Raw genomic sequence first — 288,358 nt, forward strand, 5'->3', positions numbered from 1 at the left:
CCAGAGCTGGGTGGCTGCTCGCATCGGGTTTTAAGGTTCTCTTTGATTCATGGGGTTCACTCTGCTCTCTCTGCACCACCTTCAGGATCCACGGTGGAGACAGTCCTTGCATTCACAGTGAACAATCTTAGAGCGTGTATCTGGAAAGCGATTCAAGTGGCTATACTTCGGAGACAGAGGAAGTAAAGAAAATACACATTTAAAAAGAGATTCAAATATACATCTTGAAAACAAGGGGCATTATAGCAAACAGGCAAAGTATATATTTGAAGGGAGATGCAGATGCACATTAAAAAAGAAAAGGCGTCACAGTATTTGTTCAGTGTTGTTAATTTTTAGAACATCTGACATAATGTGGTTTTGATTATGAGATGCTCATTCCACTCTTTGAGGATGTATAATCCACACATTTATACTTCCTTAGGCTCTAAAGACACTGTAGCCTGGGCGAGGTGGCTCATACCTGTAATCCCAGCACTTTGGGAGGCCAAGGTGAGAGGATCACTTGGGTCCAGGAGTTCGAGACTAGCCTGGGCAACATAGTGAGACCCTGTCTCTACAAAAAGTAAGAAAAATTAGCCAGGCATGGTGAAACATACCTGCAGTCCCAGCTACTTGGGAGGCTGAGGCAGGAGGATCACTTGAGCCCAGGAGTTTGAGGCTGCAGTGAACTATGATCAGGCCACTGTACCCCAGCCTGGGTGACAAAGTGAGATTCTCTCTCTCTAAAAAAAAAAAAAAAGACACGGTTTCATAGGGTGGGTGTCCCACCCCAGAGGGAGACAGACAAGGTGCAAGACAGGGAAAGGAGGGCCAAACACTGGCAGGGACAAGCTACAACTGCAAACAAGGTCAAGAATTAGTAATGCACTGAGAATCCGACGTCAGCATTCACTTCTCTGTGTTTCAGTTCACACCAGCAGTCCCGAGGGGATTTGTCCTGTGTTCCTGGTAGACGTTTTCCATTCTTAATCCATCATTTTAGAGACCTCCCATTTCTTTGTATTTTGTTTATTCATTTATTTTAGAGACAGGGTCTTGCTGTGGTGCCCAGGCTGGAGTGCAGTGACTATTGGCTCAAACGATCCTCTTGCCTCAGCCAGCCAAGTAGCTGGGACCACAGGTGCAGCTGTAGGCTTCATATTTTAGACACACTCTTGGATACACAAGTCCCATCCCATCATTTCCTACGTGTTTCATAAGTTTGCCCTTGCCCTTCACCACTGAACACCTGTCACTACCCTCAGTGCAGTGAGCACTCACCTGTGGCCCAAACCCCTGGCCTTCAGGGGCCTGGTGATTTTCTATCTTTCTCTGAAGTATATCAGCACTAGTTTTCCACTCGGTCTTATGAAATAAGGGCAAATGTCAGCCAAATGTCAAAATAACTGCATAGAAAAGCTAAAAGTGGAGAAGGCACCGCAGGACAGCGTGATGTGTCGGTTCTGCAGGGCTGTTTAGGTGTCCCAGTTCAGCCTCCGAAAAGGGACTAGTTAGTGTTAAAGCAGGAAAGGGTCAGTTCCGGGACCACAGAGAGCAGCTGGCCCCCCGGACACGCTGACGCCTGCGGAACGCATCCCCGGCAGCTGTGCACCTAACCAGCTAGGGTAGGGCAGGTTGCATCTTTTGCCTTCTCGCTACCCCTGACTAGGTTTCAGCCTCAGATATGCTTCCCTGAGATTGCACGGGCCACCAAGATTAGGCCTGCCTGTCCCTAATGCACCTCAGTCCCTCCTTTGAGAGACGAGCTCACCTTACCTCAGACTGTGTCGCATCTTGCTTGCTGGATTCTCTAAGGGCGACCTTACCAAGAGGAACCTTTGCTTCATTCCTCAGTATTAAGTGTACAGTTGATCCTTACTTAACCCACTGTGATCCTATTTCCATCTTTCTCTTCCCTCATCTCACCTGCCGAAACTTCTGGAGTGCCCTCTGTTGACCCCTAATTGCCAACGTTTCCCTAGACCTCTCTGTAGTGCCCGGGATGTCACCACTCTCGTCAGCAAATTCTCTTCTCTTGGCTTCACACTCTCTTCTGCTTCTCCTCCTCCTCCCTCTCTGTCTGCTCCTCCTGCCTCCGTCCATCCGGGAGTGGTTGTGCTCCTCACTGACTTCTGCCCCACTCCTTGTCACTTGTTGCGTCCCCTCACGACATGGTCTGTCCCCTCCCATGGCTCTATCACACCTGTGCAGATGTCCTTCCGCATGAGCTCTGGGTACAGCTGCCCCTTGGAGCCCCCTCCACCAGGATGCCACACGGGCTCCTCGGACACAGTAAGATCCAAGCTGAACTCCTTAGGGACATCACCTGGCCCCCGCCGACTTCTTGAATTCTCAGCCTCACACTCCGTCCCTGCTGCCATGCGGTACAGCAATGCCAGATTGCGGTGGGCTGCTCGCTAAGGTGTTCCTTACAGCTAATTAGATCAACCTAAAATGGGAGAAAACAGAATATTTTTCAGACCCTTGGAGTCGCAGCTTGGCATAGTGTCAGTAATTCTACCTGCTTTGTGTTCAGAAAGCTTGGCCCATGCCCTCCAAGCAACCCTGGGATCCCACTCCCTGGCAACCGCACACCACAGCAACTGGCCACAGGCCCCACAGCCCACAGGGCCAGGCGTTCTCTGCATGAGTGGGGGTGGGTGGTGGGGCACTGGTGAAGTGAACACATGTCCCACCTAAAAGGAGGGGACAGTCCCTTCCCACCTCCAGCCAGGTATTGCCTGTGTAAGTGTTGCCACCATTTCTGAGTTTTCAGGAGAATCCAAAAATCTGGATTTTTCACGTGAATCTCCCAATTGTCAGATGTTGGCAACTGATTCAAGTTTTAAAATGTGAGCCAATTAATTTTTTAAAAACAAAGTGTGACTGGAACAAAACACATCTGTGGGCCACATCAAACCCACAGGCTACATATCTGTGAACTACAGAGAGTAGAAAGCGTGGGGGCTTTGGAGACAGACAGGGGCTGAAACGTCGGCTCTGCTACTCTTTAGCTGTGTGTCCATGGACAAGTCACATAACCTTTCTGATTTCCTCATCTATAAAACAGAGATAATAACATTTAGCTCACTGAATTATGATGGGATGAGATCGTATACATAAAGTGGCTGGCACACAGCAGTTCCCTAAGTGGCATCTGATTATTAATCAGCATTGTCGACACATCTATAAAAAGAATGTTTACGTGGTCAGCACAGGGAAACAGGCTTCAGAACCAGCACCAAGGAAGGAGAGTGCAAGCCTGGCTCGCCGTGCCACCACAAGTGCTTCCATCCCCAGGGATCAATTCTCAGTGGTGGCTTCCCTTGTGCGTGGAGGAAACAGCCCCCAAACCATCCTTTGGCTCTGCGTCCTGGCTCATCTAGCACCTTTCCAATCAGTACGTCCATTTTCCATGTCCTTGGTACTGGCGATGGGCAGTTCTAGATGAAGAATGTGGCCATTACAGTCTGTGAACAGATACCTGGTGTTAGAAAACAGCCTTCCGATTTGCACTCCAGTCTTGCTTGAGTTTCGTTCTCTGGTGCACTAGGGAAATCCAGGCGCTCCAGGCCTTTGTAGCCGGGGTTCTGAGCCTGGGACTGGAGGCAGGTCCTGGCCAGGAGACATCCTTCCTGAGACCAACCAGAACCCCTAGACATTACCCTCAGTGTCACCCCCAAACTATGTCAGTTATGAGGAGCGCCTGCAGGGTCTCCCAGAGGTCAAGAAGCCCTTATTTGAGGATCCAGACAAATTAAAAATGAAGACTTGCCAAGACAGGTTTCTATAGTATATTTTATTAAATATTTTTTTATTTATTTTAGAGACAGTCTCTGTCCCCAAGGCTGGAGTGCAGTTGTATGATCATAGCTCACTGCAACCTCAAACTCTTGGATTCAAGTGATCCTCCCACCTCAGCCCACAGAGTAGCTGGGACTACAGGTGTGCACCACCATAGCTGGCTAATTTTTTTATTCTTTGTAGCAATGGGGTCTTGCTATGTTGCCCAGGCTGGGCTCAAACTCCTGGGCTCAAGCGATCCTCCTGCCTTGGCTTCTCAAAGTGCTGAGATTACAGGCATGAGCTATCGTACTGGCCAGAAAAGAAAATCTTACCTCACCCCACACCCAGGGAGAACCTCGGTTAATATTTTGGTGTTGTGGCTTTCAGTCTTTATTCGGTGCAATTATTTTCCATACCTGTTCTCTGTTCTTTTCACATACAAATAATTACATAAGCAATTTTCTGTATTATTATAATCTCTTTGACTACATTAAATATCCTTTTAATGACTCATATTCATTGAATGGATATATTATCATTTACTCAACCATTTCACTGATGTTGGACAAGTAGGTTGTCAATTTTTTTTCACTTTTGTCAATAATGTTATGGAGAATATCTTGACACATAAGGCTTTTTTCTGAACTTCATTATTTCCTTTGGATAGAGACTCAAATGTGGAATTAGAAAATGTAAGGGTCTTGGCCAGGCACAGTGGCTCACGCCTGTAATCCTGGCACTTTGGGAGGCTGAGGTGGGAGGATCACTTGAGCCCAGAAGTTTAAGGCTGCAGTGAGCTATGATGACGCCACTGCATTCCAGTCTGGGCAGCAGAGATCCTATCTCAAAAAAAGAGAAGAGGCCGGGCGTGGTGGTTCACGCCTGTAATCCTAGCACTCTGGAAGGTCGAGGCGGGAGGATTGCTCCAGGTCAGGAGTTCAAGACCAGCCTGAGCAAGAGCAAGACTCCATCTCTACTAAAAAAATAGAAAGAAATTGGCTGGACAACTAAAAATATATAGAAAAAATTAGCCGGGCATGGTGGCGCATGCCTGTAGTCCCAGCTACTCGGGAGGCTGAGGCAGAAGGATTGGTTAAGTCCAGGAGTTTGAGGTTGCTGTGAGCTAGGCTGACGCCATGGCACTCTAGCTCGAGCAACAGAGTGAGACTCTGTCTCTAAAAAAAAAAAAAAAGATAGAGAGAGAAGAAAAGAAAAGGAAATTTGAGGTTCTTGATGCAAGGCTACCAAATTGCTTCCTGAAAGGGTTTATTTACACTCCTTCGGCAGTGTTTGCTTCACTCTGGCCTTATCAGCTTTGGGCATTGTCATTTAAAATGAAATCTTTGTACTGTATTCGCTGCAAAGAACAAAAGCAAAGGCACAGGCTCATTATCTAGAAGCTGGAGAAGAGCTCATGTGTGCATCTCATATACTCATACAGGCGGTTCTGTGTTATAACCTCTCAGTGCTTGGTTTTGATCCAGTTGTTTGATAGGGGAGGGATCTTCAGGTTGTTATCAAATATAGTTAAAATATTAATGCTTTGTCACATTTTAAAAAGGAATATTTTGTTATACTTTGTTGTCTGCCTTTTAATTATGGTTTTAATTTCTGATGGAATTAAATCTACAGATCTTTTCTTTTGTGATTGCTGCTTCTTTCCTCTGGGAATTTCAAAGGGCAGGCCCTGTAAACTCGCTCAGTGTAAGTCATCTTTCCCTCTGGACCTCAGTTTCCCTGTCTTTTTCAGCGGTCCCCAACCTTTTGGGCACCAGGGGCTGGTTTCATGGAAGACAATTTTTCCATGGAGGCGGTGGGGGTAGGCGGAGCTCAGGTGGTGATGTGGGCTACGGGGAGGGGAGCAGCTGTAAATACAGGTGAAGCTTCGCTGCCTGCCTGCGCTCACCTCCCGCTGTGTGCCCCCCCTCAAGTTTCATGGAAGAGAATTTTCCACAGACTGGGGCAGGGATGGGGAGGAGTTGGGGTGCAGCGGAGCTCTGTGGCCTGGTCCCTAACAAGCCACAGACAGTACCCGTCCTCAGCTGGGCGGTTGGGGACCTCAGATTTAAATGACTGGATAGGCAGAGATGTGATCTCTCAGCTTCCTTCTGGGTGTAGAGTCTTGGACTCTGGACTCCACCGTGCAGCTCAACATTGGCAACCCTCTCCACATGCTCCGGGGCTCCAGCTGGGGAAACTCTTCTCCTTGACACTGATAATAGTTCATTTATTCATTCAACTAACATCTTCTGAGCATCTGCTATGTGCCAGGAACAATTCTAGGTTCTGGGGATACAGTAGGGAGGGAAACAAAGCCCTTGCCATCATGACCTCTAGTAAAGGGAGACAAACAACAAAGAAACCAGAAAGTTATAACAATTCAGATGGTGATAAATATGGAAAAACACAAAACAGGATAAAAATTAGGGAGAGTCAGGAGATGGGGGAGGGGAGTTGCTATTATATAGGAGGGTCAGGTGACATTTTAGCTGAGACCTGAAGGAAGTGGAGAGCCAGTCAGGGGGATATTTACAAGAAGAGCATTTCGGGCAGAGAGAACAGCACGTGCAAAGACCCTGAGGCAGGAGCCTGCTGGAAAAATTAGAAAGGGACCAAGGAGGCCAGCGTGGCTGGAGCAAAGGGAAATGGAGCAGGGCAGAGGGGCAGAGAAGGGGCAGGTGGCCTTAGGGTCCTCATAGTGACTTGGCTTTCACTGAGTGAAATGGAAACCACTGGAGGGTTTCAAGCAGAGCAGTGACCTGATCATGGCTGAAGAGGCCTCTAGGCAAGGTGGCTCATGCCCGTAATCCTAGCACTCTGGGAGGCTGAGGCAGGAGGATCACTCGAGGTCAGGAGTTTGAGACCAGCCTGAATAAGAAGAGCAAGACCCTAGGCTGGGTTCGTTGGCTCACACCTGTAATCCTAGCACTCTGGGAGGCCGAGGCAAGTGGATTGCTCAAGGTCAGGAGTTTGAGGCCAGCCTATGCAAGAGTGAGACCCCCGTCTCTACTAAAAATAGAAAGAAATGATTTGGACAGCTAAAAATATATATAGAAAAAAATTAGCGGGGCATGGTGGCGCATGCCTGTAGTCCCAGCTACTTGGGAGGCTGAGGCAGTAGAGTCGCTTAAGTCCAGGAGTTTGAGGTTGCTGTAGCTAGGTTGACGCCACGGCACTCTAGCCAGGGCAACAGAGCAAGACTCTTGTCTCAAAAAAAAAAAAAAAAAAAAAGAGCAAGACCCTGTCTCTACCAAAAAACAGAAAAATTAGCCAGGCGGGTGGCATGCGCTTGTAATCCCAGCTACTCAGGAGGCTGAGGCAGGAGAATTGCTTGAACCCAGGAGTTGGAGGTTGTTGTGAGCTAGGCTGATGCCATGGCAATCTAGGCCAGGTGACAGAGCAAGACTGTGTCTCAAAAAAAAATTAAAAATTAAAAATAAAAAAAAATAGAAGAGACCTCTAGTCTAGTGGGCACTGCAGACTCTGGTTCTGGGATGAGCCACACCCTGTCCCACTCCTCACTTAGGGACCTTGGCCTCCCCTAACCTTAGTTCTTTATCTACAAAATAATTCCTAGGTTTTAGCTGGGCACCCCTTCCTCACTGCAGCTGGCCTAACTGGACCAAGCTTCTGTGTAGGTGGAGGGGAGGCGAGGGGAGGGAGTGCGAATGAATGTTTAATGTGGAATTTCCTATTTCTAGGAAGACCACGGTAGGGGGTGACTCGGGGAGGGGGGCATCATTCAACCACTAGTATCTAGCCAGCACCTACCTATTCTGAGCCTCAAACTATTTCTGGTTCAGGGGAGGTGGGGAATAGCCAGTAAGCCCCAACAGGCCCCGGCACAGTCATGGTGGCCAGACATGGAGCCACATGCCACCCCAAGAGTCAAGCCTGTGGGTCCCGACTCAGGGTCTGCGAGCAGAAATCCACTTGGCTGCCCTGTTCTCAGTGAGAGCAGCCCTTCCCAATTCTGCCTCCCCCTCCCCACCCCCCATCAGGCCAGGCCCCTGAACTAGAGCACTTGGGGAGCCCTATGATCCTCTCCTTTAAAGCATTTTCCACAGTTGGAACTTTACGTAGATTAGTAGGATTCTTTGCTTATCTGTCCCCCACCATTCTAGAAATGACTAGGTTTGGTGAGGCCTTTGCCCAGCACAGTGCCTGGCATATAAAGGGTACTCAATAAATGTACTGAATGAATGAATGAATGAATGATAGGGGAGTAAGGCAGGTTCCCTTTTACAGGCTATAAAACAGGTCCAGACCAGAGGTGTGAGATTCCTGGCAGCAGAGCAGGTTGACCGCCTTCTGGCCTAATTCCTATAGTGGGAGCACCCAAGAGCATAGGGCACACCCAAAGGCCTCCCAGGCCCTGCACCATCTTTTCCTCCCTGTCTGCTCTCTAAGGGAACTGCAGAGTCAGACCCTGGCCCCAGAAACAAGACTAGTTTCCCAGGGAAGTAATTTAGGGCAGAAGTGGGGCAAGTGACAGCCTGTTAGTAACAATAATAGTACTCTGTACCAGACACTGTTTTTCTTTTTCTTTGGAGGGGGGGAACAAGGTCTCATTTTGTTCCCCAGGCTGGAGTGCAGTGGCCTGATCATAGCTCACTGCAGCCTCAAACTCCTGGGCTCAAATCATCTTCCTGCCTCAGCCTTCCAAGTAGCTGGGACTACATACAGGTGCATGCCACCACTCCCAGCTAATTTTTCTATTTTCTTGTAGAGACCAGACTCCGGTATGTTGCTCAGGCTGGTCTGGAACTCCTGCCCTTAAGCGATCCTCCCTCTAGAACTCCCAAAGTGCTGGGATCACCCATGAGCCACCGCGCCTGGCCTCAGGCAGTTTTTCCTCCACTCTGTGAGGCAAGTTCTGTTAGCAACCCCATTTTCCAGACGAAGAAACAGGCACAGCGAAGTTAGTGGCATGCCCAAGATAGTGGCAGAGCCTCGGTGTTCCAACCCAGGCAGCCGGGTTCAGCCTGTACTCTTATCCATTCCGAGTTGCCTCGGTTACACCAGTGCAGGTATCTGTAGTCACGTGTCCTAGCTCTGCCCGATGACCTGGATTCTTCATCTGCAGATTGGTATTGTTAACAGTGGCTAGCCGCTAGCCTATGCTGTTGTCCGGAGACTTATGCACAAAAACGGCTTAATACCTTCCCCAGCACATAGTAAGCGCTCAATAAATGTTAATTATTGATACTCCTGTTATTGTTAGGAGTGTTTCTGGGCCCAGGAGGGAGGGTAGCAGGGCGGGGTCTCTGCACACTTTACAAATGAGGTCACCTTTCGGGGCCCCGGGGCCCCTTGCCCGCCCACGCCCAGCGCCGAGCACGCGAGGTAACAGTTTGGGGGCCTGAGGTCCCAAGCCCCGCCCCTCCGGGCATTTAAGGAGGGACGCTGGGCGCAGGCGCAGACACCGCAGTCCCGCGCCTCACGCCACTGGTCCCGTGCAGCGAGTTGCGCCCGAGCGCCACCGGCCACCGGGCGCCGGCCCCTACGCGCGCGCACATGGAGGAGGACGCGACGCCCCCGGGCAAGCCCCGCGCCCGCCCCGCGGTGGCCGTGCTGTGCCGCGGCCCAGTGGAGCCGCTCGTCTTCCTGGGTAACTTTGCCTTGGTCCTGCAGGGCCCCCTCACCACGCAGTACCTGTGGCACCGCTTCAGCGCCGACCTCGGCTACAACGGCACCCGCGACAGGGAGAGCTGCAGCAACCACAGCGTGAACCCCACCATGCAGGTAGCGGGGGCGGCGGGGCGCGTGGCGGGGGCGGGCCCCGGGCTGAGGGGCGGGGCCTGGGGGGGGTGAGCGCTTTGGGTGGCGGGCGGGGCCGGCGCGTAGGGGACTGGCCGAGAACTGCTGCGTCAGGGATGCAGAAAGTTGCTCTAGATACAGAGTCTGGAGGGTTGCCGAAAGGGGGAAGGGCGAGGGAGTGAAGCCTTGGTATCTGTGCCGCCCCACCTCCAGTGTCAGGTTTCGAGAGTTGTCACTAAGATTCTCGGCTCCAAACAAACTCCTCGTCCCGTCCCCGTAGTCCTCAGGATGGCGATGTTTTAGGGGGTGGGCAACGCAGAGTGAGGAACAGCGCCCTGGTAATTATGCCCCCACAGGAAGTGGAGACCCTCACCTCCCACTGGACCCTCTACATGAACGTGGGCGGCTTCCTGGTGGGGCTCTTCACGTCCACCCTGCTGGGAGCCTGGAGCGACCGTGTGGGCCGCCGCCCGCTGCTGGTGCTGGCCTCGCTCGGCCTGCTGGTCCAGGCCCTGGTGTCCACCTTTGTGGTGCAGCTGGAGCTCCACGTTGGCTACTTCGTGCTGGGCCGCATCCTTTGTGCCCTCCTCGGTGACTTCAATGGCCTCCTGGCTGCTAGCTTTGCGTCCGTGGCAGACGTCAGCTCCAGCCACAGCCGCACTTTCCGAATGGCTCTGCTGGAAGCCTGCATCGGTGTGGCCGGGACGCTGGCCAGCCTCCTCGGGGGCCACTGGCTCCGGGCCCAGGGTTACGCCAACCCCTTCTGGCTGGCCTTGGCCTTGCTGATAGTCATGACTCTCTATGCAGCTTTCTGCTTTGGGGAGACTGTGAAGGAGCCAAAGTCCACCCGGCTCTTCACACTCCGTCACCACCGAGCCATTGTCCAGCTCTATGTGGCTCCAGCCCCAGAGAAGTCCAGGAAGCATTTAGCCTTGTACTCACTGGCCATCTTTGTGGTGGTCACTGTGCACTTTGGGGCCCAGGACATCCTGACCATCTATGAGATGAGTTCACCACTCTGCTGGGACTCCAAGCTAATCGGCTACGGTTCTGCAGCTCAGCACCTCCCCTACCTCACCAGCCTGCTGGGGCTGCGGCTGCTGCAGTACTGCCTGGCCGATGCCTGGGTGGCCGAGATCGGCCTGGCCTTCAACATCCTGGGGATGGTGGTCTTTGCGTTTGCTACCATCACACCCCTCATGTTCACAGGTAAAGTGTGTGGGATCAGGGGCAGCTTGTTCCGAAGGCACAGGGTGAGAACTGGGGGCCAACCACTCACTGCCCCCAAATGTGGTTCATGCTTGTGTCTTTGGAAACATAGTTATGCCCCTAGCCTGCACTGGGGGACAGACAACTAAGAAACCCCAGAAAAATCCCACCTTTGGGATATGGAAAATACAGACCTTGAATTAAGGCCAAAGTAATTAATCCACATTATCAACCATAAATATTGTTAGTAATATAGAGCAAAAGACAAAAGTATGGCTCATACACTAATTGCTTCACCCCTTGACCTCCCAGGGCGTATGCATGATGTTTTAAACAAAGTCCATGCCGTTAATGCCTTGATACACACTTCTCTGATAAGAATCACAGCACCTACCTCAAATATCCTCTGTCAGCTTGGTTTTTAAAAAAGCCAGTCTTCTCAGGCCACAGATATGAAATTCCTACTTGCTTTAGTTCTCCTCCTTTTCCTTCCCCTTCCTCTCCCCACTTCCTCCTCTTCTTTTTTTTGGTTGGAGAGGGGTAGCTAAGCTGGCCAGGGCATGAGGAAGTTAACTCTTTTAAAGGAACAAATTTATTTTGTTAGAGCCCCAAAATGTGCTGTGTACAAAGTCAGCCATTCAGTAATCACAGATTTCTTAACTCAGCTGCTTGTCTGACAGTGAAGGCCAAGGGGACCAAGTACCCTGCCCTCTTGCCAACGGCCCGCGGGAGGGGGGGAGGGGTGCAGAGATGATGCTGTTTGCCTGGGGAGACTCAGCAGAGTGGGACTTGGGGGGCCTGACACCTGAAGGTGCCCTGGGGGGGCCTCATAATATATCCACTTTGGAGAATCCACTGTCCTCTAGGAGTTTGCAGTTTTGCTGAGGAGACGGCAGTCACATGAGGGAGAGAAATGGTTATGGAGAAAACAGTGTGAGCCTGTAAGTAACTGAATGCAAAAGGAAAAGGAACTCACCTTGACTATGTCCTTACTGTGCTGTGCTCTTCATAGATGTTACCTCTTTTCCTCATGTGTTGCTGTAACAAAGTACCACAAAATCAGTGGCTTAAAACAATAGAAGTTTATTCTCTTACAGTTCTGGAGGCCAGAAATCCAAAATCGGTATCACTGGGCTGAACTCAAGGAGTCGACAGGGCAGTGCTCCTCCGAAGTTTCTAGGAGAGAATCTGTTTCTCACTTCTTCCAGCTCTGGTGGCTGCCAGCGTTCCGTGGCTTGGCTGCATCACCAGTCTCTCTGTGGTCACATTGCCTTCTCTTTGTGCCGTCCTTGTTTTGTCTGTATCAGATCTCTCTGCTTTCCTCTTATAAGGGTAATTGCGTATAGGGCCCAACCTGATAATCCAGGATAACCTCCTCATCTCAACATCCTTAACTTAGTCACATCTGCAAAGACCTATTTTCCAAATAAGGCAACATTTACAGGTTCTAGGGATATGAACCTGATATCTTTGGGTGCCATCATTCAGCCTCCTATGCCTCAGAACCACCCTGTGCTGAAGGCCTCATTCTCCTCCTTTTACAGACAGGGAGTCAGGCTCAGGGAGGTTAAGTACCCAAGGTCACACAAATGGTAAGTGATAGGGCCTGGCAGGGTGGCTCAGGCCTGTGATCCCAGCACTTTGGGAGGCAGAGGTGGAAGGATTGCTTGAGGCCAGGAGTTCGAGACCAGCCTGGGCAACATACTGAGACCCTGTCTCTAAAACAAAAAAATAGCCAGGCGTGGTGGCACACACCTGTAATTGCAGCTATTTGGGAGGCTGAGGCAGGAGGATCGCTTGAGCCCAGGAGTTCAAGGCTGCACTGAGCTGTTATCATGCCACTGGATTCTAGTCTGGGGAACAGAGTGAGACCTTGTCTCCAAAAAATATATAATTGATGGCTTTAGGTTTTGAACTTGGGGCTGACCCCAAAGCCCATGCTTGTTTCTGTGCCTGCCATCTCCCCAGTAAGTGCTAAGTGGGTGGGTGATGCCTCTTGTGCCCACAGAGGCATCTGACGAGAAAGCAATAGGTAGGGATCAGCATTCCTTCATGAAAGAGACAGCAGGCAGGCCAAGCCTGGAGAATGGCAGTCTCCATTCCTCCTTGGTGGTTGTCTCCCTACCCTCGCCATCAAGGAAGTTCTCCCTGGGTCTAACCTAAGTCCCACATGGGCTATGTATATGAGTTCTGCCTCTCACTTGGGGACCTGCTCCCAGCCCCATTTTCCTAATGAGTCTTTATTTCTCCACAGGGTATGGGTTGCTCTTCCTGTCTTTAGTCATCACGCCCATCATCCGGGCCAAACTGTCCAAGCTGGTGAGCAAGTCAGAGCTGGGTGAGTGTCAGCATCATCCTTTGTCTGGCTGTTTATACCCAGCATTGCCTGAACTGGGCTGTTGGGCAGCCATGGCTGGGGGGCAACTTACCTTCCTCCCTCCCTCCCACCCTGAAGAAGAAATGACCAAGACGAATGCACTTCTGTCAAATTGCCTGGGGCTGGCAGACACCATGATACCTTGGATTTTCAAACCACAGAGCTGGGATTTGCTGTCAGCAGAGCATGATTATGTCTTTCTTGATAATCAGAATAGAAGATGTACTCTCTCCAGACCTCAGCTTGTCCATCTGTAAAATGGGCATGATAATGCCAGTTCCTTGCTTTACTGGGGTCAGAGTGCACAATCCCAGAGGGCATGAACAACCTTGTGACATAGTTTCATTGTCCCTAATTGACAGATAAAGAAGCAGAGGTCCAGAAGGTTAAATTGACTCACCCAAGGTCACTCAGTAAATGGTGGATCTAGGATGCAAACCCAGGTCTGTTTTAAAAAGCAGCTGGTCTCAGGCTCTGGGCTTTTGTCTCGGCTCTGTCACAGACCTCAGTTTCCTCATCTGTAAGATGAGTGGTTTGCTCTTGGTGACAACTGCGGGCCCTTCTAGCCTGACAGTCTGGCACAGTTATGTCAGCTTCTGTCGGGTTGTTGCTCATTTTGCAGACTGGGTTCTGCTGGCATGTTTATACAGAACAGCATCTCAGGCCTCGGGGGGCCTCTATGTCCGATTCTGGAAACACCTGGCTCGTTGAGTTTTCTTCATCTGCCCTGGAAGAAGGATCTGATGATGACAGAGACCCTGGTGCCATACATAGCCCGTCATGCTCTGGTGTCCCCAGAACTCTTGGGCCTTCATTCATTCACTCAGTAAGCTTTTCTCTAGCACTTTCACTGTGCCCAGAGATGTCCAGAGGAACAGAAGAAAAGAATAGCTCTTACTAAGTAGCTACCTCCAGAGGCAGACCCTGTGCTGGGTGATTTACATGTGAACTTAATGTTGCTGACAATCTATGAAATAGGTACTGTCCTTATTCAACAGAAGGAGGAACACAAACCCAGCAGGAAAAGCAACTATTCAGTAATCACACGGCTGTACGTGTTGGAACTGGAAATCAAACCAGCAGTTAATCCCACACAGGTGATTCCAAAGAGGTTAAACAGAAAAAAAAAGGCATTTCCATTAGGCTTTCATTAGATAATGTCACATGTGCTGTTAATGTGGATTTAATAGGAGCCGTGTGTGTAGCAGTCCCTCTGTGCCAGGTGCTTTCCATGCATGACCTTACTGAATCCTTATTGTAACACGTGATGTGGTAGGAAGGTGAGACTCAGGTTAAGTGACTTGCCCTAGGTCACACAGCTGTGAGGTAGTGGTGCCAGGATTTGAACCTGGGTTTTTCAAACTCCAGAATATGGTATTTATTTCTTCACAGGGGCTCTCTTTTCTGCGGTGGCCTGTGTGAATAGCTTGGGCATGCTGGTGGCCTCCGGCATCTTCAACTCACTCTACCCAGCTACTCTGAACTTCATGAAGGGGTTCCCCTTCCTCCTGGGAGCTGGCCTCCTCTTCATCCCAGCCATTCTTATTGGGTAATGCAGGGCCCTGAACCCGTGCTCATAATGGAGCCTTTTATACTAAAGGTTTCCTATTCGTCCTCCTCCCAACCAGTAATGGCAGCCTCATTCCTGAGACAGTTCCCCTCTGGGTGTCTCATTCCAGGCTCACTCTCCCCTTGCAGATGGCCGCCCAGTCCTCTGGGAGCCATTTTCCAAGGGCAAGGTGGAGAGGCGGGCCAGGGAGGGATCAGGCCAACATTGCTACTCTGCAAGGCTGTGTTCCCTCCCTCCATTCCCATTTTGCAGATGGAACTATGGCAGCAGAACTGTGTCGAAGGGAGGCCCAGAGAGCTTCCTCAGCTACTTGTGGCTAGGCCACAGGCTAGCCTCACCCACTGACTTCTTCCCCCGTAGTAGTATGAGTTACCTTCCAGAGCCATGTGTCTCTGGACATTATCCTTTACCTCTCAGCTCGGGGAGGGAGGGGTTCAGGAGGGAGATACCTGGACCAGCCCACCCAGGTAAACCCTGTGTCACTTCTCCAGACAGGAGTTGAGGGTTCCCCCGTGTCAAACCTGAATCCTCTCTCTGGTCTTTCATAGGACGCTAGAAAAGATTGACCCTCACCTAGAATTCCAGCAGTTTCCCGAGAGCCCCTGATCTGGCTAGACCAGAGGACAGAGGGCAAGAAGAGCAGAGTGAACACGAGCCAGAATTCTGTGTCTGGGAGCCCAACCAACGGCACCACCCGCAGTTCTCGAAGGGCAGTGCTCACCTTGGTCAGGGTGGTCAAGCTAGACCAAGGCACTGCCTTGTCCACAGCTGAGCCAGCTCTGACTGTGATCTAGAATCATAACCCAGACAGGCCTACTCCAGGGCAGGCGGTGGGGAGCCACTTGGGATGGAGCCTGTTCACCCTTTATTCCATCCATCACTTAGAACCCTCCAGGGCAGAGGAGAGGAGGGTGACACTTTAGGGACCAGGGAAAGCATGAGGGCTGGCATCTCTGCTTCCAGCCCCAGTACTAGGTCCCTCACGGGTGCAGCAGGCAGCAGGCACTCCTTACCATGCCTGTGGTGCTGGTTAGTGCCAGCCTTGGGGGGAGGGAGGGCCGAGAGAGGGCTTGGTGCCCTCGGGGGAGAGTGCTGCTGTCACTGTGGTTGGCGAATCAATCCTTGGCTCTGGTCTGTCCACCCCCAGCCTGAAGAGTGCCAGTTGTCATAATAAATCAGTTTAATAAGACTGAAATGAATCTTCTGGTCCGCAAGGCATTGGGCTTTGGGACCCTCTGCCTACCGTAGGTCACGCAACAGAGCTGCTGGGCTGGGCAGGAGCCCCCGAGCTCCCCAGGGATTGGTTCCACGTGGGGCCAGCCAAGGCCTCGTCTGACTCATTCTCTTCTCTGGGGCTGCTGGGAGGTTAAAGGCTGCCGGGCTTGCATGGGGCCAGTGGGTAAGCTCGGGGCAGAGCCCTGGCTGCACATTCCTGAGAGTCAGGCAGGTCCACTCCCTGAAGGCACCTATTGTCCTCCTGGCTGCACGAGCCCTGGCAGAATGAGGTTTCGTTCCCACTCGTCACTCCTCCACCTCCCATTGCTGGGCAGGTCTGCAGAGCCACCTGCTGAGACCGATCCCTTGTTGCCTCTGTCAGTCAATGGGAACCTGGGAGCGAGACCCAATTCCCCCGTAGAATCCAGGGCCCCAGCTTCCCGGAGAATAAGGGGCCCATTTCCAGGGCTTTAGGAAGGTCTACACCCGAGGTGGAAAGCCAACTCTTATTTAATAATAAGACGCTTGCCTTGATGAGGGCCACGGGTCTCCCAAGCAGACCCAAGCCGGGTCTTGACTCTTCGAACCGGAGTTGCCCATAGGGCTTTGGCCCTGCTGCCATTTCCACCCCCATGCCCTCTCACCTGTCCTGCCAGCCAGTTTCCCAGCTGGAAATCATGCAGGTGAAATGGGGGACAGCCTGGGCCCCTGTCTCCAGACCTCTGCCTCGCTGTGTGCTCTGTGCTTGGGAGACCTAAGCAAGGAGGGGGCCCTTCATGGACTCAGCCTTCACGAGGCTCTGGGCTGGCCTCAAGCCTGGGGTCTTCTTTGGACACTACCTCTGACTGGCCGTGTGACCTTGAGCAAGCCCCTCTGGGAAGGACTGGGTCAGCGATGCCCCAGATTGTGTGATTGTGGAGATCACAACTAGTTGGACAAGTTAAGAAACAATTAGCTGATGTTCTGAGATCCTCCCGCCTTGTACATTCTAGAATAGGATGCCTGTCTTCATGGGCCTGGGTGGGCCGGGGCGGGGGTGGGGGTGGGGGTAAGAGGGGTGTGGCGGGAAGGATAAATCAATTGTGGCTGGACTTTTCACCTTTGAATGGCCCTGAGCAGTTCTTGGCCCCTGCGGAGGAGTCGGGAGGACCTAGCTGGCTCTGTCCCAACCTGGGGCAGCAGCTGCAGCCCAGCAAAGCAGAAAACCCTGAGCCTGCAGACCTGTGTCAGAGCAGGCTTTGGAGGAAAGGCCGCTTCTGAGCCCTCTGTCTCAGGGTCAGACCTGAGTAGACCTAGGTGAAAGGGGAGGGCCTACGTGCTTGCCCCGGCAGTCAGCAGTGTCTGTCACCGCTGCACACACTGGCCTGGTTTGGGAGAGGCTCATCAGCGGCTTGGGATGGGGCTGGAGGCTGGGCACTGATTGCGCAGACATACAGGAGGGAGCAGAGGTCAACCAGAAGGCTAGACTGGGGGTGGACAGCAGTGGGAGCTGTACCAACAGAACAGAAACCAGGAAACCTCTCACAACTGCCCCCGGGGACCTCAGGATGAGTGGGACTGATGGGAGACAGAAAGACAAAGGGTCCCTGGAGATACTCATACACTGTATTGTTACCGACTGCGAGGGCAGCGTCCGGCCTGCCCCATTCACTGCATCCATGACCCAGCCCTGGAACTGGCACCGGTGAGCCCTCGTGCTGCGTGAGAAAGGGGGGATCAAGTGTAGCCAAAGAGTCGGGGTGGGGACTGGCTGAGGACAGTATCTTTGGCAGGGAGGGGAGTGGAAGGAAGGAGTCCCAAAGCTGGGGTGAGGCCTCGGCTCTGACGATGTGCCCAGAGAGCTAGGAGTGACCTGGCCAGCATGGCAGAGAGGGGCTGGGAGCTGAGCCAGCCTTGACGTGTGAACCCACGGCGGGGCAGGTTCCAGCTGCTCCCCTGGCTGCAGTCTGGGCTTATCGCAGGGAGGGTACATTCTTGCCCTCTGACCCCAGTGGAATGAGGGGCAGAGGGACATTCCTGCTCAGTTATTTCTGTATGGTCCCTGGTCAGCCTTTCCTTGCAAAATCCTATCCCCCGCTGCTCGATTCCTTGGGGGAGGGGAGAAGTAACAGCCCTGCCCAGGGCGCAGCCCCCAAGGATGCTTCTCGGGAGAGCAGTCCCCCGGCAGTGGACCAGGTGCCAGGAGGCCTCAGTGTGGAGCTGGGGCTGCCACTAATGACTTGGGAAACTAGACTTATCACTCAGCCTTTCTGAGCCTCAGTGTCTTTATCTGTGGAATGGGGACGATAGTACCACCAGGGTTGCCCTGGTGACTGCAGAGACCATGGAGTGGAGTGCCTGGGAAATGGCAAAGATTTGCAAGGGATTCATGTTTTAGACACTTGCTGCTCAAAGCATTGCTGTCATGGGGGCCACCAGGTCCCTGAGCGAGTGAGTGGGCAGCCTGGGTCGGGGGGCCTAGGGGAGCCGGCTGGGCCAGACCAGGCAGGAGCCTGAGGCACGGCACCAAGGCCTGGGGTAGGGTGGGCTTTGAGACATGGCCTCTCCGTGCCCAGGCCCAGGCCCAAGTAGGAGGCTCTTGTGCACCAGCAAGTGCAGCAAAGCTGCTGCAGTTACAGACCAGTCAGAGCAAGGGCCAGTTTGGCCCACCCCTGGCTTTGGATGTGGCAAAGGAGGCCACATCAAAGGAAGGCTGGGTGAGGACCCGGGACCTAGCCAGGATGGCTAGGGGCACTAGGTGGTTGCGGGGCAAGGCCACAGAGCGGCAGGAGGTGCTGAGCCCAGGGGCCAGGCACAGTCTGGGTAGAGAGCCGTGTCGGACCCCCATCCCTGGCTGGCTCCTGGGCCCAGGCTGCGAGGGCCGGGCACTGCCCTGACTCCTGCTGAAGGCTGCCTGCCTTCCCCTCCTCAAGCTGGCTGCTGTGTCTCCAGAACCGAGCAGGGACCCTCCCCACGCCTGAGACAGAGGGACAAAGGACAGGGCCTTGGAGCTGTAATGCTCCCCACGCCCCTGCCCTGCCCTTCCCAGACCCTGAGGAAAGTGGGTTTCAGGTGGGCCACGGGGTGGAGACAGGGAGAGCCATTTCCTGAGAAGAGCCCAGGTGGTCTCAGCCCCGGGAGGCCGGGTTGGAGGAGCTGCTCCCTCAGAGAAGATGATGGGAATGGGCGTCACAGCAGGGCTTGGGAGCTGGGGACTGGTTAGGTCGGGCCCATGGGTGCAGCACCCTCCAAACTGGTGTCGGAGCCCGCAGACGAGTCTCGGGAGGAGCGGCCCTGCAGGAAGCGGATGATCTTCTCAATGGTGGCCTCCTGGTACTCGTGGGACCACCTGTGGGCACAGAGGCCACGGGGGTCAGAGGGCCGGGCAGAGGGAGCTGCTAGCCCACAGGCTGCCTGTTAGGGTGATTTGTACCAGCCCCCCTCAGTCCCAGGGCCCTGGGGCTCACTTGATGCCATTGAAGGTCAGCACCGCCTGCATGTCCTCAGGCAGGACCTGGGGCTCAGGCCACTCGAAGCCATCAATGACTGGCACAATGTTCTTGCCACAGCTTAAAGCAGTCACAATCTCCTGGAGAAAGAAGAGCGTTAAGGAGGAAGATACCCTTGTCCCCATCCAGGGACCCTGTGGCCAGGCATGCACTGGGAGGGCCACTAGCCTGAGGCTGGGCCCAGGGTGAGACATTGGTCCTGAAGTCCACCTCACTTGTCTTCCCCCTCCCCCACCCCGGTAGTATAATAAAAAAATAAATACTTGGTCTTTGTCCAGGGTTCCAGGCACAGAGCTCCTAAAACCTTTGGAATCTCCTGAGTGATGAGTGTCTTGTATGCTAATGAGGTGACGACTAGCTGGGGGTGGGGACAGCCTAGAGAGCTTCAGGAAGTGCTGGTCACCAGAAAGACCAAGGCATGATTAGAGGGTTGGAATTTTTGGCCCCGCCCCATGGCCTCTGGAGAGGGGCTAGAGATTGAGTTCAATCACCAATAGCCAATGATTGAATCAAACAGGCCTATGTAATGAAACCTTCATAAAAACCCCAAAACATGGACTTTGAAGAGCTTCCAGGTTAGTAAACACCTCTAAGTGCTGGGAAGATGGTGCATCGGGAGAAGGTGTCTGTTTTCTCTTAATAATATATAAAAAGGGTTAATGATAGCTAATACCTATCTTGTAGGATTGTTGCATGGAATAAATGCAACATTCCATGGCAAGTGATTAGAATAGCACTTAATAAATAATAGGTATTATCATTTCCTCCTCTATAAAGTGGGAATAATAAAACCTACCTCACAAGGCTGTTCTGAGGATGTTACTTACTATTAATGGTGCTCTGGTAAGTGCTTATTGAATGGTTTTTTTCCTTTCAAGGGGGAACCACAGGGATTGGACTTTCTTGAGTGCAGTTCACTTGTGGTTTTCCATATTGATTACCCACTAAATGTGGCTTCGGGGAAAGGAGTTTTAAAACCAGAAGCAATTAAGCACTAACAACCAAAGAGGGATGACGGAGCCTTTGGGACTGGGCCAAGGCAAAGGCTCCTGCCACCCCGCCTGCCTCCTCCCTCCCCACCATCTGCTAGGACAACAATGGGTGCCAAGAACCTTATGGAGTGGAGCCTTCCTGGGGAAAGAAATGCATAACTGCAACCCTGACTGGCTTCTGGGGAGCCGGCCCTTTTACAGATGAAGAGAAGGAAGCCCAGAGAGGGGAAGGGACTTCCTCCCAAGTCACACATATGCCCAGCCCAAGGGGGCTCAGGCCTGTGACTCAAGCTTTCAGAGCTCTGATGCCTCTCTGCTGAGCATTTGGATGAATTCTGACCCTGCAGCAACTTATTATGGAACCTGTAGCATTTGTTTCATCCAGAATTACACAGAACAAAAGACAGTACAAATTGTTCATTGCACATTCATAGGGCAGCCAAAAAAGGATAATGGCTTATTCAAGATCACTCAGCTGGTTAAGAATGAACACTTGATTGCAGTCAAGCCTTCTGACCTGGTAACCCTAGTAGATATGTATGGCTCTGCCATTCAGTTCAGCTTCATCAGAACCACTCATCTGCTTAATCATTGATTCAATTATTCTACAAACTGTAGGGCCTCCTCTGGACTATGCACAGGTTCAGCACCAGGAATACAGCATGAACAAGGCAAAGTCTGAACCCCCCGTGGAGCTCACAGACACTCCTCTCTTTCTCTCAGAACACTGCCTGCCACCTGCCCTGGGTCATCAGCCATATTCCTCCAGGTGTGCACTGGCCCAGTGCCCCTCCCCAGACCAGACCCAGTACTCAGCTCCTCCTACGTGGCCTCTGGGGCTTGACCCTCTCCTCACTGTCAATCAGGCCTACATGCTAGTATCAGAGCCTCCTTCCTACAACCCAACGCCCCGGCATCTCCCCCATAATGGGTCCCCTGTTTCCCAGTGCTTCAAGCAAAGGTCTTCTCCCTGCCTTTAGACACTCCATAAACTGGTTCCATAGTTCTTATCCAGCCAGTGGTACACAGGTAAACTTATAACAATGTGGGGGGCCGAGGGGTGGAATTCAACCAAACAACCAACCAAACAAACAGAAAAAACCCTGATTGGTTGTGGTTGCCAATTTCCTTGGTGTAAATACTCTTACCATGGCCGATTTCAAGCTGCCGACAGCTTCTCAATGTAGAGTTGAGATGCGATGCAGACAATCATCTCTAGTGTCAGCTGAATCCAACCCTGTCCCCTCCCCAACCCTCCTACCCCCTCAGATCTGGGCCATGGAATAGTGGGTCCTGGGAAAGAGCACGGGCCTTGGAATCAGATAGAGTCTGAAGCCAAACTTTTCTGATTGCTGCACTAGTAATGTGGCCATGGGGAAATTATTCTGCTTTTCTGAGCCTCAATCTCTTCATCTGCGAGATGGAGACGGTAATACCAATGACGCACACAGGCTTTTGGCACCTTCTCATCCCTGCCTGTATTGCTTTGCTCATGTTGTTCCCCCTGCCCGGGATGCCTTCTCTTCCACTACCCTAAATTCCCAAGACTCTTCTGAAATCACGCTTCCTCCACGATGCCTTCCCTGATTATTCCAGTCCTCGATGTCCTCTCCCTTCCCTCTACTCCTGCAGCAAGCAAGAGGTTCGCCTACCTGGCTTAGCATTTACACCACCTTGTGTATGATCTAGTCATCGTGGGTGTACTCTTGTCTCCTCAGCTGCTGGAGGAAAAGGGCCCTATACCATATGCCTACTGCATCTCTCAGCCCCGACCCCTATTCCCACTGATTGATTAATGATTAATAAACTGAAGATGTGATATGGATCCATCCATTCATCCATTCATCTTGTAAGTATTCCACAAGTTACTACAATGTGTCGGGTACTGAAGATACGATGATGAATATATCAGATGTGGTAGTCACAATAATTATATTAATAATAATTGCTACTATTATTGAGTAGTTACTATGGGCCAGGCATTCTACTAAGCACTTCACAAATTTTAGCTCTGTTAGTCCTTATAACAATTTCCTAGGGAGTGAAGTACTATTTTTTTTTTTTTTTTTGAGATGGAGTCTCACTCCGTCACCTAGGCTAGAGTGCCGTGGCGTCAGCCTAGCTCACAGCAACCTCAAAATCCTGGGCTCAAGCGATTCTTCTGCCTCAGCCTCCTGAGTAGCTGGGACTACAGGCATGTGCCACCATACCTAGCTAATTTTTCTATTTTTAGGAGAGACGGGGTCTTGCTTTTGCTCAGGCTGGTCTTGAACTCCTGAGCTCAAGTGATCCTCCTGCCTTGGCTTCCCAGAGTGCCAGGATTACAGGCGATAGCCACCGTACCTGGCCTGAAGTACTATTTTTATCCTCATTATTATCTTCACTTTCAGGTAATAAATATGAGACTAATCAGGGTTAAGTAACTTACCCAAGGCCAGAGCCAGAATACAAACACTCAGTTTTGTGTTCTCAACAAAGATTCCACTCTACCTGTCACTATGCTCTCCTGTCCCTCACAGAAGTTATTTTTCAAAGCATTTCATCCCTCTCTGAACCTCACAACAGTCCCACAAGGTGAGTAGGACAGGTAAGTTATCCCCATTTTGTAGATAAGAAAACTGAGGCTCAGAAAGCCTAAGTGGCTTGCTAAAGTCCTATTAGTCAGAGCTGTGGCTCCTGACTTCCAGCTTGGCCGTGGAGGTGCTTCAGGACTACGTGTTGCTGGGGAACATGGACAAGGGATGGAAGGAGGACCCTGTCTCCTGGGCCACGGGCTAATGCTCGGACTGCAGACGTGCAGGCCAGCACCTACCTTGTGCACCCAGTCCTTGCAGTCATGGTCCCCTATGCACTTGTCCAGTGCCCCAGCTGACAGCACCAGCACAAAGTTGCGGGCACCCATGACACTCTGGATGAGCTTGTCCTCGAACTTGCCTGCTTCTAGCTTCTCCACATCAATGAAGACACTGAAGCCGTGCAGCTGTAGGTGCACCTTCAGGAGGCTGCAAAGAGATCTTATGTCACGGCCGTGGCCTTGCACCAAGGTCCCCAGCTGCCTGCCTGCCTCTCCTCACCTGGCCAGCTGAGAGCCCGAGTTCCGGCGGTAGCTGATGAAGACATCCGGGGTGTCTCCACTGGGCTTGCAGCTAGTGCAGGGCAGCGGGGAGTGTAGCATTTCTGAGGCAGATGAGACAGCATGCAAGAGTGGCTCTCCATCACTCACCATAGTTGCATCATCCCTTGGGGACTCAGTCCCCTGTCCACCCAGCCCTCTCAGCCCAGCCCAGCCAGGGCGGCTTGCTCCAAAAACGGTCACTGAGGTGAGAGATGGGGCCTACAGAAGGAAAGTCTAACTATTGGTGAGTTCCTCCCGGGAGGCAGGATTGTGTTTAGGGACATTGATGTACACTGTCAGCCCTGCCCTCTCTCTGGAACTCCAGACCTGCACAGCCAGCTGCCCACCGGCGCTCCACACCCAACACATACCAAAGCCTCCCCTCGCTCCTTCTACCTCGTTTCCCACCAAAGCCGGGAAGCTGGGCATCACCTTCAACTCCTATCTCCCATTCATTTATTCAACAAATATTTAGTAAGCACTTACTGTGTGCCAGGTGCCATCCTCAGTGTTTGGAATACAGCAGTGAACAAAACAGTCAACACTCTGCCCTCGTGGACCTGAGGCTCAGTGCTCAGAGCCAGGCACCGTGTTCTGAGGATTCTACCTACTAAACATCCTGGGCTGCAGCCCCAGGGCCCTCCCGCTGTCCAGCCTCTGCAGTGGCTTCCCCCAGCCCAGCTAGGACTGCCCTGTCGAGTCCCTTTGCCACAGCTACCAGAGGATCTTTCTAAAATCCAAATATGAGCACGTCATTGCCCCCCACTTAAAAACTGTGCACAGCTCCCTATTCCCTAGAGAAGCAAATTTTTTTGTTAGCTATTTTTGCCCTAGGCCTCTCCTACTGTGCAAAAATGAAATCTTGGAGTTTTATTGGGAGCTGCAACATAAAAATGATAAAAGCTGACTTGCTTTGGTTGAAGCATAAGAATGGAGCCAAAGGCTTAGTCCCTTGTCCCTTGTGGGTGCTTAATACGTACTCGCTGAATGAATGGTTAAAATGAAAAGAATTCCTCTTCCTATAATATTCAGACTTAATACCCACAAACAACATTTGTCTGTTTACAAAGCAGAAAGCCAAGGGCTCGAATCCCAGTTCTACCATCTAATGGCTTTTATAACCTCGGGAAATGAATTTAAATTCTTTAAATCTTCATTTCATTATCTTTAAAATGAACACCCACAATGGCAATGCTCTATATCTTTGATTATAATGGAGGTTACACAGATGTTTCTCAAAACTCCTCAAACTGGACATTTTTAAGTTTACCTATGCCTCTTTATAGTCTTTAAAAAGTTTTTAAAGTTAATTTAAAAATAATTGAACACCTGCTGCATAGACCTGATGTACAGATTAATGAGATATCTTAAAAGCGTAATACAGTACCTGGTACATAGTAATTGATGGCAAATATTAGCTAAATAGCGAATTAGTAAATAAAAATAAATCAGAAAATAAAGAGGGTTGCTAGAGCCCTGGAATTCACTCTAAAGCACCTCCAGACCCATACTTTGTAAGCTGTTGGCTAAAAGGATAAGCCACGCCCCCCACAACCCTGTATTCCCACCCATACCCCTCTGCACTCTGTCCTACCCCCGCACTTGCAAATGCCGACTCCTCCCCCTCTGCCTGGGCTGCTCTGCATATTGCCACCCTCTCTCCCCCAGTACATCCCTCAAGACATGGTCAGGCGTTCCCTCCTCTCTGAAGTCTAGACCTGGTGGACAGTGTAGGCTGTACTTCCTCTGGGCTCCCACTGGTGTCCTGGGCATGCTTCCTACTAGGGCCACCTGCTTGTTTACACAGCTACCTTCCTTCCACCCTCCCACCCACCTCAGACTGGGACCTTCTTGAGGGCAAAGTGCAATATATTTATCTTTACACCCTGGGAGCCCAGTCTGACAGCGTATGTGCTCCATCAATCCATAGGGAGGCTCTGGGATCCACCCCGTGTCTCCCCTACCCCTCCCGGACTGGGGCTGGGCGGGGCTGGGGTCCCAGGTGGGTGGGCTGACCTCTGGCGGCGGTGATGATGCGGGCGCGGTGCACGCCCAGGCGGATGCCACAGTCCTCCAGGAGCTGCTGCTCCGACACGCGGTGCAGCAGGGAGCGGTCCAGGCCACAGCTGACCAGGCCGTAGGTGTACTGGCGAAAGCGTGGGTCCAGGCTGCCCAGCCAGTCGGCCAGGTTGCTGCGGTCGCACATCGCATAGTTGGCGAAGGTCTTGAGCTCCGTGAGCTCCCTAAAGAACCTGCACCCCAAGGAGGAGAAGATGCTGAGGTCCCGACTCCGGATGGGCTGGGGGCGGATGGGGCGGTTCATTAGACCTGGCGCGGGTAGGGCGGGCAGGAGGCCCCGTACCTCTTGCGGGTGATGCCCGACTTCATGCCCAGGTCGTTCTGGAGTTCCTCCTCCGTGAGCCGCAGGAGCAGGTCGCCATCTACCTGCTGCTCCTGGGGGAGGGGTCAGGTGTAAGGAAGGGTTCCCCCCTCAGCCCCTGGAGCTCATGGACAAGATACAAGGGGAGGGAACTGGAGAGGCGGCAGATGGGACCAGATTAGAGCCGAGTGACTCCGAGGGTGGCTGAGTACAGGCTCCCCACCCCCAAAAGGCCACCCTGACGCGCAAGCATGCGGGCTGGGAGGGGACACGGTCGCCTGTGCCCAGGGGACCCGCTAGGACTCTGGACGCTCTGACTCCGGCCCCCGCGGCTCTACCCGGAAGCTGTCGCAGTACTGGGAGAAGCCGATCTGCTGCAGCCACGTCTGGACCTCGGCCTCCTTCCAGCTGGCCACGCAGGGCAGGATGGGCCGCGGCACCTCCTCGCCCAGCAGGCGCAGCGCGCGCTTGGCCAGCGCCGACTTGGTGCCATTAGTGGAGTAGGAAACCAGGCGTTTCAGGCTCTGGATGGCGCCGATCTCGCAGAACACCTTGGGAGGGGGTGGAGAGAGAGCGTCTAGGGTCCACCAGCTAGCCAGCTGTCCCTAAATGTGCCCAGTCCCTCCCCTCACCACTTCTTACCTCTGAAAGACCCACCATGTGCCCCAGCCTTGCCTTCAGCCACTAAGTCACCCATTCCTGTGGATTCCCTCTCCTGAAGTTCTTTCAACTCTTGACCAGGTCACCTTCCGTGTCCCTTCTACAGCTTCCATTAGCCCTGGGATAAAGCCTGGGCTCTCGGTATGGCCTCTAGGCAGGGCATGGCATAGCCCCTGCCCACAACTCCCAGCTCACCTCGCCTTGCACCAACCCACACTTGCCTGACGCCCACCCCCGCACCCACCCACCAAGGCTCTCCCACCTCTGGGTGGGCCTGCTGTGTCCCCAAACCCTTAGTTCCTCCAGCCTGCTTGTGGGGATCCAAACTGATTAGCACCTCCTCCATGCTGCCTGCTGGGATTCCCCCACAGCTTGGCCTGGACCTCCAAGCAGGACTTATACCACACTATGAAAGCCACTGTCACTGTCACTAGTTGATAATGCAACTTCAAAAAACAAAACAAAACAGGACAGCTTTTGATTTAAAGTAAGAAAAAAAAAAGATAATGCAACTTCCACTGGAGTATAAACTGAGGACATGTCTTAGTCACCACTGGGGCTCCACACCTGGCATGACAAAGGACACAAAGTGGGGGCTCAGTATGTCTTTGTTGAACTGTACTCACTTGGGCTTGATGGGAAAGGAGTGACAGGGTTGGTGATCATGGCTGCTATCCAGATCCAATCTTTGGGCACTCCCTACTTCCCTTCAAGTCCCTTCTCCCAAAGCAGAATTACCAACTTTACAGAGCAAGTCCTCCCATGGCCCAGCTCTGGGGCACAGAGAGGAGAATCAGAAGTTCCTAGAGCACTGGACAGTGGAAGAAGCCTCAGAGACCCCCTAACATAGCAGGCTGTTGTTGATCTGCAGGGACACACAGGATGGGTGGCTATCATCTGTGAGACACACTCCTCTGAACACCCCCAGATGACAGCTGTGGTGCAGACAGGGTGGGCCATGGGATGTGCACCACTCCCTGTGCACCAGCTGTCACCAATCCCCAAGTCCCCTCAGAGGAATGCAAAGGAGAGAGAGTGACATTATAGGGACAATCTTGAATCTGTAATATTTAAGAAACAAAGCCCAGCTGGGCATGGTGATGCACACCTGTAGTCCCAGCTACTCGAGAAGCTGAGGCAGGAGGATCACTTAAGCCTAGGAGTTGGAAGCCAGCCTGGGCAACATAGTGAGACCCCATCTAAAAAAAGAAAACCCACAAACGTTTGGTAATAAAACTATCGTTAGTCCCACATCCAGGGTAAGAACTGCTGCTGTGGTTCAACTCCTTCAATTTTCCAGAGGATAAAAATGAGGCCCAGACACTCTGGGAGTCCAAGGTGGGAGGATTGCTTGAGCTCAGGAGCTCAACCAGCATGAGCAAGAGTGAGACCTGGTCTCTACTAAAATTAGAAAAATTAGCCGGGCATCATGGCATACGCCTGTAGTCCCAGCTACCCAGGAGGCTGAGGCAGAAGGATCACTTGAGCCCAGGAGTTTGAGGTCGCTGTGAGCTAGGCTGACGCCACTGCACTCTACTCAGGGCAACAGAGTAAGACTGTCTCAAAAAAAAAAAAAAAAAAGAGGCCCAGAGAGGAGGAGCCAAGTGCACAAGGTCACACAGCAAGTTAAAGCAGCAGGCAAAGGCCCTGGGAATGGGGACACCTTAAGACTCAAGGGTTATCTGGTTGACACACTGATATCCTGCCCCAAGCCTCTCTCTTTAGCACCCATTTTTTTTTTAATTTTTTTTTTTTTTTTGAGACTCTGTTGCCCGGGCTAGAATGCCGTGGCGTCAGCCTAGCTCACAGCAACCTCAGACTCCTGGGCTTAAGCTGATCCTACTGCCTCAGCCTCCCGAGTAGCTGGGACTACAGGCATGTGCCACCACACCGGCCTTTTTTTTTTTTTTTGAAACAGTCTCTCTCTGTTGCCTCGGCTAGAATACAGTGGTATCATCATAGCTCACTATAACCTCAAACTTCTGGGCTCAAGCAATCCTCCTGCCTCAGCCTCCTGAGTAGCTGGGACTATAGGCATGAACTGCCACACTCCGCTAATTTTTCTATTTTTTCTTGCTATGTTGCTAAGGCTGATCTTGAACTCCTGGCCTCAAGCAATCCTTCCGTCTTGGCCTCCCAGAGTGCTAGGATTACAGGCATGAGCCACTGTGGCCTCCAGCCGCCGTCTTCCCAGACTCCAGACTCAAATGCTAAACTGCCTGCTGAAGCTCCCAGTTGGGCATCTCTCAGGCACCTCGGACTCTGTATGTCCCACTCATCTCGCTTTCTTGCCACCAAGTCCTAATTCCATCTCTTAAACAGCCCTTGAATCTGCCACTCTCTGCTGCTGCTACCACTCCCACCTCCACTGTCTCAATGCCCCTTCCTCAAGTCAGCCTCCTGTTGGGTCCCCTTGCCTCCAATCTCACCCTCCACACAGCAGCCAGGGTGATCTTTGTAAAACACAAGTGTCTGCAGCAAATTCTCACTGCCTTCCTCTTGCCCCCAAAGACCAAGTCTAAACTTTGGGTCTTGCCTTCAAGGCCAGAATGACTGTCACCTGATCCTTCCTCTCACTTCACCTAATTCTCATGTGAACTTCAAGTCCCAGGAGAATGTCATTTCCTCTGGGAAGCCTTCCCAGATGCCCTCTAACCCCTACTGCCATCCCTGCACCCACCTTGGTCTTGCCTTGCAGGCTCTTGATGGCAGCCTCAGCGCAGAGGTAGAAAGCCCCGATGCACTGCGCCTCCAAGCGCGACGAGTCGAGCAGCGGCACGAGGCGCTGCAGGTCGTCTGGCCCGCGGCCCTGGCTTGTGTCGCTGGCGTCCACCAGGCAGCGGGCGAAGCGGCCGGGGTCCAGCGAGGCCACAAGCGGCTCCACGAGCGCCAGCGTGCCCGAACGCTCCACCTCGCGCTCCACCTCCTTGTTGGTTGCCAACACCGCCACCGCGAGGCAAGCGTGCAGCCGCAGCAGCTCGTCCTCCTTGGAGAAGGCGAGCGGGAAGAGCCACTCGGCGGCGCGCTTCTCCACCATGCGCCGCTGCACCGCCTGGCCCCCGTGCAGCGCGCAGTTGGCCAGCGCCAGCGCACAGTGTCGCAGCAGCGCGGTGTCCGTGCGGCGGCACCAGTACAGCACCGCGTCCAGGCCGCCGGCAGCCACCAGCTGTTGGCACGTCTCCTCCGAGTGCTTGAACATGTGTTCCAAGATGCCTGCCACGCTCCGCGCCAGCTCCAGGGGTTCGCGCTCCTTCGCCAGGTTCAGGATCACGCCCAGCCCGATGCGCGCCACGCGGTCCCTGCCGGGAGAGAGTGGAAGGGGATGGTGGAGTTGCCCCGGCGTGGGGAGCTTAGCCTGCCCGCTGGGGGCCTGGCCGCCTACCCTCTCTGGGCCTCGTCAGTGTCACGTGGGAGAGAGCGTTATCCTCCCTGCCTCCCACATTCACCTCTTGCCCTGGGAGAACCAGACTTCCCAGATTCTAGCGGTGCTCCATCCTGGGCACACGCATCCCACCCTGCCCCCTTGAAAAGCAGCATGCATAGCGGCTAAGAACACCAGCTCGGGAACAGACCCCCTGGGTCCCGGTTTCTTCTCTGCTATGTTCTATTTTGTTTTCTAACTCTGCTATTTTCTAAGGACCTTGGACCCCTTCCTTTATCTGTCCACCTTCGTTTTCTCATCTCATAAATAAGGAAAATAAGAATACCTACCTCATAGGATTATTGTCAGGACTAATGAGATAATACATAGAAAGTGCTTGGCAGACTGCCTGACACATGGTAAAAATGCAACAAATGTTAACTTATTCTCATTTGAAGTGTCACTTGAAGCACAACACTCCCAGCTTTGACTTCGAACTTGTCCTCACTCCATGCCCCACGGTTGGGGTGTATTCATTCATTGAACAGATGTTCATTGAGGACGTACTGTCTGTCAGTCCCCGTGCTGGGGCAGAGGTTAAACTGAGACTAAGCAAGTCATCGTCAGCTACTGCGGGGGCAGACAGTAAGCAAGTCAACACTGAGTGAACAAGATTGTCGTGCCATGGCTGTGATGCTGGCAAGCCTGGGTGATGTGATGGTGTGTGACTGGTGGAGGGACATGTCAGAGGAGGTGATATCTGACAGCCGGATGTCGAGAACCCCCAGCCTGCAAATATCTGGGAACGGAGCATAACAGGCCGAGAGAAGAGCAAGGATGAAGGCCCGTGGGCTGACGAGCTGGCATGCTCGAGGAATCGAAAGGAGGTTAGACACATTGCAATGTCTAACATCAACGAGGAAAAATATAAAATCAACAAAAGATTCACATATAGAATATATTAATAAATATTCAAAGATCAATCCTTGAGGCCTTTTGAGCCATCTCAAGGCATTTGCACTTTATTTTGATGTCAAATGGAAGCCTCTGAGAAGCTTTAGGAAGGAGAGTGACCTGTTCATGTGTGGGTTTTAGGAAACTCACGCTGGCTGCTGTGGGGAGGACAGGCCCAAGAGAGAGTGCCTGGAGGCCAGCTGAGCAGGCAGGAGAGTTGTCACACTCCAGGCAGAGGTGCAGACTTCCTGCCTTGCTGACCTCCACAAATGATGTCCTCCACAGGCAATGTTACCCCCAAAGACATAGAGGCCCAGCCAGCCATGGAGTCCTTGCCCTGTGGACACCACAGTGACCAGAGTGCATGCCACTTTGTGTCCCCTGCAGGGTCCAGCTGAGTCCAGAACATTAGACGATTTCTTAGGCACATCTTGGCTCTGATATTCTAGGAGTTTATGTAGTCAGATGTCTGGAAGCACTGCTTTGCTGAGCTGACTGCTCAGCTTCTCTGCAGCCCATCTTTAAAGGAACAGATAGGTCCCAATCATCCACTAGGGCAGCTGGAACTGCAGTCGTTCCTTCTACCAATGAGAAAAAACAAAGCTCAGAGAGGTTACATGACATGCCCAGGGTCACACAGCTTCTGACAGGCACAGTTGGGATTTGAACCCAGGTCTATTTGTCTCCAGAGTTTAAGGTCCTTCATCTTCACTTTGTGCTTCCAGACATCTGACTACATTAACTTCTAGACTATCAGAGCCAAGATGTGCTTAAGAAATCATCCAATCCTTCATTTTCAGAGGACTAATCTAAGGCCCAGTGCAGGGAAGGGCTTTCTTAGAGGTATCAATTCAGAGCTAAAACTTTATTCTGAGTCTCTTGCTTCCCCAGCCCTCGCCTTTCCCTATGCACCTGGCACCTTTACAGAGTTGAACTCCATGCTGTTGTAAGAACTATTAACTCAGCTCCCAATTCTTCTGTGGTCTGAGAGGCTGTGGGTCTGGTGAAATGAGCACATATTTGGGAGGCACACAGGTCTGGGCTCAAATCCCAGCTCCAAAGGAGGGGAAAACTATATATATATGTGTGTGTGTGTGTGTATATATATATGTGTGTGTGTATATATATATAATGAGCATGTATATATACTACATGTGAATATATGCAAATGCTTATATATGCATAGACTCAGGAAGGATATACAAGAAACTCGTTACAGTGGTTTGCCTCCAGGGAAGGGTTCTGTTTGGGAAGAACTTTTAACTGTATACCTTTTCTTGTACCTTTGCATTTTTTGAATGTATGTGCGATAGCTTTCTGTTTTTTAAAAACCTGTCTCCTCCATTTATCCATTGCATATTCTTGGGGAAGCCTCTTAACGCTCTCTGAGGATACATTTGTTAGGGTTCCCTGAGGGGCCTGGGCTGTGAGTTTAGAAGGCTAGCAGTCAGATGGGGCCCTCACTGGGTTTTGTGGGCCCAGGTTCGAAGAACCCTACCCTGACTTCTCCTGGTAGCTGGGGGTGAGGGAAACTGTGACGTAGGCTCCTGGGCAGTGGGCACAGTAGCACCCTGGAAAACAGAGAGCAAGAAGGGAAATGGCAAAAAGGGGTGGGCCCACTGATGGAAGAGCCTTCTTTAATCAGGGGCAGTGGGGCCTTGACTGGTGAAGGAGGAAAAGGTTTCAAAAATAAAAATTCTCAGTGTGTCTCTCTCCTCTCCCTTCCAGCCCCTTTTTCTCTCAGTCTATAGGGGTGGAGAGACCCTGCCTTTCTTTGGAAGTATTTTGAACCACCAGGAACACTGTGCTCTGTCCTTGGTGCTGAAGCGACATTGGCATCAGCATGATGTTTCTTGGGACCAGGGATACCAGTTAGTGACTCTTCTCTCAGTAACTCTGAACCAGGTGAGGATTCTCATTTTTTTTTTCCCTGAGACAGGGACTCGCTCTGTCACCTGGCCAGAGTGCAGTGCCATCATCATAGCTCACTGCAATCTCAGACTCCTGGGCTCAAGTGATCCTCCTGCCTTAGCTTCCCAAGTAGCTGGGACCACAGGCATGCGCCACCACACCCGGCTAACTTTTTCTATTTTTTGTAGAGATGGGGTCTTGCTCTTGCTCAGGTTGGTCTCCAACGAAGTCCTGGGCTCAAGTGATCTTCCCGCAGTGCTAGGATTACAGGCATGAGCCACCAAACCTGGCTGAGGATCATCATTTTTAACCTTAAGAAATATCAGTACTGTTTGCATCTTGCAGCCTTCCTCTTTCTAGAGTGTTGCACCCACTCTCCAGGGGCTCTAGTTGGAGCTGCCTCACCTCACTTATCACTTATCAAGCCTACAGGGCACACCTGCCAACCTCAGCCCCATCACACCCAGTGACCACACACTCCATTTGCTAGCTCACCAGACTCATGGACTGTCTGTCAGATGGGAGGGTAATGACTTGCTGAATAAGCACAACCCTATGGGGGTCTTTCAATTTAAATTGTTTCATTCATTCATGTATTTTTGACAACTGTATCATTTCTGCCAACCACAAGGTGGTTTTTTCTTTTTGAAAATGGTATCACACTTGTGGGAGCTGCATGAGCTGAAAGTGTCTCTTCCAAAACTCTTCTAAGTTTGAGGAGCCTGAGACCTCAGCATGAGACTGGAGTGTGACAGCTTGGTCTGCTCTGACATCAAGGGGAGGGAAAGTGAGTCCTCAGGCGTCTTCTTGCTCCAGGGGAGATCCCAAGAGGCAGCAAGAGTGGCAGCCAGGCCTGGGTTTGACACCACTCACTGTGTCTTGGTACCATGGGGAGTGGGGAGAGAATACATTCTGTCTGGCCTGGCTTAGCTCTGCACCTCAGTGTCCTCTTGCCCCACCCATTCAGCCCAGCAGAAAACTTTCTGTTCCCTGCCAGCAGCTGCAGAATGAGATCATGTCTGGTCTGTTACTCGGACCAGAAGGGAGGATGAAGCAGGAGGTGGGCTGGGGCGGCATGGAGGGCATGAGCAGTCTCAGGCCAGCACTCATTTCAGCCTGGGGAGGAGGGAAAGAGAGGTCTCCCTCCCTCTTTGTTCCCTTCCTCTCCCAGTGTGGGGGGGTCGGGAGGGGATGATGGGGAGAGAAGGTGTCACAGAAGGGCACCCAGGCCTATGGGGAGGAGGGCTGTGGGTTTAGGCGGGCATTGGCAACAGGATGCCATCTCCATCTATAGAACCAGGGACAGGATCTTGTTCTGCTACTCCATTCCTCCCCTCCCTGTCTCACCCCACTGGCACTAAGAGTGAATCCAGGCTGCACCATTAGTTCACTGTGTGACGCTGGGCATGTCATTAAACTCTCCCGAGCCTCAGTTTCCTCATTTGTAAAACGGACACACTGATCCCTAACAGAAGTGTAGTGCAGGGAGGCAGCGAGGTGAGGCAGGCACAGCGCAAGTCACACGGGAGACCCAAGTACTCGACCGCCCTTCCCGCGCTCTTCCCTACCCGGCCCGGCGCCCTCACCGGTTCTCAGCCACCAGGATCTGCTCCAGCAGACGCGCGGCCTGCACGCGAGTCTCCAGCTCCGGCGCCTGCAGCAGCCGCAACAGCAGGTCGAGGCCACCGTCCAGACGGATGGCGTCGCACAGACCCTGGGCCACCTCGCGGCCCACGGCCGGCAGCAGCCAGGCTTCCTCCACCAGCTGGAAGACCTCGGCCAGGCTGGCGCCCACGGCCCGCGCGCCGCCCGCCTGCTTCAGCGCCGACAGCGCCTGCTGCAGTTCCGGCAGCGCGCGCTCCAGGGCGCCCTGCACCTCGCTGCCCACCCCAGGCGACACTTCGCGGGGCCCGCGGCCGCCCGCAGCCCACCACGGGCCCGCGCCACCGGCCCCATCCGACCCTGGCACCGCCAGCCGCTCGGCGCCCGGCCGTGGCCCGGACATGGCGAAGAAGCGACACAGCTGGTGGGCGGAGAGGAGCAGCGTCAGGACCATGGGCGCGGGCCTGCGGGGGACATCCCCGGCCTGGAGGAGCGGAGCTGGGCGGAGAGACCTGGTGCTTGGGAAAAGCGGGACTCGCGAGGGGACCAGGGGGAAGAAGATGCAGGAGGAGGAACGCAGAGGAGGATACCAGGCAAGGGCACCGGCCAGAAGTTTGGGGGAGGAGTGAGGGCAGGATGTGGGCTCAGAGGTTGGGGAAGGGGTTGCGGGCCCAGATTCAGGAAGTGGGCAGGAGGAGAGGGCAGGGAGGAGAGAGAGGGATCCGGACGCCTGACCGCAGAGCAGGCAGCGGCCGGAACAAAGCCCGGTTGCAGCTCCGGCTCTGCTCACCACAGGATGCTCGGTGGCAGCCACGCCCCTGAGCGGCCCCGCCCCGCCTGTGGGCCCCGCCCCGCCTGTGGGCCCCGCCCCGGCCGCCCGCGAAGCCCCGCCCCAAGCCTTCCCAGCCACGCCCACACCCTGGCCCCGCCTCCTCCCCGTCGGTCCCCACCCCTTCGCCGGATGTGGGGGGAGGGGATGGAGAGCCAGAGGACGGCCTCCGTTCCCGCCCCCCCCGTGACACTCGTGCGCGAACGCTACACCGCTGTGTGCCCCCTCCCCTACCACCCTACCAGTGGCTAAAGCTATCATAACGCCTCTGTACAGCTCTTAAGGCCCTTTTATTCCTGTATCTCAGCTAAGCCTCACAACATGCCTGTGGGCCGGGCTCCTTATATAGCTGACTGAAGCCACAGTCACACTCCCCTCTGATTACAGGACAGAAAAAGTCAGCTGAAAACTCGGGATCCCTTCCTTCAGGTGGCGGGAGGGAGGGCTGGTTATTTCAGAAAGTCTGTGGATGCCTGAAATTGGGCACAAAATCAGGCGTCTGTGCCCGCAGGCATTTTCTGGGTAGAGGGATGATATTTCTCCTGAGAGTCTAAAAGTGTGCCTAACAAGCCCACTCTATAGATGGGGAGACTGAGGGTGGGGACAGAGTGGTCTGCCCAGGATCTGTGATTTAGTGAAAAACTCAGAAATCAAATCCAGTCCAGTGGGTTAGTAGTCACGGTTTCCTATCTGCCAAGACCAGCTTCGGGAAATGGATGCACCAGAGAAGAACCCAGAAATGAAACTTTGTTATTTTAGGATAAAAAAGAAAATTTCCCAGAGTGATCACCATCTCTCCCCCCACTGCCTTTTCGCTGCCCTAGAAAAACAACGGGTTGATGGGTACCTGGCCAAGGATGTGTGTGATCAAACAAATCATGGATCGATAACCATTTTGGGAGAATGAATTTGGGGCTGATCCAGCTACTGGGCATTTTGTCTGTTCTAGCTCATGTAATCGCCTAACACCCCATGAGGCAAAGTTTTATTAGTCCCATTTTACTGAAAAGAAAACTAAGGCTCACAGAGGCAGAGCTGCTGTGAGTGAGTGACAGAGTGGGCCTTCTTTCTGCCCTCCAGACCCACCATGCTGTTCGCCCTTCTGATGACCCGATGATTTGAGCTTGGCAAGGGTCCTATCTGGCAGCTCTCGGAAGGCCCCATGTTCCAGGAATATGACCCTTTGCAGCAGCAGCCTCTGGAGTGTGCGAACTGGGGGATGGGCTGGGGATTGAGCAAACACAGCAGCAGAAAGGCACCTCCTCTTCTCTAGTTCCCGCCCTGCCTCCGCCCCGCCCTCCCTCCCTCCCTGCCTCAGGCAGCAGAGGAGAGACCTCAGGGAGCCAGAGCCCAGCTTGCCAGGCACTCAGCTAGAGGACCCACCATGGCACCTCCCGGGCCCCTTCTCATGCTGGCCCTGCTGGGATGGGTTGTTCTGGCTGACCAAGGTGCGGGAGGGTGTTGGTGGCCATCGGGGACACTGTAGGGTGAGTGAGGGTGGCCCAGGCTTGGCTGTGCCAACTGACACCCCTTCCTCATAGAGTCATGCAAGGGCCGCTGCACTGAGGGCTTCAACTCCGACAAGAAGTGTCAGTGTGATGAGCTCTGCTCTTACTACCAGAGCTGCTGCGCCGACTATGTGGCTGAGTGCAAGCCCCAAGGTATGTTCAGAGCCCAGGTGGGTGGCCCTGGGGTCCCTTTGCGGCTGGAGACTCATCATCACCTGTCTGTCTGCAGTGACTCGTGGGGATGTGTTCACTCTGCCGGAAGATGAGTACCGGGACTATGAGTACGCTGAGACCAAAGACAACTCCAGCGGCCAGGCACAGCCTGAGGGGACCCCTGAGCAGATACCTGTTCTGAACCCTGAAGAAGAGGCCCCCAGGCCTGAGGAGGAGACCTCAAGGCCTGAGACCCTTGATCCAGGGACCTCTGAGTCCCCAGGAGAGGAGGAGGTGTGCAGTGGGAAGCCCTTTGACGCCTTCACCGACCTCAAGAATGGTTCCCTGTTTGCCTTCCGAGGTGACTGCAGGGGCAGGTCTTGAGGGTGGAGGTCTGCCCTAGGCGCGTCCCCTCCCTCACACAGCCTCCCCCACTCTAGGGCAGTACTGCTATGAGCTCAATGAAACGGCGGTGAGACCTGGGTATCCCAAGCTCATCCGAGACGTCTGGGGCATCGAGGGCCCTATCGATGCCGCCTTCACCCGCATCAACTGCCAGGGGAAGACCTACCTCTTCAAGGTGCCAGGCCCAGGGGCTGTGGGGCAGGGCAGGGGGGCATCGAGGGAAGGTTTGAGGCTGTTGTTCCCAGGGCCAGGGTGGACATGAAAGCTGGAGCTGGGGCCTTGCAGTATCTGGCCGGGGACTCTGCCTCTGTGCCCAGCCAGCTGTCTCCATGGCCCTTTTCACCTTCCCTGCCTCTTAGGGTAGTCAGTACTGGCGCTTTGAGGATGGTGTCCTGGACCCTGATTTTCCCCGAAACATTTCTGAAGGCTTCAGTGGCATCCCGGACAACGTAGATGCAGCCCTGGCCCTCCCTGCGCATAGCTACAGTGGCCGGGAGCGGGTCTACTTCTTCAAGGGTACTCGGGGGGTAGGCGGGAGGATGGGCAGTCTTGGTTTCCTTCCACACCTCACTGGGGACAGGCCTCAGTGTGTGTCCACCCCCGTGCCAGGGAGCTCCTCACCCCGACAGCCTCTGGGCTCTCCAGCCTCGCTCAGGCCGCCCCCCCTGATGCCCGCCGCCCTGCTCCCCAGGGAACCAGTACTGGGAGTACCAGTTCCAGCACCAGCCCAGCCAGGAGGAGTGTGAAGGCAGCTCCCTGTCGGCTGTGTTTCAGCACTTTGCCCTGTTGCAGCGGGACAGCTGGGAGGACATCTTTGAGCTTCTCTTCTGGGGCAGACCCTTGGGTATGGAGGGAGGGCAAGAGGCCTGGAATGCCCCCGGTAGGGGTAGGCCTGGGCTGGCTGGAGGGGGCTGTGATTGTGGCGCTATCGATCAAGTGCTGTTTGCTCAGGCCAGACTTTGCTTCTGTTGACCTTTGGGGGAGGCTGGGCTCCACCTGGACCCCACACCCTGGACTTTGTCTAGCACAGCCAAGGGTACAGCTAACAGAGGGAAGGACAGTGCCTAAGGGGTCAGGGGAGGCCTGGGGGGTGGGGTGGGGACACCAGGGATATGGTGGAGGGAGCGCAGGGGAAAGAGCACTGGACAGGGAGTCAGAGGCCTGGATGCTAGGTGCAATCGATGAACTCTAAAGGCTCCACTGGAGGAGCCAGGGTGCGGGCCCTCAACGCCCCCCATTAACCCCTTCCCTGTCACAGGTGGTACCAGACAACCCCAGTTCATCAGCCGGGACTGGCATGGTGTGCCTGGGCGAGTGGACGCGGCCATGGCTGGCCACATCTATATCTCAGGCTCAGCACCCCGCTCCTCCTGGGCCAAGAAACAAAAGGCTCGGCGTCGCAGCCGCAAACGCTATGGTTCACACCGCAGCCGCAGTCGTGGCCGCGGCCAGAACTCCCGCCGGGCGTCCCGTTCAGCCCTGATGTCCTGGTTCTCCAGTGAGGAGACCGGGCCGGGCACCTCCTACTATGACGACCACGAGATGGACTGGCTCGTGCCCGCCACCTGCGAGCCCATCCAGAGCGTCTTCTTCTTCTCTGGAGGTGGGAGCCCCTGCCAGCCTGAAGCTGGTCTAGCCTGGGACTTCTCTGCTGTCCCTGGTCCCCACAGGCTAAACACAGCCTGTGTTTGGTGACTCCAGAAGGCCAGGCCAGGAGTCCATAGCTGTGTCATGGATGTTCACTTTCCCTTCTGGGCGAGACCCAGGTGTTTTTCCTGCAGGCAGGAGTGGGCAGGGCCAGGCTGGGTCTTATACACCTTCTCCTGTCCTCTCTTCCAGACAAGTACTACCGAGTCAACCTTCGCACGCGGCGAGTGGACACTGTGAAGCCTCCCTACCCACGCTCCATTGCCCACTACTGGCTGGGCTGCCCAGCTCCTGGCCACGTGTAGGAGTCGAGCCCACCCAGTTGGGCCCTCCATAGCTTCCCCTTCAACTTCTTTCTCCCAGCACAATAAAGGTCCCTTGGCCCACAGTTGAAGACTACTGTCCTGATCTTTTTGTAGTTCATAAGGGTGATGATTGGGTTTTCACGCTCATGTGTGAGATGTGCCTCCCTCCAGCCTTGTTAGGACATTGGCTCATTACCCATCTGATGTGAAAAAGAAAAAGAAAAAAAAAAAGACTACTGTCCTGATTGGGGTGGACAGATTCCTGCGTGGGTGGAGCAGGGGGAGCTGGGCTGTCCAGATAGGTCAGTGTGGCACAGGAGAGCCCCACTGTATTCAGCCCGTGTTGGGTCAGGCCCTATGGCCAGGAGGACTTCATGAGAGCTGCCCTTCCTCCTGATCCAAGTAGCCCCCAACAACCCATCAGCAGCTAAGCAAGCATTTGAGCCCCTCCGATGATGACAGAAGTTACCTCCCTGGGTGCTGCTTGCTTTGCCCCTTGGAGTTGACTAGGGTAGAGGGTAGAGAAAGAGCAAGAGGTGGTGGGTCCTATCCCAGCTTTTTGCCCATCCTGAGTCTGAAATCCAGTTAGTTCAGGCTCCTAAGCACCTGGGGAACCGGTGACTGTGCCCCCACAACCCACCTCTAGGGTGGGCCTTTCTTTGAGGCCCCTGCCTAGGGTCTGGGGTGGGGGACAGTGAAGTCAGAAGACATAGGGAAAGGCAGGAACTGAAAGGAAATTCAAATGTATCCTCTTCTCTTAGAAAAGTGGCCTAGTTGGGTTCAGGACTAGGACTAAATATAATAATAAAAAAAAAAAAAAAAGAAAAGTGGCCTAGAAGACCTCCAAGAAAGAGAATATTGTAAAAATAAACATTTTTCTTAAAATCTTCAGTCGCACCTGTGGAGCCTTCTCTGGTTCCTGGCTTCTGGACTCCAGGAAGCCCATCTGGGCTCTCAAGGGTCCAGAGCGAGAGGGGGTTAGACACAGACACAGCTCTAAAGCAGACTCCAGGGTGATCTGGTGGTCACATCTGTTCCCAGCCCTGCAGAGAGCAGGTGGCTCCCGCTCCTCCCACTGTCACTCTATCCTCATCCTGCGCAGCTTCACTAGCCCAGTCCTCAGCTGTGGGATAGGACGCCACCCACTCTCCCCTGAAGACAGTCAGGACCAGGGCACTAAGGGCTCCAGGAGGCGCAGCTGACACCCTGGGAGCATTGGGGACATGGTTCTCTTTGGCTTCCTGGAAGGAGCCCTGGGGGGATTTTCATGACGTGCAGGATTTCAGGTACAGACTGCCAGAGTTTGAGGTTTGAGGAGGGAGGCTGGGACCAGCTTCTTTCGTGAAGCCCTGGAGGGGCAGGGGCCACAAAACTCGCCCTGCTCATACCTCCACAAGCCCCAAGCCTGCCCCTGGCCTCCCCTCCTTCCCCCAGGACTTCTCTACCCTTCTTGAGCTGGACTCTAAACCTCTCCCCTTCTGAGGCAGGGCCAGACACCCTGAGCAGGATAAACCCCACATGGAGAGGTCTGGTGTGGGCACAGCCCTGGCATGGCCCTCTGGCTCCTCACCCTCTGCCAGCTCCATGGCCAGCCCTGTGGATGCGTCCCCAGCAGGTGACCTGACGGGCAAAGGGTGGGAAGGGTGAGGATGTGCGGCAGGTGGGTGGGGAAGGTGGAAAAGGTCTGGGAGTAGGGGCTTCATGGTTGGTGGAGGGCTTTGAGGCTTGGGGGGAGGCTGTTGTAGGGAGTCCTGGCTTGACCCCTAGCCCGGCCTGCAGGCCGAGCCAGTGGGTTGGGTCCCCACCGGAGAAAGCGGACCACTTTCAGCAGAGGGCAGCTGCTGGAGCTGGAGCGGGCGTTTGCAGCACGGGCCTACCCCGACATCGGCACCCGTGAGCGCCTGGCCCAGGTCACCCGCCTTCCTGAGGCCAAGATACAGGTGAGCTGTGACACCCCTCTCCGGGTAGGGGTACCCTCAGACAGCCAGCTTCTGGGTGTGACAGCTCCTTCTCTCTGGGTAACCTGTCTTTAGGTTCTATTTTCCGTGCCCCAGGGTGGAGGGGGTGCCGGAACCAGAACAGACCCCTTCTCCTTCCCTAGCAGGTGTGGTTCCAGAACCGCCGTGCCAAGCGAATCAAGAACAGGAAGCCAGGAGGTCTAAGCCCCAGGCCCGAACCCCCTCAGGGCTCCTGTTCTCTTCCAGACACCCTCCAGCAGCCCTGGGAGCCCCGAGCGCTGGGGCAGCCGCCACCCTCCCCTGGCACATCTCAGCCTGCCTCAGTGTGTCGACATGCTTCTTGTCCTGCTCCTAGCTTGGCTCCAGGGCAAGGCTGGGTGGTGGCTAAAGTCACAGCCCCATGGGGAACGGCTGAGGCTTTAGGGGTCCACCCTTCCTTGGAGCGAGCTACTCCCCAGACCTCACTGGGCAGCCTGTCTGACCTCATCTATGCCTCGGCCATTGTCACCAATGTGGACCACTCCTAATCTAGGTCCAGAACTTGCAAAACCCCTCCTCTGGCTCCTGTAGCCCATCCTTCCCCTCCTAGGACTGAACACATCAGAAGGGGATCCCCTGCCCTCTCCTCTTACGCAGGGAGTTCTCCCACGGGAAGGGAGTTTAGCTCAGGGATCCCACCCTTCCACTGCCCTCCATGCCAGCCCAGGTGCAAGCCCTATGCAGAGACTGGGGCCTGGCTCCTGCTGCCCTGCACCCTGGCCCCTCTTGGGCACAGCCCATCGTCTCAGCAAGAGGTACCTTCAGAAGGTTGAGGTAGGAGGCCATGTTTTCCACCTCATCTGCTAGGCCTGGTCCCCAGTTCTTCTCACGGATAGCTGACAACCTCCTCCCTCGGAAGGGGCAGCCTCTTGAGGGCCCTTCAGGCCGTTAGCTAACTGTTAAGTGAGCTGGGAGAGGAGAGTGCCGCTCCTAATCTAGGCTGCTGGAGACCCACCCTTTCTTGGTTCAGGGCCCCTCTCCTGACTTCCTACCACCTGGACAAATTAATCAGAACTATGGATCTGAAGAGGGAGTGCTATTAAAGTAATAAAGTAAGAATAAGAGCCCAGGGCTTATGTTGATTTAATTTTCACAAAGATCAGATTGGCTGCCCTCTGACGTAGGGCTCTGGAAACAACCTGACAGATTTGGGGTGGAGCGGGGCACAGCAGCATTGACTGGGTTTTGGTATCACTGTCATCTCTAATACCAACTAATCTCCAAATAAAACCCAAACTCTGCACCTTAATCTGGATTGTTTTGTGCTGCGAATGAATGGGGCCGTGGGTCGTTTGCCTTGGAAATTTATCTCCATCACCTAATCCCTAAACAGGGCCAGGTTCCACACAGATTCTCGGTGGGAGGTATTACCCAGGCTTCTGCTAGGATTAGAGGGATAGTTAATCGAAGGGCTTAGGGATCTGACTGACAGACCCTGGAGAGATGGGAGCCTCTGCTGGCACCCCCTGCTCCCCGTCCCATTGATTCCAGGACATTCTAGTTGTCTCCACTTCTGGGGTTGCTCTGCTTCCGAGACAAAAGCATAGAGTTTGCAATCAGTCTGCAGTGGATTCAAACCCCGATGCTGCTGTGTAACCATGGCAACTCTGAAACTCTATGTGCCTGAAAAGTAGGGATGAAACTTGTTTCCTGTTTCGGGAATAAGAAATAATGTAGGGAAAGGGCTTCACATCGTGTGTGACTCAATAAATGCTAGTTCCCTCTCTATACTGGAAGCCATGAGAAACTGGGAAGGCCCCAAACTTGTTCCTCTGAGCTCCTGGCAAGCACTCCCTGGATCCAGAGTACACCAGAGAAAGAACAGTATGGTGAGAGGAAGTGGCTGAGAGAAGGGAAGGCGCCCTTCTCTGCGCTGAGAACTGGAGGATAGGCTGCTTGGTTCCTGTCTCTAACTCTGGCCTTGCAGCCAAAACCCACATTGCACAGCGGCCGTTCCCTCCTAATTGCTCGCTAGGCAGGAACTGGGTATTTTACCTACCCCCAGAAGCTAGCACAGTGCCTGGCCCACACAGCAGCTTTCAGTAAGTGCTCAGCACCACAGAAGTCTGTTGGCTTGCGAGCAGGGGGTTGGGATCTGGTGGAGACCCCATCCTAACAAATGGTGAGTGGGAGGGAATGACCCCAATTTCACTGTGAGATGTCCTGGGATCAGAGTCTGTTTGAGGAGGCCTGCTTTTTACCTAATGTTTGGAAGTCTTCCAACCTAAATCCAGGTACCTGAGGGATGTGGAAGCTTAAGGATATATGGCACCCTGGCCCACAGGGTGCAGACACAGGTAAGTACAGCTGTGAATTTCCACACAGCTTTATTCAGTGTAGCTTTTTAACTCAATCTGAAATAGTTCAGGTTACTAGAACACTGTAAACCGCCACCTACCTTTTCTTCTCATGGCTGACACCTTTTCCCAACTAACAGAAACTGGCAAACATTGCAGAGGAAATGTCTACTAAGTTCATGAGTATAAAATTTATAAGAACAGAAAAGTGCTTTGGGAAAAAAATACAAAGTACAGGAATGTATATAGTCAACAAACAGAAAGACAGAGTCTACCATTAGGAGCAGACCCTGAATAATTATCAGAACTATAGAAATCTGTGTGTTTTGTGTTGTTTGTCACAGGATTTAAAATAAAAATACACTGAATACATATTTATTGAATAAATAAGGCAGATACACCCTTTTACATTGTACCGTGCATTGTACGGATTCTATCATCACACCATTAACCTAAGTTCTCAGAAGTTAAACATTACAGAGACTTCAGGACAACACAGGAGTCTTTGGCTCCATTTAACAGAGGAAAGACCACAACTGGTCATTGGATCTTTCTCAGTCTAAGGTTTTATCTTCTGGAAAAAGGGCCTAATATCATTTCTTTTTCCAAAAAGTTAGCTGCCTTGTTTCCATTTCCACTATCCTATACCAACCTATCTTTCTCTTATTTGATGTCTCTCCTCTGATCACTTCCTCTTCCCACATAAACTGGAGAAAGGGGATCCTTTCTGCTTTCTTGGAGGCTTTAGATCTCAATTACAGGTCTGGACCAAAAATGTATGGAAAAAGATGGTGACTGATTTGTGCACTTGGACAAGTTCAAGGCAGTGTGGTCTACTTCTGGGAAGGCCTGGATTCCATTTACTTGTGATGGAAAAACCCCAGTCCAAGCAGTGCCCAGAAGGGAATGGAGAAGGCAGATGGGCACCAGGTTCAGGAGAAGGTACTGATAGACCAATCCTTTTAGTTTTAAAGATGTGTTGTTGTCTGAATCTCCTCCACTTCTCCCTCTGGAAATTCACAGATGGGGCTCTCTACCATAAGAACGCCAGGTGGCCTCTGACTAACTGTAGCTCAGTATAAACAGACTGAGGGATTGACTAAGAGTCAGTTGGGAGCCTGAAGCCCTCAAGCCTTCTCCAGACTTTGATGATGAAGCACCAGTTACAGCTCTCCCAACTCGCCTTCCATTGCCTGCACCATGACAAACAGCTCGGCCAGACCCACCACTGAGGCGACGATCAATGCAGCCAGCACCCGCTGCGAAGGGGGAGAACCAGGCTTAGGGGATGTACGCTAACATCAGCTCTGCAGCCCCCAGCACCTTTAATGAGGATGGAGAGCCCCCCAACCCAGGCCCTAAGTTGGGGGAGGAGAAGAAAAGAGGGTCTGGCTTTTCTTGGGGTTATTACACACCCCCACAACTGCTGGAAAGCTCAAATGCCCCCCTTGTTTATGGCATAAATATCTGTTCAATACGTAACCTGTGCAAGGCACATTCGCATTCATCCTCCTTTACCCATGAATACTCCTACCTGGGGGACTTTGTCCTGTCCAGTGCCTACTCACCGGGGCCATTTCTGTGAAGATATACTGGCTTCCAAGGTAAGTGCAGACAAAGGCAGCTGCCACCGTGACAATGAAGTTGAAGATGGTGATCACCAGGGCCTTCACTGATCTCACTTAGGGGAGGAGCCCAGAAAAGAAACCTTTAGATCAGTATTCTCCAGGAGGCCTTCTTATCTCATGGCTGCCTCCCCCATCAACTGGGTTTCCTTCAAACAGCAAGCCAGAAGAGCTCAGCCTTAGACCCCGAGCACTGGGTGGGAAGGAGTGCCACAATCCACCCCAGGAAGAGGCGTTAGGAGCCTGGTTTCCTAGTACCTCACCTTGCTTTCCCAGGTCACTGAGAGTCCCACCATGTCTTGAATCCTGGGAAAAAGAAAAAGCAGATCTCAGATTGGAAGCAGCCTAGAAAGCACCCATTTTACAGTCTGGACTTAGCCCTCTCTACTTCCCAACATATTAACTCTGCCTTCTCCATGGATTCTTTTGCTTAGGATCAGTTTGACTTTTACTGAACCACAGAGCAAGCATTTCAGAAAGAGAACATAGATTCCCAGTACCCATCTACTCCTCTCCTGCCGCAGGGCAGAAGCATGCCAGAGAATAGCCAGGAGCCCTGACAGAAAAAGGCTCCAAGGCTCATCCCTACTTCTACGATTTAAGAATTGGTCATCATCTCAGCCCAGAGTCTCAGTGAATGAGCTGGGAACTGTACTTAGTTTGTATGCAACATTGAGTGCCTATGGTCTCTGCATAGTATATAGTCCAAGTTTTCATGTTGTTTCTATCCTCTGTACCTCTTTCCAGTGCAGGGCCCTGCTTTCAGGGGCTACTCAATCCATGTATTCAAGGCACTTACTTGACAGGTGACATTGCGGGTGATCCGCTTATATTCCTCATTGGCCAGCTGTATCTTAATCTTCTCCAGCCGGGCAACTAGCTCTGGGTTCTGAAGCAGAAAAATCAAATGAGAGTGAAATTCCCAGCTTGCTAGAAAGTAGGTCACAATCACTGGTTCCAGTGGGAAAGCACTGCTAAGGGTGCCAGGAGATCCACATACCCTTTATACACTGCCTTAGAAACGGTCATTTTGTATTTCAGTTTCCCAGGCTCTCCAATAGGGAGGACAGTATCTGGTTCTCCCATTCTAGATCCCAAAGATTTAAAAGACAAATTTTTCAAGTCCAAAAGCTAATTCATACGTTCCATGTATTATGAATAAGCCCAACTCAGCCACTACCCCCCTCACAAATATATCCCTTACATACCCGGGGAGGCTTCACAACCTCTGGGAGATAGATTTCACTGCCTTCCAGGAGCTCATGAAGGTATAGTGTGGAATCTGAGAAGAAAAAGTTTCCACAAACGTAGTGATGCATAGAGCTGAGATCAGAGAAAGGTCTAGCCCTTCTTTCTACCTAAATAAAACATAGGCATCTCTGTATCAGTCCATCCCTAGGATCATTTTCAATGGGGAAGGATTTAAGATAATTCCACATAAGTATCTCTTAGTGCTGTACAGATGACTTTAGCTATCAGCTCTCAATTATCCTTCCCATGTTACAACACACAAACCATTTACATTTGCCTTTGGATTAGATCATGTCTGTGGCCACAAGAGTGCGGCCCTAAATAGGTTTAGGTCATAGTGATGTTAAATACCCAGGGGACACTATACTAGGTGATCTCTTTCCAACATCCTTTTAGTTCTAACAGTTGAGTAGTCTACCCTTTGTACTTCTGGCTAGGCTATGTTAATTCTGGCAAAAGACCTTACATGCAGTTTGTCCTGTGCCTTCCCTTTGCAGATAAGGGAACTGAGACCCATGGAGGACAAATGACTCCTTCAAGGGGAGTTAGTGATAGAGCTAGGACTAGAACTCAGATGCTACTCCCAGTCCAGATCTTTCAACGCAGCTTTTGTCATCCTATCTCAAAAAAAAAAAAAAAAAAAAGAAGAAGAAAAAGATATTAGATTTCACCACTCTTGCTCTTGAGATAGAAAGAAATCCAGATTCCCAAAACGTCAAGTTCACTATGCTAAGTTGGTTCCTAATGTGACAAAAAAGGAAGAAACTGAACCTGTTCGACGGTACTGAGTTAGAACCTGGGCTTCCTGAAGGGTCAGGTGGGCCTAGATGTGTCTGAAAGTGAAGACGAGGCTCTCCAGAGAGCAGAAACAGCATTAAGTAAAATTTGTCACCCAACAGAAATTCCAATGGGAGTTAAGAAGGGAGCGGGAGGCCTAGAGTTTATGAAGGAGCTCCTGGGTTGGCTAGATGAGTGCTCCGCGGGAGGAGAGTGACGGAAAAAGACTTCAGGAGGGAGTAGATCTGGAAACAAAAGGCGATCCCGCACTGGAGATTGGGGCTCACCCCTTTCTCTCAGGTGCTGATGTAGATCCCGGATCAGACGGAAGGAAACCAAACGTTGGGGGCCGCTGCAGCTGCTGGAGCTGTCACCTCCCGCGTGATTCTTTCCCAGCGCAGCCTCAAGCTCGGCCCGCAACTTTCGGGGGAGCTGCTCTGGCTCCAGCTCCCCGCCCGGGCCCAAAGCGCGTACCAGTCGCTCGCCCGCTACCAAAGAAGACGCCATATCTAGCCCACTCCACGGTCAGGTGACTCGGAATCGTGCCTTCCGCCCGCGGTGCGCCGGAAGTAGCTAGGCGCTCACGGGGCGGGGCGAGGCTGGGCAGCGAGCCAAGGGGGCGGGGACGCGGCGCGGGGCAGTGTGGGGCGGCGGCGGAACGCCGCCCGGCCGCGGGTCTGGCCGTGTGTCAGCAGCCGAGCAGGCGCTCGGGCGGGACATGGCTGGCTGTGCAGCCCGGCGGGCCCTGGCCGTGGGCAGCCGCTGGTGGTCCCGGTCATGGGCCGGGGCCCGGGGGCTGAGGCCACTCTGTGCAGCGGGTGGAGCCGGGGCCTTCCCGCCAGCGGTGACCACGACGACGCGGAGGCACCTCTCGTCCCGGTGAGGGACGGAGTGAGGGGGTGCGGGCGCTGGGCCTGGAGCCCAGGGAGCGTGTTCCCGGCCAATGAGGAGGCCAGGAGGCTGGGCCGGCTGAGGGTGACTGGAGTTAGACGCGAGAGAGGGTCCCGCCCGAGAAGGGAGCCGACCTGCGCTGCCTGGGACGTGTGCCAGGAGCAGGGAAGGGAACGCGGCCTAGAGCCCTGGCTGTGCAGGACTGGCACTGAGGGGCTCTAGTAATCCTCTCCGAGCAAATCCTACCTCCCTGGCTGGGGTCCCCAGCACCGCTGTCAGTGCACAGTCTTTTAATTCAACACGAGCCCTTTTGACTCAAAGCCTCCCTCAGAAAGATGCTAAAGATGGGAAACAACACTCTTGAATGTGGGTGCTCATGGGTCCCAGGTTTCATTGTGACCTTGGGGAGACCGGTTTTCTTTATGTGACTCCGGGAAGGGGATTCGAAGCTGTGAACAGTGTCTCTCTGCATGGGACAAGCAGATCAAATTGGGGCCTGTGGATCCGTGGGAGGCAGCATGAAGTTCAGATCTCCAAAACAGTAAAAATAACTTTTCTTTGAAGGGCCCATAGAGAGAGAAGTCCTGTTCGGAGAGAGAACTGACAGAGCTGACCTTTTAGTGGCCGAGATTAGACACTGATACTGGGGAGAGATGATAGCTACTTGCAATTTAAGACCCCTGTGAGAGTGGATGTAAATCTTAACAAAAACTATACTGAGAGACTCCTAGGTACAATGTAGGGGAGTACAGGAAGAAATCTAGAGTTGGTTAAGCCCTTCAAGGGTAGCATAAGGACTATATTGTAGAGGGGGAGATGGATGTGGAATTATAATACAGGACAAATATTTTTTGACCACCTCTTATACACTAGGCTATGAAAGGCAGCACAGGCTAATCAGGCACAGACATTGCTCCCAGGGAACTTACAGTCTCTAATGGAGATAAGACATGGACATGCACAACTGAAATGCAAAGTGGGCAGGATAGTTAAAATGCTGTGGGAGGTCAGGAGGATGGGTTAGGGAAGAAATGGGCAAGGGGTACATTTAAGCAGGGTGAGAGGGCATGATATGAGAAATGCTGAGTGAAGAAGGAAGAAAGTGATCTGGGAGCAGTCATATCTAACACTGGGAGACTGGGGAGGTTTTTACCAAGGAGGGGGAGAGGCAGCAGCTCTGTAGTGTGGTAGCCTGGCAGGACCCCTATCTGCTCCAGCTGGCCCTACCCCCCCAACCCTTCTCTGCTGTCATTGCCCTGGTCCCTCAGGATCCTAGGAGCCTATTCTGATGGATAAGTAACATTACCTTCTCAGCTTTTCAGTTGCGTATTCTTTTCCTTCCTACTTAGAAACCGACCAGAGGGCAAAGTGTTGGAGACAGTTGGTGTGTTTGAGGTGCCCAAACAGAATGGAAAATATGAGACCGGGCAGGTGAGTATTGGGCTGGGTCATCTTTCATTTTCATGGAGTGTTCTGCTTCTGAAAGGAGTCAGACATCATCACAGGCCTGAATGGTATGGTTTTCCATTCATTCCACTTTGATGCTTGGTGCCTGACCAGAATCACAAATTTTTAAAGATGGCGTTTCTTTTTTCCTAGATTTGAACACATTTAATGTGTCAGGGGGTTCTCTCCAAATTAGTGTGGACAGGGATCGTTTGGACTATAGTGAAGAGAGAGCCAGGTTGCTGAGAGTTAGGATTCCTTTAACATAGTGGATGGTGGGAAGCCAGTGGAGGGAGCTTTCAGAGAAGTAAACCTTTGATGCTTTGTCATAATAAAACTGATTACAACGTGGTAAGCTCTGGGTGTAAGGCTCTTTTTCTATATCAGCTTTGTTCTCAGTCCACTGGAATAGATTCAGGCCCCTGGTAGGTAAGGAAGACTTTTTGTTTATTCAGCGTTTTTTTGGTATGCCTACAATGGACCAGGCACTGTGCATTAGGGTTAGATCAGACAACAAGGCAGACATGATTCCTGCCTTCATGGAATTTATAGTCTAGGAAAGAATTAATGATATGTAAATAGTCAATGGCTCTACATTGTGCTAGGTGAAGAGGAGGTCAAGGAAGGCTTCCTGAGGCCGGGCATGGTGGCTCACTCCTGTAATCCTAGCATACTGGGAGGCCAAGGCAGGAGGATTGCTTGAGCTCAGGAGTTTGAGACCAGTCTGAACAAGAGTGAGACCCCATCTCTACTAAAAATAGAAAAAATTAGCTGGGTGTGGTGGTGCTTGCCTGTAGTCCCAGCTACTCGGGAGGCTGAGGCAGGAGGATCGCTTGAGCCCAGGAGTTTGAGGTTGCTGTGAGCTAGGCTGACACTACAGCACTTGCCTGAGCAATAGAGTGAGACTCTGTCTCAAAATAAAAAAAAAGGGAAGGCTTCCTGACGCCTAAGTTTTGACCTAAAGGATGAGTAGAGTCAGCCAGCTAAAGAAGAGTGTTCCAGAGTTGGCCTGGGTTGAAGGCCACCTTTTCATGGGAAAAGGTGGCAAGACCTTGTGCTGGAGATAATCCTCTGGAGCTGCTTTGTGGTCTGGGCCTCACTTGGGTGGAATTGCTGTACTGCAGACTCACCGAGGCTTCTCTTTTCTCCCAGCTTTTCCTTCATAGTGTGTTTGGCTACCGAGGTGTCGTCCTGTTCCCCTGGCAGGCCCGACTGTATGATCGGGATGTAGCTTCTGCAGCTCCAGAAAAGTAAGTTTCTCTGGCACTGTGCCTTGGAGTATCCTCAGGAGGAGGCCTGACTCGTGGCAGACATATGTAACTGGGGTCCCAGGGGTGAAGACAGCACTCTCCTGGGCCTTGGAAACAGCTCCAGAGTACTTCTCTGGCACTGAAACTCATGGAGACAAAAGTGCTGAGTGCCAGGGACAGTCTTAAGCCAGAGAGTCCCTTGAGGCCCCCCCCCAGAATGCTCTTCCAAGCTACTTTCAGTTTTCATTATAAATACCCCAGAGGGCATTTGGGGGACCAGTCTTCTTGATTTCTTGATGTTCAGTTGGAATCTTTCCCTTAATCTCACATTATCACTAGAGTACATTAAAAGATCCAGCTCTATTAAATGGTCACACATAGCCCCTGGGGTGTAAGAAAAGGAGGGTTGTCTGGGCCCTGGGGACTGACAATTTGATTTTCTCAAGCTGGCCCCCTTCCTCCAAGAGGCATCTGGAGAGCAACACAAATGATGACTGTGTACCATAGGTCCTCCATGCGCCACTGTTTGCCCCTGACTGGGGAGCGGCTGGGCTGGGGTGTTGCTGAGTAGGTGCCCAGCAGTGCTAAAGCCTCTTCAGATCAGGGACCAGCCTGTGTAGGTGAGGAGATGGTAGGGAGCTGAGTCTGGCACGGCCTCCATTTCCCTCGGGGTGATCTTGGCCTTCTCCTCCCACCCCACAGAGCAGAGAACCCTGCCGGCCACGGCTCTAAGGAGGTGAAAGGCAAAACTCACACTTACTATCAGGTGCTGATTGATGCCCGTGACTGCCCACATATAGTAAGTAAGCAAGATGGCTGGGCCTGGGGGTCCTCTCCATGGAAAAGGCCTGTAACCCCATGTGAACAAAGGGAGGGAAAGAGTCCAACAGAGCCCACATCAGCCCCGGGCCCCAAGGCCTTGCACAGTGGCCAAGAAAGCCCTTGATTCACTTCTTGCCTTAGTCTCAGAGATCTCAGACAGAAGCTGTGACCTTCTTGGCCAACCATGATGACAGCCGGGCCCTCTATGCCATCCCGGGTGAGTAGTTAGCATCTGCATGGTACCTGTCGAGAAGGGGTCTACTGTGTCTCCGGGAGAGGATCCTGATGTCCTGTCATCTGTTGGGAGGGATTGTGATGCTGAGAGGTGTAGCGCCGGGGTTATCCCCCACTGGGACAAGGCCAGGAAATGTTTCTTTTTAGCCCCATTTCCCTCTTCTCCTGTGTGAGTTTCACTGTGTCTTTGCCTCTATGTGCCAGGCCTGGACTATGTCAGCCATGAAGACATCCTCCCCTACACCTCCACTGATCAGGTTCCCATCCAACATGAGCTCTTTGAAAGATTTCTTCTGTATGACCAGACAAAAGGTAATCTCTTTTAAGAAGGAAAGCTGGGGCCGGGTGTGGTGGCTCACGCTTGTAATCCTAGCACTCTGGGAGGCCAAGGCGGGAGGATCACTCTAGGTCAGGAGTTCGAGACCAGCCTGAGTAAGAGTGAGATCCCGTCTCTACTAAAAATAGAAAGAAATTATCTGGCCAACTAAAAATATATATAGAAAAAATTAGCTGAGCATGGTGGCGCATGCCTGTAGTCCTAGCTTCTCGGGAGGCTGAGGCAGGAGGATCACTTGAGCCCAGGAGTTTGAAGTTGCTGTGAGCTAGGCTGACGCCATCGCACTCTGGCCCAGGCAACAGAGCGAGACCGTGTCTCAAAAAAAAAAAAAGAAAAGAAGGGAAGCTGGAATGGAAGGGCCCTTTCTTCAAAGAGAGTATCATAGAAATAATTCCAAAGCTCTATTTCCACATCTCTTTTCAACCTCCCATTAGGCCTGTCAGGTGGATGGCTATTATCTCCTTACAGATATGGAAACTGAGGCTCAGGGATGATGAGAAGTTACTCAAAGTTGTTGGTAGCGAGTCTGGAAACCAGGGCTCTTAACTCCTGGACCAGTTCTCTTTTCATGATTATCACACTGCTCGTGCCTCCTCAGGGCTTATTCTTGGCAGCATTTCTGTGCCTTTTTCCAGCCTGTACTTGTGTTTCACGTGTGGGTGTCCTGTTCACCTGGGCCACCACTGGGAAGGGTTTTCTAGGAAGGGCAGTTGGAGAGTGGGTATGATGCCCTGCACTCTGGCCTGGACTGATCCGTTGTCTCTTGCCCTAGCACCCCCTTTTGTGGCTCGGGAGACGCTACGGGCCTGGCAAGAAAAGAATCATCCCTGGCTAGAGCTCTCTGATGTCCACCGGGAAACGACCGAGAACATCCGTGTCACTGTCATCCCCTTCTACATGGGCATGAGGGTATGTGCCCAGCCTGGGCCCCTTCCCACAGGGCTAGGCCTCAGTTTCTGTGTGCTGTCTCCAACGTGACTGCTGGGAGAGGAAGGGTTCTAAATTTAAATCTTGTCCCTGTGGTTCTGCTCCCAAGAGCTGCATGTGTTGGGTGGTGTTGAGTAGCCTGTTGGCAATGGCTGACACCAAGACCTACAGCAAGGAAACCCACAGTCCCAGGAAAGAGTCCTCCATGCTGAGTCTTCCTTCTTCCCTGTGGCTCAAAGGGAGCCATGTTTATGAAGAATATACGCATACTTGTTTAATCATTGTAGGCTGACCTTCACACTTTGTGCATTAGTCAAATGTTTATTGAGTTGTTTCTTGCCTGGCTGTAAGCTAGGTCCTGGGGATGCAAATATAAATGAAGCACTGTCCCTGCCTTCCAGGACCTCATGGTAGTCAGGGAGGCCAACATAAAGTATTGCTGGAAAGTGGGGCGAGGGGAGAATGGGGGAGGACAGGCGGGGCTGGTGAGGAGGGTGGTGAGAAAGGTCAGAGCCCCTGTAGCTGATTTTCTGGGCATCCAGCTCTGCTGGTGATCTGACAGGATGAGAAGAAGGGAACGGACGTGCAGCCTGCCCCGCTGTGAGCTTGTGGGCCACAGTTTAGTCATCATCCTCATCCCACAGATATTCTATCTCTGCAACCTTCCTGGAATACGTCTACTCCACTGGAGAGATGTTGATTGGAACAGACTTGGTCTTGCCGTCTGGGACTTAAATCTTTGTTTTTTTTCCCCAGGAAGCCCAGAATTCCCATGTCTACTGGGTGAGTGTCTCCCTCAGGGGAGAGGGGAGCTCAGGAGGTGTGCCTGGGGGTCAGGCTGGAGGTGAGGGAGCTTACCTGCTGGCGGGGGTGGAGCCTCTGCAGTGCGGGGGTCAGCCTTTGGTGCCTTTCCCTCTGCACAGAGTTCTGGGTGGCTGGCCCAAGGTCTGTTCTTTCTTAAACACAACTGTCTCCCCCACACCACTGCAGTGGCGCTACTGTATCCGCTTGGAGAACCTCGACAGTGACGTGGTACAGCTCCGGGAGCGGCACTGGAGGATATTCAGTCTCTCTGGCACCTTGGAGACAGTGCGAGGCCGAGGGGTGGTGGGCAGGGTAAGCATCCCTGGGCCACTATGCCCGGTTTCTGGTCCTGTCCAGCAGGCCTAGAGGCTTGGCGCATGCTTTCCTCTTCCAGTGTGACTATAGACAGGCTCACTCTGTGAACACATTGGGTGGCTTTGGATTAGGGATCCTACAATAATCCATTTCACAGATGAAGAGAATGAGACTGAGAAGTTAAATGCTAACATGTGGTTCCACAGCTAGTATTGGCAGGGCCTGGATTTAAAGCCTAGTGAGTCTGCAGTCCAAGTTTTTGTAGTTTTTGTTGACTGGCATAATGTCTTAAAAACCTGAATTTGAGTGCCTTTAGGTGGGGCATGCATCTCCCCCCACTCCCCATGGTCTTGCCTCGGGCTCATTTTACACGTGTACACCCTTTGCTGGGCCTGAAGAGCTTTTACATTCCCTGCCTACCCCACACTGCCTCCTGAGAACTCAAGTCACAAGTGGTACTGGTGCCTCAGGCCACATTCAATAAGCTTTTGTCCAAGTCAGCAGGGACTTGGGGAAGCAGGGTGGCAAAGTAATACCAGCGCTTTGGAATTAGGTAGTCTGGCTTCAAATTCCAGATGTGTTATAATTGTATAACTTTGGGCAAGTTATTTAACCAAAATTTCAGTTTCTTACTGCTAAAATGAGCACACCTATTACCTTATGATGGCTAGGAGAATGAAATCAGCAAAGGTTTGCAGTGTACCTGCCACGGTGCCTGGCACTTAGTGCTTGTGAATGGATGCCGTGAAGGGTATTTATGGAGTAGCTCCTGGGTCCAGCGTCTTTGTGTGGTGCCCTCAGACGTTCGGTCTGAGATTCTTTCCCAGTAAGGATGAAGGGGCCACGCCCATAGCCACGCTGTGGGCAGAGGTACTGGCAGGCGCTGTAGCAGCGCCTGCTGCATGGTGACTGGGGTAGGGGCAGCCAGTCCTGATGAACTGGCAGAGAGCATGTGGCCCCAGGTTGCAGGGAACATGTCCCCAAGGCTTGGCCTGACCCATTTTGCCTGAATCCTTACAGGAACCAGTGTTATCCAAGGAGCAGCCTGCGTTCCAGTACAGCAGCCACGTCTCCTTGCAGGCTTCCAGTGGGCACATGTGGTAAGTGAGTGTGTGCTGTGGCAGGGGCCACTTGATTCCACAGACACAGGCTGCTGGGCAAAAAAGCGAGAGCTCATAGCAAGCGCACAGGTGGCAGTTAACACTGGGCCTAGTTATGTCCTGAGATGGAGCTTTATCTGCTATTCATTGTGTGGGGCTTGTCTGATTTTTTATTACTGCCTTTTCCCCAGTTCCCTGTGATTTGTGGACTGAAGACTTAGGCCAGAGGTCTGGTGATTCGATGCTGTGGAGTTGCTCATGTGGTTGGGGTTATTTCCTTGGTATTTCACTCTTTAACCTGAAAGTATAGTTGGGTAGCTTATGCAGTGTGCATCTAAGGGTCAGAGTCTGGACAGCTGTTTCTTCATGTGGGGCCAAGATGGGCTCTTGGGTCCCTGGACCAGTCATCACATCATGAGCTCGACAGAAGAGAGCCGGGGCCGGCCTCGTCCTCTGTGGCTCTGGAGCTGAGGGCATGGGCCCAAGCAGATCCTCAGGCGGGCTCAGCCCTGACTCCCTCTAAACTAGCTTCTCTGACCCACAGGGGCACGTTCCGCTTTGAGAGACATGATGGCTCCCACTTTGATGTCCGGATCCCTCCCTTCTCCCTGGAAAGCAATAAAGATGAGAAGACACCACCCTCAGGCCTTCACTGGTAGGCCGCTGAGGTCCTGAGGGCCCAGGCCTGGCCCCACAAAGAACAGCTGTCATCCCACTATTGCTGCAGAACTCTTCTCCCCTCATCACGAGCCACAGTGGCTCTCTTAATTTGATTTTGGGGTCCTTTTTTGGGGGAGGGTTAGTGTAACTGTTTTCTTCAGAAGACCCATGTAGGACTCCTCCAAGGTTGACCTCCTCATAAGTCCTGCCTACACCGTGTTCCAGTAAACCTTTCACCAAGGAACTGTGTTCAGCTGCCACAGGCCTGGAGGATCTTCTTGGCCTGTCACACAAGTTGTCTGGAATGTGAGGTTTGGTCAATAAACCTGTGCACGCTTGGCCACGCTCGCCATTTCTGCCCGAGTTGCAGGCTGTCTTTCTGATCCAGTGGGGCCCCTTGATTGCTCTCTCTGCTGCTCTTCCAGAGAGCCGCCCCTCTGCTAGGATGTGTGCCTGTTTCCCTCAGCCTGGATGCTGGACACCTCCCAGGGTCACTGTGCCTCTCAGCCGGTGGATGACACTTGACTGGACTCTCGTGTCTCTTTTACCTTCTGCCAAGTGCAGAGAGGGAGGCCAGTGTCAGCATCAGAGTGGCCTGGCTCTTAATACTGACCAGCCATTGTCATTTTTGGCCTCGCCGGGCCTGGGAGAGGAGTGAAGCAAGCCAGCTGGGTTTCCTGGAGCAATGGGCTTGCCAGCCACCAGTCTGTCGAGCATCCAGACCACAAATGCGGAAATTCAGCCGAGGAACAGCTTTAGGTATGGACAGTGACTAAGCCAAGCTACTCCTGAGCTGCTCAGATATCTAAGGGCCAGAAATGAACTGTGCTGCATTTTGCTCTAATTCTTAGGATTCTTTCTCCCCGGCCACTGCAGTGATTGCTAGAGATCATTTTATTCTTGAATTAGTATTAAATCTCAATTCCAGCCCTTGTTAGTGTTGTCTTTAATCCTCCACCAGGGGGAGCTTGAGTTGCAGGGCAAGGTCGCATGACCGAGCTGGAACACAAGGTCAGGTGGTGGACAGAAGCATAGGAACTGAGCCTGTAGCAGCGAGCTGGCCAAGGCCCACTCACAGTAAACATGGATCTGTGCCACTGCAGTGTAACACAATTTTATTAGAAATTAGTGTTTACTTCCAGCACTTAGGCTGAGCAACAAAATATTGCAGTTACATGATAAAGGAAAAATTCTCATGCCCAGGACCGGTGCCATCCTTCAGGCCGACCTCGGTCACATACCAGATTCAATAAAACCCAACACCAGTCTGTGCTGTTGACACCAGGCTTCCAGCTTTCTCAGAAACTGTAATAAGGTCTGACCTTTACTTCCCCCTGGGCTGCTTGACCTTCAAAAATTCACACAGCCAACAGCTGCTTTCTGAATGGGGCCGAGAAACTTTCAAAGAAAATTGCCCCAAACCCTTAAGCCACAAAGTCTGATTAGAGAAGCCAAGATCACTTCAGTGAGTTCAGTATTAGTAGTTTCCTCAAGATCAAGGAGATATTTTCAGTCAGGGAAGATAAATGCCCAGTCCCAGACGCCTGTGCTTTCTCAGGAAGACAGACCAGTCACCACCAAGCCAGCCGAGGATCTGAATGGCAAAGCAGTAAGTAGAGGCTGACGGGGGGAGGTCAAAGGGCAAGCATGAAAATACCTCAGTGGGGAGCTGGGAATTTCAGTATTAAAGGGCTGCAAGAGGGCAGCTGAGAAAATAGGCCAGTGAGCTCAGGCTGAAGCATTCCAGTCTCTGTGGGAAAACCACAAAGCCAAAGCCTGACTTGGCCAAATAAATGGATTTGTCTCCACCTTGTTACTTCAGGGAGGGCTGGAAGAACTAGTAGCTCATCACCAAGGTACCTGACCTGAGAGTCTTAGAGCTATGTATACATTCAAGACTGTGACTAACATGTAAAATGCCTGATTAAAGTCACATGTCCCCTGCGATCCTGTCACTTTAGGTCCTTGTGAGTGTCTAACCCCGGGCCTGGCACTTGCCCATAGACTCTGTGGGGTCAGCCGTGAGCGGCCACTTAGCTATCATAGGAGTCGTTGAGAGGGATGAACTTGATAACCTACATCCCTTCCCGAGAGAGTGGATAGTGTCCATGGTTGTGCTGCTTTGTTGGACTGGCAGGACAGCCCCTCCCTGACGGCATTCCTTTGGAAAGAATTCAGATAAGCTGCTTCCCAAAGGCCGAGCCAAGCAAAAGGGAATGAAAACCAAAGCCTGAAAGAGGAGCTCACCTTGGCCGATGCCTGGCATCTCCATGGCTAAGCTACCCAAAGGAATGGAGGCCTTCTAGGGGCTCGGGTTGCTCCCATCTTCCTGTGTTCACAGACTCACCACTGGGCAGAACCACCAACCCCAGCCAGGACGCAAAGCAACAGCGTGGATAGAGCCGGGTGGGAGATACAAGGCCGAACACGTGCCACCTCAAGGGAGCTGCTGGGAGCACAGGACTCCCAGTTCGCTGTCCTCGGCTGATGGCCACACCAGGCAGCGCTACACAGTGCCTGGGGGTGCCACAGCCTAACTCTTGGCTCTCGTTTCTGGTGTGAAGTAGCTCCTGTAGCCTGTGACAGCTCTTTGGCTTTATAGTGTGTAAGGACAACATGCCTCAGAGCCAAGGGCACTCAAAGATGAGAGAAGCAAAAAAAGCAGTCATGTTAGACCCTAGGAGCCCGTTATGTGACTCTAAGACGTAGGGGTAAAATGTCTGTTCTCACAGGGACCCTATTAGGACCACAAGTCCCAACTTATGCATTCTCCCTTCCTCAGTGACCTGTGGGCTGGCTGTGTGGCCTGGCTGCCAAAGCCAAGGCTGGTCTCTATTTTTATTGCTTCATCTTTATCCCCTCCCTCAGACTAGTTCTGCAGGGACCAAGGGATTAGGGTCAGAAAAGACGTGGGTCGGGGCAGAATAAAAATCTCCTGAATAACAGTGCAAAGTGCTTTAAAGACAGATCCCAAAGGCCTGGAGAAGGCCAAGGGTTCTGTCATAAGCAGGGTCTTGGCACGCTGGAGGGCAACTGAAATGCCCAATCCCCTCATCATTAGACTTAAAACTATTTGTTTCCTAGATTATTTTAAAAAAACCAAACTCGTCAAGCATGTGCTTAAATACCTTAGGAAAAAAGCAGTCCTACCTTCTGTTAAAAACAGCACCAGCAGCCACCCTTTCCCTGAACGAACCCGTTCGCCACGGGCCTCAGCTGAGGCCCCAGGGGTAGTAGCCCTTTGGCAGAGGAAGCGGGGCTCAGCAAAGGGCCTGGGGGAACGTTCTTAGCAGAACTCGCCCCAGAGCAGAAGCAGCTCCCCGTCAGTGGCAGGAAGGGAGATGCTGAGCAAGTGGGACAGGGCTCAGTCATCTGAAGTGCCCGGAGGCAGGGCAGAGGAATGTGGTCCCTCCCCTGCCCAGGCCTCTGACCTCCCAGCAGGGCCTGTCATGCCTCTGGGTGGTGGAGCAGAGACTCAGCTAGCAGCAGCACAGGGTGGCCAGTGGGGTGGGCTTCCACAGGACGGGAGATGGGGCCTCGCGTGCCCCGACTCCCTGAGGGTCTCGTCAGTCGCGATGGGCAGACTGGTGGCCGAGCTGCCGGTCATCGTAAGTGCTATAGCGCTTGACGTGGATGCGGCGGACACGGTCCCGCAGTTCAAAGGTCTCCTCATCTTCACTGGGGGAGGCCTGGCTGCGGCTACGGCTTGTGGCCTCCAACAAGGAGTTGTCAGGAACACGGGGAGTCTCGTACAGTAGGACGTTGAGTGTTTCCTCATAGATTCGGGCCTCTGGGAACTCCACCTGGGGTGAGGGGACAAGAGGACCGAGTGAGGTTTCATCCCAGAGATGGAGCAGCACGTCAGAGTTCTTGGCCCTGTGCCGGCTCCACAAGCTTCCTGACTGTCACAAGAGAGCCTGTGTTGAGGGAGGGCAGGCCTCCCTCGGAAGGAGGTGTCGAGGGGAGGTACTCTGTGGACATAAGGATACAGAAGACAACCCCCTCTCCTCCCCACAGCCCGAGACGGATGGGCCAGCAGGGACAGGGGGCGGCTATGGCCTTGTGGCCAGGCCTGGGTCCAAACACAGCTCCACCACTCCTAGCTGTGGGGCCTCCGGCTTAACCTTTCTGGGCTGCAGTTTCCGTATGTGTAAAATGACGGTTCATGTCTACCTCTGAGAGTTGTCAACATTACAGGAAAGATGTAAATCGCTTAGCAGAGAGCCTGCCACAGTGCACAACCAAATACGTTACTGAAAGCAGCCGGCTGCTCTGAGGAGAGGTTCTATTGCTTCCTTCTGGGTGCCTGAGCTGGGGCCCTGCCCTCACGACAGTCTGCAGGAAAGAGAAAAGGGGTGGCGATCGAGGCACCTGCATTCTAGCCCCACCTGCGGCCCAGCGTCTGCTCCCTCACCTGTCAAATGGGGAGAATGGCTCCAGCCCTGCCTGTCTCACAGGTGTGGAGTGAGGGGTCAAAGAGCTCATGGAAGAGAAAACACTTAGGAAGGTGACAGCTGCTGCTGCCACGTCCACGGCTTAACCCACCACTCCTGAGACCCACCCCAGAATCCCTTCTCCACCGATATGTTCTGGAGCCTCCGCCCCGCCTCCACCACCAAAAATGGCAGGAGGAAGCAGGGCCACCTGTACGCTGTCTTTTCCTGACTGGCAGCTGATCTCCCAGCCAAGGCACTTCAGTAGTCTGGGCCCAAGGAGGTGTTCAGCGAGCCTGGCTACAGCCACGTGACTACTCCCCCCACCCCCCCAGTGAGCTGCCGTCCCACAGCAGCAAAGCCCTGCTGTCTCCAGGACACACACTCATGGGAAGAAGCCACTCTCTGGGGAGGACACCTTCTGTTGCAGCCCGGGAGAACAAGGTAGCTGAGGTTGTGTTAATGATCACCTACCAGATGCCTCACGTGTGCCGGGTAGTGGTTAAGTTGATTGATCAGAACACCTAACTGGTGGGGGCCAGAGAGGACATCTGAACAGCAATCTGTCTACCCCTGAAGCCCGAGCTATTTCCACTGTACCACACTGCTTCTCCTAAGAGTGCTCTCATTTTTATCATATCTCTGTTAAGCTCATACTATCATTCCCATGTCTACAAATCAGGAAACTGAGGGCTAGGTGGTTTAAATGGCTTGGCCAAAGTTAGAAAACTGGCAAGTGGTGGAACCAGAATTCAGACCCAAACCAGGCCTTCCCCCAACACCAGGCTGTCCCCTGCTGGTCAATGGCCCCTGCTCTCCAGCTGGCAGGAACCAATGGTTTCTGTCCATTCCCCAAGCCCCCTGTTCTGCCTTGGTCCTTGCCTAGCACTCTCCCGGCACGTCTGGCAAAGAGCCAGACACACACCCCTTTTGCTCCTTGTGGGGAAAGGCTCCGTTGGGCCACACTGGGCCTGCCCTGACCACTCCTGCTGCTGCTGTGTGTCCTCTCCACCCACACAGAGGGCAGCCCCCACACCTTGGTCTGCTTCTTCTCCGTGGCATACACGATGGAAGTGCAGCACACCTCTGCCAGCTTCCGACCCTGGCCGTAGAAGGACCAGCAGCAGATCTCATCGCCGATGACGTCCTTGATGAAGAGCACGCGGCCATTGAAGCGCAAGGAGAGCTTGTCAAATAGCTCGATGTTCTTCAGCAGGTGGTCGTCAGAGTTGCTGAAAAACCCACAAGCACCAGCAGGCCTGGGAATGAGGTTCCAGCACCAGGGAGGATGCTAGAGCCAGCTGGGCCTTCCCCTCCCCTGTCCTGCTACAGGGAACACAGGATGCCAGGGGGCCAGGAAGAGAAAGGGTCATGGGGCACCCTCTGGGTTTGGGGCACTGTGAGGAAAAGGAATTGAGGAAAGGTGGTCTCCTTGCACTGAGCCCAGAAGGAAGGAGGCACGCTGCTATTTCAACAGGAGGTGTTCCTTCCCTTGCTGTGGGGGTGACAGTGGCAACCTGCCTGTCCACAGGGACTCTGAGACTGCTGCCACCTGCGGATACTTAACTGTGGCCTGTTGAGAGGACGGGAGGCATCGAGGGGTGAGGGGAACATCAGCCCAGTGTGCGGTACACAGGCTGGCTTAGGAGGACTCCAGCCCCCCCTCCCCACCCCCTTCCCAGTGTCCCTCCTCCGCTTGGTAAGACAGTGAGCGTGAAACCACCTGGCGCGCTGCCTGACACAGGTAAAGGGTGCATTTCACACTCGATCATTTCCATCCTGGCCAGGACCCTGCGCCAAGTTCTAACTGCCTCCACCCCAATTTCCCTTCTACTCTGTTCTTCCGCCTTAGCACGGCTGGTTCTGAGACCCAGACCCGTGCTGGGAGTGCAGGTGGCTTCCCTTGGGTCTGCCGCCACCCAGTGTCCGCTCTGGCTGCTCAACCCTTTCAGCTGCTCCTGCAGCCCTTCCCCGGGTCTCCCGACAGACGCCCACCCTACCTGGTGTAGGAATACTTGTTGTTGCTTCTGTTGTACAGCAGCTTCACCACGGGCTGCAAGGGAGGAGAGAGTGAGCATGGGGTCGGGGACTGGCGTGCCCTGCCCACAGCCCCCAGAGGTCCTAGTACCTTGGTGGAGGATTCGATGAGCCTCTCCTCCTCCTTCAGGGATGTGATGACGGGGATGTTGCACACAGGCTGGTAGGAGTCCTTCTTGTCCTGGGAGACACACACAGCAGAGAACCTTCTATGGGTTCTTCTGTTTGCTGGGCCCAGCCAGGTACCCCTGGAGCCCCTCTGCCATGACCACTTGGTCCTTGGTGAGGAGGCATCAGACAGAGGTCACAAAGCCCCTGGCAACAGAAACTGCCAGTGGGCAGGCAGACCCCCATTTCCAGAAAACCTAGGATCCATATCCCTAGGCACACAGACTAGAAGCACGGCCCACGCACACTGCCGAGGGCGGATACCCGGCTGCCAGTTTGCTGGGCTGGGTGGCATCTCCCTGAATCTAACTAGGTTTGGACTCGTCTACCCCACCTCCCACGCAGCCTGCCAGGAACCAGACCGTCACGTCCCAGGAGAAGGGGGCGACTCTCGACCTCACCAACACACGCCAACTCCATCCACCTACCTGCAGAGCCGCCTGGCACATGTTCACCAGCCCCTGAATGAGGTAATACTTTGCTTCTGCCATCAATTCCTTGATTTCTTGCCGGTTTTGAGGGAGAGTGATGGTGTCATCTCGGAGGTAATTCAAAATGGTGCCAAAGTGCTTTCCACATCGGTCTATGAGGATCCAGCCTGGGGATTCAAAGGGGCCCCACAGGGTTACTGTTTGCTTCTAGGTGCCCAGAAGCAAGCAAAGGCCACCGACGAGCTGGGTGGCGGGTGGCAAGGAAAGGTGCTCCAAGAGCATGGAGCCCACGGCACAGGGTGACAAGAGTGAGTATGAAGTTCTAGCTCTCAGGTCCCCAGCTGCTCTTCACCCGTCCTCCCTAAAGCCAAGAACTGGCACATCCTATGGGAGACACAGGCCCTCTAGGCCCCGTGGAGGCCACAGAGGCCCAGCCCTGGCAACAAGAAACCACCAGCCGCTGCCAGCCTTCTGCCTACCACCCAGGCTTACGGCGATGGTTCTTAACAGAAGCCTGTCCTGTTTGAATATTTAAAAAGTACAGATCTTAGGCTGGGCATGGTGGCTCACGCCTGTAATCCTAGCACTCTGGGAGGCCGAGGCGGGAGGATTGCTCGAGGTCAGGCGTTCGAGACCAGCCTCAGCAAGAGCGAGACTCTGTCTCTACTAAAAATAGAAAGAAATTATCTGGCCAACTAAAATATATATATAGAAAAAATTAGCGCATGCCTGTAGTCCCAGCTACTGTGGAGGCTGAGGCAGTAGGATCGCTTGAGCCCAGGAGTTTGAGGTTGCTGTGAGCTAGGCTGACGCCACGGCACTCACTCTAACCCGGGCAACACTGCGAGATTCTGTCTCAAAAAAAAAAAAAAAAAAAAAGTACAGATCTTCTCCCTGTAAAATGCATACATGTATAATATTCTATGTACAATTTCAGAGACTTCTGAAGCTCTCCTAAGGATTCCAGGAAGCTGTCCTATACTAGGTGAAGAGGAAAAGCGAATCTAAATTCTAGATCTCCCAGGCTTAAGCCCTGTCCTGAAGTCATTTCCTCAGGAATCCCTCTTTCCCTCCCCACCCTGCCCCATAAGCCCTGATGCCTCACCTTCTTTGTCGGTTAGCACCTCCATGCGCCCGCTGAACATGGCCTTGAGCATGGTGTCATGGCGGGTTAGTGCCCGCACGGTGGTGTAGTACAGGGAGCCACCCACGTTGAGCTGGACGTACTTGTTGCCTAGCCCTCCTCCCTTGAAGCCACTTAGCTTGGGCTTGGCCCCCGAGGCTGGGCACAGACAGGTATCCCCCGACATCTCCCGCTGCAAGTAGATGACCACACGGCAAGAGGTGGGCTTGGAAGGCTCCGCCGTGGTGGAAGGGGTCACAAGTGAGTGGCCAGGGGAGGCCAGAGCCTCATACTCTCAGTGCTGTGAGGAGAGGGGAGTGAACGTGGAAGTCAGTAGATAGAACCTTCAAACCAGGAGGGGATGACAGTGGGAACACGACCAAAGTCTTTCTCTCCCTCGGAAGCCCAACCACTCCCTGGCAAAGGCCAAGTCCCCAGGCAAAGTGAGAAGGGATTTCCTGCTGTCTTTATTGTCCCAGGAATCAGGGCTGGGAGCATAGTCTCCCAGGGCCCTGCCCTGGTCACCACACCAGGCTCCCTGAGACTCAGCTCCACTAGGGGTGGCCAGGAAGACAAGAAAACCCTGGGAACTAGTCAGAGAGGGCCTGAGGAATGGATCACCCTGAGGGGACCAGTCAGATTACAGTTATTTTCTTGTCAAGGGTCTCAGGATCCCAGACTCCCAGCCACGCCTACTGGGAATCCAGCCAGCCTAGGAGTTTCCCAGGAGCCAGAAGGACAGGATGCACTTCCTTCCTTTCTGCAGATTCCAGACTCAGGAGCAGCCTGTGCCAGTGCTCACTCTGGGTGCAGTCAAGAGTCTGGCTTCAGAAGGAAAGTAAAAGCAGTTTCAGGAGAGAATGCAGTGAGCCGGGTTGGAGGAAGCTGGCCGGTGTTCTTGGCACAGGTTACCTGGACTCCAGCTGAAGCTTCCTGACCTGCCCCTTTCTTGGCACCAGCCTTGCCCTAAGTTCCTAAAATTGTCACTATTTTTTAGGGTAGAATAACTACAGGATGGCTATTTTTGTTTCTTCTTCCTCAGAGGGAGCCCAGGCCTATCTCTTCTCTTCCTTCCCAAGGAGAAAGGAAGGAAGGACTAGAAAAGATCAGATGATAAATCTAAAAACAATGAAGTGAGCTGGGCGCATGCCTATAGTCCCCAGCTACTCAGGAGGCCGAGGTGGGAGGATCGCTTCAGCCCAAGCGTTCAAGACCAACCTGAGCAACATGGCAAGACCCCATCTCTAAAAATAAAAACAAGGTAAAATAAAACAATGAAGGTGGAAACTAAAACACTAACAGGAGTTGATGGGAGAGAGGAAAGAGGAAACAAAGGAGAGCAAAGCCAGGCCATTTCTCATGATTTAGATTCTGTATTATGTTTTTGGCTTTCTAAAGAATCACTAAAATTCATTCACTGAAGCAGAAGCATAATAGCTAACATTCATTGTATATTTACTATGCACTGGGTACTATTCTTGGCATTTGATATATATTAGCTCATTTAATTCATTCAGCAATAAAACTATTGAGTGTCTACTATGCCAAGCAGTAGGAAATGATGAAAAGATATTGTCCTAGCCCTCAAGGAGTTCCAAGAAGCATCATAATACAAACGAGAATTTTTAAAAAAAAGTTAGTATTTATTGTGCCCCTGATATGTGCCAGGCACTAGGAATACATAAGAGAACAAATACAGAAGAGTCATGTCCTCATGAAGCTTCCATTCTAGTGGAAGGACACAGACTATAAACCAGGAAATGCATAAATAAACAGACAATTCCAGAAGATAATAAAATGCAATAAAGGTAATTAAATAATGGTAAGAGGATGATTAGGGAGAGGCACTAATTTGGACAGAAGGACAGGGAAAGCCTCCTTGGGAAGGTGACATTTCAGCTCAGGTCTCAAAGGAACAATCTAAAACAATGAAAGAGTAAGTGCAAAGTTCCTGCTAGAAACAAGTTTTAGGAACAGAAATAAGGTCATGATGTCTGGTGCACTGAAAGCAGGGGGAAGTTGCTTTCATGTAAAGTCAGGGCAGGCAGGTGCTAACTGATATTAAAGAGTTTAGATTTTATACTAATTACAATATAGTATAGGAATCCATTGGAAGGTTTTAAGCAAGGGAGTGATATGATCTGATTTATTTATAGCATATATATATTTTCTCTCTCTCTTTTGCTATGTTGCCCAGACTGGACTCAAACTCCTGGGCTCAAGTAATTCCCCTGGCTCTGCCTCCCTGAGGCAGAGTATGGATCATGGGGTATGGATGAGCTGAGCCGTCACCAGGAGACGGCCCAATGAGTAAGAAATACTAGAATGGTATGAGATCACCTTGCCTTTACCTGCCCACTCCAAAGGAATAAATCCACCCTTTAACAGGTTTTAGCAAGTTCCTCATGTATATTGTGTCTAGCCCCAATTTTCCCAGGATCAAAGAAAGCACACATACGAGTTCTCCAAACCAAAGGAACTCAGAGGCCAGGCTTGCCGAGAGAGGAAGACAAATCCTGAACTAATCCCTTCCTTTCCTACAAAGCAGTTGCTTTGAGCCCCTGGATGACGTCAGCTCAGATTCCGTCCGGACCAATGGGTTCCAGGAATCCTATGGCAGGTGACGCCCCAGAAAGTAATTCCAGTGAGAATGAAGTTTCCACTGATAGCCTCAGCGCTGTCCCTTCCGGACTTTGTGCATTTCTGGGGAAGCCTGAGGCTAGGGGCGGATCCATGTCTCACTCAGCGAAGCTAATGGGAACCCAAGCAGAACAAAGGGCAAACCACCGCGGCAGTGGAAAGGGGTGGGGTCTTAAAGGAAGAAGGACCCAGAAATCTGTCAGGCACCGGGGACAGCGAGGGTAAAGCTGATCTAGGCTAGAGTGGGCGGATCTAGCAGAAATCCTAGGATTACAGGTAAGGCTTCATCCGAAGGGTCCTGGGGAAATTTAGCGACAGCCAGCCTCTCTTGTGGCCAGTCTTCCCCAGCCCGGGCCACTCCTCACTGCCGAAAAACCCAGACCGGTTCTCACACCCACCCCCAGTGGAGAATTTGAGCTCTCCATCTTCCCTACCCCGTCCCACGCCTTTTCCCAGGACCCGGCAGGGCTCACTTTGCTACAGCCGGTGCCTCTCCATCCCGTCCCTTAGGGCATCGGCAGGCCCGGCTCTCACCGTCCCCGGGGGCGCCTCTCCTCTCAGCTGGGTGGCGAGCGGACTCCGTGCAGCCCCTAGCCTGTGGCTGCCTCTCCGCCAGCAATCCCGGGCTGTGAGCTCACATCCTGCGCCCGCCGACTCCGCCCGGAGCCGCGTGCGGCCCGGCCCAGCCGGCCAGGGAGCTGGAGACTACAAGGCCCGGCATGCACAGCGCCCTGCGGGAGGCGGGGGGAGGCCGAATCCCTCGAGACTCTTCCGCCGCGAGAGCGCAGCTACTTCCGGCAGCCTTGCTGGCGCAAAGGCCTCTGGGTCTTGTGGACAGCCATCGCTCCTCATCGGGCCTCTGTTTCCCAGCTGACTGTGGAATGTTAGTGCTTCCGGTGTCAGGTAGTGACGTTGTGGGTGAACTGGCTCTGTAGCCGTGGCAGCGGCCGAGGCGGGCTGGCCGGGGACCAGCTGCCGCTGCCCGTGGTGAGGCTACCTGCTGACATCAGCCTAGGCCGCAGTGTGTCACCGCTACCGGGCCGAGCAGGTAGGCTGTGACTTCGGGTCGGGGGTCGCAGGCGGACCCGGGGCGGAACCGTACAGGCCCGCGCCCTGAGGAAAGGCAGTCCCAGGCTGAAAGAGACGTGGGAATTCCGGCCGACTCTTAGGGGAGCGCTTTTGCACCCAGCGTAGGCCTGGAGTTTGGCGCGTGGATGCTTGCAACGATCTTATGAGGAAACCGTGGTTCGGATAAGTTCCAGGAATTTACATAGTAAAGGCAGAGCCAGCTCCATCATCCAGGCTTTGCTGACTTTCTGCCCAGTGCTCCTTCTACACCCTCGTAGCAGTGCCTAGCAGGGGGCGGAGAGCCGGGACACAGAGACCACCCTCATCCTCAGGGAGCTCAGTCCCCCCTCTTGTGCTGGGTGTTGCTCAGATGCTCAGACACGCGTGTGGTGGGAGTGGTAGAGAATGTAATAGTCAGCTGTGCACCCTCTCCCTACACCCCTTCTTCCATCTTATCTCATTAAACTGTCTCCTCCAATGAGACAATATGCCCAAGCTAGATTCATGGGAATCATGCCTCTCTCTTCCACTCATCCTCAAACCCCCTCATTCAATCAATCCATTACTAAATGCTATCAAGTCGACCTACAAAACATCTCAACTCGGAACACTTGTCTTGAGCTGCCAGCCTTGATTGCTGTAATAGCCTCCTGTCTGTTTCCACAGTCATTCATTCCACAAACATTAACTTAGTTCCCGATGTGTGCGGGTACCGTGCTAGGTGCTAGGGTTACAGTGATGAACAAGATAGGTGTTGCCCTGCCCTTTTGCTCTGTCCAGTCTGTTGTCCAGGCTAAGCCAGATGGAACTTTCTAAATCTGATTATGTCACTGCTGAGAACCCACTGGCTGCCCATTACCCTTATGATAAAATTCAAGCTCATTACTGCAGCTTTCAGAGCCCTCCACAGTCCAGCTCTAGCCTATCTAGCCTCATCCTGTTCCCTGCTCCCTCTGTCACTGTATCACACTAGCCTTTCCGTTCTTGGGATGCATCAGACTTCTTAATTGCCTCAGGATCTTCACATTATGCTTTTCCTTCTGCCAGAGTGCCTTGCTTCCTCCTTCACTTGAAAAACTTTTGGACATCCTTTAGGTCTCGACAGTTTCAGTGTCAGTTTTTCAGAAAGACGTTGATATTCCATGCCCCCCTCTTATGAATTACGTTCTCTTGCTGCACTTCACATGGCACCATGTGCTTTTCTTTATACTGTTATCACAATTTGTGATCATTTGTTTACTGTTCAGAGGCATTTTCTTCACTACTCTATCCCCAGAGCAGGGACTCAGTAGACCTTTCTGAATAAACGCATGCTGTCAGGGAAGGGAGTGGAAATTGAAGCAGATGTTTGTTTCCTCGTGTTATTTGAATCTTTCTGGAGCAGCTGTTCTGATTAATCACCTGGTAGCTGTTAAATACATATTTGTGTAACTCACCTGGTAGCTGTTAAATACACTATTTGTGTAACTCACCTGCTAGCTGTTAAATATGCTGTTTGTGTAACTAGAACCAGCAGGAAGACAGATCTTTCTTTTTTTTTTTGGTCTCACTCTGGCACCCAGGCTAGAGTGCCGTAGTATTAGCATAGCTCACTACAGCCTCAAACTCCTGAGCTTCAGTGATCCTCCTGCCTCAGGCCCCTGAGTAGCTGGGTCTACAAGCACTCATCACCATGCCTGGCTAACTTTTCTAGTTTTTGTAGAGATGGGGTGCCACTGTTGCTCAGGCTGGTCTTGAACTCCTGAGCTCAAGTGATCCTCCTGTCTCAGCCTCCCAGAGTGCTAGGATTACAGGTGTGAGCCACCGTGCCTAGCCATGATCTCTGTTTTTAATTTTTTGTGTTATGTTCTTTTCGCAGAACGAGGGTATTTTCAGTATTTGCATCTGAGAATTGAGGCATCCTTTGGACTAGGAGTGCAGAGTGGCCTGGAAAGGGAGAAGGTATCTTTGCTGGTTCTCTGTAGCCTACAGAAAAATAAAATCCAAACTCCTTAGCTTACCACACAGGGTCTTCCTGATCTGGCTTCAGCCCCATCTTTCTCTTCATCCCCTAGGCAGGATAGGACCTTTCCAGGACTCCAGGCCTTTGTCTATGCTGTTTTCTCTGCTTGGAATGACTTCTGTGCCCTCCTTACTTTGTACATTCTGGCTGAGGCTTCATTCCTTTCTGTGTTTTCTGCTAGAAAGGGACTGACCCAACTTTGATTCACAGTGCAGACAACTGTACAATATCCTGTACATTGTGGGTAATATTTTTACTCCTGGCTTCTTATTTTAACCCTACTTATTAATTCACTCAGATTTCTCATTTGCTTTCTGTGTTGTTCTAGTATATGAATTTGAAAACTCTTTTCAGCCGGGCACGGTGGCTCACACCTGTAATCCTAGCACTCTGGGAGGCTGAGGCAGGAGAATCACTTGAGCTCAGGAGTTCGAGACCAGCCTGAGCAAGAGCAAGACCCCATCTCTACTAAAAATAGAAGAAAATTAGCTGGGTGTACTGGCACACACCTGTAGTTCCAGCTCTTCGGGAGGCTGAAGCTGGAGGATGCCTGGAGCCTAGGAGTTTGAGGTTGCAGTGAGTGAGCTGTGATCACACCACTGCACTCTACCCTGTGCGACTGAGACTCTGTCTTAAAAAAAAAAAAAAAACTTTTCACGTCTTTGGGTACATAATGGTATATTTAAACAAGCTTATGGCTCACAACTTAGTTCAGATGTCACTCCCTTACCCCAAGTTAACTGCTCTTATCCTCCTCCAGCTATTTAGTGATATTTCTGAATAAGCACTTAACATGGCGTAATGTTTCAGTTTACATGTCTGTCTTCCTCCAGCTAAACTATGTGCTCCTCCAGGGCGGGCACCATGTTGCATTCATCTTTGTACCCCTGGCATCTAGCAGTGTTGGCATATAGTAGGCACTCAAGAAATGTGTGTTGAATGAATGCTGCCTGTGACAAGCAACTGGACTTTATTCTTTCCTGACCCTTGCTCCTACAACACACCTCCTCCTGACTGCCACTGTCACCCCTTCAGAGCAGAACTTCTCTAGGGAACTCAAGGGAAACAGGTGAGGCTCTGAAGGCGGAGGCCGAGGCAGAGGGAAGGGGGAGCCTTTGGAACATCTGGGATTTTGACACTGGTGTCTGGGGGCAGGAGCGGGGCTGGCCGGATGCAGGTGTTTCCTTGGGTGGCTAGGAAGTGATTAGGGATTGAGGCTGGTGTCTTCGCAGCTATGGCCAAGGACATCCTGGGTGAAGCAGGGCTGCACTTTGATGAGCTGAACAAGCTGCGGGTGTTGGACCCAGAGGTTACCCAGCAGACCATAGAGCTCAAAGAAGAGTGCAAGGACTTTGTGGACAGTGAGTATCATTTGGGGAGCCACCGTTCCCGCTGTGCCCCGCCCTCCCCCTGACTGCAGCCCTTGCTCCCTGCAGGTTGAGCCTGGTCGCTATGAGTCCCTTCCTGTGTGCCACCCACCTTGTCTGCCTGCTCCCTTATGTTGTCATGTAGTCTCAGAGCACCAGTCAAAACCAAACACTGGGACGGGATGGGGGTTGTTTTTACATATGCCGTCTTTGATTTTTTGCCCTCAGAAACCTTAAACTTCATAGGGGCAGAACCATGGCTTGGGGGTAAGAAATAGAATTATGTACTCATGATTTATTTCTTGGGAGAAACAGTCTCGTCAGTGACAGGTTCTCCATTATTTGGAGTTAGAGGTGATAACTGAAGTTTCTAGAGGCTGCTCAAAAGACTTAAAAACGTCATCTTTTGGCTAGAGATCTCCAGAAAGCCTCCTGTCCCAGCATCCAAGCAAGGCCAGTGCCAGTGGGTGCAGAGCCGGATCTAGCTAGAACAAGGAATTTCTGAGCCTTCTGGGGGCTTTGTAGAGAGAGCCCCTCTCTATGCAGAGTGCTTGACTGGTGAGAAGTAGCTTGCATTCTGTCACCAGTTTTCTGTGGTTTTTGTGTGCTTGCTGTCCCACCTCTCTAGGCCCTAGTTTCCCCTCAGTAAAATGGGGTTCTGTCACATTGAGGACACTGAAAAAAGTGAATGGGAGATTAAGCACTTACATGCTGTGAGCTCTTCATTCACTGTCGTTACGGGGCAGGGGGGGAGTCCCTACCCCCACCATTAAGTGAAATCTAGTGTCATATCTGTGGCTCGTTCAGCAGCAGCGCTCACGTCCTGAGTAGTCCTTTTGTGAACAGCAGCTCTTCCTGTCACTCCCGGGGGAAGCAGGATTGGGGGTCCATCTGCAGGATGGGCCCACCAAGGGCCTGGTGCCTTCATAGCCTGAGGTGACAGCAGCTGGCTGGCTCAGTGGGGATGCAAGGCCCAGGTATGCCCTGCTCCAGCTGGACACTCTAGGTTCAGACTGAGGGTGGGAGACCTAGGCCAGCAGACACCAAACTGTTTTGTGATGAGGTCTCACTTCATCGTCCAGGCTGGAGTGCAGTGGCGTCACCATAGCTCACTGCAGCCTCGAACCTCTGGGCTCGAGCGATCCTCTCACCTCAGCCTCCTGAGTACCCGGGACCAGAGACGCCAGCCATGGAGTCCTAGCTGGGCACCAAACTATTTTGACACAAATTAGAAGGGGCAGTTAGCCCCGCCTGCTCATTGCCTCAGGAGTCCTCATGCTGAGTAAATAAAACATTTTATTTTTTTTCTTTCCCTAAAAGAAATTGGCCAGTTTCAGAAAATAGTTGGTGGTTTAATTGAGCTTGTTGACCAACTTGCAAAAGCAGCAGAAAATGAGAAGATGAAGGTAAGATCAGTACATCCTCTGCCTACATCTCAGCCTCTCATCTTTCCATCCTCTTGATTTGTTTTGAGGGGTGGGTGGGTACCTGGGTTCTTTTATTTAATTAAAACAAGATTTTAAGAACAACTTCTGGTGCACTTTAACCTATTTAACTTACATGCCAGTATACTTTGTCAGTATTTCATCTTCACTGAGATAGATGGTTTTATCTTATGAACAAAGGCTTGCATGGTATAGATGACTTGGTGAAGGGCACAAGGCAAATGGCACCACCAGATGAGCCATCGAGTACTTGTGTGCCCAGCTCTGGCCCGCCTCAGAGCCACTGTCGTATTCTCAGCAGGCACTTGGGATCAGTAGATTAATCCTTCTGACTCCAAAATCTTTGGGGCTCCACATTCTTTTCCCCCGATGCACTGACTTAGCTCCCAGACAGCCCCTCCCCACTTTGAAGAATTAATGCTGTAGATGGTTTTGACGAAGCCATGACCTCCTTTGGCTGTCCTGTTTCCTAGGCCATCGGTGCTCGGAACTTGCTCAAATCTATAGCAAAGCAGAGAGAAGCCCAACAGCAGCAACTTCAAGCACTAATAGCAGAGAAGAAAATGCAGCTAGAAAGGTAAGAAGTCTAGATGCAAAGCAAGTTCTTTACTCAACTGAGATTCTACTTTTCCTTCTGGAATGATCACTTTTCATTCTTCATCGGTTTCCCAGGAATTAGCATCTCACTTGTCATCGTGATTTGAAGATTTTTAAAATGAAATTACATTTGAAGGGAAAGAAATAGAAAATTTGTTAGTATCAACCACCCTCTAGTAGCTTGAGCATAAAAGTTGAGGTAGCAAGGGTCCCCGAGGTTGGCCGACTCTCTGGAAGATGACTTTCCCAGGGCTGGAGATTTCTAATGGGTGGCCCTGGGTAGGGCTTTGCCTCTTACTATCTTCTTTCTTCATTCTGAACTCACCATTTCTTGACTCATTTAAACCTCTATTTTCTTCTCTAGAAGAATTAAAACTGGTTTACTTCATCCTTTTTCAGGGCTTTTAACAATTTTGTTTTTCAGGTATCGGGTTGAATATGAAGCTTTGTGTAAAGTAGAAGCAGAACAAAATGAATTTATTGACCAATTTATTTTTCAGAAATGAACTGAAAATTTCACTTTTATAGTAGGAAGGCAAACCCCCTCCCCAAACCACAAACCCCGTGTACTATTCCAGCAACTTGACTAACGATCTAAGCGTGTCACAGTGTGTGAGGAGCGCAGCCCTCTGAAGGCAGCACCGCGAGGCTTGGGGCTCATTCTGAGCATCAGTGCACAGCTGCCACTGGTGGCCACCTAGCAGGGTCTCACCTCTTCATTCTGAGTTTGAACTGAGCAGACTGTAAGCTTTGATCCTTTTTTTTTGTAAATTTACAAAGCTTTGGAAAGAAAAGCAATAAATTGTTTTCAAATGGCTCAATTTACCTTTTTACCTTGAAGTATGTTTAACCCCTTGTGAGAGAACCCTGGATTCTTTAGCCCCTCCGTCCACAAAGCAAGCCAGGCAGCGGTCAGCAGCTTTTATTTAGACCAGACACACAAGTCAGACACCACCACCACCAATCATGACAGTACAACCTGTGAGCAAAACGGGCAAAAGCAGGGAACTGACTGGGACCAGTTGTCCACCATCTTTTAGTGTTGGCCTTGAGTACAGATTTAAAGAAAGCTAACGGAATACAAAGCACTGATGTGAAGAGACTTTATAAACGCACAGTGGGTATGTCATGCCCAGCTGTCACCCCACCTTTCTCCTGAGAAGATTAAACTTATCAGGAAGGATGCAGTTATCCACTAGGGATCAGGCCTGAGATGTCAGACCTCAGAGTAAAGGACTTATGGCAGGTGGTCTCTAAAAATAAGGAAGACTAAGATTTGGATACAGGATGACTTAAAAAAAAAATCTCTTCTCCTGGGATGAGCTGTTTAAAACAAATAAAAATACTTTCTGGTTTGACCCATTTCTGAGTCATGCTATGGCTTGAACTGTAAGGAAAACAGTTCAAACCTCTTTTGCATAGCTTCCCCCCCCCCCCCCCCATAGAGGTGGGGACAAGAAAACATAGAATTTTTAATGAATATTAAAGAGGCATAACTTCAAATTTTAAAATGGCCCCAAACATCCCATTATTTATTTTGCTGATTGGTGACATGCCACAGGGAATCATGAGTCAAGGGTTTAGCCAGATGTGCTGTGGGTCAAATGACTCATGGACTTATCAAGCAGGCCGTGTTCTTGGAAGTCTATCCAGTGTCTGGTCTGGGCCTGCTGGTAGCAGTCCTGCAGTGGAACTTAGGCACGTAGTGAGGTATTTGGCACCACTTCCCTAGACCCCAGCCCACGCCCTCCGCCCACCCTCAGAGCCGATCAGCCTCTTCATCTCAGTGCCCTTGGAGGGGGAGGGTTTCACGGGCTCCTGCTACTGTCTTGCTCTTGTGTGTTGCTGCTGGTATGTTTCAAATGCTGCTGGAGACACGGGTTCGGAGCTGTTTTCCTTGTAGTAAGTCCAATAGGCAACTGCCCCATGGGCTTCTCCCCTGGGCCAGTGGTGGTTTCATTTTTTTTTTCTTTTCTCATACTTGTAGTAGGGGCTCCGCAACATGAAAAGCAGAAGTATGAAAGGGATGAGTAAGTAGGGGACATAGACAGTTACAAGGGTTAATCGTTCATGCAAAGTCTCAGGTCCTTTGAAACCACTGGCTTTGGAGAAATCCTCAAATAAAAGTGTGAAGAGAATTGGAAGTAAAGTTGTCATGGTGTGAACTGAGTAGATGATTGCAGGGGTTCGGATCCACTTGCAGCTTCCTGAAGTAGAGGAAAAGAAAAAGGTAAGGGCCAGAGGTCTGCTTGGGACTCCAAGGATGTCTATGACATTCTCTACCCTGTCTCTGCTTGCCTGCTCCCCTCAGTCAAACCTTTCTGTCCCGTTCTCTAAGTGGAAAGTCAGAACAAATGGAAAAGTGGATGTTACACTGCTCAACGTGCAAACTTACATGACAGCTGGGACCCCAGCTGACTGCCAAAGGACCAAGGGTGGGGGCTGGAATATAATTCAGAAAAACTCTAGGCAGTAAAACTGCCATTACCAGTTAGACCTAAATCCCTGTCCTACAGCATCTGTGCATGAAATAATTACATACAGGTGACAAGATCAAGAGGCGGACTCTGACTCTGGGGGACTCCAGTGGGAGATAAGCATTTTCAGCTGTACTAGGTTAGGTACCAAATACACAGGTATGGCCAGGCCACCTTTTTAATAAAAGCATTAATTATATGAGAACATTGTAAGAATAAATTTTAAATGAGAAGTTAAGCCCTTTATGGATTAGCTGGATGCTACTGCTTATAAGTCAGTATGATACTATCCAAAGTAGAAAAATAAAAACCAATGATAAATTCTGTGGGGGAAAAAAACCAAAAGGGAACAAGCTCATCCTTTAAGTGGCCTCAGGTGTTACGTGTGTGAGAGAGATTTCTAGATAACTGAAGCAGCCATGCAGCCCACAGTCAATCTAGGCCACATTAATGTCCCCGTTACAGGATCTGGCTATTTCCCTAGATCCGATGGCACCCTCATACAAACTATGGGACCACTCCCCTCTCCTTGGAGATACTTTTCCAAAAGATTTCTGAGCAAAAATGGGACCTCCCCACCATTTACCAACCTTTGAAGAAGGCATACGTCGCAAAGGGAAAGAAAGGCAGCTGAAACACAAGCTCGCAGAACAAGAAGGACTTAAACCACACCGGGGGATCCTGTAGCAGAGGGTCTTTGAACTCCTTGGCGTACCACTTCAGCAGGTTTCTAAGCTAGAAAAAGACAATGATCATGATGAATTACAGCCACCTGGCCCTGGAGAGGCTCAGCTCCAACTCATTTGAAGACACTGGATGAGTCCATCGTTACTTAGCCCCCTTGGCAGATGGCACACCCAGCTTGCTTTGGTGACATGGCCTAGACACAGTCATTTAGTAAAACCTTACTAGCCCTAATGCAAATGCTACCTTTTCTGAAGTTTCCCTCAACTCTTCTAGCTCCTCCGTTGTGCTACCCAGCATTTGTTCATAGCCCCGTGACCACACATATCCAGGAGTTAAGACACATATCCACTGTCATGAACCAACAATACATACCTGGCACTTCGTAGGCACTCAGGATGTTCACGGAATGGACAAACGTGACATTTCTGCCAACAATATCATTCTTTGTTTTAAAAAAAAGGGAAAACCATCCTGACATTTTTCCTTTCACAACATACATCATACACCAAAGGCCAGATTCCCTCGAATACAGAAATGAAATGAATTTCCCTCTCCTTTTTTGTGGGGGGAGGTGGTGATGGAAAGGGAGGTAAATCTAACCTCTGTGGAGATACAACTTTTGATGCTTTATTAAGCCAGTATCGCAAGTAAGTTCCTTATCATTCTTACTTCCCCTAATTCTAAATTTTTTCTTTGAGAAGACCAATAGGATATTAGTGCAAGAACAAAGTCTGCCCCAACCCACAAACTAAACATCTTGTAGGCTGTGCAAGTCTTGAGAGTTAGCGGTCTCTGTTTTAGCTTGGGCCCCACCCTTATAATCCTCCTGTCGAATACAAAGATGCAGATCCGTGTTGACGTGGCTACAGGCAGAGACTGAGGCTGCCCGTTTTCTGCTTTTATAGGAGCCCAGCGGCTCGGGCTCTCAGCTTTATGTGGACTACTGAAAGTCTGTCGCATTTAACCTTCTGGAGGTGGCCTTGTCCCAACACACATGCCTTCAAAGCCAAGTAGGTCTTGATGTTATGATGAATAAAGGCAACTCCAGGGTAAGAATTTGTCTCACCATGGAAAATCCAAGGACATTTTTCCTGTTAATTTTTAACCAAAAGATAAAGGCTCACTGTTGTGAAATAGAAGCCTCACCACAGCAAGTGAGCTTTAAGCAAATAGCCAGAAACAAACATTCTGTTGGCATAACATTAATTTCAGAAAGGCTCTGGCTAGATAACCGATTTATTGACCAATCTCTAATTTATATTTGATTTGAAATGAAAATTCATGGCAATACCATTTGCTTACTTCTGAGGACAGTAACATGGTGGGAAATACTCGTAAAGGTTAAGTACTGTCCCTCTCCAGGGCTCTATATCCTTGTCTGGAAAATGAGCAACTTGGACTAAACTTTTTTTTTTTTTTTAAGATCCTTTTTTTGTTTTTAGATTACTTTTAAAAATACTGGAGGAAACCACCTGTTCTAAAAGATTTACCGTAGAATTTAAAAGGCATTCTGGTCCATTTGAACTTCATTTCCTATTTAATTTGTATAGAATCTCTCAGATTCACCTACTTCATAAACTGAGGCAGACTTACACAGTGCTATAATTTCTAAGGGCTGCAGAATGAGATTAGCAAAAAAAAAAAAAAAAAAAAAAAAAAAATCAAAAATAATCTAATCAGCCAGCTCTCATAATCAGTTAGGACCCAATCACTTGCCCACAGTTATATACCAGCTACCTAATGCGAGGAGGCGGCCCAGGCCCCCAGGAGAGTGGGGAGGAGTGTGGGACCTGGGGCAGAGTGCCTGCTCTGGCAAAGCCTTTAATCTTTCTACACTAGCTTCCCCATCTATACAGTAGGGCCAGTAATAGTGCTCACCCCACTGTTGTAATATACAATGAGCTAACACAGATAGTCTTTAGAACCATGGCAATAAGATTATTTAAACATAATACTGGAAGATGTTCCAGTTTAATCCCATTAAAATCACAGCATGTATTTGACCATTAATAATTCCTTAAGATTCTCCAAAAAGATATTATTAATAAAACCGTTTCCATTTATACCTGACTCATATTTGACTCAACTCACCATTGTTATCCATTAAGAGATTCACCTGGCCTGCACACTGGCTTTCTAAACCAGAGGTTGCCACTGAACAACCTTGCACTTTGCTAATTTAGACTGAGAACACGGACTGATTTCAGATCCAGATACATGCTCACCTGCTTTTCCTTAGATTAACAGAAGCAATGTTACCCAGCTGCAAATGATAACACAAAATGCTTCTCATCCTTTCCTTCCTATGTTCTAATCCAAAATAAATTATTTTACTGTTTAATAATAGTTTTCCAAGTGTTGATTTGGTTCAAACCACAAAAAAATTCTAATTTGCAAATTTCAGCCCAACCATTTTGTGATCTCACATAGGCTTTTTTAGTTCTAGGGAAAAATTTCTTCTATTTAGGGAGGAAAAACAGATGTTAAATTTTGGTATTTTTCAAAGAGAATCTGAGAATAACTCCAGGCTTTTATTGTTATTTTCCCCATACGGAAGCAACAAAATCACCATTCCTTACCTCAATGCAGCAAGTGAATAGAGGCACAGGCCTTCCAGGCCAGGATGCCCCTGTGCTAAAGCCTTCTAACTCTAACTCTAACTCCTCTAACACTCTAACTCTCCAACTCTAACTCTCTCTCTCGCTCGCTCGCTCGCTTCGCCCGCTCGCCAGGTCCTGCCTGCATTGGCCTTTGGCCTTTTGCAGTAAGACAACATTAAAAAAAATTTTACCAAATCAAATTTATACATTTACATGGGGTCTTTATGATGCCGGGCACCTTTTCATTGTGTTCTGTGAGTGGTGAACAAGGGCTTGTGGGAGAATGGCACATTCAGAAAGGAGAAAGGAACCAGCGGCTGTTAGGTCTGGAAGGTCTGTATGGACTAACACACTAATTACCAAGTATTAAAGGGACCCATAACATCAGAGATTATAAACACGCAGCCTGAGTTTTTTTGGCCATATAGGTTTCAAAATCACAGATATGGCAATACTATAGTAGGTTCTCCTTTTTTTCAGGGAACCAGTGGTCAGCACGGAGCTGCAATGACCTCTTTAGAAAGGATATGCACTATCTGGCTTTGTGGCAGGCTGAATAATGGCCTCCAAAGATGTCCATGTCCTAATCCCTTGAACCTGTGACTCTATTTGGCAAAAGGGACTTTACAGATATGATTAAGTTAAGGATGTTAAGACGGGGAGATTTTCCTGGGTTATCTGGTGGGCCCTGAATGTATTACAAGCGTCCTTAGAAAAGTGAGGCATAAGGAGATTTGACCACAGAAGAGAAGGCGGTAATGTGACAACCTGAAGCAGAGACTGAAGTGATGCAGCCACAAGCCAAGGAACATTGACGGCCACCAGAAACTTGAAGAAGCAAGGAACAGATTTCCCCCTAGAAACCTGAAAAGGAACCAGGCCTGCTGACACCTTGATTCTAGCCCTGTAAGGTTCATTTCAAACTTCTCACTGCCAGAACTGTTAAAAGAGTGTCTGTGTTAAGTCACTCCATTTGTGGTAACTTATTACAGCAGCAATAGCAAACCAAAACACTCTGTACATATATTTGAATTTATAATTTAACCCAAATCTCTTATATAACTATAAGTCATATAAGACTTATAAGTTGGCTGGGCGCGGTGGCTCACACCTGTAATCCTAGCACTTTGGGAGGCCAAGGCAGGATCGCTGGACATCAGGAGTTCGAGACCAGCCTGAGCAAGAGCAAGACCCCCCCCCCCCCGTTTCTACTAAAAAAAAAGAAAGAAATTAGCTGGACAACTAAAAATATATAGAAAAAATTAGCCGGGCATGGTGGCGCATGCCTATAGTCCCAGCTACTCGGGAGGCTCAGGCAGTAGGATTGCTTGAGCCCAGGAGTTTGAGGCTGCTGTGAGCTAGGCTGATGCCTCGGCACTCTAGCCCAGGCAACAGAGTGACACTCTGTCTCAAAAAAAAATAAGACTTCTAAGTTGAGGCTATAGAGCCCTCACCTGCCCAAGACAACCAACCAGTTCTTGGAAGAACCAAGTCCCCAGGCTGCTATCCAATGCTCTTGCCACACACTACCCATGCTTTTCTAAAGGAAAAGGTCAGAGGTCTTCTCATTTATTCCTGGTTCTAGAAACAAACAAAAAGGAGACTTATGGGAGTGGGGGAAACATTCTTGAGCAGTGGTTCTCAACCTTTTTGGGAGGATTAGACCCCTGGAAAAGTCGATGGGAGCTACAGACTCTCCTTTCAGGAAACACAAGGCATAAGCAACTTTTGCACACACTCTTTTGAGAGTTCATGATCCTCAGATTAAGCACGCTGTCCTGCAGAGAAAAAGCATTTAAGGAGAAAGAGAAAAAGCATTTAAGGAGAAAGAGAAAAAGCATTTAAGGAGAAACAGAGGCAAAATCAGATCTTTAGGTACACAAGTCAGTTTAGTCCACAGTTCTGCAGACAGGTTGGAGAGACAGAACTGAAGACAGGAATTCCATGGAAGAAGGTTACAGTGTTCAGAAAAGAAAAAACAAAAAAACAAAACAAAACAGGAGCTCTGAAGGGGAAAAAAAGGCCATTAAAACAAAGTTTAGGGTCAAGAATGCTCTCCCAGCAACCAGGAAGCAGCGCTATTCGCCTCAGGGGATCCTTCTTACTCGAACCAAATATTAAAAGTAATTTGAAAAGGTGTCATTAATTTACTCCTAAGCTTTTGAAGTTGCTGAATCCTGATCTTGAAGCAGTGACAATGTGTGAAGGCCCAAACTACACCAATCAAGGTGCTAAACTTTTAGACGGGCCTAATTCTACTCGGATTTTTTTCTTTGGGATTAGACTAGTATTTTATAGCCCTTCCGAAGAACACAAATTTAAAACAAATCCAACACGTGATTTTAGACACTGGCTACTTCCCTCCAACACTGACAACTGACCAGAGACGGAATCGTGGGAGCCTTAAACATACCCAGGGAAGAAATAAAGGCAACAAAGCATTTGTCCTTGCAGCTTCGGAGAAGAGTCTGGGATAAAGAAAAAGCCCGAGGAAGACGTCCAGCTGAAGTTAGGTAAGGAGTGGGTGGGAGAATGGGAAGGGCCCAAGGAAGGCGGGAGGGGACAGGGGGCAGAACTGGACCCCTGGACGGACGGGGAGGGGGAGGGCCTGCGGGACGCCGGGGCGCGACCGCACGTGCGGACGGGCCTCAGACTGACGGCCCCGCGGGCCGGGACAGACCGGGCGCCCCTCACCTCGTCCGGGTAGAGTTCGCGCGGCAGCACCGCCTGCAGGTCCATGAACAGGGTGATGGGGATGTGGCTGAGGAAGTAGACGCCCAGCAGCAACTCCACGCAACGCCTGGCGCCCGGAACCCCCATCGTCGGTCGGCTGGGCCTGGACCCGCTGGTGTAGGAAGAGGCCCCGCTGCGCGCTCTGTCTCGGGTCCGGCGCCTCGGCCGCCGCCCCGCCCCCGTGAGGCTACGCAGGCCTCTCCCATTGGCTGACGGGGAGGCTGGGGCGCGTGAGCAGGGGGCGGGGCTCCCCGCAGGGCGCGCCCATTGGCTCGTCTGAGTGTAGCGCGTAGAGAAGGCGCCCCACAAACTGTTTCCATTGGCCGCCGGGCGTGCCGCGTGGGCTGGGGCTCAGCCACGTCAGATAGTGAGCGTGCGCGGCGTGCTGATCCCGGATGCTGGAAGGCGCGCGAGGGTCCGGCGTGTACGCGGGGCGCGTGGTGCCTTGGACTCCGGGCAGCTGCTGGCGGTGGTCGCTTTCGCCTGTGACTGCATTCACTCACTCTGTTCGCGTAGTATGGACCGGCGCCCGCTAGTGCTGGGCCGTGGCGCTCCCAGCGCAGGGGGTGGGGCCGCAGAGCGGGGCCGGCAGACGAGGCTTTGCGGTGCGCGGGATCCCGGCGTGGCTGGGGTGGGGGCCTCATTTAAAGGAACAGAGGAGACGGACTCGAGCGATGTAGTAGGAGGTACAGTGACAGGACTTGGTGATTGGCGTGGAGAATGAGGGGGATCAAGATTCGTTTACGCATTCAGCAGATACTGATCTTCCACTCTCCGCTGGGCCCGGGTCTGGACTGGAGCAGGATAGATGGGGCTGTCGTTTGCTGCGAAGAGGGGAAGTGAGTACAGGTGAAGGTAATTCGGTTTTGGCCATGCTGACACTGAGCAGTCTGCAGCATGAGTGGAGGCAGCTGGTAGATCTTGGGTGAACCTGTCTGGACGTGCAGATTTGTGAGGCATCAGCGTTTGATGGAGAACAAGGCCTGGAAGAGATCCTAGACGGGCTCCAGCCGCAGGAGTCAATGGGAAGAGGGGACTGAGATAGCGATGGACAAGCAAGAGTGTGATGTCACGGGGAAGGAGGGAGGGTAAGGCCTGCCAGGTGCCCCTGTGGAGAACACGTGTGGTGTGGTGGGGGCAGGAGCCAGGTAAGAGCAGGGCAAGGAGTAAGAAAGTGGGGAAATGGAGGCGAGGAATGTAGACATCTGGTCACGAAGGGAGGAGAGACGAGGGACAGTTGCTGAAGGGAGATGTACTCAAGAGAGGGTGTATTTGTCTTTCATTTGAGAGACGTGAGCTTGTTTAGATTCTGTTTGAAGTGTCTGGACACGGGGAGAGGTTGTCCATACAGTAGGAAGAGAGCAAGAAATGTGGCTCAAGGCCCTTGAGGTGGAGGGAGTGGAAGGATTGGGGTTAGGTCTGAGTAGGTCTGTGCTCTCTTGGGTGGGCACCAGGGAACTGGGACAGGGGAGTTGCTGGCAGTGTTGAGGGCCCAGTTGAGGTGGGTGACCACTGATCTCCTAGGCTGTGTGCTTTTCTCTAGTGTGGCGTCTGCTCAGAAAAAGGTGGTTGGAGTCATCCAGAGTTGGGATTCAGAAAGAGAAAGGTGATTTTGAGGCGTTGAACAAGAGAGTGGATGAAGTGGAGGTATCGCACAGTTCCCACTGGGCAGGGAGAGATGTGAGGCCAGAGGCAGGCAGGGAGAAAGTGGAGAAGTGAGCGGATGAGAGGCCCTGCTGAGGAAGACGTGCTAATGCGATGGGAGTCTCTGGACCAGTGGGCTGAGAGGGTGGGAGATCATGCCAGGGGGTGCAATGTCTGAGTTCCTGGTGTCAGGAAGGGGTTCTTCCCATAGGAGGGTGTGGCTGAAATGGAGCGGAGAGGAAGAGGGGAAGGTCTTTGGGGATGAGGTCAAGGGATGGAGCCCGAAGGCCACCTAGGATGGTGGTGGCGATCAGGTGGTGAGGAGGCTGGTGTATAAGGGCAGTTACCAGGAGGAAGGTGGACACAGGTTGAGGGGGGAGGGGAAACGGTGTGGACATGGCCTTGGGGAGCAGGGAGGCTGGTGACCCTCACCCTAACCCTGATGAATGTGGGAAAGCGAGCAGCCTGTGCTGGAGAGGGCTGTGAGGAAGCTGACTTCTAGAGAGAGCCAGGTGCCACTTACTGCAGGAGGTAACGGCTGAGGGTGTGGAAGGGTTTGGCTGGGGAGGAGGGGATGTCTACCAGAGGAGAACAATCAGAGCTGCATGGAAGGAGACAGCAGGAGAGGGGTGTGGAGGTTCCTTGGTGGGTGAGGAGCAAGGGATGAACAGCATGGGTGGCTGAGCATTGTGAAAACAGCAAGTTCTGATGTCTCCTGGGTTTCTCAGGTCGGCCTTGCCCAGGACCCCAGTGCTGCAGCCAGAGTGAGGGAGAGATGTGCAGTGCTGTTCCTCCTGCTCCAAGTGCTCCAAGGGGGGAACTGTGCTAGGGGAGAGAACTGTGTTCCCTGTACGAGGGGCTCAGGCAGGGAGGACTCAGAACTAGCTGCTGCTTTTTTTTCCAGAAAAAACAAGCTGATGCCTGGGGAACCTTAGGTCACCTGAGGAAAGAGAGGGTTTGTTTCACAATGTAAAGCTTTAAGGCAAGTTGCTCCTTTCCAGCCTGTCCTCCAGCCTCCAGGTTTACGTACAGTAGTCCCTCCTTATCCACGGTTTCACTTACCCATGCTCCCGAAATATTCAATGGAAATGCCTAGAAATAAACAATTCATAAGTTTTAAATTGTACACCATCCTGCCCTGTCCTGCCCAGGATGTGAACTGTCCTTTGTCCAGCATGTTCACACTGTCCCCACTCCCCACCCATTAGTCACTTAGTAGCCATCTCCGTTATCAGATGGACCATCCAGGTATCAGTGCTTGTGCTCAAGTAACCCCAATTTTACTTAGTCATGGCCCCAAAGCACAAGAGTAGTGAGATGGCAATTCAGATATGCCAAGCAGAAGCCATAAAGTGCTTCCTTTAAGTGAAAAGGTGAAAGTTCTCAACTTAGTAAAGAGAAAAGAATGCTGAGGTTGCTAAGATCTACAGTACAAGGTATTTTGAGAGACCACATTCACATACCATTTATTACAGTATATTGTTAGAATTGTTCTATTTTATCATTGTTAATCTCTTCCTGTGCCTAATTTCTAAATTAAACCTTGTCATAGGTATGTACGTATAGGAAAAAACAGTATATATAGGGTTCAGTACTGTCCTTGGTTTCAGGCATCCACCGGGTCTCAGAATGCATTCTTCATGGATACAGGGGACTACTGTATATAGCTCTCCTCCATTCCCTGTCTCCAAACCATTCACCTGAAAAAGAATATGAAGGGCTGGGAGGGCCCTTATAAATAATTTAGGGCCTAACACTTCCTGAAGAAACTGAGGCATGGAGAGGTATACGTCCCAGGTCACAAAATGAGTGACAAGGCAGGGACTAGTACCCTGGTGTCCTGGCTCTTACAGGGGTCTGAATGGTGTTTATTTCAGGTCCCCTATCCCTAGGGCAGAGCTGTGTCCTCCCTGATAAGGTCCCCGAGCCCCTCCAGACCAGGCCCAGGGCCAGAAGAGGCCTGGCCAGAATGGCCCACTCTGTTCACAGCTGTACCCGTGCAGAGGGCCTGGCAACAGTGTGCCCCACCTTCCAGCACCCAGAGTGGCTCTACGGCCGTGGGGTACAGATCCTTGGAGAGCTCTTGATAACTGCTTGCTGGGGGGAGGGAACATGCCTGTAATCCTAGCCCTCTGGGAGGCCGAGGCGGGTGGATCGCTTGAGGTCAGGAGTTCGAGACCAGCCTGAGCGAGACCCCGTCTCTACTAAAAATAGAAATAAATTATCTAGACAACTAAAAATATATATAGAAAAAAATTAGCCGGGCATGGTGGCGCATGCCTGTAGTCCCAGCTACTGGGGAGGCTGAGGCAGTAGGATCGCTTAAGCCCAGGAGTTTGAGGTTGCTGTGAGCTAGGCTGACGCCACGGCACTCACTCTAGCCTGGGCAACAAAGTGAGACTCTGTCTCCAAAAAAAAACAAAACAAAAACCCTATATTTATAGTCAATTTTTTTAATATCCTAAAACGTACTTATGATGTAGAAAAAAGAATGAAAATAAACAAATAGATTGCCTATGATTAAACATCTATCCATTTCTGGGACAGCACTTTATGTATTTTGCATATATTTAAAATTATGGTAAAATATAAAATATACATAACATAAAAGTTGCCAGTTTAACCATTTCAAGTGTACAGTTCAGTGGCATTAAATACATTCACATTGTGCAAACATCACCACTATCTATCTCCAGAACTTTTTTATCTTCTCAGACTGAAAAGTCTGTACTCATTAACTCCTCACTTTCTCTCCTTCCTCCTCAGCCTCTGGTAACCACCATTCTACTTTCTGTCTCCATGGCTTTGACTATTCTAGGTACCTCATATAAGTAGAATCACACAATATTTGTTCTTTTGTGTCTGGCTTATCTCACTTAGCATAACGTCTTCAAGGTACATCCTTGATGTACATGTATGAGAATTTCCTTTTGTTTTGAGCCTGAATAATATCACATTGTGTGTATATATCACATTTATCCATTCATCCTTGATGAACATTTGGGTTGTTGCCACCTTTTGGCTATTGTGAATAATGCTGCTATGAACACTGGTGTACAAATATCTGTTCACATCATTGCTTTCAATTTTTTTTTTTAGAGACAAGGTCTTGCTCTGTCACCCAGGCTAGAGTGCAATGGTCTGATCATAGCTCACTGCAACCTTGAACTCCTGGGTGCAAGTGATCCTTCCACCTCAACCTCCCAAGTCACTGGGACTACTGGCGCACACCACCGGGCCTGGCTAATTTTATTTATTTTTTATAGAGACAGGGTCTCACTACATTGCCCAGGCCGGTCTTCAACTCCTGGCCTCATGAAATCTTTCTGCCTTGCCCTCCCAAAATGCTGAGATTTACTGTGCCCAGCCTCAAGTCCTTATATATATACCCAGAGTGGAATTTGCTCCATCATTTTTGAGGAACTGGCATAGTGTTTTCCATAGCGTCTGCACCATTTTACATTCCTACCAGCAATGTACAAGGGTTCCAATTTCTCCACTTCCTTGCCAATATTTCTATAATATTTTCTGATAATTTTTAATCATTTGCTTTAAATATATATTTTGCCAGAACTTTGTAGCTGCAGATTCAGGATAATTCTAATTATGCAAAATGTCTACCATATAAACTAATTGGAAAGTCCTCACTGGCAAACCAAGCAGTCAAAACAGATTCACCTTCTGTTGGAAGAAGTTTGTGTTCATTTTATACATGTTTCCACAAAAACCATCTTCACTTCTCAATTTTAAGACAAGCACAGCTGTGCCATGAATTTGCTGCCTGGAAGAAAGAAAATACTGCCAGTCTCTATTTTTCCTAATGCTCTCTTCGCTTTACTTTCCAGGGGTTCTCTCAGGATTGATGGATTATCAAGTAGTGAGATGAGAGAGGTGAAGTCTTTATAAACAAAAACTGTTTCAAATTTTCCCTTTAGTTGGCAACCCAGGAACATTGTGCCGCATTAATATCTGAGATGTACAAGAAGTACATATTTCTTTTGTAAGTGGGAGAATGATGACGAGGGAAGGGAGGAGGAAATCCTGAAGGGAAAAAGAATGGGGATGGAGGAAAAAAGATAGCGATGTTAACTCTCTTAAGAACCTATGTGCCCACGTACCTCCTGGAGAGTCTTCATTTATCCTCAGGGGTGTGCGTATCCCAGTTCAAAGAATGCTGCTGTAATTTATCACCCCCATCCCCAAACAAGACATTATTATTTTACATAGTCTGTGATGCTTAATTTTCCCCACATTCTCACCAATTTCTTTGTTTACTATTCTTGCACTAGAGATCTGCTTTTAGTTATTTTCTTTTTTTCAAAGTAAAGTAATTCCCCTTTAGAATTGCCTTTGGTGAAGCTCTGTTGACAGTAAACTAAACTTTTCTGAAAATATCCCGAAAGTTGTCTTAATTTCAAAATTCATGCAAATTTTACATTCTATTCTTTAATATACTTTTTAATATAAAATATTTAAGTCACATACCATAGAGGGAAAACAAAATAAAAATTCCAAACCTTATGAGCCATCACAAGAGATTTTCTTCTGGGTTCTTAAGCTGCACACACATTGCAGATGATTACAACCCTTACTTATCTGTCCATACTGACTCTATTGGCCTAAGGAATTCCACATTTTTGCAATTCCCAACAATAAAGAAATAAGGCACAAATCCCCTTTGTTTGGTAATAAGCAGGTCAATATATTTTCTCTAATATTTATCTGTGAAGAATTTTAGTTTCAAAATGTTCTATGTGCAAACTCATAGATATAAATGATGTAATTGTAAATGATGAAAGCTGGTCTTATTTAAGCATTATTGATATTAATAAGACTTCCTTATAAGCAATTCTTGCTTAGTAAGTATTCAAAATTTTATTGAATGAATAAACTAATAAATGTGTATGTATTAATTTATATGTGCTAGAACAGTCTTCTCTCCCATGCCAGGAAAAAAAAAATCCATTCATTTTTGCCAAATAAAGAAAAGATAGGGAGAAGTACATGCCATCTCCAAGCTCAAGAGTCGTGTTGCTTTATCTGGCCTCAGGCAAAGTATTCTGAAGTTAGGCAGTCTCATTTCAGGCCTTGATTCCACCACTGAGCTGGGACTTCCTTAGCTGGAAGTGCCTTTGGGCTGCTAAGGATATGAGGCAGAAAGGAAGAGCAGGGAGGGAGTCAAGTCCCTCACCAGTCTACTTCATACAGAACAATCTACTTTTATTTAATATATCAGACTCTAATAGATTGGAGTAAGATTTCACATGAAGATCGGGTTCTTTGCTTCAAAAGAAAAAAAGTTTGAAAACCACTGGATTAGGGACTCTAAGGTCTGAAAAGACTTCCATATTTTAACTTATTAATAATTTATTTTTTACAGGGGAAATTGCCCCTTTTTAACATTTTTTAATTTTTCTTAAGTGATAGGGTCTTGCTTTGTCACCCAGGCTGGAGTACAGTGGCTCGATCATAGCTCACTGTAACCTCGAATTTCTGGGTTCAAGTGATCCTCCAGCCTTAGCCTCCCAAGTAGCTAGGATTACAGGTGTGTGTCAGCATGCCTGGCTCATTTTTTTTTTGTAGAGGCGGGGTCTCACTGAGCTTCCCAGGCTGGTCTTGAACTCCTGGCCTCAAGCAATCTTCCCACATTGGCCTCTCAAAGTGCTGGGATTACAGACATGAGCCACTGTGCCAGGCCGATTAATTTATTTATTTGAGACAGGGTCTTGCTCTGTCTCCCAGGCTGGAGTGCAGTGGCATGACTACAGCCTTGAACTCCTGGGCTCAAGCAATCCTCCTGCCTCAGCCTCCTGAGAAGCTGGGACTACAGGGGAAAGCTACCAGAACTTGATATTGTATATATTTAAATCACGTCTTTGATATCAGTTAACTAAGTTTCAATATGTTTTTGTCAATCTAAAATTTCTTGGAAGCTTTAAAAAACAACTAATTTCCTCAAAGATCAAACTGGAAATATAAATAGGAAATATCTCAAAACTTTGCAAAGTCAGTATACAAGCTGTACTGAAGAGAGAAAACAAAGGAAAAAAAGTGAAATAAAACAGATGACACATCTTTTTCAAATGTCACATTTAATGTTTTCACCACTGTACTTCAAATCTACATTGTACAAAGTGACCAGAAAGTGTGCCACGGTAATTGACCAACCTCTGAGATTGTACCTTTCACACCAGTGTCTTCTTGGGCTCTTTTGATACTAAACACGTTTCTCATTCAAGTGAATTGAAATGCTTCAGTTGGGTTGATTCTCAGGAGCCTCATAAAAAAAAAACAAAGATATTGCACCATCTTTGTTTAGTAATTCAATGTTTGTTTCTTTCACAGCAAATAATTACTTCATTGAAGTTAAAACTTCCAAACATAACTTATTAATAGTCTTCAAATTCAGCTCAGATCACTCAAGATGAAAATACTCTGCTAAATACAGATAACTTACAATAACTTTAACAGTTAATTGTCCATAACACACACCAAGGTTTTTTCCTAGACCAATTTTAAGACGATCCATTAGTATTCCTTGTACAGGTGAAAAACAATCTTCAATTTTCTTGTCTTTTTATTTTTAATATAAAAGTTGGAAGGGACATTCAAGTTTCAAGTCTCCACATTGAACTTAAAAAAAAAATAGTCATCATCAGCATGTGGAGGTAAACAAGCCAAGTTGTATAACTCCAGGAGGTAGAGGCCTTCAATTTGTATTCATATATACATATGCACATAATTCAGTGTTCCAACAGCAAAAAGAATTTGTCAAAAAGTAATAAGTTATTTACTACTGTGACATTTCAAGACTCCCACAGCTTTGCCTAAGGACACAAACACATTTGACATAATTCCCTATGTGCCTTTTTTTGTGGCTTTAAATTTTTTAAAATTTGTTTTTGTCTTTTATTCATTATTTTTTTACTGTCCAGTGCAGGAAAAGTCTCACAAAATTTCACAGACCTAAAATGTGCAAGCTAGTTCTCTCTCTATACAGTAATGTTGGGATTCTTTTGAAATTAGCCCAGAAATGAATTATTTACACACATGAAAGATGCATGCTTGGGGTTCTTTTATGTAAGAAAGAGCAGAAAAACTTCTAATAAAAATAGATTAAATATATATATATATATATTTATACTGGGTGAGGAAAACAAAAGTTTAGTCTCGCCTAGTCACAAACTCATTCTCTCTACCCACAACATTGGATTTTAGACAGCACACATCACCATCACGGCTCTAATGAGAAGCTAATTATAGGGCTTGATCATTAGGTGGCATGCCCCTCCTCCCCCCTCCCCCCAGGTGCAGCCACGATCAGCTCACGTGGCTCCATGATTGGTCGCAGGCAAGGTTTCTAGATTCTTTAGTTTTAGAAAACCCCAAATCCTTAGGAATGGCTCAAATATCAAAATGTATGACTGTCCTTTGTGTGTGTGTGTGTTTTGTGTGTGTGAACAATCTCACTTCATTTTAAAAAAGAAAAACAAAACAAAACAAAAACATAAAACCCCAAACTCCCAAATTTGGTTCAATTCTCTTTTGTTCTGAGGTGAGCCATAACAGCTGCACTAAATTCATAAAACATGTGCAACTCTGGATAAAATATTTTTCTTCTAAAAGCACAACCACTTTACAAGATTAAAAGTCTAGTAACATTTCTAAATATTATTCATATCATACAAGTAGTGGTTGTTAATTTAAAACTTCATTAGTAAAATTACAGTACAAGCATGATTAACCTCCAGAATTGCAAATCCCAGACTCCAGTGGAAAGCTACATTACATCTTCAGTAGTACATCATCTTCCACCATCACTCCCACACCAGAGGAGATGGGGGCATCTCAGATGGCTGAGCAACAGTGGAACTGGAAGAAAATGGAGAGATGGTGAATTAGTTGTAATGCCACAGTGGGCAAACGGGCAATTCACTACTGCCTGTTTTCTTTTTTTTTCTTTTATATATATTTTTAAGGCTAGTCAAGTGAAGCATTGGGAGTGGAGAAGGAACAAAGAAATCTCTAATTGGTTGTGATCAATTAGTTGTAAACACCACTGTACTTGGACCAGCCACTACTGCCTGTTTTACTTTCTTCCTTTAAAAAAAATTATGAAGTCCATTTCTGGATTTTTGTTTCTTTAACTTCTCTAAAGTTGAATTTGTTCCAAATGTTCGTTTAAGGATCTGTTATCTATCATGAGGCAATATGGTATAGTGGCTAATACATGGGCTTGAAAACAACATGTTATTTACTAGCTGTGTGGCACAGAGCAAGTTCCTTAATCTTTCCTCACTTAGAAAGAGATAATGCTGTCTACCTCATAGCATATTGTGATGAATAATTGAGATAATGTACGTAAAGTGTTTTCTATGGTGCTTACATCATAATGTAAAGTAAACGGTAGCTATTATAAATAATAATGTCTATAATCAATCAGGAAAATAGCCTTTAAGGATGTAGAATTATTCATTTAAAAGTAGCCTTTCAAACTACAGTGACTCTGAGAGGACCTAGTTTGAATGAGCCTCACCCTATATTTTTATCAAGTATTAATGGGGTAGTATGGATAATCATTTAGTATTTGTTATCCACAGATCTGTTTTTTAGTTATTTCCCATGTCAAGGCTGCTAATTGGATTGTAAATGTGAAGAAGAAGGGTGTAACCACTCTGTTTCCCCAGGACCCAGGATGACTTGCACCTGGAAGGTGCTAAAACACCTAATTGACTAGGTCACTGACCCTTAGGGGAAAATATTAAAACAAGGTAATTTAAACCAAAGAGAAGTAAAAATGCAACTTAATTCCTTCTTTCTATGGAAAAATACATGGAAGAAATGAAAGTCACCTGATTTACAAATTTTATTTTATTTTATTTTTTTTTGAGACAGAGTCTCACTTTGTTGCCTGGGCTAGAGTGAGTGCCGTGGCGTCAGCCTAGCTCACAGCAACCTCAAACTCCTGGGCTTAAGTGATCCTACTGCCTCAGCCTCCCCGAGTAGCTGGGACTACAGGCATGTGCCACCATGTCCGGCTAATTTTTTCTATATAGATTTTTAGTTGTCCAGATAATTTCTTTCCATTTTTAGTAGAGACGGGGTCTTGCTCAGGCTGGTCTCAAACTCCTGACCTCGAGCAATCCACCGCCTCAGCCTCCCAGAGTGCTAGGATTACAGGCGTGAGCCACCGCGCCCGGCCTGATTTACAAATTTTAAACAAAAATTCTTGACTGTGGTTCAACAAACTACTTCAACCGAACTACTTCAATACGACATGGGAAAGGGAAAGAGAAGCAGGGAGACGGGAAAGGAGAGGAGAAAGGAGATCGTGTGGCCTCTCAGATCCAAATCCACCCTTCTTTGTATTGCTCTGTGATACTAGAGCCAGCCTGTTCATGGGCCCCTTTGGCACCTGGCTTAATGTTAGCCTTTGTCAACAGAGGGCGCTGGGAGGGCAAAGTAAGGCTGCAGCATCAGGAATATGTGTGTGTGTGTGTGTGTGTGTGTGTGTGTGTGTGTTTTAGAAGGCCCAGCTTGTGTGTGTGTGTGTGTGTGTGTGTGTGTGTGTGTGTTTTGGGCGCTGGGAGGGCAAAGTAAGGCTGCAGCATCAGGAATCGTGTGTGTGTGTGTGTGTGTGTTTTAGAAGGCCCAGCTTGTGTGTGTGTGTGTGTTTTAGAAGGCCCAGCTTGTGTGTGTGTGTGTGTGTGTGTTTTAGAAGGCCCAGCTTGTGTGTGTGTGTGTGTGTGTGTATGTTTTAGAAGGCCCAGCTTCCCTTTCTGGTGTGTGTGTGTGTGTGTGTGTTTTAGAAGGCCCAGCTTCCCTTCCTGGTGTGTGTGTGTGTGTGTGTGTGTGTGTGTGTGTTTTAGAAGGCCCAGCTTCCCTTCCTGGTGTGTGTGTGTGTGTGTGCTGTAGAAGGCCCAGCTTTGGTCCACCCAAACTCTCTGGCAAGTTTCTCAGTGGGTCTCTTTGATGGACCAGTTCTGCCCACATCTTTTGGCCCATTCCTTTACCACCCTCATGCTTTGTGTTTCTGAGGTAGCCATACCATCTCCAAAGAGGTCCTTGGGTGGAGGGCCCTCTTCTAAATTCTTAATTTCTTTCTTGTTCACTCTCCCTCAGTCTATGGGGAGTAGTTGCTTTCTGCATTTGCTACTTTAGGACCTTTCAGAATCCTCTTTTATGCCTTTTAGTAGTTAACCATCTTTTCCTAGTTAATGATTCTTGTTATTAAATTTTCCCCATTCTTATTACTGGAGTGGTTTCTTTTTCCTGACAAGACCCTGATTGATACAAGGAGTTAGGTAGGGGAAAAGAGATCAAGAGAAAGAAAGGACAAAGAGAGATAGGAGAATGAAGCTTGCTAGGTTCCAAAGTACGTTCATAGCTCTACCATAAGCCTGTTGGCTTCTCCTCTTAATAGCTATACCAGCAGTCAACCTATTGGAAAAAAAAAAGTTTTCTTGCTTCCAGTTATTAAGGGGTTGGGAATAGTAGTGGGAACCGAGGTGACCATGACTAACTCCAGGGCAGGTGGCTGCCATGCTGCTGCTGCAGTGGGACCTCATATACACGATCAGGTGGCACAATGGTCACCTGGGGGAAGAACTGCAAAGCAACCATGGTGAACTGGCACTAGTGTGAAAACTGAAACTTACATTTCTAATACACTTTTTCTAAACCCAAAGCTCATAACAGAAACTTTCTGTCTGACCTTTTATTTATGTTACCTAATCTAAATAAAAACAGAAATATGCCAACAAAATCACAACAGCATCCTTTTAATTCTAAAAAGAATGTCAGAATTACATACATATAGTTACCTAATAAAGCTCTTAAAAGCAGCAGACTGAGGGTTGATGCAGAGAGGCACTCTGTTTCCTTTCTGCTGTTCCAAAATGAACTGGTGAATAATTTCTGTGGAGAAAACAAACATCATATAATTCATGCCAATTTGCAGGCCTGGGAGCAGTGAATTCTCAGCTAACTCTAGCCAGCATTTGAACAGCATTTCCTCCTGGTTTAATTAAATCAAATACACATCATGTACCAAGCAGAATTCAGCTGAACTTTCCTGAAACTAAAATGACAGTTGTTGCTAAACACAGGCAAAAAACCCAGTGGTGGCATTACATAGACTAGAAACCCCATCAGTGGGAAGAATAAAATGCTCTACAAATTTGAAAGAGACTCCACAGGGTTGGCATTACAGGTGAACTCTTCTAAGTTGTTGGTAATTATTGCCTTTTTGAAGATCACTTAAAAATACCAGTTGGTAGTTTTAGGTATATGGTTTTGGGTGGTTACTTTGGGGACTACCTTTTCTCTTCTAAAATGTCCTGGGAGCAAGTCACTAAAATCATTCAGAATTTTAGATGTCATTATCTCCACCCTATCATAATGGGAGATCATGCAATGAAATTTTACCAGTAAACTATCAGAAATTTCTTTCTCTTGTCATCATCCAAGCAATGATTCCCTCAGTAAATTTTTATCCTTTTTGGAATTTTGTATGTTATATAAAGAAGTCCAATATGTTTCATTCAATGAAATGACACTGAGTAAATACATATCAAATATGTTTTGAGTCACATTCACTAAATAAACTTTGAAAACAAGGTCAAAATATTCATTTCTTTCTTTGACCTTCCCCTGGATGTAATATTAAACCAGCATTTTTATATCCTGGACAAATAGCTATATGCAAGGTTGTAAAATAAGCCTATGGAGAAGCTTTGGGCACCACCCAGACCTCAGCTCTTCCTGGCCACCTAACAGAAAAAGTTACTAGTCATCTTGCTTGGCCAAAGGCCAAAACAGATACTCACCTTTAACCTGTCGGACAGAACTGAGGTTCTTCTCAAAAGTGTCATCGAATTTGGGATTGGTGACAGGCTCAAAGTCACTGGTATAAACTCTTCCAGTAGAGGTGGAAAAGCAACATTTACACATACACGTGTGATAGCGTAGTCGCCCTTCATCTAGGTAGGGGTGGGCTAAGGCATCCTTAGCGGATATTCTTTTGGACTGAAATCAAATTTAGAGACCAGTACATCAACACTACAGATAAACATGACTGTCCACACAGGATTTTTCACAGGACACAATAACTGCTTTACACAGCTTATACTTAATTTATAGTACATCCTGTACAAAGAGGGATCATTGCGTTTAAAGGTGGATAACATAGCATTACAGGGAGTATATGACTTAGGAAAACTACTGTTATCAGCTACTACTATATAGCACTTAGAAATGCCTTTTTGCTAAAATTCTGAAAAGTTTCTACCTTGACATGTATGCAGGGTCAAAAATGACAAATATCACAACATTTAAATATGTAATACTTCCAAGAGGATAAGTTTATATTTTAAACAGGCTGTATTTTCTAAATATGTGTCAACATTTAGAAGAGATGTGATCACAGTGGCAATTTTATAAAGTTGCCTGAAACTTTTATTCCCTTCAAATATCAAATAGAGCAGGGCAAAAACATATCTAAAGCTGCTGGAATTAGGCAGCAGATAGATCTGACTGCCACGTTTTGAGAGCTCAGTCTGAATACCAGGACTCTGGTCTAGCCTGTGTTTTCTGGCACTTTAGATCAGAATACTTAATATTCTAGTTTCAGGTTTACTTGAAAATCATAAACTTTTTAGCTCATTGCTCCATTAAAAAACTAAAGAAAAAAACTGTCCTCTTTTTTAGCTTAGTAGACATATGAATACTACTAAAAGAAAGTGAATTTTAAAGGATTTAAGGATGGACTCAAGAGTACAGAGTACAACAAAAACTGTCACTTTGCCCTGCTTCCAATATGTTCACGTACTTCACATAACACAGTTTTAAAAAGAAAACCATTTTGTACTAAAAAAAACCCCATAAATAACTAGATCATCCTGATTGGTTCTGGTCCCCCAAATAATGTTTCTTATAAACCTGGATTCCCTAAAAACACTTTTATCTCTGATATTCGCTATTCTGGTGTAAAAAGGCATGTCATGAACTTTCACGATAAGATAATCACAGAAGAAAGAGGCTGTTTATCCACTGTGAACAGACAAATGTAAACTTGATAACTTTGGTTTTTTACCTCTCAATACCTGTTATGTTTTATATTTGGTGATCTAGCTCTTTTGAAGTCTGATTCCCTTGTACTCTTAGCAAAGTAAATTTTTTCTTTCCTAAAAAACTCTGAGCCTTCCCTTTGTTAGCTATTCCTGGAGGTTTCACTGGGATAGAGTTCCACTGTTTGAACCCAAAGAAACAAACAGGCTGACAGTGCATTGTGTCCAGTCCTAGACCCCTCCGAGCCCTTAGCTCCCCTTCCTTGACTCCTCTGGTCACCAGTTTCATGTATGGGACTGAGCTCTCTGGCCTTTCCACACTAAATCTGGCCATGTCAGTCTGTGAATGAACATGCCAATTCTCCCCCATGGTGGGAGCAATGACTGACTCTGCATTTTAATTTTATTATCTGACCATTAATTCATTTCTGTCAGGTGGCAGAAACTGGGTGCCAGTCAGCTGCCACCAGCAGCTGGAATCCGGTTCCTATGTTATCCTTTTGTGCCTGTGAATTGTGATATTTCCTGAAACTTAAGAATGCAGAGATGAAAAGATTTTGGTGTTTCCCTGACTATGGATAGCATGCTCTGTATGTTCTGTGTGCACCAATATGGGTTCCTTGAAAGTGTTTTACCTAAGAGAAACCTTTGAACAAAAAGTAAATCAAATCCCTGGAATACAATCAACTTCCATTTCTCTAAACATATTAATGTCTCTTTAGGAATTCTCAAATAAGACTAAAGAAAGGAGACTGTCATTTTATAAAGGGTATGAACATTGAAAAGAAGAAACTGTACTGCTAAATTGAGAAAGAAATCACAAAATTACTCAGATTTTCAACAATGGTGTTCTTCGGAAGGACCTAATGGTGCTTAATTACATATTATATATCTTAGCTACATACTGCACATATCTTGTTTCTTTAAATGATCAATATTTGTAATAGGTATGGATACCTGCTCCTATATTAGATTTTGTTGATTTATCACAATTGGCTCCTCTAGTTTTGAATAAAAGCTAACAAAATTTTCCATTTTACAAATATAAAATATTTCTAAGTAAACAAATTGATGTACTCTGTATACTTTAGAAGGGAACTGATACACCATATTATGAGATCTCTTAAAAGTAAATGGAGCAAACTCCTATTCCAATGAGCTTTTAGAAACAATATCAACACATTAAAAACATCTAAAAGAAATTTAAAGATTTAAAAAATATTACTTTTTCTTATGCATTAAATATGTTGGTTCTTTAGAAATTGTTTCTTGCTAAAGCTGTAATTCAAAGATTAAATAAGGGGCCGGGTGTGGTGGCTCACACCTGCAATCCTAGCACTCTGGGAGGCTGAGGCATGAGGATCACTTGAAATCAGGAGTTTGAGACCACCCTGAGCAAGAGCGAGACCCTGTCTTTACTAAAAATAAAAATAAATTAGATGGGCAACTAAAAATAGAAAAAAAAAAAAATTAGCCAGGTGTGGTGGCACGTGCCTGTAGTCTCAGCTACTTGGGAGGCTAAGGCAAGAGGATTGCTTGAGCCCAGGAGTTTGAGGTTGCTGTGAGCTAGGCTGGCACCATGACACTCTAGCCTGGGTGACAAAGCGAGACTCTTGTCTCAGGAAAAAAAACCAAAAAAAGACAACTTAAAAGTTTTAATATCAGATATATAACTGACAAGATAAAGAGGTCATGTGATATTTCTATGTAAGATGACTCTGGACAAATTAGTGTGAGTTAATAGTTATACATTTAAAAAAATACCTGTTTTCTTTTTGATTTTACTGCCATGTAAAAATAATGCTAGCACAATATTCTAGTTTATACTAGTTTTGGGTTTGTTTTCTCACAAATGGTCTAATCATTTTGAATTTCTTTGTTTTTTTTCTACTGGTTTTGCTGGTCAGATAAGCTAATATTGCTTTGTCTAATATTATAGAATTGCAGAATTATTTATTCAACTAAATTAGATAAATGGTAACAGTAATGTGTTTCTAAAAATAAATTAGTTTTTATAATGCTACAAATCATAAGGACTTAATATGTTAACTTAAATTTTAATTTCCTGATTCTTAGTTAACATTAAGACCTTACTAATATTGCATTAATAAAGTCTTTGCATACCCAGACAACATAATTTTATACACCTAGGCTCTTCATTAGTACATTACAGAGTAGCCATCAACAAACAGTTAAAAAAGACGTGCATGTACCTTTGGGTTACGTTAGAGCACATATTTTTTTTTTTTTTTTTTGAGACAGAGTCTCACTCTGTTGTCCGCCTAGAGTGCCGTGGCGTCAGCCTAGCTCACAGCAACCTCAAACTCCTGGGCTTAAGTGATCCTCCTGCCTCAGCCTCTGGAGTAGCTGGGACTACAGGCATGCGTCACCATGCCCGGCTAATTTTTTTTCTATATATATTTTTAGTTGTCCAGCTAGTCTCTTTCTATTTTTAGTAAAGACAGGGTCTCACTCTTGCTCAGGCTGGTCTTGAACTCCTGAGCTCAAATGATCCACCTGCTTCGGCCTCCCAGAGTGCTAGGATTACAGACGTGAGCGCCCAGCCATATTTGTTTTTTTAAAGAATGTAAATAAGAATGGGTATGATGGTAGGAAGATGTACATGCAAAAAAATGGATGCATTTTCTTTGTCAAGGGGAAAAAGCAAATAATGTTGTCTAAACTCCTAAACATTATTGTTACTTATTCTTGTTAAAAATATTGCTTGTAACTATCTATTGCCTCTGGATAAATTCAAGTCTCTGGAGATTTGCTTAATGTCTTTACTATTTTAAGGTAATAGTTAATCAAATCTTTATAAATTGATTATTATACCTCATCCATTCTAATATTGTTATTAATTTTTATAATAAAAGAACCACAGCCCTTTCATCTTAACATACTCTGGTGGTTTCTGCCTTTTCCTTTTCTACATTTGCATAAAGCCCCCTCACATAAGCTAAAGATCAGGAAATGAGTCTTACAGTGAGTCTTCTGAAAGAAATCTTACAAGGACCTCAGTAAATGATTGTATCAGGTACTTCTGACTGTTGTCATCAGGGAATAAACGCATAGTTTTATATAAAGGTTGAGTATCCCTTATCCAAAATGCTTGAGCCCAGAAGTGTTTAGGATTTTGGAATATTTGCATATACTTCTTTTTTTCCTTTAGAGACAGGGTCCTGCTGGAGTGTAGTGGTGTGATCACAGCTCACCCACTGCAACCTTGAAGCAATCCTCCTGCCTCAGCCTCCTGGAGTAGCTGGGACTACAGGTATGTGCCAGGAATACCTGCATATACTTGATGAGGTATTTTGGGGATGGGACCCACATCTAAATAGGAAATTTGTTTATGTTTCATATACACCTTATACACATAGCCTGAAAGGTAATTTTATATAATATTTTAAATAATTTTATGCATGAAACAAAGTTTGTGTATACTGAACTACCAGAAAGCAAAGGTGTCACCATCTCAGCCACCCATCTGGACTATCTGTAGTTGTTTGGCAATACCATCAGTCTTGACTGAATTTATATGTTACTGATAAGCAATCACTTTCTGACACTTATTCACACATAAGTACTTAACACAGTGAAAAAAATGTGTTCAGGGTAACTAAGCACCACAGTAGCAATGCCAGAATACCCGTATCAGCTGTTAAACAACAGCAACGATGAACAACGGTACGCTTTCAGTCTTCACCTATGATACTGTATTTTGATTAAAAACTTATAGCGTCTTATTGTTTTTGGTGAAAAGAAACATCAGAAACAGTTGAGGGACTAGGAAATGGGTTCTCTAGGGATGAGGAGGCATACTGCTGGATAGCTTTTAAAAATGTTTCCTCTAGAGTCATCTGCGTTATTAATGACGGTTTTTGTCTTACAAGTCTCTCTTTGATTTTATAAACTGATATGATTTCTTATTCTGTTATGAATGCACACTGCTCTAGTCCTTCAATAAGCCCATCACATTTTCACCATCTTGTCTATAGGCACTTTTTCTGCAGTGTTAATGTCATCTTTTTTTCCCCCAGCGAAATGGAGGAGAATGCGGTATTCATCAACACTAATATCATGATCACCTTGATTCAGAACCATTCAGCTATTTTACCACTGGTCCATGAATAAATAACTGGAGCCTCATTATCAATTAATAACTTTTTTTTTTTTTTTTTTTGAGACAGAGTCTCGCTGTGTTGCCCAGGCTAGAGTGAGTGCCATGGTGTCAGCCTAGCTCACAGCAACCTCAAACTCCCGGGCTTAAGCGATTCTACTGCTTCAGCCTCCCCAGCAGCTGGGACTACAGGCAAGTGCCACCATGCCCGGCTAATTTTTTCTCTATATATATATTTTAGTTGGCCAGATAATTTCTTTCTATTTTTAGTAGAGATGGGGTCTTGCTCTTGCTCAGGCTGGTCTCGAACTCCTGACCTCAAGCAATCCACCCGCCTCGGCCTCCCAGAGTGCTAGGATTACAGGCGTGAGCCACGGCACCCGGCCATAACTTTTTTGATACCCACTTCTTTCAGCTTATTGATATATTACTCTGAAGGTATATATTTTACATATGGAAAGAGGTCAGACATCATTTTTTTTTTCACTTGACATGCTGAAGGAATCCTTCAAAGTTACCACCATGTTCATCATCATCACTGAACATAGTTGCAGGCCAGAGGCTGTGCCAGGCATGCACAAGTGTACCCTTAGTCACTGTGTTCCGAGCATTGGGAACAGCATATATGGCATCCTTCATGCCAAACTCCTTTGTAAACCTTCTACACCTATGTGTCTATTCACTGCTGCTAGCATGCTGTCCAAGAGTGTTTCATATTTTGTCTTCACTGATTTAAGAATTCCTTGAGGCCAGGCATGGTGGCTCACGCTTATAATCCTAGCACTCTGGGAGGCCAAGGTGGGAGGATCGCCAGAGGTCAGGGGTTCGAGACCAGCCTGAGCAAGAGTGAGACCCTGTCTCTACTAAAAAACAGAAAGAAATTAACCAGACAACTAAAAACATATAGAAAAAAAAATTAGCCAGGCATGGTGGTGCATGCCTGTAGTCCCAGCTACTCGAGAGGCTGAGGCAGGAGGATTGCTTGAGCCCAGGAGTTTGAGGTTGCTGTGAGCTAGGCTGACACCACAGCACTCTAGCCCAGGCAACAGAGTGAAACTGTGTCTCAGAAAAAAAAAACAACAAAAAAACCCAATTCCTTGGTCACATGACTGAATTCATGAAGTCACATTTGGGGGGAAGTACATGGCATAAACATTATTTTGAATGAGAATTTCAGCAGGAGAATAAGCAGAACAGTTGTCAAGGAATAACAAAATCTTACAGTTGTCACCTAGTCCAGCTTCCCTGCAATGAGCATGAGCAGCTGATACAAAATGTTAGTGAAACCAATCAGAAAAGATGTCCCTGGTGATCCATGCCTTTTTGTTAGCATAATAATGGACTGGTAAGAAATTTACTCTTTGAAAATGGTAAGAATGCAAGTTTTTGCCTATCACAGCAAGTTTACACTTATGCATGCCTGCTGCATTAGCATATCCCAGCACAGTTATTCTGTCCTTGGCATCCTTAATTCCTGTAGCTGCTGTCTCATCAGATGTAGTCAGTGTCTTTCTAGGGCAATAAAGCCAAAACAGTGATGTTTCATCAGCATTACAGACTTGTTCTGGCGTCAGATATTCATGGGCAATGACTCTGGAAAACTCACCAATGAATTTTTCCACTGCTTTGTGATCAGGAGATGCTTTATCACCACAAATCCACTAGAAAATTTAATGCTATGTCTTTTCTTCAATTTCTATAACCAGCCTGTTGAATATTCATAGTTCACTTTAATTTTCATTTTATCGTGATAGATCTTTGCTTATTTTATGACCAGCATAGCATTAAGTGACATGTGTTCACTGAGATGCTGATGGATCCATACTTAACTACATGATCAAGATCTTCATTTTTAGTTTTATGCAGTGTTTTTCTATTTTTTATTCACTTTTATTCATCACTCACAGCACAAAACTTCACCAGATTATCCTTCTGTTTCTTCAGGTCATATATGGTAGTCATTTCAACACCATATGTAAGACCTTTCACACTTATATCACTATTCAGTTTCTCCAGCAGCTTGACTTTCTATGGTACAGATAAACATAAATACTTGATTGCTTGAGCCCAGGAGTTTGAGGCTGCAGTGAGCTATATTCAGGCCACTGCACTCCACCCTGGGTAACAGTGAGAGACTCTGTCTCTAAAAAAATTAAATAAATAAAATAAAATGCAGATCCCTAGGCTCTATCCCTAGAGGATCCTGATTTAGGGAGATGGAGTGCTAAGAGTCTATAAATTAAAAGAGAGAGAGAGAGAGAGAGAATGGAAAAGAAAAGGAAAAGAGACCTGAGTTAGCATGTAAGGATTCTCAGCCCCCTTGCCATGTGACTCCACAGAGAGTTCCCATCAACAAGAAGGCCCTTACCAGATGCTGCCCCTCAACCTTGGACTTCCTAGCCTCTGTAACTGCAAGAAATAAATTCCTTTTTAAAAAAAAGAAAAGTTTTGGAGTAGGGATGCTCAACCTGTGTATGTCTGTGTGTCTGTATCTTACCACAGACAGGTGCCTCTTAGATTGAACCAAATAACTGAATCAGAATTTCCAGTAATGTTTCGGTCCAGGAGAGGACATGCCATGGCAGTAGACTGTTTAGCCCAAGATCAACAAAATGAGAATTAACTAGTTACCTCAGACTAAATGGACTAAATAAACATTCTGATTTAATTATGATTAATGGTCTATTTCTCATGGATATTAAAAACAAAAACCTCACTTCTTTATTCTTAATGTATTGCCAACTCTCAATTTAACAGGTTAAAATCAGAATGAAACCCTCTTTAAATTATTCTGACTGAACCCTCAGAACTAGAAAGAAAAGAATCCTTCATACAGATCATAAACTAATAAAGCATCAGGCCAATTTAAAAATAATAATATAACAACATATATGGGTTGGCCTTGTTCTATAAGATAATGATAAAAATCGCTAATTATTAGGTAGTGTGCAACTAAATTTCTTTATTTTTTAATGATCATGTAGTTATTTATGTATATTCAGTAAGAATATGTCCTTCTCCTTACAGGTTATAACTATGACCATACCAAAAGTTTCATTTAATTAGGTGTGATAATCCCACTGTTAAGGAATAAGGACTACATTTCACATGTAGAACTTATGTCTAAAAGGCCTCCTAGGAAAATGTGCTTCCTATGGCTAGGAAATTCTAGCCTTAAAGGTTGTAAAGACTGACTTCCTGGCAGTTCAAGAGTATTAATAAACATGGGATCTCAGAGAAAGAGGATACTTGACAGCTATAAATACTGTAAGCAAATCTAGTAGAAGTGAATTAGGGGTTCCTCATCTAAATAGAACTAAAAAAAAATATTTCTAACACAAAAGTAAATTTTAACCCTAGGGCCTTTATAAAATCCTCTATGAACAGATAGAAATTACCTCTGAAGCTCAAATTTTACATGGCTCTAACTTTGTTAACCATAAAAAAGGAGGTTCTTTATGTATATATATATTTTTTTTTTTGGAGACAGAGTCTCACTCTGTTCCCTGGGCTAGAGTGCCGTGGCGTCAGCCTCGCTCACAGCAACCTCAAACTCCTGGGCTCAAGTGATCCTTCTGCCTCAGCCTCCCGAGTAGCTGGGACTATAGGCATGCACCACCATGCCTGGCTAATATTTTGTATATATTTTAGTAGTCCAGATAATTTCTTTCTATTTTTAGTAGAGATGGGGTCTCGCTCTTGCTCAGGCTGGTCTCGAACTCCTGAGCTCAAACGATCCACCCACCTCAGCCACCCAGAGTGTTAGGATTACAGGCGTGAGCCACCACACCCGGCCGGTTCTTTATGTATTAATCGACATCTTCTGTTAGCTTTGTATATCATCTTGCCAAGTAACACAAAATATCAAACTAATGATACTAAATCACTAGCTTATTAAGCAAGTTATGTGATTGAAACTGTCCTTAACGGTGGTGGTGGTGGGGGGGGACCTGACCACAAGGAGAGACTATGGAAACAACTGCCACATTGTCTTGCTTCCAATACCACTAAACACTTCACATACCACAGTAAACAAACAAACAAACAAATAAAAACAAAGAAGAAAACAAAATATAAACACCAAATAAACACACACAAAAATCTACATTGTACCCTGAGATGTCACAAAAATAACTTGGGTCATCCTGATGGTTCTGGTCTCCCAAATAATAAAACCTAGACTATTTCTCACAAACTTGGACTCCCGAACAGAACTTCTTTTATCCCTAATCTTTGTTATGCTGATGTCTGAAGATAATTATGACCTTTGTGGATCTCATAATCTTGTGAGAAAGTTGCTATTTTTTCATTATACAGATCCATGTAAACTTGGTAACTTCGGTAGTTTTGTGTTTTTTTATCCTTTAAATACCTGTTGTGTTTTGTATTTGGTGACTTCCTTGTATTCTTGGCAAGTAAAGTTTTCTTTTCTAAATGCTTCCATTTTTGAGTCTTCTTTGACAATAGTTATTGGCACAGATGTGAACAATAAATATTCTTTGGACGAATGAATAAATGAAGAGCTAAACTTATGGTATGATTTGTACAATGTCCAAGAAGAGTCCAGAAAGGGTATTTGGAAAAGTTTCTGTCTCAACAACCCAGACTAAATATTTCCTTAGGCAATGCAGTGGGCAGAGTTTTTCAAATAATCCTAAAAATTTTTTTCTCCTGATTTAACTTGAGGTCAAACTCCTTTCACAAATACCGAGATAAATAAGAATGATATGGTTTGTTATTTCTTCACCTCCTAGACTCTTATGTGTTAATAATCAAACTTCTGTGTGATGAGTGAGCATGATACACATGAAACTGGGGATAAGTTTATCTTTTGAAAAGTCATTCTTTACATTGCCAATCTATTCAAAACCAGGATGTTCCTCTTAGAACATATAAGAGATATAAAAATATCTGAAGAGATATAAAAATAAATACTACTTACTGGATCAAAGACCAACATCCTGCAAAGGAGATGAACAGCTTCATGTGTAGCCTGGCTAGACAGGGTATAGAGTACAGGAAGAGATGGCTGTGAAAAAAATTAAAATTAAAATATTTAAGTGAGTTTTTGTGTAGTTATGGAATATACCCAAATTATGATAAGGTAAGTACTCAGCTGAAAAGACAATGTTGCACATAAGTCTAACTTTAAGGGGAACAAGTTTTCCCCTCATGAACCAGTCTTCAAAAGCAACAATTGTCACTACTTCCAGAAGTATATTTTATATTTCATGATTACCCATTGTAGGTCAAAGCACAAAAGAGCCTACAAAAATGAAAACTAATCTCGTAAATATGGTGCTCTTGTTAGCCCTATATCTTAAATGCTCTGACAAGAAGGGAAGACCAAATATGCCTAGGGTGGGAGAAAAAAAGATTTAAAACCTTGGCCATGTCCAATATAAAGCATGTAAACTGTAAGCGTGTGAACTATATCTTATGGCAATATTACCATAAAGACGCTAAAATACTAGTCCTAAAGGAGCTATAGGACACTCAAGAATTTACAGAATCTTCTAAGAGAGTACACCACTGGTGTTGATGGTTAATCTGAATTACCTTTAGAACCGATTTCTCACTTAATTCTTTCGTAAGTGGCAGGCAAATCCACATGGCCATGTCTGACCCCTCCTGCGCTGGGCCAGGGAGATGGCTTTGATGACCTGAGAAGCCAGAGAGCTTAAAAAGCTTCTGTTTCACTGCTAAGAGTGTCAGGGGACAGAAGAGATGAATGGCATCATTGCTCTGACTCTCATACAAGTAAATTCTTTAACATAAAAAAGAATTCAGGAAGGTGACAAAAAATGTTTAAGATACTTCCTTTCTTCTAATGGTTTAATATAAGCTTTGGCAGTGGGATTTTCCCCTAAGCTTTGAAACTTCTGAATGTATGGCCAAATTGTTACTGGCTTGATTTTCATACCATTTTATTTTTAACAAGAAACTAATCTTAGTGGGGTAAATGGTTTTCCTAATGGTTTTCAGAACAGGCTTCTACCTATAATCCTTCTGTGGCCAGACAAGTTTGGTATGTCAAAGCCTATACAAATCAGCTCAGATGACAACAAAGTCAAAGCATGGTTTAATGTAAACCTAACTTTAGGGGTACTGACTTTCACTATGCTTTGGAAACTGAAGAGGATCAGTGCCACAAACTATATTTTATCTGAACCTGATCTCCTCCTAATAGCTCTAAATAATTCTTGCATCCTCTGCTTTTTCAGGGATTCCTTATAAAACTTTGAACTTTTAAGAAATAATCTCAGGCTAGAGCAGCCTTTTATAGTCTCTGGGGCTTCCTATTTTGTATAATGCCCAGACTGTTTTACTATGATATTATAACTCTAGGTTTGTGGGAAAAACTCAAAAGAGAGGCTTAAAAACGTATGTGATCTGGTCCTGATGTCTTGTGCAGATACTGCTTCATCATATCATTTTAGAATTAGGCCATTTATTAATATATTTTGTTACTACATCATTAATCTATTTTTATTAATATCTCTCTTATTATACATCTCTTATTGTTAATACTATTATTATTCTGAGGCAAACTAGAAGCAATTTTTACTTGGAAACTCTCATATACTTCCTGTGTGGGCAATGGGAATCCTCTCGTATTTTCTAGTTTGTCAGTAGATGAAAATTCAAAATACCACAGAAAGCACCTGCCAGTTGAACACTGGAAGGTCAGAAACAGCAATGTGAACAGCTATATAAGCAAGCCGCATGCTGGTGAAGCTCCAAAACACCAGAAAAAGGAGAAGCAGGACACTAAAAGGTCTCAAGGTCTCCTCAGATCTCGAGCATAGCCTTAGAATCCTGCTAAAACAACTACTAATATCAAGTATTTTACATATCTGCCTCCTTCCAACAAAAGCCACAAGGGAAAATCCAAAAAGAATAACAAGAAGACACCTCAGATTGTCAGGAGGTAATTATTCATTATACAGAAGTTTTCTTCAGGATCAAAGAGTAATAAAGAGAATATTAGATGGAGATTCTACCTCTGTCTTACCACTAATTAGATAAATCAACATGTCTGAAACTCAGTATCTTTAAGTATAAAATTACATACATGTACAGAACTCATACTGTATATTTTGCATCAAATATTTGAAGACCAACTCACTATTCTTTGGTGCATTTACATGTTTGCAGATACAGAACTATTTCTTGTTTTTTTTGTTTGTTTTTCAGACAGGATCTCACTCTGTCACCCAGAGTGGAGTGCTGTGGCACAATCATAGCTCACTGTAAGCTCGAACTCCTGGGCTCAAGGGATCCTCCTACCTAAGCCTCCCAATAGGGCTATAGATATATGCCACCAGACCCAGTCACCTTTTAAAAATTTTTTGTTGAGACAAGGTCTCGCTATGTTGCCCAGGCTGGTTTTGAACTGGGCTCAAGAAATCCTCCCGCCTTGGCCTCTGGGATTACAGGCATGAGCCACCACTCAATCCTCTTGTTTTAAAAATGTGTAAGTCCATAAGAGCTTTGAAGTTATCTGTATTAGTCAAGATAAGGGTGGGGGGCAGAGAGTGATGGGTAAAAGAGGTTTTAACTTACAACTTAATTTATATATTTTTCCCAAGAATTTTTCTGTGTAAAGTGAAATAATTCGATATTCTTGAAAAATTTAAGAAATTGGTTTGATTGTGAATAGCTGTTCTCTTTTTTAATGGCTTGTACAGGTTGTCAGCCAAATTCCAGACAATTCTTACAATCAAAATGTCTCACCAGAAGCAATTCTTTCCCTTCCACTCTCAAAGTAACCCTATCCTTCATCCTATTTTTATGGTGGAGGTATGTTAGAGCTTGGGGAAAGGAGTACTGGAATGAGTTATCAGAAGACATGGGTCCAAACTGGACCATCACTAGACTTGGGTAAGTCATTTGAGCCTTGGCTTTTTCATCTATTAAACTATACCAGTACACATATTCCCTATCTACAACATCTTCGCTAATCACTTAATGTCCACCAAATGTCAGGCCCTTGTATTAGGTGTAGGTGCAACAAAGATGAATAAGACTTCTCTGGTGGGCAAGAAGACAAGTAAACAAGTAGTTCCTGAATGGAGGATAGAGAACAAATGAGAAGGCACAATTCTCATGACTTGGGATGAATGGATATGGAACAAAGGGTAGGGTGGAGAGAAGGCTTGAGAAAACAAAATAAGTGCATGTTAAGACTACTTAAAATTTTAAATGTCTCCTTCCATCAAATTTCCCCTTTGTTTACAGAAGTACACCCTAACAAATACACTGAAAATAAAGCTGTCATTTTAACTTAGAACAGCCATATTATATGCTTTCTCCTTTTCTGTTTATATATGTGTTAGAAGCACAGAGAAAAAGAAGAGTCAGTTCATTCATGCCAATACTTCTTCAGAAAGGTAGCCATTAATAATTTAGTTTCTAGCACTGGCTCCACAAGAAAGATGCAATACTAGGGAGGCTGCATTTCTAATTTCACTTTCTTCCCTCTAATTCACCAGCCATTATAGTTAAAACCAACTGGGCCCAGTAGACCAGCAATAGATAAGAAGTTTATTTTTCTTATAAGTGCAATGGTATCAATAAGAATGAGAAAAAATAGAATGCTTAGAAATATGCCCTAAACATCTCATTTGGAAATGTTTTTGCCAATTCTCCCAACATTCACACATGTTAATTTCCCTATTTAAAATAAACTGCTCCATTTTCTGTTTGTTCTGCAAGTTTGTAAGTCACTTAGCAATGTAGGAGTGAGTGGGTGCCAGTGCTGAATCATGAGGACAGGAAGGGGTATAACGAGTGCTCTATTAAAGACTATGATTAATAGTCAGTGAAATGATGCAAGGATGAGCTTCTGGTCTTGGGTGAGAGAGGCCCTAGGTGATATGCCACAGTCATCATAAGCTAACTGCAGAGTGCTGGTTGCCACAGCAAAGTCGGCCAGGCCGTGCAAGTGTCCTGAGCAAACAGACATTCCTATTAGTTTTCATCCAACATGTAAATTTTTGACCTTAGCTGGCAGCAAAGAAGCTGTGATGATCAGTCAGCAACATTAACTGAGTATGCACAATGCACAATGCTCTATAGTAAGCACTCTGGGTGACACAAAAGAAACTCTCACCTATAAAAGAAGTTTGAACTGAATGAACTCTGTAACATCCTTTGAGTCTATTAAATGTAAGATATGGTTCCTGTTAGGAGACGGCCTATATGTGGCCCTTCAGATCCCCACATGTGGCCACTCAATCGAATCTAAACTTAACAGAACAAAGCCCTGTATAAAAAGCATTTGTTCTATAAAGTTTGGATTCAGTCAAAAGGCCACAATCAAGGATCCAGAAGGCCACACATGTGGCCCCAAGGATGCAGGTTCCCCACCCCTGGATCCTATCAACAGGTCAGTACCTCAACAAATGTCTTCCTTAATAGATACCTGGACTGTGGCAACTATGTTCCCTTCATTCAAGATTTTGAGTTGTAGAAGAGACAACAAATAAAAAATACTATATAGTATTTTTGTCTGCCTAACATCCCTGACCTTTAGGGAACCACCCCCTGTTCACTCCCTCACCAAGTGGTTTCACTGGGCTTGATTTCAGTCTCCCAACTCCAAGGATGGGCACCTGACCCAGGCCTGGCAAATCAAATGATACCACCCTCCCTGAGCACCCTGACTGGCTCTAGGATGGGTATATGCTCTAAAACAGGCAAGGGACAGACAATGGAATGGCTAATGCAACATATATTCCCAACCCTCTTTTCCCTTACCTGACTCTATTATGTAGGATAGAAAAGCTAAATACTCATTTTGTTAGCCTATTTTGCAGCTGGGATGCCACGTATGACAGTTGTGGATGATGACATATGAGCAGAGATTTGCTAAACAGGCTTCTGGGAAAGCTGGGACAGGTACTGCTAGTGCTCTCTCTTTCCTCCATTTTCTTGCTTTGAATATGGATGTGATTTCTGGACAGGCCTCAGCTATACTGTGACCATGAGGTGACAAGCAAGGTATGCAGTTGACATGCTAAAGATGGTAGATCGGAAAACAAGAAAAAAAAAACTGGATCCTGGACACAAGTAAGCTGCTATACCAGCTCTATACTACCTCTGGACTTCTCGATATGAGGAAAAAATGAACTTTTATTTCTTAAACCATTGTAAGCAAGATTTTCTATTATTTGTAACCAAACACATTCTTAATCAGAAACCTATGAAATATTCTTTCTGGAGCTATTTGTAAAGCTCTTTCCAGAAGGATTGCTATGGTAATGGAATGAAGGCCTGGACGTCTAGTTCCATCTTTGTAAACACATGGGGGAAAGCCTGTCTGAAAACAAAGCGAACACATGGGAAAACAGGACAGAGATGAAGAGTCAGATTCCTGGCATGGAACATCATCTGACAACTGAATTCCAACTGAAGTCAGTTGTAGCTCAAGACTTTTCAGTTATATGGGCCTATAAATTTCCTTTTTTGCTTAGGCCAGTTTAAAACGAGTTTCACTGGAAAGAGTCCTGACTCTATACCACATGAAAGTATATATGTTAACTAAACATAAGTCATGAGTTACAAGGACAGGAAGGGGTATAAAGAGTGCTCTATTAATGACTATGATTAATAGTCAGTGAAATGAAGCAAGGATGAGCTTCTGGACTTGAGAGGCCCTAAGTGATATGCCACAGTCATCATGAGCTAACTGCAGAGTGCTAGTTGCTGCGGCAGAGTTGGCCAGACTGCGCAAGTGTCCTGAGCAGACATGTTCCTATTAGTTTTGATCCAACTACCTATAATTTTTAGACCTTACATTTTATGTAGTAATCTGTGACTTTAAGGAGACAGTAAATTAGGTTCTCCTTCTGCATATGTATACAGTTGACCTTTGAAGAACACATCTTTCAGCTGCATGGGATTGAAGGGGATGTTTTTCAATAAAAGTTACACCCAGTGTGTCTACCTCTCCTGCCTCCCCTTCTACCACCTCCACCTCTTCTGCCTCTACTACCCCTGAGACAGCAAGACTGACTCCACCTCTTCCTCCTCCTCAGCCTACCCAATGTGAAGATAATAAGGATGAAGACCTTTATGATGATCCACTTCCACTTAGTGAACAGTAAATATAGTCTCCTTATGATTTTATTTATTTATTTATTTTCAGACAGGGTCTTGCTCTGTTACCCAGTCTAGAGTAGAGTGCAGTGGTGTCATCATAGCTCACTGCAACCTCAAACCCCTGGGGCTCAAGTGATCCTCCTGCCTCAGCTTCTTGAGTAACTGGGACTACAGGCATGTGCTACCACATCTGGCTAATATTTTTTGTATTTTTTTGTAGAAGTAAGGTCTTGCTATGTTGCTGAGGCTGGTCTTGAACTTCTGGCCACAAGCAATCCTTCCATCTCTGCCTCCCAAAGTGTTAGGATTACATGCATGAGCCACTATGCCCAGCTGAGGCTCTCTCTTTGTGTGTGTATTTTTATTTCATGTAAATAGTAAAGTGTTATATATCTCTTTCTGCTTACTCATAAGCTTAAAAGGAATTCATCTATAAGTTTTCTATAGGTTTTCATCATAAAGATCTTTTATTATGTTAAGGCATAAAAAGGACTGAACCTTATCAAATGCCTTTTCTGCATCAATTGAGATAAACACGATTTTTGTCACTTAAAATGTTAAAATATATGGATAGATTTTCTGTAGGTGAACCATCTTTGCAGTCCTGGAATAAACCCTACTTGATATAATTTTTAAAAATTCACAAGCTCTACCTACTATAACTTTTTTGTTTGTTTGTTTGGAGACAGAGTTTTGCTCTGTTGCCCAGGCTAGAGCGCCCTGGCGTCAACCTAGCTCATAGCAACCTCAAACTCCTGGGCTCAAGTGATCTTCCTGCCGCAGATTCCCTAGTAGCTGGGACTACAGGCACATGCCACCACACCCAGCTAATTTTTTCTGTTTTTGGTAGAGATGGGGTCTTGCTCTTGCTCAGGCTGGTCTAGAACTCCTGAACTCAAGTGATCCTCCCGCCTTGGCCTCCTAGAGTGCTAGGATTACAGGTGTGAGCCACCTTGCCTGGCCTAGAGTGATAAGTTTAATGGTTAATATTTATTAAATGTTTAGTATATGCCAGGCACTGTTCTATGCCCTCCTTAGATGCATTACTTATCATTATAACAATTTAATGAGGTAGAAACAATTTTTAACCCTCATTTTACAGATGAATGAACTGAGATACACAGAGGTTAAATATAATAATTTGCCTAAAGTCACAAAGTGAGTTCTGGTAGAGTCAAGATTCATACTCAGTCTGTCTGAAAACTGTACTGTACACTTCCTGGGACACCATCAACATGTTGTACAATGTGCTGAGCCTGAGACTGACAGCACAGCTGGCACTCATAATCACTATAGTCCAGAGAAACATAAACTGAGTATATACTCTGTGTAGAGCACTACGATAAACACTATATATTTTACAGACTAGTCATCATATATAGAACTATAAAGCTAGGGGACCAAATTAATCTTTTAAAGTTAAAAAAAATCCAGGTGGCTGGGCATGGTGGCTCATGCCTGTAATCCTAGCACTCTGGGAGGCCAAAGCGGGAGGATCACTTGAGGTCAGGAGTTCAAGACCAGCCTCAGCAAGAGCAAGACCCTGTCTCTACTAAAAAATAGAAAGAAATTAGCTAGGCTGCTAAAAATAGAAAAAATTAGCCAGGTGTGGTGGTGTGTGCCTGTAGTCCCAGCAACTTGGGAGGCTGAGGTAGGAGGATCACTTGAGCCCAGGAGTTTGAGGTTGCTGTGAGCTAGGCTGACACCATGGCACTCTAGCCCAGGCGCTAGAGCAAGACTTTGTCTAAAAAAAAAAAAAAAAAAAAAAAAAAAATCCAGGTAGCTACATACCAAATATATTTGTGTGTAGGTATGTATGTATCTTCCAATCTCAACTGTAAATAGCCATAATATGAATGGAGATATCTTCAAGCAGCTTCTAATAGGTCAGCAAGAGCACAGAGGATATGCATCATGAAATCAGGGAATGGGCAGGGAGTGGGAAGAGAAAAGGCAGAATCTGACTGGTGGGTTAAGAGCTTCTGGAGCCTATTAACTTCTCTTGAGAACAGTGATCATATAAAGACCAACTAGTGAATGTAGATCAAAAGCTGAATTTCCACACTGGAGGAAAAATGGAAGCGGGCAATATTCCAGGTTCATTTACATTCAATTATACATGATAGGTATAAATTACTCTATATACATTTAGCTTGGATAGTATTCAGAGGTCATGAACACATGCCTAAGGAGATCACTTCCAGCATTGGTTAAAAGCCATTTAAAGACTTTAATGTCTGTGCAAAGTATATTTAGCCTTTGAGCAGAAATGGTCTCCTAACTAGTTTGCACCTCACCAGTCTTCTCTTCAAAACCAAAGTATTCTGACACCAAGACTAGCCAGGGGTACCCCTAACTTTTACCATGGTGCTCCCTTAAAGCCATCACTAAACTTAGGGATAAGCAAAAACATTACTATTAAGAGGCCAATTCATGTAAAAATATATAAGAAAAGATTTTGTTAGATATCTCAATCTATTTAGTTAAATAAAAGTGGAACTTTAGATTTACTGTTCCTCACCCTTTTGTTTTAGAAAATAAATGATATTTACTATTTTCATTTAACTAAAAGCTCTAGGTTTGTACAACTAACAGATTTTACAGTTTCTAGTAGAAAAGGGACTCACTTGCTAGGAGTGCTCAAAGCAGTGCTCAGTGACTTTTGGTGCAGTAAGTTACATTTTTTAACCGCTCTAGACAGCAGGCAGGAAACTCCTCAGGAAGCCTTGTTCTCCAGGCTACTGTTTAATAACTCTTTGACACAGAGGATTAATTAGCTGGTAACCATTAGCAATAGTTAAATTCCTCTAGAGATGGAAGGGTGGCACCAGGGTGTCTGATCTTAATCACTTTTCATTATTGGTTACCTCTAGCCAGGAAAGATTTGCTGACCTAATCAGGTCAGTAAAAGAGGAAAATTATTTTGCTACTTCTCAGGACAGTTACCATGAGGTATTGACAAATTAATGTTCCTGATCCTGGCCAATAAATGGAACATAACAGATTTTGTTAGTTTCTTCTACAATACAGAGATTTCCTTTAGGTTAAGACTTACTACACTCTTCTTAGGGTGTTTAGGGCCTCAAATTATTTTATAGTTTTAAACTAATGCAACAGAAAGATGTAACCATCAGAGTGCTATTTAAAATACAAGCATACATCTCTATTTACTAGCCTGGGCTTGTTTTAGAAGAGAACACACTTTAACATTGTCCTTTATGCTTGTGAAAACAGAAGCTCTGGAGTCACACTGGAATTATAGAGAGGGAACTGCAAGGGAAGGTGAGGCCTTGACCAAATAAATGTCTGGCTGGTAGTTTGAAAGGAGCATCAAACTCAGTCTGTCATTTGGTACCATCAATTTAAATGCCCAATTCAAAAGAAAGCAAGCCCAAGAAAATTAGTTCCCGGGTGGTCCCGTTTGAGCCTTATCTGTTCTGTTTTAGCTTGTTGTTCCTAGGAAAAGCATTCCCCTTACTCACTCTTGACATCATTAAGCTGTTTTGTCCAAAGGAGATTAGGAAAGTAGTTGTAAAAAAATGCTGCTAAATCAACAGGTGGAGATAAAAACCATCTTGTCTTTCTCAGCAGTGACCTGGCTGGTTGCAAGTAATATTGATCAGTACAAATCTGGAAATCTCTCTTCATACTTCTTTTCTAACAACATTCACATTTGATTCTGTGTTAGTGGCAAGAGTGCAATAGCAACAGCTTTACATTCCTGGCTGGAATGAGATACCAGGTATTTTGGCTCAGAACTTGGAAAGGACATATTGATATACATGTACTAGATTATGCCACTGAGGTCAAAGCTATGCCTCTAGTAACTTTTCCCATATACATCAATAAACCAGAAGATGCAAAGTCAGGGGTCATTTATTAGCAAAGGGGCTACAAAAATATGCACTTTCTTCTGTGGCATGGGGAATGAGGACATTTTATTTAGTTTGACAAATATTGAACATTTTCTTATTTAGGACCATGACATAAAAAAATATATAAAATCAACATGTAGCATCTTTGTTTAAAAATTTCAGTACATTATTGTATTGTAAGGGTAATCTTGCTCAAACAGATGGTTACCAGATATAGATCCCTTCCCCCTCCTTTTACCTGTTTATGAGGACCCCTGAGTATGTGTGCCTTAGCGCCTTCACAAGCCGTCCTCATTGCTTCCAGTGATGGTGTGCCCAACAGATCTGTGATCAAATCCAACTACAAGGAAACATAAAATCCAGATAAATAGTGAGCTCATGGAAACAACTTTTCATTACTCTTCAAGCATAGCCTTAGGGATGAGGACCAAATTTGGGGAAAAAAACCTTACAACAAGCTCCAGATTAACTGACAGGAGCTCCTACTTTCACTTAATGGCCTATTAAAAAAGGATTTATAGGAATTTATAAATTCCTTATTTAAAGAAATCTAAGAAATAAATTCCTATTTATTATTCCTATTTATTAAGAATCCATATGATATAGATAGAAATATAGAAAATATGTTTTGGCAAGCAAAGCATTCTAAGGCTAGAGCAATTTATAAGTCTGCCTCTACCTGCCCTATTTTCTTGCTACTGTAGCATTTATGATCCTTGCAGAGGTGAACTGTTCTGCTGATGGTTAATGACTATTATTTTCGAGCAGTAAATGAATGGATTCTGATACTTCAAATGGATTCAGGCTCATCAAGGAGCTAATCCACAAATCAGACAGCTGTGATTTAATACATACTCAAAACCCTCACACCTGAAATGAAAGCTAAGCTCTTAATGTTTGGGCCAGTACACACCCTTTATATTCTAGTCATGCTAGAAATCTACACTAGCAGAAAACTGTGGTACTTAGAAAACGATGATACCTTTTAAGACCATATTTAGTTACCTAGCCACAATAAAAGAGAACAATATAACAGTCTTCTCACAAACAAGTCTTTGTAGGTAGCAAACTATCTTACCAATTTTCTGTATTGCTATAATTGTTCTAACTTCATAATTTAATTAAGCAATAACATTTCATTTGGCTCCCTCCAGGATGGGAAATTCTTACCTAGAGAATACTTCTTTTCCTGGTTCTAGGGTTGCCAGATATAAAGCGCCATTTTCTGCATTTATCTAAAGCATGGGATAGCCATCAGCATCACTGCCCTCCAGGTTAATGAAGATACTTGAGAAGCTTGTTTTCCACAGAAGTAAAGATCTCTATATAAAGCATTTTGGGAAAAGTGTGTAGGTGATACTTTTGGACCTCTAACAATCACACTAACGGCAGAAAGAAATGACTAGCTCATGAAACAAATGGAAATATTCAGAAAGTTGTTTAGAATGAGGCAGATCTATGGATGAGAAACACTACTATGAAGTCTGCTGGTAATAGGGTAATTATTTCTCTGTATCTAGAGAAAACACAACAGAAGATAACTACTTCCTTCCATTTAGGTTAGACTATTTTCCTATTTTAAATCTTGATTTCTCACCCCAAAACACATCAAAAATTAGGTAGATATGAGTTCTCCTTCAGTGGCTATGTTAGACTGGCAAACCCAAGACCTACGTATTTCTCTAGAAAATGAGATATCTGAATCTCATTCCAGTTGCTTCACACTTTCCTTTACGTATCCTTTTCAGCAGCAACTCAAGATTCTTGTTCAATATATAGGATTTGAATACCTCCTTATTATTATTTATTTATTTATTTATTTTTTGAGGTAGAGTCTTGCTCTATCACCCAGGCTGGAGTGGAGTGGTGTCATCATAGCTCACTGCAACCTCAAACTCATGGGCTCAAGCCATCTTTTTGCCTCAGCCTCCCGCGTAGCTGGGATTACAGGCGCACATCACCACGCCCAGCTAGTATTTCTATTTTTTATAGAGACAGGGTCTTGCTCTTGCTCAGGCTAGTCTCAAACTCCTGGCCTCAAGCTATCCTCCTGCCTCAGCCTCCCAGAGTGCTAGGACTACAGGCATGAGCCACTGTGCCCACACAATAAAGTTAAAATTTATGAATAAAAAATAGGAATTATCCCAAGAAAATATGTGTATTAATGAATTTGCTTTAAAGACAATTAAAGTAACATGAATGGCTTCTTAAAGCTACATTTTAATCATCTCTTGATGATCTACGCCATATTTAAATATTTTAGCCTAACAGTAAAAGAAATTTTTCTAAATGTTCACATTTAAAGAAATCAACATAATATAAATTTATATTCAAAGCACAAAGTGTTAAATACATTAAGTCACCAAATACATTTCAAGTCAGAGCCATTCAGTCAGAAAGAACAGAGGCCTTCTAAACAACTGAAGATTATATACCTGTGCAAATTGTTACAGCAGAGTGTGCTGCTATGCATCAGTGTATGTAATAAAGTCAACACTCCCTCTAATAGGCTTGTAAGTTACAAAATGAATCTCTGTAATCTTCACTTTATAACTTTCTGAATTTTAAGTGAACTTGAATTTGCTAAAAGCGATTAGACAGTATAATGAATAAGGCCAAGATGTGTGCAAGATAGGTTTTTTCCTTCAAAATCTATAATAGAATTGAAAGCTACTAAAGCCTTCAAGTTAAATCATACCTGCTGAATGGGACTCTGTGCCTGAAACAATATTCTTCGTCCAAGTAGTTCTGCAAAGATACATCCTACAGACCAGATGTCAATAGCATTGCTGTAATGACGGCTGCCCATCAGGATTTCTGGAGCCCGATAATACTGAGTAACAACTTCCTGAGTCATATGACGGGATTCATCTAATTCTTCTACTCTGGCCAATCCAAAATCACAAATCTAAATAGAAAAGACAATCAAAACATTGTCAAGCAAATACATTTACAAATGGAAGCATAAAAATACCAAAACTTTGATAGACCTCTGAACTTTTAAAAGTTTTTAATGATACCAGTAGAGTAGATTTAGATTTGTGTTAACAGACAATCTGGTCTTATCTGGATGAGATGGAAGAAAAGTCTCAAGCTTCCATATAAAGTTCTACATAAAATGATGAATCTTAAAAATATTCTTCTCATCTTTATAAATGAAAATGTCTGTTTTCGAATAACTAAACTAAAAACACTAGTTCAATGCATATTTCTAAGTTTAATTTAGAAACCAAAATATTTTCAAGACTGGCTTGTAGAGGAAGATATTATAAGATAAAAGGGGTGTACCTTAAAGATCTCCTGAGCTGAGACTACGTCCACCATCTTTATGAAAAATATATAGTAAAATTTCTTTAAAACTACGCGTTTCATACTGAGTCCTATTGAATCAAGTTCTAACAAAGTACTTCAGGAGTTCTATAAACATTTTATCCAAACTTCACATTATCTATCTATTTAAAATACTAATTCACACTCAAATGTGTGAATATGTTAAATCATAGCACACTGGAGAATACTAATGCTACTAAGTTAATTGATTTCTTCATACCACAAATATTTAATTGAGTACCTGTTATATTTCAGACAGTATGCTAGACAGAATTTGGAGACATGGCAATACATAAGAACGACTGGTTAATTTCTATACAGACCTAGGAATAAATCTTTTCTTTCTATTTCTGTTTAACTGAAAAGTATGCTGAGCTTGCAAAGTGAGCTGTTAATAAAACTACTGCTTATCTTTAGGAATTAAGATTTTCTTGATATTGGGCAACCAAAACACAGAAACTGGGAGCACTAAGGATGAGATCAGATAGTAATGGCCATCTAAGCTCCAGTGGTCTCACTAATTAACTTTACAAGTCAATATTGTAAGTCATGAAATAACATTATAAATCTGTTTTCTAAATTGACGTTCCAGAATAAGATTTTATTTGAAAAAAGGCTTTGGCAGCTTTAAAAAAGTCTGAAAACCATTGTTTCAAAGAAAACAAAATTTACCCCAATTTGTGGCAATCCCTCCTTTCTGACTTGAATCTACCATGTCTGGTCACATCAAATGAATTTATATGTATATGTGGGAATAAATCAGTATGAATCCCACATCTTTAAAACTTAAAAATGGAGGAAAAATTTTCAGACCACACAGAAAAACAATGTAACAATAAAACAAAAGTCTGAGTTCATCAAATTCTCCCAAAGGCTAGTGTTCAAATAACATTTTAAAAACTATTTCTTGGCTATGACTCTTCAGGATATCTTTTAAAGCAAAACAAAATCAAAGGAAAGAACTTAGATTCTTTCTTGCATTTATATGAAGAAAACTAACCACCCATCCAACAAAAAAGGTCTTCTGTTATAAAGCAAATCTGTTGTTAAAAACATCAGTCTGATCTGAAGTTGTTTTTAGCAACTTATCCGGAAGACAATCTGAACCCAAAGTAAAAAACTTACATGATCAGATAACTAAAAAGATTCCAGCAAAATTACATATCTTGTGCTAATAGAAAATATATTTACAATATGAACGAATACTAATTTAAAAAATGTTTTATTACAATTATCATCAATGAATTCGTACATTTGAGAACAGAGAATTATTGTCTGTAGCCTAGCTGTCTATTCTGGCTTTTCAAAAGCAGGTCTCTGAGTCAAAGGGGCAGAGCAAAATTTCAATTTGTTCTGATTTGTGTGTTGTGTATTCATAAATGACATTTTCTTTTAGTTGCCCATTCGTGTAGCCAGAGGTGACAATACCATAACAGAAAATTTGGAAAATGAACTACAGTAGTTAATGGCATCAAGCATGACAGGTTCTGTACAAAAGTCCTTTGTGAAGTCTTCCAACCAAAAACCAAAATAAGAAAAATTGGCTTAAATTGACACAAGATTGATTTGTTATGAACAAGACAAAAAATTACTAACTATAAGGTTTTAGAATTTATTTTTTAAAAACTAAAATGGGTTTTGGGGATAGGTTGCAAGTTCTCCTTAAAAAGTGAAAACGAAGCAGAAGAATGCACTCAATGACCTATAGAAGGAATATTTACTAGACTTTGGGGACAGTTAACTTCTCTGTGGCAACAAAAGACTGAACTACAATATCAGCTATTTTCAGGGAAAATATGAAAAATAGGTGTTTATCTTTCTACAGTTAAAACAGAGTGAAGGCTCTTCAAAGCTATATAATGAAGGGAGAATTTTCATTCATAAATGGTATAATCTACCAGCTTTTAAAGAGAATTGGCCCACAGTTCAAAGAAAGCATTTAAAATAAAATATGAATATACTTGGCTTTAATGCTTAGTTTAACTGCCAGCAACCTAAGTAATAATGATAGTCGTGATTACTTTTAAAGTAGGTAACATTTTAAAAACAATTTTTTCTTTCCAAATATATGAGTTGAAATGTTTACTGTAGACTGAAGCTCTATATAATATAGCAGCCACTCATGAAATAAGAGGAATTTTTATTTGCTTACACATAGATGACCCAGCTCTGGGAAAGCTCTTATCTCTTATGTCTACCACGAGGAAAAACATAGTAGACTTCTCACTATTCAGAAGTTCTGCCAATACGTATCTGTGTTAGAGGTGAGAAAATGCACACATGTGGATTTTGCTATGTGTGAGCCACTCTAACAAAAGACAATGGGGGTGGTACAAGGGAAAGAAGTAAAATTGAAACAGATAACTTGAGATTTTGGAACTACTAAATATAAGTAATCCTGTAATCAATTCCTCTTTAGAGGAATAACTGAGGATTGGCTATTATATATTGTGGAAATACATTTGATAGGTGCATATATCCTATTCTGGCTTAGCATTTTCATTTTTAAGTAGGTTTTTGCTTTCTACTTTGCTACCTCAGTCAACAGTATATAGAAATATTAACTGTAGGCTGGGCACGGTGGCTCATGCGTGTAGTACTAGTACACTGGGAGGCTGAGGCGGAAGGATCGCTTGAACTCAGGAGTTTGAGACCAGCCTGAGAAAGAATGAGACCCGATCTCTACTAAAAAAAAAAAAAAAGAAAAAAAAAAAAAAGAAATATTAACTGTGCAAAAATGTAGACAGTCTTCCTAAAAGCCTTGCTTCATTCTCACATAAATAGAAGCTTGCTGATCTAATATTTCTTCTGATATACACTTCTTTTAATAATGGAACAATTTGAAAAGAAGTCACTTTCTCCATTCTACTTTCTAGTTATAATGTAACTAGAAATTCAGTGTTTCCAAAACATAGGCAAAATATGAAAAGAGCATGAGGCAGGACTACAAATTAGTTACTATGGCCATGACTAGTGATATTGCTAGTGAAAACTGGGTACTTTTTTTTTTTAAATGAAGGAATGACACTGTAGAAACTGAGTACTTTAACTTTTAGTAAAGTAATGAAAATACACAACTGTTTCTTCCACAAAAACATGTTGTTCTTAAGCCTGCCCTGACATTCTTATTTCTCTCAGAAATTTAAATAAACTGAAAAGCTACCTTTAGAACACAGTTGCTGTTCACAAGGAGATTCCCTGGCTTAATGTCTCGATGTAAAATGCCAGCTGAATGGAGATATTTCAAACCTGAAATAACAAAGAGATTAATTGCAGATATTTAATTCCTTTTACTCAACCAATGATTTGGGAAAAACCTTAGAAGAAAATAAAATAGAGGATTTAAAATTCTTTCCTAAATAACTGCATAATAGACATTATTAAAACCTTGACTTACACCTCAAAAATCTGTAATTTTGCTACAGTAAAATAAAATGTCATCAAAGGTTTGCAGTCTAGAGATAACATCTATAATTCAAAAGATTATATAGGTTTAAGTACAGATAAGCCTCTTAGGCACTGGAGTTAAGACTGACCACACTAATATCCTTAGATTGTTCATCAGCGTGGCTACTGGAGTTCTGCTTCTGATACTCTTAACCTGCAATTCTGAACCTGCTCCAACAAAACAGTTCCCATTAACCAACAGGGAGCCTTTCCAAGTTCAGATTTTTCACCAATATGACGAAACTCAGGAACTTGCCCAGGTTTGTCAGTAGTACTCACTACTGAGAATCAAGAGGGTAATTCATCACTTTTTAAATATTTCTGACATATTAAAAGACTGATGGCTTTAGCACTGCTAAAAGTAGCAGCCTCAAGGTTGAATTTTTTTGGAATAAAATGTAGCAAATCACATTTTTCACAATTATAGACAGTATCTTCCCCATTTCTCCCTACCACAGAATAGCAACAAATTTATTGGATGGAGGTGAACTTTCTAGTTTTAATATTGTTTGGATGTTTTAATCCCTGTGGCAGATGTTTTTCAAACTCTATAAAGAATCTGTTAATTCTATAAATTCTGTGGGAAAATAGAATTTTACTAGGTAAGAAAGTTGTTTCCACTTTAAACAATTCTCCATTTGTAATGGCCAAATTCTGAAGGACACACCTGATGGCCAGAAGCAGCATCAATAACGTTGGCCCCAATCCTTTCTCAGTCAAGTCCATGTTCTTTAATGAGCCAGTCTGAAGTTATTTAGCTGACTGTTTCTATTGGTCTTCCTCAACTGCTTTGGTTTAAAGGTCACTTTTTTTTCTCTAAAGTTGCACTCAGGAATGCCAGCTAACACTCTGAGAGGCCCACCTACCGCTGGCTTGCAGGATAGATGTCATTCATAGGTGATAGTCACTTTTCACTTTAGTCATCTGATGCGACATACTCCTTCCTACTTTGTGGAGAACTAAAGACTGTTTAGTGGATTTGTGACAAACAATCCTGCTTATTTACCTCCCTAGATTAACCCACTCAATTACTTAATTTGACAGGGCCTTCTCTTCCATCAGTAAAAATAAAAATTACTTGGCCTCCCTTAAAAGCCTCTTATTTAACATCAAGTACAGAAATTATAAAATATGCCTTGTTCAAAAGAAAAAAGTCTTTAGGGAAGAAGAAAGCCTTGAAAGGTCAGATTAAAGTCCAAAGGAGAAGTAAAACATTTTATTTATATAGTGACAATGCCTTTTTCTTCATAAAGAAAATCTTACCTCGCAAAATCTGATAAAGAAAAACTTTGACATGATCTGAGCTGAGTGGTTGAGGAGAGACAATAATTTTATGTAGGTCACTCTGCATCAATTCTGTGACAACATATCTTGAAGTTTTAAGTTAAGGAGAGTTCAAAGAATTCAGCCCCCAACTCCTTCAAAGTAGTTACCAAATCTAAAGAATAACGTCCATTCTCAAGGCTGGAAAAGTTTAGGGAATGAAAGCTCCTAGATAGCATTATAAAGGTGGGAATTCCAGCCCTCATGAGATAAAACATTGCTAAAATTAAAAGAATTTATACATTTAAAAGTCAGCAGAAGTAAACAAGCAAATGATTTTCTTACAATCAGTATTATAAAAGAGAAAACCAAAGTCAAACATTTTAAATAACAGCCAAGCCATAAAAAGTGTGAGGACCAAATAGTCCCAAGGCCTACTCAGACATGTTACTGGAGTGTCCTATGAGTTCAAACACAAGGGGGTTGGTGATCTCATTGTAGGCCATCAAGGCACCAATGGAAAAAATCATAACCTATCCCACAACTGTGGCTTAAGTTACTTTCTAAAATATGTTATTCCTAAAAACATGTAAAATGATAAATTCAAATCCAAGTCTCTCTACAATCTTAACAATTATTTACCTTTGCATACATTTATTAAATCCCTTACTAGGTTTTAAGATTACTATGCTTTGTACTCTTTTGTATCCTCAGAGTTTTGCTCAATCAACACATGGCAAATGATCAAAGGCTGGAGCCTGGGGAGCCATGGAGATGTGGAATTCAGAACTCTTGCAAAGCATGTAAGTGTTAGAAACGTTAAGGAATCAAAAGTTTGGATGAATTTTATGATTTAAGTATAACTTTCCTTATGACAATTTATAATTTAATGTTTCAGCAAAAACAAGTAGGAAAGGGGACAATTTAGGAGTAGGGAGGAGAATTAATAATGACAGCATGTCACATAAACAATTGAAAACTCCCTCGAGATTTGTTTTACAAATGGCTTTTGGGTACTAAACTATAGGCTTTCCTTCTCCCTCATTAGTTGTTCTTTCTTAGTCTCCTGGTTTTCCTCTTTTCTTCAACCACTTAACGTTGAAATGCCCCAAGGTTTTGTCCTCAGTCCTCTTCTCTATCCATACTCACTCTCTTGGGTATTTGGATCCAGTTCTATGCCTTTAAAAAACACCCATGCTGATGACTCCCAAATTTGTAATCTCTAATCTTTCCTCAAGTGCAGCCTTGTATATCAAACTGCCTTGTATATCAAACTGCCTACTCATCATCTCCATTCGATGCCTGATTGATATTTCAAACTAACATATCCCAAACTGTATTTTTGCTCTTTTCCACCACTTTTTTAGCTGCAAACTTTCCCACAGCAAACCTACTTTTCCAGCAAGTTGCTCACACCACAAACCACATCAAGGAGTTATTGATTCTTCTCTTTCTCTCTCACCATGCCTCCAATTCATCATGAAATCCTGTGAGTTCTGCCTTCAAAATTTAGTCAAATTAGGCCACTTCTTATGCCCACTGTTACCATGCTGGCCCAAGACTGCTAGATTTCTAAAACACAGCAACTAGGATAAACTTTTTACCGTTATTATTTTTGTTTTACTTATATATTCAGATTTATTCTATTATATAGAAAATATAATTTTTAAGTTTTTGACACTCTTAGATACTTTAATCTTAGGTTTTATCATCCAGATCCTTTCCAAAGAAATATAACCTACTTCATAATGAAAGTTAGTGAGAAAATGAGATTTGGCATGTACAATTTCCTTATAGGACAGTTTTCAGTGACGTGTTACAATTATTCTATAAAATGATAAACAGTTAAATTATGATATTCCCAGGGTTACATTTAGTTTTTCCTAGTAGTTTTTTTTTTTTTTGAGACAGAGTCTCACTCTGTTGCCCAGGCTAGAGTGCTGTGGCATCAGCCTAGCTCACAGCAACCTCAAACTCCTGGGCTCAGGCACTCCTCCTGCCTCAGCCTTCCGGGTAGCTGGGACTACGGGCATGAGCCACCATGCACGGCTAATTTTTTCTATATATTTTTTAGTTGTCCAGCTAATTTCTTTCTATTTTTTTTTTTTTAGTAGAGACGAGGTGTCGCTCTTGCTCAAGCTGGTCTCGAACTCCTGAGCTCAAATGATCCACCCGCCTCGGCCTCCCAGAGTGCTAGGATTACAGGTGTGAGCCACCATGCCTGGCCCCTTAATAGTTTTCATTAAACTTTTTCTTATAAAAATTTTCAAACACACAGAAAATTTGAAAGAATTCCATAAAGACTACCCGATGCATATATATATACCTACCACCTAGATTCTATACTTAACATTCTGCTGTATTTGCTTTGTCACACATCTATCCATTACTCTTTCCATCCATTAGTTCATCTAAATTGGATGCATTTCACAGAATCATCTTTTAGGATGAAGGCCAAATTATGTCACTTTTCTGCAAAGGCTTTCCATTTCATTTAAGAGTAAAAGCCAAAATCCTTAAAATGGCTTATAAGGTCATAAATCATCTGGTCTTCTTACTTCTCTGACCTCCTCTTCTATCACTTTCCTCCTGGCTATTCTCTGAACATGCCAGATACACTCCAATCTTAGGTCTTTGTTCTAGCTATTCTCTCTGCATGGACTGCACTTCCTGACATCTTTGGCTAACTCTTTCAGCTCCTTTGTGGTTTTGCTCAAATCTTGTCTTTCAAATGAGGTGTGCCTTGACTCTAATACTAGTTATGTGCCACATAATGACTTTTCAGTCAACAGTTGACTGCATGGACAAAGGTGGTCCCATAAGATTATAATGTACCTGAAAAATTCCTACTGCCTGGTGATGTCTTGATAATCCTGACCCTGTGTAGGCCTGGGCTGACGCATACGTTTGTGTCTTAGTTTTCAATAAAAAAGTTTTTAAAAAAATAAAAAAAAAATTTAAATAGAAAAAAACAGAATAAGGACATTAAGAAAATATTTTTGTATAGCTGTACAATCTGTTTTAAGGTGTTATTATAAAAGTTTAAAAATTAAAAGTTTAGACAGTAAAAAAGTTACAGTAAGCTAATTTATTTAAGAAAAAAATTTTAAATAAATTTAGTGTAGCCTAAGTGTATGGTGTTTATATAGTCCACAGTGGTATACACCTAGGCCTTCACATTCACTCCCCACACACTCACTGACTCACCCAGAGCAACTTCTAGTCCTGCAAGCTCCATTCATGGTTAAGTGCCCTACACAGATGTACCATTTTTTTTTTTTTTTTTTTGAGACAGAGTCTCACCCTGTTGCCCGAGCTAGAGTGCCATAGTGTCTGCCTAGCTCACAGCAACCTCAAACTCCTGGGCTCAAGCGATCCTACTGCCTCAGCCTCCCGAGTAGCTGGGACTACAGGCATGCGCCACCATGCCTGGCTAATTTTTTCTCTCTATATATTTTTTAGCTGTCCAAATCATTTCTTTCTATTTTTAGTAGAGACGGGGTCTCGCTCTTGCTCAGGCTGGTCTCGAACTCCTGACCTCGAGCGATCCTTCCGCCTTGGCCTCTCAGAGTGCTGGGATTACAGGCGTGAGCCACCGCGTCCGGCCCCATTTTTATCTTTTATATCATATTATTAGTATTAAAAAAAACTTTATTGTAGAAAATGGGAAATACAAAGAAGCACAAGAATATAAAAACTATCCAAATTCTATATATTTTTTTTTTTTTTTGAGACAGCATCTCCCTCTGTCACCCAGTCCAGTGGCCTGATCATGGCTCACTGCAGCCTCAAACTCCTGGGCTCAAGTGATCCTCCTGGCTCAGGCTCCCAGGCAGCTGGGACTCCAGGTACAAGCCACCATGCCCACCTAATTTTTTTTATTTTTTGTAGAGATGGGGTCTTGCTCTGTTGCTCAGGCTAGTCTTGAACTCCTGGGCTCAAGCTATCCTCCTGCCTCTGCTTCCCAAAGTGCTAGGATACAGACATGAGCCACTGCACCTGGCCCAGATTCTACCTCTTTGAATTAATTTATAACATTTTGATGAAAATAATGTGTATGCCTACATATATGCATATTTAAAATAAAACTGGGATTATAATATACACGTGTCTTTGCTGCCTCTTCCCTTAATTTAATAAAATATAAGCATGTAAAAAAAAACAAGCATGGAAACTGTCATTTAATGGTTTAATAAAGTAGGATTTTAATGACTACATAGTGCTCTACTGTGTAGATATATTATAATTCACATATACACACACACACACACGTATATATATATATATATATATATATATATTTTTTTTTTTTTGAGACAGAGTCTTACTCTGTTGCCTGGGCTAGAGTACCGTGGTGTCAGCCTAACTCATAGCAACCTCAAACTCCTGGGCTCAAGCAATTCTTCTGCCTCTGCCTCCCAAGTGGCTGGGACTACAGGCATGCGCTACCATGCCCAGCTAATTTTTTCTCTCTCTATATATTTTTAGTTGTCCAGCTAATTTCTTTCTATTTTCAGTAGAGATGGGGTCTTGCTCTTGCTCAGGCTGGTCTTGAACTCCTGAGCTCAAATGATCTGCCCGCCTAGGCCTCCCAGAGTGCTAGGATTACAGGTATGAGCCACCATGCCCGGCCACACATATATAATTCATCATTGTTGAAAATCTAAGCTATTTCTGATTTTTTTTTTTTACCATTTTAAATAACCTTGAGATAAACATCCTATACATACAGCTTTATGTGACTCTGATTATTTCCTAATGATAGATTCTTTGAAATAAAATTATGGTGTCAAAGTAGGATATTTATTATATACAGGTGGCCCCAGGTTACAGATGAAATATGAGATACGTTCCTGAGAACATCTTTAGGTTGGATTTATATGTAACTCGGATACGTGATGAACAGTGCAAAAATGGTAATAATAACAATAATGGCACATGTGCTAATGATAACACAGTGTAATACTATAATAATACCACACCTGTATTGTAATAGTAAGTTATAGAAACTATTGTGCTCTTTCTTTTAATTCAAACAGAACAAAAAAACAAAATCACCCAAAAGTTTAGATAGGAGACAGGAGAAATTTCAAAAAAGAATACTGAAGGTTAACACTCACCTTATGTTGCATAAACACTAGGCTAATAGGAATGTTACACTTATTTTGATCTTCTAACCAAATCAATAACAACTATTCCATTTCAAGAATTAATCTACTATGCTGCTTAGTAAAAATTGATGCTTTCATTGGAACACTGCCTTTCATACGTTCCCTTATTCTTACTTTATCCTTATAATTGTTTGACAGTTGAGCAACTGAAGCCTAATGCTTTCCCAAAGAACAATAGCATCTGCCTTGCTCCCAATGTTTCTTTCTACAACTGTTTCCATTGTAGAACCTTTCTCTTCACTGCAGGCTCACCTGGACTTGCGGTGGAGTTTCACTTTGGAGGCATGGTCATGAGGGTAAACACAGACTCACAAAATCGAATAAAAAAGTTAAGCCAAAAATGATGCTGTGCGTAAGTGACCATGTAAATAATGAGACTAGCCTAGCATAAAGATGCTGTGCCAACTAATCACTTACGCCATGTGGGCTTGTTTACATGCGTGGAAGCTAGTTTACAACTGACCGCTTATATGTCATGTGGGATAATTTATATGCACAGAAACTAGTTGCTGATTTGTTAATTATTTAGTTATAAATTATTCTTATGGGAAGCCATGGAGCCCGTTCCTAAGTATGGAATGCTGTAAGTCGGGTCATCCATTACCCAGGGACTGCCTGTATTCTTTTTTTAAAATTTAAAATACTGTGCACTCTTTCCATAGTATTATATTTATTTTTAATATCATTTCAAGTGCTTAAATGGTATTCCATTTTATGTAGGATGTCATGAGTTAAGCGATCCCCTAACACTGTATATTTAAAATATTATTATAGCTTTAGGGTATTGTTTCATTGATTAAATATAGATCCTCCTTCTTTGGTTAATTCATTTCTTCAGAAAAGAGTCCTCTAATCTGTCTTAGGAGGCATAGGCTAGGCTGCCAGGAATCTGTGTGAGTGAGACTAGGTGCCAGAGTTACCACAGCTCTCAGCATGCTGTCTCCAGGGAATAAACCTTTAGTCTTCTGTAGGGTAGGGGAAGATCTGAGCATCTTAATACTTCTTAACAGGCTTGCAACCAATCCTATGTTTAGGCCCACCTGCATCCCTACTTTCTGACATACTTGATGCCTCTAATTCCTGAGTGTTTCTCATGTTCTACAGCAAGAACCACCCTGTTTCTGGGTTCTCATTATTGCCACCTTAGGTTTCTGCCTCTTCTAGTCTGAATTTTTAACTTTTTAATGACATTTCAAGGGGACTGCAGGAAGGAGTAGAAGTAAAGATATGCATTCTATCAACTGTGTTTTCAGGTTGAAACTGTTTATATGTTTACTAATCACACATGGGTGAGCATGAGAGATAGAAAAAGAGGAAAAGCAAGACCAAATTGTTCCTATTCTTTGCTCAATTTCCTACTGGGGTGATAATTTTTATTTGTAAGACTGCTTCACATATTAAGGATATTAACACTCTTGTATACATTAAAATTTTTTTTCTACTAGGAAATCTTAATCACAGGATACAGATAGGAAAAAACTGCTATTTGCACCTTTAAGTTTTAATTAGAAGTCCCAATATTCTTGAGTTGTATTGGTTCCAGAAATCTCAAGGGACAAAAACAGAGGAGCATTACACAGAAACAAAACAAAACAACAAACAAAATCCAAAACACCTTACAACTGACATCCCTGTATTAAGTGTTTTGCTATGGTCGGAATATTTGGGTCCTCCCCCAAATTCATATGTTGAAATGTCCCAAGAAGATGCTATTAGGAGGGGGGGCCTTTGGGAGGTGATTAGGTCATTAGGGCAGAGCCCTGATGAACGTGATTAGTACCTTTGTTCCATTCATAAGAGGCCTAAGGGAGTTCATTGGTCCCTTCCACCATGTTAGGTTATAGTGAAAAGACTATGAACTAGGAAGTGGGCAGACAGCAGAAACCAAATTTGCTGGTGCCTTGATTTTGGCATTCATAGCCTCCATAACTGTGAGAAATAAATTTCATCTATAAGCTACCTAGTTTATGGTATTTTGTTACAGCAGCCTGAATGGTCTAAGACAGTTGTCAACTTGAGGTTTTATTCAGGGGGAAAAAAACCCTAAGGAAAAAAAGTATAAGGCACTTATCTACATGGATGTCAGTCATATCTGCTGAATTTATTGACAATTTTTTGCTCCTGCCAGGATTGAAAAGTTTTTGCATGGATGTGAAGAGCAGGTTATATTCTATTCTGCCTCATATATCTACAAAATTGGCAAATTGTGATGCCAGAATCTTTACTGTTAGTAGTGACGGTGTGCATGCAAGCAACAGAGAGAAAACATCTTAATTTTCAAGTTATCAGGTTGAGTTCATAGTGCTGGCACTTGGAAAATCTTGCTTTGACTTATAAAAGGAATAAATTGATACAAAAGGCAAAAACAGAGAATAAGTACGAAATAATGTCATATGCTTTCTTCCAACAGTGACTACATTTTCAAAGAAAGGGGAAAAAAGGAAAACATTATCTGTCTGGAATGAGTACTGTTCTAGCCAGATATTTCACAGTTACTCACATCAGGAAAAAAAAGTCTGACATTTCATTTCAGGCCAGGGTTCACCCTAACCTACTGGTTTTGAACAGACAAACCTGACTATTTTTGACCAACAAAAATAACAGTTTCATATGGTTAACACAAAGTATTACCAGATATCAAAAAACTGAAAAGGCTTTCAAAATGAATATAGAACATGATTTCAAATGGTAAGTCAATTTCTCCACACTATGACCACATATACAAGTGCATTATTTTTCACAAAATATAAACCAGTGGGTATTCCCTCTGCTAAGCACAAATGACTATATCACCATGTCACTATCTTTAGGATCTGTGAACTTGAAAGACCTTTCATTCAACCTTCTATTATAATATTTAAGAAAGGAGACTTTAAAAGAATGCTACTTTCACATCTCTGCTTCTTGAGAAGATGACAGGTTTGGTTAAAAAAGAATAGGTACAGGTTAATTAACTCTAATTATCCAGAACATTCAGGGCAAAATATATAAAGCTCCTATCTTTACCATTTTCTGTTTACCTTTGTGTAGAAATGCTTTCTCTTCCTTTAATATCTTTTAAACATAAAAGACTGAAAACTTTAAACTATAGGATTTTTACAAAGTGATTAAAACAGTCACTTTTCAGAGAATAAGTTTTGTCAAGCTTTAGGTTAGTAAAGTAAATTCTTAGGGGAAATACATTTTTCACTCCGTGAATTAAGAAGTTTTTTCTTCACAGAAAACAATGCAACAACCAGGCCAACCTTTTAAAATTTTTTTTGGAAAATATAATTCCTGAATTTGAAGATTTAAAAATATAGCTGCAAAAATTTAGAAGCAACACACATCACCTTATGATAAGGTTTCTGCTTTGCTCTACCAGAAATCCTCTGAAGTCTCAATCCCCAGCATAATGTCTCCCAGATGTCTCAACTAGTTGCCATGCCAACTAAAGCAGCTTAAATTAAATGAAGGCCTGAAAAGGCACCTGCATCACTCCAGGTCTGTTGCACATTAAATAAAGCTCTCTTGACAGGGACTCAGAGGTGCCATTAACTTGAACAGCATCTATCTGATTATTGTTTCTGAGTAATTTAATGAGGGTCTCCAAACAAGAGTAAAAGCAGGGTGCTCTTTCCCTCTCCTGGTCTTTCTAAATGGGACAGCCTCTCCAACAGCTGGTGCACCCACTGCGTCAACGACTTTGCTATGGCCTTTTAAGTTACCATTGGGTGAAGATAAACTATAAGACCAAAGTTAAGGCTTTCAGGAGAATATTAGCAGATTAACCATTTCCCCTATTAAAACTTGCCATTAAAAATACGATTGTTAAAAACACACTGTGCATAGTATGCCAACTTCAAGGTAATTTGAATAGCCTGCTATAAAATAAATTGCTGCTGATTGCAGCAATTAGTTAAGTAGCTCCATGAAATATGGATTTCAAAAGTACTGATTTGCTTCAGAAAAATGAATGATGCAAATGTACCATTACAAATGTATTGGGGGGGAGGTGGCTCTGATGTCTCAAGTGCCCAAGAGAAATAATAGTGTCTCTGTGTTGTTGCAAAAGGTTATTATTATTTTTTTAATAGTAACATTCCAAGCTTCTGGGGCTGGGCACAGTGGCTCATGCCTGTAATCTTAGCACTCTGGGAGGCCGAGGCAGGTGGATCATTTGAGCTCAGGAGTTCAGAGACCAGCCTGAGCAAGAGCAAGACCCCATCTTTACTAAAAAAAAAAAAAAAGAAATTAGCTGGACAACTAAAAATATATATAGAAAAAATTAGCCGGGCATGGTGGTGCATGCCTGTAGTCTCAGCTACTCAGGAGGCTGAGGCAGGAGGATCGCTTGAGCCCAGGAGTTTGAGGTTGCTGTGAGCTAGGCTGATGCCACGGCACTCTAGCCCGGGCAACAGAGTGAGACTCTGTCTCAAAAAAAAAACCAAAACAACATTTCAAGCTTCTTCACTGCTTTTTCAAGCATTAGCCACTGGAGAACCCTATTTACTAGAAACACAAACTTGGGCGAGAGTTTATCTGATTTATCCAAGGTCACATTCCAGTCAGTAAAAAGCTAAGACCAGCTTAGGTTTCCTGACTCCTAGTCTAGTGCTCTCTCCAACCTACCAACCTGTTTCTCATAGGAACTTGTCTTTGTAAGTCTACTATTCCAATTTCTTAACCAAATATCACTGTATGCAGATTACTATGGAATAAAAAATAGCTGAGTTATTTTTAATCATGGGCTATGAGGGGAAGAAAAGGAGAAGGGACATTAACATTTTTTAAAGCTGCTATGTGCCATTTTATATGTCATCTCACTTAATTCTCATAATACCTAATTTATAACTACTGTATTTCTATTTAAGAGACAAGCACACTGAGGCTGGGAGGGGTTAAGCTATCTGACATAGAGCTTGAATTTAAATCTAGGTTGTAATGATTCTGAAGTCTGACCCTTTCCATGAAATTATATTGCCTCAATCTGTTTACTATTAAGAGAGAAAACGAAATACATGAGACCAGCATTACTCAAATGTTGCAAAAACCAGGCTTCAAGCAAAATCAGAAATTCAATATTACATTACATAAAGTAGTTTTTAGAATTGTTCCATTGCCATGTGTTTTCAAATGGGAAGTTATTCTTCATTCCTCAACAAATTCTGAATAGCAGGAGGTACAAGACACCATTCTAGGTAACAGAAATGCAATGGTATACAAGACAGCCTACTGCCCTCGCTGAGTAACTCAACAGCCTAACCAGGGAGACAGACAAGCACCATTGTTTCACTTAAACAATTCACTCAAGATTACACCAGTGTTATGGCTGTTAATCTCATAAAAGCCCTTAAGCACTGTTTTGGAATTGAATACACCACACTTGCCATACACCATCATTGAGCCAACAGGAATAAGAGAAACTAAGTAGCACAACCAAGATATATTCTTCTAAAGAGACAGATCTCTCAATTATTAGAATTGCTAAATTCCAATAACCACAGAGATTTACACATGTGAGAAATCATCAAGAAAAAAGCTTTCTTCAGCTCCTACAAATTTCTAATTTAGACGTGCACATTAACTGGTAATTTATCTATACTGTATCTGTACAACACACTCATATACACACCCATTTTGTTTCCTAAAATGGTTCACCTTAAAAAAATTTTTTGAAACCACATATGAAGTGATAAAAATAAAAGCAATGAACATTTACTGAGTGCTCACCATGTGTCAGACATTTCTCTAACCACTGTATGTGAATTATTAATATTGAAACGAACCCTCACAACACAAGCAGGTTCTGCTAAAGAACTAATTTTTCTTTTTGAGTTTTAGTCTTTCTTTTTAGAAGGAACTGAATCCTAAGACATCTGAAGTAACTGCTCAAATCCATGTCAGTATTCTTATTCCCTTCTCCCTAACATGTGAATTTTAGTCTTAGTTCTATCATTGGTAAAACACAACTGTAAATAAGAAATAATCCCACAGTTTGTAGAGGGATTATCTCAGCTTGCTGAAAAGTACTTTTGTGCATAGCTTTTTTTTTTTTTTTAAACAGACAGGGTCTTGCTCTGTTGCCTGGATTAGAGTACAGTGGCATGGTCACTGCTCACTGTAACCTCAAACTCCGGGGCTCAAGTGATCCTCCTGCCTCAACCTCCCAAGTAGCAAGGAATACAGGCGCACACTGCCACACCTGTCTAATTTTTTAACATTTTTTTGTACAGTCGGTGACTTGCTATGTTGCCCAGGCTGGTTTTGAACTCTCAGCCTAAGTGATCCTTCTGCCTCAGCTCCCCCAAAGCACTGGGATTACAGGCATCAGCCACTGTGCCTAGACAGCTTTTTCTTTAAAAAAAAAATTTTTTTTTAATTTCTTTCCTTTTTTTATTAAAAAAATCTGGATACTAAAATTTTGTAAGTCCATCACCATTAATGGGTTGTAATTTCAACCTTCATGACATGACATTCTCTAGAATAATGCACACCAGTATCAACAGCTGAATTGTTAGTGTATAGTGCCCATATATTAATATAATAAGCAAGAAATCCTGCTAGACTCCCACAAAGTTTGCTGACGAACAAAATGTTTTCATGGAGAAGAAAATTTGAGGTAGGAAAAAACAAAAAATAAAGAATCTTCTGAGGATCAAGAAAATAAGGTAGGAACATATTAAAGATACCAAAAAGGCGGAGAACAAAGCAGGGTGCTTACAATTAAAAACAGATTTGTATAATTTTTTTCTGATGCAAAAATGATTATAGCAAGAAGATGAGGAAACGAATCTAGAGCCTGGCAGCCAACTACACCTCAATGACATGACTCCCCTTACCTCCTGCTCCAATTAAAACAAATCTGTACTATGTTCAATATTTGTTTAACCCACCTCTATGATGCTGCATCTATTTTAGGAAGTAATTTAAGAACACATGGTAATCAGGCTCATGCCAGAAATCCTGACTATCCCAACTGTCAAAGGTAATTCTGCAGAAAAAGCTACATAATCACCACAGAAAACAAATGCTGACATCAAATTCTGACCTTCAATTATGAATAACATGATTGAGTACTTTTCTGTTTTTAGGAAGTCATGATTACTCAACAGCCTCACAGGCTGCAGGACTGGTGCCAACAGCATCTTGGTTTAACCACCATCATTAGCATCAATAAATACTGACTGGGTACTAAGTGGGTGTAGAGAGCATGCTAACTCAATGACAAGACAGAGAAAAAAGATGGATGAAAGCAAGGCAACAGTCAAGAGGTCAGGAAAAGACTGACATTAACATGTAAAAATCAAGCAGACAGGACAAAAAGGAAGCAAAAAGAGTTTAATAATGTACATGAACACAGAAGCTTGACCAAAAAAGAAAAATAGCTGATACTTACTACAATTTTCTATATGTTAGAAATCCAGCTTTAAATTTGTTTTGCCTTACCTACTTTTTTTTTTTTTTGAGACAGGGTCTCCCTCTGCCACCCAGGTGCAGTGGTGTCATCAGCTCACTGCAACCTCAAATTCCTGGGCTCAAGTGATTCTCTTGGCTCAGCCTCCTCAGTAGCTGGGACTATAGGTGTGCACCTCCATATCTGGCTAATTTTTCTATTTTTTGCAGAGATGGGGTCTCACTCTTGCTCAGGCTGGTCTCAAACTCCTGGCCTCAAGTTACCCTCCCACCTTGGCCTCCGGAAGTGCTAGGATTATAGGCATGAGTCACTGTGCCCGGCCTTTCACCTACTCTTAATTACTCTAAGAAGTAAGTCTTATTATGATTCTACTATATTAATACAAAAATGAGCAAAGAGGTTTAGAGAGGTGAAAGAACTAGTCAAAGGTCATAGCTAGTATGCAGCAGAGGTGGTGCTATATTCCAGCCCTTGTTCTAAACTTGTACTCTGTTCTTCAAAAGATGAAGTAAATCTCAAAAATATAAAACCATAGAAAAAGTTAAGAATAAAATAATTCCACTTCAGAAGAGAGAAGGCCTGGAAACTGATTGTAAAATGAGTAAAACAGATTTAGCAGTGGAAGGAAGTGTTGTAGGCTTTGGAACCAAAATGACCAGAGTTAGGATCTTGATTCTGCCACTTATTAGCCTGATAACATTAGGCAAGTTAAATAACTTCTCTGAGTCTGTTTCTGCATTTATAAAATAGGCACAATGACACTGACTACACAGGGTTACTGCCAGGATAGAATCACATACAAATGCTTGGCCCACAGTGAACAAGGGTTAGGTGGTAGCTGCTATTGCTGTTGTCATCGTTATAGGCGGTAAAGAAGCGTACTGAGTTAAACATCAATATGCCATATCCTGTGCCAAATGTCCTATATACATATATTCATCTATTCCTTGCAATCACCTGTAAGGAAGAATATTATTTCCATTATCACTGAGGAAACAGGTTCAGGAATAGCAAATAAATTTTTCAAGGTCAAAAAGCTAGTAATGGGGGAAAGAATAGGAATTTGAACTCAGGACTACCTGATATCAAAGTCCATGGCCTTTTGCAAAATGTATGACTGTGCTCTTATTTCTTCCTGATGTTCCTCCCCAAGGAAAAAAAAGCAAAAGAATAAAAGTAAAAAACAAACTGGCAACCACTCAAAAAAGCTCCTTTAAGCCACTGTGATCTCAAAAGGATATGACCACTGAAGAGAAAAATTTTATTCACTTTTTATTAATGTGGTCTCATGTGGGTTTTCTGGCACCAAAAAAAAAAGTGTTATCTTTGACAGTCATATTCCTTCAGAGTCCACTCATATGAGGACAAAAAGCCCTTTCTTAGATCAAGATAAGTTTTCTGGCCCAGCGTGGTGGCTCACGCCTGTAGTCCTAGCTTCCTGGGAGGCTGAGGAGGGAGGATACCTGCAGCTCAGGAGTTCGACACCAGCCTGCGCACAGTGAGACGCTGTCTCAATAAAAAAAGAAAAGAAAAAGAAAAAAAGAAAGAAAAAAAAAAGAAAAGTTTTCTACAGGGCATATTATTTTTGAGAAATACCTATGATTGATGTTGGATATATGGGAAACACAAGGGAGCAATTGAAAGTGCTAATCTCTGTGAGACCTTTAAGAACCCTCACACAGGGGACTCCTGGTTTTGGTAAAGGGTTTCTAGTAGCCTGAAGGGTTTCCTTCTTAGTCTTGAGCTCAGCATGGTAAAAATTAGCTATCAGATTAATATTCTGTAACTGACTAATATTCCACATATCCCCCAAAAGCAAAAACACACACAAAACCCAAAACTTTGCTTACTCATGCAAATCATATTTCCTTTGGGAAAAAATGCCACTTCAACCTGATTCTATTTTCTACCATCTGCTTCTCTTGCCAACTCTAAGTGATGTGTTAAAAAGAGGAAAAGACTGTCAATTAAACATGCAATTATTAAACCCATTGCCAATTGTGCAATTCAGGGCTCTTGATTAATATTTAATAATGACATGCACAGGGTATGTAGAGAAGAAAGTAATATAAGTAGTACATAAATAAACTGTACTCTGGCTAACATTCAGATAAGTGCTAGTGTGCTATAAGTCTATTAAGTTTCCTGAGGTATTGCTCTCAAATAAATTGAGTTGATAGCAGGAGACTCAGCTGGTCCATGTAGTGGCTAAAAGCCCCACTAATTCCCCATATCCTCTAATTAAGGCAGGTCTAATATATTTAGTGGCTTCTGAAACCTCTAGGTCTCTGCATAACACATGCCTCCTGGTGTCTAGCAACCTTCAAAAATAGAAATAAAGTCAGAACAGTGGGATATGACAAAAAAGATCAAATAAATACCATCCCATGGGCCTCCCTAAACTCTCACACCTGAATTAAATGTCAAGAGGCTAATAATCAGAAGGTTAAGCAGTTCAGGAGAATGATAATGGGGTTATGAGGCTTTTCAGAAGCTCAAATTAAGTGTGGCTTTGTTGTTATTCAATATTACCCTCTAATAGTTAGGAGCCCTGGCAGCATTTCATTCCCACCAGCTGGGAAGTTTTAGAGATGTATTTACTTTTTAATGGAGAGGTGAAAAGACTCGATTCAAGCTTTAGAATTTTTTTTGGCTTCACCTGGAACACAGGTGTTTCAAAGAGCTAGGATGAGTAAGTTGTTCCATCTATAGTGATTCTCTTCAAAGCAGAGGGTAAAAAATTCCAACTGTGAATTGGAACTTTAAACAGTTCTTTAAAACAATCTTAGGATTTGCTATACACTAAAGTCTAGGTAATCTTTATGCAGACAAGAAGGGCTTTTAAAGGAACTAAAAAAGGGGATATGACCATTACTACAGGGCATATGAACAGGGGTGGTTACTGTGATCTCAAACTGAAGGAGGAAATTATGTCACAATGGGATGAAGGTCAATTTTCCACATTCCCATGTTCAGCCATGCCAACCTAGTCTATGACTTAGATTTTTCCCACCTCTCAGACAAAAGAGAAAGAATAAAAATGATTCATTACACAGTATTTAGAGAGTCAATAAAAAGAACTGGAGGAATTTATAAAGTATTATAAATAAATACTATCTACAAAGTGTTGCACAAATATGTCATAATAAAGCACTGCTAAATAAGCACTTTAATAATAGCTAACCATTCTGGACAACTCAAGTTGTGCATCTATGTGATACTTTTTTTTTTTTGGTAGAGACAGGGGTCTTGCCATGTTGTCCAGGCTGGTCTCGAACTCCAGGTCTCAAACAATCCCCCTGCTTAGGCCTCCCAAAGTGTTGGGATTACAGGTGTGAGCTACCATGCCTGGCCCTGTGATACTACCTTATGTAAAAATCTATCAGGTTCAAAAACTCTTGCCATCTCGAGTTCAGAATTATAGTAAGCTGGTTTACCTGCTCAACTGAACTGAAGTCTGAGAACGCATTTAATGTTCTATGTGCAATGAGCTACTGATGTATGAAAAAGTTTTTATGATATGTTAAAAGCTTTCAAATAACAAAATAAGGGTATTTAACTGGTTTAGCTAGGTTGGGATGAGAAGAAAATGGGGAACCTGTTGTATCAAATTATTTCCTACAGAATGAATATAGACAGAAAGATTTCAAAACCTAATTTTAATCCCTAAACACTCTTTACTTATTTCACATAATGGAACCTTTATCATTCTTTTTTAAATTTCATATTGACAGAAACTAATGCTAAGGCAGATTATAAAAAGGAAATCTTACAGTATTAAATATTTATCAAGTAGGCCCCATATTGGTCAACAGTTCTACAATCTTTTTTTTTTTTTTTAAGAGTCTTCATCTTCATGTGATAGTTGTTGGAACAAATATGAGAATCAGGTGACTTTCCAAAGGACACAATAAATTCTTGATTTAATAAACCATAGGATGCAGATACCCAAGCCTGGCCCCTAAAGCCATGGAATCTCTGATATGACAAGTACGACGGTTAAAACATGCTTAAGCACTAACATGCTTAAGCACTAATTCTGAAATCCTGCATTCCTGTTTGAAAGAAAAAAATTCCACAATCATAAATATGTGAGACTTCATAGAATCTTTCCTGACATTTTTTTCTTCCAAAGTCAGGTTGAAGGAAATTTCAAGTATGAAACTGTCTGCTCTGAAATAAACTTGAGGGCATTAAATAGTACGGATAATGACAATGTTGATTTCAAACAATGGTTTCCACATGAAAGAAAAACAGCAATGTGTCCCAGAGAGAATTGTGTTCTCTTGTAACAAATGGTCGGCCCTAAATCTCATCATCTTCTTTGTAACAAAAAGCATGGGCACCTTTGCAACCAGAAAAAAAAAATCAGTGTGCTTCAATTAGAATCACTGACCTTTTCTGAAGCATGCCCGTGCTTCTCTATAGAAATCAATGGAATAAAAGGTCACGTTGTTAAAATGTTTGAATACGACAATCTCTTTCCCAGGCAAAGGCAAATTCCTTTTCTTTTAAAAGTAACTAATTTGTTGTATAGAATGTCAAAAATTAAAACTACCTCAACTGTAATTTAAAACTGACTCAAAAAAAAAAAAAACAAAACCAATTTGACCACCAGAAAATAAAAGGAAAAATGCTAGAGAGCTGTCATTCTACCTACTCTGTTATAGCCCAGAAGGTTCTGTCAGATGAGTCCTTGTCTCTTAAGCTACAACCATGAACATAATAAAACAAGAAGAGCATGCTAGAGAAAATAATGTTATTTCAAACCTCAGCTCTCTTCTTCACAAAGTGTTCTGGAGAAGGCAAAGACAAGCTCTGTGCCTGTCAAATGTAGATGATAGAGCCTGGTGATTAACCTTCTGCCATCATAACCCTCCAAAGCAAGTACACATACACATAAATCCAGAGATTAAGAGCCAAGGAATAGAAGCTGAAATGATTGGAACAGTCACCATTTTTCCCAATATAAAAAAAGACATTTGAAAGAGATTAGGAACATTATTCTACTGCTTGAATTTTTTCATTCATGAAGAGAAAGGACAAATTCTTTAATTACCTCTTAATGAATTCAGAAGGTAAAGAATGTACGTATCAGTCATATAAACCGCATCATGCTTCCTACTGCCAATACAAGAATATTAACACTTTCTCCAAAAGACAACAAGCCCTCAAATCAGACCTGTTGAACCTTTCCTTAACAGGTCTGAAAAATTTAACTTCCGTGTCCAGACAATTCAGTTTCAAACATCCTTCTGTCCAGGATTTGAGAGCATTTACTCCATTCTGATCTACTGTAAATATGCATGAATGATGTCATAAAAACAGAGCAGACTGCTATAAGTGGTATAAACAACCGCAACAGCATTCTGAAAGGAGGGCAAGTTTCCCAACATACCAATCTACAGATGCTTCCTTACCTATCCAGTGCTACCCATCACCAGTGTAGCTCATTTTTGGTTGGAAAGTTTAAAAGACAAAATTATTAAAAAGAACAGTTCTAAAGGGCAGAGAAGATTCAAAATAAAGAGAGAATAAAAAACTACAAGAAGAAAGAATCTGGGAGAGGTATACCAAAGAAGTCTGTGTCTGAGTACTTTTTATGGCAGTTGAGAAGAGATGAAATAAATGCTGGTCCATTTAAAAGGATCTGCCTCCTCTGTCTAGATACGTGATCCAACATAGTGCCTAATGCATTTGTTCACAGTACCCACTTTCCAATGTTTACAGAATATTCTATTATGCACTTAGATGGAACAATAGATTAGTATTATTTTACATAGCTATTTAATTAGAATAGCTATCCAAAAAGGGTTACATGGACCCATGAATAGGAATCAGATATGGGTTAAAATTTTGTGGAAAAATAAGAATACAACTAGAAATACTGAAAATATACTTATCCTACAAATACGGAACTGCTCTTGTATTGGCTCATATAAGACAGACTACTGAACACTGAAATATAAGTTGCAGACAAGTCCTCCAAGCTCTATTTCTATTTCTGGGAGTGGGGTGGGAGAGGAGAGAAGGAGGACAGGGCACTTTTTATCCATAAGAGAATGTGTTTAATATCTCTATTGTAAAACTGATTACTCTGGTATTATAATTATTTGAAAACTGTCTACCATCTCTACTAAACTATGAGCTCCTTAAAGGTAATGGCAATGGCCATTACATTTCGTATTACTGGTACATCTTTGCTAAGGGTAAAGTTTGAAAGTTAGGGCATAAAGTGAACATTAAGTATCATGAAAAGCCATCTGGGAAGATGCCAAGCATCATTCTGTTCTCCTTTCCCAACAGTCACTGCCTCTTATCCCCAAGAGTCAGGTCCTTATTACAGTGTTGTTGTTTTTTATAATTGTGGCAAAATATACATAAAATTTACCATCTCTTTTTTTTTTTTTTGAGACACAGTCTTTCTTGTTCTGTTGCCCGGGCTAGAGTGCCATGGCGTCAGCCTAGCTCACAGCAGCCTCAAACTCCTGAGCTCAAGCAATCCTTCTGCCTCAGCCTCCCGAGTAGCTGGGACTACAGGCATGTGCCACTATGCCCAGCTAATTTTTTTCTATATATATTTTTAGCTGTCCATATCATTCTATTTTTAGTAGAGATGGGGTCTCGCTCTTGCTCAGGCTGGTCTCAAACTCCTGACCTCAAGCGATCCTCCCGCCTCGGCCTCCCAGAGTGCTAGGATTACAGACGTCATTTTAATCATTTTTAACTGTACAATTCAGTGGCATAAGTACATTCACAGTGTTGTGCAACCATCACCACTATCTACTTCCATAACTTTTTCATTATCCCAAACGGAACTCCATGTTAAGTTTTTCAAGTATACTTCTGATACTGTTACTCCTCATCACAAAAATCTTTTATTGTACCTCCAATGCCTACTGAATGAAGACCAACTTCCTTAGTTTAACATTTAAAGCCCACCATTACTTTGCCCCAACTAGCATAATTTCTCATTATCTGTGCATGCTAAACTCTAGCCAACTGGAGAATTTACCACTCCCTAATTATGCTCCCAATACTTACTCCTTCCCTCTGGAATATCTGTCCTCTTCAATGCGACCTGTTCTCATCCATCAATGATCATCTGAAATGTCTTTTCCTCCAAAAAGTCTCCTAATTGTTTTTTCTGTCTGAAGTAACCTCTCCTTTTAAAGTCCCACATCACCTGTCTATATTCTTTGGGTATATTCTACCATATATGACAGTTATTTCTTTACATCTCATCTCTCCCCCATAGACTATATTCCCTTTGAGAGAAAGCATTAAGAAGCAACAGAGCATATTGGGTTAAGAGCACTCCTGGCCAACTGGGCTATACAACATGGGTTTAAATCACAGCTCTGTCATTTCTAAGTGACCTTGGACAAGTTATTTACCTCTCTGAGCTACATTTCTTCCTCTGTAAAATGGAGATATGAGTAAAGTATTTAGGACAGTGCCTGACACATTAAATTTTTAAAAAATCTAAATAAATGAATAATTCATCTTTGTAGCCACCACAGAGATTAGTACAGTGTCATACACATAGTAGAGCTAAAGGTTTGGCTGAACGGATCAACAAGGCTGACCAGGTATTGACAAAGTGGTGGTGAATTGAGGAATTGGCTGTTCTAGATTATTCTGGTTTTGCCTTTCTCTGCATTTCTATCCTAGGCTTCAGAGGTCTAGAGCCAGGATTGGTGACAGGGGGTAAGTAAAAATTTTTGTTTTAAATCATCAAGTGTCTTTCAAGTAATTCAGCTTGCAAACTAAAATGGTAAAGAGTAAAAATCAGACCCCCAGTGTTCCCAAGATACCATGGTTCTTTTCTATCATACTTTCCAACCTATATTAGAGCTATTATTTATGTGATTGTATTCTACACTAGATTATAAACCTGGAGGCAGAGACAATCTTATCTGTCTTATTTGAGAAAGACAAAACATTTATTTTGTCCCTACTCTACGTCAGGCACTGTTCTAAGTGCTGGTAATACAATAGTAAACAAAATAGACAAAAAATCCTGGTTCTGGGAATACAGTTGATGCTAATATGTTTATAGAATAAACGAATAGGAAATTCTTACAATATGGGAATCTTCAAAGCTCCCAGATTTCTGGCCCTTGCTGGTACTATTGTTGCACAACGAGTACACATACATAACCGAATATGCATTTCATTTGTATTGTTCTTCGCTCTTTACTGACTCCTAAGATTCCCTGAGGGTTACAGAGCTGTTTCATAGCACTGGAGACTCTAAATGGCTAATTCTGACACATAGGTTTCCTCACTGTGTTTGTAACAAGAGTTTTCTGTTTAAACATTGCCTGCACAAGCCAAACCTTTCATCCAAAGAGGGACACTTCTGAGCGTGAAAGAAGGAACTTAATAATAATTATGCCAGAACATCAGGTAAAATCCAGGGCTGTCTCAACAAATCAGGATGCATGGCCACTCCATTAGACTTCTCATTTCCACTGGGTTTAGAATGTAATTGCTTCTAGCACAGAAGACCTATATCACCCATATTCTTGTCCATAAAATGCTAATATTATGCTTCAAGTTAAAAATAAGTTTTTTCCAAAACAAACCAAATTTTTATTTCCAATCCAGTAGGCATCCAGTGCTTTCTGGGAAGGGGCCTGTCTATGCGCATTGTACAGCATTCAGAATCCTGACTGAAGCATAATAAATATTGTTTTCTAATCAAACAATTAGAACTGGTTTTTCTTGGATTAAATTTCAGTAGGCTCCAAGTAATTAAGTACCAAATTGTTTTCATACAGATGACCAAATAGAAAAGTATAAAATGAAAATGTAATCCTTTAAAAGCTAAAACATTAGCTCAGAAAAATATATAATCTTTAAAATTATTAAAGAATATATTTCCTAGGTTGATGTATTAGATTAAAAACTATGAAAACAAAAAGCCAGAAGGAACAGAGGTCATGGTAGAATTTATTGCTCCTTCCATACCTGACTTATGCTACTATCTGTTGTACCCTGTAGGCAGATTTGTGAACAGTTACAATCTAGATAATATCTTTGTTTTTAGTTGCTGGAAGGAATTATCTAATCTTTTTTTTAGTTGCTTGAAGCAGTTATCTAAAGATGCATGGTGTTTCAAAACTGAAGCTAAATTTTTGGTGGGCACCGATATAATCATTTTATTACAGTTTAAGTTTCTTGGGGAATACGTATGATTAACCTTATGATACTATATGATGATATTCTTACTGTACACTTGATTACATAAAAATGCTCATAGAACTCAGATTTTCTAAAATGATATTAACTATTCAATTCTAAAATGATATTAACTATTCAATTGGATTTTAAGGCATCTGTTGCTTAAAATGTCTATTAAACCTTGAATATGTAATACAACATTCTAATTTTTCTGATTTTAGAAAACAGTGTAATGACATGATACTATATGTACAGTGGATGACAACTTAAGATTATTTCTTTTCCCTCACAACTTAAGTAATGTAAACATATATTTTTGATTCTATGTACTGATCCCTTCAACTAAATATTAATATTAAAACATCCATTAGATGCATAGCAACATGTTCAGAACTTGCCTAAAAGAGAGCCTCATACAGACCTCAAAGAGTTTCTGAAAAGCACAATGCCATGATCATATATTTAAAATTCAAAATATTACCCAGTCTAAAATCTACAGACACAATAATCCTCCAAATTAAAAAAGAATTGTCTAAAACCATGCATAGTGTGTGTGCATGTTTTTTAGATACTACAGAGGGAGCTGCTGACATAGATAACATATTATGTTGAATTCGTATTGTAACTTGAGGTCCTATTAATCTTTAATATTTTTGTGTTTTAGGTAATAAGGGTTTTTTTTTTATTTTTCAGAAAAATGAGGAATAAGGAAAATGAGGAAATTTTGTTTTTTGCTCTGGCTATAACAATTTGTGTTAAAAACACAGGACGCAGAAAACTTCCCATTCAGGATATTAAAACAATCAGCAGCAAAGGCAAAGTATGTTTATAACTGAAGTATTTCTTAAATTTTCCTGTAATAGCTGTCCTATAACACAACTTTTTAGTATCCTATACGCCAAGCTAAATCATTCCTTCCTAAAAAGTCTTTATAATCCTGTGGCAGCTCTGGACATGATTCCTTTTTATTTAACACGTTAAAAGGATTCAGTTTTTTCCAAATGACACCACTATTGGAAAACATTTATCTTTTTTCTGTGAATGATTCCACATATAGCTAAAAATTATAAGACAGAAAACATGAGAATATTAAGTTTGAAAGATTTTTCCATCTGTAGCCAGCTAATTACTGTGAGTGACATGTCAATTTTTTAACCTGAAGCTAAAAAATTAAGTGATATAATGAGATGAAATAAAGTAAAATATTTAAATAAATGGTATACCAGAGGGTTTCATGAATATTTTATGACAAATGCTCTTTATTTGAACATTTGTAAACAATTTTGGGGAAGGCAATTTCATAGAAACATTCTAACTAATGAAATGGGCTGAAATTAGCTATCAACAGCTACTAAACCACCTATGCCACTCATGGTTTTTTTTCATTTTTGGAGACAGGGTCTTGGCTCTGTTGCCTTGGCTAGAGTGCAGTGGTGCGATCATAGCTCACTGCCACCTCAAACTCTTGGGCTCAAGTGATTCTTCTGCCTCAGTCTCCCAAGTAGCTGGGACTCCAGGCGTGCACCACCATGCCCGGCTACTTTTTCTATTTGTTGTAGAGGCAAAGTCTCGCTTTGTTGCTCAGGCTGGTCTCGAACTCCAAGTGATCCTCCCACCTTGGCCTCCCAACAGTGCTGAGATTACAGGTGTGAGACACTGCACAGCCCATTCATGGTTTTAAACCATAACTATGCTAACATTTCCTCTGTTCTATAAGTATTTGAAATAATATAAATCATAGATCTCCCAGACTCAATTAAATTATGGTCAATAACAGTAAGTGAATGAGAACTCCTATGTTATTGAAACACATACAAGGTTTTTAAAGGAATGACAAACCGAAGTACACAAAATAAATGCCTGATATAAACAATTTATGCTTGAACTATAAGACAGAAAATGGATATGATGAATTAGCTAAGTGTTCAATGAAAGAGAAGCTAAATATATTTGGCATTTATTTAATATACCCATATTCACCCTTATCTTACATGAAAACATTCTTTCTCCACAGATGGCCTATGTGCAGTAAAGGTTAACTCAGTAGGTCTGGGCTGTGCAAACCCTGCAGATTATAAAAGTCTTCAAGACTGGCCTCTGGCAGGCTCCTGGGAAATAACCTTTGAACCACTGCAATGTCCACCTGATAACAGTGTCTTAGTATAGCTGGCATTTTGGCCATGCCAGATAGTTTATGCTAACAATATGATTTACAGTAAATACCTGTTTTTGTTTGCTGTTGCCTTGGGCTATGCTATATTAGTTTGACCACTAGGGGTAAAAGAGGAAAAGAGGGCTGGAGACTGAATAGCTAAGGTCAGTCACATGGGTACTCCATGCTTATGTGACTGATCCACAATAAAAATCCTGAACGTCAAGGCTCAGATGAGCTTCCCTGATTGGCAACACTTGCCCATGTTGTCATACGTCATTGCTGGTATAATTAAGGTCTGCCCATGGGACTCCATTAGAAATGACAACTGGAACATCATGCCAATCACTATGAGTTATTTTCCTTTGTTGATCTTAATCTGTATCTTTTTGCTATAATAAACTGTAACCATGAGAATGACAGCTTTTCTGGGTCCTGTGAGTCCTTCTAGGAAATCACTGAACCTGAGAGTGGCATTGGGAACCTCCAACACAACTTATAATGCAGCAAAATTCATATTTAATACAGGGAATTTCTTCTAATTTCAAGGTGTGGTTCCAGTAACTTCATTTCCAAAGACACAGAAGTATTACATAGTACCACATACTGATAGGAATGCCTTCTAATACATGGATTTCCTTCCCACTAACTAAAAGGATAAATAGGGTGGTTCCTGGCCAGGTGTAGGAAGAGGTACTTCTGCTAAATGAAATAATTGCTGCCCAACTCCTACCAGCTCCCTCCTTTTCTTCAGTGAGGACCCAGATAATCTTCAGGAAGTCCATGAAATGAAATCATTAATGTCTCCTCCTTAGTTGCCACTACTGACGTACAGTTGAGGAGAAAAGAACTTCCTTGATTTTTCTGCCTTTAGGTTAATTTTGTACTTTTAAAAAAAAGAGTGTGTCAGAACTATCTGACTGGGCTTAAGGTCTCATCTATACACTCTTATCAGCCAGGAACTGGTCAAGGGACAGTTCTTATTTTAGAATATACAGGATTGGAGCACCCCAAGTCCACTGAATTCATTCTTTACTTCAGAGGTCCCAATCCTTTTTGGCACCAGGGATCGGTTTCATGGAAGACAATTTTTCCATGGATGGGGCAGGTGGGAAGAAGAATGGTTTTGCGATGATTCAAGTGCATTACATTTATTGTGGAGTCAAACTTCTCTGCTAATGATAATCTGTATGTGCAGCTGCTCCCCAGCACTAGCATCACTGCCTCAGTTCCACCTCAGATCATCATGCTTTAGATTTTCAAAAGGAGTGAGCAACCTAGATCCCTCGCATGCACAGTTTATAACAGGGTTCTTGCTGCTGTGAGAATCTAATGCCACTACTGATCTGACAGGAGATGGAGCTTACAGGTGATGCCAGTGATGGGGAGCAGCTACAAATACAGATGAAGCTTTGCTCACTAACCTGCCACTCACCTCCTGCTGTGCGGCCTGGTTCCTAACAGGCCATGGACCAAGATTGGGGACTGTAGCTTTACTGCACAGAAATATTAATTCCATAAAGGATTTGTGGATTAAAATATGACCAAATATTATAACAGTCCCTTGGTATGCGAGAGGGATTGGTTCCAAGACCCCTGGCAGATACCAAAATCCATGAATGTTCCCTTATATAAAATGGCATAGTATTTGTATATTTTAAATCATCTCTATATAAATAGTTGTTATACTGTATTGTTTTTTATTTGTATTATTTTTTATTATTTTTTCCAAATATTTTTGATCCATGATGCAGAACAGGCAGATTTGGAGGGCAGATAGTATAGAATTCAACAGCTTTTGGTTTACCAGATCAAAGATCAAAACATCCCAGCAGTGTTGATCAGTGATAATTCTATCACCTTTTATGGTTTCCCAACTCCCTAACCAGCTTAGTTTTTTCTTCCTTTTTGGGAAGCTCTTAATTGTTCCCAGTTTCTAAGGAAATCATCAAAGATAATGGTATGGAATTACCTACCACCTGTGTAAGAATGAGATTTTCATTTGTCTCACTGCTGAATCAGAAAAAGTATCTCACTATTATATTGGTTTCCATTCTGAGTCACACACCTAAAGTGTTAATAAAAAGCCTAAAGTTTGAATAAACTGCACTATCATGAGCTCACCAAATTTAATGATTTAGGTTTCCCTGTCTTCTACTTAAAGTTTTTACCAAGTTAAATACAGAAAGGAAACTGGTGACATTTTGCCTAGGAATATCAGATGGGCTAACCTATGTCTCAATTTTTTTCATGCACAGTCCCAGAAGCTATTACCATGCATTGTTTTATAGTTCATTATTATTCACAATACCTAATACACTATTGTTAGACATTACCAGTAGTAATAGAATGTTAAAGCCTCTATCCTGAAACAATCATATAAGTAGGGGTTGAAAGCAAAACTATACAGTCAGACTGCCTGGAATCAAATCTCAATTCCAACAGGCACTAGCTCTGTGATCTTGGTCAAGTTCCTTACCTTTTGTGCCTCAATTTCATCTTCTGTAAAATGGGAATAACCACAATACCTTCCCCAGAGGGTTGCTATAGGGATTAAATAAACTCATATGGGTAAAGAATTTAGAACTGTGTCTGGCATCGGATAAAAAACCACAACCATCACCACCATTATTCTAAGGGACACAAGACATTTAACTTATATTTAATTTTCATCTTACTCCAAGTATTATAAGAAAGGACAGTATTATTCTCTTAACTGATAGGTAGCTGTTGTATAGTGACAAGAACACTTTACTGGGTTCTACTACAACATGGCTACCTCGCTGGTTTCATTGTAAAATGGGAACGGTAATAATCTATCTTGTAAGGCCGTGTGGGGATTAAACAGGACATCTGTTCAGGTATCCTGTTCTGTGGCAACATCGCACAAGGTACGTAGATAATACTGAGCTCTGCCGGATACTTAGGATTTCAAAATTACCTGGTTCCAGTACTCAATCACTTCTGTAAGGGTGAGACTTAATATACTTCAAGGCATGAACCCCAAAAGGTGCTAGAAGAACAAATTAATAAAAAAATTGTCCCCTTCTTTTCACATTAGGATACATTTCTTCAAAATAGTCAATGTGTGGAGGCTGGAGTATGTCAAGGGCAGAGAGTACCTAAGGAAAGGAAAAATAAGTTAAATTTAGAGAACTAAAAAGGAAACAAAATTTGACATAAATGCAAGTGAATACCATTAACTCTTTAATTATTTAAAGCTTAGTTACAGTTGTCCACCGAAATTAAATTTGTCAGTCAAGAAACATAGTCCTAAACATTAAGATGGGTTTGTTAATTTACAACCCAACAGACAATTCTACAAACCAAAATGAGAGAGGCAATTGGGTCCTGTAACATGCTTCCAAAATCCCTGCACAGAAGAGAATGTTGGACAGAAATGCCCAATCAGTGTTGCTCTAAGAGCAGAAGCCATTATCATTCATTCCTTTATTCGTCTGTTCAACAAATATTTACTATTTGCATTCTACGTGGCAGGCACTGTGGTAAGAGTTATACTGATGAACAAAATAGTACCATCCCTGCTCTTATGACAGACGATGGGAGAGGCAAGCATTAAACAAATAAACAAATACTTACACAGATATATAATTATAACATTTATTACTGTGAAGAAAAAATGTAAAGAAGGGTGGGGAGAAAAAGCTTCCCTGAAGTAACACTACTTTTAAGATTTGAAGGTGGGGCCGGGCGTGGTGGCTCACACCTGTAATCCTAGCACTCTGGGAGGCCGAGGCGGGCGGATCGTTTGAGCTCAGGAGTTCGAGACCAGCCTGAGCAAGAGCGAGACCCCGTCTCTACTAAAAATAGAAAGAAATTATCTGGCCAACTAAAAAATATATATAGAAAAAATTAGCCGGGCATGGTGGCACATGCCTGTAGTCCCAGCTACTCGGGAGGCTGAGGCAGGAGGATCGCTTAAGCCCAGGAGTTTGAGGTTGCTGTGAGCTAGGCTGATGCCACGGCACTCACTCTAGCCCAGGCAACAAAGCGAGACTCTGTCTCAAAAAAAAAAAAAAAAGATTTGAAGGCGGAATGGGAGTTGGTCAATAATGGGTAGCCAATGTAAAGACATTGAGGCAGATTCTAGAAACAGAGAAGTCAGTACTTACGGAAAATAGTGGGTAAGAAAAAAATAGACTAATATAAGGTAGAAGAGGAAGGCAGGAAATATATCACATAAAATCTCTTTAAATCGTATTAAGCATTTTGGATTTTATTCCAAGTACAAGAAGTCACTAGGATGAGGAAAAAAGACTTTAAAACTTCAAGACCTTTATAAAAGCAGCATACTACCAATGTAGCTTCTGCCATCAAAACATAACAAATAGGCCTACGTCCCCTAACAGTTTTCTAGCTATTCTTTTAAGTCCCATCTATGATGTCACATCTAAGAATTTGAACCTACCTTGCTAAGCTAATGAGAAATACTAGACTCAAAGCACATAGAAGAAACTATTTGAATAGGAGATAAAGTGTGTGGTACACGTTCAAATTTTATGATCTGTGGCTTAGTTTTTTAAGAAAAAATTTTTTAATATAGAGATTTTCAAACATATAAAAAAGTGGCAGAATAGTATAAAGAATACCCATGTAATCAATACCTGGGCTTAGTTATTCACACACATAGACATTCTTGTTTCATCTCTACCCTTTACTATCTCTATATAATTCTGAAGTATATATCAGACTTCTTTTAGCCATACATCAGTATCTCTAATGAAAAAAAACTTTAAAAGCTACAATGATCAAATTTTTAAAATGTTTTTAATACTGTCAAATACCCAATGCTCAAATTTTCAGTTTTCTTATTTATTAAAATTTTGTTAATCTAAATCAGGAGCTAAATAAGATTTACATATTATGATTGATTTATGTCTTTTACTTTTTAACCTAAAGATTTCTCCTCCATCTCTTTTTCTTTTCCTCTTGCAATTTACTTGTGGAAGAAACGTTGTTAATTTTAAAGGTTATTCTTTTTTCAGCCATGTATTTCTCAATTTAAAATTTTAAGTAAAGATTTATCTTATTACATTAAAATTTCCTGATGAAAAAGCCCACACTTAGTTTAAAGCCAGTTAGAGGTTTCTAAATAATTTAGATGTTTTCATAAGGAATATCTATCCTTCCTTTTTGAATTAAAATATTTATATTTAGAATTTTAGTATAAACAGAAAACAAAAGATTTTCATTTCTTCAAAGAATAATTTTTATCATATGAAAGATAAATTTTTCATTTCTATATTTCTATAACCTATAATTAGCCAGCTATATTTTTAAACCTATAAATTTATTTCTCGTTATGTGCTAGAATAATTTTTAACATGAATATTTGATGCTTGAAGAAGGCAGTTAAAAATTAGTGCTTTACTTGACATCTTTCGGACTCTACACTCTGTTTCTGAGCAACATACATCCTGTCTAAGGGGGAAACAGAATGCAATGTGTGACAGCGTCCATTAGACAAAACTATTTTATACTTCAAATCCATCTGCTATAATTACAGGTTATCTAGAGGAAAGTGACAACCATACATTATTAAACCTTGATAGAAAAGAATGAGGCTTTCTTACTCCATATTTGATGAGGTTTTTTTTGTAGAAAAGCCATCTAAAACAAGGTTAGACATTTGTACTACAGCATTTAGCTGTGATTGTTAGCTTTGAAGGTGCAATGTTTTAAACTCTTTCTGGAATTTTTTAAATGCCTGTTGTTTTTATCCTCTTCTTTTTTCCACTCCAAAATGTTTATTGAAGTATGGGATTCCACAGTGTTTCTAGGTGGCAAAAACAGTACTTAAACCAGTAGAAATGATCCAGAAATCTCAGAAGTAATGCAAATGAGTAAATGAGAAGGAATGGTAGCAGAGTTTCAAACTCCAGATCTCATGCCTGACTCCCCCATTTAAATAGCTGGAGTTCCTCTATAAAACTAGCTATTATTTGAGGGAATAAAGTATAGGAGATTAGCCTTAAGATATAAATAGCAGGATGCCTGAAAAGACTTTGGCTTGTAAAGAGTCAAAGTATCCCAAATTATCACCAACTCTTCAAAGGATTTCAAATACAAAAAACATAAGCAGACTTGTCTAATTAAAACCTGAATTAAAGTTACATCTTTAAATGATAGTCATTACCAAACAATGTCTCAGCACATTTCACAAACCCTTTAGGAAACAGAAGCTCATTATGTTTGCTGCTTTTTAGGATTTTAACCTCCATGATATTAGAAGATTCACTATAAACTGGTTATATTATAAGCTCAGTATCACTCAGCCCTTTATCAATAAAATAAGTGCTGTGAACAATCTCAGTGCTAACTTATAAAGACAAGAAATTTATCTGTTCATTCATAGAATAAACATTTACTGAGTTTCTACTCTGCCAAGGACTCAAAGACAAGAATAAGACACTTAAAAAGAACCCAATTAAATCCTGTGTTTAGTAAAGGAGTTACTCCTTCCCCACTCTCTTACCCTCAATGGATTCTAAATGCTTTAAAGTAGGGATGATGTTATTACTATTATTTTTTATAGAGTTGTAACATAAAGTATACAAATCCTAAGAGTATAATTTGATGAATTTACACACACACACACACACACACACACATCCCTCAGTGTAAGCACCACGCAGATCAAGAAGTTAAGCATTTTCAACACCTAGAAAGCTCCCTTGCCATGTTTTCAGTCAAAACTCATCCTGGCACTATTCTTACTTCTGTCACCATAGATCCATTTTGCCTGTTCTTAAACTTTACACAAATTGCATCATAAAGTGTGGAGTCCTTTGTGTATGGATTTCATTTACTGTTATGCCAGCGAGTTTCATTCATGTTGTGTAGGTCAGTGGTTCACTCTTTTTACTGATGTGTAGTATGCATTATATGACTGGACTATACCACAAAGAACTTGACCAGAGTACTGTTGGCAGACATTTGTGTCTAATTTCTAGCTATTATGTATAAAGCTGGTATGAGCATTCTTATACATGTCTTTTGGTGGATATATGCACTCATTTGAGTATATGTATACCAAGGAGTAGAGTTGCTGAGTTGTTGGGTAGGTATATATTTAGTTTTAGTAGAAATTGTCAGTTTTCTTAAGTAGTTGTACAAATTTATGCTCTCACTAGCAATGGGTAAGAATTTTAGTTGATCCATGTCCTTGTCAACAGTTGGTATTGGCAGTCTTTTTAATTTCAGCCATTCTGGTGGGTATATAGTGGTATCTCATTGTAGTTTTAATTTACATTTCTCTTGATGACTAATGACTTTGAACACTTTTTCATATATTATCCTCTTTTGTAAAATGCTTAAGTCTTTTATTAATGGTCAAAACATTTTGATTTATAGAAGCTATTTATATTATTATGATATTTAGATATAGAATTTACCATCTAAAAAATATCAAGTAAAACACTGGTTTCTAATTGTCTTCGTCAAACACTACTTATTTTAAAAATTGTTCTAGCCCATAGTATACTCTAGAAACAAGTATGTTGTTGGATAAACATCTGAAGTTTATGCTTTCATTCTCCTAACTTTTGATTAACATTAGTTCTTAATGTTCATGGTGTCCAATGTAACATCTTCTTTTTATGGTTAACGCTTTACTTGTCCAGTTAAGACATCTTTGCTTATCTCAGTCATAAAGATATTTGCCTATGTTTTCTTCTAGAAGTTTTATTAGTTTACCTTTCACATTTAAGTCTATGAGCCATTTTGAATTAATTTATGGGTATGGTTTGAAGTAGGGGCTAAGATTCACTTTTTTTCCCATATGGATATCTAATTGATTTAGAATTGTTTATTGAAATGACCACCCAGTCCCCCACTGAACTGCAGTGGCATCTCTCTTGTTAATCAGGTGAACAAGTATGTATATGCCAGTTTATAGACTTTCTATTTTATTCCATTAATCTATTTATCTGTCCTTGTTCTGCCTCAATACCTTGTGCTTGGTGTCTTCTGTTGTTCAATACCTAAGATTGAGTCTCAATACCTGATAGCAGTCTTAATACCTGGTAGTATGAATTTCCCACTTTATTCAACTTCTCCAAGATTGGCTGGGCTATTTTAGATCTCTTGCATTTCCACACATTTTACAATAAGTTTGTCAATTTCCACATACATATACTCTCAAAACCCTGCTGAGATTTTGATTAGGATTACACTGAATATATAGCTCAACTTGAGAATAAAAGGCCTATCAACTACATTGAGTTTTCCAATGCATAAACATGGGAGATGGCACTATTTTAAATTTGTCAATAATCTGCCCAGTACCACAAATTTTAGGCACACAACAAACAAAACCAAATCCCCTGAAAAGTAACCCATGTCTACAGCATCCTTTGTTTTTTCACACTCCTTAGCAGAACAACTAGTATTACTGTTAGTATTACTTAGCAGTTAGAATTACTAATGTCAGTAGCTGAATAGCATGTCTGCATTCAGAGAAGGGTCCTATCTACTTTTTTCATATTGGTATGATTCTCTAACCTACTTAAGAACCCAAAGAGGCCTTGTTTGAGTTAGGCCAGACTACACACACACATATACACAAATGAATGACGCTTCTTTGCCTTGTTCTACCCCTCCCTAGAGCACTCCAGAGCTAAGATTGGGGAAAAGTAACCCTGAGAGAGATCACTAGAGTGATCATCATTCCAGACCCTGGAATTTTTTCTGTCACTTTCATTCACTTATTCAATTTTCAAATAGACTGCCTGCCTAATGTGTGCTTAGTGCTATGCCTAAAGAGAAGAAAATGCCCAACACTTGTATTACGGGGGCTTTTAGCAGGAATCAATGGACCCTCAAGGGGGCTCTAAAAGGGCTGTCGAGGACAAGTGAAAGCCTAAAATGACATAAAAATTCTGTGTATGTGCTTTTTTTGAGAAGGTTCATAGCTTTCATCAGATTCTCAAAGGAGTACAAGATTAAAAAAAACTCAATCATCACTTCCCGTGCTGATCATATGACAAACTATGCATGTGTGCGCACACCTGCACAAGAGCATAGATGGGTATAGAGATTGTGCCAGATTTTATAATAGCTTTTGACTAGACATCAGTGATAGGCCTAAACAACACCAATCTTTAGAAAGTTAAACCCATTTCTGTTTCCCTAAATTACTACAGCAAGGTGAACTTATCCTTTAAGATGAAGTAGCTACTCAGGTATGTGTAAAAATTCAGTCAGATCACCTGAAATCAATGAATTTGATATAGTGACTTTGAAGGTTCCTTTCAAAAGAAAATCCAAAGCCTCCCAGGGCTTTATAGCTATTCTTCAACACATAAAAAGCAATCCAAATTAAAATCCAACCTTCCTACAATGACCAGGTTAATCTTTCTAAATACCATTTTTATCATGACATTTCTTTCCTCTTCAATCAAATCTTATTCTCAAAAGGCTCATCTTAAGGTTTTCTTTCTCTGTTTGAAGTTTCTAAGTCCACAACAACTTCTCATTTTTCCTTAATATTATGGTACTTGGCTGCCACCATTCATCTGAGAAGCTTTAAAAATTACAGCTACTTGGGCCTTAATCCTAGAGATTTCAATTTAGTAGGTCTGAGGTAAGACCCATGAATCTGTGTTTTAAGGCTCCCCTCTCCAGAGAGCCTTCTAATAGACTACTAGGTTTGGTTGTCCGGTTCTTTGCTACGCACACAACATAGACTGTCCTGCATTAATGTTTAACCATGCAGGCAATCTTCCCATAAGCACCTCTATCATAGTATTTATCATATTATGAAAATCATTTAAACTAATTAAAGGTAAAGACCCCAGAAGCTAATGTAGTTTAGGCATATAGGATGAGCATAATAAATGCTTACTGAATTAATGAATATGTGCCCTGGAGCCAAAGAGATTTACAGTCTAATCTCCGCCATCCTGACTTTGGGCAAGTTACTTAACCCTAAGCCTCTGGTTCCTCCCCCATAAAGTAGGGTTAATAAGCCCTGACAAGATTTTTAAGGAATAAATGAATTAATATACATAAAGCATCTAGCATACTTCCTGACACACAACATGTGTTAAATACAATCCTTCAAAAAGGACAGTATTTTAAGCTTTTTTTGAATCTGCAGTCCCCAACCCCCAGTCCGCCCCGCCTCCCACTGTCCACACCTCCGCCATGAAATTTAGGAAGGGAGACGTGCACAGGAGGAGGTGAACAGCAGGCTAGAGAGCAAGGGAAGCTTTATCCATATTCACAGTCACTCCCCATTGCTGGCATCACAGCCTGGGCTCTGCCCATTCCCCCATCCAATGGAAAAATTGTCTTCCATGAAACCTGTCCCTGGTGCCAAAAAGGCTGGGGAACCAATGCTTGACCTACCTAGCACTGCACTCCTTACACAGGACACAATTAATAAATAATTGTTGCCTTAACTACATCAAATACCAGTTGCCTCTTAGACTGGCATTCCACACATACCAGGTATGCTGGCCCCAAGATGCATTTGGAGATAGATCTCAGAGCATAGTAGAGATTCATTACATATAAAATAATGATGCCATGCCATCTTCATCTCCAACCATCTGCCTCACTTTTGAACACTCCCACAGACATCAAAGGTACTCTTCTTTTTTTTAAATGTTTTATTTTCTGATTTTTTTAGAGACAGGGTTTCACTCTGTCTCTAAAGGCTGGTGTGTAATGGTGCCATCACAGTTCACTGTAACCTCCAACTCCTGGGTTCAAGCCATCCTCCTCCCTCAGTCTCCCAAGTAGCTGGGTAGGTGCGCACCACCACAGCAGGCTAATTTTTTAAAAAGATTTTTTTGTAGAGAAATGGGGTAGGTCTCAAATTCCCAGCCTCAAGCATTCCTCCAGCCTTGGCCTCCCAAAGTGCTGGGATTACAGGTGTGAGCCACCAAACCCAGCCTATTATTTTAATGACAGAGACCAGGAGTTTCAAACAGTGATGTTGGGGTGTGTGTGTTTTAACAGATTTATATGCATTTTCAAAATTTAATTTCTGTTATAATCATATACAGTTATTTCTGCTTTTACCATGCCCACTTTGCAAATGAGAAATTTAGAGTTTAGAGAGGGTCCAAGACACACCAGTAGAAAAGAGTAGAACCCAGTTCTGACTCTAAAGCCCAGCTCTTATAAACTACATTAGGATTGGCTGTGTGTTTTAACTGCTATGATTTTCAAGAATTCAGTTTCTTGGGGGATGGACACACTTGAAGCTCTGACTCAGGTGGGGCAAAGGCAATATTTGTAACCTAAACATATGTGCCCCCGTAAAATGCTGAAATCAAAAAAAAAAAAAAAGGAAAAAAAGCATTGTTTCTTTCTTTTCTTACACTACTTATTCTGACACAGTCTTTGTAACTTAATTAGTTATTCCATAGGAATGAGCCATGAGCAAAGGTACCAACTAGATAAACAGCAGCTTATTATATCACTCCTCCTTTATAAAAGAGGCCAAGACTGGTCGGAATATAATAAACCATTGAAATTTTTAGTAAGCAAATTTCTGATGCCACCTCTGAAATATTTCTTCACCATGGATACCTTTACTTGAGTCTCTGACAATGTACATAAGGTCTGTACTCTTTGATGCTGGAGTGGGTACACTAAAGCAAATTCAGGAAATAAGTAAGCAAGCACTAGACATTCTAAATTACTTCTAAAATCTGAGGAACCAGTTATAAAATAGCAACTCAAGTGGTATTTTGAAACTTATTAAAATAAACCAACACATTGCTAGGCAGTTCCAGTTGACTAAAAGATAGAAATCCTTTTTTTAAAAGTTTAAGGAAAAGAGATTTCAAGAGGGATAATGAATAAAATGAAATAGTCAAACCAAGGAGCTCCAAGTGAACCACATTATAAATTTAATTTACCAAATACCTCAAGCTTTTGGAGATTTCTTCCTTAAAGTCAGACCCAAACTTTGGCCAAAGTTCTAAATATTTCTGTGCAAATAAGCACTCAGACTTATAAGAAATCATTATTTTTCTGATAAAGTTTTTATTATAGCAATTAAAATAGCATGGGTTCTACATAAAGAATTTAAGGCAGTTTTTCTTTTCACATGAAATTGAAAACAGATTCTAATGCTAACAACCTTCAGGCAAATTTTACAAGTATCAAATTTTTAATTAAGGATTAGTTGAGGAGAAGCTATCTCTCAAAGCACAATGAGTTTATTTATCCATGAGTCTTCACATTTCTAAACACAGCCACAAATAAGCTAACCTACGTTACCTTAAGGGCTGTACTGTTTTTATAGGAGAAACTGTTTTCCACACCTCTAACAACCTCTGATTAAAAATATTAAAGGATAAAAATAAAGCACTTAAAACCAGGGGCCAATTATTCACACTTAAATCACTCACCAAGTATTACACTCTATTTTTGTGTTGAATATTAGCATTATTCCTCAGCTAAATATCAACACTTCCTTTGCATCAATTAATATTTATCTGTCAATCAATAAATCTTAGAATTCACTTTAATTTGCTCATTGTTCAGTCACAAAAAGGCTTTAATATGTCTCAGGTTTCCAAGCCACTTAATAAAATCCTTGGCTGTGGTTTCTTACTAACCTATTTTCTCTACAAATACATACTTCTTTTCTATGGGCTTTAAACTTACTTAATAGCTTATAGTCTTAGAATTTAAAAAGACATTCAAACTGACAAACGCAGAGTGCAAAACACCACAGTTTAGAAGCCAACCTGAAACTTAATAGGTTCAATGTTTTCTAATTTGGAGGTTAGGCCTTGTACAAGTCATACAATTCATAATGTAATTTTCAAACCTTCAAATAAAATGTTGATAAAATGGACTCCCCAGGTGATTCTAATATGCTGCCAAGGTTGAAAACCACTGATCTTTGATAGTGAAATTTAAGAAAGTCATAAAGATACAAAAAGTATAAATAAAAAGAAAAGCAAAGGACTGAAAGAATACAGCTTAGAAAACTTGTGTGTGTGTGTATGTCCCTTTCAATAAGAATGTATGACCCGAAAACCTATCAATAGGTATTCCATAAGCTTGCTGGTACGCTTACTGCTTTTCACAGTTTGGCATAAAACTGTAGCCAATTTTCAAATTTTACTTGCACATACCCTTTTAAACTCTCATTTGCTCTTCACCAATTCAGTGAAGTAGGTTTAGGAAATAGTTTCCCCCAAACACCAATTTCACTTACATTATCATGTTTAAAAAAACACAACATCTTCAATTCTCGGAAGACCCTTTTGCAAGAGACCAGATTCTGGAAGACGTTGGGCATCTTTTTGAGTGCTACTCTCTTTCCATCTCTTGGATCTGTTACTGACCTGAAGAATTTGGGAGGAGAGGAAAAAAAGACAGAAATCAATTTCAAACCTTGTTCTCCAATGTTTCAGATCATGACAAATATCTTTATCTTAAAACATTCAATATTAAGTACACTTAATAATGCTTAAGGTATCAGTGGGAAAGATAAAAGAATACATACCTACAAATAAAGAGAATGTTTAGCCACTCAACTCATCTACCATGCTTTACAAAAAAAAAAAAAAATCCCTGTCTAAATTTCTATAAACATCCTTTCTGAGAGGTTATTTAATACATCTGAGGTAGGAGGGGCATTACTAGTAAAGCCATTTCAAAGATGGGGGGGGAACCCAAACAAACAGAAACAGTATAGAACACTGACATGATCAAGGTCACATTAGTCTTATGCTTTATTTTCAGAACCATATTCAAACTGGAAGGGATGTTCAAACACAATTTAAATATTTTGGGTTTATTAATATATACATGAACATCTTTCAGTAGTATAGACTTCAGTATCAACAGTAGCTGAACAATGTCCCCTACTCAGAAATCTGAGTGTCAGCCTAGGGATCCCTTGAGTTTCTAAGTAATGATTCCTTTTGTTTCCCAGCTCTTAGCGCAGTACTTGCTTCCTGTACTTACTATCTTTTTAATAGCTCAGTGTCCCTTTTTTTGCTCTTTTGCCCTTCTAACATCTGTACAACCAATTTCCTGTATTACATTTCCCCATGTTTGAAATACTAGTGCTGTTTCCATTTTTCTGACTGGACCCAATTGATACATATTAGACTAAATAGTTAAGAAACAAATCAATAAATTGGGTACATATTGTCAAATTTCCATGAATTAACTTAGAGGTCTTTTATCCCCTTACCCATCATATTAAGACTAGTTTTTTTATTCCTGTAGAATTTATTCTTATCAGATTTATTTAGCTAGATTTCTGCTTAACATTCTCAGCCCAGCATTACTGTTCAGTTCCTGTTCTAGTCATCTTATGCTCTAGGTATCTCCTAAATTTTTGTCATTTTAAAATTCGATCCATGTGTCATCAATGCCTTTATCCAAGTTATTAATTAAAGTTTAGAACAGGACTGAGAATAGATAACACACTTGTTAGAAAAATAGCACTAGAAACCATCTATGAGACTGACATCTAATCATTAATCTTGGATATGGTTATTCAATTAATTATTCATTCAGTTAAGTCCAGTCACTCAATTTCTTCATTTTGTCCACAAGGAAAACAGACACCCATCAAAATGCCTTCCCAAAAGTAAAGCATTCCTTTTAGCTACCTATCTAAAAATCATACCAAACTTCTTTATGAATTCATCTTAGTGATCACTACTTCCTTTCTTAAATGCTCATGAAACTCTAGTATTTTTCTAATATTTTTCTATATTCTAGTATTTTTAAACAATATGAGGCCTCCACTTTCTTCCACTGATTGAAAATTTGGCAAACCAATGAAGTATTATCAGTTTTAAGTTTTCAATAGCTTGATATGTAACTCAGACCAGGAAACCAAACATTCGTGACTGTTGCTTAAAAATACCAATCCAAACCTGCAACACTCCTTAAAACTCACATAAACTAGAAAAGGAAAATATGGGGGAAACAGTATAAAATTATATTCGGACTCTTAATGATCCAAGTGGTGCAACTTAATAGCATGCAGTACTTATACAGACTCTTAAAGTACTTTCTTTCTTTTTGTTTAAACACTCCACTTCTGTATCTAGTTAACTAGAAGAGAAAAATGTCAATGAAATAAAAAGGAAAGAAAATTTGGATCACACATTGTATTCAAGTGACATGCCTCTTTAGTCTTATTTAATCAAGAACAGTTATTTAACATGCCTTTCATGACACTGCCATTTTTGAGTATAGGCCAGTTACTTTATACACTGTCCCTCAATTTGGGTTTGTCTGGTGTTTTCCCATAATTAGATTCAGATTATGCATCTTTGACAGGAATAACCCAGAAGTAATGTCTTCTCAGGGTATCATATCATGATGCACATGATGTCAGTATGTCCCATTACTCGTGATAACTTCAGTCATTTGGATGAGGTATCTGCCAGGTTTTCCCTTTATAAAGTTACTATTTTTTTCCCTTTATAACTGTGTAAATATCCTATTCCTCACCAAACTCTGACCTATTACCTTTAATATCCATTGATGATTTTTGCCTGAATCAATTATTATGATGATAGTTGCCAAACGGCACTTTAATAATTTTAATATCTTTAACAACCTAGCACAATAAATATTAGTTTCTAAAAATGAGTAAACAGATTTAACACAATCGATTTAAGGCCCTTTCCAAAGGTCTCACACAATACCTCTTCCCAACTTCTCAGTACTACTTACTGGTCACCCTATTGTGGTGAGAAAAGTTACTCTAACACAAACCCACTCCTGAAAATATGTGACACAGGCTCAAGGTTAGTACTGTGCCTTGTAATGTTTTAAGGTAAATTCACAAAGCAGCATTTTGTTTTATTATTCATGCAAAAGCCAGTCATGCCTGTGGCTGGTAACAATATAACTCTAATGAATGTGAATGGCAGTGCAGCAATTTCACGCCATGTTGAGTTTGTTCTCTCTTAACTTAAGGTAGGCAGATGCTTTAGTTCAGCACAAACAGTACCACAAAACACAGATAAGTGTGGAAGCATGTTATATAGGAATTCTTTTATTTTCTTTGTTACGCTAAGGCTTGTCATGCTTAGTTTCTCTGCTGCTGCAATACTTTGGTTATTCCAACTGCACTTGCTAATGAAGCTCCAGCTGTAGAGATAATGAACATTTAGGACACCTTTCCTCATTTCACAAAAAAGGAGCCATCTTTAGACTTACAATTCACTTGGAGGGCAGTTACTTTCTCTGCTAACACTTGATGCCCTAAATAAAACAGTGTTATCTGTCATTTTGGCTGATTACCGTCATAAGCATTCAAGTTATACTAATAGGAGTTTACTTCTTAAGTTTCAAATTAATATTTGATTCTTCAAACAATATGTTAAAAATAAAGTTTTAAGCATTGTGAGAAAGAATCCTCTCTTACATCTGTCCAAAGTGCATCAATCAATCCTTCTTTACACTTAGAACACAGATTCAACTGTTTTTCAAAAAGCCAGGAGACTCTACAAGCCATTTTTCAGGGAGGTATACATAGAGTTGGTCAAAAGAATACAACAACAAAACAGGAAGCATTTCAGATCTGTTGTGGTCATTCTGTTGTAGAGTTTTCTTAATCCCAGAAAACTGTGATCATTGCCACAAATCTCCTTAAATTACTGACAAGCAGAAAATGTGGAATGAAAACAAAAGTGAAAATTATTGGGGATACTTCCCCAGGCACTAAAATGTCACTTAAAACATCTATTAGTCACCAAAGATCTCCAGGAAATTATGTGTTCCTCATTCATTTTTATGTGAAGAATCTTTCCCCACATATCTTTTTTTTTTTATGTAGTTTTAAAGTTCATGTTTCTGATACAGGTTTTTAGCTATTCAAAGCAAATAAATAATTTACAATAAGAATGCTTCAGTCTAGATTAAGAAAATCAGGTTTTTCTAATTCTATTCACGTACAGCTGTAATCAGTAATCCTCTATTTTTTGCTATACATACTATAATTACTATGTCAACTATACCAATACAATATACATCTCAGTAATAGAACCTCCTAACTAGACTCTAAATATTTAGATTATTGCCTAACATTCATTTTGGAATTCATTTCCTTAGAAGTTATTTTTACTTTTATATAGATTGCCTGCTTGAGAAAACAAAATTAAACTATGAGGCAAATTTTTGGACAACAAATAAGTCTAGGAAATGTATACTATTTGTACTTTAGTCCTTGTTATATGTTCAAGGACACACAAGAAATTTATGGAATAAATTAAGGAATAAGGAATTTATTTTTGTCTCACTAGTCTTTCTAACCAGAATTTTAACAGGCTATAGGTTGTGTGCACTCTGCCTATTTACAGACTTACACACTATTTAAAAGAAATCCTTTTAGACCTCCCTGCTCCCACCCAAAACCACACAAATAAAAAAGGATTCTCATCTTCCATACCTAGATAATTTGTTCCATCAGCTGAACTTTTTCTAATTTTTTGTGTCTTTATCCAAGTCTGGTACTGGTTGAGTTGGCTGTATGCATTAGAAAGAGACTATTTTCTCCTTTTTTTCAAGATGCATAAAATGATCCCCAAATTTGCTAATTAATATTATAAGGGAAAAAGGCCTTAAACAATAGCTAAACCAAAGCAGTGAAATAGTTCTTTTTTTCATGTCCTTTTAACAATATTCATCATAAGACACAAAACACCTACATTTAACTGAAAGAGTTAAATATGAACTTAAACGTCCTCTAACTCTGTGTTTAAATAAGTATAAACAGCAACAATCTCAGCAGATGAGACAGTACTGGGCCATTCTGATCTGCAGTGAGACACCTAAGGGTGCTGATAAGGGAGGAGGGATAGGGAACAGGCAAGCCATCCAATATCAGGCTGTCGTGTTTATTTTCAAATACTTACTACTAGTGAGTAAGACCTAACTTTTAAGACCCCCTTCAGTTTTCCACCAATAATATTGCATAAGTTAACATGTAGCTGAAAATCATTTTATGCTAATTCCTGTGGTCTTGGGAATATTTAATTGTTCTTTAGACAATGAATTAATTAGTTCCATCCATACTGCAGATGCTGGAGAGATACAGACACTCTTCCTCCTTAGTCACTGTCAAATATCTCTGTGAAGAGTCTGACCTGCTTGCAGGAAAGTTGCCACACTGTCTTTTCAATGGGGATTTTCTCATGTTAGAGGCTGAACATGATACAGCCCAGTCTGCCAAGTCTAGGATGTTTTCATGGCCCACTAGACACAGTTCTCTTTTAGAAATAGACCTATGAATATTGCATAGGGAGGAAAACCAGTTGAAGGAATGAAGGAAAGGTTTCTGTGCAAAGCCACAAAAGAAAATAATTCACAACTACATCTCCTTGCATTTTAACAACCTGGGGCAAGAAGAGGTCACAAAGGGCAAGTAAAACTAGAACTATGTCACACAAAAATGCACTTGCTTTTATTCTGGCTGATGACTTCCCAAAAGACTTATGTTCAGTAATAGAAACACTGAGGAATACAAAATGTTTTTTAAAATTTAACAAATGGGGCCGGGCGCGGTGGCTCACGCCTGTAATCCTAGCCCTCTGGGAGGCCGAGGCGGGTGGATCCTTCCAGGTCAGGAGTTCGAGGCCAGCCTGAGCGAGACCCCGTCTCTACTAAAAATAGAAATAAAAATTATCTGGACAACTAAAAATATATATAGAAAAAAATTAGCCGGGCGTGGTGGCGCATGCCTGTAGTCCCAGCTAACTCGGGACGCTGAGGCAGCAGGATCGCTTAAGCCCAGGAGTTTGAGGTTGATGTGAGCTAGGCTGATGCCATGGCACTCACTCTAGCCCGGGCAACAAAGTGAGACTCTGTCTCAGAAAAAAAAATAAAATAAAATAAAATTTAACAAATGGCAATATTTTTTGCACATTAGATTTATAAAGATAGAAGACACCTCATGAAAGAAAAAAACAATTTTAGTCACATGGTAGGTTTACAACAGTGTGGCTTTGCAAACATCAGAAATCTTAATGAATTTAGAAAGAAAGTTCACATCAGACAAAAAACGTTATGAATTGTCACGGAGCATACTTTATTTAATATTTTAATGGCTAATATTTACTTAATATAAAATGTAATCCCCAATATGCTGATACTTAAAAGCAAACTGAACACACCAACAGTAGTAAACAGACATTGTTGAAATAAAAGGGGAAATTTGAATATGGCTTAGAATTGTGGTTAAAAATAAAATGTCTATATTTTCTATAGATGCATACCTAAGTATAAATAGGTGAAATGACATGAAATCTAGACTTTGACATTTTTTTAGTGCTGATTATGCACAGCAATAGGATTTGTTTTAAAATACTTCCACATTAAAAATAAAAAAGGATAGTTGAAACAAATGAAGCAAATCTTGACAAATATTAAATTTCTGTGGCAGGGACAGCAGGGTCTAATTATACAAAAGTAAAGAAAATAATGTATGTTTGAAAATTATCAAAACAACTGAAATGAAATTTATAAAAATACTATTTATAATACTATAAAATACAATAATGTAAAAAATATCCCATATCTGAGATTAAAGCTAACAGACACTATGCAAGACTTTGATAGAAAATGACTGAAAGACATTATTGAGTGAAATTAAAGAATAAATGGATATATCATATTCATGGATTGGAAGGCTCAATATTGTCAACATTTCAATTCTTCCCAAATTGATTTATAGATTGAGCAAAATCCAATCCAAACCTCACGAAGTTTTCTTTTTGTGAAACAAGATGAATTCATTCTAAAGTTTTTATAGAAATCCAAGTGTGGTAAGGACAGCTAAAACACTCTTCAAGAAGAGCAAGGTAATTTTAAAAAATTGTTCTACCAGATATAAAGGCTTATTATAAAGCTACAGTAATTTATATAGTGTAATTGTGGTATAAGCATAGACCAATGAAATAGAAATATGATCTAGAAATAGATTCTGGCATTATGGACACTTGGCTTATCAAAAAGGTGGCTCTGCAGAGCAGTGGAGACAGAATATCTACAGAACTCTTCTACAAGCCAATTTCTTAAAAGTCTGACAATAGCCAATGTTTTGTTAAGATGTGGTGCAATGGCAATTCTTACAGACTGCTGGTAGGACTGTAAATTGAAACAATAACTTTGGAAAACAAACTGGCATTATCTACTAAATCAGAAATATATATACCCTATGACTCAGCAATTTGACTCCTAGGTTTATACCCAAAAGCAGTGTGCAGATCTATTCATTAAAACACATACAAGCATGTTCATAGCAGCAATATTTGGAATATCCTTAAAACTGGAAATAACCCAATTATCCAGGAACAGTAGAATATACTGTAGAATATACAGTATACAGAATAATATACAAACATGTGATATATAAATTGTAGTATATTCATACAATGGAATACTCTACAGCAATTACAATGAACTACTGCCATGTACAACACAGATGAATCTTACAAACATAACTTTGAACAAAAAAACCCAGTCACAATGAATATATACTGTGAGGCATCATTTCCATAATATTAAAAATATAGGTAAGGATAAACTCTAATATTTAGGGATGTACACTTAGGAGATAGAAATTATTAAGAAAGTAAGTGGTGGCCAGGCGTAGTGGCCCACGCCTGTAATCTTAGTATGCTGGGAGGCCAAGGTGGGAGGATCACTTGAACTCAGGAGTTCGAGACCAGCCTGTGCAAGAGCAAGACCCCATCTCTAATACAAATGCAAAAAATTAGCTGGGCTTGGTCATGTGCACCTGTGTCTCAGCTACTTGGGAGGCTGAGGCAGGAGGATCGCTTGAGCCCAGGAGTCTGAGGTTGCAGTGAGCTACAACAAGGCCACCGCACTCTAGCCAGGGTGACAGAGCTCCTAGATTCTGTCTCAAATAAAAGAAAAAGAAAGGGGGGGGGGAGTGCTTAGCATAAAAATTAGGATAGTGGTTATCTTTAGGAGGAGAGGGTAATGGTGGGAGACAGCATAGAGGACTTCTGGGCGCTGATGTCCTATTTTTCACTAGAATGGTGGTTACAGAGGTGTGCACTTTGTGGTACATCACTGAGCCATACATCTTATTTTGTGTAACGTGTTATTAAATAACCAAAAAGGGTTTTTAAAAAGGCATACTGCCCAGCTTAATTTTCTGGCATAAAAAAGCACTTTAGCTTGAAATCTGGATGATGAGAGTAATTTTTAAAGAAGATGATTCTTTCTATTATTTTTCACATAGATATACATCTATACCAGGCCAATGGATTTTGTCACCTTTTCCCCTGTGTCACAGGTTCATTCTGTAGAGAGGAATACACTACAAAATCTTTTTTATGGTTTGGTAGAATTCCAAAGGAATTTGCTTGCTTAAAAAAATAAACATTTTCTTCATCATTACACAAGAATACCCTATTAAGAAGCATACCACAGGAAAGTGCTGTCAGCAAATTTAGGACTACAGCCCCACCCATAATCTAATCACAATCTCCTAACTTCTTCCATTGTGAAGCAAAATGCTGAAGCAGCTACAATATAGAGATGTGCTTCAGGTTTTTAATTAGTTAGGCTGTTAAAAAATAACCAAAACCAAAAATATTGCAAAATAAAAACAGGAAGCAGGACTTCCAGCTGTGGCAAACTGAAGAGGTCAGCAAATCCTCTCCCTGCAAAACAGCCATAAAACTAGACAAAGGTGTCAAAAACAAACATTTCAGCACTCTAGAAATTGGCCAAAGTCAAATGACAAATTTAAAAGTGTTTATTTATGAAAAACTGCTGAAATTTGAGTAAGAAAAGTGTGAGTTAGTGGCATTACTGCTTGGGACTGCTCCTTACCGGCTTCCCCATGCCCTACCCAAGCACCAATCCATGCAATAGGTTTTCCGAGGCAGGGCGGGCCACTAAAACCAGCAGCTTCACTGTCTGAGGCAGTTTACATGATTTGAAGGGCAGGGCAAAAAACCCACACCCATAGCTACAACGGTAAAAGCATCAAACTCAATTGGAAAAGAACAAAGAAAGGGTATAGCTCTGCTAGCCAGAGGCTGCTTGTCCCAATTGGGAAGCGGAGCAGGCTAACAGAAATCCAAAAATTTAACACGGAAATTCTGGCAATGAGAGCCACAGAGAGACTAGATCAATTCTCCTCACATCCCTGGCTGACTGGTGATTGAATACATGCCCAGAGACCAGGCTCTCCCTATATCCCTGGCTGACTGAGGCTTACTGCATGTGAGAACTGAGAGGGCTTAAAAGCTGGGGCTTACCTGAAAACTGGATGTGCTCCCCAAAATACACACACACACACACACACACACACAAACACACACACACACCAGCAAAAGGTGTAAGCCTTACTGGCTTAAGATGTTTGAGCACAACCTTTAACCAATCCATGGATAACTATTAAGCTACGCAGACACAAGTGGACTCCAAGAAGCCTAGGCTAAAAATTAAAATAACAATTAAAAAACCTAAGCAGAGACCTGAGTGGCTGTACCCCACAAAGGAGAGAGGTTCTGTACACTAATTCTAGACAAATTACTTAAAAATAAGCAAATACACATAATAACAATAATGACAACGCTCAGCGGAAGGTGGAAATAAGATCCAGAATTGTTACAGTGTATTATCTAATATGTCCAGTTTTTTAGCAAAAACCATTCCAAGACATGTAAAGAAACAGGAAAATGTGACTCATACTCAGGGGAAAAAGCAGCAAACAGAAACTGTTTCTGAGTGGGCCCAGATGTTACATTCAGAAAAAGACTTCAAAACCTGCTATTATAAGTATGTTCAAATAATTAAAGGAGACCAAGTTCAAGAAATTAAAGAAAAATATGGCAATAATGACTTAACAAGTAGGGAATGTCAATATAGAAATAGAAATTACCAAAAAAAGAGAGAACCAAATCAAATTCTAGATTTGAAAAGTAAAATATTAGAAATGAAATATTCACTAAATTGACCCAATAGCAGATTTGAAAATGCAGAATCAGTGAACCAGAAGATAGATTAATAGAAATTATATTAATATAATCTCAAGAACAGAAAAAAGTTTGAAAAAATAAACAGAGCCTCAGAGACCTATGCAATAACACTGAGTGTACCAACATGCATATGATGGAAGTATCAGGAAGAAAGGAGCAGAAAATATTTGAAGAAATAATAGTTGAAATCTTTCCAAATTTGATGAAAAATAATCTATAGACACCAAAAGCTCAAAAAACCCCAAGTAGGATAGACACAAAGAGATATACACCTAGACACTTCATAGTCAAAAATACATCAAAGTCAACAACAAATTCCTGAAATAACAATAGAAAAATAATACAATAAATGACTCACTTCTTATCAGAAATAATGGAGGTCAGAAGGCAGTGGAATGCCATATTTCAGTGGGGAAGGCAAAAATTCTATAAAATGAAAATGTTCCAAGATATATATACTAGCAGCAAATAATATGAAGATGAAATTAAGAAAACAATTCCATTCACAACAAAATAAAAAAGAATAAAATACTTAGGGAATAAATTTAACAAAAGTACAAGACACAACACATTACTGAGATAAATTAGAGAAGATTTAAATAAAGAGGAAACATTTCATATTCATGGATTAGAAAACTGAATGTTGTTAAAATGGTAATTCTCCCCACAGTGACTCATAGATTCAATGCAATCCCAATCAAAATTAGAACCCTCATACATTACTGGTGAGAATGTAAAATAGGACATCTACTTTAGAAAACAGTGTGGCCAAGTCTTAAAAAGTTAAACATAAACTTACCATGACCCAGTAATTCCACTCTTAGGTGTCCACACAAAGACTTACATGTGAATATCCATAGCAGCATTATTCGTAATAACCAAAAACTGGAATGAGTTAAATCAACTAGTAAATGCAAACAAACTGTGACACATCTATACAATGGAACAAACTACTACCTACAAACACATGGATAAACCTCAAAAATATTGAGCTAAGTGAAAGAAGCCAGACACAAAAGGCCACATAACGTGTGATACCACTTATATGAAATTTTTGGAAAAAAAAATAGACAAAGCATTTCAGTGGTTGTCTGGGGTTAAGGGTGGGAACTACTAATGTGCAAGTTTTGGGGGTGATGAAAATATTCCAAAATTGCGTTACAGTGATGGTTGCATAACTATATACTTACTAAAAATCACTGAATTACTTATGATGGGCAAATTTTATGGTATGTAAATTATGCCTCAATAAAGCTATTAGAACAAAAATAAATCACCACCACAGAATATCAACTGTTCATAGTATTCTAGGCCATTCTGATTTTATTCTGCACAGTTTCCTCCCTTCTCCTTTGGTATAGCTCTTCCATTTATCCAAATAGGTCACATATTAATCACTTATACAGAAAAATTTTCATTTTTTCTCTCATTTTTTTATTTTCATATCAGTGTTTTGTTTAATGCACTTGGAAATTCTTACATGTAATGAAGTATTAGTTTATAACAATATATACTATGGATCAATTTTTGGAACTGCTATTTTGTTCTTAGGTTTGCTAGTTTATTTTTCAACCCATACTTACCCAATAATAAGTGATAACCAATAATTATCACTTTATGTCTTCCACCTGTACAACTTTTTCATATATACTTTACTGCCATTTTATCAAAGTCTTTAAGGCAGCTGCTACTAATTTAGCACATGAGAAACTATAGAAAAAGGTGGGCTTTAGCAAAAGAAACACAAAAACCGTAACTATTTTTTACTTCATTAAGCTTATAGCAGAGTCTAAGAATTTGTATTTTTAAAAACTCCCAGATGACTCTGAATTTTAACCAGATTCAACAACCCTACCTTTAAACTCAGCGCTTCTCTAATTTCCAGGAATCACCTGGAAATCTTAAAAAAAAATCTATAAATGTAGACTGGTTCCCTCATCTGGGGTGAGGAATGGAGATTCTATATTTATAACAACCTCTCAGGTGATGCTGCTGCTGCTGCTGGTGGTGGTAGTGTCAAAGGCTTTAACATACTATGTTAGCAATCTTGGTTAAATATTAAATCTAGTAATTAATATAGTAAGCATGGAATTTTAATACACTTAGCCTTCCCATTAGCCAGTACAACCTTCCATTTATTCAAACTTCTTTTATACTTGCTATCAAAGTTTTATTGTTCACTTACATATACATTATGTTAAAGTATTTAATGTGTACCATTGTAAAGAGGTGTACATTTGTTGCTATATTATCTATTGTTAAAATACAGTAACATACTTTAACTTAAAATTTGCGACTTTTCTAAATTCAATTATTATGCTGTTGAATTCTTCATTAATAGATTTTCTAGATATATAACAATCATTTGCATTGTGGTAGTTTAATATCCTTCTTGCATATATCTGAACCTCATTTTTAAAAAATGTTTATATGATGGCTGACATTTGATAACAGCATTATTTCATTTATTTTTAATAGAAGACTCCTTTGTTTTTCCATTTATCTAATGTTGACTTTTAGTTACAAATATATAGAGAAACCCCTTATATTTCCTTTATACTTTTTAGGGTTGCCAGGAATGGGTATTGGTTTTTCTAAGATATTTTCAAATATTTGAGGACATCGTGATTTTCATGAACTTTCTTTTTTAATCTACTAGATTATAAACACCTGAGCACAAGGATTCTATTACATATCTTTGGATCCTCCCAGTTCGTAGAACAGTATCCCATCCCAGGGTCAATGAACATTGGTTTAACTGATTTTAATATTTCTCCTGGTAATGGAATGAATTATGTTAATAGTTTGATTTACGCTGAATCAATCTTGAAGTTCTATACTAAAGCCCACTTGGTTATGGTGAATATTGTTTTAAAATGCTGAATATCTTTTAATATATGTCCTATTTACATTATCCTTAGAGTTTTTTCATTCCCATCTATGTTCATCAACAAGATTGGCTTCAATTTTATGTTCTGGCCTTACCAGGCACCATATCTGTCTGCCTCACAAAATGAAAAGAGTAGCCTTCAATGTACTTCAGTGTTTAGTAGCTATTTCTATGATATAGGTATTACATATTTAAAAATATTCACCAGTGATTCCATCAAATTTTCTTGTGTTTCCTACTGCAACTAGTTTATTCAAAATATCTAGTTGTGTGGGGTTTTTAAATTGTTATATTCTAGTTTCTAAATTTTTATTAAGAAATTATCCATTTCAGTAGTTTTCATCTTAATTTTACCTACCTTACTGTGTTTCTTTTCTTAGGTCTTTTTGAGATTAACTAGTCCATTACATATACTCTGTTTTTTAACTTGTTGAAATAGGTATGTAGGGTTGAATAAAATTATAAGTTCAGCTTTGCCAGCCTTATGAGCTGGATAATTGGTGATGGGAGTTTTCTTGTCTTTTAAATAGTTTTTGGTAGTATGTATTTCCCTTTTTTATCTGGTTGAAAACCTGCTATGTTTTGTTACTCATTTCTAATTTTATTCCACCACAATCTGAGGATGCTGTATGTAAAATTACATTGAAAGTATTTACTAAGAAATTGTGTATACTCGAATATGTGCACTTAAAGTGCATATGCCTACCACTTACATTTCCTTCTTTCAAAAATGTATATTACTGAGGGGCAATTGGTTTTTAGTTTATTTGAATGGAAATTCTCATAATGAGATAGTCTCCTACTCTAGTATTCTGGTATATAGCTCTTACATTTGTCAGTTTTGTTTCCTCTGTTTTCCTGTTATGTTATTTGCAATACATCTGCTGGCATATAATAAGCATGGCTGCATAAGACATATCCCAATTTTACAATGGAAGTTTAGGGATAAATATTTTAAATATTTTCATTATATATGAATTGCAAATGATTTTAAAATGGTAATATACAGGAAAACACAATTTTGTTCATATAAATAAACACTGCATAATAGAATTTAGTTGAGGATAATAAGTTCTGAATAGGCAAAAATATTCTAAAAGGTAAAAAAAAAAAATCAATGTTGTTTGAAGTATGTTTTCAATAAAATAGGTGCAGTAAGGTGTACAAATCATTATTCTATATACTTCATGCCAGGTTCTCCAACCATAATATGGGTGCTTTAGATGCAGGGTAAGTTTCTGGAAAACATATTTGGAAAAAATGCAGTGGGGTAAATATTGCAATTTACTCTTGATTTTTATTTATGGTAAATAGAGCAATAAAGGAAATTAAATAAATCAGCCACAATAGGAACATCAAACATTGCAGCAAACAATTTTTTTCATATGTTGGTGTTCTGACACAGGGTTGCAGGCTTGGCTCTAGGCACTGAAGCCTGCTGGCATGATGCAGGGAGCAGAATGGCTCTAAATGAGTAGAGTGATCATAATTAACTAACGATGTCTACTCCAGACCCACCTGGGGAAATGGGGATGGGCTCAAAAGCTACTAGCAAGAGGTAACAAGGGCTTTCTTCAGTGGCCAACCTATGGGTGAATCACCAGTTCTTTTTATAGCTCACTTAAGAAGTGGGAGGGGGGAGGGGTAGTGAGGTTGGGGGTGGGTGGAGAAACTGGCTGCCCTAACACCTGGCAGGAGTTTATTTGATGACTGAATCTTGCTTTTTTCCTAAATCCACTTTTTACCAGCAAATGACATCTGCATCCCTTTGATGAAGAACCCATATCTTCTCCCATTTGAAAAGCCAGTTAACTGGAAGAAGGAGACGAAAACTATCCCAGGTTTAGATTTGAAGCATACCAGCCTTTGGATCAAATAATTAAAAAAAAATTTACATTACCAATTAAAATATATATATTTAGATTAATATAATTATCAAGCACAAAATCTCCTGTAAAGAGGGATGCATTTTCTTCATCCACAGTTCATTAGCCCTGTTAGAGAAGCTACCTGTTATACCACAGGTAGAATTTTAGGTGTATATTACATGGCAGGAGGATTTTTTAATCCCTCTTTGGGATATGAATTTAAAAGACAGAGTTGGTTGAAAGGAGGTGCCTGTTTCCTTTCCCTTCAGCTATAATAGAAATCTTGAATTAAGGTGAAGATTCAAGGTAGCAATCAGAGACAGTCATGCAGGATGTGGCTGAATGCAGAAAAATGGTCTGCAGCCTGGCATCGTACTGAAGAATTGAACACTTAACAGAGAAACTACCTGAAGAATGGAAGGCTACTAAGTTAAGTAGAACTAAAATGAGATTCAATGGTGCAACAGTTTTAGTAGTGGGAGTCGGGGAAAGTGGACATAAGAAAACCATAAAATGGATTTAGGAATGGCATCAATTTGTTTTTAGTTTCTTTCTTTTGCTATTTATATCCAAAATACCATGCCAAGGTGGAAAAAGGCTTTCCCTAAACCTACAGGGTTCCATGTAGAAACATTTCAATACTATTACTAACCTCTCCTATGAAATAACTGCAAGTAACTTCCAAATGGATCCTGATTTCTGAATCTCTTCTTGAAAGACTTGCTCTGCTTGTCATCAGTTTCACCTTGGGAAGAAGGATGAAACTAACCATCATTAGTGATGAGGACAAAATATGTCAAGTGAGCTTGCCAAAAAAACCCTATCTGAAAACTACCACTTACAACATCCAATAAAAATAGCTAAAACCTAGCCACTTCTATGGACTGGCCCCACTTCGATAAAGCAATAATGATTGTTTATATATAGCAATTTTTATCTGGTCACAAATCCCCAGGAGAAACAAACCAGAAAATGAGAAACAGCCAAGATCTATTTGAGCAAGAAGTTAGAAAAGCAGCTTTACATACTTCTATTCCAAAACCCTATCTCAAAATCCCTGCTCTGCTCTTGAAGAATATACTAGTTTCAGTGCATAATGTAATAAAACAAACATCAGGCAGGAAACATATTTATCAGTAGACAAAGGGTCAACAGATTTCTTTCAAGTTGAAAAGGAATTCCGGAATGTGTCATTTATTATACAACAATTACAACCAATAATAGAAATACAGTAAATGTATACAACAAAATGATACATGTATGAGTCAAAAAATTAGCAGGAAAAGTGGTCAGATTAAATTTTTCAAAGAGCTTATCAATTTTAAAACTATTTCTCTTGGAACTTTAGTCTAAATGGACATTATTTTTTACATTTTCAAAATATAAACCTTAATCAGATCTGAAGTTATATATATATATATGTATATACACACATATATATGTTATATATATATACACATATATATATGTTTTATATATATATATATACACATATATATATATCTTCTTAAACCTGCTAAGTTTAAGAAGATATTAGGTTTTGCCTGTTTTCAAAAGTATTTACTCAAAACTTGGTTTCTAAAGTTTATCACTCATGTATTAATTTCCTACCATTGGGATAACCAGATAAAATTTAAAGTCTATGCATATTTCCAAATTCATTATCTCATCTGTAAATACACACACAAGAAAAAATCCTTTAATTGGATCTTTAAATATGTAGTGACTATCTGAAGCAGCTGTTTGTAAATTTATACACACACATATATTTATGTATTAACACTTTAATTGCCATGTGAGTTGTATTTAACTCATGCTGGTTTTGAGTCCGGGGCCTTGTGGAGCATATGTAACTCACATATCTCTTCACCTTGGGAGCTGTGTGAACTACTTTTCAAGTTGCATATTACTCATGCACAGAAAACAACAAACAATAGCAAATTTTTCATTAAATTAGAAAGGACTGTTTTGTTTTGGAATTTTTTATTCTATTTTTCATAATAAAACACTGTGGCCCCAAGGAAAAAATTTTTTTCTAGTATGGCAATCAATGTGTTAATAGCTATATCTACATATATGGTTGAATACACAACTTTCAAACAAAAATTTTCATGTTGCAAAAGTTCCCAAGTTCAGAAAAAAGGGTAAAGCTTAATCTTAAACTCACCCTTGTTTCTCTCAGACATTTTAAACACTATATTATATACAAAGTTGCAAGAAACAGAGTAAGAAACACATATAACAAAATAACCCCCCCCCACTTCACCATCCTTGAATTTTTTTTTGGGGGGGGCATCTTTCCCCCTTATAGAGATGGGAGGGAATATATAGAAAGAGAATACTACCAAAAGGTTGTTAGAAATTGCAAAATTGCTCCCCATAGATACTGGAATTTTCTTTATGGCAGAAAGACAGAAATAAGAGCCACCTGCAAATCATTTATTCTTTCTGCAAACTTTTACTGGGCTATACCTATGAGCTAGTCATGGGTAGGTGCTACATGAGATAAAGAAGAATAAGACAAAGCTGATGCTTTTAAGGTGACTTATGTCTCACGAAAGCAACCACAGAGAGAAAATGCAGGTCAAACTCTAATAAGAAATGAACTGTTATTCATCAGGCTTTCTAAACCTGCTAAATTTATTTTGCAACCTCATCACATCCCTTAGAAATCAGAATTATTCCAAATATCCATTGGCTGAAGGGGAAAAGTTTTTTTCTACTTAAGTATAAGTCAATAACATCCAGACATGTTTGATCAAAGCAATTACTGTCAGCAGACATCTAGAGATCATTTTTAAAAATTAGTTAATATAAGCTTTTCCATTTTGATAAAAATATAGTTCAAATAATCCCAAAATGAAGGGGAGAAAAAGAGAAACATAAAAACAAAAGCAGGAGACAATAGAAAACAAAAAATAAAATAGTAAACCTAAACCTCACTGTATCACTAATTACATTAAAGATTGATGAACTAAAACCTTCAGGCTGGGTGTGGTACAATCCTAGCACTCTGGGAGGCTGAGGCAGGAGGATCGCTTGAGGTCAGGATTTCAAGACCAGTGTGAGCAAGAGTGAGACCCCCATCTCTACAAACACACAAAAATAGAAAAACTAGCCAGGCATGGTGGCACACATCTGTAGTCCCAGCTACTCAGGAGGCTGAGGCAGAAGGATCACTGGAGCCCAGGAGTTTCGAGGTTGCAGTGAGCTATGAAGTTGCCATGGCACTCTAGCCAGGGCAAGAGATCGAGACTCTTGTCTCCACAAAAAAAAAAAAAAAAGTAAATGAATGAAAAGAATATACAATGTACAATGTAAGCATAAGAAGGCCTTATGATGGTTACATTGACATCAGATAAAATACATTTCAAGACAAAATTTATGCAAGAAATACAGACAGTTTATATACATAGAAGGGCAATTCATCAGGAAGACACAGCAATCATAAAAGTGCATATGGACTGGAGTACCTAGCCAACGCAACAGGGAAATTAATTAATTAATTTAAAGATGACATATGGATGGGAAAGGAAAAACTTAAAATGTCCTGAAATGACAGATGATAAAATCATGCATGTAGTAAATCTTAAGAAACCTGTAAAACAGCTACTATAATAAATGAATACAGTAAAGTTCCAGGATATGAGGTAGATCTACAAAAATTAGAAGATAAATTTTTAAAAAACTCCTGTTACAATAAAATAGCATAAAAATAATATACTTAAGAATAAATTTAACTGAAGATATGCAAGGCTTATACTTTGAGAACTGTAAAACATTGCAAAGAAAAGTTAATTTCAATAAAGAAAAATATATACCATAACCATGGATTCATGTCCATGGCTTCAAATACTTAATACTGTTCAAATGGCCAACCTCCCAAAATTGATCTTTAGATTCAATGCAATTCCAATCAAAATCCTGCAGGCTTTTTAAAGGAAATTGATAGCTGATTTTAAAATTTATATGGAAAGGCAAAGGACCTAGAATAGGCAAGACAATTTTGAAGAACAAAGTTGAACGACTCATACTACTTGGTTTAAAGACTTATTATAAAGCTACAGAAATCAAGAGGGTATGGTATTTGCATAATGACATACAGGTCAATAAAATAGAATAGACAGTCCAAAAATAGACTCACACTTACATGTCAAATGATTTTCAAGAAAAGGGCCAAAGTAATTCAATGAAAGATAGTTTTTTCAAATAATGATGGAACAATGGGATATCTGCATGGAGAAAAATGAGTCATGACTCCTACTCTCACACTATACACAAAACTAATTCAAAGTTGATTATAGACTTAAATGTAAGGACTAAACCTATTTAGCTTTCAGAAAAACAAAATAGGGATAAAACTTTTGTGAGTTTGGGTTAGGCAATGACTTCTTAGATAGGACACAAAGAAGCAGAAGCTATAAAAGAAAAAAAATAGATGAAATGGACATCCTAAAATTAAAAACATTTGCTCTTCCAAAGACACTTAAGAAAATGGAAAGGCAAGCCACCAAATGAGAGACAATATTTTAAAGCATCTATCTGACAAGGGGCTTGTATCCAGAATAAGTAAATAACAATCCAATTAACAATGGGCAAAAAGATATGTAGATGATCAATAAGCTCATAACAGGATATTCAACATCATTTGTCAGAGAAATGCAAATTAAAAACCATGGTTAACATTCCACTGCACACTCACTAGAATGACAGAAGTTAAAAAAGACTGACATACATAGCACTAATCACACTATATTATAATTATGGGCATGTTTCTCTATTCCAATAAAATGTGAGGTTATGATTAAAAAAAAGAAAAACTGAAAATAAGCGGTAGGGAGGATTTAGAGCAACTTTAACTCTCATATGTTGCAGGCAGGAATGCAAAGGGTACAGACACTTTGGAAAATGGCATGACAGTATCTTATAAACTTAAGCATATACTTACCATGTAACCCTAGCAATTCCACTCCTAGGTATTTACCCAAGAGCAATAAAAATATATATTCACATGAAAACTTGTACATAAACATTCATAGCCAAAAATTCGGCACAATCCAGATACCCATGAAAGTGATGAATAGATTAACAAATTTTAGTATGTCCATATTATAGAAAACTCAATAATACAAACAAATGAAATAGTAATACACAAAATAACATGGATGAATCTCAAAACATGCTAGGTAAAAGTCAAACACAAATGATTATGTACTATATGATTCCATTTATTTGAAAAGACAAATAAATGTGTAGAAAATTACTTGTCTAGATAAGGCAAAACTATAGTGACAGAAACTAGATCAATGGTTGCCTGGGGCTGCAGGTGGCGGAGGAGACAAGCTGCAAAGGAGTAGGAAGAAACTTTTTAGGGTGAGAGATCTGTTCTATGTCTTGGTTGTGGTGGTAGTTCTATGGCTATATATAATTAACAAAATTAGTCAAACTGTACACTTAAAATGAGTAAATTTTATTATATGTAAATAAAACCTTAATTTAAAAAAGAACAAAAAAACCCAGAAAACAACATAAATTATACTCTGCTGTAATGACAAAAGAAACTGAAACCATGAGATTTTATTTTTTTTCTCGTAGACTTGGCAAAAATTATACTAGTGATGAAAGGTGTTAATTAGTGTATGTCTAGAGAGTAATTTGGCATTGCATACCTAATGCCTTGAAAAGTAAGTGGACTTTGTGACCAAGCAATTCTATTTCTGGGAATTTTCACTATAGAAACAGACAACTTAAATAAGACAATGTATAAGAATGGTGTTGGAAAACTTTTCATAACTGGAAAAAAAAACTTGTATGCCCAACAATAAGTGATTGGTTAAATAATGAAACATGCATCCAATTAAAGTGATGTGGCCAATAATATACATGTGTCCTTACTGATGAATCAAGATATACTCTATGTCAGTTTTCTTCCCTTTTCCTACATTTTAAGCTGGTACCTTTCACAAAAATGTTTATCTTCTTGTGGGAGTTAACAGTATAAACAGTGACTAATAACCATCATAAGAGTCAGATTTCTATTATTAGAAGAAAAATAATTCATCATTTCCTACCCTCTTCTACCCCACCTTGGGCATATGAGGCTACACTTTCTGCCTAATTCTTAAGACAATTAATGGGGGGGAAATCACCCTTTGGACTTAATTCAGTATTATCACAAAAAATCTGACATGAGCAATTACATCTGAATTTCAAGAGAGCTTTGATCCACAAATTGAATTAGTTATTTTAATAATTTACTTACAGTTTGACCTGTGGTAGACAAAGGAGTAATAAAGGGTACTACTGCATACTTTTTTAAGTTTTTCATTATCTGGGACTTAGTTCCCTTATCCATAAAAGGAAAATGGAACAGTGCTAGAGCCAGTCATTTCTAATTCTAAGGAAGATTAATCTATTAATCATCAGTCAACACCTTCAATAATCATAGAACCGCAAATGCAAAGTGCTAAGACATAAACTTTTGCCAACCAGTATGGTATACTTTGTAAATATTCACTTAAAGAAAAAAAAAAGGAATAGGATCCTTATTAAATCTTGGTAAATTGAAACCCAAGGAACATTCACCATAATGTAAAATGGAAATTCAATCTGTCAAGACTAACAAAAGCAGGAATCACAACTGAAAGGATACAGCCTCAATGGTTTCTGAGTTGATAAAATTTAAAGTCTATCATCTTACTTAAGACACTGAAAATGTGCGAGCATCTATCATTATAACCATATCGGCATCAGGTAAGATGCTTCATACTCCTACAACTACTGTAATTTCACACAGAAAAAAGCAATATGCTTCTAGTTATTTAAGGTAATTTATTGTGCCTGCTTTAAAATAATGTTGCCCAATCCAACTAGGTTCAGATATTCAAATCAAGTAAGGGTAATTCATTTATAAAACCAAAATACAACATGGGTTCACAAGTCCCACGTATAGCCAATTTTTCCTGCAACTCAGCATTACTTAATGCAAAGAGAGTAAATAACCTGTGCCGAATGTATGTAAGTTTGACCGTAGAAAAAGGAGATTTGAGTTTTACTTGTTTGATGTCAAGTCAAAAAACCAACTTAAATACACATATGCATAGGCAAGAAATAAAATTCATTTATTAAACTTTTTAAATAAAGGAAACAATTACATTTAGAAGTATGGTCATTATAAATAACAGCATAACTTAAAAATTTCTATAATCAAAAAGTAAATATTTTGCTATATTTAGATAGAATGAACAATATTTGATAGCACAACAAAGTGACTATAATCAACAATAAGTTAGTGTATACTTTAAAATAACTAAAAGGGTAGAAGTGGAATGTTCCTAACACAAATAAATGATAAATGCATGAGGCGATGGAAACCCCAATTACCCTGATTTGATTAATTCACATTGTATGCCTTTATCAAAACATCACATGTACCCTATAAAGATATACAACTATTTTGTACCCACAAAAATTGAAAATAAAAATGTAAATATTTTACTATCTGAACATTTTTTTGTGCAGTTGTCTTCATAGGTTATACAATAAAAACAACTTGTAATATAGACCCTGTACTTTGGTGTCTTACTTTTAAGTTAAGTTATGTTCCAAACCAAATTGAAATACAAGCAATTGGCTCAAGCAAAGTTCCATTAGATGGAAGAACACTAAAACTTACTATCGTTAAGTCAGGCTGGAGATGATGGTGATGGCATGTGGTACTGCAACATAAACGACACAGCCAGATAACACAATGCATGAAAACAAGGGAAAGGCTCCATCCTGTCACTGTTTAGACCCCACAGTGTCTCACATATTCTACAAGGCAACTGCTAGGAGAAGAATGTACCTCTTATTTTCTAACAGAAAGGAAATGATTCTTTATCTGCCAATAATAAGGGTTTTTCTTCTTGAACTGTTTTCCTGACACCAGTGATTTGTAAAAGGAGATTTTTATTAGGGCCTCATTTCCTTATTGAGGAAAATTAAGATGTTTCAAAATTCACTCTTTTTCCTTTTGCTCTTTGCTGTTTGGAAATAATAGATGTGGGGATGGGGAACTAGAAGTGTCTTCAAGATCTCCATGGGCTCCAGCACTCTGGGAGGCCAAGGTGGGAGGATGGCTTTAGCTCAGGAGTTCCAAACCAGCTGAGCAAGCAAGAGTGAGATCCCCCCCCAATCTCTACCAAAAAGAAAAAAAGAAAAAAATCAGCCAGGCATAGTGGTATGCGCCTGTAGTCCCAGCTACTCAAGAGTCTGAGGCAGAAGGACTGCTTGAGCCCAGGAGTTGGAGGTTGCAGTGAGCTACAATGATGCCACTGCACTTTACTCAGGGCAACAGAGTGAAACTGTCTCAAGAACAATAACAAAAAATCAAGGAAACTGAACCACCCTCTTCACAAGTACCCCCTTACAAAAACAAACAAACAAAAAACCCCAAGATCTACATGGGCTTTGACTGATTTGTATCAATGACCCATTAAAAGTTTCTCTTTTGATGCCAAGGTATCAGGATTCTATTATTTAAGTTCCTATAATCTCAGTCCAAATGCAAATGGTTGACAGACATTTTCTCCTCCTTCAACATTCCTTTGATTATATCCCCTTAGGTCTAGAGATCTGAGGCAATACTGTAGGAGGATTTTTTAAAAATACAAGAACATTTCATTTTCAAGAACTCCAGTCTGTACCAACTTAGTCACAATAATAAGAGTTCTGAGAGGTTTTGGTCAGGCTATATTTTTCTTGGCTTAATTATAGTAAACTAGGCTAAAAGTAAACTATATTGTACTTTTTTTCTCATGTAAAATTATAATTTTGCATAGTAGAATCAAGGACTTATGAATTTTGTTATCCTCTTCAAAAATTAATCTCTATTTTTAGTGAGCCAGTATAAAGTCCAGAATGCTGCTTAAACTAGATTCTTCTGAAATCAGTTGTTGCCATTCTCTTCCAATTTTTTCAAAATAGTATATCCTTGACCTATAAAAGAATGCCTGTGCTGACAATTTCTTGAATGTCACTATTTAATAAGGCATCATCATCACGAATGTACAATTATACTTCATTTGTGAGAAGGGTTCCTTACGTCAGGCAGGAAGTGAGACTTAGAGAAATGCATGAGAAATTTTGGAATAGTTATTCTCCATTCTGGTTTCATGATTTTAATATAAGTGCAACAATTGGAATACACAACCAAGAGGAAAGGACAGGAACATACTTGGGAAAAAGATGACTTTTCTATCTGAGCCAGCTATTTCAGAAAAATCCTAGAATACTTACAGTGTCAGAATGCCATCTGGCTGTACTGCTGATGTAAATTTCAAAATGTAACTTTAAGGATTGATGCAGATTTTTTTTTGTAAACTCAGAAACATTAAAAGTTACACCAGGCTGGGCACAGTGGCTCATGACTGTAATCCCAGCACCATGGGAGGCTGAGACAGGAGGATAGCTTGAGCCCAGGAGTTTGAGGTTGCAGTGAGCTATGATGATGCCACTGCACACTAGCCCCAGTGACAGAGTGAAACACTGTCTTAAAAAAGAAAAAAATTATACCAAAGCAACAGTCACCTGGAATCAGGACTAGGGGAGTCGGAGAAGTGGGTTGCCTAATGGAATAATCGCTTCAACTATATTTACTGTAATTGCAGAAATTTGGAATCATAGGATACTCTGATCAAGAAGTGACTTTTACTGGCACCTTGCTTTATATGAAGACCCTGAAGATTAAAGCATACAATTACACTACAATCCTGAGCAACAGGATCCTTTCCTCAAGAAGTGAGACTTGGATAGAGACTTGTGGCACGCGCCTGTAGTCCCAGCTGCATCTTTTCCCACGAACTCTAAATTTCTTCCAAAACTATGTGAGTTACAGTCTGAAATTTTTTTTTAAAAAGTAATACAATTCTATCACATGTAGAAGCTCTTAATCTGAGTAAAGAATGGAATGAATCTGACAAGGCTTCCAGGTAGACTTTCCAACAAACTCTTCCCTAGGGTCTAGGCCACTGTGCAAGTTGACTACTCTCCCAGTTTGAGAGGTATTGCACTATTTAGGAGAAAGATGGAGATAAAACAAGAGGACCAGGACAGGGATTCAGCAACATCCCTGATGTAACATTTGCTAGTACCATGTATAACTCAACACTCACTTCTCCTGTGATGACAATCCTTTTCTAGCACTCACAATAACAACTTCCACTTAAGGTGGCTATTATTTGTGCTTTCCCAATTTTCCTTCCCATCTTATTTTGGTAAGCAGATCACATTCCCCATCGCCCAAAAAGACTTAGAAATTTTGAAAACTGGAGCTGGGGGAGGTCCTCTTTCCTTTTTAGTTAAAGAAGAGCTGTAAGGATGTGGACTGAGAGCTGCCTCTGCCATGTGGAGAAAACAATTCAAAAAATAAACACAATTTACAGAGAAAGAGAAAGGAGACAAGAGTGTCTTGATAATATTCAAGTCTTTTTTCTTTTTTTTTTTGAGAGAGAGAATCTCACTCTGTTGCCCGGGCTGGAGTGCCATGGCGTCAGCCTAGCTCACAGCAACCTCAAACTCCTGGGCTCAACCAATCCTTCTGCCTCAGCCTCCCAAGTAGCTGGGACTACAGGCATACGCCACCATGCCTGGCTAATTTTTTATATATATATTTTTAGTTGTCCATATAATTTCTTTCTATTATTTTTAGTAGAGACGGGGTCTTGCTCTTGCTCAGGCTGGTCTTGAACTCCTGAGCTGAAATGAGCCACCTGCCTCGGCCTCCCAGAGTACTAGGATTACAGGCGTGAGCCACCGGGCCAGGCCAATATTCAAGTCTTGCATTTCAGATACATTGAAGGTTAGTACTACTTCTGTCCATCTTGAAGTCTGGTTGTGTGAGCCAACAAATCCTCTTTTTAGTGAGTACAAATTGAACTTTTGCACTCCAAGAATCCCAACTCTTACACCTACCTTTACTACATGCTTATCTTCACCTGTATGAAAATATTAGCTTTTGTCTCTCCTTCCCCTCCCCTCAAAGACTATAAACAATATGATTTGCTCCTATAGCAAACCCCTAGGGATGGCACCATTTAAAATAATCCTTTTCAGATACTTAAATATTTTGATGGCTGACTTTTCATTACATATTACCATGGATGCAAATCAACAGCTCCTCTGTCAAGAACTCTTTTCCAATACCACTTCCTTTTCTGGTATGTAAGCCTTGAACTCCGTCAACTAAAGGCAAGTGGCTATAGCTGGGTTAATAATGCACTACCTATAAATATATCCATAACAGTAATTTCAAAGGTACAAAAGAGACAGGCGGCCTTATAGAAATGTGTTCTTGCTTTTAGGTTCCTAGAACAGAAAAAAATCTGATATAAACTCTCAAACTACTTGGGTATTTTGGTTTTGTTTTGGGGTGTTTTTAATTAGAAATCTACAGAGAGAATCTAACCATTTCCTAATAGTAAATCCTAGGAAGTTCTGAAAAATTATAGCCTTTTTAGAGCTTAATTTCACCTTACATAAATAAAAAAATAAATCATTATATTTGTTCAGAAATTAAGTATCATCTGATGAGACTATAACTGCTATTGGAAAAACCTGTGAATCAATCATATTCTAGTAAAAATATTACAGCTTCTTTATGCTACCCTTACTATTAAGCAATAGTCATTTTTTGCAATCTTTTGTCATTTTCTTTTTACAGATGTTGGATAAACATCTAATGTATTATAATGCAGATCATATCCTGACTTAGAAGTTTGACAGCAGAATAAGGCCTGACACAACGTTTGTCAATTATTAACACTAGTAGAAACCATTAAAGAGTCCAGTACAACACCAATAAGTTCGCTGCACAAATAAAATAAATGAATAGTGCGGGTCTCCGACGTGCAATTTTCATGGGAAGGATTGTTACCTCCATTCTTCAAACAGGAAAACTGATGCACAGAGAAGTTAACAAACTTGCCCTGGGTCACAGGGAATAAATGGCAGAACTGGGATTGGATTAAAGTCTGTTAGACTCTACAGTTGGACTCTTTTACCATACCAGACTGCTCCCTCTCAACTCTGAAGTTCTATGAAGCAGCAATTACAAAGCTTTCCCTCCATACCATCCAAGGACCCCTTTGACCACAATTATATTTCACAGAATTTTTCTTTTTATTATAAATTGTCCCTCTGGGTATGCCTATGGAGCAAGTTAGGGGGAATATATAGTGAGGATATGGAGGGAGAGTTAATAGGGATCGCGCACAAAAGCTCTACTTTTGGAAATACTATTATATATAGATCAGCCTACTTTAGGAGCACTTAATTTTGGTTTCATTATGTACGCATGTATGTATTTCAGAACCAGAACTATATTTAAGAAACCCACTGTATATTTTTCCAGCATCTGGTCACAAGAATATTTCAAAGAAACCAAAGCCCTTTGTTTCATTAATATGTATCCACTTCTCCCAACTCTCCGAAACCTGGCTTAGAAAAACTTTAAAAATATAACAAAAAATAAGCCACTTAATTTCTTAGCTGTTTCTACATGAGGGCAGGACACAGTCTGTTTTGTTTCACTACAGGGTGTCCCAAAAGTCACCATACACAGGGAAAATGGGAAATTGTAGCTAAATGTACCTTCATTTACAAAATATTCACTACAAAATTTTACAAAATTTATCCTTTATATGAAGACTTTTGGGACACCCTGTTTTATTTCCCTGTGCTTGTTACACAATATGTGTTTGTTGAAAGGGAGGGCTTTACTAACTTAAAAAACAAGGTTAGAAAACAAGGAGTTTATAAAATATAATTGACTGAGTTTAAGGATGGAATAGCCTTAATAAGGGAAAGAGAAATCCTAAAATACCATGCCGAAATATTTACATAGTTAATGAGAACAAGAAAATTCCCTCTCAAACTATGGCTTCCTCCAAAAAGAAAAATAAGTATTACTGAAAGGGAAGAATTACCAATTACCACATATTGTGAAAATGTTCTAGATCTATTTTTATTTATTATAAAGAAATGTGTATATCCACAAGTTTTCTGAAACTGCTAACATATTAAATGTTACATTTTAATGATCTAAATTCTTTTTGGAAGACAAACAAAAATGTTGACTATCTTTTCCTTACCCTTCCTTCTCCTCATTTCCTTTTTTTTTTTTAAGCTATGAGCAACACACCAATCTTAATGCATTAAGACTAGAACCATAAGACCAATGGCAAGTTGGGCTTGACAGAGGGATATTTTACTTATCACCATTAGAAATGGGGAAAAAAAGCTGCTGTGCAAGTGCTACATGTTACCAATCCAAAGAGGTTATGCTCTTTGGCAGCACATTTAAGAAAAACCTGTATGTTGTTAGTTAGCTCTGATGATTTCTAGGTCTTTCTTGTTCAACAAGGGATGCTTACCTGGCAACATATCAAAAGATGATAAAATGTAATTCAGGACATAGAAGACAGGCTGGTTGTCAAAAGAAAAAAAAAATCAGATGGCAGCATGACAAAGGCTTTTTATTTTGGAAGATACATAACAAGGGCATTAATAAAAAGAAAGGGTAAGAAAAGAACATTATCCAGTATGATCTGTTTTACTTGGATTAAATGCCATGTAACCTGCAATGTGTCTTCTGGGTCCCAGAATCTGGGATACCTCCAAGTGAAATTAACGAGGGCCTCTTAACAAGAAAGGGAATGGCTGTACAGATCAGACAGTCTTACTGGAGTCTCCTTTTAGAGAGTACTATGAAAATTTTGGAAATACGTTTAAGGAAATAGGTCCATATCTGTGAGAATAACTTTTATTTGGTAGATTACTGAAATGTAACTAATTATGTGGATGGGATTTATGTAGGAGACGTTATTTTATATCTAATAAAATGAAGCAATAGAAGCTATTGACCTTTCTCAAATCAGTGATATATATATATCACTATATGAAATATATTGTAGACATATATGTAAACATAGACATTAAACACTCAAGTACTCATTGCCTAGATAAAATGTTTGCTATGTCTGCTTCAGATACATTTTATTAAGACATTAAATGCTTCAGACTCATCTGAAGATTGCATCTTTATCTGAATCTCTCCCTGCCCAGAGTTTACCATTAACCTGGCCCTGGCATGAATTCCTAATACTCACACTCTAAATTTTGATACATACGACTGCATCCATAAAAACATAATTTTTTTTTGTTTTAAAAATTTACATCAATGGCTCACATTGGCCTAGGCTTTTACATATAACTTGCTTTCTCCCAAATCAGCCTTGTTTTTAAAATTTATTCACGTTGATACATCTAGATCTAGTTCACTCAATTTATGTATATAGTATAGGATTCTACTGTATGAATACATTATAAACCCACAGATTCAAGAAACTCACTGAATTCCAAGAAGAAGAAATACGAAGAAAATTACACCAAGACACATCATAATCAAACTGCTCAAAACCACCAATAAAGAGAAAATCTTAAAAGCAGCCAGAGGAAAAAAGACATGACAGCATATCTGTCACTGAAAATAATGTGATCTGAAGATAACAGAGCAACATCTTTAACGTACTTAAAGGAAAAAAACTGTTGCCCTAGAATTGCATACCCAGCAAAAATAACTTTCAAAAATGAAGATGATATAAAGATTTTTTCAGATATACAAAAGCTAAAAGAATTAATCACCACCAGCAGACTTGCACTCTCTAAGAAGTGGTAAAGGAAGTCCTGTGAGCAGAAGGAAAATGATACCAGATGAAAACCCAGATCTACACAAAGGAATGAAGAGCACGGAAAATAATAAGCAGCACAGGAAACAACAACATAGGTAAATATAAAGATTTTTGGTATTAATTAAATCTCCTTAAAAGATAATCAGCTGTTTAAAGCAAAATAACAACAATATAGAATTTGGCTCAAAACATACATAAAATGTATGACAATAATAGCACAAAGGCTAGAAGATGAGAAATAGGTATAGACTATTGAAAGTTTACTATGCTATGCATAAAGTAGTATAATATCAACTGAAAGCACATTGATAACTTAAAGATGTATACTATAAACCCTAAGGTAATCACTAAAAATAGCAAAAAGTTATAAATAAAAAGCCAATAAGAAAGATAAATGGAGTCACAACAAACACGCATGATCCATAAGAAAAATTTTGATAAATTGGAAGTCATCAAAATTAAGAACTTCTGTTCTTCAAAGGACACTGTTAAGAGAATGAGGACAAGCCACAAACTGGGAGAACTTATTTGCAAATTATATATTAATAGCTGATAAAGGATTTGCATTTAGAATAAAAAAACTCTCAAAGCTCAATAAAAAGAAAACAAACACAATTTTTTAGAAGTTGGGAGGAGACCTGAACAGACGCTTCAACAAAAAAGAAGCAATGTCAGATCACAATCATTAGCAAAACTCAAATTAAAACCACAGTGAGAAACTAAAATGCCTAAAATTTAAAAGACTAACCATACTAAGTATCAGCAATGATGTAGAGGAACTGGCACTCACACACTGTTGGTAGAAATGCAAAGCGGTAAAATCACTTGGAAAAACACTAAAAAATTATACATACACCTACCATATTATCCAGCCATTCCACTCCTAGGTGAAATGAAAGCACATGCCAATGCAAAGGTGTATACATGAATGTCCACAGCAGCTTTATGCGTAATAGCCCCAAACTAGAAATAATCCAAATGCCCATCAATAGGTGAATGAATAAAGAAATCTATGATATAGTCCTACAATAGACTACTACTAAGCAGTAAAAAGAAATGAACTATTGATTCATGCAACAACATGGATGAATCTCAAAATAATTAGGCTTAGTAAAAGAAGCCAGATGAAAAAGAGTCCATTCTATATGATTTCATTTACATAAAATTCCAGAAAGTAGACTAATCTACAGTGGAAAAAAACCTGAATATGGCGATGGGACGGGGGTGCGCAGAAGGAAAAGATTAGAAAGGGGCAGAGGAATTTTTTTTGGTGATGAATATGTTCAGAATCTTGATTGAGGCAATGGTTTCATGTGTATACATATATCAAACTTATCAAATTGTACAACTTTAGTGTGCAGTCTGCTGTATGTCAAATATATTTTAATAAAGTTGTCTAAATAATTTTAACCTCTTTTCATTAACCAGATTGTTAGTGTTGGTATTCTGAGTTGCTGTGTGTGCACTGTGGGATGAAACAAATCAGTACTTATGTGAAGTTCTAATTCTATAATTTCTGGCACCACTGAAAACCAGGATTATCAATACTCTGTATGGGAACAAGAAAATTCAAGCATAAGATCAGAATTTTAATAACTAGTTTGAATTTTAAGTATCAGTATGAAATCCTGATGTCATTTTATCTTAAAAGGATCTACCCACTGAAAAGGCCTAGAAGCAATGACCAACCCAAAAGCAATGAGTATCTCTAGTGCCAAAGAGACCGTGGAGAAATGGTTGATTCTAGGTCTGAGACAGGAAATGTACAAGATGAGCCTAAAACATACTGTTAAATCTAGACTACTAGGGTTATGTCAAAAAGACTCAGGAGCCCAGTGGCCAAGACAATATAAGTTGCACACCAATGAAGACACTAATTTCAGTGAAATGAAAATACCCAATATGCTTAAGTCTATAAATTAATACTAACTAGTCACTGTTGGAGGATGCTAGTGAGCCAATTCATTATTTTGAAAATGGATAAAGCAAACAAATCATGCATTTTTCCTATCTTTTTCTTTTTAGAGGCAGTGTCTCACTATGTTGCCCAGGCTGGTCTTGAACTCCTGGCCTCAACCAGTCCTCCCACCACTGCCTCCAGAGTCACTGGGACTACAGGCGCAAGCCACCACACCAGGCCTTATCTTTTATACAAACTATACCTACCAACAAGTAATCAAAAAGAAGATAAAGTTTTACTTTATAGAAATATTTCAGCTAATAGCACATAATAAATGAGAAAATAAAGCATTAGAATTTCATTTTGCAAACCTTAACAAATTAATGAATCTAGGCATTAATTACCAATGTCTACTAATATTAAAAAAGGAGAGATGACCCAATATCATGTGCCTCCTGATTTAAGTACAGACCACTGCATAGTGAAGTAGTCCTGTCTACCTACCAAAAACCAAAACAAAACAAAACCACAAAAAGGAAAAAAAAAAAAAATCAAACATGAATATGATGAAGACTTTGGATCCAACTACCAATGAACAAAAGAGAGAACAGAATAACATGCTATACCACATGGATATAACCAGTAAAATCCAGACTGTGATAAACTCTAAGACAAGACCACCTGGATTCCTCAAAATTAAATTCCAAGGAGACTAAAGGGAGATATGTGGAGAGGGAACCACTCCCTAGATGTAGGCATTCTCAAAGTTCAGCCTTCTTTTTATTTCTCTAACCTTTCCTCCTTGGTGACCTCAGTCACTGTATAAACTATAAACCTTATGACTGATTACCACCTCTCTCAAGCTGACACCAGAGAGGTGACATGTCTAAAGCCCAACCTCATCATCCAATCTAACCCCAACCTCATCATCCAATCTAACCACCTACTTAAGGTACTTATCTAATGCAAACAAGGTCACTTTCTTCTTCAAAAACTTTGGATAAAACAAAATTGAATAAAATCCAAATTTCCTCTTCTAACAATTCAAAGTCCAATTTTGTTTCTAGTTTTAACTCCCTTGTTTTCCTCTACACATATTCTAATCCATTGCCAGACTAGACAACAGCTATTCCTCAAATAGGTCTACATGCCCTTATCTAATCTGTTTCCATACCATAGCTCAATTTATTACTTCCATTAGGTGAAATATTCCCATAGATGAGATCATGAATGATTTTCTTTTCTAATTTATATTCCTTTATACAACAATAATGGTGAATGATTAGCATTTCTGCAGTATCTCTGATATTGATAGAGCATAAACACCCAAAGAACCAAATAAATCTATCTCTACAAATTCTCTACAAATTCAATTAAAACACTATTTGTTAATACCTACATAGCTGTAACTCATCTCTGACCTACATTTCCTAAATTCTCTCTTATTTGGTACATACAGGCAGCCTATTATAGGTTAAAAAATTAAATCAGATAATTTTTAAAGTTATAAACTCTAGGCATGCTAGAAATGGGGTAGTAACTCTCATGTAAATGTAATGTGGTTAACTTTTCTGTCTCTAAAAACTCATTTATTTTTGCCTACCTAAGAGCAAAACGCTCACTCATAATCTTTATAAAAATTATTTTGCTTGTAGTATACTCAGCATTGACTTCCATTTTTAAATGAGATATAAGTGATTCATTAGAGTCACACTTTATGCTAGAGTAAGATACTAATATGTTAGGGCAAAAGACATAAGATCTTTAATGTATACAAATTCAATTATGCATGCTTGGTAAAAAGTAACAAAACAATAATACCATAAAATTGTATTTTCATACAATTGTTGGTGAGTATAAACAAAACAATTGTAAGCAAAGACCTCTAGTTGCCATCATCTAATAGCACATTCTCCCCTTTTCCTCAGAAACAGAACTTCAGGCTTAAAAGACTGTATTTTCCTTCTTTTCTGCAACTAGGGTAGCCATGTTATTCAATTTTGGCCAACGAAATATACATGAATTATGTGTGATTTCCAGCAAGGAGTCTTAAAAGGAAAACTAGTAACATGTTTTTCTTTGCCTCTAAGAGGTGTAATTGGGTGACTGGGGAGACGAAGAAAATTTTCTCAACTTTGTACAGAACTATAGGTACTTTTTAAAACTATTACAAGTTTAGTGAAGAAAAATGGCAACTTTGGTATGGTCATGCGTCTCTTAACAATGGGGATACATTTGGAGAAATGCATCACTAGGTGATTTCATTGTTGTAGGAACACCACAGAGTGTACATACACAAACCTAGATGGATGGTATAGTAACACACCTAGGCTATATGGTATAGCCTATTGCTCCTAGGCTACAAATTTGTACAGCATGTTACTGTACTGAATTTGTGTATTTAACATATCTAAACATAGAAAAGGTAATGGCATTGTACCACAACTTTGGGTATGACGTCACTGGGCAATAGAAATTTTTCTGCTACATTATAATCTTATAGGACCTCGTCTTATCTGCAGCCCGTCACTATTTGGGTACTTGACTGTATAGTACCTGCCCCTTGTTTAAGTTTAAATTTAATTATTTACTTGTGAAAAATACCCCTGGGGGGGGGTTATAATGGAAATTGCCTTTTTGCAGGTTGAGGTAAACTTTATTTACTCTGTGTATATCAATCAGAAAAATGTGCTAACAGAACTGTATCAATGGGGGGAGAAAAAGGCATAAAATGTGATAATTTTTAACTAATCAGTTAAATTACAAATCTAGGGCACTAGAAATAAAGCAATTTTCCCAGTGACATTTTTTATGATTAATCACATACTGAACTTTGATGTACTGAAATTGATTTCTGCAACATAGAACAATACTGCAAAACATACAAAAGGCAATGGTACAGAGGGTATAACCCTCTTGACAAGTCACAACCTAGGCAATTCAGAAGCCTGAAAAACTTTACCCTCTTACTGCCTCTTTTTGGATCAGCACTTAGGAGATTGGGTTCTTTCTATTCCTGTCTCTGTAACTCACTAACTTTCAGACTTTGGGTTAGACACTTAACAAAACAGTATTTTCTAACTCAAGAAACATATTTCATTCTTATAAGCCAGTGAAGTTTATCAAGAAGTGTGTGCTACATTTTTTGACTACCTACCATGTGTTAAACCTTTTTATACAAAAGGTTATGTCATTTAATCCTTATGATAACAATGTAAGGTGGGTTCTTTTACTTTCACTTTACAGATGAAAAAACAAATACTCAAAGGTGTTAAAGAAGGTGCTCATAGTCACACAACTACTAAATGCAGAATCCAGGTGATGAGCTAGGCTGCTGCCTCTGCGTCCAGCGTTAAACCCACTACACTTAACTCCAGGGAGTCTTAGCCTTCCTGAATCCTGGGCTAATGGGTCTTCTACACAGTCCTAACTAGCTGTATTATGATATGGCTCATTTCTTCCACAACTGTTTTGTGCTAGGCACAAGCAGTTCTCAGGGAAGTTTGCTATCTAGTCGGGCAGGGGGATGGGGGACGGGATCTGAAGACCATTCAACATATCTTAAACTTCCCATCTGTGGCTACTTCTGTATATTCTCTTCATATTTGTATGTTACTTAATAGTTACACAAAAAATTTTCATGGAAATATGAAAATCCCACCTTTAAAAGAAAGATAAAACAGTATCTATTGAATTGCCAGTGAGATTTAAAACAATAAATGTGCACAAGACTTGTGTTCAAAACTCCAAATGTTTTAAAATCCATGTTGCACAAAGAATGATTAATTGCTACAAAACTATCACAAAATGTACCCTCAAGCATATTAGAGTTACTCTTGGAGTTTTTAAAAAATGGATGCTTCTACCTCCTGAGATTTGGACTTAGCAGTTCTGGGCTGGGAACTGGACATCTAATGTACATCCCTGGTTAGCATTCACTACAAAGGCTTAGACTCTATATTTTAAACTTATGTAATAATCTAGTACAGGAAGCTTTTCCTTTCTCAATGTGATATAAAGTCATATCCTATCAATATCATGAAAAATAATATTCTTCTCTACTCCAAAAACATATTTGCTCAAAAAGTAATCAAAATCTCCATATACAAATTCATATATTATCCAAAGAAGGGTGATAAATGTTTATTTATTCAGCAAATATTTATCCATCACCTACAAGGGGCTATGTTAGGCATTGTTAATACACAAAGGGGACAGACACCCATCCTGACATCTATAACTTTTCAATCTAATAATTAAATAAAATTAGATTCTAGAGATCAGGCTGCTTCACTGGTGCACATAATTCTGAAAACAAATGGAAGACTTAACACAAGCCAATTTTCTACATGTCAAGCAGCAGAAGGAATGGTATAGTAATGACAGTGTGGGAAAAGGAAGATTTAATAAAAACATAAGGGTGGATTTTTCCTCTGCTTATTTCTAAATGATGTGACTATTATTTCAAATAGACAGTCTTCTCCATGCAGTTTTTATGATCAAACAAAACACTTTTTAGGAAGGGCCATAGTAGAAACCTTTGCATTAAACTACACAGCATAACCAATTCTAATGGCTAAAAATTCCCTACTAAATGACTATTTAGGTATAACTTTTAGGATAAATGAGAAAATTCTAAGATGTGCACCTGCATATGTTATATTACTTAGACATTATAAACATGTTATTTCCTCAATGTTTACATTTCAAAGCTTTTACAGCCAAAAGCACTCTACTCAATTCAAAAACTGACAGGCTTTAGTGAAGACAAATAAACCCTCTTGGACCATCAACTTTAGAGGTCAACGTTAAATTCTGCTTTTCAATTTCAGCTCACAATCCAAACTAATCCTGCAATAAGAAGAGCTGCTGGAAACACAGGGAATCGTGCTTCCCTTTTAACCCCACCTACCCTTTTTCCCAGCTTCCTATTCACAAGGGCCTAAAGGCATCCTGATTTCAGACAAAGGGAACAGATAAAATGGGAACGAACATATTAGCTGAAACTCATATTTAAGCATCTGGGACTTGCAAAGATGCATTTTGCCAAGACATTTTCTTATAATTCAGGTAACTCAAGTGAATTTTACATGTTATGCTAGCACACACATCCCTTTCCCCCCTCTTTTGATAGCTGATAATGTTTTTTAAAACACAAGATTACATAGAAAACTATTTTCTTTGGCCAGATCTGTCAGAAGAAGCCAGTCTTAATACATTGCAGATGCAACATTTCTATTTAAAGAGTTACTTAAAAAAATAGCATGAATGGTAGAGGGAGAGGGGAGCTTCCCTTTATACAATTGATAAGCTTTCAGTGATTAGGGGTAGAAAAGCATTCCTAACACATGCTCCAGCAGGCTGATTTGCTTAGGGACTTATAATTTGCTTGGAGATGTCACTATCAATTGCAACCCTGATAATGGGTAACATTCAAATCAACATAAAACCTGACTACCTTTGCTACCAAGTATACACACCATCAGCCCATGTGAAAGGTTAACAAGAGAGGCTTGCCCCACAATGGAAGAGACTTTCCTCTAGTTCTTTCTGGTTTATATTTGTTGTTATTTTTTTCTTAGGAGGTGGTGGGGGATGGTGAGCATTATAATTTCTAAAATTCATTCAAAGTTGTATTATCATTACCACCTCCCACCCCAAGAATATATAACCATTATCACTTATTCATTACAAACCCAGGTCTAAAAGCAAAACTGATTACCTCAAGGAACCAAGCTCCTTGAATAAAAGGAACACAATTAAAAACATTAACTTACAACACAGAAATCTTTAGAAGCAACTAGCTCTAACATTTTGGGTGTTTGGTTTTCTGTTTTCAACAAACTTTCAAAATATTTGACAAGATTATGCACTATGCTGATCTGCCAACTTCATCTATGAGAAACTGCAAATAAATTGAAGAACTAAAAAGCCTGCAAATGCTATACTTGATCCCGGTCCCATCCTGCTTCTCAGTTAGGTTCTCACTTCATTAGCAGCATGAACTTACCCTTCATTCATAAGTGTGCTAGGTCCCAATTATAAGCACAATTTCCCCTGCCTAGACACAATAATAAATTTAAATTTAAATGATTACTTCTTTTAGATTGTTATAGTCCTAGCCTTTGGCCAGGGGCTGGGGGTGGGGTTAGTAATCACTTTCAGGATCTCAGGAAAGTTAATGGATCCCCTTCTTAAAAAGTGACATTTATACAAACATTCCCAAAATACTGCGTAGAATTTCTGCAATTTGCAGATCTGAAGCTGCTGACCTGCAGGTTAAGAATCCATAATATTGGGGAAACTGGATAGCTACATGCAAAAGAATGAAATTGGATCCTTACCTTACACCATATCCAAAAATCAACTCAAAATGGATTAAAGACCTAAATGTAGTACCTGAAACAATAAACCACCTTGAAGAAAACAGAGGAAAACCTTCACTACACTAAATTTGGCAATGATTTCTTGGATATGGTATCCAAAGCACAGGTAACAAAAGCAAAAATAGACAAACAGGACTTTATTAAACTTAAAAACTTCTGTGCAGCAAAGGAAATATTCAACAGAGTGAAAGGGCAACCTGCAGAATGGGAAATAATATTTGCAAACCACATGTCTGATAAGTGGTTAATTTCTAGAATACATAAAGAACTCTGAAAATTCAACATCATAATGTGATTTAAAAATAGGCAAAGGACTTGAACAGACATTTCTCCAAAAAAGATATACAAATGGCCAAAAAGCACATGAAAAGATGCTCAACATTACTGAATATCAGGGAAATGCAAATCAAAGACAATGTGATATCACCTCACACCCATTAGGATGGCCAACATAAAAAAAAAAAATGACAAGGGCTGGTAAAAATGTGGAGAAAATTGGAACCCTTGTGCACTGTTAGTAGGAATGTAAAATGGTCTAGTTGTTGTGGAAAAAGTATGGAGGCTCCTCAAAAAATTAAAACTAGAATTACCATACAATCCAGCAATTCTACTTCTTGGTGTACACCCATAAGAATAGAAAATGGGATCTCAAAGAGATATTTGTATACCCATCTTCACTGCAGCATTATTCACAATAGCCAAGACATGGAAGCATCTGTCCATCAATCGATAAATGAATTTTTTAAATGTGGTATATATTATACATTCAATGAAATATTATTCAACCTTAAAAAAGAAGGAAATCCTATCATATGCTACATCATGGATGAACCTGGAGGACATATTAAGTGAAATATTCCAGTCACAAAAAGACAAATACTGCATGATTCCACTTATACAAGGTATTTAACGTAGTCAAACATACAGAAACAGAAAGTATGTGATTACCAGGGACTGACAAGGAGGGGGAAATGGAGAGTTATTGTGCAATGGGCAAAGTTTTAGTGAAAAAACTCTAGAGATCTGTTGTACAACAGTATACATATAGTTAACACTACTCTAATATACATTTAAAAATGGTTAAAATGGTAAATTTTGCTATTTTTGTAAGGATATATATATATGTGTGTGTATGTGTGTGTGTATATATATTCATAGTCCATTCCATAGAATCCATAAGAATACAATAAATCTGGGAAGGGAGGCTGAAGTCTTTTTTTTAGCCTGCAAATGAATACAAAATAAAATGGAAAGTAGGTGAAACTGGCTATAAGGAGACCAACTATGAGAACACTGCAGTAATCCTGGCATGAGATAATAGTGATAAAATTCACTGGTGTCACAGGTGAAATGACCCCCAAAAAAGTCTTCAACACTTTCCTGCATCCAGTTCAATTTTCCTAACAAAAGAAGATTTTGCAGGTTTTGGTTTGCTCTATATAATTTCTTTTTTTAAAATGGTAACATGATCATACAATCCAGCAATCACACTCCTTGGTATTTACTGAAATGAGCTAAAAATGTATGTCCACACAAAAATCTGCATATGAACATTTACAGTAGCTTCATTCATAATTAGCAAAACTTGGAAGCAACTGATGTCCTTCAATAGGCAAAGAGAAAAACTGTGGTACATCCATAAAATGGAATATTACTCACTGCTAAAAAGAAATGAGCAACCAAGCCACTAAAAGAAATAGAGGAATCTTAAATGTATATTACACTAAGTGAAAGAAGCCAATATGAAAAGGCTACATCCTATATAATTCCAACTATATGACATTTGGAAAAGGCAAAACTATGGAGGCAATAAAATCAGTGGTTTCCAGGTGTTTGGAAGGAGGGAAAGATGAACAGGTGGGACACAGAGGATTTCTAGGCTAGTAAAAGGATTCTGTATGATACTTTAAGGGTAGATGTATGTCAAGTTTGTCAAAACCCATAGAATGTACAACACAGAGTGAATCCTAATGTAAACTATAGACTTTGGGTGATAATGATGTGTCAATGTTGGTTTGTTGATTGTAACAAAATGTACCACTCTGGTGGGGGATGCTGTTGGTGGGAAAGGAGTGGGGAGGGGGGTGGTGGTGGTGTGTTTGTCTCAGAGGGAAAATGCGTGGGAACTCTGTACTTTCTGAATTTTGCTGTAAACCTAAAACTGATCTAAAAAATAAAGTCTGTTATTAACTTTTTAAAATTGGCAACAAAATCTATTTTATAATATAATCAAAGGAGATTTTATGGTCATTTTTATTTCAATTCTTGAAAAAAGGCATGTTATTTCAGGAAATCTTATAATAACTAAATTTTAATTTCCTTCTATTGGATATGCAATGACCTAAACAACTCTTCAGCTACCATTACCAAAATAATCACATATGCTTTCTGGGAGAAAAAAAAATGTACAGTACTTCCTGGACTAAAGCAGTACCTCATCTCATGATCTTAGCTGATTGAATGAATACAGACATGTATAAGCTTCATTCGGTGCCACTTTAATAAATATATACTTTAAGGTAGAAGACCCTTATAAGAACTCTGTTTCATAAATTCCAACTATAACATGCTTGAGAAGTGGAACTTTCTGTAAGTCTGTATCTGTTAAAAAGAATTAATCTTCTTTCAAAGCTTATGAGAGACCTATGATGGTAATAAAATATAAGGTTAATATTATAAAAACATGAAAATCTAGAGTTAGTTTATCATCTCCAGTATGAATGAATTATAACACATCATTGGCAAAAAGGTGAAGTTTCCAAACATTTTCTTATTAATTCCCTCCATATTAATGTGAGGTTTAATATAATAGCATTCTCTGTATTAAATTGATCAAGATGCCTAATTTTATCTCTAGATTAATGTTTTAGATTAACTGATAGTGCCAGATGTCTAATAGACTTTGAAATACTTAAGTATTCCAAGAGAATTAATTCTCAGGAATAACTTACCCCCAAGGGCTGGCAAAAAGGGAAGAGGAAGGCAGGGAAAGGAGATTTGTACCTAGTATAAGAAAGAGAAGTACAAAGCAAAGAAAGGGAAAAAGTAAAGGAGACACAGGTACTAACAAAAGAAAGCACCAAGAAGAGGAAATAATAAAAAAGGACCTGGTATGACCTATAGCATTAAATTAGCATAATTTCATTTATATCTCTGACTGAATATAATGCTCAGTCTTTCATGCTGCAATGTTACTTCAGAGGCAGAAGAAATAGGGAGAGAAAAAAATATGGTCAGATGAATCCAATTACCACTTTGGACTTGATTTGGTTAGAGAATGGATGTTTGAATATAATGCACACACCATTGACAGCTAACCCTCTCTATACCCCATTTCTTTCCTTCCACTGTTTTATAAATAATAGATTCTCTTTTATTCACATAACTTCCAATTTAACACACAAAGAGATGCACAGAAATACAGGTAGCAAAATACAGGAGAAAAGCACCTTTTCTGATAGAAAAGAATACAGCTCTCTTAAATTACTTCAACTAATCTACAGTAACTGCTATAGACTTCATGTTTGTGGTCCCCCCACCCCCTGCGAAATTCACATGTTGAAATCCCAATTGCCATGTGATGACATTAGGCAGTAGGGCCTTGGGGAGGTGATTAGATCATGAGGGTGAGGCTCTCTTGAATGGGATTAGTGCCCTTATAAAAAGAGGCCTCAGAGAGCTGCCTTTCCTGTTCCACCATGTGCAGACACAGTGAGAAGGCACCATCTATGAACCAGGAAACAGGCCCTCACCAGATAGGAAATCTGCCAGAACCTTGATCTTAAACTTCCCAGCCTCCAGTACTGTGAGAAATTCCTGTTATTTATAAGCTACCCAGTCTGTGGTATTTTGTTATAGCAGCCCAAATGGATTAAGACAGTCACTAACTTTCAAAGTTATTCAAATTTTTTTAATTATCATTTTCTTTAAAAAACCCTATGTCTCTAAATTAGAAATAACTTGAAAGAGATCAATTGATTTTAGCCCCAAACACTAAAACCATCACAAATGTCAGCAAAACAAAATTATCCTTTCCTCAAAACAATTCACCTCACTTAAGACACATGAAAAAACAAAACTGGACTTTCACTTCATCAGTTTCAATTTGCTGTTTTCGCTATATGGGAAAATGTTTTTAAAAGGTAGATTTTATTTGTTGATGTTTTTAGCTTTTATTTATATCCTCCCATTCCAAAACAGATGGGTGGTAGCTAAGGGAGCATACAGTATAAGATTTAAAGGCGGGCAGTGGGGAGAATAAGCATCTGGGCAAGCGAAAGAATGGGTAGGAAAGTTATGAAGTAGGGATGAGGGGCTAGAAGGTGGTCTGTACCCAAAACATAAGCTAAAAAATTCTACATTCCTTAACTGAGAAGGCTGCACATTTGGCTCTGAGCAGCAGCCAAAGCAAAAGAGGAAAACAAGAATAGTTTTTAAGTTGAGGCATTTTTCATTCAAAGGCCCAATTTTGTAGAACAAGACAAGCAAGTCTGAGAGCTCAATAGTTATGTCAAAAATCTAAAGAGATTAAAAAATATAAAACAGAGATGAACTTGAGGCACAAATTGTATAGAGTGGTTGTCCAAGCAATGCTATGAAGTTGCCATACAGGTTGTTCTTGACCAATAAATAATTCTTACATACTTCAGGGAAATAGCCCCTCAAATAATGGAGGTGGGGAAAGGTTACTTTAATTTTTGCCTAGTGATTACTTGCATTTGATTTAGAATTCCTGGCAACTGCAAACACAGCCTGTTCAATGGCAGACCTATTCAGAGGAAAGGTGTCTACTGAAATATATCAGAATCAGTTGTCCTGATCACTTGAATGCTGAGAGTCTGTTTCTGAATGTTTCTAAAAATTGATTTGTCTGCCAGGTCACACAATGTAAGCTAATAGGCTAATACAGCTAATACTCCTTATGAGTAATGTAAAATTATACCATATTTCATTAATTGTAAGATGCCAACAACGGTAAATGTACCATTATTTTATGCACCACCCAAAAGGAAAAACAAACCCTATTTATTAAGCTATGGGATGTGAATAATTGTAAGAAACATCCTGATTTGGGAGGTGTTAAAATGAGAAGTGGACATTAGAAAAATGTTTACAAGTGAAACATGCCGGCTTGTTTCACCATGAGCCAGCTTGGTGCCCATCTCCCAGCCTCTGGTGTTGGTACCCCCTCTTGCCTTCGTCTCTGACCTATGCTTTCTCCATTGTTAAGTCATCCTGTTTTTGCTTTCTACCAGGAATTCTTCTCACCTTCCTTTTTCATCCTACTGCTTAACTCTTTTCCCCATCTATACATCTTCAAATATGTGAAAGGATGCTAGGCAGAAGAAAATCAGCTTCTCCAATGGACAACCCAAAGCCCCTTAGACCTTTTTTTTTTTTTTTCTTTTTGTACACAGTCTAGCTCTGTCACCCTGGCTGAGTGCAGTGGGAGCCTGTTTTTTTAATTGGAGAATAAGTGTATAATAACCATAAAATAATGATATAATTCATCACAGAAAGGACTTAAATTCAGGCAAGAGGAAACAACACTCCCCTCCCCCACACAAAGTAATCAAGGTCATTTAAGGAACTTCTCCATTTTTTATTTTCATGCTCTTATCACCCTATGGTTTTATTTTTTAAAAATAGTAACCCAAAGGCAAAAATCCCCCTCGATGTTCCAGACACAAAGTGCATAATTTTAAAGTGAGCTCACATTTAGAACAGGGATATAAATCTCCATTTGCTCCAAAATTATACCACTGCAGCCTCTCTGGAGATTGTAAGACAGATAACACTTTAATCATCTCTTAACCCCTCCTTAAATATGACCAGCCCAAGCAATTCGCCAAATAACAAATAAAATTATTTTATATTCAACATGGTGAATACACTTTAATTGCTTTAGAAGTTATTGTCTGAAAACAACAAGTTATAACAGTCCTAGATAGAAGCTTAAAATTTCAAGATGTGGTTATAAAGATTTTGAAAGGTGAATTCAACAAACTTTGGCGAATGCCTATTACATGCTAGGGACAAAGAAATAAATGAAATCCAGTCTCTATCTTTGTGTTTATAGGGATACCCCTCCTTTAAGATACACACACACACACACACACACACACACACACACAAAGAAGTATGGAAACAAACATAAGAGAGTAATTCAACCTGTCTGGGTGTATACATGGGGGTGACAGTTGAGCCAGAAGGGAAGAATATCTAAAGAGGAGAAGCTTATCTGAAGTAAGTGAAGAGGAGGATGCATTTATTACAGCTAAAGTAGAGAAAGACTGGAGATAGGACTGAATATGGACTTTTTTTAAAAATCATTTTTCCCCTTATATCTTGTCACATTTCACAAGCAGCTAGAGGTAACGCCCAAAGATACAATGAGTATAGAATAAAAGTAAATTAGGGTGAAAAATATATCTAAAGATGCTGGATAAAATATATGGTTAACCTTAAGGGGGAAGCAAAGGAATTCCTAGAGAGTAGAAAATATAAATTCACAAGGGTAAGTAGCATTATAGTCAGAATTTTCCCTGGAGTTATTGGCCAATTCTTGGTAGATGAAAGTCTAGGCTTTAATGGGCTACTTACAGAGATGACAGGAAGGCAGGTGGGGCTTCACCAGGGATATAGGTTAGATTAACAACACCTTTATAAATATGCCAGGACTACCCCACAACCTCCCACAAAGGCTGTACTCTTAATGGGTGAAATACGAAAAAACTCATTCTGTAGAACAAGATAATGGGAATAGGGGTCTTTTATTGGCTTGGTTGTTGGTAAAAGAGTAAAACCTAAACATGTCTCCACTGTGAACTCTTAATAAGCCTGCACCTCTGTAGGGCTAGAATTCAAACTAGTTGTGTGGCCAGAAAAACTCAAGTCAAAATCTACTTAAAAGTAGACAGTACCCCTAGACACTCAAATAATCCCCAAACAAAAAAATTCCCAGCCTCAAGAAATTACAGCAAAGAAATACCAATGAGATGAGCTCACAATTTAAAAAATCACCAGAGAAAGAAACAAGCACCTATGAGTCAGAGATAATGAACAACAAACTATAGAATTAGACCAACAAAGACTGCAGATAAGAGTATTATGAGTTACGAACAACAAATAAGTATTTTTCATATACTTGACAAAATGTAATAGGGGGGGAAAAGTATGATGGTATAGGAGACTACTAAAATTGACCAGGCAGGCTTGAAAATAAACAATATTTATTAACTTCAGACTTTACGTATGTATGTTAAAATTTCTAGGGCAACTGAAAGAACAAAATAAGGTGCGAGACTCACAAGGAGAAAAATATGAAAAGCAGGACATATGTAATATATAAATAAGATGGTAGGGATAAATTTTAAACGATCAGTACTCACGATTGATGTAAATGGATTAAATGTTTCACTTACAAGATTTTACATTACAACTAGATAAAAGTTTAATTTAAGCATATGTTGTTTACCAGAGACATATAAAATATAAGAATAGAAATGTTGAAAGTAAAAGGACAATGAAAGAGAGGTTAAAAGATATACCAAAACACTGAACAAAGAAAATTGGTTAGCTATTTCCAGTTAGAAGGTAGAAAGAAACAAGAGACTTTTCCTTAACAAAGAAAAAAAGGTCAGATAAGTAATGAAATCAGTTTTTATTTGTTGGTTGGTTAGTTGGCTGGTTGTATACAAGAAAGTTGAGAACTGGAAGAATGTAAATGAACTAAATTTGCTAGGAGAGAAAATACCCCAAGCCCCTTTCATCCCTGAGGTACAGTAGGAAGAAGAGCAAACTGACTGCTGGAAGAGGGGAGGAGAAACCGAAAGAATGTTTTAATAAATTTTCGTTGGCAGAAAATAATTGGTTTAATTAATTAGAAAGCTGAGGTATAGACCCAGAGTCTATACTTATTCTGCCAATTCTTTCTCATGGGGCCTTCATGTAAGATACAGCAGGACTGCTGAGAGAGATCCCCCTCAAGTAACATGGTGCCTTAATTGAGCATAAGGTTGGGGGCAGAACAGGAGGGCCTAGAACTAGTCAATGACACTGGACAGTGAAATTAACAATAAAAATACCACTTCCGATAGCCTTGAAAAATATTAAGTACTTAGCAATAAACTTAACAAAATGTGTGCAAGACCTCTAAAATATAAACTCCCAAACACTGCTAAGAGAAATTAAAGACATAAATTAGTGGAGAGACATACCATGTTTATGAACTGGAAGACTCAAGTTTGCTAAGAGGTCAATTCTCTTCTGTTTGATGTATAGATTTAACACCTTCCTGATAAATATTCCAACAGATTTTTCTGTAGAAATTGACACACTAATTCTATCATGTTATAGAAATGCAGATCTACTAGAATAGCCAAAATAATCTTGAATAAGAACAAAGTTGGAGGACTTGCAGTATCTGATTTCAAAAGTTACTTTAAAGCCATGGTACTCAACCAAGGGTGATTTTGTCCCCTGGGGGCATTTGGTATTGTCTGTAGACATTTTTTGGTTGTCACAACTGGGAACATGCTACTAGAATTTAGTGGGTAGAGGCTAGGGATGCTGCTAAACATCCCATAATACACAAGACAGCCTCTCACAACAAAGAATTATGAGGCCTAAAATGTCAACAGTACTGAGACTGAGAACCTCTGCTCCAAAGCTACAATAATCAGGACAGTATGGCAATAACATTAGACGAATGACCAATGAAACAGAATAAAAGTCCAGAATTACACTATATTTATACAGTCAATTGATTTTCCACAAAAGAGCAAGGCAATTCAATATGGAAAATAAAGTCTTTTTTAACAAAAAGTGTTGAGAGAATAGGTTATCAGTATTTTAAAAAAACCAAAACAAGCAAAACCCCTCGAGCCCTTATCCTACTCCATATACAAAAATCAATTTGAGATGGAAAACTAAACATGAAAACAAAAATTATAAAACTATAAAACTACCTTGAGGTAGACAAAGATTTCTTACATTGGACCAAAAGTGTACTAACAATAAAAGAGAAAATTGATAAATTTAAATTCTCCAAAGTAAAATTTTCTGTTCATCAAAAGATATCATTGGAAGCTGAGATAGGACAGTCACTTGAGGCCAAGAGTTCAAGGCCAGCCTGAGCAACATAGTGAGACCCCATCTCTACAAGAAATAAAAAAAATTAGCCAGGCCTGGTAGTACATTCCTGTAGTCCCAGCTACTTGGGAGTCTGAGACAGAAGGATCACTTGAGCCCAGGTTTGAGGTTGCAGTGAGCTCAGTGAGCTATGACAATACCACTGCACTCTACCCTGAGCAACAGAGTAAGACCTTGTCCCTTGTCTCAAAACACACACACACACACACACACACACACACACAAAACCACAAAGCAAGATACCATTAACAAAATGAAGAGCAAGTTACAGAGTAGGAGAAAATATTCTCAATATATTTATCTGTCAAAAGACTGGTATTCAGAAAAAACCATGACTCCTACGGTGTAATAATAATAATGACAAACCAATTCTTTAAATGGGCAGAGAACTTGAATAGACATTTCAGAGAAAAAAAGATAGACCAACAGCCAAAAAATAGATGAAAACGTGCCAAACATCATCAGTCATCATGGAAATGCAAATTAAAACTAAAATGGGATACCATTTCACATCCACTTAAATGGCTATATTCAAAGACCATCAAATGTTGCAAGGACACACAGCAAACTGGAACTCTCATCTTTACTGGTAGTACAAAATGGTAAAACCACTTTAGAAAACTGTTTGGCACTTTTAATAAAGTTAAAGATATATCTGCTTTACAACCCAGCAATTCCACACCTAGGTATTTATCCCTGGAGAAATGAAAACATATATCCACAAAAAGACTTACATAGGAATACCTAAAACTAGAAATAACAGAAGAATGGATAAACAAATTATGCTATATTCATACACTGAAATGATTCAGTAATAAAAAGAGAAAAACACACTGATACGTGCCAGAAACATGGATGAACTGCAAAAACATTATACGTAGAGTGAAAGAAGCCTGGCACATAAGAATACATACATATTGTATGATTCTATCTATATAAAACCTAAGAACAAGCAAAATTAATCAAAGATGACAGAAACCAAAAAAGTAGTTTGCCTAGGGCAGAGGGAAGGGAACGCATGGTGGAATTCACTGGAGTGAACTTCCTGGGGTGATAAAATGTTCTGAAATTTTGATTGAAATAGGATTGAAATCTGATGAAAATGTTCTGTATCCTGATTGGGATGGCGCTTACTATTGTCAAAAATGTTAAAAAGGGATACTTAAGATCTCTACATTCTGCTGCATGTAAATTATAACTGCAATTTAAAAATTAATTTAAAAAAAGGAAAAGTGGCAGGTGCATTAGTAAGAGAAAAAACAAACTGTAGGAAAGGTGTTTTTAGAGAGAAGAGTTAGTACACACTCAGAAGGCTCAATACAATAGAAAGATATAAATTCTAAACTTCTTTGTACCTAATAAAAGCTTCAAAATAAAGCAAAAATTGACAGAACTAAGAGGAGAAATAATACAAATTCACCAGAGTAAGAGATTTTAACATATTTCTCAAAAGAAAGATTATGCATATAAAAATATATTTAATTATATAAAGTATATAATATTTAGATAACACAAATAACAAACTTTATCTAGTGGACAGATACAAAACATTACACTAATCTTTACACATATTTATAAAAAATGATCACATACAAGGCCAAACAGTAAATCTCAACAAATTCTAAGAAAATGACATAAACCATGCAGACCACATATTCTAATCACAATAAGATTATATCACAAGATAGCAACTTGAATGATAGCATAATGTCATTTTTGAAAATCAAAACACTTCTAAATAATCTACAGATTAAAGAAGAAATGAGACACACAAATATGGCCAACCAATTTTTTGAGAAAGGTACAAAAGCAAAAATCAATGGAAAAAGGACAGATTTTTCAACAAATAGTATTGGAACAACTGGACATCTGTATGTTAAAAAAAGAAGCTCTACCTAAACATCACAACTAATACTAGTATTAACTCAAACAGGAAATACAGATCTCAACATAAATCCTTAAACTATAAAACTTTTAGAACATAAGAAGAAAGCTTCATGACCTGCGTCACGCAGAGTTTCTAGATGTGACACCAAAAGTATGATCCATAACAGAAAAAAACTCATCAACTGGACGTCACCAAAATTTAAATGTTTGCATTGCAAAAGACACTATTAACATAATTTTTAAAAAAAGAACTACAGATGGAAGAAAAATTTGCAAATCGTACAAATGTGAAAGAGGCTTTATATCCAGAATATATAAAGATCACTCAAAACCTAACATTGAGAAAACAAACAACCCAACTAAACAATGGGCAAAGGCTTGAACAGATACTTTACCAAAAAGGATATAGAGATGGCTAATAAGCACTTGAAAAGATGCTGAATATCTTTAGTCATTAAGGAAATGCCAAACCATAATGAAACAGCACTATATACCTATTAAAATGGCTATAATTGGGGGAAAAAACATGGGCATTACCAAATGCTCACAAGCAACTCGAACTATCTATACTTTGACGGTGGGAATGCAAACTGCAATCACTTTGGAAAACAGTTTGGCAGTTCTTATAAATTTGAACATATAATTTGACCTAGCCATTTCACTCATAGGTTTACTCAAGAGAAATGAAAGCCTATGCCCACACAAATATCTGTAAGTGAAAGTTCATTCCAATTTGATTTGTAATAGCCAAAAACTAGAAACAATCCAAATGTCCATCAACAGGTGGAAAGATTTAAAAAGTTGTGATATATGAACATACAATGGAAAGGAACAAACTATTGATACATGTGACACAAATCATAAGGACCGAAATGTGCCCACTGGATTGCATACCTAACTGCTAGTTACTAACAGGTCACTGGTTATTTATTTGTCAGAGTAGTTTGAACCATATCGTATGTGTAAAAATGATTGTACATTGGATTGTGAATAAATGAGAGGTGAAGGAGTAGAGATAGGGATTGACAACCACTCTCTTTCAAGGAGTTTGGCTATGAAGAGAAAGAAATCAGGCTTTATAATACAGAGGATAATGAGGGCTGAATTTAGGTGTAAGCCTTGAGCATTTATAGACTAAAGTGAAAGGTACTATAGAGAGGTACAGGGTAAAAACCTGAGAGAAGAAGATAATAGATGGAGCAAAGCTTCTGGAAAAACTGGAAAAGAACAGGATCCAGAGACAGAAAAGTAGAGGAAAGCTAACTGTGCTGATATAACTTCATCTGTGGGTATAACAGGAAGTTATACAGTTCCTGCATCCTTTGGCTTTATTTTCTCTGTGAAATAAGCGATGAAGTCATCTGTAAAAAGTGGAGAAGAGGTGGAGTAAGAAGTTGAGTGGTAAAGGTTTGAAATTGCTGTGTGAGCAGTGGAGAAAAGAATTCACTTGAGACAAAAATGTAAGACGTGGTAAAGAATAATACTGAAGGCTCAGCAAAAGTTATAAACCATGAACCATGTCAAACTGCCATAAAAGTTTCTAAATGTGTAGGGATGAGCCTCAAGCAAGTTATGGGATAAGGGGAAATGTATTTGTTCATCACTGCCAGCCTATAATAAAGTTTGGGTCCATACCAGGAGTAGCATTGACCTAGACTACCACAGCTACCTTCTTCCAGCTTCTAGACCAGTTCCTACTCCAAGTCATTCTTCTTAGTACTGCCTGAGCTACCATTTAAAAATAAATCAGACAATTTTAATCATCTGTTTAATTCATTTAATAGCTTCCTAGATTCAGATAAATCTGAAGGTATTAATACAGTCAACAAGGTCCTTCATTATCCAACCTCTTATTCTTATCTCTTAGCAATCACGCTCTCATCCTATACTCTATAGCTATAATGAACTATTTCCAGGTCCTCAAACATACCATGATCTCGTGTCCCCATGCCTTTGTACATGGAATTCTCTCTGCTTGAGGCATCCTTCTCCCTCATCTCCTGACCTTTTCATCATCAAAATTTAACCCAAATATCCCTAATTAGGCCTACTAGAAAAAACTGCACTGCCTAACTGCATGGGGGTACCATTCACAACATAATGATGTGAAAAGCATCCCCTTAGAAATTGCACCAACTGAGGCTCTGGGTATCCCATCTACATCTTCCCACAGTAAGCATCCTGTGCATATCTATATGTATATCTTAACTGTAATTTGTTTACAGATATTTAAGTACAAGTTTCTTCCAGGTAGGGATTGTGTCAGGGAAGCTTTCTTTGTCTCACAAATTACGCTAGGTTTTTTCTGATTAATCACTCTGGTTTTCTCCAAAAAACAAAGATGATAAATGCTAATAGATAACAGCTAATATCTATTGAGTGTTTACTATACGCAAGGCATTGCAGCATTGCTCATACAGTATCACATTTAATTTTCCCAAGAACCTGAAATAGGTACCATTAATAATCTCTATTTTATAGAAGGGGAAACTGAGACACAAAGCAGTAAAGCAACTTGCCTAAAGTCACATGGCCAATAATAATGGAATGTGAATCTGGGTAGACTATCTCATGAGACTATAAACTTAAAATAATTTGTTTAAGCTGGGCACAATGGCATGCACCTGTAGTCCTAGCTACACAGGAGGCTGAGGTGGGAAGATTGCTTGAGCTCAGGACTTTTAGCAACACTTTGTCTCTAAAAAATATTTTTTAAATTAAAAAATAATAATAATTTGTTTAATGTCTGCCTTCCCTGCTTAATACCATACTAATTTTGTTCCCAGTGTACCCTCAAGGCCTAGTACATAGGTCTTTAATAAATATGTTTGCTAACTTAAAGATGACTCTAAATTCAGACCCTTACATTTATCCCTACCAAATTTCTGCTTGTCAGTTTCTGCCCATTTTCTTTTGGAATACCTGTCATTTACTATGTTAGCCATCTTTCCTGCTTCTCACTGTTCTGCAAATTTGTAAGCCTTCTATGTCATCAAATAACCAGTAAAAATGTTGCTAACTCCTATATTCAGGTTCAGAAAATTATTTTGACATCTTAAATATGGACATTTACCCAAATACTTAACAGAGATCACAGATATTTTAAAGGACTAAAGAATAGACATGTTACTTTGGTAGGGTTTCCCATAAAACTTCATTTTACCTTAACTTTTCTCAAGGTTTGCAGTTTTCCAACAGGTAAATCAACAGTCTTTCCCCCATTTCATTCAGTTTAATTATTTCTTAGTTTCTGAATGCACTTCTCAGGGTTTCTCATTTTGTCACAATTCCTTTCTGCTAACCCCCGATTTGTCACAAAACTCCAGAGAAGAAAGAGTAGGGAACAAGATGTTTCGTATTAATAATTGAACTTTTGTGAGAGTGAGGGAATAAAACTTCTACAAGTTTGACTCTACAATGTAACAAACAAAAAAAGGGATGACTTCTTAAAAACAGAACAGTTGTCAACCTGTCTTAATGTAATGATTTTTGATAAAAGTTATTTATCCTGGTTTATTGTGTGAATTATACTACGGTACACACAACTTTAATATTAAGCTTTTCCTCATTATCCAAACCACATCATTTTAGTAAATTTTAAATTTTTACTTAAAACATTGCACATCGCAAGTTCTGATTTTAAAAAGAATTTTTTTAAAAAAATCCATACATTGACTTTAAGAATCCTCAGTCATTCTCAGCAACTTTCTAAGTGTTATAAAGGAAACTCAATAATGGTATTTACATTCAATGAAAGAGAACTAAATGAAAGGAAATTGGTAAAAAGTTAGTATTACACACAGAACTGTTTTGACCATGAGGGCACAGAATTAAGCCACTAAATGAAGACTACGGAGTCATCATTCTAGGAATTCTAAGAAAATGCTAACAACCTGCTCCATATATAATTGCTTTTCTTTCTCTCTTTTTTTTTTTTTTGGAGTTTTAATATCTTATTCTTATTTATGCAGTTTTAATAGGCATCACTTTCCAAACCTTCTCCACTAAAGTACATGGCATTGTTTCCTAAAAGAAATAACTAGTTGGTCCGAGGGTTGTGGGTTATTGTTAAGCTGACTGTTAAGCTGATTTAACCTAAAAGAAATAACTTTATGATTTAAGAAGTCTAATATTATTATATCCCCTATATAGCAAAACTGAAGGTAAGACGCATAAGTTACTAGGGCATTAATCTAGTGCACTGGATGAAATAATCTCTGTGTCTCCTCTATTTGACAAACACAAAATAAAGCTTTCAAGGAAAGAAAAATTGCATTTCTAGTTTTAAGGAACGAACCTTCATTAAACATTTTCATATTCAGTGGTATTGAGGATACAAGCAGATATGAAGTATGTCTTACAGCTGAGACCTCCACAAACCATGTGATAATTTATATTACTCTAAAATTCAAGTTAGAAACTCAAGTGATATTGAAATATCACACAAATTAGCTGGTGCTACTTTCGTCACTAACACTGCTGGATCATAACTAAGGTGGCAGAAAAATAATCTCTCGGTTAGTTCCAGAACTTTTTTAAAAAAAGTCTTTTCAATTTGCTTCTAACTATAAGATTATAAACACCTTTTAAAAATACCTCATAGAATTACAGAATGATAAAACACTGAAACTGGAAAAACTAGTACTTCAACCTCCAACTCTTGGCAACTTGAATCAATAGGGAAATCTATTTAAAACTAACTGGTCATACCATCATCTCTTATATACCATGTTCCTACAGCATTGTGCTAAGAATTAGTTATCTGAGGATGCAGCTTTTTTTTCTTTTTTAAGAGATGAGGTCTTGCTATGTTGCCCAGGCTGGTCTTGAACTCCTGAGCTCAAGTGATCCTCCTACCTCAGCCTCCCAAATAGCTGGGACTACAGGTATGTGCTAGTATGCCTAGCTTAGAATGCATCTTTATATAAGACAAGTGCTCAATATTAAAATTTAGAAATTATTCAACTCCCAATTTCCCTAAAATTCCCTAAAACTCAGATTCAAAAAACAATATAATCATTATAGTTTATGTGAAGAGAAATATAATTACCTTTAATTCAAAAAATTATTTTTGTTTGGTAGGGTAAACAAAGTGGTAACCTTATGCAACTATCTTTGACACTATAATGGACACCATAAAAAGTTAGCTAGAGAGAAATTTAAAAGGTATGTCTCAAAGAAGCATTTATATATAATATTTACCTAGTTTGGTCTTTCCTCTGGTTTGAGGAGCCAAGGACTGGGCAAAATACGTGCAAAAGATACATCTGATGAAGAACTGTTACCCAAAATATACAAACAACTCTTAAAACTTAACAATAAGAAAATGAACAGCTCAATTTAAAAATGGGCAAAAGATCTAAACAAATACCTTACCAGTGAAGGTATACAGATAGCAAATAAACATGGAAAGATATTCAACATCATGTGGCATTAGGGAATTTCAAATAAAAATGAGATACTACTGCACAGCTAAAAATCCAAACACTAACAACACTAAATGTTGGAGAGGATGTAGAGCAACAGGAATTCTCATTCATTGCTGGTGGGAATGCAAAATAGTATAGACAGTTTGGCAGTTTCTTGCAAAACTAAACATACTCTAACATATGATCCAGCAATTGTGTTCCGTGATATTTACCCAAATGAACCAAAAACTTATGTCCACATAAAAATTTGCACATGGATGTTTATGACAGCTTTATTCACAACTGCAAAAACCTGGAAGCAACCAACAAGTCCTTCAGTAGGTAAATGTTTAAACTGGCATAATACAATGAAATATTACTCAGTGCCAAAAAAAAATGAGCTACCAAGCCACTAAAAGAAATGGAAGAACCTTAAATGCATATTACTAACTGAAAGAAGCCAATCTGAAGGGGTACACACCATATGATTCCAACTATGCAACATTCCGGAAAAGACAAAACTATGGAAGCAGTAAAAAGATCAGTGGTTGCCAGAGGTTAAGGGGGAAGAAGGGATTAATAGGCAAAAGCACAGAGGATTTTTAAGACAGTGAAACTATTCTGTATGATACTATAATGATGGACAATTGTCACTATATATTATATTTGTCAAAACCCACAGAATGTACAACACAGAGTAAGCACTAAAGTAAATTATGGACTTTGGGTGATAATGATTTGTCAATGTTGGTTCACGGACTGCAACAAATATGCAGGTGAGGGAGGCTGTATATGTGGGATCAGGGGGTATATGGGAACTCTGTACTTTCTGCTCAATTTTGCTGTGAACCTAAAACTGCTCTAAAAAATAAAGTCTATTTTTTAAAAATCTAAAATAAGATAAAATAAAGCAGATTATATCTATGATCAAGTGGGATGTATCTCAAGAATGTAAGGTTGGTTCAATATCCAAAAATCAATTAATATTCAATACCCTTTCATGATAAAAACACTCAACAAACTATAATGGGAGAGAATTTTATAACCTGATAAAGGGTATCTGCAAAAAACCCACAGCTAACAACATACTTAATAGTGAAAGGCTGAATGCCTCCTCCTTAATTAAGATAAGGAACAAACACAAATATCTGCTCTTGCCTCCTGTATTCAACACTGTACTGGAGGCCCTTAGGGAAATTTAGCAAGAAAATGAAATAAAAGGCATCTATATTGGAAAGAACAAAGTAAAACTATTTCTCAAATCTTAAAGAATACATTAGAAAACTATTACAATAAAATTAGGTTGCAGGGTACAAGATCAATATACAAAAATACATTGTATACACAAGCAATGAACAATGCAAAAATGAAATTAAGGAAATAATTCCAATTATATCATTAATAACAAAATACTTATGAATAAATTTAACAGGAAATATAAAATACAATCAGAAAACTACAAAATTGTTTAAAGAAATTAAAGATCTAAATAAATGGAAAAACATTCCATGTTCATGGGATGGAAGACTTAATATTGTTAAGATCACAATATTCTCCAAATTGATTTAGAGATTCAATGTAATTCCTATCAAAATCCCATCTGGCTTTTTTGCAGTAATTGATAAGCTGATCCTAAAATTCATATGGAAAATAAAGGGACCCAGAATAGCCAAAACAATCTTTAAAAAGAACAAAATTAGAAAGTCACATTTCCCTATTTCATAACTTACTACAAAGTTATGGTAATCAACAGTGTAGTACTGGCAAAAGGACAGATTTATAGATCAATGGGACAGAATTGAGAGTCCAAAAATAAACCCTTATATTTATGGTCAACTGATTTTCAACAAGGGTGCCAAGGCCATTCAACTGGGAGACAGCAGTCTTCAGCAAATGGTAATGGGACAACTGGATATCCACATACAAAAGAATGCAGTTGGACCCCTATCTCACACCATGCACACACAAAAAAATTCAAAATGGATGACAAACCTAATTATAAGAGCTAAAACTATTAATATAAAACTCTTAGAAGAAAATATAGAGGCAAATTTTCATTACCCTGAGTTAGGCAAAGACTTCTTAGATATGATACCAAAAGCACGAGCAACCAAAGAATAGATAAAATACATTTCATCAAAATTAAAAACTTTTGTGCTCCAAAGGACACCATCAAGAAAGTGAAAAGATGATCTTTCTGCCATCTTTTCGTGCTGGTGCACATGAATGTCCTGGATAATGTTCTCAAGAGCATCAACAGTGTCAAAAAGAGAAGCAAACATCAGGTTCTTATTAGGCCATGCTCCAAAGTCATTGTCCAGTTTCTAACAGTGATAATGAAACACAGTTACATTGGAAAATTTGAAATCACTGATGATCACGATGGGAAAATTGTTATGAACCTCACAGGCAGGTTAAACAAGTGCGATCTGCTCCAGATTTAATGTACAACTCAAAGATCCAGAAAAATGGCAGCATAATCTGCTTCCATCCTGTCAGTTTGATTTCATTGTACTGACAACCTCAACTGGCATCATGAACCACAAAGAAGCAAGTCAAAAACACACAGGACAGAAAATCCTTGCACTTTTTCTAGGAATGCAATACATACGTGTACAAATAAAGTGCCACAATGGGGGGTGGGAGGGAGTGAAAAGACAACCCATAGAATGGGAGAATATATTTGCAAATCACATTATCTGATAAAGGACTGGTATCTAGAATACACACAGAACTCTTACAATTAAATAACAAAAAGACCACCTAATTTAACAATGGGCCAAAGCTCTGAACAGACACGGCTCCAGAGAAATCCAAATGGCCAATAAGTACAGAAAAAGATGTTCAACATCATTAGATATTAATTATCAGGGAAGTGCAAATCAAAATCACAATAAGGCACCACTCACACACACACTAGTATAGTTATAATAAAAGAGATAATAATAAGTTTGTCAAGGGTGTAGAGAAATTAGAACACTCATACACTGTTGGTAGGAATGTAAAATGGTACTGCTCCTTTGGAAAACACTCTGGCAAAAGTTAAACATAGAAATTACCAGGTGACCCAGCAATTCTAGGTATATACTCAAGAAAAATAAAAACATATGTCCATACAAAACTTGTACACAAATGTTCACAAAGACCATTATTCATAATAGCCAAAAGTACAAACAATCCAAATGTTCAAAAACTGATGAAGGGAGAAACAAAATAGTATATTCATACAATGTAATATTATTCAGCTATAAAAAGTGATAAAGTACTTATACATATTACAACATGTACGAACCCTGAAAACATGCTAAGTGAAAGAAGGCTGTCACAAAACACCATATACTATATGATTCCATTTATATGAAATGCCAAGAAAGGTCAAATCTACAGAGACTAAAAGCAGATTAGTGGTTGCCTAGGGTTGGGGGAATTGCAGAGAATGTGGAGTAACTTGCTAATGGGTATGATGTTTCTTTTCAGTGTGATGAAAATGTTCTAAAATTAAAATGAAAATTTATTCCGGGAATATACTAAAAATCATTAAATTGTACACTCTAAATGGGCAAATTGTTAATATGTGAATTATATCTTTAAAAATCCACTTTTTAAAAAAGCAAGTAATAAACACAAAATTCAACATAGTGATTTCCTCTTGGCAGGGGAGGTAAGACAGAGAGATGGGACAGGGAGGTGCTTAAGGGCAGCTTCAACAGTGTTGGTTATGATCTATGTCTTAGGGTGGGTAGTATGTTCATGGGTATTCTTTTTTATTATTCTTCATGACCTCCATCACATATTTTTAATATATATCAATATTACATTTGTTTATTTAAAGAGCAGAGGCCTTGATTGAAGCCCTATTCTGCTACTTATTAGCTGTGCAGCCATGGGCAAGTTATTTAGACCTCTTTGAGCTGTAGCTTCCTTCTCTAAAAATAGGAACATTATCATGTATCTCTTAGGGTTATTCTTTATAATAAAGAAACTCTTATGGTTTCTTTAGAGTTTTTTTATTATAAAAGCCAAAGTGAAAATCCACTGTAATTCCACCTCACCAAAATAACCATTATTAGTAGATATCCCAGACTTTTCTAAAACATGAATAATAATTTTTTATACTTTAAGGGGACATCGATTTTCACTTAATAAATTATGGACATCTTTTAAAGATAACCACTCCACTATTCATAGATATTTAGGTTGTTTTCAGTCTGGGAGGAACATAAATAACATTAAATGAACATTTTTATAAATATACCTTTGTATCCAAGCTCAATGACTTCTTTAAAAGGTCTGTGCATTCAATTTTGAGAAACTGCTCTCCCATCAAGCCTCCAACAATCTACAAAAATTTGAGAGTGTGTTTCACCACATCTACAACTGTAAGGGTTATCACTTATTTTAAAATGTTGACCTAGCAGGTTAACTTTATTTCTGCATTTCTTTATTAATGAAAGTGAGAATCCTTTAATGGTTTTTAACAATTTGTATTTCTTCTATGAACAGCCCATTCTCTAGCTTTTGCACATTTTCTTTTGGGTTATTCACCTTTATTTCTTATTGACTTTAAGAGCTCTTTAAATATTAAAGATATTAACTTTTGTTTTTCATATATGTTGCCAATATTTTCCCTTAGTTTCTGGTTTCTCTTTCAGGCTTTTATAATGGTATATTTTACCAAACATATATCTTAAATTTCTTCGTAGACAAATCTGATGCTCTTTTCTTGTTTTGATGTCAAGATAATAGGCTCTTTCCCTCCAAGATTATAAAAAGATTATAAAAATAATAATAAACACAGTTATCGATATTTTATTTTTTGGCTTTGTTTATTTAAATCTTTAATCCACTTGGACTTTATTTTTGTACATGATGAACACAGATCTAACTTCATTCCTACCCACTGTCAGTTAAATATCTCAACGAAGGTACAAAATAAACCAGTGGTGTGCTGGAACTGATTCATACTGCTCATGAGAGACTATATTTTCTGGAATTTTGCAAGCTCGTTGTTAAACATAGCCATAAAAAACTATATTATATAAACTTATAATAAAATAAATCATATTTAAAACACAGGTAATAAGTATCAGAAATCATCACTCCCTAATTATCTTATTATAATTTATGCTCTTAAGGTTATTTAACACCTACTTTATCTCTATAGTAAAAATACTACATAATGGTGTGCTACTGCATATCTTTTTCCAATTCAACATTTAGTGACTTCACATTAGTGGCTTGAAATTGGACATTATAAGAGTATTTACGCCACAGAAATCAGCAAATCCTTCAAACTACAGCTTTTTTATTTTTCAGAGAGTCTGTTGATAAACATATACCAGCATACTAGTGGAATAAGCCATTCTTTCCTCACTAATTTTAGAGAGGATCTCTAGCACATACTAAACTGCTATTTACTCATAAGTTTATAAAACAGAATAAGGAGTTTAGAATTTTACTTTTTTTCTTCTGCGCTAGCATCACAGACTGTTTTGGTATGTTTTGATGTATTAGATGAGACTTTGAACAGTTTCTATTAACTGGATCTCTCACTATTTTTCTAACATGAGATCACAGCATTGCATTGAAAAGGGTATTTTCCCTAAACAATTCAACAGCATTCTTAACTTTATGCAGATTATAGAAAGCAGTATAAATAAAGGACTATTTCTTTTCAAAATAAAGGACTACTTCTGGACATAGTTAGATACCATATACTATTTTTAGATTACAGCTCTTACTCTTAAAAAAAAATCTGAACACAAGAAAATAAAATCACTACCACACAGTTGTCTACATCTCTCTATTAAGTATTCGCTCATAAAAATTCCTCCTTTGCAGGAGGAAGTAGGGATCTTGAAATATACAGTCGCAAGAGTTAGTGATGGTACTCTTCTTTGAGAGTAGCCACCACATACAAACTTAGCATTAGATCTTTCTTTCCTTTCTTTCCTGCTTTTTAGAGACAGGGTCTTGCTGTGTTGCCCAGACTGGAGTGCAGCGGCTATGCACAGGCACAATCATGGTACACTACAGCCCCAAACTCCTGGGCTCAAGCAATCTTCCTGCCTCACTCTCACTAGTAGCTGAAACTACAGGCACCCATCACTACACCCAGACTTGCAATTCAACAACAAGCAACCAACCTGGACCGAGTTAGGCTCTGGAGAAGCAAATGAAACATGACCTCAGCCTTTGAAGCTCTTGTCATTTTTAGTGGATCAGTGGGTAGAGAATGAGCGCAAGTGGTTATAAGCATTTGTTTTCATTAGCATTAAGAGAGAGACAGAAACAAAGAGATTGTCTTCTAAGAATGGGCATCTACTTTAAGAGGAAAAGAAAATCAAGGTATGAAAACTAGTTAAAGTTTGCCCACTTATAGAGACAAGCTGGTATATGTTGGTAACTAGACCCTCAGCACCTAACACCAGTTAAACATTATAGTGTCCCTATTTTAATGTCTTTCCTGCTCAGGTATTGTAAGAAGTCAGTGATTCATTCACAGATACTGATACCAACTGCATCAAGTAAACCAGCAACTGCTGCCTATGTATTTCTTTACCTGTCACAAGCCATTTAGAACTCCAGCTACCTCATTTTAGGTGTCGAAACTATTTAATAGCTGGGTTGACTCAGTAGAACCACCCTTTTTGCATCTAAACCAAAAAAAAATCTCACTTTTAAAGGCTTGCTGTCATGTGATTTCTAGTAAACATAATATCTCATACTGTAGCCTAGGGAGCAAACACAGCAGCTGTCCTTTTTATACATACAATTGTGGCTTAATATACACAGAGCAATGATTTCAACCATTTCCAATCATTAACTAATACTTTAGATGTTAAAATCTATTTCTTGGGGCTTTGTACTATATACAGAAATAATCATTACCCTTTGAGAAACAATGGCTCATTTACTGAAAATGAGTTTAACAAAGGAATTATTTGGTAGTGAAAAATACAGAGCAGTGAATTGGGTGACACAAATCACAGCATCATCAGCTCATGTGACTACATTAGGGTGATTTACTTAAAAAAGAAAAAAACCATAACTATAGTAACTAAAAATTTAGCTTCAACAATGTAATAGCCTTAATCATGTCCTCTGTCACAGAATTGTAGAACTAGATCTTAGGATTCTTATTTTGAAAATGTTCCCTTAAGTCCCAACCTGAGATAAATACCACAAAAAAGAAAAACTTTTCGGAATGGAATATTTCTATTCTGCCTGAAGCTTAGTTTTGAAACTGGTACATGTTTCAGTTACACATTTGATTCACACTGAATTTTGTTTTAAGTATTAAGAGAACAAAGAGCATTCCAAAATAGTCACAAGTTTTAAAACTTCCAGCTCCTTCTCTAGTTGGAGAACATACAAAACTTATTACATGCAACAGTGAGTTGATGCAGTGACCATAAACTTCTTAACACTGTATGTCTAAATTCATTTGAAACCCAATCTCAGCAAGTTCTGTAAAAATAGCCTCAAAGTTGATAATGCAGAAGTCACAAAATGTTAATCTAGAAGACAGGTTTAGAGGTATACTGTACAATTCTTTTCAATTTTTCAAATTAAGGTTTAAAGTTTTTCAAAAAATAAGGGGGATGATACGCTTAAAATAGATACACAACACAGTTACATATAACATGAAAAGACTGAGCTGTTCCTTCACCAAAAACCTTGTAGCTTGCATTAAACCAGAAAAGTTGGAGTCACTGGCACATACAAAACCACCAAAAGAATACTCTATATAACCTATGGGTTTTTTTTCAGATGTATTGTTCCTGGTTTCATTTACAGAGTTTTTGTTTTTTATTTGTTTTGCTTTTATATGAACACTTCCTCCATTTTCAATAGGCATTAAGTTGGACAGGTATTACTGGTAAAGCAGCAAAAGAGCAAAGGTTTTGGCTCAGCTCCCAACCAGCTGTGTGACCTTGAACAAATCTCATAGTTTCTCTGGGTCTCAATTTTCCCATTTATAAAATAAAGCAGTTAAACTAGATACATTCTAAAGTATCTTCCAACTGTATAAACAGAGGTGGAGCTCTAGGCTTGTGAGAATGAAAAAGCCCCTAAAACAAATGACCAAAATCTACCTTTGCAGTATTAGTGAAACAAACAAGATATAAAATTGTAAATATACAGTGTGCTCATGATCCCAACTCTAATACTATTATAAACACACCCACACATTCCAGGTAGACAACTTGTAAACCAATACACCAAAGTGCTATTAATGGTAATCACCGAGTTGTAGGTTACAAGCAACTGCTTTTCCTTTCAGCTTTTCTCTATTTTTCAAGTGTCTTACAATAAACACATTATTTACTTTGATAACGGGGAGGAGAGAATAAAACAGAAAGGAGAAACCTTCCTTGTATGTGCTAAAGGAAATTTTACATTTGGAGAGCATTCTAGAATTTGAATGAATTTTTCAAAAACAGTTGGAGTTAATCAGAAATGAAATCTCTAGTGAAGTCACATACCTGATAGTTGTCAATAATCATACAAAAGCTGTTAACTATTTTCCCTAAATTAGTAAGTTTTCAGGAGGTACTATTTTTTTTCACTTATACTGAAACTGGTAATAATAAAGATAGCTAACATTTACACAGTGCCAGGCACAGTTCTAAGACTTTACATATATAATAATTTGTTTAATCCTCACAACAACCCTACTATTACTAGATATACTATTACTATCCCCACTGTACACATGAAGACTATGAGGCATACAGCAGCAAAATAATTTGCTCACAGCTAATGAGAGGCAGAGCTAGGATTTAGAGTTAGTCTGTCATCACAGTACAGACACTTAACTACTAAACTACAATGTTCCTTTAAAATGTTAAAAACGTTGTCCTCCTCAGGTCATTCTTTAAATGCTTTTGTTTTGAATGTTCTTCTAAACTATTTTTCTTTAAACTGAAAAATGGCCAAACTTTTACTAGCTTAAAATTATGATTCTTTTCCAAGTCATTACTTCAAAGCTACCGGGAATATAATTTAATCTCCATACATATCACTAAGTGAATACTATTATAACACCTGAGGAATCAGACAGCATTAATTAATGAGTTTAATATTGGAATGTTTTAATAAAGAAAGGTGCTTTATTGATTGACATTATTTGTCCTCATGAATCTTCTGGAAAGAGTCCCTACACCCATTCTAAAATTTCTACTTTGTTGAAATGATGTTTTAAACCGGGTTATAATTAATTAGTTTGGGTTTTTAAAAGAATACACATCAATGTTTACTCTGAACACTGACTATAATACACACCCAGTTAACTTCACAATAAGCCCAATTACTGTAACATGCAGAACCTGGGAAAACGAACACAGAGGAAGCCAATCAATTAAACATGGTTGAAGGTTCTCACACAATTCTGAGTCAGTTCAAACCCAAGCCAAGTATACATGTGTCCCCTTTCCTGCATAATACCCACAATACTTACCATTTTTTATGGCTTCTACATTACTTTTAATAAAACCCAAATTTCCCTCACATCTGTATTACTAAATTTCCAGCCCTGTTGAGATAAATATAGAAATCAATAATTTTCTATTTTAAAAAATTAGAAAAGAGAGGAAAGTGGAGAAGTGGGAAAAAAACCCTTCGCACCAGGCTGTGTTAGATGTGCAATGAGACAATCACCCGATAATTGCGCCCTTTGGGTACTTCTGCACTGGTAAGATAATACAGTGAAATAGAGTCACCTGGCTTATTTCAATTTACTTACACAATTTGCAAATCTGCCACCCTCTGCCATGGCACATTAAGAAAATTAGCATGTAAGAAAAATCACCTGCTTATGTAAATTGGAAGATGATTTTTATCCATGTAGACAGGAAAAAAAAAAAGCTGCAATCTGGGTCAAATGACTAATTTTATCTATTTGTTCAAATGTCTCTCCTCACCTTTTCTCTGTAGCTTGGAACAAGAATTTTAGGTCAAGGAATGGATAAACAAAAAGTTTCTGTGTTGTCCATTCCCCTGTAAGAAGTTTGCTGGCTGACACTATTGAGCACTAAACTAAAACTGAAAACAAGACTGAGAAGCTTATATGGATGACAAAAACCACAACATTGAGATGTGGGAAAAAAGAAATCAATGGGAGATGATCTGCTCTAATTGCGAAGAAAAGCAAACATGGCAAGGATCAGATACCAATTTTGCCTTTGCTACTTTAGGCAAACAAAGCTTCAGAAAAGAAAAGAAAAATACCCCAAATAACTCAGGGCCAGCAGGACAACTTCTCTACAGAGAACATTATTGCAGTTAGCTCTATAAGCACACCCGGTCAAGTTCTGAGTGTCTGACGTAAGTTAGATAAATGCGTTATCTTGGTCATTAATGACTGCTTTCCTAGCATCCACTGCTGGTATTCATCCCTCCTATTTATAACTGTCTAAATCTCCAGGTCCAGGGATGGGCCTGGCTGATACAAAAGTAATCCCATCTCCATGGGCAGTGACTGGTTCAGAAATGACTATATAATCCAATAAAAGCGAAAGAGACTCTACAACTGTGCTAGTCAATAAGGTAGTCAGTAGCCACATGTGGCTACTGAGCACCTAAAATGTGGCTAGACCAAACTGAGACATGTCTTAATGTAAGCATTAAGACACACTCTAGATTTTGCAGACTTAGTATGGAAAAAAAATCTCATTAATAATTTTATAGTGATTACATGTTAAAATGACAATATTCTAGACATAGTGAGTTAAATAAACTATATTACTAAAATTAATTTCAGCTGTTTCTTTTTATATATTTTACTGTGGCTCCTAGAAAATTTAAAATTACATACATGGCTTTCATTAAGTATCTACTGGATAGCCCTGCTGCTTTTTGTAAAAGTGCTCCCTTCCTCTTATACAAAAGCTTTAGGAAGTTAGTCACCTCTAAACTATGCCTTAAACTGCTATAGCCTTAAAGATGTGTCAAAGCTCATTTTCTAGGAGGCTCATATGCAAACCAGTAAGTCCCCTACCCAAATTCTAAATTTAAAAGAGACTCCTGGGAAAAAAAAACGTGTTAAAGCAACTTGTAAATTAATGTAAGCACTGACCCCCACATCATCTTACCTGATTACTAACAACAACAAAAAAAAGACAAAATATTGAATAGAACATTAGATTTCATTTTAAAATTTTAAAATCACTCAAAATATTTAAGAAAGCAAGTAAGTCTAAAACACCAAAAAGGTAAAGTACTATCAGAAAAATAATAGTATCAAATTGAAATGTAGGAAGAAATTGATTGCTCATTTACAATTAGGCAGGCTCTCTTCCACAACTGAACCACATGTATAATTCTCCTCATTAATAAGTCAATAACAGGACAAAACAAGTCTCTTGAACAAACTGCACATTTAAAATCTGATCCCAAATTTGAAAACTCTATAAAAATCATCACACTGAAACAGAGTGACATTTATCTCACTCTTCCTTTAAACAATTTAGTAGTCCTGAAGACAGAAAGTTGTCTTGTCTCACTAGCAGACTCTACTACCCAGAAATATTGCCACTATGTCTTACAAATATTAATGCCATTTTATAATAGAATCTTAGGAAACACAAGAGTTTACAAATGAGGAAACCAAGGCTCAGAAGTTTAAATAATTTTACCAAAGTCATAGGGTTGTTGGCAGAAAGGCTAGGACCAGAACCTCATCTCCTAACAAATTTGGTTTAGTACCCTATTACTGTATCATTAAAAAAAAAACTCTTCCCAAGGAAATACCACCTTGAACATCAAATGCTCTGGTTTATTAAAATAGAAATAAAAACTCAGGATTTGGAAGAATTTTATTGACAATTTGAAAATAATAAAAAGTGCTGCTAATACTTAAGATGTTCTTTAGAATCAAACATACATGTATATTAGAGAGGGAAAAAAACCAAACACAATCATTCCCTCAAATGCCATCAGTGATCTACTTGCTAAATGCAATGGCCTTTTCTCCACCTTAATTTTCTTTGACTTTTTAACTGTACCAAAGATCACTCCCTAACAATCTTCTGCCATACTTAGGTTGTCAATCACTGTGACCACATTTTCCTGACTGCCCTTTAGTTCCACTTCCAGCAACTTCTTCCACCTACAACTGCAAACATTCCCTAAGGCTCAGACAGACCTCAGCTAACCCTACTCTTCTATTTACATATTTCCCGCACTCCCCCCCGCCCCCCCAATATGCTGTATAACTGTTTATGTGCTGTATGTACATATGTGCTTTATTCATAAAAAGAGTAAGTTTTGCCCCCCCCATTATTAATAGTTCCTCAACTCTTTAGCACGACATTCCAACTTCTTCATGATCTAGCTCTAGCTCACACCTCTACCACCTCCATTACTGCATGTTTAACAACTCCAGTCCTGGGGTCTCCTGCATATGGGCCCATCCACCTAGAATGCCCTTCCCCATTGGTTCACCTCTCTTTCATTCTTAAAACTCAATTGAGGCATTACCTATTCTAGGAAGCGTCCGTATCTTCCACAGAAATCCCTCCTCTATGCTCCCGTAATATCCAGGGCCTATCCTATTACTGCATTTATGGCACTGAATTATAATTATCCATTTACAAATCTATCTCCCCCACTAGGTCATAACTGCCTTTAATCCCTATCATGCAACACAGTGCCTGGCAAATAGCCAACACACAATAAATGAGTATTGTAAGAACAAGTGAAAGTAACATATCCTTAAGTTTTTATTTAATGTTTTCAAATTTAGTTTCAACTCTCCACCAAGGCTGTGGACTCTCTGAGTAGGGATGTGTCATTTTTCATACTGTTTACTTAACTATAAACTCCTTCAAAGCAAGATCATGACTTAAACATTCCTCCTCAATACCGAGCACAATACAAATAACAGCATAACTTTGATGGAGGCTTGCAAAATGATTTATAGAACTAAATATCTTCATTCAGAGCCTACAAAAGTGCTGGTCCATAGCAGGTTGACAATAAAAATATGACGACTAGTGAGTTCCAAAAGTGTCAAAAGCATTCACTGTCTGATAGTAAATATGATTCAATTAGCCAAACTAATTCAAAACACAGATACAAAACTGGGTTTAGGTAAAGAACACCAATCATTATGTGTACAGACACCCCTGTACACACTCTACCCACACCATTACAACTAATTATTACAGTACAATCTCAGCATAATTCCCTTAGAAGTCGCCTTTTCATAATGCTAGAGTGCCAGAATTTTTTCTAATGCTTCTTAGCTAGGTACCATAGAACTACAGACTAGGTCTATCATGACTTGTCACATGCTCATTGACAGTATTACAACTGTTGCCTTAGGCACTTTCTGTTACCCCTAAGCAACAACAGGATCAAACTGACAAGCTATTTTAGTAAGGAAATCATTGTTGATCTGCATTAGATTACCCTATTAACAATTCACTGGAGTATCATGGACACACAGGGACTCATAACTAAAACCCAAATACAATCATATAATGAAAGAATTTCCACCCAACAACTTCTTTCCATTTATTGGTTGGATGACAAATGAAAAAGTTTCTTTGGCCTTGACAATTTCCATCAATGAAACCAAATCAGCATATTATGAAACATCCAGTATATGAACAATTGATTTTTGAATAGCTAGGACATCAACAAATCTAGTAATAACCACCAAGAATAGCCACTCAATTATACAATATAGAAGATAGGGAAAACTATGACGCTCCAAGTTGTGAAGATAATGAAATATTCTAGTATTCCATTAGAGGACTTTTTATATCAGGGAACGTTTCTACAGCTGCCTATGCTGTGAGGATAAAAACCCAGAATTTAGACTCAAATATATATTCAGTTAATGTATTTTGGAAATATTTATTCTTCTGGCATAGCACATGAAAGGCAACTGTATCTGCCCCCATTTCTCTTTCAGGATGCACACCCAGAGGTACTAACTGGTGGCTAAAAAGATGGCATTTAATTTTGAGGGATGATGTTGTTTTAGCTTATGTGAAAAGGCAGTGTTTCTGAAATGACTTCTTTTAATAAAAAACCTTTGTCTTCTTTTTTTCTAAGTTGATATTCAATTGTACAACATAAAATTTCTCCCCAAGAATAAAACAAATTTGTTGTGCTGTGGTTTTGCTTTATTTTTTCTTAATTTTTGTTTTTAAACATATTTGGATAATCTTGTTAGGAGCCTAAGTACAAAGTAACTTTCAATGTTACAGGCTATGGAGTTTCAATCACCAAAAAACTGGTACAATATCATTAGATTGTGTTACTTTTATTCTTTAGCTCTCTTTGCTTTCTCTACTTTATGATCCTGAACCTGCAGTTTCTAAAAGTAAGTTCATTTGTAGTTAAAATTAACAGTATAGATTTCCACATTTCTAGTTTCACACGGATGCTTTGTTATGTCTAGAAGAGCAACCGTTTCCTTTTTATGGTGCAGGCTCTGCTTCTTCAAAGCTCTTTTCACAAAGCAGACCCCCCAAAGAATCCAGCTGTGGCTGTTAATCTTGGCTGATAGTGAAGAAACTTCTCAATACTACAGATTCTTAACCTGTAAAACACAGTTAATAACAAAATACACTTTAGTATACTACTCTTTCTGATGCAACTTAATCCAGGATTTTCCACAAACATATTTCAAAAGCATTCTCCATTTTTCCCAATTATAGTTTGCTACTTGTGGAGTAAGAGGACCAGAGAAAACATAAGAAAAAAAGATGCCTCTAATTTTCACAAGATGAAAAAAGCTAGACAATCTTCGCCATACATGAGGGTTTCAACTGAATAATTTTCCGTTAAATCACACACATTTCCTCCACCTCTCTGGGATCTTCCCTAGCAATTCACATTTTTTCATCCAAATACAAGTAAAATTAATTTCCACTAAAGCTGAACTTTGACAATAAGGATTTCCTTTATTTGTTACATTCTGCAAAGAAAAAATTAGTTTCCTTCCAAGCATATAAAAATCCATAATACTTTCCAAAACAGTGCAGATGATCCGACTAGAACACCTACCAAGTCCATACAAACATATGTATTACTTTCTGTTTTTAATTAATTGAGAAAACAGGACAGAATATTTTCCTCTTGGCTCTAAATTCAACCTTTTTTTTTTTTATCTCCATGGCATATAACACCTATGGTATTTAAAGTTATGCCTCCAAAAATAGTCTGCATGTTGATTTCATCTGATAAATCTGACAATCTATGAAAATACTTCCATGCACATTAACACAACAGCTTAATTTTTCCACCAACAATAACTACAACAAAACAGCTAACATTTATTGAATGCTTACTGTGTGCTAGACAGTATACTCATTGATTTGCAAGAATTACCTCATTTAATACACCGATCCTGAGATAAGTACTATTATTAGCCCTATTTTATAGATGAGGAACAAAGAGGTCAAATAATTTATCAAGATCACAAGAGCTAGTAATATCACTACAGTGATGCTCAAGTTTTGAAAGACATAAGTAACCTGCTGAAGGTATCAGAATAATAACATTCAAAGCCCTCCAACTTTAGTTGGAGTACAAAGGCAACAGACCAAATCAATGCCAGGATCTTTGATCTTTAAATTAATCAGACAAGTCCCAAAGCAAAACACTAATTTTATAAAGCAGATGCTTTTCCCAGACTCACTTTTATCAAGGTGCCAATATGCATCATTAATTCAATCTATGATATTTTAAGGTTGTCAACTGCCAAAAACTGCCTGGGTTTAGTGGTCCTCAAACCACTCTCATGTGGTCAGCTTCCTCCAACTCTCAAAATTACGTATTTCATAAGCCCTCGCTCTTTGCCCAAAGTTGTCATATCCTTAAGCATAGCATTTTCCTCTGGCAAAGGTGAATTACAAACAAAAAAAAATGTTAACAGATTGATAATACCCTCACCAAATGACTGAGGTTACTGTTCATGGGTTGTTTTGTGTTTTGTTTTTGCATTATGAAATTGTCCATTTGGGATTTTGGAAGCTATGACGTCTGACAAACAAAGTCAATTATACATGATGTCTTGATAACCCATGAACAATATCCTATCAATGGAAATGAATGTATCTCAGGCTACCCCACAATCACATTACCAGGCAAACTGGAACACTTACGTTGAGATAAAACACAGCAGACAGTTGTTAATGAAACCTTAATTGAACTGTCAAAGCACCATCTTTACCAACAAGCTAATGGGTGATTCACTAGTCTTACACAACTGTCCGATACTGATAAGTTATTCCACTAGTTAAATTCAGCAAAAAGATAGTCAGGTAGAGACTACTAAACTGTTCAGTGATAAATCTAGTAAAATGCTGCATCACTTCTACAAATATCTCTCCTTGTCTATGTGGAGGAACAACAATATCTCTCAAAATTACATACTGCTTTTTTAGCCATCAGTTAGTACCACTGGATGCATGTCCAAAAAAAGAAATGGAGGCAGATATTGTCCTTGTCATATGCTAGGCCAGAAGAATACTTGCAAAATGCTTTAAATGAATATATGTTTGAATCTAAGTGAATCTTATATTATCCAGGTAGTTATATGGTACTTTGAATCAAATGATGTATCACTGGAAGAATATTTTTATGTTCCATTTTAATCATCTTAGAATACAGTAGTTTCAGATTCATAAGGTGCTTTCTAAATTACAAAGAAAAATTTGTTTCAGTTCATTAAAAAGTAAAAAACCTAACTAATATCTTTAACTTGGGTATCAGAATACTAGTGCAATTCAGTCTGGTTTTCAGATCTCTAGTTTTAACAATCTTACTTAGATCACATAGCAGATAAATTTCAAATATAATAAGCAATTCAGACAGTAAGTCATCAATACGTAAATATAAAAATAGAAAAGTATTTGCATACTAAAACATATACCTGGAACTCTTCCCTTTTTTTAATACCAAATTATATTTCACCTGTAACAGCTGATAAAAATACTCAATGCAGCTAACTAGAAAACTTGGTTAAAGAAACAAAGAACTGAAACACCTGAGGACACAGTGAGAGGGTGACCATCTATAAGACAAGGAAGAGGCCTCAGAAGAAATCAAACCTGCACCTTGATCTTGGATTTCTAGCCTCCAGAACTGTGAGAAATAACCTTCTGTTGTTTAAGGAAAAACAAAGAAGGATCTGTTTATGAGATCAATTAACCAAGCAGTAAAGATGCTACCGTACTGTGCTAGGTACTAGGGAAAAAAAGAAGTACTACAGAAGACAGTCCTTACCCTCAAGGGGCTTACAAATGTAGTCAGTGAGACAAGGAAAACATGAAATAAGATGATGCACAAAGGAGTACTGCAAGTACATGGTACAAACTTCATAGGTGGTAGACTCTAGAATGGATTCAAATCAAACATATTTGGATTTTCAGATAGCAGTGATTCATAGTACCCACTAGCAGAATATTTGCTTTGTGAGATGTTTCAGCACTTCAGTTCTTTACTGCCCCTCCTTTTTAAAAAAATCTTTTCCCTTACCACCAACTTGAAGTTAAAACTTCTATAAGACACATCACCTTTTGATAGAAATGCAACTGAATAATGTCTTTAGAATATATTCAAGAATGCTGCAACTCATTTCCCTTTAAGTATCCCTGGTTCTTTGCATGGTATGCAAAGCACTGAAAAGAAAGCAAGCATCCAGATCTAAGAAAATCCAAATTCTAAAAGTAATTATAGTAAATCAATGAGAAAATGTAAAGGAACAACCTTTTCCCTGTCTGCCTCTGCCACTGCTGTGCCCCCTTCCCCCAGTCCCCAACAGAAACTTGGAAATCCTCAAGGGTTAGTCAAGGATTGGAAGTTCATAGTGAAATCTCTGAGGATAGGCTATGGAAGAGAAGAAAGGAAGGCAGGAACCAGCAGGTCCCTGAGCAGAGTGACTGAGAGGCACCATTACCAGCTACTCTTTCCCATCTGGAATCCCACACACCTTGGAGAAGGGACCGCTACAGCAGCAACCTCCTTGGAGACTAGCAAGAAAACACAGGACTCTATTAGTTTTTTTTAAAAGGATCAGATCACTTAGTAGCCTAGATTATAAAATCTGAAATATAAATAAAGGCGACCAGTTATAATGCAAAAATGATACTCATAAATTTTAGCCTCAAAAACAATGACGAAAGGAGATATTTACCAGGCTAGTTGCAAGAGTTCATTTTCCTGTGGTAATGAGGGCTTTTCTAGACATTAACAAGAATCTATTTTGGGATGCACTGAAAATATCAATTCATCTATCCACACTGGAATTCTTAATCCTTGAAAAAAAACAACTCAGTTCACTCTAGTTTTGATAGGAATAAATATATTCTCTTATAAACTACTAAACTTCCTAAAAAGGGTAAATAAACCAAAATGTTACATATAAAAAACCCTTAGACTTTTTAAAATATCCTAGCAAAAGTAAAGCAGTTTCATTTGTTTAAAAAGTATATTTCCTACTACAGCAACTGACCAAGGGATAATAGTAACTTAAGAGGCACTAAATGACACTAAAACATTACACCGAATGTGGGCCATTGCATAGCTAGTCTACTAACCTCATTTGTGGTACTCATGTGTGATGCTATATTTAATGCATTCTTATCAAAAGGCTAAAGCTACATACTTCCCAACTGTAGCTTTACGGTTTAAAATAAACCACTCAAGCAATGAGCCCTGCCATTCTTCTGAGGATCAAGATCACGAAATAAGGAGTGAAAAGACAGAAAGGATAGACAAGTAGTTATGGAAAGTATATCCTAATGACAAGACTACTATAAAGGAATCCAGGTTGGGTCAGTCGTTGACATTTAACACAACCGAGCAAATGACCCAAACTAAATCAAAACACATGTGAGATGACCAAGGTCTTTGCAGGAGATGAGTTTTTCATACATTCATCTATCGATCTTACATTCAGTGGCTTGCTTAGGTTCTCAACAGGAAAGTTTGGTAGACAGCAAACTTATGTGTGTTACTCATGAGAAGGTGCTTTACCAAGCCTAGATAGCCAACACGTTAGGCCTCTTTACCAATTAAGTGAGAGTGGCTTCCTACAGTTGAGCTGAGAAGCTTGCTCCACTTTGGTCAACATGGAGAAAACCATAAGGGTTGACTCACCCAATCACAACCATGAGGAGAAACCATGAGAAGTGGTGTTTTTCCTTTGATACTCACCAGACAACACCAAAGGCTCCATATCCAATAGGTCTATCCGGTTCAATATCCAGCTGCTGTTGTGGATGATGCGAGTGCTGATGATGGTGCGCCTTAACTGTAGCAGCTGCGGCAGCCTGTACCTGAGCTGGGGCTGCTGCAGCTGGTCCAGGAGCCTGACCCGGTGCCGGTGATGGGAAATATGGCTGTTGTTGCCCAGGGTTTAACATGGCTGCAGCTGCAGCCGCTGCTGCGGCTGCGGCAGCTGCCGAAGAGGTATGCTGCTGTACAGGGTGTACAGCAGCAGCCGACCCCGGATGAAGATGGTGTTGAGGGTGGTGGTGGTGGTGAAGGTGAGGAGGAGGGAGGTGTGGAAGGTGGTGGTGATGGTGGTGGTGGTGACCTGCTGCTGCTGCAGATGTACCGCCATTGTAAGCCGCCATCATTTTTGCATTGGCTCTTGCGCCACAAAGAGACATTCAAAAAAATGCCCTTTGATTGGAAAGCAAACTGGGTCAAGCTGTCATTTGGCCATTTAAAAATGAAGAAAAACCACTCACTCCACCTCGAAAAACATAGAGCGTAACTGGCTTTATGTCTTCATCAGTCGATCCAAACAACTTAGAGGATCTTGGTGTTTAATTTTGGGGTGAGCGTGTGTGGAAGGGTGTAGGGTGCCCAAAAAAGGAAAAAAAAAGAAAAACGAAAAAGAAAAGAAAAAGGAAAAAAGGACCCCTTCCCCCCAGGATTCCTGCCACAAGTGGGTACTAAAACTCCATTCTTAATTTGGGGGAGGTTCCAACTTTGAATGTGGGAATAAAGGCCAAACCTCCCGACCCCCTGAACTCCACACACGAAAAGGATCAGGTAACACACCACCCGTGGAATCTTGTAAGAGGGTTGACTCATCTACCCCTTCCATTCCCACATCCTTTTCTAAACACCTACCACCTCCTCAAAAACACAATTTTTAAAAATTCCAACCACCCTAAATTGAAAAGATGGGGGGAAATTTTCAGGGAAACCAGCTTCCAGCTGCCCCCCCTCCAACTCTCAGGCCCTCCTACATCTCCCCCTACTCCTAGTCAGGCTGACCTGATTTGGAGGGCGGGGCGGGGGTACTAAACTTTCCTGGGCGGAATAAGCCAGCGAAGGAGGCTGGAGTGAGGAGAGGAGGCGACAGGCAGGACGGAGAGGAGAAAGATAACCGGGGCAAAAGTGACGGTAAGGAGGTGCAGGGAGGAATGAAAGAGGGGTGGGCAGCACTCGGACGCCCAGACAGAGGGAACCGCCCCGGGAGAAGGTTAGGGTCCCGGGGCCAAGGAATAGGAGCCCCGGGAGGCGGGCGGGGTACGGTCGGAAGCGGGCTGACTCCTGCCCCCGCCGCCGGCTGCTTCTGCTGAGGAGGGTTGGGGGGGAGAGCGGGTGGGTCCCCCCGTGCGACGGCCCCCGCAGGGCTCAAGGCTGCTCCGTCTCCCCCCCTCCCCCCCACCCGGCTTCAGTCCCCGCGGCCGCTTTCTCCTCAGCCGCTGCGGCCGCTTTCTCCTCAGCCGCCGCCTCCTCAGCCGCCGGTGCCGCCGCGGCCGGACTCACCTCCCCTAGCAAAGCCGGATAGAGCGGAGCCAGCGGCGGACACGCGCAACCAGCCGCCGAGGCCCCGCCCCCGCCTCACACTGACCGGCTGCCCTAGCCAATCCACGCCCACCTGTCCGCGTCCGCCTCCAATCCTGGGCCGGGAGCTTCAGACGGGCGCACTGTTCGGCCAGTGGCAACCAGGTGAGGGTCTCCTGGGGAAATCCCGCCCCCTAACCGGGATGGGCAGATAGAAAGACCAATCAAAAGGCAGAGTTCGGCCTGACCGACAAGTCTGAAAGCCAATTAAAACCCAAAGATCTTCGTGACATTTTTCTTTCGCCTCTCTCCTCTTTTCTTTTTCTTCTTTTATTTTTTTTGGCAGGAGCAGGAAGCTGCGTGCTAATCCCGCCTGCAAAAGCTGGAAGAGAGGGGCGGAATGAAAGAACCAATCAAGAGCCGGGAACAAAGAACAGCGCAACCAATCCTTGGGTTGAAGATAAAGTGGGCGGAACTGGAGCCAGATAGACACTTGATTTAACAAATGGAAAAAAAGATTGATCTAGGTCCCGCCCTTTAGATGTCCTATAGGGCAGGATTATGGAGAATTCGCTGTCATATCGGAGACGACCTCTTCAAGGGGCGGGGCCAAACGAAAGGGGTGTGGTCTTTAAAGTGGGCGGGACCGAGATAAAGAAGGCGGAGTCCAAATCATCTCTGATTCGTTGATAGGAGCCATGTACTACCGCTTTTAAGGCGTGAAGTGTGGCAAGATAAGGGGAGAAAAAAGGAATGTCGAGGTTCAGAAACCGAGGGTCCAAGGTTACCCACCAAGAAGACAGTCACAGAAGAAACTCAGTAGACTGACAGTTCATAGCCTATGGCTCGTTCTCCATGGTTAATCCTGGTCTTGGCAAAAAAAGGAGTAATTTCCAACATTTAGAACTCCACTCTCAACTGATGATAAAGCTGTTGAGGCACATTAAAACAAAAAAAAGTAAACTTAACCACAGAAATAGTAATTGTCTCCCATGTTTTCATTTAAGTTTCAATTAAGTTTCAGTCATTGAAATCTTACTAAAATAATGTCTTTCTTTCGAATGACTTCACTTATCTGATTTAACTCTTCTTTTAAAATGTGAAATAATAAACTTACAGAACCTTATCCCTACTAAACCTGTATACTGTCATCTTTGATTCCTCCTTTGCCTGTCCACTCTTCCCCTTCCAATCATCAAGTCTTAAACACTTTTAAACACCCTCCAGCCCCACTTCTCCCCAGTCACCACAGCATTACCCAAATTTACACAAGTAGCATCTTTAATGCAGCTCTCCTTTAATCTATTCCCTGCTGAGGGCATAGTAAACTTTTACAAAAACAAATCTGACCATGCCCCTACCCTTGAATAAAGTCAATAAGCCTAAATAGCCTGGCAGATCTGGTTCCCGCCTACCTCAAGGAGTTTATCTCTCATCTCCATCCTCTACACTTCACACATTCTCAACTTATTGCAGTTCCTTGAATACTTTGTTGCCTCTAAGCCTTCATGCATATCTTCAGCCCCAAATGTTTCTCATCCACCTTTACTCCTCTGGTTCGTTCTCCAGGTCTTCCATGCACCAACTCTGTTCTACAGTATGTGTTTCTGTTATGTATCTTCATGGCACTACCTTCTTCATAACACTGAGAACTCTGTATTTTAATTGCTTATTAAATTTGAGCAAGACAGTGAGCTTCTCTGTCTCACTGAATATGCCTGGTTCCCAGGACAGTATCTGAAAAAGGAGAAGATATTGCAGATCTTCATGAGTTACTGAGTGCAGGAAAGTGGGTACAAACCCAAGCTCTGTCATTTACTAAATCCATAACTTAGGCAATTTAACCTTTCTCACTTTCAGTTGCCTCAACTTATATAATAATATATGCCTCATCAGGTTGATGTGAGGATTAAATGAGGTGATTATTTAAAAGTGCTTGGCAAATAGTAAAAGTTCAATATATGTTTGTTCTCTTCTACCCTCACCTTCACATAATATTTGGGATGCCTTTCCAATTCTCCAGTGCCCATCAATGTCCTCCAAAGCTTAGTTTCCCAGAAGCTTCTTAGACATGCCAATTATCTGGATGCACATGAAACATACTGAATCAGAATAGGGGTCCTGAATCAGAATAGGGTTCAAGGGAGAAAGAATCTGTTTAACAAGCCTACTAGGTGATTCTTACACACACTGAAGTTTGAAAAGCACTGACCTAGAGGAAAGGAGCTTAGTCTTCTTAAAGTTTGTTTATTTTTCCGCACTTAGTATAGTACTAGCACATAGAAAGTGATCAATACATGTGAAATAAATTAATCCAATCCACCAGATAAATGATTGAATATTAAGGGTTATTTATTCCTTCCACAAACATTTATTGAGCACCAATAACATCTAGTCGTGGTGCTAGCTTCAACTATGTGGGAGGGGAGATACACGTACAGATGCTCCTTTACTCACAATGATGTTACATCTAGATAAATCCATCATTAATTGAAAATGCATTTAATATACCTAACCTACTGAATAGCATTGCTTAGCCTACCTTAACATGCTAAGAACATTACATTAGCTTACAGTTGGGCAAAATCATCTAACACAAAGTCTATTTTATAATAGAGTGTTGAATATCTCATGTAATTTGTTGAATATTGTACTAAAAGTAAAAAACAGAATGGTTGCATGGGTACTCAAGGTAGTTTCTACTGAATGTGTATCGCTTTTACCTCATCATAAAGTTGAAAAATCATAACCCAAAGTTGGGGACCCTCTGTATTAAAGTCTCTGCACCCAGGAGTTCTAAGTCTGTCTGGAGCAGGAATTTCCAAAATGTTGTGTGACCCATTAGGGTCCTGGAAGAAATTAGTTAATACAACTCTTTCTATTTTTTATTTTATCTTTTTTAAATATTCATTTTGTTGGTGTTTTATAATGTACACAATATTACAGAGTAGTATACATGTATGGAATTTATAAATAAATAAAAATTCACAAATTGAGGAGTTGTGCTCAAAAAATTTATCAAAAATATTGGGACGTCATTGGTCTAGTGACCATGTAATGTTCATGGTTTAGATCAGTGCTGTCCTAGAGAAATACAACAGCTATATATGAAATTTTGTGATCTAGTAGTCACATTAAAAAGTTGAAAGAAATTGGTAGAATTATTTTGATATATTTTATTCAACTCAACATATATAAAAATTGTTTTAACATGTAATCAATATAAAAAAGATATTATATATATATGGTTTTTGATATTAAGTCTTTGAAATCTGGTGTGTATTTTGTATTTACATACAGCACATCTCAATTGAATTAAAAATTCAATTTCCTCCATCACTAGCCACATTTCAATGCTCATTAGCCACATGTGGCTAGTAGTTTCATATTAAATAGCACAGATCTGGATCGTGGGTTTGAATCCTAGCTCTGCCCCTTACTAGCTGTGTGACCTCTGGCAAGTTTCTTAACCTATCTTAATATGAATTTCCTTGTCTGTAAAATAGAAAGCATCCCTGACGTCTGCAGTTGTGAGGATTCAAAGAGACAATCCATGGAAAGCACATAGCCTGGAGCCTGATAGCTCCCCATTAGTGGCAGTTAACTGGGATGGTTATTATTAGTACAGGTATTACAATCCAAGGCAAAGTGTCTCAGGAGTCAGCTGAGAAACACATTTTGGGCACAGCTCAGTTCATGTCCCCAGCATTCCATCCACGTGGGGTGGCTGTCCCCTTAAACACAGCATCAGACAGTACAATTTCCGGCTTTTTCCATTCCGTTCCATTTTCAGGAGCTGAGCATGATGAACGAGAAGTCGGAAGTGAGTCAGCAGGATAGCACTTAGAGCCTAAAAAAGCAAGCAGGACATCAGAATGCATAAGCAGGAATATAATATGCAGGAAGTGGGAGGTGATCTTCCCTTTCTTCCAAGAACTGGCTCACCCCATGAATTGCCTGCAGAGACTCTGGAGAACTTGGGCCAGGCCCAGGGGGATTAAAGGACTACAAAGGGAGCAACTCACATTCAAGAGTGCTGGGTGCTCAACACATGTCATCTCATGTAATAAATCATCAGTAAGTCCTATTTTGCAAGTGAAGAAACAGACTCAGGAAGGCAAGGTAACTTATCAAACCTCATACAGCTAGTGAATGACAAAGCCAGGACTGGCCAGCTCCATAGTGCCTATTCTTCCCATTGCACCTCACATTCTTAGAAGAAATGGCAGAGGAAGTGATGCTATGGGCACTTAATGTTTTTGAGCTTCAGTATCCTCATCTGTGTAATGGGAGTTGTAACACCTATTTTGAAATAGAAAGTAATATTGAGGGAATTAAATAAAGTCACGCATTACTATATGAAACATCTAGCACGATGCCTGACACAGAGTAGTCACTCAGGATAGGTAGTTTCCTTCCTTGCTTCTATGCATTGCTTACTTGTTACTATTTTCCTGGTATCCCCATTGCCAGCGCTCTTCTGTTTGGGGGGTTGGTTGGAGAGATGAGATGTGATGCTTACATCCTAGTAAATTGTAAAACGCTTCTCCTAGTTCCCCTCATCCATGTTCCTAAGCCCCTTCAGGCCCTCCCAGCCTTGTGACAGGACATAAAGCTGTCAATGCCAAAGTAAAGCCAGAGGCTTGATACGAGAGAGTGTGAGCAAGGCTGCAAAGCTTGGAGGCATCTGGTAATGCTGTAGGACAAAGGGCATGTCCAGGATCAGCCACCAGAAGGCGTGGCAAGAGAAGCCAGACAAGACAGTAGAAGAATCAGTCAGGGAGTCAATAGCAACTAAGATAGAGACAGGACAACAAGCTGGGGACTGAGTGAGGCCAGACAAATTTAAGGTCATGCACTGCCCGGGCCTTCTTCCCTGACAGCTGGTCCTCCACCCATCTCAACAACACAGCCTTGAGCCCCATGAGAGTTCCCTTTGCATATTTCTGAGGATCTTGGCCTCATCTTACCCTTCTCCATTTTTCAGCTGCCAAGTGGAATATTCATCTTAGGACCAAACCTTAGTCTTGATGTACATCTTTGGCCATGTGAGTCAGGTAATGGCTAAAACTTTCCTTCTTCCCTGGTAAATCAGTGATGAACATTTTATCTTAAAGTTAGTAAAAAAAGTTTTAAAATGTATTCCAAAATAGTGATGCTTACTATTTGTAGGTAACTTTTATTACTTTGACTTCTTAAGGCTCAATAAATGAAAGTGTAACTCACATGCATTGGACATAGCAACAAAATGAGGGCATTTCATAATGTTATACAGGCCTTGGATCTATTTTCAGCTTGGACTTCAAATACGCTATACTTTTCATCAAAATGGCAATAATGAGCCATACACAAAACATCCACCTATCCACCCCAATACACCAAGTTACAGAGCTCAGCTTCACAACACGATAAAGGTTGTCTTCTCGGAAAGTCCTCAAAGACAGTGGTCCCAGATTTGAAAGAAAGCTGCAGCCTTTAATAGCTATTCCTAGAGTAAGCAGGTGAAACCACGTTCTCCAAGACTACACTGAGTACTGTGTAGGCAAAACAAGGCAGTGGTGGTTCCCAGACCTTGCTGCACATTGGAATCACCTGGGGATCTTTAGAATCTACTCATGCCTGGCTTTAATGGTATGCTGGTAAATGTTTAACAATTGGCTACCTAGAAAGAATAAAAAAGTCCTGACTTGTAGCCAATATCCATGGTGCAAAAACTTTCACCATGGTTGATTTCAATCTACTAGTATGACATCACTGAAGGCAGAGTTGGGAAGAGATGCACACAGCAGGCTTGCCAGAGCAGCTGGCTTCAGTGCACTAGTGCCTGGCATCCCCCCCCACCACCACTTAATAGGTATGGGGTGTGACCTGAGCATCAGGATTTTTAAAAGCTCCTCAGTAGACTTTAATGTGCTGCAAAGTTGGGAACCATGGGCTAAGGGGCCACATAATAAGGTCCCAGAAGCAAGAAACAGGCCACTTGTTTGCCTTCCAGTGACAGCTGGGTTGTAATACTTGTCTCCTCGAGTGGTACATTTTCTCTCCCTAGCAAGCCTCCATAGAAAACTAGATCATCAGCGGAAGGTTGCTTAATGGGCATGGTCTCAGGGCACAGAGAGGGGTGGGGGGCAGATGGGGGTGTGGAGGGGAGGCCGGTGGGAGATCCAAAGAGCCAGGGTCATTGTGTCAATGTAATTGTCCACTAGAAATTCTTGGGCATGCTGGAAACACTGATACATTCCTGCTCCAGGACATCTCTCTGGGGATGTCATTATCCTTCCATTAAAACTGTCTTTATTCTGCCTGGGTGGTGAGCGCTTGATTTGCTTAATTCTTAATCGTTATACCTTCAGCTCTGCTGACTGAGCTCTAGTCATTTTGGGTGACGTATACCCAAAACCCTGCAGGGTAGGTGAGGGAGAAATGACTTTCTTCTATAGATGGCTGGCTGGGCCCCATCTCTGGGTTCCCACAGCCCCTCTGCTTACTTCTGTCACCTGGTATTTGTCACCTGGACTTACAGATGTTTACTGTCTATTGCCTTTGGTGCTCTGGGATCTCCCCAAGGGCAGGGACTGGGCTCCTATTTTTCTCTGCTTCCCCAGTGCCCAGAGTTGGTTCTTAAGCTGAAGTAAACTGAGCTCTTCTATCCCATTATAAAGTACCTTAAACTTGCTTTTAAAAACACAAGTAATTCACGAAGAAATTCTTGTTTTTAAAAAATTCAGAGTTCACTATTTAAGCAAAACTTGCCCTTCACCCTTTCATCTACTCTCCTCAGAGCCAACCACTCTGATCAGTGAAGCGTGCGTCCCAACTAGACCATTTGACGTGCATTTGCACACACACGCTCACGTTTAGAAATGTATGGTTTTATTTTTTGTGGTTTTTAAATACATGCTATTATATAATACTATACATATAGTTCTATAAAATGCTTTTTCACTTAACAGTATGTTATGGTGATCTTTTCATAATAACCTATTTTTTGATCTGCTTTGTTCTTTCAAAATGTTGAATTTAAAAGGGGACCTTGGGACTGGATTTCAGTGCAATTACTTTCTGTGGGAGGTGATCCCAGAAAACAGGGGGATGAGGAAGTGAGACAAGGAAGGGAAGGAAGCCAATAAAGGGTGTTTTATCAAGCAAGTCATCACTGTAAGTAAAACCAGAGCTCAATTCTACGGGGAGGTTCTAGGAGTCGATGTACTGCACAATTGTAGCACATTTCTACCTAAAGAGAGCCGGAGTATTTATCTATTGACTCCCAACTGCAGTTGATTGAGGGCTGCTTCAGAGGGGCATTGACTTCCAGGTACTTTTGGTTTTCCATGCACCTGGGCAGAGAGGGCTCTGGTGGCCACAAAAAGCCTTCCGCCAAGGAGCTGCAGGTGTTCCCATTTGGAAGTCTATTGGCATACATAGACATAGCAAGTCCCGGGTCCTGTGGGTGGGCACTGACAGGCTCTCTATGGAACAGATATGCCTTGCTTCATTAAATCCCTTCCTGGCCGGGCGCGGTGGCTCACGCCTGTAATCCTAGCACTCTGGTGAGGCCGAGATGGGTGGATTGTTTGAGCTCCAGAGTTCGAGACCAGCCTGAGCAACAGCAAGACCCCGTCTCTACTAAAAAAATAGAAAGAAATTAGCTGGACAGCTAAAAAAAATATATATGTATAAAATTAGCCAGACATGGTGGCACATGCCTGTAGTCCCAGCTACTTGGGAAACTGAGGCAGTAGGATTGCTTGAGCCTAGGAGTTTGAGGTTGCTGTGAGCTAGGCTGATGCCATGGCACTCTAGCCTGGGCGACAGAGTAAGACTCTGTCTCAAAGAACAAAACAAAACAAAAAATCCCTTCCCATTTAAGTTGCTGACATGGCTTACACACAAGTCTTCAAGAAGTGGTCCCATCCATGTTTCCTTACGCACACATGAAAATATTTCTTTAGGATAGATACCTGCAATGGGTTCATCCATTATGCAATGTTTCTCTCTAATTTTACTCTCCTGGGTTGTATACCTTACCATGACCTCTGAATTCCCAGCTGCCAGAGTGAGCACATCCCTGATCCTTCAATATTGCCCTTTCAGGAATTCTTTCAAGATTGAAGAGATAAGAGCATCTAATGACTTTCCTACTGCCCTGTCTGGGATTCCCATGGCCTCATTTATTCTCTCCACAGGCCATCCCTATGACTTTACCCTTGTCTTCTGCCTTCGAAATCTGTTGCGGCTGGTACGTTCAGATTGCAAGCAGTACTCTAGTAATAGAAATAATTTTGGAGCAGTGGGCCCCTTCTACTTGGTCAGATATTTCACCTCTATTCACCTGCTTAGGCCATCATTTTCAGATAAAGAGCGCTGGTTCACAACAACCTGATATTGGATCTGTGAAATCCTTTTTGTACAGTTGTTAGCACAAGGACAGAACTAAGAATTTACAAAGATTTTTACTTTTAAAATCAACTTTATTGAGCTGGAATTTACATCCAATAAATATTTTTAGTTCAATGAGCTTTGACAAACGTACATACCCATGCGATCATTACCCCATGGAAGAGAGAGTGTTACTATGTTTGTCCCAGTTAATCCCTCCACCCTTGACTCCAGGGAACCACTTGTTTGCTTCCCATGACTATAGACTAGTTTTGCCTGTTCTAGAATTTTATATAAATGGGATTATACTGTATAATTCCATTTATATAAAATTTTTCTTTCACTCAAAATGTTTTTGGGATTCACCTGTGTTGTTGCATGGATCAATAAACCTTTTCTTTTTGTTGCTCAGTAGTATTCCCTAGTATAGAGGAATTTGTTTACTCATTCACTAGTTGATGGACGTTGGGGTTATTTACAGCCTTTGATGATTATGAATAAAGATTATAAGCATGAGTATATAGGTTTTGTGTGGACATGTGTTTTCATTTCTCTTGATCTCGAAATAAGATGGCTGCATCATAATACACATGTGTTTAACTTTATAAGACATAGCCAAACTATTTTCCAAAGTGATTTTATCATTTTACATTCCCACCAGCAATATATGACAGTTCCAGTTCTCATCCTCACCAACACTTGGGACTGTAGTCTTTTTAATTTTAGCCATTCTAAAATTCAAAAATATATTCTGAAATATATTCTAGTGGATATGGAGTGGTATCACTTTGTGGTTTTAATTTGTATTTCTCTTATTACTAATGAAGGTGAAGGTAAATATATTTTCATGTTCTCCTTGGTCATTTGTATATCATCTGTGAAGTGTCCATTCAAATCTTTTGCCCATTTGTTAAATTGAGTATAGGTGTTTGTTATATTGTCTGTACATAAGTCCTTTGTCATGTATATATATGTATATAGAGTATATACATATATAATACATATATAGACATACATATAATATATATAGTGAATATTTTCTCCAAGTCTGTGACTTGCCTTTTCATCTTCTTAGCTATTGCTTTTGAAGAATAGTAGTTTTAAATTTTGATAAAGTGCAATTTACCAATTTTTTCTTCTATGGCTAATGCTTTTGTGTCCTAAGAAATCTTCGCCTACTCTAAGGCTGTAATAATTCTTTTCTTATATTTTCAGCTTTTACATTTGAGTCTATGATTCATTTAGAGTTTATTTTTGTGTGTGATGTGACATAAAGGTCCAGGTTCCTCCCACCCTCCACCCCAATTTGGATATACAGTTGTTCCAGCATCATTGGTTGAAAAGATTATCTTTACTCCATTGGATTATCATAGCACCTTTGTTGAAAAATAATTTGACCAAATATGTGTAGGTCTATTTATGGACACTCTATTTCTGTTCCATTGAACTATATGTCTGTCCTTATGCCAATACCACATTGTCTTGATTAATATAGCTTTATAGTACATCTTGAAATCAGGTTATTTAAGTCTTTTAACTTTGTTTTTTCTTTTTCAAAATTATTGCGATTATTCTAGATCATTTGCACTTCCATATATATTTTAGACTTACCTTGTCAATTTCTCCCCGGAAAAAAGGCCTTCTGGGATTTTGATTTGTATTTCATTGAGTTTATAGATCAATTTGAAGAGAATTGACATTTCAACAATATTGAGTCTTTTGGGCCATGAACACAGTATATCTCTCTACTTGTTTAGGTTTTCTTTAATTTTCCTGAGCAATATTTTCTACTTTTCAGTATATAGGTTTTGAACATGTGTTACACTTCTGGAAGTGTTCAAGATTATCAATATCATTGTAAATGGTATTAGTTTTCAAATTTCATCTTCCAGTGGTTCATTACTGGTATATAGAAATACAGTTGATATTTTTATATTGACTTTTCCTTTTGTAGCCTTGCTAAGTTCATTTATTAGTTGTAGTAGCTTTTTTCTAGATTCTTAAGGATTCTCTAATCATACTAATCTGTAAATAAAAACCATTTTATTTTTCCTTTTCCAATGTTTAGGCTTTTTATTTATTTTTCTTGACTTATTACAGTGGCTAGGACCTCTAGTGAACACTTAAATAGAAGTGATGAGAGCACAACTTCCTTGCCTTCCTTGCCTTATTCCCAGTCTTAGGAAACAGTCTTCAACCATTCTGTCTTTCAATGTTAAGAATTGCCTTGAGGCCGGACATGGTGGCTCACGCCTGTAATCCTAGCCCTCTGGGAGGCCGAGGCGGGTGGATCGCTCGAGGTCAGGAGTTCGAGACCAGCCTGAGCGAGACCCCGTCTCTACTAAAAATAGAAATAAAAATTATCTGGACAACTAAAAATATATATAGAAAAAATTAGCCGGGCATGGTGGCGCATGCCTGTAGTCCCAGCTACTCAGGAGGCTGAGGCAGTAGGATCGCTTAAGCCCAGGAGTTTGAGGTTGCTGGTTGCTGTGAGCTAGGCTGATGTCACGGCACTCACTCTAGCCTGGGCAACAAAGTGAGAATCTGTCTCAAAAAAAAAAAAAAAAAAAGAATTGGCTTGAGGCCAGGAGTTCAAAGATAACCTGGGCAACATAGCAAGACCCCATCTCAACCAAAAAAAAATTAGCTGGGTGTGGTGATGCATGCCTGTAGTCCCAGCTACTTGGTAGTCTGATGTGGGAGGATCCCTTGAGCCTAAGAGTTCAAGATTACAGTGAACTATGCTCACACCACTGCACTCCAGCCTGAGCAACAGAGCTGGACCCTGTTTCTACTAAAAAAAAAAAAAAAAAAAAAGAATAATGCTATTGGTAGGTAGGTTTTTCGTAGATGAAAATATTTATCAAGTTTAAGAAATTCCCCTTTAGGTTTTTTTTTTTTGAATCAGGGTTTTGCTCTGTTGCCAAGGCTAGAGTGCAGCAGCATCATTGTAGCTCACTGCAACCTCAAACCCTGGCTCAAGCAATCCTCCTGCCTCAGCCTCCCAAGTAGGTGGACTGTAGGCCACCACACCTGGCTAATTTTTTAAATTTTTTGTAGAGTCAGGGTCTCACCCTGTGCCCAGGCTGGTCTTGAACTGTTGGGCTCAAGGATCCTTCTGCCTCAGCTTCCCAAAGTGCTGGGGTTACAGGTGTGAGCCACCACACCTGGCCTTCCCTTTAGTTTTAAACTACAAGTATTTTTAGTTCTAATTGTTTATATTTATTATGCTAAAAGATGTTGGGACACTAGGTCTTGGTTCTCTTTTCTCTAGTAATAGTGTGTAGAGAGCATCGTTTTGGAATCAAGTAGACTTGAACTCTACCACTTGTTCAAGTGTTTAAATTTTCTTTTTCTTTTTTCTTTTTTTAGAGATGGGATCTTGCTATGTTGCCCAGGCTGTTCTTAAACTCCTGGAGTCAAGTGATCCTCCTGCCTCAGCCTCCTGAGTAGCTAGGAATACAGGTGTGAGTTACCACCCATGGGTAATTTCTCTGTCTTTGACCTCAGTTTGTCACTTGTAAAATAAGGATAATTGCTTTATTTTTCAAGGTTATGGTGAATGGTATTGGGTTTGCTTACATATGTCTGACACATGGTAGACACTCAAAAAATGTTATTACCTCTCTCCATCCCTTGCCTTCTCTTAGCTACTATGCTTTTGACTTATAGTGACATTTATAATGTCTGCCCAAATGTTCACAACAGGATTTTTAAAAATGTGTATTGATCATATACAAAGATCAAGATCTCATCTGTAGATGACAACTTCTCCATGGGTCACAGTAACAAGTAATATCCAATCAGGTGCTTCCCTCTGCTGACTGCAGATTCCATAACTATTCCCAATCTAAGACTTCCTGGGATTAACATGTCATCCCAACCACTACAAAAACAAATGCACTGTTCCAAATGGTGCCTAATTATATCATGTTCACTGCTTTTAATAGTATATCCAGAAAGAATGATTCACAAGTCTTGGCTCCAACTCAGATGTTCAGAGAACCTTTATTGTTAGTCCATACATGTTTCTTCTCAGGCCTGGAATTCTCTAGCTCTGAACACATCAGAAATTAAGGATGCCAAGCCAAAAAGTGTGAAAATGATGTTGTAACTCCCAGGGCAGTGATTCCAAATGCCAGCCCCAGAGCAAGTGCCTGATGAAGTGTTTCACACAGACCTCTGTAGAATGAGAAATATAAAGATGATTTGTGAGTTCTTCATAAAGCTAAATGTATTGTCCCTTATTCTGAGATTCTATCTCTCCTGCCTTCTTGGTGTGAAAATGTCCTTATATTGTTGTTTTATGACGGTAATGATTTACTATTCTTGCTTGGTATACTGAGTTAGCAAACATCTTCATCTACCACACACTACCAATTTAAAAAAAGTTACTAGACTGAGAAACAGTACAGTATATTTTCCAGGGGACATCAGTATGCCTAGATTTGTGTTTTGGTAATAGATTGTCTACCACCATTATTGCTCAGGGCAATTATGGACCTGTTTGGAGTCACTTCAGAGTTCCAGCCTCCGTCTTACAGCTAGGGGGTTTGTTGGCCCCCATGACAGAGAACTGCAAGGAACTGAGTGCTGAAGGTCTGTGCTACTCTAATGGATCGAGGTCAGCCTCACCTAACCTGAAAAAAGTATAATTATCAATTTGTGGCTCTAAACACGGGGACGTTTTGGACAAGTTGAAATAATCATAAAACTGGATAAATACCAAGGTAGGGGACCTACATCAACATGTTGAATATTTTGAGGGAGCCCAGGAATTGTGGGAAGCCTGATATAGAGCACAGCGATGGAATCAGGAGTGAGAAGAAGTTCAGCCCACTTGGCTGAAGCTTAACCATATGAGCCTTCGTTTCCATAGCTGTTAAGTGCAAATGATTGTCTTGCCTTGCCTCTCTGGAGTGTTTACTTGGAGATTGAAGGATAATGGATGGGAAAGTGCTTTGCAAACCACAGCATCCCAGACAAATTTAAGAAATGACTCTCTTTTACTTTGTTGACAATTGAGAAGGCAATATTTCTAGACACATGACATCGCTCCAGGCAATCGCTTCACTGAGAAGAGATGATGAAAATGTACATGGCCCACAGGCTAAATACTGTCAGAACATGTTATCACCAAATAAATCTGGACCATCGTATTTTTAACGCCATGTTCCCAAACCTAGTAAGGAGGCAGAGACTCCATTCTGGTGAGATGCTGGATGCAAAGTGGGGTCTGAGGGTCACAAAGGACAGCCAGGGGCTGTGTCAGCTGCTTATGCTTCTGTATTCTGGGTGAACACCTCAGACCGTAGTTGGACCGCATGACATACTGGTGTGAATTCAAAAGATGGCTCATCTGAAGACCTGCCCTAGCACTAGCACATTTTCCAATCAACAATAAATTATTTTCATTGCCCTAAGATCCATGTCATTAGGTTGTATTCAGATCATAGTCTGTTATTCAATAACAGCAGTTGTCATTTATTAAATGCTACCTGTGCGGGTGGGCTATTTAAAGTGCTTTAGTGTATTATCGCATTTAATCCTCCCAGCAATCCTATAAAGAAGGTATATCATTGTCTTCAATTTTAAGATGAGAAAACTGAGGCATAGAGAACTAAACACCTTTCCCAAGGTCATGATTTCATGAATAGCAGAGATTGGATGTTTCAATCAATTACGAAATGATGGATCATTCAGAAAATGCTTGAGAAAAATTGGATAAGATGTGGGTTGAGAAGAAAACCTAAATTGCTATATCACACCATATATCCAAATAAATATAGATGAATGCAATAATCACTCATGTTATTGTTTACTATGTGCCAGACCCAATGCCAAGCATGCCATAAGCATTAACTAATCTGAGCATCAGGACAATTCTAGGGAGTTGGTACTGTTAATTTTATTTCTGGTTTTCAGATGAATAAACTGAAGTTCAAAAAATTTAAGTTGATCAAGATCTCTCAGTTAATAAATTGGGGGAGCTGGTATTCAAATCCAGAGCGAACTAACCCTCTATCTTTTACTCTCTTTTTTGTATGTATTTTATTCTTTCTTTTAAAATGTATTTTTAAATTTTTAATTGACAAATTATAATTATATAAATTTATAGGGTATAATGTGATGTTTTGCTTTATGTATACAATGTGGAATTATTAAATCAAGCTAACATACCTATCACCTCATATACTTTTCTTTTTTTTCTTTTTGTTTTGAGACAGGGTCTCACTCTGTCACCCCAGCTAGAGTGCAGTGACATTATAGCTCACAGCAACCTCAAACTCCTAGGCTCAAGCAATCCTCCTGCGTCAGTCTCCTGAGTAGCTGGGACTATAAGGGAGTAACACTGCGCCCAGCTAATTTTTTAATTTTTGCAGGGATGGGGTCTCGCTCTTGCTCAGGCTGGTCTCGAGCTCCTGACCTCAAGCAATCCTCCTGCCTCGGCCTCCCAGAGGGTAGGATTACAGATGTGAGCCACCGTGCCGGGCCTCATCTTTTTCTTTTTTTTGTGGTGAGAACATTTGAAATTGACTCTTTTAGTCATCTTGAAATATGCAATACATTATTATTAACTATAATCACTGTGCTGTGCAATAGATCTCAAAAACTTATTCCTCCAGGCTAACTGAAACTTTGTATCCTACAGCTTTTACTCTTAACTACTACAGCATAGTAATTATCATTAAAGAAGTGTTAACACTCATACCACAGAAGGATTACCACTAAATGAAAATATCTGGCATAGGGAAGGCATTTCTAAACATAATACAAAAAGACACAAACTATAAAGGAAAGAAAAGATTAGTAGATTTGAACACATAAATATTTAAAAATTATATGATAAATTAAAAGACAAATTTTACACTAAAAATATTTGTACTTATAAAGAGTTAATAGTCTTAATTTCTGAAGAAACTTTACTACACAAAAAAACACACATCCAAATTTTTAAAAATGGGCAAAGAACACAAATGAAGATACTTGACTAGCAAATAAAATTCAACCCAAAAGTTTAGCCCTAGTAGTAATCAAAGACACGCAAATTTGAACAATACTTGGATCCCATTTTTCTTGTATCAGATTGGCCAAATGAAAAATAATGCTAACATCTAGTGTTGATTATGTCATAGGGAAATAGGCCACTCAAGAATATTTCTGCTAGGATTGTGAATTCTTATAACCATTTTGGAGAGTGATTTGTTAATATGTTTTAAAAGCATTAAAATACCTTTTGATCCAAAATTTCCATATCATAATAAAATAGTTGGAAATAGGTGCAAAGATGAATGTTCCTTGTAGCATTCTTTATAAAAATGAAAAGTTGAAACAAATGAAATGTCTAGCAATAGATTGGTTAGGTAAATTATGGAATAATCCCATGCTGGAATAACATGCAGCCTTAAAGTGAGTTGTGGGAGAGTAGATTTAAACTCTGCTCCCAACGATTCCATAGGGGCCCTACTGGAAGGTAGTAAAAGAGTATATGTATGGATAGAGCTTCAGTTTCCAGCCTTTTCCCAGCCAGATCAGCTCACTTCCTATCTGTTTTCCATATATTAGGGTTCTGAGTCAGAATCCATTAAAAAAAAGGGGGTGGTGTATTCCATTAACATTGAAAAAAACTACTGTTACACATAAACATGTCTGAAGCTACTGGCCTTTAAATAAGTTACTCAATTTTACTGAGCCCCAGGTTCTTGATCTACAAAAATGAGAAAAACAGCTAAGGCTCTTGCCAAATGACAACTCTAGGAGACTAAAAACTCTCACTCCAGGTTTCAAGCAGCTGTACTTGGAGTCACACCCATGTCTGCTTCCTTCCCAGAGGTGTCTTCTTGGATGGCACCGCAGCAGCGAATTTCCTTCAGAACCATTATGGAGACCTGGATGTCCAGGGCCTTACAGAGGGCAAGCACGTCGTGGATATGCCTTCTAAGGGATGAAAGGACTGGCAGGGAGGCCACACAGACAAATCCAGTCAGGGTGGCTGTGTGGGGATGACAGGGCTGAAATGTGTCATCTCTGCTCTGGCTCCAATCTCTGCACCCTTTTATATTCATAAGCTTTTTATTTTAGAATAGTTTTAGATCTTAAAAAAAGCTGCAAAGATAATGCAGAGTTCCCATATACCTGTCACCCAATTTCATCTATTGTTAACATCTGACATTACTATGGTACTTTTTCTTTTCTTTTCTTTTTTGAGACAGGGTCTCACTCTGTCACCCAGGCTAGAGTGCAGTGGTGTCATCACAGCTCACTGCAACCTTGAACTCCTGGGCTCAAGTGATCCTCCTGCCTTAGCGTCATGAGTAGTTGGGACTACAGGCACGTACCACTGCACCCTGGTACATTAATATTAACTAAACTCCACACTCCATCAGATTTCACTATTTATGTTCCTTTTTTGTTCCAGGACTCCAGCCAGGATACCATATTACATTTAGTTGTCATATCACCTTAGCCTCCTGTGACAGTTTCTCAGACTTTTCTTGTCCTTAATGACCTTAAAGGTTTTTGAGTGGTACTGGTATGGTATTTTGTCTCTCAATTTGGGTTTACCTGAAATTTTTCTCATGGTTAGACTGGGGCTATGGGTTTTTGGTAGGAAGGCCACAGAGCTAAAGTGCCATGCTCATCACGTCATATCAAGGGCACATGCAATCAAGATGACGCATCTCTGTTGATGTTGATCATGGGCTGAGATAGTGTTTTCCAGTTTCTGCATTGTAAAGTTACTCCCTCTCCCCTCTTCCATACTGTACCCTTTGGGAGCATGTCACGAAGCACATCCCACACTCAGGACAGGAACGGACTGCCTGTGTCCTTCCTGCCTTAGCAAGGCATCCTCATCTAAGAACAGCATTCACTTCTGGAGGCTCCACACTCTGAGACAGATCACTGTGAGTTTGCTATTGGGATTTTTTTTAGGAGGGTGCTTTTTAGAAACATCAACCGTGTTTAGATATTGAGGGCCTTGAGGGGCCTTCCTAAATTTAATAGTGGGATTGGGGAGAGAGGCCACCAATGGGCAGATTTCCAGGGCTTGTCTGATGACCCTTCCCCATTATGGATCCCCCTTTCCCCCAACCCCTGAAGAAGGATTGGGCTCGGAGTTGATCATTGCCTTTTCATTGTCATTTAAATTTGGTGAAGCATTCAAAAGAGGTAGGAGTCAAGCATGGTCAAAGGCTTTGATTCATGAGCCAACTTTAACTGATTGGCAGGGACTACCTGAATAGTGTTCTAGATGTTTAGAGGCCTGGTCTCAGGCTGAGAAACTTTCAGACCAGGTGCAATTAATGCCCACATCTATTCCCCTTCTCCATGAATCCCTAAACAAATGATTTGCCAATGAACAGGAAAACACAATAGTCTTTTGGTTAAACCGCAGTAAATGGTCTCCTTCCTTCCTTCCCTCCTTCCTTTTATTTTTTGTTTTGTGGCTGTCTGATCTCAGAAGAGTCCTGTTGAAAGTCATAAACTCTTGGCAGCTAAACCCATATCCTCTATTTTGTGTCTCACCCTCGCCAACGTGTATATAGTAAGACTCAGTAAATGTTTATTGAAGGTACTTTGACTTGAAGGTACTCATTTGCTCAATTGCAAGATTCTCTAAGGCTTTATTTATTCTGGCACAGCCAGCACCTTTTTAAAACATGATATTGATATATATTCACTTAAATAAATTAACGTACCCATCTCAACTCTTCCCTTTGGCTCCCTGGACAAGCTCATATTACAAAGCATATGACCCTAATATTGAAAAAGTAAAATGATGCTTCAGGCTTTAGGCTGATACATTTGTTGTGAGCAATAGATGGGAGGATATAGAGCATTTTTACATGGTGCCTGGCACATAGTTGGCACTCAGTAAGCATTAGATATTGTTATTGAGAAGTTCCAGCTTTCCGAGTCTGCAAAGGCTGGTAGGTCCCCGCCTGGCCGAAGACGTCAGATCTCTTCGTTCTATGTCCTTTTTTGTTCCCTGTTCCCCTCAATGAAGTGGCTTAACCCTGACCACTCAAAAAAAGAAGTTCCAGGTCTTTCTTTTTCCTATTTGTTAAGTTATGCCATTGTGCCAGAGATTGCATGGATGGAAAGGTAAAGTGAGAGTAAGGAGATAGGGGGAGAGGCATTTCATGATTTATCAAATTTTGAATGCAGGAACCTCACTCATTACCAAAGGAAAAAGTGCAAGAAATACAGTGATGAGTAAAGTACAAGTATGTGTATCTGAAAGACAAGTTTTAAGTCAGGTATATAGGAAAGACCAGCTCGACCTAGCCTTGCATTTTGATTTATTTAAAAAATATTGGCCAGATGCGGTGGCTACGCCTGTAATCCTAGCACTCTGGGAGGCCAAGGTGGGCAGATCATTTGAGCTCAGGTGTTCGAGACCAGCCTGAGCAAGAGCGAGACCCCGTCTCTACTAAAAATAGAAAGAAATTATCTGGCCAACTAAAATATATATAGAAAAAATTAGCCGGGCATGTTGGCGCATGCCTGTAGTCCCAGCTACCCGGGAGGCTGAGGCAGTAGGATTGCTTAAGCCCAGGAGTTTGAGGTTGCTGTGATCTAGGCTGACGCCATGGCACTCACTCTAGCCCGGGCAACAAAGTGAGACTCTGTCTCAAAAAAAAAAAAAAAAAATTTAGTGATAATTTACCATGTGCCAAACATTGTGCTAGGTGTGAGGATATGATAGTGACTAAAACAGATTTGGTTCTTGCCCTCATGGAGTTTACTGTGTACTGGGGGACACAGTAGTTAATAAAGAAGCAAACAAATGAATATGTAATTATCAATTGTGATAAACACTAACCATGCCTAAAAGGCAACTCAGGCTCAATTTGTCCAAATTAAATTCTTTGTGTTTCTCTTGTACTTTGTCCAGTGTTCTCTATCTCAGCAAATGGTACCATTTGGTGCCATTCACCAGTTACTTGGGTCAAAAACCTTAAAGTGATCCTTGACTAAGCTCTTTCTCATATCTCAACCATCATGTCTTTTGGCTTTACCTTCAAAAGATATCCTGAATCCAACCTCTCCTTGACATTTTTAAGACTACCCTATTGTCCAGAACACCACCATCTCTCCCCAGGAGTATCCAATACAACTTGGTGCTTCTACCCTTTCTCCTGTAAGGTCTATTCTCTACACACCAGTAAGAATGGTGCTTTTTAGCATCCCCCAAAACATATAATAACCAGGAGTAAATTTAATCAAGAAAGTGAAACATTTGCACATACTGAAAACTATAAAACATTGCTGAAAAAATTTAAGGAAGGTCTATATAAATGGAAAGACATTCTGTGTTCATGGATTAGAGACTTATTGAGATGGTAATACTATCCAAAGTGATTAACATATTCAATGTAACCCCTATCATAATATTAATAACCTTTTTGTAGAAATGGAAAAATCAATTCTCAATTTCAAATAGAAGCAAGGAGCCACGAATAGCCAAAATAATACTGAAAAAGAAGAACAAAATTGGAAGGCTCACAGTTTATGATTTCAAAACTTACTGCAAAGGTACAGTAATCAAAGCAGCAGTACAGGCATAAGGGTAGATATATAAACCAATGGAAGAGAACTGAGAGTCCAGAAATAAGCCCATATATTTATGGCCAGTTGATTTTTGACAAGGATGCCAAATCTGTCCAATGGGGGAAGAATGTCTCTTCAACAAATGGTGCTGGAACAACTGGATAACTGAGTGTAAAAAAATGAAGTTGGACCACTGCTTTACACCACAAACAAAAATGAACTCAAAATATAAGAGTTAAATCCTTAAAATTCTTAGAAGATGACAAAGATGAATCTTCATGATCTTGGATTTGGCAGTGGATTCTTAGATATGACACCAAAAGCATGAGAAATAAAAGAAAAAATAGAAAAATTGGACATCATCAAGATTAAAAACTTTCATGCACCAAAGGACATTATTAGGAAAGTGAAAAGAGAACTTGCAGAATGGTTGAAAGTATTCGTAAATTATATATCTGATAAGGGCCTACTATCTGGAATATAAAGAACTCTTACAACTCAACAAACAGCCCAATTTAAAACCCAAAAGCCCAAAAAGACAAACAGCCCAATTTAAAACCAGGCAAAAAGAGCTGAGTATGGTGGCACATGCCTGTAGTCCCAGCCACTTGGAAGGCTGAGGCAGGAGGATTGCTTGAGGCCAGGAGCTCAAGACTAGGCTGGGCAACATAGTGAGGCCCCATCTGTAAAAAATAAAAAAGGCAAAAAAAGTTGATCAGACATTTCTCCAAAGAGGATATACAAATGGCCAAAAAACACATGAAAAGATGCTCAACATCATTAGTCATCAGAGAAATGCAAATCAAAACCACAAGGTACTACCTCACACCTAAGTATGACTAAGAGGGCTATAGTAACAAGAGTTGATGAGGATGTAGAGAAGTTGGAACCCTTTCATATTGCTGGTAGGAATGTGAAACTGTTTAGCTGCTGTGGAAAACAGTTGGGTTGTTCCTCAAAAAGCTAAACATAGAATTATTGTATCATCCAGCAATTACACTGCTAGATAGATACCCAAAAGAACTGAAAACTGATCCTCAGACAAATACATGTGCATACATGTTCACAATAGCACTATTTACAATGGCTAAAAGGTAGAAACAGCCCAAATGTCCATCAGTGGATGAGTGAATAAACAAATTGTGGTATATATATATTACAATGGAATATTATTCAGCCAGAAAAGGAATTAAGTACTGCTACATGCTATAATGTGGAAGAAAACATGTTAAATAAAAGGAGCCAGGCACAGAAGTTCATATTACATGATTTCATTTATATGAAATATTCAGAATAGGTAAATCCATAGAGAAATATTGGTGGTTGCCAGAGTCTAGGGTGAAGGAAGAATAGGGAAAAACTGCCTAATGGCCAGGGGGGTTCCTTTTGGAGTGATGGAAACGTTTTGGAAGATAGAGGTTGCGGTTACACAACATTGTGAACTTAATACACAACACTAAATTGTTTACTTTAAAATGGCTAATTTTATGTTATGTGAATTTCACCTCAAAAAAAAAAATAATGCTTTTAAAAATAAAATCATGGCCAGGCGAGGTGTCCCACGACTGTAATCCCAGTGCATTGGGAGGCTGAGGTGGCAGGATTGCTTCAGGCTAGGAGTTCAAGACCAGCCTGGGCAACATAGCAAGACCCCATTTCTATAGATAGATAGCTAGATAAATAGATAGCTAGATAGAAACAAATTCATATTATGTCACCTTTACTTGTTTAAGATGGAGTTGAAGAATCAGCTTGGGTCATATCATATAGAGCCTTGGGATCAAGCTTGAGAGGATGCCAAATCATGATCAATCAAAAGCTTTTTACCATGAAAGACCACTGTCTCAGGGTCCAGAAATATAGACGAGTACTTTCTCTCCCTATAAGAGCGTGGGTCAGAAGGTTGCTTGAAGAAGCAAGGAATTAGCACCAGTGGTAGTAGATTGATGGATGCCTACTGACATTAGCCTAGGGTGTCCTGACTCATCTTTCTTGTGATAGTGATGGTTTTGCCAATGGTCCATGATGCTAAAGGTCTGATTTTTGAGGCTCCCTTGGGAATGGGCACTACTAACCCTTGCTCCAGCGATTTCCTTCTGTCTGTGTTCTCGTGACTGACCAACCTCTTTCCTCTGCACTACCCATCCATTCAATTTGACATATACTTTAGGCTTAGTAATAGCTTCAGTTATGTATAGGAGCCACCTGTATCTCCTTCAGGTGATTACACATATGTCTAATCTGATCCATTGTTTTATTTAAGGTCCAAGTTTTTTTTTTTGTTTTTTGTTTCGTGTATGTTTTAATGGACACCTCATTTATAGACTCCATGTAGCCACAATACTCTCAAAGTAACCCAATGGCTGGGTAATTCTCAGTTCAGTGGTTCTCAGTTAGGACTAGGTCAAGGGTATTGTGGCAGTGGAAGGGGCAGTGAATCAAAATCACCGAGGGAGCTTTTCTGAACTTTCCGTGGTTGACATGCTACCCCACTGCCCGTTCTGATAGACCAGGGGGGTTGGGTGGGTGTGGAGGGATAAGCATGAATATTCTGGATTCTGAAAATCTTCCTCCTCCTCTTCCATTCTTGTGAGAAATATCATATACTTCAGGGGAGCCAATGGCTCTGGGTGGGAACTTGACAAACAGAGACCCTTATCAAAGGGATTATCCCTTTAATCTGTGAATCCAGAGCCCAGCTGCTTTTGAAGAGACAGGAAGATCCCACAAGACTGCCTTGGATACTTTTCCATCAGCCAAGTCTTTGCCACTATTTTTGTTTCAGAACCACCCACCTAGTTGAGGCTTTCTTTCTCAGGAAAGACATTTACCCACCAGAATTCTCACCCACCAGAGAGTGGGAAAGAAGAGAACTGGTGGAAGTAGGAGCTGCAAGGCAAAAAGAATATTTGTCACCTGATGACTGATTCCACTCCTCTACTATTTCTTTGCAACACGAAAGGCTGACACTAAAGGATTTTAGAAAGTGAAGGAATGGGTGCATGAGTTCACAATCACTTTTGCGGTGGGGGAGGACAGAGATGCAGGTCAAATCTTCTTTGCAAATGGTCAAATCCCCCAACTCACTTGGAATCTGGGTTGTGGGATAAGCAGGGTACAACGCCAGCTTCAAATTACTCCATTTGCAGATGGTGGCGCTTGTCAATGGAGGTGATCCTTTTCCATGGGAGATTAGGAAGACAAGAGGAAGAGAAACAGGTATTACTGTTGGAATTCTAACAGCATTGAGTTGGGGCCATTTGGTTTTGGGAGTCTGGACAACAGTAAGATATCAGTGGTTTTTAGCAGTGGAATTTTAACTCTGTCAGTTTGTCAGTACGATGCTTTAGAACAATCTACCAGAGCATGTTTGGTGAGAGTTAAGAACTGGTTCTGCCCCAGCCCTTCTCCCCCAATTTCTCTTCCCCAAAGCTAAGACTAAGACTGAGAGGTGGCTAAATCAGCACAGCATGGAGTGACTAAGCGCTTTAGAATTGTAGCTTCCAAAATGGAACTGATTCCTTTCAAAGACATGGCTACCTGGGGCCTACAGAAATATTTTGTTTGGGTCACATGATAGCCTGCATTTCTGCATGGCAAGGATTAACTACAACTGACAAGTAGCATCTCCCTTTAGACAGTTCCCCTTAGTTCCTACCATTCACACAGCATATGGATGTGCTTTTGTACCCAGGGCCATTTGACCTCAGACCTTCTTCAGTGTGTAGGCAGCTGCTGACATGTCCCAGACCACTCAAAACCCAAAGGAGAACACATCGGTGCATATCCAGGAAAGCTGAAAGAGAACTCCCAAGTGCAAACTTCCTCTAGTTGTAATGGGGTAAACACGTGGGAAGTTCCCTGGAGACAGTCCTCTTGGAAGATATAGGATATGGTAGAGAATGCAGCGGCTTCTCTGTGATAATGCAGAAGTGATTAGCATTGATCCCTGAGCAGTTTTCTCTTACGCCCAGTAAGTTCATTTCTAGGCTCACTGGATAATCTGAATGCAGTGGTTCTCAACTGAAGTAAGTGTTTTGGGTTTGAGAAAGTGTCCCTAGTACTGACACATGCCAACACTGCTTCTGATTAAGAACCACTGTCCTAACCAGTTTCTGAGTCCTGTGTGATCACTTCCACAGGGACTATAGCTCCTCCTTTAGAACCATGCCTTGGCTCTGAATCCCCAAGGATTGTTTTATAACTAATGGCAGACCGGTGAACCCCTGAGATTTAAAAAGGTTGCTAAGAGTAGTGGGTTTCCTAAATATGTCTGTACATCAGAACCATTTAGAAATCTTTAAAACTTCAAAGTCCTGAGCTCTTGTTACACACCTGCTGAATTAGAATTTTTGGGAATGGGGTCCATATATTTGCATTTTTTTTTGAGACAGAGTCTTTGTCACCCTGGGTAGAGTGAAATATCATAGCTATAATGTGGCATCATCATAGCTCACTGCAAAGTCACACTCCTGGGCTCAAGTGATCCTCCTGCCTCAGCCTCCTGTGTAGCTGGGACTGCAGGCACATATCATGACACCTGGCTAATTTTTCTATTTTTTTTTTTTTAGTAGAGATGGGGTTGGGTGTCTCACTTTTGCTCAGACTGGTCTTGAACTCCTGAACTGAAGCAATCCTCTGGCCTCAGCATCCCAGAGTGCTAGGATTACAGGAGTGAGCCAATGAGCCCAGCTGGTATGTGCATTCTTAACATGCCTACCAGGTGATTCTAATGCAGCCATCCTAGCACCAGCCTGTGCATCTAAGACAACTTTTGAGAGACAGTGGCTCACAGAAGTGGAGGATGCTCCTGAACCTTCCACATTCATTCTGGAACCAGCAACCTTGTGTCCCATGCTCAATCCATGTTATGCCATCAGAGCCTTTTCCCCTACTGGAGTTCCAGAAGCCACAGACAGTGGCTTCACATCATAGTCTGGTATTAAGACTTACCTGAGCTTGAATTTTGACTCTTCTATTTGCAAACTGACTGGTCCTGAATAATTTATAGCTCTCCTTATACCTCAGGTTCTCCATCTGTGAGATGGTGATAGTAATACCCACCTCCCCAGGGTTGCTGTGAGATAATAACATGTGTAAAGCATCTGACTGAGATTTGGGTACATGAGAGTTATGCGGTAAATGCTGGCTCACTTTTTTATCCTTCCAGTAGTAGGGTCAATTGAGTATTTCTAGGAACTCTTGGGAATCTTCAGCCAGGCACCTTAATACTAAGTATAGATGTGTTAGCCCACGACCCAATTTAGAGAAGAAAGATCCCAATTTAAGCAGCTCTAAAGACAACTTGCAGACATTCTGGCTTTATATATTAAAATTTAAGAATCTTCTCTATGTATTAATATATGTGTGCTTCAGTTCAGTTCCCTTAAATAAAACAAAAGCTACTCCACATGGCAACAGTTATTATTCTTCTCCTTCCATAGTGCCTGCCTGCCTCTGGGGGAGAAGAGAGAGAATTATTTAAGCTACATATTCTCAAAATAAGGCCAGAAGACCAAGCCCTCCAAAACATGCCCTTAATCCCCTTGACAATTTGTGAAAAGCTGAAGCAGCTGCATAGGCATTTTCCTAAGACATGGAAAATAAAGCCAGGGAGAATGCAACTATAAAAGACATTAATTTCAACCCAGTAGGGGCTCGTTAAAAAATTTCTAAAATTTATGCTTTTGTAAAACCTAAACTTTATGTCAGAATCAGCATCAATAGATAACCACACAACATTTCCTAAAAAGTTGAAGTGATACGGGTTTAGAAAGTTTATTTATCTGAATAGGTTTTAAAATTTTGTCATCTGGTTTGAAAATTTTCTAATCTAGGTTGAATTTCAGGTACCTTCCGGTATACCAAACCTACAGACTCTGACCTAAGGCTTAAAGCTGTGGCAAGAAGAAAAAGAAAGGCAGGACAATCTGGGCAGAGGCCACCTTTCAGAGTTAGAATTAAGGAAGAACGGGGGGAAGGAGCTGTCCGCGCGCTGGGTGCTGACGACCCCAGCGGGTTACTGCTATGAGGCTATAGGCAAAAGTAGTCTATGAGACAATCTTGGAGTCCTGGGAGAGCCTCACTTTGTGAATTTGTGCACCCCAAATGGGGGTAAGGGTATTCCTATATCAGGACGGAATGCACCTGAGTCAGGTAAGGCCATCAGAGCCTGCTGTCTTTGCTCTGCCCAGATGTAGAATAGGACTCATAGACACCACCAGGGGTTGGAGACAGCACATCCCAAGAATCTCACAAAGGGTATGGGGGTATGAAAATGATATTTATTGAGCACCCAACTGCCTCTGTTAGGTTCTTTACTTCCAATAACACATTTTAATCTTAAGATGCAAGTATCATTTTAAATTGAGGAAACCAAGACTCAGAAAGGTTAAGTAAATTTACCCAGTGTTACACAGGTAGTAAGTGGTGTGTCAACCTCCTTCAACCTCAGCCTTTGTCTATAAAATGTGTCCAGCTTTCAAACTTGTATCCTTTTACCATGTGAAATTTATCTGGGGCTGAATATAAGACCTGGGCAGAACCATGCCTATTGGATGAAAAGGAGGATGGCCCTGGGAAATCAGAGTCAGGAAGTAGATGTTTAGGCTGGATGTTAACCCTATTGCCTCGTTTCTGTCTGAGACGCACATCTGGTGGAAATAATGCTCACTTTCTTCCTCAACCAGGAACCTGTCACTTGTAGTTGCCAATGAGGTGCTTATCAGTGAGACCAACTCTGTCAATAAATAGAGGTGATCTCAATTCTGATATCTTTTCCCATATAGGGAGCACTGGCAGCATTTAATACATCCCAAATGACCTTATTCCTCATCTCATCATACTTTTTTTCTTGTCTTCTCTGCCTCAGCTGTTTCATTGAACCAACCTGCAAATCTGAGATCTATAATTGATGCTTTCCTCACTCTCGTTCTCCTAACCTTACCAAGATCAGCTGGTCAGTGTTACCTCCATATATCTTTGTAACTCTTCCACTTCTCTCAGTTCAACTGCTATTGCCCTGGTTCAGGTCACCATCGGCTCCCACCTAGGCTATTATAGTAGACCCCTAACTGGTGCCCTTGCCTCTAATTTTGTCCCTCACAAGTCTGCCAAAATAATACAACATGCAAACTCGACCATGTTATCCCCCACATTTAATGTAGTGAGCATAGTACAGTGGTTAAGAGCTCTGAAGCCAAACTATCTCATTTTGGATTCCAGCTTTGCCATTTACTGTGTATCCCTGCACAAGTTACTTAACTTTCTTGTAACTTAGTCTTTTTATCTGTAAAATGGGGATGATAATAATGGTATCTAATTCAAAAAGTTGTAAAGGATTAAATAAAATAATGCCAGCCACTGCCTCATTTCTTCGGTCCTTTTTACAGCAAAAACTCTTTGAAAGAATTTTTTTAGAGACAAGGTCTCACTTTGTCACCAAGTCTGGAGTACAGTGGTGTGATCAGAGCTCACTACAGCCTCCAGAAAGTGACTTAATATGTCCCATCACCCAATTTTCAACAATTATCAATGTATAGCAAATCTTGTTTTATCTTTCACCTCTTCTTCTGTATTATTTTGCAACAAATCCAAGACATATAATTTCATCTGCAGATATTTCAATATATACTGCTAGAAGATAAAAACTCTTTACAAAAAGACCACAATACTGTGTCACATCCAAAAAAATAAGTGATTCTTTAATATAATCAAGTATCCAATTGATGTTCAAATTTTCAATTATTTCAAATGTCATGTTTTTTTTTCAGTTTGTTCAAATCAAGATATCAATAAGGGCTATTCATTGTCCAATTTGTTGATTTACCTTTAGATCTCTTTTAATTTATAGGTTTCTCCCTCCATCCTTTTTTTTTCTTCATTTTTGCAGTGTTTTTATTGAAGAAACAAGACTATTTTTCCTGTAGAGTTTCCCACAGACTGGATTTTCCTGATTGCATCCCTGTGGTGTTGCTAAATGGGTTCCTTTCTCCCCATGGTTTTTATAAATTGATACATCAGAGGCTTAAACAGATTCAGGTTCCTTCTTATTCAGAAGTATGTAATATCTTTTTATATTGCCATTGGTGAGCATTGTCGAGATCCATTCCTTCATCAGGAGCTGTAAAATGACGACATTCTATCATTCCTTCCTTATTTGCTAGCCGAACACGTCTAAAAGAAGAATGTCTCCCTGTTAACTATTTGGTCACTTTGGAGGAAAAAGAGGACAAATGTTTGGGTTTTTTTCCCTTTATTTAGTAACTTTCAAAATAATGAATTGGTTCATTCCCCTTTTCTTTTAAACCCACTCCAATCAGGATTTCACCCCCACTATGCCACCGAATCTGCTGTGGTTGTGGTCACCAGTGAACTCTATGTTGATAGACTCAATAACCAGTTCTGATTCCTCATACTGACCCATCAGCAGCACTTACCACTGACAGTCAACCTCTCCTTGAGACTTTTTCTTCACTTGGCTTTGAGGAGAGCACCCACCCTTGTTTTCTTCTTTTCTCATTGTCCTTCCCCTTTCAGTCTCTTTGGCTGGTTCATCCTCATCTCCTTAAGCTCTTATGTTGGAGTATCCCAGGGCTGTCTCTAAACCTCTTCTCTATATATACACTCAACTTCCTTGGAGATTTCATCTAGTTGCATTATTTTTTTAAAAATGTTTTTTTTAGAGACAGGGTCTTACTCTGTTGTCCAGCCTGGAGTGCAGTGGTGAAATCATAGCTCACTCTAACCTCAAATTCCTGGGCTCAAGAGATCCTTCTGCCTCAGCCTCCTGAGTAGCTGGGGCTATAGGCATGTGCCATCATGCCCAGCTATTTTTTTAAAAAAGATGGGGTCTTGCTGTGTTGCCCAGGTTGTTCTTGAACTTCTGGCTCAAACAATCCTCCCACCTCGGCCTCCCAAAGCACTGGGATTACAGGCATGAGCCACCCACTCCTGATCTCATTATTTTAAAATACAATTTTTTAAGCTAACTACTCCCATATTTGTATCTCCAGTCCATACATCATCCACAAACTTCTGACTCATATACAACTGTCCACTGATCCCTTGAGCTCAGGAGTTCCAGACCAGCCTGAGCAAGAGCGGAACCCTGTCTCTACTAAAAATAGAAAATTAGCTGGGTGTCGTGGTGTGTGCCTGTAGTCCCAGCTACTCGGGAGGCAGGAGAATTGCTTGAGCCCAGGAGTTTGAGGCTGCTGTGAGCTAGGCTGACGCCACAGCACTCTACTCAGAGCAACAGAATGAGACTCTGTCTCAAAAAGAAAAAAAAAAGAATTTTATCTTTGAGTCTGTTTTATAAGTGAGTCTGATGGGACACTGGAGCATGCTCTGGGGGCTTGACACCCCAATGCACATGTGATCATGCCTCAGTTGCCCCCACCTCTTCTGAATGGGTTCTCACCTACCTGCTCCCCCACCCTTTCCCAGGAGCTGCCACCTTATGCCTCAAGTGGGCCTTGGGCATGGGCTTGGGCATGGCAAGAGTCATGGTTGGGCATAATTGCACCCTGTGATCCAAGTCTCAGTGCGGGGCACCTGTAAGGGTCTGTACTTGCCCTGCCAGTATCTCTGTGCTCCAGGAATATAACATTAAATAGCAAATAAAAAATGCCATGACTATTAATGGGTGCAAAAATATAGTTAGATAGTTAGACAGAATGAACAATATTTGATAGCACATCAAAGTGGCTGTAGTCAACAATAAGTTATGGTATACTTTAAAATAACTAAAAGAGTGAAATTGGAATTGGCATGTTCCTAACATGAAGAAATGATAAATGCTTGAGGTGATGGGCACCCCAATGCCATGATTTCATTGTTACTCATTGTATGTCTGTATCAAAACATCACTGTACCCTATAAATATACACAACTATTATGTACCCATAATAATTAAAAATAAAACATAAAATACCATGACCAGCGGAGAGAGAGACTGCGGAAGAAAGTAAAAAGCTTTGCCCTGATTTTGAACAAGGGGCTTCGAACACTGTGCACTGAAAGTTTTCACCTGCACTTTGTGTAGCTATCCCTGTGGTGCACAATAGATATTTGTGGAATGAATGAATGAATAATATGTGCAAAGCTCTTAGAAGATCTGGCATGTGGCCAGCATTCAGTAGAATTTAGCTATTATCAGCTGTCACCTTATTAATGGCCACTTCTTGTCTCCAGTTTAACACTCGAGTTACTTCTAACTATAGTTTTCTCCCCACTCTGTGGTGTTTCTGGAACATATGTGCCTTTGCTTATTGTCTTCTCTGCCAGGGATTCTTTTTCTCTTTTCTTCTTCTCTACTTTCACTTATGTGGCTACCACTCAACTTGTAGGCCATTCCTTTGTCCAGGAAGTCTTCCCTGACTCCTCCTGGGTCAGCTCCTCCCTCTCTGTTCACTTAAGACTCCTCATCCTCTTCCTCTGTTGAGTTTAGTTCTTCCAGGGTGGGTCTGTGGCAGAGCTTCATCCACAGGCCCAGAGCTTTCTCTGATGGGCTTTGGAACGTGGCTGTGTCAGTTTAGGTACCTATTTTACTAAGGGTGAGTTCCCTCCCTAACTCTGTGGCCCCTGAGTTAAGCATTTGCTCTTTCTCTGCCTTATGCTTTATCTGGAACCAGGTGGATTGCTCCAACTCAGCCCCTGGGTCCCAGTAGGACAGGGACGCGCCTGAACCGCAGCCTGCTACTGGGATTCCTGACACCCATTCCAGTTGCATAAATGGACAGTTCTGGAATGATGCCATTCAGCTAGCATTGGAGCCTTGCATAATTTTCTTTTTGGGTATGCTTTTTAACTTCTCTGACCCTCAGTGTCTTCATCTATGAAATGGAAATAAAAGTGCCCATCTGGCAGGGTTGTTGAGAAGTATAAGTAAAGAATACTGGCTTAAATAGGCTCTCAGAAAATGTTTGCTCCCTGCTGCCAGGTGTAGTGTTAGCTACCGGCATGGGCCCTTCCCGTTGGCAGGGGCTGCCTGGTTACCATGGGGCTGTGAAAAATTTTAAGCTGCTCTCGCTCCACCCTGGATGACACACTGGTCCTGCCTCACTGTTAGTCCCTATCTCCCCAGTAGGTCCTCCTGGCCTCAGAGAAGGGGGAAAAAAAATCATTGGTTTGGTTCAAGTGTGATAAACAGTGATTGACAGGCCTGAAAAAGAAGCTGTTGAATAATGAGAAAAAAGCCTCTAATTATTCCCCTTAACTTGTCTGTTATCCTGTCTGTTCAATTCATTCTTTGACAACTGTCTTTCCCCCCTGCTTTAGCTGTTTAGGAATAAATTATTTTGAAGAAATGTGTTTTCAAATAAATTTGTTAAGGCTAAAATGTTGACATTTGGAAAATTCTCTCTATTCTGAATCTGAGCTCCCCCACCCTCTGCTGCGAGGCTGGGAGTTGCTCTGGCTAGGGAAGCGCCGTGATGGCAGCTAATAGGGGCCGCAGGTCCAAGAGGGGGGCCCCATCTTCTGGCCCTAGATCCTTTGCAATTAGCTGGGTGACCATCTGGCAATGCTTTACCCTCTCGAAACACAGCCGCTTCACCTGTAAGATAGGCACACCGTACATACTTCTTGGAATAATGGAGGTAAAAGCGCTTTGGAAATGCAAAGGATTTTTAAAAATATGGTGTAGAAAATATTGATCAGTTCAGAGAAAAAAAAAGAATGACTGACTTTGGGCCCGTCAGCCCAGTTCCTGCCATTGGAACTCAGGCTCTGACCTTGGTTCCTCAGGCGGGGTCCTCTGCCAAGGTAAGTCCTCACATCTCTGTGACGAAGACAACCAGTGAGCCCTTCAGGGACTGCCCTGGGACTGGGGGAGGGGAGGAAGTGAGGGATAAAAAGACTTTCAGGAGGAGGGAGAAGAGGTGGGGATTCTAGGATATTACTGCAGGAGCTCAGAGCCACAGGTTTTGGGGTCATTATCACGGTTATTATTACCTTCACCACTTTGTTTGCTCATCTTTCTCCTCTGCTATTGCTGCGACCTGGGCCCCACATGTTACCCTAATGGTCATTGTCAGTAACCTAGGCATGGTTTAATCCAAGGAGTGGGTTCTCTGGGTAGTAAGTCCATTGTGGTCAGTACAGAGTCCCCAGTGGGTGAGGTTAGGGGAGGAGCCTGAACCAGGAGGGAGTCCCTGCCTAATGTTTTTATTTTTCCCCTCTCCATTGCCCAGGCTGGAATGCAGTGGCTATAGTCCTGAGGCTCAAGGGCTCCTCCCATCCTCCCACCTCACACCACCTTGCCCCCAGCAGCTGGGACTACAGGCATGAGCCACTGCACCAGACCCTACCCAATCTCACAGTCAGTCTTTTGGAGTTGAGTTGATAGCTAAGCAGCATTCCAGAAGAAGAGATCTGAGCATTAGACTAACAATATCAATACTGAACATTTTGAGCACTTTCTATAAGTGAGACAGATGCCAACCAGGGGGACTTCCTGCGCTTCAAGATATAGATAAAATTGGCTGCTGTCCACGCCACCAGCTCTGCAGCCCATGGAAGTCTAAACTCCTCCCCCAGATTTCTGCGACTGGAAACATATGCTCCTAGGGCCAAATCTGCCTTCAGGCTCCTCTGTCCTGCTGTCTGGCTCCCCTCTTGCACCAGACCATTCCAGACGTGAAATTCAGTGCACTTCCTCCATTTCCACAGTTCCAACTCCTCCCGTCAGCATTTGCATGGTTATAATGTGGGTGGGGAAGCATCAGGGGGTCACACACAGTGCAGCTGGCTTTTTTCTCCCTTCTCTTCTGTCTCTCCTTCCTTTTTTTCTGTCTCCACCCCTCACCCAATCCCCCTCTCTCTTCCTCCTTTCCTGATCCTTGCCTGCTTTGAAGCTTCCGTAATGGTCCTCTCTCAAGTTATGAAAAGTAATTGCTAAATGCAATGTGGTCTCCTGCATTGGACCCTGCAACAGAAAAAGGACATTGGTGGAAAACAGATGAAATCTGAATTAAAAAATCTATACTTTAGTGAGGAGAACTGTACCGTGTTCCTTTCTCACGTTTGACAAATGTGCTATGTAAGACGTTAACGTTGGAGGAAACTGGGTGAGGCGTCTACAGGAATTCTCTGGACTGTCTTTGCAACTTTTCTGTAAATCTAAAATGACTCCAAAATAAAAAGTTTATTTTTGAACAAAGTTCTTTCCCTTCTCCTCAGATGATGTCTCAGCACCACCTGTCACGGCCTCACCTTCTACCCTAAACTCACTCTTAAGTTGTTGCCTAGAAACATCAGTTTTCTTCCTGATAGCATTTCTGGTGCCACCTGTTAAGATAATACAGCTTTCTCTTTCTTGCTTCAAGTATACATTATCTCACTTAATCTACACAACAACCCCTATGGCAGGTATTATTACTGCTAATTTCCAGGCATGGAAATTGGGGCTCATGGTGGTTGAGTGTTGTGGCACAGTAAGCAGCAGAGACAGAATGAAATCCAGATTTTGACTCCAAGATCCAAGCTCTCAATCACTATATTAGCCTTCCTTGGTTTCCTTTTGGGAGGGGTTGTACTTTTACATCAGCATTTAACCTCCTATTTCACAAGTCAAGTTATCCTGGCAATTGTTGTAAGTTAATCCATGCACCTTATATATCCATTCATTAATTCATCATTTATTGAGTATACCATGCCGTGTGCTGCCTGTGTACTGGGTGTTAGGGTTCCAGAAATAAATAAGACATGGTTCCTGCCTTCAAGGAGCTTCGGTCTGGTAGAGGTGACAGACAGGAAAACAAGGTCAATGCAACCAGACAAGTCCAGCTGTGAAAAGGTGGGGAACTATGAAAGAAGGGGTCACCTACATCTGGGGCTCCAGGAAAGGATTTATAGAGGAAGAAAGGCGTGATTTAAGTCTTTAAGGATGAATAAGCATTTTCCAGGAGCAATCAGAAGCAGGGACAGAGCACTGTGGGCTAAGGAAACAGCAGGAACAAAGGCATGGAGGTGAGAAAGAACAGCGAGGAGGGTCACACTGTGGCCTGCTGTGGACACAGGGTGTCTGTGCATGGCAGTCATTGGTGGTGAAATTAGAGAAGCACAGGGGCCAGGTCATGGGGTCCTTGGGGCCATGAGAGGGAGATTTGACTTTATCCTATGGGTCATGGTGGAGGGGCAGGGATGAGTTTTAAGGAAGAGAGTGACATGGTTGGATTTGGGGATTTGGTGCTAGGAGAGGCAGGATGAAAGGGGCAAGTCTGGAGGCAGGAGATGGGTTAGGATGCTGCAGGAAACCATGTGAGATACGACAACATCCTCAACTGGGAAAGTGACAGTGGGGATGGAGAGGGAATGGGTATGAGAGAAGTTAAGAATGGCAACTCCAGGCCAGGCGCAATGGCTCACGCCTGTAATCTCAGCACTTTCAGAAGCCAAAGTGGGAGGATTGCTTAAGGCCAGGTGTTCAAGACCAGCTTGAGCAGAGTGAGACCTTGTCTCTACAAAAAATAGAAAAATCAGTCAGGTGTGGTTGCTGCGCCTGTAGTCCCAGCTACTTGGGAGGCTGAGGCAGGAGGATCAGTTGAGTCCAGGAGGTTGACATTGCTGTGAGCTATGATGATGCCACTGCACTCTAGCTGGGGTGACAGAGAGGAACCCTGTTTCAAAAGAACCAACAACAACAAGAAAAAGAATGACTACTCCATTCTGGCTCCAAATTTGGAATTACTCTTAACTCCTTCTCACTTTCTCTCAGTCCCTTCATCCAATCCATCAGCAAAAACTACAGGTTCTACCTTGATCGTATATTTAGAATCTGATCACTTCTCACCACGTCTACTATTACCACCCTAGACCAAGCCACTGTCCCTTCTCACTTGGATTATTACAATGGTCTCCTAACTTGTTTTTCTCCTCTGTCCTTGCTCTCCATGACAGCCAGAGGGATCCTTTCCAAGATGAGCCACATCATGTCTCTCCTCTGCTTCCCATCTCATGTGGAGGACAATCCATCTCACGATGGCCTGCAGGGCCCTACCTGCTTGGCCCCCAGCTCCCCGTCATTCACCAAAATCAAACCATGCTGGCCTCCCTGACATCATTCCAACACACCACGCCTGTTTCCATTTCAGGACTCTTCCACTGACTTCTCCTTCTGCCTGCAGATACCTGCATGGCTCCATCTCTCACTCTGTTCAGGTCTGTGCTAAAATGCCATCTCAGCAGACAGTCCTTCCTTGACTGCCCTGTGTTAAAACTCACCCTCATCACTTGCTATCCTTTTACCTTGTTTTATTTTTCTTCATAGCACCCAGCCACCTGCCCTATGAAATATTTATTTGTTGGCTTACTGTCTCTCTTGCCAGGCCCCCACTAGAATACAAACTCCATGTAAGCAAGTATTTCATCTCTTCTGCTCCCTGCTGTGTCCCCAGTGCCTAGAGCAGCACCTGGCACTTAGTGGGCTCTCAGTAAGTATTTGTTGAAATCCTTGTTGAAAAATAGCATTGCCAGTATTTGGTAATTGCTTGGATATTGAAAATAAGGTATAGGAAGAGTTTGAGGGGTTAAGGATTTCTAAAGCAGGGTTTTACAGAATAATTTATGTGGTCATTACCAAGCATTTCTTGTCCTCTGTCTCAGTCTATCTAGGACACCATTAGATGTCACCACATGTTTTGCTCCATTAAAGCCTCATTAATGCAAGAATCCCAAGACTCCCGAGGAGCAAAGTATGATACCAGATCTGAGACTGGGCTAGGCAGGAGAACCGCGCTCTAAGAGAACACTTAGCTTGCTTATCTACTGAGAATCAAGTGTGGGGCGGGGGTGGCAATCTTCTGTGCCTAGTCGGGACTTAATTGTGCTAAGGACTGTTAGGCAGAGGCATCATTTGTGTCTGTACCCAAGCTGTGGACACTGGTGTGAGGACTCCCTCTGCGAGGGGTTTATGGGAGCGTGGGTGGCAGGGCATAAAAAGGAGCGGAGGCCACGGCCAGATACATGCAGTTCAACACAGAGAAGCTGGATCACTTCACTTGCCAGGTCTGACCTCCTAAGACGGGGAAAGAGAAGGGGAGTATGTTGATTTCCTAGCGCTGCTATAACAAAGCACCACATACCACAGGGCTTAAAGCAACAGAAATTCACTTTCACTGTTCTGAAGGCTAGAAGTCCAAAATTAAGGTGTCTGCAGGACCAGGCGCCCTGTAAGACTCTGGACGGGGTCTTTCCTTGCTTCTTCCTGGCTTGCGGAAACCTGGGCTATTTGTTATCTTTGCAGGCTCAAGGGAGCAAGCCCAACTATAGCAGCAAAGACTGTATTGAGGCCAACACAGAGAGAGAAGCAGAGTTGAGAGGCGGAAAGGGTCCCCAGATCACTCAGATACACTATTTGAGCCTCCAGATAGATCCAGAGGGGCCTGAAGCTATTGCTAACCTGCAGCCCCCACTATCCTTCTGAGTTACGCGTGAGCCAACACATCTCCTTTTTGGATTACACTAGTTTGGGTCGGGTTTCTGTTACCTGCAACCAAATACTCTAGTTCTTGCAAATGCATCAGTACAGCATGTATCTTTTCAATACATTTCCCTTTTCCTGGGGGAACTTGAATGAGTCTGTAATTCACATCCAAAAGGACCTAACTGAAAGGGAGGCATGTAATTCCCCATTTCGTAGTTGAGAAAACCAAGGCCATACACTGTTCTCACGGTCCCACCACTAGTAAGTGTTGGAACTAGCCTGTGAATCCAGGAGTGGATTCAAAGAGTAGGGATCCAGGGGTTGTTTTTCTCCAGTTTGTGCCCTCATATTTCTTTAGAAGATTTGAGTAATTATTAAGGATAAACTGTTCATGCCCCAGCTCGACTCACTTATTATCAAGTTATTGAATCTCCCTGTGCCTCAGCTTCCTCCTCTGTAAATTGGAGGAATAATATTACATACCTCACAGAACCGTAGTAAGAATGAAATGAGATTTTAGATATATAGATATTACGTAGAGAAATACAGATATAGATACACACAATGCATAGTACAGTTTCTGGCACATAGAAAACACTCAATAAAGATTGGTTATTATTATAATAATTATCGTCACCACCATCATCATTATCATTAAACTCCTGGGCTTAAGCCCAAAACCATCAATCTGGGCCTACACTCCCTGTCGCTAGCAGGGGGACAGCTGCACTTGCCGCCAGCTTAGTCTCCAAAGGCTCAGGATTTGGCTGTTGCTGGTAGAGCATTTTAATGTGGCTCAGTGTTTTCATTTCTGTCATTTTGTTGTACCTGCCCCCTGAGGCGGCTGAAGCAGAGAAATCCCTGAGAAAAATAGATAAATAAAATAAGTTGTGATGAATGAAGCCCCCTTGTTGTTCTTTACGTATCTTTTGGTAAATGGGCCAAGACTGCGGAATCCACCAAAAACTGGGGGCACAGGTTGTGGCCCCCAGAAGTGACAGATTGGGTCAGGTGGAGGCCAGCAGGTGGATGGGGACAATATGGGTGGCTTGGCAGACAGCTGCCGGGGCAACAATGCAGTCTGGAAGCCGTAGTTTTCAAATTCATATAACAGCATGAAGATCACCCATTAATTAGAGTCACAGATATTCAGAAGCCAGCTTAGCAAACTCTAAAGATTATTTTTAACTACACACACCAGACAGCCGGGCTGGCTCCCCTGGCAGATCTGTCAATCTCAGCAGATCTGAGCTAGAGTCATGGAAGGTGACAGCAGGGGAAACGGTGGGCCAGGACAGCATTCCTCTTGGATGTGCAACAACTGAAGGAAAACCTTTAGCCTAGGCAGACCCATCCACAGACCACATCCCCATGGCAAATGAGAACCCCCTTCCTGTTCTTGGTTCTTGCCCAGGACTTCTACCTGCTCCTGCCCTTAACTGATGAAAGAATCTTTCGAGTTCCTGATCCACTAGTGCTGTCTCTTGCTTTCAGTCCTGCTGTTTGGAACTTAAAGATGACCTTCAGCATCTCTACTTTGACCTTTAGCAGTTTCAAGGACAAGCTGGCATCTCCAGTCCATCTGCTTTGGATAATGTTCTACCTGGCTGGAACTTCACCTTGCACAAATCTTTTCCATCTCTTTTCTCACCTTCCCACTAAGGGGCACTGGATAGCTCTCCTGCTCTTCTGCCTCCCTCTCCCCCAGAGATTCTGATGCAGCAGGGCTGGGGTGAAGACCGAGCATTTGAGTTTCAACCTGAGTACCTTAGGTGACCTGGTGCAGGTGGTCTATGGTACGTGCATTCATATACATTGCTTCACAGGTTCCATGAACATTCTCTCCCTTATCTCCTTTACTTGTATGAGGACCCTGTTCTCTTTAGTTGTGGCCTCTTAGGTCATGCAGAGAAATGAATTCAACTTGCAGAGACTTGGGAAATTTATTATTCTCATGAAGCCAAGAGGCCACCCACACAGGAGGAAATGATGTGACATCTCAAGTTCATTGATGAAGAGACTATAAAACGATAATACAGATAAATTTTTGCAACTATTATCTTTTCCACCTCTTCTTTATTAGGTCTCCACTGTCCTGCAAAAACCCCTATCCCATGATGAAGAGTAAGAGAAAAGGCATCCAATGGTTGCTTTTCTGGGCCTTATCTTCTTTTGGATTCCTCACAATGGACAGCACCTCTAATTTTGCCTTTAATTCCAGAGATTTTCACCGTTCTTAAGTCCACCACTATGCTTTGTAGACTCTCAAGTTGCTTACGTTCTGTATATGAGACAGAATAACTTAGGTTCCATTGGGGGGGTGTCATAAAACACTTTAAATAAACAAAATTAAGTTGTAGTAACATAGTCTGAAACAAAAGAGATAAGAAAAGCCACCATGTAAACAACAGGTCATTTAGGGCCATTCCATCCTGGGGAAGGAATGGGAGACCTCCGCTTCAGACACAGAGAGAGGGTAGAGTGCTCATTTTCTGTCCTTTAGTCCATTCCCATTTCATGATCAGAGCTTCACGAGGTTAAGATTGTGTAGCATCGGGTTTGTGTGACACTGAGCAGAAAGTATCAGTCTAATGAGTTGGAAAACCAGACAATATTAGAAGAGAAATGATGGTTTAGAAATGATATGAACGTTTTTGTAGAAAAGATCACAGAAAATCTATGATTATAAAAGATAGACATGATTGATCACAGTTGGGTATAAAGATTTAAAAGGATGAAAAAACTGAGCAATAAGAACATATATGACCATAGCAGCACAATTCACAATTGCAAAGATGTGGAAACAACCCAAGTGCCCACCAATACATGAGTGGATTAATAAAATGTGGTATATGTATACCATGGAGTATACTCAGCTATAAGAAACAATGGCGATATAGCACCTATTATATTATCCTGGATAGAGCTGGAACCCATTCTACTAAGTGAAATATCCCAAGAATGGAAAAACAATCACCACATATACTCACCATCAAATTGGTTTCACTGATCAACACTTAAGAGCACATATAAGAATAACATTAATTGGGTGTTGGGCAGATGCGGGGAGAGGGATAGGTGTACACATTCATAATGAATGTGATGCGCACCGTCTAGGGGACAGACACGCTTGAAGCTCGGGCAGGGGGAAAGGGTAATATACGTAACCTAAACTTTTGTACCCCCATAATATGCTAAAATAAAATAAAAAGCAGAACATATATGACCACTTCTTAAGGTTTGCAAGGGTTATGTTTCTAAGTCTGCTATATTTTGAAAATTATACATGTGTTGACATTTCATAGATCAATCTAACATAATTAATTCTGAAGATGAATATTGTATACAAGGCCCTACAGAGTACATAACATGATGGGGTTGCTTGTATATGATCAGTTCCTAAATGTTTTGAAACAATAGTAAGTAGAAGCTGGAAAAGTGCTTATTTAAAATGTATAGCTAGGCATGGTGGATCACACCTATAATCCTAGCACTCTGCAAGGCCAAGGCGGGAGGATCGCTCGAGGTCCGGAGTTAGAGACCAGCCTCAGCAAGAGCGAGACCCCATCTCTACTAAAAAAAAAAAAAAAAGAAATTAGCCAGGCATGGTGGCGCACGCCTGTAGTCCCAGCTACTTGGGAGACTGAGGCAGGAGGATCCCTTGAGCCCAGGAGTTTGAGGTTGCTGTGAGCTAGGCTGATGCCATGGCACTCTAGCCCGGGCAACAGAGTGAGACTCTGTCTCAAAAAACAAGCAAACAAAAAATTTATAGATTGATCAGACATAGTGGCTCATGCCTGTTATTCTAACAGTTTGGAAGGCTGAGATGGGAGGATCTCTTGAGGCCAGGAGTTGGAGATCAGCTTGGGCAACATAGTGAGACCCCATCTCTATAAAAAACTTTTTAAAAATCAGGTGAGTGTGGTGGCCCACAGCTGTAGTCCTAGCTACTCTAGAGGCTGGCTAGAGCCCAGGAGTTCAAGGCTGCAGTGAGCTACGATTGCACCACTGCACTCTAGCCTGGATGACAGAGCAGGACACTGTTTCTGAAAAAAGAAATGAATAAATAAAATTTACAGGTCATTTTCTAAATCTAAATTTAGGAAACTTTATTCACTTTGGGGAAAGACTACTGCTTTAAGAAAAATCTCAGAATGACTCTTTAATATCCAGATGTAAAACATGGTACTCACTCACTGTTCTTGGAGGAAATGGTGACATCATTGTTAAACTGACTGTAGATATTGATAATGTAAATTATGACTCTGCAGAGTGACCATTTATTGAGCCCTTACCATGAGGTCATAAGAACCACTTGGGATGCTCATTAAACATACAGGTTCTGAGCCCCTCCCCGGACATCTGATACACTGGGCCTGGGGTAAAGCCCTGGAACCCATGGGTTTAACACAAGACCCTCATTGTTTCCTATGATGGGACAAGTTTGGGAAATGGCAATTTACATGGTTTGTGTCAATTGTTACAATTGCCCCCTGAAGCTGGTACCATTATTATCCGCATTTTACAGATGAGGAAACCAGCTAATGGTGTAAGATACAGTATTCCCAAGTCAGACAGCTAACAAACAGGAGCTGCTGACACTAGCACCCAGGGCTGCCTGTCCCCAAAGCCAGGTGCACAGCCATGATACCTCACTGACTGGCAGGTAAGGTTGAGCAAGAGCCACAGCTCTTAGCTGGTTAGTTATTTCCACATACACCCCCTCTGGGTTAGGGGGTGGGCAGTTGTGTGCAGGGGTTGGGGCACAGAGGGAAGAATGGGAGGTCTGAAGTATTTTTGGTGAGAGACTGTATGACCTCTGAGCTCAAGCAATACTGCTTTGGGACCAGAAGACAAAATGTGACACAGAGCTAGGACTCTGGGCCCTGTTCAGTGGTGATATTGAGAGCACCAGGAGCTTGTACCCTCAGAAGGTCACTGGTGATCTTACAAGGGGCACCCAGAAATCTCCCTCGAATGCTGTCAGGGCTGTGACATTGGACAGGAATGGGAGAGAAGGAACATGGTAGATATTGGATGGTGATAGTAAGTAGATGGACTGACTGCTTTATGAGCATATGAGATAAGATATCCCCCTGGGGACAGCTCCAAATGACTGGGGGATGCCTTTTGTAAGGGAGGTTGAGATCAGGTGGGAGCTCAAGTCATTGTCATGTGGGCAATAAAAGTTAATAGGACCCCATTTTACATTCTCACACTGGCCGAGACCTTGACACTTAGATTACGTAATTGGGCTTTTAATGTGTCTAGACCTCATTGTGTTCCTTACGGGCAGGTGCTACCATACAGTGCCTAGCCCAGTGGGAGAGACCCAATAAAGATCTTTTGTGTTGAACAGAGAAATTTTGGTCTTCACAGGCCTCCTCTTTTGCTAACTGTTCCTCGGTTTCCCCTTCCTTTGCATTCCATGGCCCAGCTTTATTTCTGGCAAGGGCTGAGACCCCTAGGCTCTTATTTGCTCTTCTCACCTCATCTATTCCTTAGGAAGTGGGTGGAAGAGGAGGGATAATGATTTATCGAGTGATTTGTGAGGTGCTGGCCTAAGAACTCACACACACACACACACACACACACACACACACACACACACACACATCATTTGATCCTTACCTCCACCCTGAGAAGAAAACGTTGCCCATACATGATAATAAGGGTTCCCCTACCCAGACCACGGAGATAAGGAAAATTAAGTTTCCTTTTGAGAACCAAACTCTTCAATCCTTACACAATGGATGGGAATAGCCACTTACAGTAAAATGAAAACTTGTTCATGAAGATGTGACCAAGGGTTTTGAGACCTCTGCCCCCACCACCAATGCCATCCAAGGTGACAGGAGAGGCATTCCTTAAAGGGGCTGTCATTGAAAAGTGGGAACCAAGCCATGGCTTTCTGTCCTTTGGAGAAAGACAGGCAGAACAGAAGGCAAGGGGTGCCCGGCATGGTGGAAGGAAACCGGAAGGGCTTGGCAGTGCCCACACACTGAGGGGAGCAGAGGGAAGCTGACCAGATGCAAGGCTGCTGAAGGATGGTGAGAGGTCCACAAGCCACCTTAGACAGGAGATCATGGTTGAGATCAACCAAGAGAGTCACAGGCTCTTATTCCAAGCATAGCAAGCAAGACCGTCTCGCATGGCTCCCTGGTAGCCAAGTGTTGGGGTGGGAACAAGCTCTCAGAGCCATCCTGGTGAGCAGGACTGCTCCCTGGCCTCCCGGAAGTCATGCTCCAGTTCCTGTGCTCTTGGACACTCTGACTCCTGAGAAATGGATCATCGATGTACCGATAAACCAGGTCTGGGAGCTTCCCAGGCCATGGGCAGATTCTGGACTGCGGTGAAGTGATCAGGAAAAGCGTCCATCTGGATCTGGCTAGCCACCTGGCCTTCCTTAGGAACGTCCCTCTGAATCTCTGGTCCCAGGGCACACCTTTTGCACAATAGACAGTGTCACTCCCTCCATTCTGGCAACCAAACTAACTCAGAGATTTAAAACCTTTGGCCAAGGTCACTCAGGCAAAACCTTTCTTCTCCTGGCCCTAGAGCCCACAGGTATCTCCTCCCTGACTCTCCTTCCAGAGACTGGCCTCTGTTCCTCCTCCTTTCTCTCCACTCCGTCCTCACTGGCCCTCCTCTCCTGCCCCGCAGCTTCTTGGTGGCACACTCGCACTTTCCACAGGGAAATCCTATTCTGGGTCAAGGCTGCGCCCTGGGAGTCATTGAACTCTTGCTTCTGTCTCCTTCCTGCCCCGCCTCTGCTGAGGCCGAGGACCCCTAGCAGTGTCACTCTGCAGTCTCAGGACTGCAGACCTCTCTCTACTATTGCAGGTGTCTTAGATGGTGGACTTTGTTACCTCAGAAAGCAATGGGTGTGGGAAGTAAAGTGGCATCTGTCTCTCATGGCTCAAGTGAGCAAGCCTGAGTGGCCTTGGGTCAGTGCTCTCGTCTGGAAGGGGCCCTTGGAGGGACAGTGGTCTGGAGGCCTGTGACCTGGTTTGAGGGGTATGAGGAAACATGCTGTTCAAGTTCCAAAGCCAATGGTGTGCTGGCTCATGCCTGTAACCCTAGCACTTTGGGAGGCTGAAGTGGGAGGATCACTTGAGGCCAAGAGTTCAAGACTAGCCTGGGCAACATAGCAAGACCCATCTCTAAAAAAAATTTAAAAATAAGCCAGGCATGGTGATGTGTGCCTATAGGCCCAGCTACTCGAAAGGCTGAGGCAGGAGGATCACTTGAGTCCAGGAGTTTGAGGTTGCTGTGAGCTATGATGACACCACAGTACTCTACCCCAGGCAACAGAGTAAGACTCTGTCTCTTAAAAAAAAAAGTTTCAAAAGCAGGTTGAGCTTTCTTCAAATGATGCTGTGGCTTTAGGCTTTTCCATTTTTACTACATTTCATCCTCACAATATCCCCTCTCCTAAGAACCTTATATCTCAGAAAAGGCAACTAACTTGCCCAAGGTCCCACAGCTAGTAAGTGGTGGAGTAGGGGACAGAACCCAGATCTGTTGGATTCTCACTCTATTCTGGCATTGAGATCCCTGCATAGGTGGGGTGTGGAGTGTCCTCTTGGGCTTGAGGTACAGGAGCAGTACGGTGCTTCTAGACAGACCAAGCCTCTCAACCACGCTGGTGAACCGTCTGTGTTAGGAAAACCAGTCCGTGAGTACTAGGCGCAAGCCTGGCCCACGGAAGATAAGTCATCCATACTAGTGTCCTCACCGTTCCACTGCAGGCACCAGAAACTACCAACTGAACCGATTATTATTACTGCTATTATTACAAAGAGACTGCCATCCCAGACTAGCAAGGAGAACTCATATCCCCTTCTGCCCAGAAACGAGTCAGTGCAAAGTGCCGGATGATGTAGTTTCTAGTTCTTTCTCCAGCCAGTGACTTGCCACAGACTGTCAGCTTCCTCCTATTCTCTCATGTGATCAGCAGAGATGCCTCTAGAGCCAACACAGATAACTTGATGTGTTTTTTATTTCTATATTCTCAGAACCCAAGGTGGTATATTGACACATGGCAGGCACACAAAAGTTTGTTGTGTGCATGAATGAATGAAGCGCTGACCACTCAGGTGTGGAGGACACTCATGGGTACCTGTAGCCCTGCCCCCTTATCATCCCTTTCCTTGGTCTTAGAAAGGTCCCTTACTCTGCAACTGATGTCATCAGCCAGGACAGAGGAGACAACTTTGGTACAGATGTCTTCTGCTTAAGGGAAGCCCACTGTGTGAAAACTTACAGCTGTGGGAATACGAAATTATGATGCTGGTGGCTCTTTTAAACTGATATCTGTAAAGAAAGATAAAGCAAGACCCCATCAGAAAGGCTTACAAATGTGGGCAGGGCCTGGGGAAGACATCGAGAGTGCAAACAATGAAAAGCTGTCAAAAACAACAGAAAATTGTTGCTTCCAGTCATAATTATGCTTTCCAAGAAAAAGAACTAACATTTTGGTATATTTTCTTCTAGCTGTCCTTCTTTGCATATTTCTTTTTTTGTAGAGATTGTAATGCACACATATTTTTGAATCCTGTTATTTTTTCCCACATACCATAAACATTTACCCATGTTGTTTTAAGCTCTTTATAGACACCAGTTTTATTATTTATTTATTTTGTAGAGACAGGGTCTTGCAATGTTGCCCAGGCTGGGCACAAATGCCTGGGCTCAAGCGATCCTCCTGCCTCAGCATCCCGAATGGCTGGGACTACAGGTCACTGTACTTGGCCAACATTAGTTTTAATAATTGAATAATACCTCATTTTATGGATTGAATAATTTATTAAACCATTCTTCCATTGCTAATCATTTAGTTTCCATTTTCCCCCCATTACAACTAAGCAGTTCTGCAAAGAAGACATTTGTACATTCAACTTTTTCCATATTGTAGACTATTTCCTAAAGATAGGTGATCAGAAGTCGAATATTGGGTCTCAAGGTGTGATATTCCTAAGATCCTTGAGACTATTACATTCGTAAATTCAGGGAATTTTCTCATCATTCTTGAGAGTCCAGGCTCTGGGTTCAGACAGGCTGAGTACAAACCCTTGCTGTGAACCTGGGCACCCTGGCTGGCGTTTCTGAGTCCCAGTTCCTTAGTTGTGAATTGGGGATTACGACTGAGCCCTCCTCACAGGGCTCTTGCGAAGATGAACAAGTCACATGGACAAAGCTCAGTGCTCCCTAAATATTAGCTACTATTAATTTGCCTATCTTTGGTTACCAATGAGAATGGACCTTTCACTTATGCTTATTGTCTGTTTATACTCCTGTGTGTATGTGTGTCTGAATTAAGATATATTATTTTAAGGTGAAAAACTAAACCACAAGGGACTGGGAAAGGCACTATGCATTAGGTAACCTAGCAGGCGTGCAGCTCTTTCTCAGGGTTCATCTAACCTTAAAGAAAGGCAAGTCCTAGTGCCCTGTAGTTTCTACACAGCGTCTCTACTTCTGGCTAGATTTAGAAGCTATCATAGGACTGTCATCTTTCTCCTTAAATGTTTCCTTTACGACTGACTACTTTCTTAAGTATGATTTTTATCACGTTGAGAGATCCCGTGGCAACATATCACCAATTGTGGAATAAATTCAAAGGAAAAACTAGATTTGATTTCCAAATCTGTAATACCACCAACCTCACTAGGAGCACATTTCTCAGTAAAGCGAGAGCTCCCAGGGCGAGAATGGAGTCAGCTGGGGGCAGCTTTGGCCTTTTAGGAGCACAGAACAGCCCAAGCAGCCCGGGCAACCTTCCCTCCCGCTGATAACGTCTATAAATCCATTTCCTGTCTTGTAATTATGTCTCATGTGATAATTAGGTGCTTTATATCAATGAAGCCAAATTTCCCTGTGTAATAGAGTGAAGCCCAAGTGTATGTGGAGAACTGAAGTGCAGCTTTGGCACAGGGGGTCCTTCTCCTCTGAGATGGCCTTGGGGACAGAGAAGCCCTCCCTTGAGGAGTCCTCCTGTGCGCCAGGCTTGTGCTGGAGGCTTTGCATGCGCCATTCCATTTACTCCTCACACTGTTCCTTCCTCCCCAGCACCTGGCCTTTGCTTGCATGGTCCAAGGCCCCTTCTGCACCCTCCCCGGGGGGCAAATCAAAACCATCCGTGGTGCCTGGATGACGCTGTGTGCCAAATGTTCTGCCGGGTGCGAGGAAGGAGGCGCTGCAGGAACCAGCCAAGGTTGGCGCTGCGGAGGCCTCATCCTTTCCTGGGATTCACCGGGGCCACTGACCCCGCACAGCCCTGCGTGTGCGTGGAGGCGTGTGGAGCCAGCAGCAGGGTGGGGCGGGGCCCCGGCAGGCACTTCAGGATGCCAGCAGCCCAGAAGCCAGCTGTGGGGGGACGTTTGGAGTGTCACTGCAGTCCTTGGGAGAGGACAAGGCAGGGAAGCATGAGCAGACACAAGACTGGGGCGGGTGTCAGAATGGGTGGGTGCAGGCTCATGGCCTTGAGGAGGGAACTTGGTCACAGTGAACAAAGAGAGCACACGTCCCTTTATCTCACCCTCCTCTGTCTTCTTCCTCTCCTCTCTCTCATGCCTCTTAGGCATCTCCTTCCCATGATCAGGCTGCATCTGGGGGAGGGGGATTCATAATCTTTTTGCTTGACAGAGAATGGGAGGGGTACATCAATTATCCAGAAGGCTAAGAAAAGGGTGGGAAGGATATTGGATTAGACTGGAATCCTCGAGCAAGCTACTTAGATACTAAGTCCCTTAGATTCCCGATCTCTAAAATGGGATAAGAATGGCTGTCTCGCACACCTCAGTGGACCGAACAGGAGGAGGAATATGCCCCATTTTGACTCAAAGGGATTTCTGACTATCTGCTTGTCTTTCAGTGACATGTCTGGCGAAACATATAAATGCATGTTTATATGTAAGTATGTGCACATTCCCAACTGCACACACACAATCAACTGAATGCATGTCTTTTTGACTTTTAGGAATTGCAAACCACCACATATAATAATAAGTAGTTACTACCTACTTTTACTTACTACTTACTTATCTTAGAATACTACTTACTCTATGCTACAGCCTATCTAGGCTCTGTGTATATATCCTCTTATTTAATCCCCCAAGCCCTGTAAGGTAGGTATTATTAGTTCCATTTTACAGAAAAGAAAACTGAGATTCCAGGTTAAGATGATCACTCAAGGTCATGGGTCTAGTAAGTGTTAGAGTGGGAACTTGAAACATGCCTGACTTTCTGAGTGTTTAGTCTTAATTGTTACATTGTTTCTAAGAATCTGGGCTTTTCTTTACATCCACAGGCAGACAGTTTTGGACTCAGGTCCGAGTACCATTTTCCCTTGATCTAACTCCTGCCTTCCAGTCTCCCTGTGGCTCTGGTACAAAGTGATCTACTACTTGGAGTGGGAAAGGCTTTGGGAGTGTGCTCTCTGCACAACCTGGGGATGTTTTCCCAGCCCCTCCCCACCCAGGGGAGGGAGCACCTTAGCCAGGCTTCAGGCTCAGGTCAGGGGTGCCAGGGGCTCTGCCTGGGGGGTTACCCTTCCAGACCAGAAAGTGGCTCCAGGTGGCTGCCTGTGGACGGGACCCTGCTGCCTCTCTGTCTCCATACTGCCTGTGACAGCTCTGGGCCCCCTGTGCCTTCTCCTTGATCTACCTCTTCCTTCCTGAACCGGTGCCCTCTGTTTCTCATTATGCAGAATTCTAGCAATTCTAGCAGGGTTCACTACAATTCCAGCTCCTGTGCCAAGCAGAGAGACTCATCTCCAATTTTGCCAGTTCAAAGAGTGAGCTGGCAATAGCTGTAGGGTAGGAGTGAGAGCGTGGGCTCTAGGGCCATGGGTTCAAATCTTTACCCCGTGTCAGATACTTCACTAAGTGCTTTGCACATACGATTCTCATTTATATCTCATAACAACCCTATGAAGTAGATGTGATTATTATCCCCACTTTCCAGATGAGGAAACTGAGGCTCATGGAAATTAGGGTCACACAGCAAGTAAATGAGAGAGGCAGGGTTCGACCAGGACTGCCTGATGTCAAAGCTTATGCTCTTAATCCCTCATTGCACTGCAGGTCCCTCAAAGACCTCCTTGTAAAGAAAGTCCCACGTGTCTTCCTTGTCTCTTTCTGGGGCTTCCTAAGCAAAACCGCTAAAGTTTGAGGGAGGCTGCAGTTGGCTCATGTCATGTGATGAGAGGCCGGGACGGTGTGGTGCTGGGTGATCCTGTGGTGAGCCAGCCCCTGTGACTGCCAGGGTCCTCTCCAACACTAATGCTGGGGAGCCTGTTTCCAAATTGACTTGTGAGGGGTCCCCTTCCTCTAGGGGTGTCTGGCAGAGTCAAGAATGAGGTTTGAAGGGTCTTAAGGAGTGTGAATAGACAGGGTAAAAATAAACTCACACATTAATCCATTATCCTAATGATCGTCCTAAAGATAAGCTTGATCAGATATGAGCATTGCTAAGATTGATTTGCCTAAAATAAGAATCTCATTTGCATTTTTCTGATTTTCCCCTACTTCATTTAGCCGCATTAAGAGACAGCTGCAGCTCTCACCAAGGACAAACATTTGAAATATATGGATATTGCCTACGTGTATTTATGGCACATAGGACCCTCCCCACCCACCTGTGTGTGCTGTGATCTGTTTGTCAGAGGAGAGGAGGGCAGTTTAGGGAACTTCAAGGTGATGGCTCTGGCTTGCAAGTGGAGGGTCAGCTTTTTCAACTTCCCTTTGATCATAGTTTTAAACTTGTATATTGGTGGAGCCAAAGAATATGCGTGGGTAGAGTGTATTGGAGAAGATCCTAATAGTTTAGGTCTGAATTAGAAGCTATAACTTCATATATTTATTTTTATTAAACTATTCATATCAATCCTGAGAGGTAGCTAGGGCAGGCATTTTTATTCCCATCTTACAGATGAGGAAACTGAGGCCCAGTGAGGTTAAGGTATATGGTTTAGGTTAAATGCCTTGTCAGTAGTTTCCAAGACTGCATGCCCCCCAGGTCTGGGTCTCAAACCTCCTGACTTCCAGGCCAGTGTTCTCGGCTATTGGACTTGGACGCTGGAACAGCTCTGGGAAGAGCCACCTCTCTCAGAGGAAAAGACTTGGTCCTGGACATACAGACGAGGCCATACCCTTCATGCATTTGACCTCCAAAGGCCGTTCATGAGGGAGACCGGGCCGTGTCTGTGAGCTGATGAGGAGCGTTGCTGTGTGGTTCTTGGCAAAGCAGACCATGGACAATAAAGAGCCCTGAGGCCATAGCGCCTAAACTTCAGAGAGATCCCACTGACTCTGTTCCCATCTTCAACCTGAGAGCTGTTCTCCTCTATGGCCAGCTCCTCTTCAACCTGATTTGGTAATTAACTTTTTTTTTTTTTTTTGAGACACAATCTCACTCTGTTGCCTGGGCTAGAGTGCCATGGCGTCAGCCTAGCTCACAGCAACCTCAGACTCCTGGGCTCAAAGTGATCCTTCTGCCTCAGCCTCCCGAGTAGCTGAAACTACAGGCATGTGCCACCATGCCCGGCTAATTTTTTCTATATATTTTTAGCTGTCCAGATCATTTCTTTCTATTTTTAGTAGAGACGAGGTCTCGCTCTTGCTCAGGCTGGTCTCGAACTCCTGACCTCGAGTGATCCTCCCACCTCGGCCTCCCAGAGTGCTAGGATTACAGGTGTGAGCCACCATGCCCAGCCTGGGTGATTAACTTTTGAAAGAACATGGAAAGAACATGGAAAGGACACGGGCTGTGGAATCAAAGAATCGTGGGTTGAGTCTTGGCCTTGCCATTAATGTCAGCTGGCATCACAAGGGCAAATTCTCTTTTATGACATTCTTTAATTTAATACATTAAATAGGTATTTAATTAAATATAATAGTATTTAATTTAACACATTATTTAATACATTATAATATCTAATACATTATTTCACCTAATCCTACAACACTCCCACGAGAGAGAGATTAATACTAATGTCATTGACCCCATTCTATGGATAAGAAAACAGATTCATAGATGTAGAGGGTAAATAACTTATATAACTTCCCCAAGCCAGCCAGTCTTGCTCCTTATGATTCCAAATCTTATTTTTTCTAAATTTAGCTTTAAAAACAAAAACAGGTGATACATTCCATTGGCTCCAAATTCAAAAGATACAAAAAAGAAAACAGTAAAAAATCTCCTTCCCACGCTTGTCCTCTAGCCATAAGTCCCCCTTCCCGGAAGCAACCAATTTTGCCAGTTGCACGTGTTTTCTTTCAGAGATTTGTTATACAAATATAAGCAAATAGGCCAGTCTATTGTTTCTACTCTTTGTGTGTGTGTGAGTGTGTAAATCCTGCTTTATTGAAGAGGTGGTGTCAAAGTTTTACATATAGGACGATAGTAAGGTATTGATTTTGGTAATATTAATATTAATACCAAAGCAGTATCTTTAGTTAAACATGCTATAGTCTCTCAATTTTCCCACCTTTGCTCTCGCTTTTTCTTCGATACAAAACGCCAGACTCTCACACCCCTCACCTGGCAAGCTCCAGGGCACCGTTCAGGGTGCAGCACAAATGTCGTCTCCTCTTGAGAAATGTTCACAAGCCTCTCTCCTCTTTTAAAGGTTGTTCATTTCCTTCTCCATATCCCCACATTTCCCACGCTATGCTATAATTATTTTTAAACTAACTGTATCCAGTTAGCTATCAAATAGCCTGATAGCTCTCAGGGGCACATTCATTCATTCAATAAATATGAATATACATATGCTTGTTTTTGGTGAGGGTCTGCTCTTTTTAGTTTAAGTGGCAGGATATTATACACGCCACTCTGCACATTTCTGAAGGCTTCCTAAAAACCTTTTATTATAGGAAACTTTCACACATATATAAAAGTGGAGAAAATAGTGTGAACCTACATATAGCCATCAGCCCATTTCAACAATTGTCTACACACGGCCACTCTTATTATAGCTACACTTCCCACTCCCAGCCCCTTTCCCCTGATTATTTTAAAGCAAATCTCTGACATCATATAATTTCATCTTTAAATTCTTCCGCATATACCTCTAAAAGAAAATGAGTTTAAAAATCTCCCCATGTCCACACATGTAAAAAAATAAGTCTTTAATATCATAAACTATCTAGTCAGCATTCAGATTTCCCTGGTATTCTCTGCCCCCCCTTCTGTCAAATGCTTTGTTTGAATCAAAATTCAAGCAAGGGCCACACATTGCATCTGGTTGACACCCTTGCTTTTTATCACCTAACAATACTCTTGGAGATCATCTCCTACCAGAACAGAAAGATCTATTTTATGCTTTTTCCTGTTGCAGAGCATTCTTTGTATGGATGTATTAACACTATAATTCATTTAGCCAGCCTGTTGGTGGACATTTAGGTCATTCCCAACCTTTTGCTTTTGCAAACAATGCTGCATTGAGTAACATTGTACCTACGTCACCTTGCACATGTGGGAGTGTATCTGCTAGATAAATTCTTGGAAGTGGAATTTCTGGACGAAATGTTTGTTATTTAAAAGATTATTGTTGGATTGTCCTTAGAGGTTTTACCCAAGCAATTGATACTTCCACCAGCCATGTAGGTTAGAACCTCTTTCCCCATGCCCTCCTCAGAAGCACCATCCTCTCCCAGACCTCTGTCCATGTAATTCCCTTTCTCTAGAATGTTCTGTCTCACCTTGGCAATCTAGTGAATGCTTGTTCTTTAAGGCTCAGCTCAAAGGCTCCATCATAGCATACATCACGCTGGGTCCTTCGTGACTCATCTTTCTCCTTCACTGGTTAGTGAGGTCCTTGAGTGTGTAGACCAAGGCACACAGTAGGTGGCCTACATAAATTGGGCTAGAGAGGTACTGAAGGACGGAGTGAGATACTAGGGCATAATTTCTAGGTCTAGTTCCAGCAAGACTTCAGGGACTTCTGCTCAGTTTCCTTGGGTGGGGTGAACTGAGTCATGAGTGCATCACCCACTTTTGGAACACTCTGGCCCTCAAGTATTGGAGCCCAGGAAAAAAAACCCAATCGTCACACTACCCAGCCCCAGATGCCCGCAGCAGATGGCACGGCATCACTGAGGCCGGAGGTCTGATTATCCTAGACCCGCACCTCTGTGGATTCTGACCTTTCAAATTGTTTTCCATTTAATCTGGGCTGGAAGACCTTGCTTTTTGTTGTTTTAAAATCTGTGCTCTCTTCCCACCCCACAAATGAAACAGTCATCCTCCAAATTACTATTATCTGGTAGGGCAGCAGCAGAATTAGGCCCCACAAAAGCAAGTTAGGCGGGCAGGTGGGAGTAATCCGTGTGCCCGAGGTGGGGGAGGGTGCAGCAGATGGCTCCCCAGGCAAGCCTCGAAAGCCAGGATTAAAAAGTAATTTCAGCATGCTGAAAATGGGACTGCAGATTTGGGTCATTGCAATTAACTCTTTCCCAGCTGCAGGCAGGGGCCTTGTAGCCTAGAGGAGTTGCCCTGCCTAGG

At 41.8% G+C, this 288,358-nt stretch overlaps 10 protein-coding genes and 1 non-coding gene across 20 annotated transcripts; 6 read left to right on the forward strand and 5 right to left on the reverse strand.

The window, feature by feature from the left end:
• Window positions 1-9,194: 9,194 nt before the first annotated feature.
• On the forward strand, window positions 9,195-15,879 carry SLC46A1 (solute carrier family 46 member 1). Its single transcript, XM_045525385.1, has 5 exons — window positions 9,195-9,513; window positions 9,885-10,737; window positions 12,992-13,075; window positions 14,507-14,663; window positions 15,233-15,879. Exons 1-5 carry the CDS (start codon window positions 9,286-9,288, stop codon window positions 15,288-15,290), a joined length of 1,380 nt encoding a protein of 459 aa, XP_045381341.1. The 5' UTR covers window positions 9,195-9,285; the 3' UTR covers window positions 15,291-15,879.
• A 1,603-nt stretch (window positions 15,880-17,482) lies between these two features.
• SARM1 (sterile alpha and TIR motif containing 1) lies at window positions 17,483-35,179 on the reverse strand. The gene is made up of 9 exons (XM_045525386.1): window positions 34,347-35,179; window positions 29,215-29,833; window positions 26,213-26,425; window positions 25,857-25,948; window positions 25,511-25,746; window positions 23,454-23,556; window positions 23,192-23,381; window positions 19,346-19,467; window positions 17,483-19,227 (listed from the first exon to the last, which is right to left on the reverse strand). Exons 1-9 carry the CDS (start codon window positions 34,814-34,816, stop codon window positions 19,098-19,100), a joined length of 2,175 nt encoding a protein of 724 aa, XP_045381342.1. The 5' UTR covers window positions 34,817-35,179; the 3' UTR covers window positions 17,483-19,097.
• Window positions 35,180-36,424: 1,245 nt separating this feature from the next.
• Window positions 36,425-39,292, forward strand: VTN (vitronectin). Its single transcript, XM_045525387.1, has 8 exons — window positions 36,425-36,639; window positions 36,733-36,852; window positions 36,929-37,213; window positions 37,293-37,432; window positions 37,617-37,773; window positions 37,949-38,101; window positions 38,516-38,860; window positions 39,097-39,292. The coding sequence occupies exons 1-8, from the start codon at window positions 36,576-36,578 to the stop codon at window positions 39,207-39,209; spliced, it is 1,377 nt and encodes a 458-aa protein (XP_045381343.1). The 5' UTR covers window positions 36,425-36,575; the 3' UTR covers window positions 39,210-39,292.
• Window positions 39,293-39,311: 19 nt separating this feature from the next.
• On the forward strand, window positions 39,312-39,415 carry LOC123621419. The gene has a single exon (XR_006729143.1). It is a non-coding gene; the product is annotated as a small nucleolar RNA U13 (small nucleolar RNA).
• A 1,312-nt stretch (window positions 39,416-40,727) lies between these two features.
• Window positions 40,728-41,694, forward strand: SEBOX (SEBOX homeobox). Its single transcript, XM_045525395.1, has 3 exons — window positions 40,728-40,824; window positions 40,989-41,149; window positions 41,314-41,694. Exons 1-3 carry the CDS (start codon window positions 40,728-40,730, stop codon window positions 41,692-41,694), a joined length of 639 nt encoding a protein of 212 aa, XP_045381351.1.
• A 2,168-nt stretch (window positions 41,695-43,862) lies between these two features.
• On the reverse strand, window positions 43,863-47,743 carry TMEM199 (transmembrane protein 199). The gene is made up of 6 exons (XM_045525394.1): window positions 47,444-47,743; window positions 46,337-46,410; window positions 45,928-46,017; window positions 45,392-45,434; window positions 45,072-45,184; window positions 43,863-44,762 (listed from the first exon to the last, which is right to left on the reverse strand). The coding sequence occupies exons 1-6, from the start codon at window positions 47,661-47,663 to the stop codon at window positions 44,667-44,669; spliced, it is 636 nt and encodes a 211-aa protein (XP_045381350.1). The 5' UTR covers window positions 47,664-47,743; the 3' UTR covers window positions 43,863-44,666.
• POLDIP2 (DNA polymerase delta interacting protein 2) lies at window positions 47,725-56,298 on the forward strand. The gene is made up of 11 exons (XM_045525388.1): window positions 47,725-48,035; window positions 49,397-49,478; window positions 50,646-50,743; window positions 51,446-51,542; window positions 51,707-51,782; window positions 52,004-52,111; window positions 52,909-53,045; window positions 53,820-53,846; window positions 54,054-54,179; window positions 55,203-55,282; window positions 55,827-56,298. The coding sequence occupies exons 1-11, from the start codon at window positions 47,875-47,877 to the stop codon at window positions 55,939-55,941; spliced, it is 1,107 nt and encodes a 368-aa protein (XP_045381344.1). The 5' UTR covers window positions 47,725-47,874; the 3' UTR covers window positions 55,942-56,298.
• Window positions 56,299-57,040: 742 nt separating this feature from the next.
• Window positions 57,041-67,657, reverse strand: TNFAIP1 (TNF alpha induced protein 1). Of its 2 annotated transcripts, none has more exons than XM_045525390.1 (7): window positions 67,309-67,657; window positions 64,117-64,435; window positions 63,009-63,178; window positions 62,504-62,593; window positions 62,376-62,428; window positions 61,412-61,607; window positions 57,041-59,745 (listed from the first exon to the last, which is right to left on the reverse strand). In XM_045525390.1, the coding sequence occupies exons 2-7, from the start codon at window positions 64,319-64,321 to the stop codon at window positions 59,509-59,511; spliced, it is 951 nt and encodes a 316-aa protein (XP_045381346.1). In that variant the 5' UTR covers window positions 64,322-64,435; window positions 67,309-67,657; the 3' UTR covers window positions 57,041-59,508. The 2 variants fall into 2 exon arrangements, with proteins under 2 accessions (XP_045381346.1, XP_045381347.1); XM_045525391.1 differs by having other exon boundaries at window positions 67,248-67,472.
• On the forward strand, window positions 67,587-74,074 carry IFT20 (intraflagellar transport 20). Of its 7 annotated transcripts, none has more exons than XM_045525397.1 (7): window positions 67,589-67,822; window positions 69,701-69,783; window positions 70,678-70,913; window positions 71,077-71,205; window positions 72,532-72,617; window positions 73,130-73,233; window positions 73,678-74,074. In XM_045525397.1, the coding sequence occupies exons 4-7, from the start codon at window positions 71,079-71,081 to the stop codon at window positions 73,757-73,759; spliced, it is 399 nt and encodes a 132-aa protein (XP_045381353.1). In that variant the 5' UTR covers window positions 67,589-67,822; window positions 69,701-69,783; window positions 70,678-70,913; window positions 71,077-71,078; the 3' UTR covers window positions 73,760-74,074. The 7 variants fall into 7 exon arrangements, with proteins under 7 accessions (XP_045381358.1, XP_045381353.1, XP_045381356.1 ...); XM_045525400.1 differs by having other exon boundaries at window positions 70,699-70,913; XM_045525396.1 differs by lacking the exon at window positions 69,701-69,783.
• An 86-nt stretch (window positions 74,075-74,160) lies between these two features.
• Window positions 74,161-81,964, reverse strand: TMEM97 (transmembrane protein 97). Of its 2 annotated transcripts, none has more exons than XM_045525392.1 (3): window positions 81,712-81,964; window positions 76,321-76,460; window positions 74,161-75,460 (listed from the first exon to the last, which is right to left on the reverse strand). In XM_045525392.1, the coding sequence occupies exons 1-3, from the start codon at window positions 81,954-81,956 to the stop codon at window positions 75,210-75,212; spliced, it is 636 nt and encodes a 211-aa protein (XP_045381348.1). In that variant the 5' UTR covers window positions 81,957-81,964; the 3' UTR covers window positions 74,161-75,209. The 2 variants fall into 2 exon arrangements, with proteins under 2 accessions (XP_045381348.1, XP_045381349.1); XM_045525393.1 differs by having other exon boundaries at window positions 76,321-76,465; window positions 81,712-81,916.
• A 7,505-nt stretch (window positions 81,965-89,469) lies between these two features.
• Window positions 89,470-234,709, reverse strand: NLK (nemo like kinase). Of its 2 annotated transcripts, none has more exons than XM_045525405.1 (11): window positions 233,896-234,709; window positions 160,718-160,847; window positions 150,577-150,632; window positions 123,603-123,643; window positions 122,056-122,141; window positions 118,261-118,470; window positions 115,801-115,902; window positions 105,524-105,610; window positions 95,223-95,421; window positions 94,218-94,311; window positions 89,470-91,266 (listed from the first exon to the last, which is right to left on the reverse strand). In XM_045525405.1, the coding sequence occupies exons 1-11, from the start codon at window positions 234,351-234,353 to the stop codon at window positions 91,212-91,214; spliced, it is 1,518 nt and encodes a 505-aa protein (XP_045381361.1). In that variant the 5' UTR covers window positions 234,354-234,709; the 3' UTR covers window positions 89,470-91,211. The 2 variants fall into 2 exon arrangements, with proteins under 2 accessions (XP_045381361.1, XP_045381360.1); XM_045525404.1 differs by having other exon boundaries at window positions 123,603-123,709.
• Window positions 234,710-288,358: the final 53,649 nt, after the last annotated feature.

Source organism: Lemur catta, chromosome 15 (assembly GCF_020740605.2).
Source record: "Lemur catta isolate mLemCat1 chromosome 15, mLemCat1.pri, whole genome shotgun sequence".
Lineage (NCBI taxonomy): Eukaryota > Metazoa > Chordata > Mammalia > Primates > Lemuridae > Lemur > Lemur catta.

What these genes read in the sequence shown, in the direction of transcription:
- SLC46A1 (XM_045525385.1), top strand. Translation starts at nt 9,286, where the DNA reads ATGGAGGAGGACGCGACGCCCCCGGGCAAGCCCCGCGCCCGCCCCGCG. An exon ending in CACACCCCTCATGTTCACAG is followed by an intron (nt 10,738 to 12,991) that starts GTAAAGTGTGTG and finishes ATTTCTCCACAG; the next exon opens with GGTATGGGTTGCTCTTCCTG. An exon ending in GGTGAGCAAGTCAGAGCTGG is followed by an intron (nt 13,076 to 14,506) that starts GTGAGTGTCAGC and finishes ATTTCTTCACAG; the next exon opens with GGGCTCTCTTTTCTGCGGTG.
- SARM1 (XM_045525386.1), bottom strand. Translation starts at nt 34,816, where the DNA reads ATGGTCCTGACGCTGCTCCTCTCCGCCCACCAGCTGTGTCGCTTCTTC. An exon ending in GCAAGGACTGGGTGCACAAG is followed by an intron (nt 19,468 to 23,191) that starts GTAGGTGCTGGC and finishes TTCTTTCTCCAG; the next exon opens with GAGATTGTGACTGCTTTAAG. An exon ending in CTGACCTTCAATGGCATCAA is followed by an intron (nt 19,228 to 19,345) that starts GTGAGCCCCAGG and finishes CTGTGCCCACAG; the next exon opens with GTGGTCCCACGAGTACCAGG.
- VTN (XM_045525387.1), top strand. Translation starts at nt 36,576, where the DNA reads ATGGCACCTCCCGGGCCCCTTCTCATGCTGGCCCTGCTGGGATGGGTT. An exon ending in GCGGGTCTACTTCTTCAAGG is followed by an intron (nt 37,774 to 37,948) that starts GTACTCGGGGGG and finishes CCTGCTCCCCAG; the next exon opens with GGAACCAGTACTGGGAGTAC. An exon ending in CGTCTTCTTCTTCTCTGGAG is followed by an intron (nt 38,861 to 39,096) that starts GTGGGAGCCCCT and finishes CCTCTCTTCCAG; the next exon opens with ACAAGTACTACCGAGTCAAC.
- SEBOX (XM_045525395.1), top strand. Translation starts at nt 40,728, where the DNA reads ATGGAGAGGTCTGGTGTGGGCACAGCCCTGGCATGGCCCTCTGGCTCC. An exon ending in TGTGGATGCGTCCCCAGCAG is followed by an intron (nt 40,825 to 40,988) that starts GTGACCTGACGG and finishes CCCGGCCTGCAG; the next exon opens with GCCGAGCCAGTGGGTTGGGT. An exon ending in TTCCTGAGGCCAAGATACAG is followed by an intron (nt 41,150 to 41,313) that starts GTGAGCTGTGAC and finishes CTTCCCTAGCAG; the next exon opens with GTGTGGTTCCAGAACCGCCG.
- TMEM199 (XM_045525394.1), bottom strand. Translation starts at nt 47,663, where the DNA reads ATGGCGTCTTCTTTGGTAGCGGGCGAGCGACTGGTACGCGCTTTGGGC. An exon ending in TCAGCACCTGAGAGAAAGGG is followed by an intron (nt 46,411 to 47,443) that starts GTGAGCCCCAAT and finishes TTTTCTTCTCAG; the next exon opens with ATTCCACACTATACCTTCAT. An exon ending in TCTTCACAGAAATGGCCCCG is followed by an intron (nt 44,763 to 45,071) that starts GTGAGTAGGCAC and finishes CCCCCTTCGCAG; the next exon opens with CGGGTGCTGGCTGCATTGAT.
- POLDIP2 (XM_045525388.1), top strand. Translation starts at nt 47,875, where the DNA reads ATGGCTGGCTGTGCAGCCCGGCGGGCCCTGGCCGTGGGCAGCCGCTGG. An exon ending in CCTTCTACATGGGCATGAGG is followed by an intron (nt 53,046 to 53,819) that starts GTATGTGCCCAG and finishes TTTTTTCCCCAG; the next exon opens with GAAGCCCAGAATTCCCATGT. An exon ending in AGAATTCCCATGTCTACTGG is followed by an intron (nt 53,847 to 54,053) that starts GTGAGTGTCTCC and finishes ACACCACTGCAG; the next exon opens with TGGCGCTACTGTATCCGCTT.
- TNFAIP1 (XM_045525390.1), bottom strand. Translation starts at nt 64,321, where the DNA reads ATGTCGGGGGATACCTGTCTGTGCCCAGCCTCGGGGGCCAAGCCCAAG. An exon ending in TCATCGAATCCTCCACCAAG is followed by an intron (nt 62,429 to 62,503) that starts GTACTAGGACCT and finishes CCTCCCTTGCAG; the next exon opens with CCCGTGGTGAAGCTGCTGTA. An exon ending in AACAAGTATTCCTACACCAG is followed by an intron (nt 61,608 to 62,375) that starts GTAGGGTGGGCG and finishes TGGGTTTTTCAG; the next exon opens with CAACTCTGACGACCACCTGC.
- IFT20 (XM_045525402.1), top strand. Translation starts at nt 71,079, where the DNA reads ATGGCCAAGGACATCCTGGGTGAAGCAGGGCTGCACTTTGATGAGCTG. An exon ending in GTGCAAGGACTTTGTGGACA is followed by an intron (nt 71,206 to 72,531) that starts GTGAGTATCATT and finishes TTTCCCTAAAAG; the next exon opens with AAATTGGCCAGTTTCAGAAA. An exon ending in CAGAAAATGAGAAGATGAAG is followed by an intron (nt 72,618 to 73,129) that starts GTAAGATCAGTA and finishes CCTGTTTCCTAG; the next exon opens with GCCATCGGTGCTCGGAACTT.
- TMEM97 (XM_045525392.1), bottom strand. Translation starts at nt 81,956, where the DNA reads ATGGGAGAGGCCTGCGTAGCCTCACGGGGGCGGGGCGGCGGCCGAGGC. An exon ending in GCGAACTCTACCCGGACGAG is followed by an intron (nt 76,461 to 81,711) that starts GTGAGGGGCGCC and finishes TTTCTAGCTTAG; the next exon opens with AAACCTGCTGAAGTGGTACG. An exon ending in GACGTATGCCTTCTTCAAAG is followed by an intron (nt 75,461 to 76,320) that starts GTTGGTAAATGG and finishes CCTCTACTTCAG; the next exon opens with GAAGCTGCAAGTGGATCCGA.
- NLK (XM_045525404.1), bottom strand. Translation starts at nt 234,353, where the DNA reads ATGTCTCTTTGTGGCGCAAGAGCCAATGCAAAAATGATGGCGGCTTAC. An exon ending in GTTTTTTTAAACATGATAAT is followed by an intron (nt 150,633 to 160,717) that starts GTAAGTGAAATT and finishes TCCTTTCCTTAG; the next exon opens with GTACTCTCTGCCCTTGACAT. An exon ending in TTCTGTCCGACAGGTTAAAG is followed by an intron (nt 94,312 to 95,222) that starts GTGAGTATCTGT and finishes TTTTCTCCACAG; the next exon opens with AAATTATTCACCAGTTCATT.